This window comes from Lissotriton vulgaris, chromosome 3_1 (genome assembly GCF_964263255.1).
Source record: "Lissotriton vulgaris chromosome 3_1, aLisVul1.2, whole genome shotgun sequence".
Lineage (NCBI taxonomy): Eukaryota > Metazoa > Chordata > Amphibia > Caudata > Salamandridae > Lissotriton > Lissotriton vulgaris.
In genome coordinates, this window is record NC_141689.1 from 929884134 (window position 1) to 930172491 (window position 288358).

At 43.6% G+C, this 288358-nt stretch overlaps 1 protein-coding gene across 1 annotated transcript; it reads left to right on the plus strand.

The window, feature by feature from the left end:
• The first annotated feature begins 225 nt into the window (after positions 1-225).
• Positions 226-222028, plus strand: LOC147727232 (annexin A1-like). Its single transcript, XM_086961277.1, has 13 exons — positions 226-362; positions 28005-28087; positions 49115-49205; positions 72120-72214; positions 110772-110885; positions 113929-114019; positions 128788-128867; positions 140514-140570; positions 173184-173277; positions 196622-196717; positions 210352-210410; positions 221237-221359; positions 221783-222028. Exons 2-13 carry the CDS (start codon positions 28028-28030, stop codon positions 221837-221839), a joined length of 1017 nt encoding a protein of 338 aa, XP_086817403.1. The 5' UTR covers positions 226-362; positions 28005-28027; the 3' UTR covers positions 221840-222028.
• Positions 222029-288358: the final 66330 nt, after the last annotated feature.

Genomic DNA, 288358 nt, shown 5'->3' on the forward strand with positions numbered 1-288358 from the left:
ATACAAAAATTATTATTGGATTTTCTTCAGGTGGTGTCCTTGACAGATAGCTTACTTTAGTGCAAGACCAGATCGGTTTTCGGTAGTTTTCTGTCGCCGAGATTAATCCATTCAGCCAGCACAACTGAGCTCACATTGTTCTAAAATGTGAGTCCTTGAGCTCCCAGTATTGTGCAAGCAGCTAGTGTCTGATGATCCTTGTCTGACAAGTGAAGTCAGATGTGTAAAGTGGAAGGTATTTTGTTCCCACCCTAGGTGTGGCTGCTTAATAAAAGTATAAAGATGCAAGCCTAGAGCACTCTTTTCCAGTTTGGCAGCTTCCAGCGTGGCGCTGAGCGATTTTACATTTCAATAGATCAGAGGTAAGTTGTATTTTCTACCATAGCTTTTAAAGCAATAATATTGTTCCTGCTAACTCGACGATATTCTGCTCTTATTCATAGAAAAGGAAAGAGCACAGTACTGTGTTTTACAATACAACACACCATTGTTTTATTACTCAAATACACTTTTAATAACACATTTGACATCCCTACGGTGAACGTGCAGTTGTTCGCATTTGAAGAGACCAGTGCAACCTTGCAATTTATTTCTCTTGATATATTTTTGTAGTTGTAATGCCTGAAACCGCTTTAAACATGCAATGAACCCACATCTGTTGTGTGTCTTTACTTTTTAAAAAAAAATGTGTGACGTTTCCTGCTAAAAGTCCTGTATTGTTAGGACAAGTGGCACAAAGAAAAGTAATACATTTTGAGGCAAGTGTTTAGATAAATTAAAGCAATGCCTGATGGTTCAGGTCCCTGTAATAACAGGATCGAATACTCCTCCATTTTGTATATCAGAACAGATAGTTTTACTTTTCTATTCGACCTTGCCATACGATCAACATATAATGGTGTCTTCACGTTGTTCCGGAAAGATGTGCTGAAGAGTATGCTTTTCCCGACATGTTTGTACAGAAAGCTTGTCAAAACACATCTTGAACGGGTTGTGCTGCTAAAGCAATGTGTTGTTTTGAAGTGCAGTTTTCTTGGCGTCTAAAAACAGAACAGGAATAGAGATGCACGCAGAGCTATGTCTAAACCTCAGAGAAACATTCTGAGGAACAACCCGATCATAGACGGGACGTTATCATGGGGTCTCTTACTTACCTCTGGATTTTTTCCCCAGACATGGCATTTGGGTAACCGAAGTGTGCATTTCTACCTGCTCACCTACACCTACACGCGCTATTGCCAAATTTATATTATGTCATTTGATGTAGTTTCACCACATCTGTAACACAGAAAATACTGCTTTAAATCTGTGGAATCAAGTGGATAGATCCGAGCAAATAATACAAATACAGAGACATTTTTTGGGTGCTCTTTTTTTAGTTTGTCCTCGAGTCTAAACGCCCACCGTAGTTTCCAGGCTTCTATTTTCTGTGACTCTGTTAATTCACAAAACTGTTTTTGCACATCTACGTTTAGCTTCCGTCTGCAAAAAGCACGGAGGTAGCTTCTTAGACACAATCTCGACCAGCCGTCATTTATAATAATAATACATAATAATACAGATGCTTGTAGAGCGCGAACAGCTACCTCAGGTGAGGTGTCCCGGCGCTAGTGACCTATGCCTGCAAATGGGATTACTACCAGAAAAATCTGACATTCTGGTGGATTTTCTGTAACAGAAATTATAAGGTTGAGGATTGAACGCGGCCGCTCCCAAGCAAAGTGGGACATAGTAAACTCCCACACCGTAGATTTGTAAGTTTTCACATACCGGTTCCGTGTTTTTAAGCCTATTTACACTGGTAAACGTGCAAATGTTTTAATGGGGAGAGGATGTTAGAGCACTGTTAGTGATAAAACTAAAAAATGAAATGTGAACTTAAAAGAATAGGACAGGTGCTGAGATACAAACACTGTTAGAGCAGAGCAGAAGTTTAAACAGCTTATCAAAACAAGTCAATCGTTCAGTACCATAAAGAGGAAAGGGATTATTTTTTTAAAACTTTCCTTCCCCCCCCCCCGCATGTGCCTCTCTGCAAAATTATGTGTGACTCATATAGCCACATATCATTGCATTCTGTGATTTGTTATATTGGACCACCCAATAAAAGTATAAACATACACCCCATAGTGAAACAAAAACTGCTACACAAAAAGCAAGGACTTGTTCCAAGGTGTCATGCATGACTGACAAAAGTACGCTTGAAGAAATGGGGGAGTGCAAGTGTGGTCGAGTTGTGCATGTTAGTATGTGTCATCCTATGTGTTTTCTGTGTACATGGGTGTCTATATAAAACACAGGGGCATATTATCAAGGACAGGCGATACATTATCGCCGCTTTTATCGGCAGGAAACTGCCGATAAAGCGGCGATAATGGCCTTGATAATATGCTCAATGAATTCCAATCGAAGCCCATGTTACACGTGAACACATCTAACATGGGCTTCGATTGGAATTCATAGAGCATATTATCAAGGCCATTATCGCCGCTTTATCGGCAGTTTCCTGCCGATACTGTCCTTGATAATATGCCCCACAATGCGTTTGATGATTTGCCATTGTGAAAAAGCTCTGAGCAAGGTAAACCTGTTTCTTCAGCCCATCGCAGTCGCAGATCAATTTGGCAGGCTTGTCCTAGAAATCCAGAGGGCTTGAAGTCCAAAAAAAGTCTAAGTCCCAGGTTTTTAAAGGGTGGTAGGAAAAGTGAAGTTGGACATAGTCAAGGGTCACATGGTCTCAGGAATAACACTTGGAGGTCAATAATCACTCCAGCAGAGGCCTCCAGTAGGGCCGAGGTCAGGTCCAATTGGTACTCGTCAGCTGGGAACTTCAGGAAAATAACCTCATGCAGATTGTTGAGTCCCTGTAGCCACACAAGAGGCAAGCCCACTGATACTTAGAGTGTATTTCTCTGGTAGGAGCAGATCCAGACCTTCAGGTCTCCGCATAGGTCTCAGACAGCAGCTGCAGTCCTTCTTCTGTTCTTCCATAGGTCCAGAGTGTTCTGAATAAGGCTTGCGGTGTGAGGGTGACTCCCAGTTCCTCCCTTACTAATAGGGTAAACGTGCCTTGTGGTAACACATGAAGGTTTTTCAGCAGTTGCTGTGTGTCTTACTGTAGACAGTTCCACAGTACCCATCAATCCCTAAATCCAAGAGGGGAAAACTGCTCTCCCTTTGTGGAGAGCCTGTATGCCCAAACAGAAGTGTGGTCAGGGTAATAGCAGCACCTCCTTTGTGGTCTTTCCAAATGAGTTCCAGAGTAACCTTCCCCCTTGAATCTGGGCTGTTTAGGTGTTATCTGACATTTGCTTCTGATAGTGGTTGGCTCTATTGAAGTTCAACATGTTCCTAGAAACCACCCATATGGTCTTTCTTTCAGGGGAACAAAAATGGCTCTTCGCACCGGCCTATTGTCTCTGCTCTGAGTGTAGTTTTCACACCTCATTAAGGCTATCAATTAGCTGGGTGGCCGTTGGAGGTCTGATACAAATTAACCTCCAGGAGCTTGAGGCACAAAAACTGTGACTTTCTAAAAAGTCCCTTTCCTTAATATTTATCAAAATCCAACATCACCAATAAGTTGGGCTTTAAATAAATTTTAAAAATAACAGTTTAATCATTTTCTATCTTATCCCTAGCCTGAAATAGCAGAAGTAATATTTACTATTGCTGCCATGTTTTTCTCTTCTGGGACAGGAAGCCTCCCTAAAGTAAAAATAGCTTCAGAGTACTGGTCACTGTATGTAACGTTTACTTTAAATGTCTACATGTCCTACTTTTAAGTACCAAGCACCCTACCTTGTGGGCTACGAGGCCTACATAGGAGTGTCTTATTAGTATTTAAAAGGGATGTTTTCTTGTATCAAAAGGGTCATTTTGATAGATCACGCAGCAGTTTTAAAACTGCAGCAACCAGGTTACAGTGGTATGACTGAAGTCATGTTTTCTTATCACACTAGTAAACAGAACAGTAGTGCTGTAGTCCAGAGATGGTGTTTAACTTTCCATGCTATGGCTGCATTTTGGGGCACCATATACTATGGTCTTACAGGAAAGTTTAATAAGCCAAACCTGAAATGTTTTAGGGGTCCAATCACATGCACTGTGGCCTGGTTAGCAGTATCCTTGCAGCATCAGTCCGCAAACATGACGGTGAGTGGAAACTGACAAAGAGGTACTTTTTCACAGATATCAAACATTTATATATTGCCCAATGCATTTCATGGCCTGGCCTTACTTCAGGGCCACATTCTCCTGGGGATGGTGGGTACCACAATTAGGCAGCCACGTGGAGTATTTGATACATGTACTGTCAACTGGTAGCTCTTCAGATTTTAAATTAATGAACCACCAACTTTTTGTTTTTTTTACAACAAGCGGCAATATCAGAGGGTGTGGTGACCACTCTACTAAGGATTGATAATTTCTGGCATCTTCCATGAGAAAGTAAAGTCTACTTCCCTCGGAGTGCCAATGTTCGTTTGAAGATTATGCTAATCCTGAGCACAGTTTCAGATTGATATAAAATATCCAACAGCAGTGGAATTAATGTCCTTGTTATAAGCAGTGAAATATTAGACCAGGCAGGATTATGGTGTTTCTTTCTATTACTGGACTGTTGTCCACTTTTTGTCTTCAAATGATGAAAGTTTTCCCTGGAAGGATGTCACAAAAATCACTTCAGGGGCCCTAGCAAAACCCTGCCCGACGTCTTGGGTAGAGTTTTTGGTTTGGTATAATGAGCTTGTATGTGAGCAGTAGGCCTCTCTTTCTGCTTTGCGCCAATCCTTCGTCGGATTGGCTGTTTATTAATTCAAACGTCTGTTAAATGAGACAATGTTGAAAAATGTCTTCAAACCAAATGATGTGTTTTGGTTAATGTGTTGTCTTAATGTTACTACCTAATTTAACTCTTCAGGGTTCATATGGATAGAGTATAGCAATGCTATGATCTCTTTGTGGTGTTCCCATTCACATGAGGACTAACTATTGCACTTCTGTTCCTTATTGACTCACAAAGATTTGCTTTGCTTCTGGCTGCTTTGCATATTGCATCATAACAAGAGATAGCAGGGAGAAGCTTCATAGTGTCATAGCCTTTTTGTTCTAGCATTGGTGAGGCAGAATCTTGACTCGATGAAAGACCATAAATGGCCCTGATAAAAGAGATCGAGCACACGTTTTAAATTCACTATTAATCATACTTGCAAAATTTCCACTTAACTTTCATTAAACATAACTTCAAACTTTGGCGGTTGCACCAGATGGATAACAATTTAAGAAATATGGAAATATAAAAAGCTACTTTAAGGCCAAAGAGTCCTTACTCTGTAGTTATGAAGCATTGACAAATATGAGAGGCTGGAGGCATTGTTTTCATGCTTCCTCTAGAAAACATGAAGGATGACTGTTATTTTTTTATTTTTATCATTCTTGTAAGGCAGCAAATAATTCCCCTAGTGGGTTGTCCATGTAGCAGCCTAGAGTGAACAGTTGACTCTGAGATGCGGTGCAGTTTCTACTTCTTTCGGATTGCAATATTAAGCCCGATTGCATTTGGATTCCTCCATGGGCCTCTCAGCCAGATTTAAGCAATCAAGTAAATTGTGCAAGAACTGGTCAAGTGTAAACTTGAGAGACTAAGCAATAATGAGTTAAGGTAGAAATTTCAGCATTTAAAAAGTGAAAATAGCCATTCATTCATGAGGTACTATGAGTATGTACCAGTGCAGAGGAAAGATTTATCAATTAGATATGGAGGTGAGTGTTGGACAAGAAAGCCAGAAATGCACATGGAGAAAGCCATTCCTGTAGACCCCTAAGAAGCTAGTGGATGTTCAGTTTCTCTTTTGACTCTAGAAAATGATTTACTCAGTCCCTGACTGGTGTAAATCTCTGTCCATTTCCAGGGTGGGGAAGGTCCGCAAAGAGTTTGAAAATGCTCATAAAATGACGTTTTGCATCTTTTGGCATATGTTTAAGACAGAGCACAAGTTAACACATCCAGAGCCAACCTGTAGTATGGTGTTTGCTCCTAATTAATATTACACTAATGTAGGGCAATATTGCGCAGAAGTAAATGGACTTAAAACTGCTAGGTCAAATGTTATGAATGCCGACAGGTTGTTAATCATGCTAACGTTGATGGTAAAAGTAATTGACAATTGAAAATAACGTTGTGAATTAGGCTCTTTCTGCTTTGTTAGGGACGTGTGTTTATATGTATAACATTAGGGGGCATATTCTCGGAAAGGGGCGGTGAGAGGTGTTAGCATCCTTGGCTTAACGCCTCTCACTGCCACTTCAGAAGCGCCAGGCTGCACCCTATTCTCAAGAATCTGGTGCAGCCTGACGTTTCCCCACGGCGCTAATTCTCACAACTTAACACCTACACAGGAACCCTTGCACCAGAGTGCAAGGGTGTCTGCGAGCAGGGAGGTATGTTTATTTTCAGGAAGGTGTCCCTTCGTGCACATACACAAACCTAAAATGCTGCTTCATGCAGCACACATGTGAGTTACAAAACAGCATAAAAAAAAAACTCTTTTTATTATAATTATAATCAAGGCACGTGTTGGTCAAATAGTACATACAGACAATCAATTCTGACATCATTAGCATTATGGCAGTGTTCTTAAAGATGGCATACACGGTATAGCAGAGTACAGTATTCCCCTCAGGAATTCTACATCCCCCCATCATTGTCGTCTTCCGACTCCTCTTTCTGGTGTGTCTTTGGTGGCTCACAAATGTTCCCCCTGAATTTGTTCCAAGCCCCCCATACCCTGTTCCACTTCTGAGGACAGCCTCAAATAATAAATGCTGCTTTCTCAGCCACCATGGCCGTGTCTAGATCCCCACACCATGCAGTGAGTGTTGGCGACTCTCCCGCACCCCACTTTTGAGCTATATTGCGCTTCGCTACCGTTATTCCCAGTGTGGCCTACGTCTGCGCCGGGCGTGTTAGATCGTTTGGTTCCCACACATTCAGTAAGCACCGTCGAGGCTCAGGCGCCAACAAAACTTCCACCGTCTGTGATATGGTCCTCATTACTTTCACTGAATACTCTGTGTTCTTTGGACATTCCCACACAGTGTGAAAGAACGTACCCTCCTCCCCACATCGTCTCAAACAGTACGGGTGCAATGCTGTCCCTATTTTATGTAGGGTGTGGCTCGTGTAATATGTTCTATGTACATTTTTTTGCTGCACTAGTTTGAGTCCTGAGGGTATGCCAACTTCCCGCGGGGAGGCCGTAGCCTCCTGCCATTCGGAGTCCTCGAAGTCCCCCACATCTTCAGACCATTTTCCTCTAAGTGACACGTTGGGGTCAGGCAAGATATTTACTAATTTGCGGTAGGTGAGAGAAGTCGCCTGCCTCTGCATGTACTTTGTCAGTAGTCTGTCCTCCAGGGGGGTTGCCTCTGGAACCTCAGAGTTGGATGGTAAGACCGCCTGCAGCGCATGCTTTATCTGCATATACTTAAAAAGTTCAGTAGGTGCTAGCTCATATTGTGTTTGGAGATGTTCAAATGTCTTTACCTCCCCTTTGTACCACATGTCACCCTCAGTGGATATACCGATAGCGTCCCATTTATCGAATCCTTTGTAATTTCGAAGGCCACCCAGGCGTTGTGTGTCCCATAGAGGGGTAAGGTGGGTTATTGTTCCCTTCCAGCCTAACTTAGCGTGTGCTTCATGCCATATGTGGACCGTCGGCCTTGTGGGACCTACTACAGCTGGTGTACGCTTCCTGTTATGGAGTGCCAACATCTTGCCTTCAACTCCCATCCCTCTATTATCTGCCTTAAAAGCTGGATCTGTCTGTGGGGCATGTATCCACTGGTTGACTACCTTCAGTTGGGCCGCCCAATAATATGGGTGTATGTCGGCGAGTGCAATGCTGCCATCGTACCACCCTCTAGTCAATTTACGCTGAGCTATGCACGCAGGTCTGTACCCCCACAGCAGCCCGGAAACCTGAGCCGCTATTTTTTTAAAATAGTCCACTGGCACTGGGTATGGGGCATTTTCCAACACGTAGAGGAAACGAGGCAGCGCCATCATTTTAATGAGCGCGGCCTTTCCCAACAATGTCAACGTAAGGGTCCCCCAGTGAGCTGCATCCCTTTAGGCGTTCCAGGGGGGCGTTAGATTCCTTTTCATAAAGTCGCACAGGTTCCCTGTGATATAGATACATAGATATTTAAAGGCCTCTCCAGAGATTTGCAGCGGGCAATTCTCTGGGAGCTGTGGCGGTGGACCATGGAGCACAAATAGTATCAATTTTGACCAGTTTATTGTGTACCCTGAAACTCGCTCATAAAGTTCACATATGTTCAGGAGTACCAGAATGGACAGCTTAGGGGAGACCAGGTAGAGTAAAACGTCATCCGCATTTAGCGAGATGCGGTCTTCCCATTCTTCCGTCCACTTAACACCTCGGATCATTGGCTCCCATCTGATCCACGCCGTCAGCGGTTCCAACACTAGAGCGAAAAGCAGCTGTGACAGCAAGCATTCCTGATGTGTGCCCCGGGTCAATGGAAAGTCATGGGATATATGACCGTTAGCCGTCATGTGCGCCATAGGGTTTGTGTACAGGAGACGCACCCAAGCGCAGAACTTTGGTCCGAAGCCCAAGTGCTGCAGCACAGCGAACAAGAAGGGTCATTTAACCATATCGAACGCCATACAAGCATCCAACAACAGGAGAACAGCGAGCTCTTGGAGATAGGGCTGGCGGGCCAGTACTTAATGCAAACCTCTCAAGGGTAATGCTGTATTTCTATTGGGCATAAACCCAGGCTGATCCGGGTAGATCAGGGTAGTGAGGTGTGGGGTCAACCTGATCGCAAGGAGTTTCGCTAGAATTTTGACCTCAGCGTTTATTAAGGATATGGGGCGATAGGAGGCACAGTCCTCCAGTGGCTTCCCCGGCTTCGGGATCGTCACCACTGTGGCCAGACGTTAGTCCAATGGGAGCTCACCTGTCTATAGACTATCAAGAAACATATCCAGCATATATGGGGCCACTATACCCGCCGTCCTTTTATAAAGTTTTACGGGGATGCGGTTAGGCCCCACCGCCTTCCCAGATCGTAACTAGCCAATCGCCACCTGCAGCTCGTCAGTTGTGAGGTCCAACTTCAGTTCAAGGGCCGCCTCCGGTGTAAGTTTTGGCATAGTGATATCTTTTATATGGATCAGTGCTCCTTCTACAGTCATCTCTGACAGAGATGTGTTGACTTGTTGGAAGTGTAGCGCTAACATATGTACTATCGCTCGCGGGTCACTTGTTACTGCAGCCTTGCCAGTCCATAGCTGCGCTATCCACTGTTTATCTCATTCTTTTTTGTCTAGCCATGCCAGCAGCTTCCCAGCTCTATCGCCGGTCTCATATATCTTATGTCGGGTGGCTGTTAGTTTGAGTTTGGTCCTTTCCTTAAGGTAGTCCCTATGCAATTGTTGTTTAAGGCGCAAGCATTGGGCCGTGGCCCGTGTTGGATTGCGAGAGTGTTGGGTGTCGGCCACCTGTACCTCCGTCTTTTTGGTAATGAGCTCCTGCTGCTGCTCACGCCTATGACCTGTAATAGATGCAATGGCCTGTCCCCTTAGAACGGCCTTATAGGCCTCCCATAAGATGGTCAGAGAGTGGCCCAACGAAGCATTTCCCTGGAAGTAGTGTCGTGTTATAGAGGCTATGGCTTTCTTAATCTTGGGAACCTTCAGGTAGCCAGGTAAATATGGGAAATATACGTTGTTGGTCCCTATGGTGATATGTGTATGTTAACAGTATCGGTGAGTGGTCTGAGATGCTTCTAGGTCTGATCACAATCTTGCCTACGTGCTTCAAACTATTTGGAGATGCAATAAAGTAGTCTATTCTAGAAAACTGTTATGCACCCCCGAATGAAAAGTGAATTGGCGCTGCGAGTGATGGCAATGCCTCCATACATCTGTAAGCTCTAGCGCACCCAAAAAGCTCCCAAGATGTGATGCCCTCAGTGTCCACTCCCTCGCGGGATGCTTATCCAAGAACACATATACCTGTTGTATTGAAGCCCCCTCCAATCAGCAATTTCCTTTCCTTTCTGGGAGATCCAGGAGAAAGTCACTGAGGGCTGGTAAGGTGATTGCATGCAATGCTGGAGGAACATAAACAGTCCCTATATTGATAGGGTGTCCTTTCCACTGCCCAATAATTGCAGCAAAGCGGCCACCTGTGTCCGTCTTTGTCTTATGTATAATGAGTGGCGTTTGTTTCCGAACTAGTATACCCACCCCTCTAGAATCTGAGGAGAACTCCGAGTGGGCTACCATTTTAAATCCCCATCTGTCCAATGCCTTACAGGAGGCACCAGTGAGGTGCGTCTCGTGAAGCAGGACAACTGCTGGGGAACTTCTTTTAAGGTACTGCAGGACCAGACCCCTTTTAATTTTGTTCCTGAGACCGTGCACATTCCTTGTAACCAATGTTAGGGAAGCCATCCATGTATTTGGGGACTGCCCTCGTTCAGATGACTGTGAGTTTGCCATTGCCATCGTTGTGAGTGTACCTCACTGGTGTGATGGATTCCGATGAGCATCGCCCTCGCCGACTCATGTCTAGAAAGGTGTCATACACATCTGCCAGTGTGGTGCATTCTAACTGGAGCAAACATAATCAAAACAATATATCCCCACCCTCCACCCCCCTCCCTGCCTCCCTGCTGATGGAGTCAGAACTACCTGCCATCCCAACAATGCAGAGTGCTCAATATCCCCTCCCATAACTGTACTTGCGTTTCAGGGGTGAGAAGTCCAGGGAATGTCGTAGTCCACCCCTTCCTTGAAGATGAATGTACAATTGAGTCTTGCCGCAGTAGAACGGCCAGCCACTTCACCCCTGAACCTGGGCCTGCCCCCCATCCTTGGAAGGCTGTCACATCACTCAGTCACCCAATGGTGGTGTGTCCCATGTTCTGTTGCTGGCAAATCCTGCAAGTCTCTGTAAGGACAGCGAGGTCCGTTCCTGCCATGTGCCCAACGTCACACTTCAGCTTCCAACCTCCATCATTCGCTGTTGCTGGTGCATCCCCGATCGTCTGGGCTCCCCCACCTGCCGCCATCCCTCAAGCCAGTCGTGGGCCTCCTTGGATGTGTCGAAGAATCAGGTTTTCCCGTCCGCCACTACTCGTAACTTTTCAGGAAAAAGCATGGAGTAAGCCAGTTCTCTGTGACGCAGTTCTTTCTTAACTTCATAGAAGCTCCTGCGGGGATTCGAAACCGCCGCCATGTAGTCCGGGAAGAAGAATATCACTTAGCTGTGAATGCGAATCGGTGGGGCCACTTGCGCAGTTTGAAGTATTGCATCCCTGTTGCGGAAATTAATAATTCGGGCCAGGACAGGCCTGGGTGGCGCCTTGGGCTTGGGCTTAACCCCCGGCACTCTATATGATCTTTCCACTGAGAAAAAGGTGGAGAGCCCCCGAGGCTGGAGTCTGGTCTTTATGAGTTCTTCGACATAGAGGTCCATGCCCGGGCCCCCTTCACTTTCCGGAATGCCCGTAAGTCAGATATTATTGCAGCAGGAGCGCCCCTCCTGGTCATCTAGCTTAGCCACCAATATTCTGTTTTCCGCCTCCAGGTGCCTGACTTTTTAATCAATGTTGCTGTATCCCTGGACAGAGTCTTCGTCACTTGTTCCACCTCTGTGACACTCACTGTCATTTTCTGAAAATATGCCCGTAGGAAAGTCACATCTGTAGAAAGGGTGCCCACCATCAACTGCATAATCATGAGAGCCGCCATGATGTCATCTAGCGTCACTTTACTCGCCCCTCAGCTTCTGGGGCCTTATCCTGCGTTTCTTTGTTTTCCGGCAGCCCCAGAAAGTCTCTAGCATATGCATACTTGTCCAGTTTGCCCTGGGTGGTCTGCGTGGCCTCTGCCCCCTATTCTTGTCCGGGGAACTTTACGCCGGCTGGTAGTCGCTGCCGCCAGCCACAGGATTTCCTCCATTTGTGGCCTGTCAGTTTTCCCGGCACGCAAGTAGCTGGGAGGTACCGGGGCTGAGGGCCGAGGGCCGATGGTCGCACGCCCAAAGGACACACCAGCACCAGAGGGATCCCTGCAGGGTCAAATTTCAACCGCCTGCGACTTTGTGATAGTGATGAGACCATACCTGTGCCCAGGAGATGTCTGCATAGGGGATTAAAGCAGTCACTGGCTCTGGTTGCGGATGCAGGTGGTATCCCCGGGGTTTGCTGCACACTGCGCCGGATAATCTAAGAATGGCGCTATCCTCATACGTGCAGCACTTTAAGATTATGGGGGCTTCTTCCGGATTAATGCCTGTATCAATGTCTCATAGGGTGGCAATTGCATGTGGGGCACGTGATTGATGATGGGCCGAGTCTCTGTCAGGATATCCAGGCCCTAGATCATTTCAGGTGGGTGCTTTTGTGTGTGTAGGTCCCTCCCGCGCTTTTCACCCCCCCAGCAGTCTGCACTTGGAGCCGGGCCTCGCTCAACTCCTGATGGGCACCGAATTCTCACAGGTCCCAGCAGCAGTCGGCAGCCTGACGCTCCTCCTTTCAGACACACCGGATCATCCAAACCAACAATCGCGTGCAGGCCTGCGTCGGGGGTGCCCCTCCACCACTCGGTGTCTGCCCCTGTTTCTCGGGGGGGGGGAGCCCCCACTCTCCGCAGTCTGTGCCCACAGTGCTGCTCAGCCCCAATTTCGCTCCACCTGATCCAAGCCATGTGCCAGTCAGGCAAGCCTCCAATCGTTCCCCGCCTGGGCCCAACTTCAGGACAGTCCCTGGCTTCAACCTCAGGAGTAGGCTGCGCCACCTCTCTCGATCTTTCCGGCGTTCTGGTGTGCACACACCCTCAGGGAGGAAATCGCCGGAATCACTGCAGGTTCCGCTTACTGTTGAGCGGCTTCAAGGTATGATTTGTGCTCGGATTGTTAATCGGATTGATTGGGGACTCTACCATTACCACGAGCTCCTCTAGGCTGCGGCCATTTTAGTCGTCAGTAAGACACGCCCAACAAAACAGCATTTTTTAAAAGGTTTGTTTGTGTACATAATTCGTCATCTTCCTGTACATAAACAAACCATGGAATTTTGCTACTTCTATGTGTGCTGCACAAGGCAGCACACATGGAAATAGCAAAAACAAGGAGAAATTAAGCATTCCTCCTCGTTTCGCCACCTTAAGACCTGGATTTTTCAGATTTTAAGTTCGGCGCTGTCCCCTATTACCTTGATAATAGGTGGCAGCGTCAAATTCAATGAGTGTTGCGGGGGTACACCCACTGCAACACCCACTGCATGCCCTCTTTCACGCTACGGGAAAAATTGATGTTCCCGTAGTGATAGGGGCGCGCGAATATGCCCCTTTGTTTTTAAACACGGTCACTCATTAAGACGACTCTAGGCAGCTAACAATCACATGCTTAAAATTAATCATTTAACTTAGTTTCAACCAAATAGAACTAGTTAGTGCTTACACTGGGAGACAGTAGAAACATGTTCACCCAGGGATGGAAATGGAAGGCTTTGTCAGTCACTGCCTCTTTTTTAAAAACAAATATTTTGACGTTCACACCCACAGAAGAATGAAGGTGAATTTTGATCGACAGCATATTACTTGAGACACAATAGATCAAAAACTGTAGACTGCATATATGTGCCCCACCCTGTCTGAGTCACAGGAAACTAATGAAAATTGGCAGTTGTAAACACGCCTGCAAAGACAAGACAAGGCAAACAATATCCAGCAGTATTCATGTTGTGACATTTAATGGAATCTAGAGTCTCTGCTTTCCCTTCATACTGACTGCAGATGATATAAAATGCTACTGAGGGCTAGATTATGGGCTTTTAGGAGGTTTTGGACCTTCTAAAGTTAGATCATATCTCCCAACAAGAAGCAACTAAACATTTGTAAGATTACGTACATGTCCAAGAAAGGGTTACATTCTATACTTTTCTCCTGATTTGTAAGTGTTTCAAACGTCATCCCCCATTATAGTATTCGGGTACAGTTCAGCCACTATGCCATTGACAACTACTCCACTCATCGAATAATCTATTTGTAGAAACCGTAAATGCTTGCACTCCTTTTCGGTGTGGCCAGAGACAGTTTTAGCTACTTCAAAGCCTTTGTTAACACTAAAAAAATTAAAGTACATTAAAAATACAGAATAATTAGTAAAAGGGGAATTGGGTCAGTCCTCTTCACCTATTGTATGGTTGGAAGTGCCAGACATATTTTGAAACATTCTTCAGGAGAGACATTTGGTGGTGAAAGTGCCTGTCAATGACACGTAGACTTTGCCTGGTTATGGAATGTCAAATTGGCATGCAGTTGCAAGAGTTTTGAGAGGGCAATCCAGCAAACTCAGTTCTGTTGTTTTCTTGTTTGCATGATGGTGACCAACTGCCACCTTCATTTACTATTGACATTTTAGCCATTCCAAGGGGTTCACTTAGGTCAGCTCCTATTTTGAAAGTTTCATGGTGATTCATCGAGCGGAGGCCGAGAAAACAAGGGGGTCCCAAAACAGGTTTTCTCCATGTTAATTTCCATAAGCAACTTTTGACAAAGCTACGGCCCGAACTGCTGAACTGAACTACACCAAATTTGGCAAGAGGGAAGGTCTTGGTCCAGAAAGCGTCCTATTTTTTAAATGGTGTAAATCCATTCAGTAGTTCATGAGAAATTTGAAAATTTAGGGCCTTATTCACAGAACTAACTTAAGACAAAATCCTAAACTTACTTCTTTTGGTATTCACAGAAGGCATTTAGTAGTAGTAAAGTTAGGATTTTGTCTTAAGTCTTCTTAAGTTTGTCTTAAGTTTGTTGTAAGTCTGTCTCAAGTCTATCTTAAGTCTGTCCTAAGTTTATCTTACGTCTGTCTTAAGTATTTCCTACTACTTTTGTTATTCACAGAAGGCATTTAGTAGTTGGAAAGTTAGGATTTTGTCTTAAGTTTGACTTAAGAAGACAGACTTAAGACAGACTTAAGACAGTCTTAAGACAAACTTAAGACAACCTTGAGACAAACTTAGGACAGACTTAAAAAAGAATACTAACTTTACTACTACTAAATACCTTCTGTGAATACCAAAAGTAGTAACTTTAGGATTTTGTCTTAAGTTAGTTCTGTGAATCGGGCCCAATATTGATATTTGGTGACCGAGGAGGATTTGTGAACCCTCCTGACTACAAGCTTCATGCTGATTGGCTACCAACACTCCAAACCAACAAGTGCTAGCAGCCATCTTGTGACTCGGTAAAGAGTCGGAAGAAAAAATAAAAAAGCTAAAAAAAAGAAAAGGGGCATGGTAAAACACTCTGACCCCCAAGGCCTTCTCAGGGGTCCCACAAGGAACATCAGGGCCCAAAAAAGCATTTTGAAAAATATTTTTGGCCTTAATTCTGCTGGGTGTGCGAACCAGGCCAGAAAAAAAGAAACAAGCTTGGGCTCCCTCTCTTTATGCTTTGACCCTAGGTGGGCCAGGTCCCAGGTACAATGTGCCATATACATGCGGGTGTGGCACACGCCCCTGCAGTCCCGGAGACTGCCACTCCCAGGGCTTTATTTATTATAGACGGGGGCATGCAGCCCTCCATAGCCTCGGGACCACCACCTCCCCAGGACTTAATTAATTATGGGCAGGGGGAGTTGTGGGCCCCCCAAAGCCCCGGGGACCGCCACCTCCCCATGGCTTTCTCCACTTTTGTCTATACATTCTCCTTTATCCATCTTCCCTCCCCTGCTGGCTTCTGTGTCCTCAATTCTGGTATCGCTCCGACCTTCTTCAATCTTCTCTCTTCACTTCCCTTTCCCCCAACTTCTTCCCCTATTTCACCTTCCTCATTTTCCTCATTGTCTCTATTTTATCTTTCACCTGTCCTAAACACATTCGTCCCTATACTCCCCAACCATTCAATGCACCCATTCATATATATTTTTCCTGCCTCTGTGCCATTCTTCTTAGGGTTATAGGCTAGAAGCAGTGGGTTTGCCAATGCTTCTTTAGATTTGATGTTGTTCCTTAGGTGCGTCCTTTTCAAGTGCAGAAACAATATGAGGCTATGTGAGTAAGATCCCAAGTCACCTATTGGATAGATGAGTGAGTGCATTGATTATCTTAAGCCTTTTCCTGTAAGTAATGCAATAGGTATGACCTGTCTATATCCATCCAGGCACTCACTCAACAATTAATCCACTCACCCATGCGTCCAGCCATCCACACATACATTGTAACTTACTCATTTATTAATGTACTCACTCATCCATCCAACTGTAAACTTATCCTCACAATCACAAACTGACCAACCAGTGCGGAAGCCCTTTCACTTATAAAACAACCAAACCAATTGATTTTTCCAATACTTTTTCCAATGTGGATCCGGTTGTTATTACATGGAAAATCTTTGAAACAAGACTTCTATTCAGATTTGTTTTGCTCAAGCCTAGTCATGTATAGTGGACTTTTTTAACAATGTTACTTTCTCAGCTACTTTAATTCATGCATTACTTGAAGTGGTTGACGTGGATTTGAGTGTAATAAAATGTGGGACTTGTAATAAATTAGGTACAGTAAGAAAATAATTAGTTATTACAAAGAAGTCTACGAATTTCAAAAGGGTAATCTAGGAGAAAATAAAACTGCTACATTGCACTTTGCTTGTTAGTATATAATCAAGCAGATATGCAAGAAGGAGATCAAAATTTGAGTCCTCCGCTGTTTTCTTTGCATGGACCAAGCCTAAACCTGCAGGGACCTGCTGCAATGTAGCATTTCTAATTGTGTAAATCTAGAATATATCCATTTAGACTTGCATAATTACTTTATAATTGTGTAATTGTAGTTTAAAGGAAATTATTTTTAAGAAAATATTTTTTCTCATCTATGAAGTAACAACACAAGTAAGGAGAAAGCAAGGCAAATGTATCCATATGATATAGATTTTCTGTTTGTCTTTTGTAAAATATTTGTCATGCCAAACGACTTCTGGGAAACTGTTACTGCTGTAGCTTCCCAAAAGTACAACTGGAATTTTCTGCAAATTCCAAAATGATTGGAAATTTAACTCAAACTTAGGCATACATTTGTCAGAGTATATGTAGAAATTTCTCCTCATAAATAAAACCTTTTCCCACACTTCCATAACTGACTTAAAGGCGTTCTCTCAAAGTTTCTTCCTATGACGTTCCTGACATCTTCAACATCTACATGAAGCCTCTTAGTGCTCTACTCACAGAAACTTCATTAAGATTCTCCAATATGCTGATTATATACAACTCTACTTCAAAGTTTCCTCTGCTTCACATATCCACCACCTCAAACACTGCCTGCACATTATCATGTCCTGGATTTCCATTGCTCACCTGAAACTTAACCCACCAAGATGGAACTCTTGTTATTTGCCAAGAGCAACAAACAAGAAACCAGCACCAGAGGGGGCCCCTGCAGGGTCAAATTTCATCCATCTGCGACTTTGTGACAGTGATGAGACAATACCTGTGCCCAGGAGATGTCTGTATAGGGGATTAAAGCAGTCACTGGCTCTGGTTGCGGATGCAGGTGGCATGCCCGGGGTACGCTGCACCCTGCGCCGGATAATCTAAGAATGGCGCTATCCTCATACGTTAAGCACTTTAAGATTATGGGGCTTCTTCCGGATTAATGCCTATTTCAATGTCTCATAGGGTGGCAATTGTAAGTGGGGCACGTGATTGATGGAGGGCCCAGTCTCTGTCAGGATATCCAGGCCTTAGATCATTTCAGGTGGGTGCTTTTGTGTGTGTAGGTCCCTCCCGCTCTTTTTACCCCCCCAGCAGTCTGCACTTGGAAACGGGCCTCGCTCACCTCCTGATGGGCACCGACTTCTCAGAGGTCCCAGCAGCAGTCAGCAGCCTATGTTCCTCCTTTCAGACACACCGGAGCATCTGAACCAACGATCACGTGCGGGCCTGAGTCGGGGCATCCCTCCGCCACTCAGTGTCTGCCGCTGTTTCTCGGGGCGGAAGCCCCCACTCTCTGCAGTCTGTGCCCGACAGCTCTGCTCAGCCCCAATTTCGCTCCGCCTGATCCAGGCCATGTGCCAGTCAGTCCAGCCGCAGATCGTTCCCCGCCTGGGACAGACTTCAGGACAGTCCCCGGCTTCAACCTCAGGAGCAGGCCGCGCCACCTCTCTCGATCTTTCTGGCGTTGTGGTGGGCACACACGCTCAGGGAGGAAATCGCCGGAATCACTGCAGGTTCCGCTTACTGTTGAGCGCCTTCAAGGTACGATTTGTGCTCGGATTATTAATCGGATTGATTGGGGACTCTACCCTTACTACGAGCTCCTCTAGGCTGCGTCCATTTTAGTCGGCAGCAAGCCACGCCCAACAAAACAGCATTTTTTAAAAGGTTTGTTTATGTACAGGAAGGGACATCTTCCTGTACATAAACAAATCATGGCATTTTGCTACTTCTATGTGTGCTGCAGAAGGCAGCACACATGGAAATAGCAAAAACAAGGAGAAATTAAGCATGCCTCCTCGCTTCGCCACCTTAAGACCTGGATTTTTCTGATTTTAAGTTCGGCGCTGTCACCTATTACCTTGATAACAGGTGGCAGCATCATATTCAATGAGTGTTGCGGAGGTACACCCACCGCAACACCCACTGCATGCCCTCTTTCAGGCTACAGGAAACATTGATGTTCCCGTAGTGATAGGGCCTTGCGAATATGCCCCTTTGTTTTTAAACACGGTCACTCATTAAGACGACTCTAGACAGCTAACAATCACATGCTTAAAATTAATCATTTAACTTAATTGCAAGCAAATAGAACTAGTCAGTGCTCACACTGTGAGACAGTAGAAACATGTTCACCCAGGGATGGAAATGGAAGGCTTTGTCAGTTACTGCCTCTTTTTTAAAAACAAATATTTTGACGTTCACACCCACAGACGAATGAAGGTGAATTTTGATCGGTAGCATATTACTTGAGACACAATAGATCAAAAACTGTAGACTGCATATATGTGCCCCACCCTGTCTGAGTCACAGGAAACTAATGAAAATTGGCAGTTGTAAACACGCCGGCAAAGACAAGACAAGGCAAACAATATCCAGCAGTATTCATGTTGTGGCATTTAATTGAATCTAGAGTCTCTGCTTTCCCTTCATACTAACTGCAAATGATTTAAAATGCTACTGTGGGCTAGATTATGGGCTTTTAGGAGGTTTTGGACCTTCTAAAGTTAGATCATATCTCCCAACAAGAAGCAACTAAACATTTGTTAGATTACGTACATGTCCAAGAAAGGGTTAAATTCTATACTTTTCTCCTGATTTGTAAGTGTTTCAAACGTCATCCCCCATTATAGTATTCGGGAACAGTTCAGCCAGTATGCCATTGACAACTACTCCACTCATTGAAAAATCTATATGTAGTAACTGTGAATGTTTGCACTCCTTTTCGGTGTGGCCAGAGGCAGTTTTAGCTACTTCAAAGCCTTTGTAAACATAAAAAAAATTAAAGTACATTAAAAATACAGAATAATTAGAAAAAGGGGTATTGGGTCAGCCCTCTTCACCTATTGTATGGTTAGAAGCACTAGACATATTTTGAAACATTCTTCAGGAGAGACATTTGGTGGTGAAAGTGCCTGTCAATGACACATGGACTTTGCCTGGTTATGGAATCTCAAATTGGTATGCAGTTGCAAGAGTTTTGAGAGGGCAATCCAGCAAACTCAGTTCTGTTGTTTTCTGATTTGCATGATGGTGACCAATTGCCACCTTCATTTACTATTGACATTTTTAGCCATTCCAAGGGGTTCACTTAGGTCAGCTCCTATTTTGAAAGTTTCATGGTGATTCATCGAGCGGAGGCCGAGAAAACAAGGGGGTCCCAAAACAGGTTTTCTCCATGTTAATTTCCATAGGCAAATTTTGACAAAGCTACAGCCCGAACTGCTGAACGGAACTACACCAAATTTGGCAAGAGGGAAGGTCTTGGTTCAGAAAGCGTCCTATTTTTTAAATGATGTAAATCCATTCAGTAGTTCGTGAGAAATTTAAAAATTTAGGGCCTGATTCACAGAACTAACTTAAGACAAAATCCTAAACTTACTTCTTTTGGTATTCACAGAAGGCATTTAGTAGTAGTAAAGTTAGGAGTTTGTCTTAAGTCTGTCTTAGGTTTGTCTTAAGTTTGTCTTAAGTCTGTCTCAAGTCTATCTTAAGTCTCTCCTAAGTTTATCTTAAGTCTGTCTTAGGTCTGTCCTACTACTTTTGGTATTCACAGAAGGCATTTAGTAGTTGTAAAGTTAGGATTTTGTCTTAAGTTTGACTTAAGAAGACAGACTTAAGACAGACTTAAGACAGACTTAAGACAGTCTTAAGACAAACTTAAGACAACCTTAAGACAAACTGAGGACAGACTTAAAACAGAATCCTAACTTTAATACTACTAAATACCTTCTGTGAATACCAAAAGTAGTAACTTTAGGATTTTATCTTAAGTGAGTTCTGTGAATCGGGCCCAATATTGATATTTGGTCACCGAGGAGGATTTGTGAACCCTCCCGACTACAAGCTTCATGCTGATTGGCTACCAACACTCCAAACAAAGAAGTGCTAGCAGCCATCTTGTGACTCGGTAAAGAGTCAGAAGAAAAAATAAAAAAGCTAAAAACAAGAAAAGGGGCATGGTAGAAACGCTCTGACCCCTGAGGCCTTCTCAGGGGTCCCACAAGGAACATCAGGGCCCAAAAAAGCATTTTGAAAAATATTTTTGGCCTGAATTCCGCTGGGTGTGCGATCCAGGCCAGAAAAAAAAAACAAGCTTGGGCTCCCTCTCTTCATTGCTTTGAGACCCTAGGTGGGCCAGGACCCAGGTACAATGTGCCATATATATGTGGGGGTGGCACACGCCCCTGCAGCCCCGGAGACTGCCACTCCCAGGGCTTTATTTATTATACACATCAGCATGCAGCCCTCCATAGCCTCGGGATCACCACCTCCCCAGGGCTTAATTAATTATGGACAGGGGGAGTTGCGGGACCCCCAATGCCCCGGGAACGCCATCTCCCCATGGCTTTCTTCACTTTTGTCTATACATTCTCCTTTCTCCATCTTCCCTCCCCTGCTGGCTTCTGTGTCCTCAATTCTGGTATCGCTCCGACCTTCTTCAATCTTCTCTCTTCACTTCCCTTTCCCCCAACTCCTTTCCCTATTTCACCTTCCTCATTTTCCTCATTCTCTCTATTTTATCTTTCACCTGTCCTAAACACATTCGTCCCTATACTCCCCAACCATTCACTGCACCCATTCATATACATTTTTCCTGCCTCTGTGCCATTCTTCTTAGGGTTATAGGCTAGAAACAGTGGGCTTGCCAATACTTCTTTAAATTTGATGTTGTTCCTTAGGTGCGTCCTTTTCAAGTGCAGAAATAATATGAGGCTATGTGAGTAAGATCGCAAGTCAACTATTGGATTGATGAGTGAGTGCATTTATTATCTTAAGCCTTTTCCTGTAAGTAATCCAATAGGTATGACCTGTCTACATCCATCCAGGCACTCGCTCAACAATTAATCTACTCACCCATGCGTCCAGCCATCCACACATACATTGTAACTTACCCATTTATTAATGTACTCACTCATCCATCCAACCGTAAACTTATCCTCACAATCACAAACTGACCAACCAGTGGGGACTCCCTTTCACTTATAAAACAACCAAACCAATTGATTTTTCCAATACTTTTTCCAATGTGGATCCTGTTGTTATTACATGGAAAATCTTTGAAACAGGACTCCTTTTCAGATTTGTTTTGCTCAAGCCTAGTCATGTATAGTGGACTTTTTTTAACAATGTTACTTTCTTAGCTACTTTAATTCATGCATTACTTGAAGTGGTCGACATGGAATTGAGTGTATTAAAATGTGGGACTTGTAATAAATGAGGTACGGTAAGAAAATGATTAGTTATTACAAAGAAGTCTACGAATTTTCAAAGGGTAATCTAGGAGAAAATAAAACATTGCACTTTGCTTGTTAGTATATAATCAAGCAGATATGCAAGGAGGAGATAAAAATGTGAGTCCTCCGCTGTTTTCTTCGCATGGACCAAGCCTAAACCTGCAGGGATCTGCTGCAATGTAGCATTTCTAATTGTGTAAATCTAGAATATATCCATTTATACTTGCATAATTACTTTATAATTGTGTATTTATAGTTTAAAGGAAATTATTTTTAGGAAAATATTTTTTCTCATCTATGAAGTAGCTACACAAGTAAGGAGAAAGCAAGGCAAAGGTATCCATATGAAATGATTTTCTATTTGTGTTTTGTAAAATATTTGTCATGCCAAACGACTTCTGGGAAACTGTTACTGCTGTAGCTTCCCAAAAGTACAACTGGAATTTTCTGCAAATTCCAAAATGATTGGAAATTTACTTCAAACTTAGGCATACATTTGTCAGAGTACATGTTGAAATTTCTCCTCATGAATAAAACCTTTTCCCACACTTCCATAACTGACTTAAAGGCGTTCTCTCAAAGTTTCTTCCTGTGACGTTCCTGACATCTTCAACATCTACATGAAGCCTCTTGGTGCTCTTCTAACAGAAACTTCATTAAGATTCTCCAATATGCTGATTATATACAACTCATCTCTAAAGTTTCCTCTGTTTCACATATCCACAACCTCTAACACTGCCTGCACATTATCATGACCTGGATTTCCATCGCTCACCTGAAACTTAACCCAACCAAGACGGAATTCTTGTTATTTGCCAAGAGCAACAAACAAGAAACACTGCAAACCTTGCTCAACAGGATGACTCTATACAGCTTCAAACCCCAACTTTCATTGAAGGCCAAGTCACTTTAATTCATTCTGGACTCTAATCCCACCCTGTGGGAGCAGGAACACATTCCCCAAAAAGCAAAGCTCTCTCTTCTGCAGAAATTTAAATGGTTTGTTCCCGGAAGCACTTCAGAGCTACAGTTCAAGCTTGCATACTCTTGCATATACATTGAGGTAACTTGCTACTCTATGGCCTCCCAGACTCCAGACTAGCACTTCTCAAGGGCATCCTACACACCATGTTTTGTCTCATCTAGGGCACGAAGAAATATGATCACATCAGCCCAATCCAGATGGAAGTCCAGTGGCTCCCTTTGCTTGACCTCATTATGTTCAAAACCAGTTGCATCACATTAAGGAACAATCTCGAAAAGCCCTTGATTACGCTAAATTTTACTCCTTTCCTTCCCTGCTAAATTCAAATCAGATGGTATTTTATAGCCTGTTAAAGTGCTTGAGGGGAATAAAATATATCAAAGTTATACTTCCAATTTGTTCATGCTTCTAAAGGACCACAGACTCGGACTTTCAGTTTTGTGAATTTATTATGAGGCCCAAAATAATTGAATATAAACACACCTCAATATCAGAGTATACAGATACATGAAAATCAATGCAGAGCCGAATCTACGAATATTATTCATTCGGCACAAAAGGCATAATATAATGAACTTAAAAATCAGTACACAACAAAGTATAGAAGCCAAGTCTATTTCTCTTTTTATTTGCGAGAAGAAAACAGAAGTATCTTCCCCTACTCTACTCTAAGGGCCAGATGTATCAAGGCTTTTGCGACTCGCAAAGGCTGAAATTCGCAGAATTTCGGCCTTTGCGACTCGCAAATGGCCATTTTGCGATTTTTGATATGTAAGAAAAAATCGCAATTTAAGGAATCGCAATTATTTGCGATTCCTTATTTTGCCATAGAATTTAAGGAATCACAAATTTTGCGATTCCTTAAATGATATGTATGACACATTTTTGGTTTGCGAATTTGTGTTAAGAAATCGCAATTTACCATCAACTTGTAGTTGGTGCTAATTTGCGATTTCTTTTGAAAATGCCCTAATTGGCATTTGTAAGGGTGGCATGTGACACTCATACATGCCCATAGGGCATGTATGTGTGCCACATACACAGACATGTAGATTTGAGGGGTGCAGCAGGGTGTCTTTGAGACACCCCTGCACCCTTGAAATAATACTCAAATTGCGATTAGCAAATTGCGAATTCGCAATTTGAGAATTATTGCCTCCTGGCCCATAGGAATGCATTGGAAATTATTCTTTATTTGCGAATTCGCAAAATGCGAAATCGCAAATAAAGAATAATAAGGAATCGCAAAAAAATTGTGATTTTGTACATACATACCGTTTTGCGAATTCTAAATAGCGATTCGCAAAAAATCGCTATTTAGGATTCGCAAAATGGTATCTTGATACATCTGGCCCTAGATGAGAGTCCTACCTAATTTTCCATCATTCTATCCCAAAGGTGTCAGCACATGTTGACTTCCTAAGAAGTACTTATTTCAAATGGGTCTGATAGCCTAATGCTATGGAGCTCGCTCGAAGATGCTCCTTCTCCTCCGAAATAAGCTGAAGTCTCTTGAATCTGTCCCTGCGCATCATACAAAAAGACAATGTTCATACCACAATAAGTCACTAGGTGAACTTTTTTATTTGCAACATTTTGCAGTAACTTTCCACAGAGGCTTTAATTAAGGCAACTTTTTCTTCCAGTGGCCTTGGTTCTCAGATAGGCCAGGCAAGGAAGGCGTCCTCCCTTCTCGCCTTTCAGACTTCTTCAAAGACATTCCCAGTATCTTCTTAAATCTAAGAATAACAAGGTTGAATTCCTGCACCTGCAGTAGGATGAGAACACACTGTCTTCAAGCACAAAAAGGATTCATTCAAATACAATTCTTGAGCTATCAAGTAGAAACAAAACTCAAAACAACTTGCAGTTTGGGCCTACAATGCAGGCAACTTAAACTAAGCACAAATTACTTTGCAAGAGTAATATTTAATCCTGCACATTACACATACAGGAATTATACGTTTCTTCAATACATACAATGCTAATATAACTTTGAATAAATGCATTTTAATAATCATGAAACACTGCAAACGAAAAAAATACATGTGAGTGCATTTAAACCATGAGTATAGGCCACCCATACAATTTAGAGGGCTGTAAGCGCTCTATCACCTTCCTGAATATCTTGCAGACTAGATCACCATCTCTAGTGGTTCTTAGCACACCCACAACCAGAACTTTATAAGACTACAGACTAAGAAGTATAAACATTTTAAAACAAGGCAGCCTTTCATTTCCATCTATGAACCCAAGATCTGGAAAATCCCTGTACCCATCATGACTGCCCCTAACACTGCCCCAAAGTAGAACAGAGTTTAAGATGCACCTCTTTGAAGAATGCTACATCACCATTAACATTCCTCAAACCAGCTACCTCTCATATCACATGTTTACTTTATGCTAGTCTGTGACCCTATACAGAGGTCCACTGCCTTTTGTCTATGCTCGCACTATAGGAATATCACATGCATACTTACATACAAGCATAGTTCCACCTGTATACAGATTTACTCCTACCTTCAGCAAAAACAAAACTCAGACAGATCTGGACTAAGGATGAGCCTGGCATTCATGTATTTGTGGGTTTTTACCTATTTACCAAGGCATCACAATCCTGAACAGGAGTACTTTGGGGAGCTCATAAAATGAGACTTTTGTACAACTATGTTCAGCTTATGGTTGTAAATGGCTTTGTGTATTAGACTCCATGTGCTTGCCTTGTATTCCTCCTAATGGGCTCCTTTAAGGTCTTGTCGATGGATTAAATGTCCTTTATTGAAGGTGTGTAAATTGTCTTACACCTGCTATACGATACTGTGGTTTACTGATATTGTAAATGGTAGTCATGCTTGTCGGAGACCACGGCAAAAACCACAGTTGTTGGACAGAATGCAGAACATTGTCATACATTCACCCCAGTACAGAGATCTGGGCCTAAATCCATCATTTTTTTTGCACTCCACACCACCCGAGTTCAGACATGGCCATATGGAAATCAGCATTGACCCTGTGCCTCATGGCCATGACTTTCCTGGACCGGAATCAAGCATCCTAGGACCGGTTTCTGGCTATCAGCCGTCTTCAGTCAGGATAGCTTGACTCCAGTGGTGTGGAGAGCATGGGACTCACGTCTGAGCATACCCATCCCACTCGGGGTGACAAATGCAAAAACCACAGTTAATGGACCACGGGCATTATTCCTTTTAATGATGCATTTCAATCATCTTTACAAGCAAAGTAATTGTGTGGAGACTGGATTGCTTATTATTTATTGTTTTTTACATGCAATGTATTCTAGATGTGCTTCCTTCTAGCACATAGGTGATGTGGTAGCCTCAGAGGGTGTGTTATCTTTTTTGAGTTGTGTACAAGTAATCCTACTCTGATGGATAATAGGAATATCCTCATCAACTGCAGCAAGCATTTCATGCCATCCAGTTGTGATCACTCTGCCATACTGGTGTGCAAATGAAAGACTTATAGAGCCACAATAGTGATTTGCGTGATGGGTGATATTGGTCCCCTAACCACCTTCTAGCAACCTGAATGGTGAGGAAAAATGTGCAATGCATTCTTTAATACTTGGTTGCAATTTCATTGGCTTTGTGTAGGTTGTAGTCTAATAATTCTTGCATTTTTTGGTCTGCATGTTCGGGGTCTGGCTTGCAATTCTGTTCTCAGAATTTTTTTGCTTTCTGCCTTCTAGCGCTTCTTTTGTGTTCAAACCCTACTCCCATGCTTTTCCCCTGCTTTTCCCACCGATACTGGAGTTACCTCCAGTATTGCTTTGTTCTGATGTTCAATGGGAATATTCTTTATTCCTCTGCACATGTGAACATCAGTGGGATTCTCGTGCTTAGTTATTGTAATCATGTCATTTGCTGCTCAAGCCTTATCTATGATGCATACTGCCTACGTGTGTCCATAGTGACTTAATGATTGGTAACTCATCAAGCGCACCTTGCATATGTCCTGGTTGGTTGTTTTCAGCTCCATTTGACTCTCTCTAACGCGTATTTCAGGCACTAGTTTTCACTAAGGTGATTTACTGAGCAGAGTTGTGCATGACCAACTTCACTTTGGAGTGCAGCCAAGATAGTTAGTTCTCCAGTGATAGAATTTCTGTAAGTGCCTTTCCTTGTCAAGAGGATGTGACAATGCTCCTACATGACGTGTCCAAAGAACATTTATTAGTCTATTCATGTGGGACTGTCACTTTGCCATGGTTACCTTCATTTTTAAATATTTAATTTATTTTGGGCAAATGGTATAAAAGCGTGATTCGTTCTCAGTCAATCAGTTTTCATGCTGTATAATTTTCTTGCTTGGATAGGCAATGCCCAGTTCCAGTTAACATGGGGTGCTTAGGATGTTTCTACCAGGGGTGTCTCCTCCACTGAGGTAGAGGAGCGTCGCCCCACTGCTTTCTCGCAGTTCTACAAAGCCAAGCATAAAATGGTAATAACTTTTGATTATTAACATTTTTTGATACTTTGCACATTGCGGGCGGGTGGGTGGAGCTGCCGGGCAGGGCAGGAGTGGCTTACCAACTCCTGAGTGCACATAGACTGTTTAGTCGACCCTCTCGGGCAGCCCAAACCAGTCATGCGCACTCTGCACTTTTCCATGCAGGCTGCATTGCAGCCCACATGGAGAACGCCATCCCCTAAAGCCCCTGGCTTGCTGCTGTCATGACCAATTAGCTCAGGGGTGGGGAGGGAGGCTGCCTGCTTCTTGATCCTTTCGGAGGGGTAAGAGCAGGAGTAGTGAAGAGGCGGTGCCTGGGTAGGCAGAATGATAGGTTTTAATTGATTTTACAAGAGAGCCATGCTGGCCGCTACTGGTTTCACCTACTAGCTAAGTACCTCTACCAACCACCTTCTGTAGGTGTGGAGGCAATAATTCACAGACCTTCACGAAGAGTTCAAGCAAAATAGAAACAAGTCAGATTGAGATTAGAACCACTGCCCAATGTATTTTGCCTCTTAATCTGTTGCTTTTTTAACGCTTCCCTTCCAGGGCTTCGACTTCAACAACGAAAAATGTCAGGAATTGTTCAACAAATGCTTATGGCTTTGGAGTCTCACCAGAGGCGGACACAAGTAAGATTCACAGATTAATATATATGTGTGCTTTATCTTCCCTTTGATTGTAATGTTCATGTGCTAATTTCTTTTTCATAAAAACGCTCACAGCACACTGCACTAGGCTATGGCATTTGGATGAAACTCTGCTCATAACTTCAAACAGCCGTTTTTGTCCCTCGACTCTAACAGCTATTTAATCCTCTCCTATAATGATATATAAATGCACAATAACAAAAATGAGACCAAAACATAATTACAATATATGAGGCCATTGTTTGTTTCTCAATTCGTATAATACATATTTGTCAAGTTAAAAAAAAAATAGCAATTCTGACACCCAAAAGATAAACTCCTTCGTCATATTCTTTTTTGTATGTATCTCCTGATTTCCTAAAAGAGCAGTGTCTAAAACAAGAAAATTTCTTGTGTAAATACGGGCATGATGTCTATACGTTTTACATTTAGAATTTCCATTTAGAATATTCAGTGTACTGTATTTAATTTCCATTTAAAATATTCAGTGTGCTGTATTTAATTACCATTTAGAATATTCAGCGTACTGTGTTTATGTTTCAAATATAATTATTTTTGAAGTGTTTGCTATCACCTTGATTTGCCCTTGCTCATGACTTTTTGTTTTTTATATGAATTTGTTAGAGTACCCAAAGCACACTTCATACCGTCAGCTGACTAAAGCGTTTGTCTAAATTCTCCGTAATTTACTCTGCTGTCTTCTCCCTTCCTTCTTTGGAAGTACATAGAAATACAAAATAGGCGTTTCTGACCTCTCTTTCTAGTCACCTCAGCAGCTCATCCGGTCTTTCCTTTGACGTCCTCTCCGTTTATCTCTTCTCAGATCTTTACTCCATTAATTTACTTTTTCATTTTTATCTTCACTTGTTCCATGTAAAATAAACAGTTATCAGAACCTATGCACTTGTCACACTTGCTTCACATTTCTGTTTCATAATTCTCATCTGACTCTCCTTTCACCAAGAAATATCGTTTGAATTGGAGTTAAATGTGCTGCCTTAGAATTATCATCAATCGTCAACTATTCTATGCCTGTTTTTTCAACACAGTCTCTCCATCCTTTGTTCAAATATGCGCCTTTTTTTAGCAACAATTCTGTTTTATAGTCTTTGTATGAGAGTGCTTCACTCTTTGCTGTGAGGGAGACCTCCAGCTAAGCCTATTCTCTACTCTCCTCATATCTGTGTTACCCTTACCCTTATTTCCTGAGCATTTTCTGACAATAGCTTTATCGTTGACCATAGAGTTACCTACCACTGCAATCACCATGATATATATATATATATATATATATATATATATATATATATATATATATATATATATATATATATATATATATATATATATATATATATATATATATATATATATATATATATATGACAGCTCCACTCGCACCAGCCTGTTGCACTCAGAGGCGGGTGCCTGCCGGCCGGGGGTGCACCCGACAACAATATCCGCTCCAACAGTCCCTCCCCGCAATGCTAGGGAAACAGGAGGCAGCACTCCAAAGATAGGCTCGCAAAGTATATTTAACCTCACACAAAGCGCTTTCGGCACTCGGCCTTCGTCAGTAATGAGACAGAGGGAGTTACCATCCACTCACATTTAAACACCCGCGTTGCACGAGTAATCAACATAAAGATAGGACTACAATCAAAATCGGCAGGCGCCATCTTAGAGTGGCTGTTAATGCATTGTGCTAAACGCTAATGTGCGCAATCATGCATAAATTAATATTCAAATGCAAAAAAACCAATGTGGCTGCAATGACACACAATGCACCAATTTCTCATACAAAGTGACCAATTGCGCCCTGGATGGGCAATTGCAAGTTAATTTCACTCAAATTATATCGGCATCCGCCATCATGGAATGGGTTCAAATATACAAAAGTAACATTTTGGTTTGAATGCTGGATCAAATTAATCCCAAAAGTCATATGGCTACAATATTTACATGAAACCCATAATCTCCATTTCTCTCATGTTATTAGGCCCTGGATGGGCAAGTAATTAAATCATATTATCTGCAACGTATTTCAGCCCTCATGGACATTGTAGATCTTAATGAAAGTCAATTCATCATCACAATTGAAACATCAAAAAACATCAGAAAACATAAAGCAATGGCGCGGTCAATTCAGTAGTTCATAGCTTGGATATCAATGATCATACCAGATGTACAGCCAAGTCCTCATGCATGTTGAGCCCGATTGGCATTTTACTTAACAAATCTATGATGTAACGTGATTCCAATCGTCTCAGCTTTAAGAGTCTATCACCGCCCCTTACACTAGCAGGGACAGAATCCAAGCAGAAATAGGTTAATAATTCTCTATTGCGTCCATGTTCCTTATCAAAATGTCTCGCAACAGGATAACTGACATCTGCATTCTGGATTGCTCTCTGGTGTTCTAGTATTCTTAGTTTCACCGGATTGGTTGTACTGCCGACATACCTTCTGCCACAAGGACATGTCAGACAGTAAACCACATAAGGTGTAGTACATGTGAGGAATTTTAGAATTTTCTTTGGTTCCTTTACACCAGGTATGCTGTACTGAATGATGCGTTTACTTCCCTTGCAGGCCTTACATCGTCCGCAGGGAAAGAAACCTTTCATAGGTTCAATTTTAGGTTTGGGTTTCAGTTCATCATGGTGACTGTGGACCAAGTAGTCTTTCAATGCTCTGGCTTTTCTGAATGTTACAAGAGGTTAGGAGGGTAGATCTTGCTTGATAACATTATCCGTCATAAGGATATTCCAATGTCTACGCAAAATGCGTTTGATATCTCCGGAATTCCTTGAATAAGTGGTTACAAGTCGAAATTGCCCAGTCTCCATATTTCTTTCATGAGTTTTGTCTTCCAGCAACTTGCTTCTTTCTAGATTCACCACCTTGTTTAGAGCTTGTTGAAGTGTCTCAGCATTATATCCCCTGGCTCTGAACCTTTGTATGCATTTGCTGGCTGCTTTTTTGAACTCATCATCCTTGGTGTTGTTCCTCCTTATCCTTAAAAGTTCACCATACGGTATACTATTTACCAAGCTCTTAGGATGCCCGCTGGTAGCAAATAGTGTCGAATTGCCAGCGGTGGCCTTACGAAAGAGCTTGGTATGCAGATTGCCACCTTCAATGAAAACAGTCAAATCGAGATAATTCACTTCCTTTTGGCTAATTTCACCTGTGAATCTCAAATTGTTGGCATTGTTATTGAGTACCTCTAGATATTCCTCAGCTAGTTCCATAGATCCATCAATGATGATAAACAGGTCGTCTATATAGCGATACCAACATTTTACCAGATCATTCCATTTGTTGTTGGTTTCGGCCCAGGCCACCCGCTCCTCCCAATGCACAACGAATAAATTTGCGAAGCTTGAGGCAGAGCAAGTGCCCATCGCCACGCCTGTTAGCTGTTTGTAGAGGTTAGTGCCAAAAAGGAAGATGTTGTTCTTGAGGCAGAATCTTATAAATTCCATCAACATTTTATTGTGTTCGTAGTATTTCACTGGCCTACTCTCCAGGAACCAGGAAATAGCCTGTAATCCTTGATCATGCTCTATGCATGTATACAAACTAGCGATGTCGATGACCATCATAGTATACCCATCCATCCAGACCATTTTGTCAATACAGTTCAGAAAATGTTTTGTATCCTTCAGATAGGATTTCAAATTGACCACATGGGGAAAAAGAAAAGAGTCGACATATATTGACAAGTTTTCAGTTAAGCTTCCCTGAGAAGCTACAATAGGCCTCCCAGGGGGATTCACCGGATCCTTATGTATCTTTGGTAGATAATAAAAGGTCGGAGTTACTGGATTTAAGCATCTCAAAAACAAATGTTCATCACCATTCAGCATGTTATTATTGTACCACTTCAATATCATGTCATGGTATTCTTTGATTTTGATTGTAGTCCTATCTTTATGTTGATTACTCGTGCAACGCGGGTGTTTAAATGTGAGTGGATGGTAACTCCCTCTGTCTCATTACTGACGAAGGCCGAGTGCCGAAAGCGCATAGTGTGAGATTAAAATACTTTGCGAGCCTATCTTTGGAGTGCTGCCTCCTGTTTCCCTAGCATTGCGGGGAGGGACTGTTGGAGCGGATATATATATATATATATATATATATATATATATATATATATATATATATATATATATATATATATATATATATATATATATATATATATATATATATATATATATATATATATATATATATTCACTGAAAAAACCATTGGTTATAGACCATATATAGTTAGGGATTAGCATTTTCAAAACTTAATTTACTCGCACAAAACCATAGAAATTCACATATATAGTTAGTTGCAATAACTATATATCGTGCACCCGCAATCCACTGCTGATGATGTCACATATTACATCATTCATGACATGGTCAGTGACATCACTGATGACATCACTGATGACATCTCAAATGACATCACTGATGACATCTCAAATGACATCACTGATGACATCACTAATGACAACATCCAGTGACTGTATGTTTCTGTAAAGTTAAAATATGTCTTACATATTGAAGAATGAGTGGATGTATAAGTGTCTGGATGAAGGATTTAGTAGGTGCATGACTGACTGTATGAGAGAATGATTAAATGTGTCTCACTGAGTGCATGGGTTAGTGACTAAACTGTCTTAATTTGTGCATCATTATATCTGTTGTTCAGTAAACTGCTGCATGTGTTGATCAGTAGCTATATGAGTAACTATATGGGTTATTGGTTGGTTGCCCAAGTATTTGTATGGGAGAGTGAGTGTGTGTGTGGGGGTGGCTGGGAGGTGTGTGACTCTGTGCATAGATGTGTGAGCAGTTGATTCACTAGATGTATGGGTTAAAAAGTCCATGTGGAAACAGCTGTATGGGCGGTTGACTGTCTGCATGAGTGTATTGGTGAGTGATTGGATTTCTCAGTGCTACATGTCAAAGTAAGTACATATGTAAAACACAGTACATGTAAGAGTTGACATATATAAATAACTGTGCATAAGAGCCAGTGAATGTGTGAGTGGCTGTATGGATCATTGTGAACTCGTATCAGTGATTGTATAAGAGAGTAAATATGTGTTAGTATATGTTTGATTAAGTAAGGTGTGAATAACTGTATAGTTGAGGAAATGGAGGTGTGATTGATTCTTTGCATGACTGACTTGGTGTGTGAGTAACTCCATGGAAGAGTGACAGTCTGTGAGTGTCTGTTTACACTGATTGTATCTAAGGTTATTTTAGAGTCTGAAGAGGTTCATCGTATTATCACATGAATGATATCATCAGTGATGTGATCAGTAAAGTCAAATGAGATGTTATCAGTGATTTCATCAGTGATGTCATTCGAGATGTCATCAGTGATGTCATCAGTGATGTCATTTGAGATGTCATCAGTGATGTCATTTGAGATGTCATCAGTGATGTCATCAGTGATGTCACTGACAATGTCATGAATGATGTAATATTTGACATCATCAGCAGTGGATTGCAGGTGCGCGATATATTGTTATTGCAACTAACTATATATGCGAATTTCTATGGTTTTGTGCAAGTAAATTAAGGTTTTGAAAATGCTAATCCCTAACTATATATGGTCTATAACCAATGGTTTTTTCAGTGAATTTTCAAGGTTTTGTAAATGCAAATTCCTAACTATATATGGTCTATAACCTATGGTTTTTTCAGTGAATTTTCAAGGTTTTGTAAATGCAAATTCCTAACTATATATGGTCTATAACCTATGGTTTTTTCAATGAATTTCATTGGTTTTTTAAAAGCTAATATCTATAGCTGTAAAATATATTCTTTATTACGTGACGTATCACATAGCCACGTGAGACGCCTCATGACGCGTCACATAAACGTGACGTATCGTCTCTGCAGCATAAACAAAACCCGTAACGTAAGCGCACCAGAGCACGCTTACAGATATATATATATTTTTTTTACCTTAATTAGACAAAATCCACACGTGCACATATCTTAAGGCCTTGCAAAGGCACATCAAACAAACAGTCCCTACAATTCTGCCAAGTTTGGTGGAAATCTATTCCTTTAAATTTTATTTTACTGTTTCTCTTGGTTTTCCCCTTGTTACGCTTACCGGAACACTACCCGGTACGCAAACCGGACGCTCCAAAAACACAAGATGTCGGACTCCCGTTACGCTACCGTTTAGCTGCCCGGTTGGCGTACCGGGAAGCGCCTCTACTGCGAAAAATCGCAATTTTCTTTTTCTTTTTTCCTTTTGCCCTGCGGGGCACTTTAATATCCCCCTCATCAATCCTAGGGGGTCAGGAGGGGTCTACCTTGCCCCTTTCCTTCATTTCCCCCTTCGTTTTTCACCACCTCTTGCCTCTCGATCCTACCGAGAGACAAGATGGCAGCTGCTCCGGACTGTTTACAAAGTTGACAGCCAATCAGCTTCTCCTCAGACTACTGTTACGCTGCCGGTTAGCTGCCCGGTTCGCGTACCGGGACGCGCCTCTACGGCGAAAAATCGCAATTTTTAATTTTTTTTTGCCCCGCGGGGCACTTTAATATCCCCCTCATCAATCCTAGGGGGTCAGAAGGGGTCTACCTTGCCCCCTTTCCTTCATTTCCCCCTTCGTTTTGGCCTCCTCTTGTCTCTCGATCCTACCGAGAGACAAGATGGCGGCAGCTCCGGACTGTTTAGAATGTTGACAGACACCGGAGAGCCAATCAGCTTCGCTTCGCAAAGCTCCGTTACGCGAAAAGTACGCGAACCGGTGCGCTATCCGGGACGCTGTCACAGATATATCTGTTTTTTTAAACGTTAATTTCTCAAAATCCACTGGAGCACATATATTGAGACCCAGCAAAGGCACATCGGGCTAACAGTCCCTACAATTTTGCCAAGTGTCGTGCAAATCCATTCAGCCGTTCGAGCTAAAAGTGAGGCCAAACGCCCTATGGAAAAATGAATGGGAAAAACGCGTTTTGGGACCCCCCTTTTTTCTCGGCCCCCCCTTGAGGGAACCCCCCTAAATTTTCAGGGGCTGCTCAGAAACAAAATGTGCCATTTTCCTGAAAATTTCAGCCGATTCCGTCCACAAACGCCAAAGTTATTAGACATAGAATTTTCAAAAGTTCCATAGAGAAAAAATCCTAACTATATATACCTACTGGCGACCGCCAGTAGGTAATATATATATATATATATATTCACTAAAAAAAACATAGGTTTTAGGCCTTATATAGTTAGGAATTAACATATAAAAAACCATTGAAATTCCTCCTATATAGTTAGCTGGACATTTTACTGATATAAAACCAATGAAATTCGACATATAGTTAGGTGCACTAACTATATATTTTGCGCATCCGCAATCCAATGCTGATGATGTCACATATTACATCATTCATGACATGGTCAGTGAATTTCATTGGTTTTTTAAAGGCTAATTCCTAACTATATATAGTGCATAACCTATGGTTTTTTCAGTGAATTTCATTGGTTTTTTAAAAGCTAATATATATATATATATATATATATATATATATATACAAAGAAAATGGCGGTAGTGTTTCTCATCAGAGAAAACGTCCGCACCTACTGTTTTAGTTATTCTCCCCGGGTACGTAATGCGTGAGGTATCAAAAATAGAGGTGCACTGAGAACTTGATAAGACACCCACCACCAGGGGTGTTTGAGCAATGCAACTGAATGCAAATACCACGAATCAAGAGAGAAAACCAAATTACACAAGCACCCTCTTAAAAGTCCATTAATCTATGAACATAAGTGTAGTTATTTCCAAGGTTATTGCACCAACATCATTCAATGGTTCAATGGCAATTCAAAGTATGGATCCAAAACTAAATCTTGTGCTTCAAGTTCTTTATTGTTCAAATAAGTTAAAAGTTTCCCAGCTTTACACTGCCAACACGTGTTTCGCCCTCTCCAGGGCTTTTTCAAGGCTATCTTGTTCTGGTCTTATGCTGCTCTGGCATCGGAGAGGTCTATAGTTCGAAAAGATATGGGTATGAAGCGTTTATGCGAAACCTATTGGATGTCTTGGTCACAGCGAGCTATTCAGAAAGTGGGTTCCCTCTAGGTAATTTTAATCTTGTATAGTCCCTCGTGGAGCATTGAAAGAACAAAAGTGATTTGGATGCAGATTTGTCTTTTTATGGGGGTGCGACTCGCTGTGTGGAGGTAAATCCTATCTTGCTGAGTGAAAGATTCTTGAAGACCTTGATAAGTCTTATTCTCGTAGTTTGCCGGCGCCGAGTCTCCACTGCACGGCACTGGAGAGGGCGAAACACGTGTCGGCAGTGTAAAGCTGGGAAACTTTTAACTTATTTGAACAATAAAGAACTTGAAGCACAAGATTTAGTTTTGGATCCATACTTTGAATTGCCATTGAACCATTGAATGATGTTGGTGCAATAACCTTGGAAATAACTACACTTATGTTCATAGATTAATGGACTTTTAAGAGGGTGCTTGTGTAATTTGGTTTTCTCTCTTGATATATATATATATATATATATATATATATATATATATATATATATATATATATATATATATATATATATATATATATATATATATATATATATATATATATATATATATATATATGGCTGGCTGGGGGCTGTTTGTTACCTCGGGCTCCCAGTGGCAGTGGGCGCCATCTTTGATTGGGATTCAATTCCCATGAAGCTTCCCTGAGACTCCACCCTCGTCCTGCCCCTATTTAAACGGCCATAATGTGTCAGCGCAGCGGACGAGCGCAGCGGGCGCGACGTAGGCGCGCCGGAGTTGCGCCTGAGTTAAGCCCGTCTGCGCCCGTCCGCGGCAGGCCGGGGCACGGGGCTCGTCACTCTGCTCCCCGCATCATCTATTCCCGCTCTGCCATTGTCTCACTGCACAAACCTGTATTCCCTCCCCCCGAGGCTTCGGTCAAGCACACCGCATGCGGTTTGCCCGTATCGAGGAAATCCTTTCCTGAGCTCATTCTTTCACCCCCTATTCACAGGCCCCCGGCCCTGGCAGGCAAACCTCGCTCTTCTACCTCGGTACCTGCCCCTAATTCCCCCCTATCTGTGATGTACCTGAACACTCGGTCTCTGGTCAGCCATAAAACTGACATCTTCTATCTCTTAGGATCGGAACAGCCTGACATCTTGTTCCTGTCCGAGACCTGGCTCACAGATGATTCCTCCCCTGCTATCCTGGCGGCCATCCCCCCAGGATATTACATACTGCAAGCCAATCGCCCCTCTGGCAAAGTGGGCGGCGGGGTCGCAGCCATCATTAGCCACTCAATCAGGTTTTCCCCTATACCTATCCCCAGCATTCCTATGACCGACTGTCTTGCTCTCAGGCTGGAGCAACCTGGGTCCTCTCTTGTATGTGTCCTAGTTTACCGTCCCCCTCAACCCATGCCAAACTTCTCAGTTCAGTTTGGGGAGCTCATCTCCCAGCTGACTATCAACAACACTAATGTTTTGGTTCTCGGCGACTTCAATTATTGGCCATCGGACCCTCACGAAACCCCGGATTCTCTCGCCTTTTCCGACCTTATGCTTGGCCTCAATTGTATTCAACACATACACACACCCACACATGCTAAAGGTCATATTTTGGACCAGGTATGGACTTCTTCTTTAGACATCTCCACTCCCCTTGTCCTCCCCTGCCCCTGGTCAGATCATCTACTTATCACTTTCTCCCTTGCTAAGCCTCCCCCGACCAATATTACCCGAGAATCTAATTTCCTGGCACGTAATTGGAACAAGGCCGACCTCAACAAATTCACTTCCCTCCTGAGCTCATCAGCCCCTTCTACTACGGGACCCCCCACTTCCATTGACTCTCAGTCTGATAATCTTATCCAATGGCTTGTCTCCGCCGCTGACTCGGTGGCACCTCTAAAACCTGTTAAGATGCGGCGCAGTCACGACGCTCATAGGTGGTTCACCGAGGAACTCAAGGCACTGAAACTTAGTCTCCGCCAGGCCGAAAGACGCTGGCGTCGAGGATATACTCCAGAGACAAAAGCTGTCTTCTCTTCTCAGCTGAGGGAATACAAGTCTGCTATAGCCCGGGCTAAATCCAGCTATTTCTCCAATAAGATTTTGAACTCTACTAACAAATCTAAAGAAATTTTTTCTATTGTTGAGGAATTATCTAACCCGGCGAGAGTCACCATTGCCCCGCTTCCCTCCCACCCTCTGTGTGACTCCCTGAATCAGTTCTTCGTGGACAAAATTGTTAAAATCAAAACCAGCATTTCTGCTCACGTTTCATCCACTTCTTTCCCCCCCAGCACTTCCTTTCACCCCATCACCCACACCCTATCCCAGCTCCCCCTCATTCCAGAAGAGATTTTTCTCTCCCTTTTGCTCAAAGTTTCTTCTGGCTCCCCTAGCGACTGTTGCCCCCCCTCTGCCCTGCGAGAAGCTTTTACTTCCTGCCCGGACCCCCCTTTAGCCCTCTTAAACAACTCTTTAACCTCGGGGGTGGTCCCGGGTTCCTTCAAACGGGCAGAGGTGGTCGCCATCCTGAAAAAACCCACGGCTGACCCGTCCACCATGAGCAACTATCGCCCTATCTCCCTCCTTCCCTTTCTTAGCAAAGTCCTGGAGTCCCATGTCACTCAAACCCTTACTTCTTTTATTGAGGACTCTTGTGTTTTGGACCCCCAGCAGGCTGGGTTCAGACCTGCGCATTCCACAGAAGCAGTCATCCTCTCTGTGATGGACGAACTACGCAGGGGCGCCGACTCTAACACCTGTCAGGCCCTGGTTCTTCTAGACCTGTCAGCCGCCTTTGACACGGTCGACCACGATATTTTGGTCGACCGTGTCAGAGAGGCTGGCATCCAGGGCACTGCCCTGGATTGGGTGCGCTCTTTTCTGACTCACCGCCATCAAGCTGTCAGACTGTCCCAGTTTTCTGCCTCTCAAGTCGAGCTGACCTGTGGTGTCCCGCAGGGATCCTCCTTATCCCCTCTCCTTTTTAATTTATACCTAGCCCCGCTTATCCGTTCCCTCCGCCAATTCAATGTCTCCGCGTTCAACTACGCGGATGACATTCAACTGGTCTTCACTATCGACTCCAGTGACCAATACATCTCCACTTTCCAAAACACCCTCTGCTTCATCAGCGATTGGATGGGCACAAACCATCTGAAACTTAACCCCGACAAGACTGAGCTGGTGCTTGTCGGGGGGCCCTCTAATCCCTGGCACTCTTCCTTTTGGCCTGCCAGTCTGGGCAGCCCCCCTTGCCCTGTCAACTCAGCAAATAGTCTGGGAGTTGTCATAGGCAACGACCTTTCTATGACACCCCAGATCAGCGCTGTAGTCTCCTCCAGCCATTTCCAGCTCAGGAAAATACGCAAAATCTCCCGCCTACTTACCACCGATGCCCTCACTTTGGCCCTGCTTGCGTTAGTCACGTCTAGGCTTGACTACGCAAATGCACTTTACGTAGGCATTCCTGCATACCAACTTAGGAGACTCCAGCTGATCCAAAATCAAGCTGCCCGCTTGATCTATCATCAACCTAGAGATCAGCACGTCCAACCTCTCCTAAAAAGTCTCCACTGGCTTCCGGTTTCTGCCCGCTGCAACTTTAAGCTTGGTTGCATAATTTTTAAATCCCTCACTGGTCATGGTCCCTCCTTCATTTCTTCTTTGCTTCATCCTTATGTTCCCTCCCGCACTCTTCGGTCATCTCAATTGGCCTTACTTTCTGTCCCCAGATTCAAGCGGAAGAAACACGGTGGCCTCAGGTTTTCTTTCTTAGCCCCGTCTTTTTGGAACACCTTACCTCTTTCTCTTAGGTTGCCCTCCCCCTACACCACATTCAGATCCTCCCTCAAAACTCACCTTTTCACTGTAGCTTATTACTAGCCGTCATTCTGTGTTATGTTATCTTCTGTCTCTCCTCCCTGCTCCCTTTGTATAGCGCCAAGAAACCTAATGGTGTTAGCGCGCTCAATAAGTTAATTTAACATAACATAACATAACATAACATAACATAACATAACATATCATAACATATATATATATATATATATATATATATATATATATATATATATATATATATATATATATATATATATATATATATATATATATATATTTACTTTTTTCATTGGTTTTTTAAAGGCAAATTCCTAACTATATATAGTGTATAACCTATGGTTTTTTCAGTGAATTTCATTGGTTTTTTAAAAGCTAATATATATATATGTATACATATATATATATGTTTCCACACACCTCCGTGAGTCTCCTAGAGGTAAAAAAGGACGGCACTCCAAGTCGATGTGTCAACCAAAATGGTTTATTGGCAGACCCCCCCTGCCCCTTCGACAGACGCGTTTCACCTATCTGGCTTCCTCAGTGTCAGCCATACATTGTGCATATCGCCATTAAATCCCCCACCACTTCAAAAGACATAGAAAGTGGACAAGTGCTCGCCAAGATGTTTTGCGGCGGCCATGTTTGAACGTGCAATTCAGCATATCGTTAACAACACTATTTACAGTTTTAACAGGGGGACAAATGGCGTTTGGAAAAAGTTCTAGTGCAAAAGTTCATTAGACATAAAAATCATTAAAACAAAGGTCAAGTCACAGGGTGTATTCTCTACTGTTGTTCGTTGTGTATATACATATTTTGCATCCAGAGTTCATAATACACTTTCCTTCACCCATATTCACGGGGAAATTAAATATATTTACAAATTATTCATAAATGTACATAATTGTGCCCTGGATGGGCTAGGTGGACAGTTGGTATGTTAACCCTGTTAACTTGCACAAGTTGTGATGCCCTGTATGGGTAGAAATCCATTTTATTTTTATCTGTTGTTACCGGTTTCTTTGCTGCCAACTGGAAAGTTACCCATCTTGGTTTACAGTGTTGGGTTGTTCTATCTGCAGTGTGGGTTTCTCTTTCTGAACCAGCTTGGGAGTGAATCCTATCTATTCTAGATATACCCAGAGTTCTTCGTCGGTGTTAAGCCCTTTCGGTTGCGTACTCTGGAGGTCAATGATGTACCTGGACTCCATCGCTCTTAGTAGCCTTATCCTGTCCCCACCTCGCTCCCTTCTCTCTAGCTGATCTATTAAGTAGAAGGATAAAAGGTCCCTATTACTTCCATGGTGGGTCTCGAAATGGCGTGCCACCGGGTAGTTCTTATCCTTATTTGCGATGGCACGCATATGCTCCAGGATACGTTTCTTGGCTTGGTTGATGGTGCTCCCAATGTACCTTTTGGCACATGGGCATACCAGGCAGTAAATTACAAACTCTGAATTGCAATTCAGAAATTTCCTTATTTCTCTCATTGGCCGTGGATCGTTGGTTCTCCCTTCGTACTTGGTTCTTTTTTTACTATATTTGCATGCCTTGCATTGCATGCATGGGAAGAAACCGTTGATGGGTTTATTTCTTATACTTTTGGGAGGGTCTACGTAGTGGCTTTTTACAAGATGATCACGGAGGGATTGACAACGTCTATAGGTGATAGACGGCCTTTCTGGTATGACTCTTTTCATCACTGGGTCTGTGCCTAGGATGTGCCAGTTCTTGTTAACTATCTGCACCAGTTTGTTAGATCTCATGTTATAACTGGTGATCATCCTGGTTGTAAAGTCTTCTACTCTGTCTCTCATGACGGTTTGTATGAGGTCTTTCCTGTCGATGAGGTCTACTCGCCTAGTTGCTTCCATGAGGAGTGACCTAGAATACCCTCTCTCTCTGAACCTGGCTGCCGCTCCCTCTTGTGCCTGCGTGAAATCACTAAAGTCTGAGCAATTTCTTTATACGCAGTATTTCTCCGAAAGGAATATTTTTAACCATGCTTCTCGGATGGTGGCTCGCTGCGTGTAACACGGTGTTGCCAGCCGTCGGCTTGCGGTAAAGCCTGGTATGTAGGGAACTCTCCTTAACAAAGACCTCTAGGTCGAGATAGTGTATAGATGTTCTACTCATTGTACTGGTAAATCTGAGGTTCAACTCATTGTCGTTCAGCCCCGCCACATACTCCTCCGCGGAGGAGATGTCGCCACGCCAGACGACAAACAAGTCGTCGATATATCTCGACCAAATCATGATGTTATCCAGCCATTTTTCATTGGGGCCCCCCCAGGCCACGTGCTTCTCCCACCAGCCCACGAATAAATTTGCGTAGCTGGGGGCGAAGCACATTCCCATCGCAGTCCCTCACAATTGATGGTACATGTTGCCTGCAAAAAGAAAGATGTTATTGTGGAGGCAGAATTCAATCATTTTCACTATCATTTTGTTGTGCTGATGGTATTGCATACTTTTTTTGCCCAGAAACCATTTAACGGCAGAGATTCCATTACGGTGTTCAATACAGGTGTATAAGCTTGTGGCATCAAGGGTGATGAGTAGCATATCTTCCTCCCACCCGATGCCCTCAATCTGCCTTATAAAGTCCTGGGTGTCCCTCACATATGATGGTAAGTCTTTCACAAATGGGGACAGATACCCATCTATGAACCTTGATGTGTTCTCAAGTAGACTCCCTATGGAGGAGACAATTGGCCTGCCTGGGGGATATATATATTTATATATATAAAGTCGAATTTTTTGACACTTCCTCTCCGTCAAAAAAAAAAAAAAAAAAAAATATATATATATATATATATATATATATTTTTTATATTACCCACTGCGAAAAGGTAGAGGCGGCTCTGGCTGCACCTCCGTGCGGATCAGTAGGAGGCAGCCCCAGCCGCAGCAGGTTGCTCCACGGCACCCACCCTGCCGGGTGGAAAGATAGAGAAGGTATGCAGCAGCGGTTGCACTCAGTGAATTCAAGCTTCAAAACGGGTTAGTCGTGTTTAAAGACGACAAAAAATCTTACCGGGTAAAGAAACGCGGGTGCTCACAAGTGACCAAGTGTATCCAGCGTCTGAAGAGACAGACTACCGAAGTGCTCAATAAGAAGGGGCATAGTAGTAGAAAGGGTGGAAAGATAGAAGCAGCTCCGAAGGCTCCCGAAGGCTGTAGCTGCAACAGACAGCTCAGCAGCTCCGGCCTCGGGAGCCCTGCAGAGTCAGCCGCCGTCTTCCTTCTTCTCCCCTCGCGGCGGGGGGCGGGCGTTCCCGGCCAGCCGCGCTGGGATTGGCCGGCCGGCCCCAGCACTTCCGGGTCGCCGCGGGCAGCGCGGCGGCCCGATTTTAGGCAGGCGGAGACAAAAACAAGCCGCTTCTCTTGCGAATGGGAGGGCTCCCTCCCATCACGGGAGCCCTGCAGAGTCAGCCGCCATCATCCTTCTTCCCCCTTGCGGCGGGGGCGGACATTTCCAGCCAGCCGCGCAACACTTCCGGGTCGCCGCGGGCAGCGCGGCGGCCCAATTTCAGGCAGGCAGGCGGGGACAGTGCGCGCATGCGTGCCCGCTTATAGATATATATTTGAATTTAAATGCAATTTTCTCAGCAAATACTGGACGGATTTACACCATTTAAAGAAAAGCGTAATCTGCGAACCAGTCTCTTCCATTTTACCAAATTTCAAATAATTCCGTTCAGCCGTTCGGGCTGTAGCCGAGTCTAAAGGTCCTAAGGAAATTAACATGGGGAAAACACGTTTTGGGACCCCCCTTCCCATCTTCTTTGAGAAATTTGCGAAGATTCATCAACCAGGGCCAAAGTTATTCCCAATAGAATGTTGGGGATTTCCTATGGAAACAGGTCCTAACTATATATACCTACTGGCTACCGCCAGTAGGTAATATATATATATATATATATATATATATATATATATATATATATATATATATATATATATATATATATATATATATATATATATATATATATATATATATATATATATATATATATCAAAAAAAGTTCTCTTCACCTTTTGAAGTGACTGTGAGACGCACACTGGTATTCAGGATTGCAACAGCATTTTAATCACAGCGTGAGGCACCTGACGCGTTTCGTTTCTGGCTCAAAACTTTTTCAAAGGTATCGCCTCTGTCCGTGTGGATGTTTCAACAGGTTCAGGTGATTCTTATTCACAGGTATGCCCCGCCTCTGATGACACTGGAGGTTCGCTGGGCATTGTGGTTCCTGAAGTCCTGCTCGTGTCTTCAGTCTCTTAATGACACGTATTCTGCAAAGAGGGGGTGTTTGGCCACTGTGCAGCCGCGTGTCCTTTCACTGAAATGCAGTCAACAATTGTCACTGACTTGCCGGTCCCCTCGTGCGTGGTTGACACGGCCTGGCGTTTGCTGCATTCCAATGAACTTCCGATATTTCTCCGCTCGCTGCACAAGGTCGGTGAAGTCAGCGCTGCTGTTCCAGGGACGTCTTCATTTTCCATTCCCTGGTCTGAATTACCTCCCACGTTGCCTCCCAGTCTTTTATGGGATTGCTAGGGACCCTTTACCTGACTCCGGTGTCAGGCGGCAGCCGATTTCCCCTGGGCTTCGGTTTGTCCAAGACAGGCAGATTTCGGTTCTAGGGCGGGGAAAGTGCTCGGCGCTCTTTGCGGTGGTGCGTTTTCCTCTGCGACAGAACCAGTCGCTTTACATCAAAAAAAGTTCTCTTCACCTTTTGAAGTGACTGTGAGACGCACACTGGTATTCAGGATTGCAACAGCATTTTAATCACAGCGTGAGGCACCTGACGCGTTTCGTTTCTGGCTCAAAACTTTTTCAAAGGTATCGCCTCTGTCCGTGTGGATGTTTCAACAGGTTCAGGTGATTCTTATTCACAGGTATGCCCCACCTCTGATGACACTGGAGGTTCGCTGGGCATTGTGGTTCCCGAAGTCCTGCTCGTGTCTTCAGTCTCTTAATGACACGTATTCTGCAAAGAGGGGGTGTTTGGCCACTGTGCAGCCGCGTGTCCTTTCACTGAAATGCAGTCAACAATTGTCACTGACTTGCCGGTCCCCTCGTGCGTGGTTGACACGGCCTGGCGTTTGCTGCATTCCAATGAACTTCCGATATTTCTCCGCTCGCTGCACAAGGTCGGTGAAGTCAGCGCTGCTGTTCCAGGGACGTCTTCATTTTCCATTCCCTGGTCTGAATTACCTCCCACGTTGCCTCCCAGTCTTTTATGGGATTGCTAGGGACCCTTTACCTGACTCCGGTGTCAGGCGGCAGCCGATTTCCCCTGGGCTTCGGTTTGTCCAAGACAGGCAGATTTCGGTTCTAGGGCGGGGAAAGTGCTCGGCGCTCTTTGCGGTGGTGCGTTTTCCTCTGCGACAGAACCAGTCGCTTTACATCAAAAAAAGTTCTCTTCACCTTTTGAAGTGACTGTGAGACGCACACTGGTATTCAGGATTGCAACAGCATTTTAATCACAGCGTGAGGCACCTGACGCGTTTCGTTTCTGGCTCAAAACTTTTTCAAAGGTATCGCCTCTGTCCGTGTGGATGTTTCAACAGGTTCAGGTGATTCTTATTCACAGGTATGCCCCGCCTCTGATGACACTGGAGGTTCGCTGGGCATTGTGGTTCCTGAAGTCCTGCTCGTGTCTTCAGTCTCTTAATGACACGTATTCTGCAAAGAGGGGGTGTTTGGCCACTGTGCAGCCGCGTGTCCTTTCACTGAAATGCAGTCAACAATTGTCACTGACTTGCCGGTCCCCTCGTGCGTGGTTGACACGGCCTGGCGTTTGCTGCATTCCAATGAACTTCCGATATTTCTCCGCTCGCTGCACAAGGTCGGTGAAGTCAGCGCTGCTGTTCCAGGGACGTCTTCATTTTCCATTCCCTGGTCTGAATTACCTCCCACGTTGCCTCCCAGTCTTTTATGGGATTGCTAGGGACCCTTTACCTGACTCCGGTGTCAGGCGGCAGCCGATTTCCCCTGGGCTTCGGTTTGTCCAAGACAGGCAGATTTCGGTTCTAGGGCGGGGAAAGTGCTCGGCGCTCTTTGCGGTGGTGCGTTTTCCTCTGCGACAGAACCAGTCGCTTTACATCAAAAAAAGTTCTCTTCACCTTTTGAAGTGACTGTGAGACGCACACTGGTATTCAGGATTGCAACAGCATTTTAATCACAGCGTGAGGCACCTGACGCGTTTCGTTTCTGGCTCAAAACTTTTTCAAAGGTATCGCCTCTGTCCGTGTGGATGTTTCAACAGGTTCAGGTGATTCTTATTCACAGGTATGCCCCGCCTCTGATGACACTGGAGGTTCGCTGGGCATTGTGGTTCCCGAAGTCCTGCTCGTGTCTTCAGTCTCTTAATGACACGTATTCTGCAAAGAGGGGGTGTTTGGCCACTGTGCAGCCGCGTGTCCTTTCACTGAAATGCAGTCAACAATTGTCACTGACTTGCCGGTCCCCTCGTGCGTGGTTGACACGGCCTGGCGTTTGCTGCATTCCAATGAACTTCCGATATTTCTCCGCTCGCTGCACAAGGTCGGTGAAGTCAGCGCTGCTGTTCCAGGGACGTCTTCATTTTCCATTCCCTGGTCTGAATTACCTCCCACGTTGCCTCCCAGTCTTTTATGGGATTGCTAGGGACCCTTTACCTGACTCCGGTGTCAGGCGGCAGCCGATTTCCCCTGGGCTTCGGTTTGTCCAAGACAGGCAGATTTCGGTTCTAGGGCGGGGAAAGTGCTCGGCTCTCTTTGCGGTGGTGCGTTTTCCTCTGCGACAGAACCAGTCGCTTTACATCAAAAAAAGTTCTCTTCACCTTTTGAAGTGACTGTGAGACGCACACTGGTATTCAGGATTGCAACAGCATTTTAATCACAGCGTGAGGCACCTGACGCGTTTCGTTTCTAGCTCAAAACTTTTTCAAAGGTATCGCCTCTGTCCGTGTGGATGTTTCAACAGGTTCAGGTGATTCTTATTCACAGGTATGCCCCGCCTCTGATGACACTGGAGGTTCGCTGGGCATTGTGGTTCCTGAAGTCCTGCTCGTGTCTTCAGTCTCTTAATGACACGTATTCTGCAAAGAGGGGGTGTTTGGCCACTGTGCAGCCGCGTGTCCTTTCACTGAAATGCAGTCAACAATTGTCACTGACTTGCCGGTCCCCTCGTGCGTCGTTGACACGGCCTGGCGTTTGCTGCATTCCAATGAACTTCCGATATTTCTCCGCTCGCTGCACAAGGTCGGTGAAGTCAGCACTGCTGTTCCAGGGACGTCTTCATTTTCCATTCCCTGGTCTGAATTACCTCCCACGTTGCCTCCCAGTCTTTTATGGGATTGCTAGGGACCCTTTACCTGACTCCAGTGTCAGGCGGCAGCCGATTTCCCCTGGGCTTCGGTTTGTCCAAGACAGGCAGATTTCGGTTCTAGGGCGGGGAAAGTGCTCGGCGCTCTTTGCGGTGGTGCGTTTTCCTCTGCGACAGAACCAGTCGCTTTACATCAAAAAAAGTTCTCTTCACCTTTTGAAGTGACTGTGAGACGCACACTGGTATTCAGGATTGCAACAGCATTTTAATCACAGCGTGAGGCACCTGACGCGTTTCGTTTCTGGCTCAAAACTTTTTCAAAGGTATCGCCTCTGTCCGTGTGGATGTTTCAACAGGTTCAGGTGATTCTTATTCACAGGTATGCCCCGCCTCTGATGACACTGGAGGTTCGCTGGGCATTGTGGTTCCCGAAGTCCTGCTCGTGTCTTCAGTCTCTTAATGACACGTATTCTGCAAAGAGGGGGTGTTTGGCCACTGTGCAGCCGCGTGTCCTTTCACTGAAATGCAGTCAACAATTGTCACTGACTTGCCGGTCCCCTCGTGCGTGGTTGACACGGCCTGGCGTTTGCTGCATTCCAATGAACTTCCGATATTTCTCCGCTCGCTGCACAAGGTCGGTGAAGTCAGCACTGCTGTTCCAGGGACGTCTTCATTTTCCATTCCCTGGTCTGAATTACCTCCCACGTTGCCTCCCAGTCTTTTATGGGATTGCTAGGGACCCTTTACCTGACTCCAGTGTCAGGCGGCAGCCGATTTCCCCTGGGCTTCGGTTTGTCCAAGACAGGCAGATTTCGGTTCTAGGGCGGGGAAAGTGCTCGGCGCTCTTTGCGGTGGTGCGTTTTCCTCTGCGACAGAACCAGTCGCTTTACATCAAAAAAAGTTCTCTTCACCTTTTGAAGTGACTGTGAGACGCACACTGGTATTCAGGATTGCAACAGCATTTTAATCACAGCGTGAGGCACCTGACGCGTTTCGTTTCTGGCTCAAAACTTTTTCAAAGGTATCGCCTCTGTCCGTGTGGATGTTTCAACAGGTTCAGGTGATTCTTATTCACAGGTATGCCCCGCCTCTGATGACACTGGAGGTTCGCTGGGCATTGTGGTTCCTGAAGTCCTGCTCGTGTCTTCAGTCTCTTAATGACACGTATTCTGCAAAGAGGGGGTGTTTGGCCACTGTATATATATTTTATATATATTATATATATTTTTTTTAAAACACTTTTTGTTGTTACATTTGCGCACAGTTGATCACAACAGTTTATTGAATTACCACATCACATCATCACCATTAGTACATCATTTTAACCATCAAATATTTGATCTTAATGTTAATCAGACTGGATCCCAGATCTGTAGTTGCACTGACATTTTAAATTATCCTTTATTCCCAACTCACTGAGCTGCATCATGAATAGGTGTGCTCACTCACTGCAAAACCGTGTGTCTCTTTTTATGCACCTGCAGTGTGTAAGGTGAATTAATTTAACACTCGATTTCTCTTAGTTAATGCTTTAGTTTCAGACAGCACAATTCAGAAACAGAAAAAAACAAACCTTTGCCCGTTTTTGTGAGATTTCAAAACTAAACTTTTCAAACTGCAGGAATTTGAACCTTCTTAATATAGTTTTTGCTCGATATAACCCTCTAAGCTTTTAAATAGTCATAAAAGGAATGTGACTTTTCTGTTTGAGAATACAGTAAAATGATACTTTACAATAGTAATCGAATCAAAGGTTATAAGGGTCGTGTAACTTTGCACTTCAATTCATTTGTACATATTTGCTTTCACAGCCTGAATTCCATGGACCGGTTGTTCAAGCTCAACCCAACTTTAATGCTGCTGCAGATGCGGCTGCCCTTGACAAGGCGATGAAAGAAAAAGGTACTGTAGAACCAGTAAACCAGTGATACAATATTTTGTCATTTGACACTTCTACCCTTGAGATTTCAGAGTATTGCAAAACCCAGAACCTACTGTTGCTAAAGTTTTGAGAGGTTGAAACGTTATAATTATCTATGTTGTAATCCAGGATCACTGGAAAGTTCAGCTCTAAATAGAAGGCTGTACAGGCATATTTGAACCATTTTTGGCAATGTTGTATTTTCCAATCTCAAGGTCAATTTTTTTTGGTCGAATCCACTGTGTCCACTATCAACATACTTGGAAGGTAAACATATACAGAGAAGTATGGCTGTATTATTGTTAACTCACAACAACCTTTCATGCTAATATTTGGTTAGTCAATAATATTATGTCGATATCAGCATAATACAATACTGAAAATGTACTTTTGTAGTAGAACATTTTCTCAAGGCAATACTGTGGCTATCAACTTTGACAAATTTAAAGTTTCGCATGTGTGACTTAGTGGCAACTCACAGTGTGGGAACCATCCGGTTCCCTTGTATGGTGACATCTGTGTGAAGAGAATGTGCAATTTTTCCTCAATAACTTCTAAGTGGATTTATAATAGTGTCCGTTCACATGAGAATTTTTAATTAGTGAACAAACATATTCATTGGCCTAAGAGATCAATACTATCCATCCTGTATTAAAATCGTGGAAACTTACACACTTTCAAACACATTTGTCACATGAATCTGGACTTCAAACTTATAATTGAATGCTTCAAATACAAGTGCTACAGAAACTGTGACAAGGAAAACTTGCACTATTTGAATTTGCATGGTGTGTTTGGCAAGAAATTACTTTGCAAGCAAATATGTTCTCTGAAGGGAACAAAAAGGAAATCAAAATATAGATGTCACATTTGTCTAATCTTCTAACTTCATAAGAATACTGGACACTTCGTAAACATGCAGGATGTCATTTATAACTGTTATTATAATCTCGGTCTATTGTTTTGAATTATTCTTCCTCAACTTAGAGACTGTGGAAACGTGATGTGTCATAGGGCGTGGAACACATTTGGTGCCTGAGATTATGCAACTTTACAGTTACCTTGCAATTCAGTTATATTTCTAGTATACATACTTATAGGGGGTTCCAGCCAGCCCTATTCATCAATTGGTTTGTTATTGTACTACTTACATTCTTCTTGCATACAGCAAGGCCAATGGGTCTACCCACTTCAGCCAATGGCTAACTTTACTCTGAGTAATTGGACTTTTGCCCTTTCACGGGGAGCACAGTCACACAAGGTATGTTCCTCTACCTCTAACTCTCCTCTGCATATTAGGATTCTATAAAGGGTATAGTAGTTGCAGAGGCTGTTGCCAAGAGAGGTTTTACTCCTCCACTCTGTACCTCATGAAATCCCTGTTATGCAGTGACATCGTGTTACATGATGAAGAGTCTGTGGCCCTTATCTCTCTCTTCTTTGAGAAACCACAACAGAAAAACAAACAGCCTCCTTTTTTCATGACTTACGCTGTCCATGCATGTTAGTTGCTATCAAGCCTATGCAAGCTGGTGTTGGCACCTGAAGGACTAGCCAAAGTGGTCTCCTAAATTAACCACCCCAACTTACAGATTGACACTTGAAAATTCAGATGGTGCTTGACAGGTCGGATGGTCCTTTGCCACCGTATTTTGAATGGAGCTGGAACAAAAACACAGGTCATGCATATATATTGTCAACTGACAGATCCTTATTATTCAGCCAATGATGAGAGGTTGAAGACGTTTTCAAAACGTTTTATTCCTGTTTGGGATTTAGCAAGTTTGTTGATCTATATTCAGATTAGTCAAGTTTACATAAACAACAAATGAAAGGCTGATTAGTGAGAGCATAATTCGATACAGGGTGTTCCACGAAGGAAATTGTCACTAAACTAGCTAAAGGACCTAATCTAACCTAAGGTAGGACCCGTGAAGAGTTTCTTCTAGAAAAGAACAAGATTTTCAGAGCATAGATAAGGACTAGAATGTCCGATAAAGGGTTGTTCTGAAACCTCAACTGAATTTCCCACAGCTGCAGTAGCAACCTTTAGAATATCAGTGATACAGGGATGATTGTTGCAATAGCATTGATCAAAGAAAAATCACAGTAAGGAAATAGAATAAAGTCACCTTTAGCAAAGGCTGTCTGTAACAAGGGGCAAGCATATATATTTAAAAGAGCCACCCTTCTGTAGTAGGAACGCGTAATATAATATATAAAATCATAGAATGATGTAACGAATATTAGTAGGTGTTTATGACTTTCGCCCAATGAAAACCGTGCATCCGATGGTGTCGTCATCGTCCGTGGCTTCTGTTCCTGATTAACACAGTAAACATTCACGCCGGTGCATAGTTAAACAGTGTTACCCTACCAGAAACACAGAGAAAAGTTTGCATGAGAACCTTCTTACCTAAGCAAAAAGCTGTGTTCAATGTCTAGTTCAGCATACATAACATATACCTAAATCATTATTCATCCTAGTAGCCTATGCATTATGAATTCACAGCAGGTTTCATTGTGCTATTAAAAGTGATCTAATATGGTGTAATGAAGCAAAAAGAACATAATCTTGAAGTCAGCATTCTTTAGTAAGATGCTGGTGCTAGGCAAAGTGTCCTAAATAAACGTCTATTTAGCTATGAACAGAGGTAAAAGAAAAAGGCTTGGGCCTGATTACAGGACCACACTTAAGAATGACAGCCTAGTACAACAAATTTCACTGTCTTATATTCCAAATATGTTTAAAATAAGCACATTTTCCCTATGTGTGATTTATCTATGTATTCTTTAAGCAGAATTACAGTGCATTCTAACGAATTCCTATACATTGTAAAGCAAGCACATTTTTTCTACGTGTTATTTTTCTATGTGAAAATATTTTTGTGCTGTTTAAAGCCTTCTAAAGTGCAATTTTAACATCGTCTGCAAGTCAAAAAATTAGTTTATTACACTAGCGTGCAGAGCCATAGCAGCAAATTTTATTTATTGACCGGTGCAGCTGCAAGAGAAGCTGCAAAATACTACATACATTTTTACACTCCCTGTGTTTCCAAGGAGGGTGCTTGTTTCAATTTGGACATTCAGCTTCATAGCTTAAAATATTGCTTTAATCTCAAGGCCAGCCTCAGAGGGCTTTGTTGGTCATGTAATGTCGCATGTACTTTAGGCTCAGAACAATAACACTTCAGCGGATGGTCATTGGATTATATAACTATCTGCAATTGGCTGAAAGGCTGTATTATATTTTTTAGGAAAATAAGTGATGTAATATCATTCATCAACAGTAAGTTTTATCTTACATATTATTCACCTAATGCTGGGGACTGAGCAAGGTTATTCCTAAATCCCATTGCATAGATCCGCACAGATTTCAAGTCAATAAGGATGACACATTTTTAAGATATTAAGGAGGCATTTCAACAACCCGAGTACCAGTTAAAGTAGACAGGTACCTTGACAGGTCATATTTCTCAGTGACAGCAGTGTGACTGTACCAAACAGTAACAACCTTACTTTTCTTGTAGTTCTATGCGTGCATGTTTGTACTTGCTTGGTTGAGAGAGGGCGAATCAACAAAGTGTGAGAGACTGTAGGTGGTGTCACAGAGGAAACGGGTTATAGGGGGTCTCATACAGGAATATATTACGGAAGAAAGTAGAATAATGATGAGAAAATTCAAATGTACATGTGAGCAAATGTATGTTTGTGTGTGGGTGTATGTAAGAAAAATAGGGGAGAGTAAACTAAAGTTGTGGGAGAGAGAGAAGGATGCAAGATGAAATGGGGTGTGAGAAAACACTGGGGGAGGAAGGGTGTGCGCCTAAAGGATGTGTGAGGTAAGAAGGGAGAGCAAGCAGGGTAACTAATCAATTGCATTGAGCAAGGTAGGATATTAAAAGTGAATGGATTGTGGGAAAAAGAGATGTAAAGAGGCATATGGTGTGGTTTCTTGGCCTATTAGGAGGGAAGGCTCTGAAAGAAAGGTACATAGATTATACAGAAAATTGTGAAAGAAAAGAATGAGAGAGGAGGGTGTAGGCAGCAGAGGAAGCTGGGAGATATTAAGAAGTATTAGAACAGAGGATATTTTGGGGCATGTGAGAGAGAAGATGTGTGAGAGGAAGAAGAGTTTGAAAGGTACAGGTCATATTTCTCAGTGACTGCAGTATGATAGAGTCAAAGAGTAACAGCCCTAGTTTTAACAATTTGCCAGAGTGCAGCTTCTCCTTCTCCATGAGGCTTGCCATCAAATTCAATCCACCGCCTAAAGGTTACCTTCAGAGGGTAAAGGAGAGAGCAGAACAAGGCAGAGGCAAAATGTGAGTAAAAAAAGAGAGGAATGGGATGCATAAATGTTGGAAAGTGGATTAGTAGAGATAAGGAACTTTCCACTGGGAATAAGGCCACAAAGACAATTAAAGGGTCAGTCAAGGTTTCAGTAAACTATTCCCTTACTCAACCCTGGGTAGCTGACAATAAGCAGGCAGGCGTAAATTGGAGACAGGCGTGTAAAGCATTTAAAAACACTAATACATTAAATAGGTAGGACACACCACGCAATAAAAATCCAGCTCCAGTTTATAAAAATAGATTACATGCTTATTAATACATAGACACCAAAATGACAAAGATCTAATGTAGGTAGCCAGAGATATGAATTTACTAAAGAATAAACATTTTCTAGTGCTTTTAAACATATAGCGTCACTTTGGAACATCTGGTCGCGATTTACCAGGACAAAGTACAAGTTTGAGGCTGACCCGTTATGGAGCCCTGGTCAGATACAAGCAGGAGGCCTAGGGCAAAAGTTTACTATCACACTTAGTTGTTTTCTCAGGAGCTTTTCCCCTCAAAGTTGAGCAAAGCACTTAATTGGGCCAGATTTGGTGCAGGTTCACAGGCTTTACTTCTTATGAGGCTCCGGTCAAATCTCGGAAGTCTGGCACTCCAGAGCTTTTAGGGAGACAAACCTAAAATCCTGGCTGGGTCGCAGTTGAAGGTATCCAGCTTGACTCTCGACATCAGGTCGGTCACCTTTTGTAGCTTTTTCCAAAAGTTGCCCCAAACTTTCGGGAACATCTTCCTGAAGTCCCTCTTGAGGGTTCAAAGAGTCCAAAACACATATCCAAGGGTCTGAAATCTCCTAGATGTTCCATGGGATGTCTGGACTACAATCCCCACAATGCACATTGTGAAATCCTTAAAAGTCCACTGGACACACTTCAGGATGGGGACTCATGGTGGAGATGATGCAGAAGAGCTCTGTTAGCATATAGCTTGCAGGGAGTCCACTCCATATACTTTCAAAGTCAGGCAAAGTCCATCTGATGCTGAGTTGCACAGTGTGCAGCAGATACAGTCCTTGTAAGTGCAGTCCTCTCGATGCAGGGCAGGGAGTCAGTAGGGTACTCCTTCTTCTTCTTTTCTCTTCTAGCAGCATATCTGAGGAGCTATGTAGCTCTCCAATATTTATTGAGGGTTACTGGGCATCAGACAGGGGGCACTCATGACTAATGGGATGCTGGGTGCCACCCAGATGTATGACCACTTCCTCCAATGATATTCCTATCCCAAAAAGCATAATTCTTTCAAAATCCAGCAAGGAGGAATTCTCTACAGAGGAGCTTGATCCGGCTAACCTGGGCCGGACTGGATGTAGCAGACACTGGGCATTTTCTCTGTGGGCTGGAAAATCGGGGACGGTTTTCTAGCAGTGGGGGACGGTTTTGTTACCTGGTGCCAGTTTTGCAGCAGTGCTGCAATATCAGCCCCCTGTAATAAAAGCAGCAGCAGTGCTAAAATGGCAGCAGTGCTGCTTCTTACTAGCACCTCCCCCGCAGTTGGTCTGCTTCTCACTGGCATCCCCACACCACCTCAGGCTGGTTTCTGCACAATTGCTAGGGCTGGGTTGGGTTCCCAGTCCAGCACTGAGGCTAACCCATCCTACTGGTGTTGCACATTTTCCTAAACAATCCCTTTTCAACTATCTCCGTAATCTACTTACAGAGGCTCTTGTGTAACTGGAAAGGAGGAAGTGACATTCTCCCTTTTAAGTCCCCTTTCTGCCATCCGCCCTGAGAATCTACCTCCCAGTGAACAGGAAATCTATTGTGTCCTCTGACAGGACACTTCACACGTTATCAGGCAGCACTGGCACAGTATGGGAGCAGGCTGGCCAATCAGGAGAGAGCAGCTGGAAAGCTGAACTTTGGCTCACAGAAAAGAAAATACAATAACGTATTTCCTGTAACAGTTATTACAAATCCAACAGCAGCAAATTGTTGGATTTATATTAACTAATCATTTCATGTGGTAAAGTATATTTGTACATGGCTCCTAACAATATTTATAGTTAAATAAAATATTACAATGTTAGCCTACCGAGTCATTCACTACAATGGGGAACAACGGAATTTGCAGTTTTCCCTCACTGGGGCTTATAAATCATCTTTGTAATGTCCCTGCTTACAGTTACAAGGCACCCTATCACTGTAGCAGCTAGGGGAGACCTTGGAGGTGACTTGAGTGTAAAAATAAGGTAGATTAATACTTTAGGAGTACCTTTAAATCCAAAGTCAAATGTGCAAATAATTTCAATTTGAAAGCAGTCTGCAAGGCTGTCTTTTAAATTGACAGCTGGCACCACAGAAGTGCATACTCCAGTGCAGGATATCTACTGGGCGTCTAAACCTTCCGCCTTATTATAAACCAGGGACTTATAGGTGGTTGGAATCCACCTTGCCATACTATCTACAAGGGACTTACAGGGTTCTGTCATTCCCAATTGTAATTATACCAAATTACCATGTACTTTTAATCAAAGCATGGGCCCTGGGTCTGGTTAGCAGAGCCCAGGGCACTGAGTCAGAAAACCAGCATCTAGTGGTCAAAATGGGGCAGAAAGTAAGGGAATGCTGCAAACAGGTCCTGATTTCTCACAACAAGGAGTGTAAGAAATTAATAGAAGATAGGGAAAGAGGAAGAACCAAAAAGGATGTTCTGTTCTTCTGTTTCTATGAGTGGATGTATGTGCTTGTGCGGTTGAGAGAGGATGATTAAACAAAATGTGATAGACTGCAGGTGGTGTCATAGAGGAAGCAGGTGTAAGGGTGTCTTATACAGGAGGGCGTGGCAAAAGAAAGTAGAATAACGACGAGAGAATGAAAGTGTACATGTGTGCGTGTGTGTGTGTTGGTGTGTGCGAGAGAATGAAGGTTAGAAATAGAGCAGGGTAAACTAAAGTTGGTAGTAGAAGTGAGAGGAGGATGCGAGATAGAATGAGGTGTGGGAAACAGTGGGGATGGAAGGGTGTGGGACTAAAGGATGTGTGAGATAAGTATGGAGAGTGATTAATCAAATACATTGTGCAATGTGGGGTGTTAAAAGTGAAAGCATTGTGGAAAACGGAGATGTAAAGAGGCATATAAGGTAGTGTTTTGGTGACATATGGAGGGGAGTTGTGCAAGAAAGGTACGTAGAGTTGAAAGTAAATTGTGAAAGAGAAGGATGAGTGAGGAGGGTCTAGGCAGCTGTAAAAGCAGGGGGGGATGAAGTATGAGGCCAGAGGATATTTCGAGTCATGCGAGAGAGAACAACATGTGCAAGAGGAAAGAGAATATGAAAGATACCTCGATAAAGTACCGCAAAGAGAGTGAAATGCATACTGCTGATATTGTGTATATTTAATCAAACAATAAAGATCCCATAATCAGATAATGTGGAACCCCTGTTACACAGCTGAGAATCACCACCAAAGGTGCCTTGTACGTATCCCTGGAGTTTCCTAAGTCTTATATAATGTCTATTGATGCTCTAGCTACCACCATTGCCTATGCCCAATATTCATATTTCTAAATGCCAAAGGTCCTCCCTCCATTCCCATTCGTATTGTGATACAGCCGTGTTATAGAGGCAGGACATTTTTTTCGTCTAACCCTCCTACTATTATTAGTAGAGATTTATATAGTGCACAGCTCCCAAAAAGGGTTTACCAGCACTGAGCCCTTCACAATACATCAGCTCACACTAGCATTGAGCACTGAATCAAAACACCCAGGTTTTTAGCTGTTCACAAAAGATAGAAAGAAAAAGACGTGATCTTAAAAAAGGTGAAAGTGAGTTCTACAGTTTGGGACCCAAGTAGGAGAAAGCCCGGCCTCGTGGATGAGCTTTCCTCACTCTGGAAACTGAGGAAAGGTTGGAATTGCTGGAGCGCAAGGAGCGACTTGGGTTGTATCTAAGGCAACACCAAAAATCTATGGTAGTCGGGGCTCGTGTTTTACACACACATTCATCTAACAAAGAGCTTTCAAATGAATTGGCCTCAATAGGTAGCCAATGTAGTTTGTGAAGAAGCTTAGATGTAGTTGGGAGTCTAGAAGGCTGCAGAAGATTCTAGCAGCAGCATTTTGGTCTGACAGAAGCTGCTTAGCTTAAGTGAAGTCTTGGACACAACTAGATACTACAAGATTCTAAGATCAAATCTCTAGGGGTTTCAAGTTTCACTTGACTCAACAAGAACAAACAAACTCTACCTCAGAAACCAGCACCCCCCTACAAATGTGAAGCCACATACCTAAGCAGTTGGTTAAAAAAAAAAGAGAGGCACAGTAGTAACGAGTTGGGAGGCACTTCTCTTTTTCTGGGCACCAAACAGGCTTCTGCGATCTAAGTGTGAAAGGGCTTTACCAGCATGTTATTCACATTTACAAGTTAAGCCACTGTGCTCCACTGCAGAGTGAGAGGAAAGTTCCTGCTGAGATTTGCTACTTTTACCGATCCAGCAAACTGCAAAGTCAGCAGGCAAGAGAGAGTAAACAGATTAGGGGCACTATGAAGACAGCATTTTTATTTTTAAATTAACAGTTTCTACTAACATGTATGGAAATGAATGGAAATTATGGTAATTTATCACTGTTAACCAAAGTACCTCAGCAAAAAAAACATGGGGGCATATTCAGGAAAACTGTTGCATTGCTGCGTGAAAACAGCGATGCAATAGTTTTCACTGTGCCCTCCTTGCAACGCAATGGATGCACTGTATTTACTGTGAGGTGCTCAATGTTGCAAGGAGTGACAGGAGCCTCAGCAATCCTGACGTATCTATTGGCGCATAAGTCAAGCATTGCTGGAGTTGTGTTGCAAGCTGACTATTGGAAATGACGCTTTTTGCATGGTTATCCTCAAACTTTTTGCTTCTTCCTCCTGTTCTTTCCGGACCTGTTTTTGTTGGTTTTAGGACTCTGGGCATCTTACCACTGCTGATCAGTACTAACGTGCATATGCTCTCTGAGTAAATTATGTTATGAGTTGGTGTTTCCATGATTTGCATACTTGATTTACTAGTATGTCCCCAGTACCTTGCACTGAGAGTGCCAGGGCCTGTAAATCAAATGCTACTAGTGGGCCTGCAGCACTGCCTGTGCCCCCCAAAGACATAGCCCTGTAAAGGTAACTGGGACCTGCCACTGATGAGTCGGCGCGCAGATTGTAATTGCCAAGTCAATTTGACAAGTGCAGCCACTTGCTAGGCCCTCATCTTCCCTTTTCTTACATATAAGACACTTTTAAGGTAGGCCCAACGTACCTCTGTGGCAGAGTGCAATGTCCTGGTAGAGAATGACAGTGCATTTTATTTTTCACTATGGCTTAGTAAAGATGATTTTTTGGTTCTGTGTTTGAGAACACCACTTTTAGAAAGTATGTATTTTCTTGCTTAGCCAACCTGTTTGCATCTGCTGGGTTTGTGGTTTGACTGTCTGGCCTTTGAGTGACAGGGGCTGGGGAGGTGCATCCTCTCAGACAGCCACCAAGGGGTGGGGGTTGATGTGTGTCCTGCCTTTCCTGAATGAGTCAGGGCTGGGCTGAATAGACCTGGGCTGCTTTCAGAGTAGGGGGGGGGATTCTCACTAGCACCTGCATAGGTCCGGTTTGCATTTGGAGTGGTGGGAGGAGATTTACCTTGCACCCGAATAGACCCTGTCTGCCTTGGACAATGCTGTCTCCACCTCTTGCCGGACAGCTGCATCAGAGGACAGAACTAGTTTTGCAGATCACAGCGTCTCTCTACACTAAGATAACAAAATAATTTGCTGTATGAATATCAGGGCCCTGGCCCCAGTATTTTAGATTACTGTTGAACTAAGGAACCAGCCAGGAAGAAGGGCTGGAAAAGCTGTCACAAGGAACTGCCACTATGCTGCCTGCTCTGCTGTGTTGGCCTCCTGGTTGCTGCTTCTGTCTTGGACAAGGAAAGGTCTGGATTGTACTTTCATCATCCTGCTGTTAGAGTTTTCTCCAAGGTCTTGAAGTATAGCAGTCTCAGGGATAGAAAAGACTTCAGAGAGAACCTGCTGGAATCAAGGAACCTGCCAAGAAGAAGAGCTGGAAGAGCTGCCAGGAGGTGTACTGCCCATTTGCTGTGTTGTTGCTTTGTTGGGTTGGCATGCAGTTGCTACTTCTGCCTTGGGAAGTGAAATAACTGGACTGAACTTTCTTTTACTTGTGCTGTGTATCTTCAAGGGCTTGAAGTAGAACTTGAACTCCTGTTCTGAAGTCTCAAGGACTGCAAAGACTTCAGAAATCTCTGGGTACAACTTCTGAAACCGCAGTTTCAATTGCCACAAAGAAGGGAAACGCAACCGACTACGTCAGTGACTCTGTTGCTGGCTCTGTGTCCTGATGGCACAGCAGAAGATGCCATCTGCATCTCGCACCGTAGCCCTGGTCTCACCGGCGACGACAACCGAAACCCCCACAGAGCCGCTGTTTGCACCTTTACCTGTGAACATCACACTTCACACTGCCTGGCTTCGCTTAAGTATCCTGGTCTCACTGGACTACCACCGCGAGCTCCTGCTAACCAGCTCTGTCGCTTACACTGCAACCTATATCACCGCATTGAGCACTGCCTCACCCTGAATCTCACCAATACCGTCTGGACAATCGTCACCGAGCCACTTCCTGCACTGCATGAAGGGGGCACCACACACTGCACAGTTTCCATTTGGCAATGCAACTGCAACAGTTGCCATGACCTGTTCCCACCAACGTCACAGCCGCAAGAAAAAAGGTACTGTTTCTGGGTCTGTCCACGCTTTCGCTGGCCCCTACCGACACCATCGGCCTGAACTGTATGACTCTTTTCAGCATCAAGGTAGCCCCGGACGGAGCTACCGACTCTTAGGAACTGTGTTTTTTTAGGTATTTCTGCAAAGCATATATTTTTTGGTACCGTATGTTGGATTCTTATCGTTTTGGTCTTGTTTTGGATATATAAAAAAATTATATTTTTCTAAACTGTTGTGGTGTCCATTTTTAGTGTTTTCACTGTATTACTGTTAGTTATGTGCAAATGTTCTACACGCTGCCTCTAAGATAAGGTAAGATGACCGGACAGCTCCTGCCAAGCTAACAAAGAGGCGGGCAGGGGTTAATTTATGAATGTAACTCCCTTACCCTGACTAGGAAGAAGGGTCTCTATTTGGACAAAGGTACCTCCCTCTGCCAACTATATACCCCCTATGCTAACAATGAGGCATCTCAGAAATGCATTAGGCAGGCCCACACACATAGGAGTGTATCACCCTTACGCCTGCTATGTGGAAGGTGTAAGATTTTAATGTAATAGCATCCTAGAAGTGGTGCAGTGAAATCTGATAGATTTCACATCACCACACCCCTGAGGTTTTTATATTGCGTGTGAATGCCCACCCTGCATAAATTATACTTGACTCAGGTATAGTGGGGTGCAGGGTTTTACAAGGTGATGCATTGTAGCGCATTGTTTACACTGCCGATGCCCCACAAAAAAGGACGCAACGGCAGCGCAAAAGTGTCGCAAGGGGCTCATAAATAAGCCCCCATGCCTTTTTCTTATGGTATGACATATTCAATTGTAGAGCCCTTGTTCACAACACTTCTTGCCACTTTAAAATACGAAATACCACAACAGGTATACACTGTAAGATTGACAGGCCCATTGGGATCTGTCTAATAAAATAAAAGCTAACCATTGGTTAAACAGCCATGTTTTTAGTGAAAATCGCTAGGTTTGGTTCTCTGGAGATAAATTATGTAAAATGTGTCTCAGCATTTATAATGTAGCTCAAGGTGAAAAAAGATATATATTGTAATTCAATAAAAATGAAATAATTTAAACGATTCAAAAATCTATCTGTGCCTCATGTCTGATTTGCACCTAGTCTGGGCTTTGTGTGCACTATCAACAATAGAAAGGTTGGTCTGTTAGTCAGTGCAAACACTGGTATGTTGAAACAAACTTCGTTACATAAGATTTATGGATGCAACTTTTTTAATACAGTAAAACTGGATTGTACAATTAGGATAGAGAAGAACACAATGGAAGTGTGTGTACTTTTATGCAAACAATGAGTACATCATTGAAATTCCACAGACAACAGAAACTAGGCTGGAATCAGTAATGTATGGATGTGTCTGAAAGTCGGAGGTGCTTACCTTCACTTGCCAGCTTATTCCTTGCACATGGTATCCCCCCAGCATTTTTGATCAATATCATATATATGAATCGCTAACTTTAAAGCAGTATTTTAAACAGATTTCCTACAAAAGTAAACATATTTTTCTTCAATGTTCTAGAAAAATGTACTACCCAGTTCACATAGAATTTTATACATTTCTGCGTGAGTGACAAAGTCAATCTGGGACCCCAATAAATCATGATTGACATCCGGAGATCTCCACTGAGGCATTACTGGAATTCAGGGGCCCAACGTTAAACATTTTCAATTATTTCAACCTCAAAACAATTCACAAAAGATACTGAAACTAACAGTCATTTGGCTGATTAAATATTGTATTTAATTCACAAACAAATATAAAAAAATCTAAAGTGTAATTTTAATAGAAGGTTTGAAGTTTTCTAAATCTGTGTCCACTCATTGCCATACTATATTCTGTTTGATACACTTGCACTGCTACAACAAATCATTCTGAGAATACTAACTTGAATTTTAGCCTTCTATTTCAGATTCTTTCACATTTACAGGTCGTTTTACAATTTTCGATTGTACATTTTGCTTCTCCATTTATACACGCTTTATAAATCTGTTAATTAACTGTTGATTCATTTTCTGAGGGTTCACAGACACCCTGGCTTCCAGGGATCTCCGGATCACAGGCTAAGAATCACTGGTCTGATGTATAAATGTCAGTGTCTAATTAGTACAGTCTGCTATGTAAAGAAATATTTACCATTTTAGTTCAGATTGTAACTTTTTCCCTTTTTAAGATACAAGCATTACAAAAGTAATTTGATCGACTTCACACGGTTAAACATCCAGGTATCTATTATGAAAATGCTAGGGTTAAGCTGCAGGTTACATTTGGAGAACATTTGGAGAACCGGGCCTTATAGGCCTGGCGGCACAGGGTACGCCTTAAATCCCCGAGTTCACCTGCCTTGTCGGACAGAGACACAAGACACTCTGTTAGGCGTTGAAAACCAGCTTTATTAGCTGCAGCTAAGCACAGTTGTCCCAGAAGTACAGAGTAGGTTCTCAGGAGACTGCCACTTTATTTCATGGCGCACAATCTTTTATAGGACACTTATTTACAACGTATACTCCCAATACATACAAAGCGAGCCAATAGGAAAAGTGGGAAACAAACTATCAGGTGTCCCAAATACGCCCCTCTTTCAGACCCTGTGTGTCACCCCTCCCCATAAATTAATCAGTGCTAGTGCCTATAATCCAATTTGCAGGTGGCAGGACGTATTTGTGTGCCTCAAAGGATAGTTGTGTAACAAAAGAATAGAAGGAGAGAATAGCGAAGGCCAGTCGGATAAGATAAAGTAAGGAAAGAATAAGGGAAGACAAATAGTCAGTCGAGACAGGGCTCAATCAACCCAGACATGGATTAGTGAACTCGGCCAGACCCTGACATCAGTTTCGTAAACAAGGGCAGGGGGTTACTTTTTAACCGAAGAGACACGTAGCAGCTGGAAAAAGCAAAAACACACTGTTCGCCGTGCTGCCTGAGTGAGGGCAACACAAAATGGTGACGAGACACAAAATGGCGGCCAAATACGGGACGGAGTCGGAAACAAAAGAACCTCAGACCCTCCTTTTGCCATTACTCAGGCAAAACACAAAGGACTCAAGTTAATCTGAGTCGATGTCAATGGCCATCAGGTCGTCGAGCTGTTGCAGCAACATCATTTTAATGTTCTCTGTTTTCTGTGACACAGGCCTTGGGACACACATGGTGGCAAAAAGACCACAGATGGCAGGGTCACAGTGTAAACAAAGACAACAAGAGAAAATGATGGCCAAAACCATTCCAAGAAAGGATAATACCTTCCATCCTCATGTGGTCAGTCGTCCCCAAAACTATTCTATCACAGTCCAATCTCCTGTGTCCTGGTGTATAGACTCAGAAATTACATGCAATTTGGAGATGGCTTGGTATACCGTAAGGGCATTATCAGGAATATAAATGCAGCAACTAGACCCGATCAATTTACAGACTCCTCCACGATCTGCAAGGACAATGTCTAAAACCATCCTATTCTGCAAAGTCATAAGGCGATCCGCCTGAAGTTCGGCGGTTAGATTACTCAAGGCTCCAGAAGTTACGTTTATGGTAGCCTCAACAACGCGAACTAACTGTCTAATGTTTCTGCGATTGGCCATTGGGCCCCAGAAAGGAACTATCCCTTTGATAAAGTCACCTCCTTCTTGTCCTGCTGTGTCCTTAGAATCAATAACCCCTCTGCCTTATCTTTTTCTATGATGACCTGAAGGAGCAGTATATGTCGGAGGGAGAAGAAAAGCCACAGAACAAGTTCCTGAAAAGTAGGTAGGAAGCCGCGTGTAGGCTCTGTCATGACAGACAAAATATGTGCCTTGTGATGGCACTAACGGTGAAGAAATCTGGGGTGAATAGATGTATGTATGGGAACAAACACTCTTTTTCTGTTGGTTTTTAATATTTTGGCCATTTATCGGCAGACAGAAATTACCTCGATGAAGTACGATCCAAATTGGTGGGGATCTCCTTCGTCTAGCCTTATCTGTAAGGCTAGTAACATAACGAGTCACGTACCAACCATCATACGCTCGGTTCTCCTAATTTGCTCATGTTCTGGGAGTGTATGGAACTGATGCGGGGAGGCAGTAGTAGGCAAAGACAAAGAAGCAGAAGTTGGAACAGGTGCTTGCTGCATAGTGTGAACAACCCAACCCACACAAGCCAATAAAATACATGAACATATTAAAATACATAAGGTTACGCCACATGGACTAACCAACAATTTCTTATATTTACTTTTCATTTCTTGCTTCTTATCATTCTTTTCCAATTTAATATCTATTCTCTAAGGCGTTGCTTACGGCAATCTTCCTAGATCACTTAGCTGTGATTATTAGCCGTCCTATGACACTGCAAGGCTGCAGACCTACTGTCACTACTCAGGTCACATCCTAAGACTCCTACCGTGACCCTGCAACTTGATGGATAGTGAAAAGAAAAATGTCTCTCAGAAGTGTAACCAGAAAAAGGAGAAAGAGAAGGAAAAAAAATGCAATTGTCCTTAATAGATCTGGGTCTTAAGTCGTACCGAATCTTATCAGGTACCGTTTGCTCTTGAAACAAAGTCTCTGAATTTACTGTGTTCAATCGCATATGTGATGGTACAGCTTCTTGCAACACGTCGTCGTCTTCTTTCTCAGAGTTCGTCCAATCCAGACGTGCACTACTGAAAGGTACAAACCGAGGGACCCTTTCGCTCTCAATGTCACCTATACCCTTGCGGACCCACTGGTCAAAAGGCAAAGCCAAAGGTACTCTTTTGCAGTGCACGCCATGAACCCAATTCTTCTTTCGGACGACCTTTACTGCCGTACGTGTTGCCAGTAGTACTTGCCGAGGCGACCCCCAACGAGGTTCCACATTTTTTTTCCTCTGAAAATTCTTCAGGCAAACCCAGTCTCCGGGTTGAATGGAATGACATGGATCTGCAGATGCCTCCGGCAAAGCGTTTTGAACCTGTTGGTGAAGAATACGCAATTTAGTGGTGAGGTCCTGTAAATAGTCAATAAACATAGGATACGGGATGTCAGAGTACTTTTTAGGTCGAGGGACTCCCAGACGTTAGCTGGGTGCCCAAAAACGACCTCATATGGGCTGAGTCCTAAACAAGAATGTACAGTTGTTCTCGTAGATAAAAGTGCCAAAGGTAAAGCGTCGGGCCAAGCAAGACCCGTGCTGGCTTGAATCTTTGCCAGTTTGAGCTTGAGAGTGCCATTATAGCACTCTACCAAACCTGCTGACTGAGAGTGGTTTGCCGCATGGAATTTCTGCCTAATGCCAAGACCCGCACACACCTTCTGCATAATTTGGCCTACAAATTAACTTCCATTGTCACTCCAGACAATTCGCGGCAAACCAAACCTCAGGAAGAATTCCTTCAAAAGGACTTTGGCAGTAGACAAAGCAGTATTGTCCTTTAGGGGGTAGGCCTCTATCCATCTGGAAAAGGCTCACACCACCACCAGAACATACTTGAAGTTATTACAACGTTCCATATGAATGTAATCAATTTGTAATACCTCAAAAGGATACATAGGGGGAGCAAAATGACCTGCTGGAGTTGGGGTTCCCTTTCCTGGATTATGCATCAAACAAACGATACAATGCTTCACCACATTCTCCACACATTTAGGAATTCCTTCATTCTGCCATACTGGAGCCAGGAGTTTGCATATCCCTTTCGCACTGATGTGGGCTGGACCATGCGCCATAGTAACTACAGGCAGTACATAGGCGTCTGGTAACAGCCAACGCTGATGTTCTGACAATTCCGTCCAACACCCTTTCGCATCCAACATTCCTGTACTTTCTCTCCAGTTACTCAATTCCTTTTCAGTAGCCTCTTCTTGAATCATTCTTACACTTTGTTTAGGTGTCCTCACACATTCCTCCTTCTCTGACCCATCTTGCAGGGCCTGCAACACACATGCGACTCGTAGCATCATTCGCTGTTTCTTTTGATACCTCATCTGCAAAAGCATTCCCGCTGCCCACATCATCAGTAATCTTTTTATGTACACTACACTTCACTATCGCTATATGGGTAGGCAAAGCAAGTGATTCGAGAAGGTCAGTTACCAACTGACCATGCTGTATCTTAGTCCCATGGGAAGTAAAGAATCCTCTTTCCTTCCACAAACGACCGAAACTATGAACCGCGCCAAAGGCGTATTGGCTATCCGTGTAAACATTCACTCTCTTTCCCTTAGCCAGCACACACGCTCTCGTCAGGGCAATCAGTTCAGCTGCTTGGGCTGAATTCTGTATAATGCGTGCTGTCTTCACTACCGTATACAAGGTGGTAACAGCATAGGCTGCAGTGGTCTTGCCATTAGGAAGCTTGAAACAAGACCCATCCAACCATGGGATCCCATCCGGGTCCACAAGTGGTGTGTCTTTTAAGTCTATTCTGCCTTTCGTTTCCTCCTCTGTTCGGAGAAAACAATCATGCTGTTCATGAGTGTCTTTCTCTTCTGGAATGGGTAACAATGTTGCTGGATTCAAAGTATTACACCGCTTGATGTAATGTAATGTAAAATAGCTCTTCTATAGCGCATTCTATCACTCCAAGGAGCATCTTGGCGCTTAATACCAACCCAGAATGGAAAAGGTGGTTAGCTGGAGCAATTCCCAAGGACTAAATCCTTTACACTAAAGCTCTACAGGCAGCATCGGTAAGCGTGAAGACCCAGGTCTTCAAGGCTTTCCTGAAGAGAGATTCTGATGAAATTTGCCGGAGCGAAAGAGGCAATTTGTTCCATTCTCTGGAACCTAACACCGCAATGGATTTTCCACCTTTGGTGGCTAGTCTGAATTTCGGGACAACTAACAGATTCAGGTTAGAGGATCTCAGATTCCGAGTGGGGAGGTGACGTTTGAAATTTTTTGAGAGATACCTGGGTCCTTGTGAGTGATAGGCTCTGAAAGTAATAATCAAGATTTTAAATAGGATGCATTTATGAATGGGAAGCCAGTGAAGGGCATGTAGTGCGGCTGAGGCGGATGATTTCCTGGGCCAGCCCAGGACCAGGCGGGCGGTGGCATGCTGGACCATCTGCAGCCTGTGGAGCACGGACTTATTGGCTCCCGCATACAGGCTGTTGCAGTAGTCCAGTCTTGATGTAATAAGTGCCACCGCTACCGTTTTCCTAGTTGACAGTGGGAGGAGGTCGAAGAATTTTCTAAGCATTCTGATGATATAGAAGCATGTGCTGGCCACCCCAATGGCTTGTTGCTTGAATGACAATGCGTCATCAAACTTGACATCCAAGTTGCGGGCAGAAGAGATGGTATTTGGGGGAGATCAGCATCTTCAGGCCACCACTGCTTAGGGGAGAACAGATTTTGCGGACCAAACAGTAAGATTTCTGTTTTCCCAGAATTGCACTTGAGATGGTTAGTCTTCATCCATTCAAATGTGGCAGTCAGGCAAGTTTTAAGGTTTTCTTCAGCTCCTGGCAGCTCCCTGTCAAGTGCCAGGATAAGCTGCGTATCGTCAGCGTAGGATATAGTACAGATCTGATATGAGGAAATGAGCTCGATCAGGGGTACCATATAAAGATTGGAAAGTACAGGGCTCAAGCTAGAGCCCTGAGGTACCCCTGTGCTGATGGATTTTTCATCGGAGCTGAATTCGCCCAACACCGTGACTTGTCGTCTTAGACTGAGGAAGTTTTTAAACCAGTCCAGCACTACACCTCCTATCCTTGAGCTGAGTAGACGGTCAATCAAGATGGTGTGGGAGACTGTATCGAAGGCCGCCGATAGATCGAGTAGTATCAAGACGGCCTTCTTCCCTTGGTCCATGGCGGTACGCAGGGATTCAGCAGAGAACAGGAGGGCAGTTTCGGTCGAGTGCTTGGACCTGAAGCCAGACTGATTAGTATGCAGGATGTTATTATCTTCCAAGAATGTTGTAAGTTGACTGTTGACAAAAGATTCAGTTAGTTTAGACAGCACAGGCAGCAGTGAAATAGGACGCAAGTTGGAAAGAATCGTGGGGTCAGATAAAGGTTTTTTCTGGAGAGGTTTGACCGCGGCTAATTTCCATTCAGGTGGGATCTCTGCAGTCGCCAGAGATGAAATGATAATACTATTGACAATGGGATTTACCTCATTGACCAAGGCTCTTAAAAACATGGGAGGACAGGGATCGAACGGTGATCCTGATTTGCTGGACAAAATGGCCTGATGTGATTCCTCTAAAGAGATAGGTGTAAAAGCATTGAGATGGGGCTTGTTTGGGTCACTCTTTCTATTTGATTCCATCCTTTCATTGTCGAGAGAGGTCGGGGTTGGTGGAGGGAAATCCTTGACAATAGCTTTAATTTTGTTTTCAAAATAATCGGCGATAGAGTTGCAAAGGGGTAGAGAGGGAGGGATATCCTGTGCAAGTGCTCTAGGATTAGTAAAGTTATTGACAATCCTGAATATTTCTTTTTGTCCGTTTCCCAAGGAGGCAATAGCCTCTAAGAATTGAGCTTTTTTTGCTAATTTAATTGAGGCATGATACTGCCTACGTGCTACTTTATAGATCCTGCGGGCATCTTCCTCATAATTTCTGCGCCATCTGCACTCTAATGATCTTACTCTACCTAATTCAGTCTTCAGGGTGGGGGAGAACCACGGGGCGCTCCTTTTCTTTTTGGTGCCACCTGAAGTTTTCACATTCATCAGGTCTGACTGCTTACTTAAAGCTGTGATCCAGTTACAGAAATGCTTATTGTCTGTCGTGGTCTGGCCGGATAATATGGGTTTGGTCTCTATTACTTTCGTTAGAAGATCTGGTTGAGCAAGTACTTTTTTCCAATCAAGTTTGTTACCTCCCACAGTTCTTTTTTTTGTGTTTCCTTGGATATTATAATTCAGATTAGAAGTCAGGCCAAAAGGAATGAATTTGTGGTCTGACCACATGTTAATTTCCATAGGGACATTCTGACAAGGCTACAGCTCGAACGGCTGAACGGAATTACACCAGATTTGACAAAATGGTAGGGAGTAGTATGGAGCAGTGCCTTTTGTATGTTTGGTGTAAATCCCTCCAGTAGTTCTTGAGAAAATTGAATGTGAAATGTAGCCCAATGCAATTTTCCATAGGACCTTTAGACACAGTTACAGCCCAAATGGCTGAATGGAATTACTGCAAACTTGGCAAAATTGTAGAGCCTGGTATGCAGAAGTGCCTTTTGTACAGTTGGTGAAAATCCCTCCAGTAATTGTTGAGAAAATCGACTTTTTTCAAATTATATATCTATGGGCGGGACACACAGGGCGCCCGTGCGTGCACCATCCTTGCACTGTCCTTGCACGTGCGCAGACCTTAGCGTGCGCGAGCTGCATGCTGATTGGCTGCTAATGTCTGTCAACAGAAATTGTTGGCAGCCATCTTGTGCCTCAGTAGACTCAGGCACAGGAAAGCAGAAAAACAAACATGTAGAACTCAAAAAGGGGGCAGGGTAGAAGTACCCTGACCCCCCTAGGCCTGCTCGGGGGTCCCACAAGGACCCCGAAGGCCCCCCCCCAATTTTTTTTTTTTGGGGGGGGGGGGGGGAATCACGGGGTCCAGCACTGTGCGCGCATCCCGCGATTTTTCAAAAAAAAAATATTTTTCAAAAAAAAAAATTGGGGGGGCCTAGGGGGTCCTTGTGGGACCCCCTGAGCAGGCCTAGGGGGTCAGGGTGCTTCTACTCGGCCCCCTTTGCATCTTTTGCACCTTTGTTTCACTGCTTTCTTGTGCCTTGGTTGTACTGAGTCACAAGATGGCTGCCAACACTTTCTGGTTTGGAGTGTTGACAGACAGTGGCAGCCAATCAGCATGCCTTTCACAGGAAAGCAGCATGCTCATTGGTTGTCAACACTTCTAACCAGGAAGTGTTGGCATTCATCTTGTGCTAGGTAGACAGAGGCACAAAAGAAGCAGAAAAAATAAACGTGTAGAACGTAAAAAGGGGGCAGGGTAGAAACACCCTGACCCCGTAGGGCTGCTCAGGTGGTCCCAGAAGGATATTTACATATTTAAACGTTATCCGCTAATAGAATTAGCATTTAGAAAACCTTTGAAATGTATTGAAAAAAACTATAGGTTTCACGCCTGACATAGTTAGGAATTAGCATTTAAAAAGTGGTCCCAGAAGGATATTAACATATTTAAACGTTATCCGCTAATAGAATTAGCATTTAAAAAACCTTGCAAATTCACTTAAAAAAACATAGGTTTCAGGTCATATATAGTTAGGAATTAGCATTTAAAAAACCTTGCAAATTCACTTAAAAAACCATAGGTTTCAGGTCATATATAGTTAGGAGTTAGCATTTAAAAAAACCTTTGAAATTGCTCCTATATAGTTAGTTGTACTAATAATATTTCGGGCACCCGCAATCCACTGCTGATGATGTCACATATTACATCATTCATGACATGGTCAGTGACATCACTGATGACATCTCAAATGACATCAATGATGACATCACTGTGACAATCACATACACCTTTTCATACACTAGTAAAATCTTTCATCACTCTTTGTAAAATACAGAGTATCATATTTGAATCCATTGACACAGCAATACAAGTATCTAAAAACCCACTCATTGATTCCTAGATGTATACACAAATCTAATCACTTACCTGTAGATTCACTCATACATGCTGTCAATGATCAATAGAACACTATCAAAAATACTTATACACCTATATCGACATTACACACCAAAACACAACCTATTCATATATGAAGTTATCCTACTCACTTATGCAAACAATGGATCATACTTACATACTTACTTTGCTACACACTTATACAAACACCACTTCATCTATTTCTTTAGATAGTAAGTCAAATTTAGTGTAGAATAAAATCATTATTACAAGTATACAGTTATCCATACAGTCACACACACAATCATTGAGTCTTATGTATACTTATTTATATACAACAATTGACACATACACTGCCTTTTATTTTTCTAGTTTATCTACTGAATCAACTATTCACACATCTTTGGGCAGTCACACACCCACCACCGAACCACACACACATTCACTCTCCCATACAAATTCTCAGTTAACTAATCAATAACTAATATAGACTTTCACATAGCTAGTAACCAACTGGAGAACCAGTTTACACAACAACTGACAAAGTGATGCAGATATTCACACAGTTTAGTCACTATCCACTATATTTAGTGAGACACCATAAATTGTTAAAGTCCTCCATCCAAATATTTATTTTTATATATCCACTCATACTTCAAAGCAAATTTCTATATATATAACGCATATGTAAATAACGAAGCAAACCACATTCACTGGATGATGTCATCAGTGATGTCATCATTGATGTCATTTGAGATGTCATCAGTGATGTCACTGACCATGTCATGAATGATGTAACATGTGACATCATCAGCAGAGGATTGCGGGTGCGCGAAATATAGTTAGTACAACTAACTATATAGGAGCAATTTTAATGGTTTTTTAAATGCTAATTCCTAACTATATAAGGCCTGAAACTTATGGTTTTTTCAGTGAATATATACATATATATATATATATATATATATATATATATATATATATATATATATATATATATATATATATTGAAGATGTGAAGTTGACAATAGTAAATCTCTACTTACCTATGTAGACTGATCTTCAATATATTATTTTACCTGCCCGTTAAGTTAATGATAGTTGACATTTTTATACTGATAGACTCGATATTTTGACATAAAACCCAACAAAGAAGACATTATATGTGCCCCTATGACTGCATTGCAGCAGTTGTAAGCAATATTTCTTTTTTTTGCAGGTGTGAATGAAAAAATTATTATTGACATTCTAACCACTAGAAGTAATGCACAAAGGCAGCAGATGAAAGCAGCATACAAACAAGCAACGGGGAAGGTAAATTGATGCCAGTACTTCTTTGCAAAAATATAAACATGAAACTATTTTCCTAAAAAAAGAAAGTTACCCATATTTTTTTCCCTAAGTTCATGAGTCATGCTGCATGCGTGGTTACCCATATTATTTTCCCTAAGTTCATGAGTCATGCTGCATGCGTGGTGGTTTTTTCAACACTAGTGCCTAGTTTTCCTATACGAAGGCATATTATGCGAGACTTGTGCGAATTGATGCAAAATTCAGAATTTAAGAGCTTCATTTTCTGGCAAGGACAAGTTGAAGAATGGGAAGTTTTAATAGGAACCAAGACAAAGTGGTGTGTGTTTACGCAGGAATAATGGTTAGAAAAAGAAACTCTATTGAAGTTGAAATCATATGGTTTGAAATACATTGTTAGCTTGAGAACTTTAATGCATTTTTATCAGTTTGTGTTTTTATTCATTTTATAGGTGCACAATACAAACCAAAACGCTTCTGATGCTAGTAGAAATATTTACAGTAATATATTTATATAAACAAATATACAGGAAAAAATGGCACCACATAACACCCACATGTTAAACTTTATGGGCCTCATTTATGAAGGCCTTGCGCCGCCGGTGTGTCACTTTTAACATGGGAAAAAGTGACGCACCGATGGCGCAAGGCTTTCATAAATGAGGCCCTATGAATATTGTTACATGAAATAAAAACTACTAAAACACAGACTTTAAAAATAAGGCAGCATAATAGTAATTTTATGGGAGCATCAAAATTGTGGGATGAATGGCTGTAGTATAAAGTTAAAACCCAGTAGCAATACCAGCATTTTGGAATATTTCCAGTAATAGCTTTTGACTCATTTTCAATAGAATAGAATTCAATGTTTTTGAGACAAAAAACAGGAACAATTGTTTGCCACTTTGCCCGGTAATAGCGTTCTAGCAAAAAATTGAGGTGGATATCTATGGAACATAAAGTTTTACATTCTCACAGTGATTAAAGCTGGAGGAATACTCTTCATTCACTCACTCAAGCTCCAGAAGCATTAGGTGAATATCAGGTACCCCAAACATGCATTTGCTGCAGATGAGTATGTTTGATTTCAACAATCCTACCCTGTAACTCCATTCTTACTATGGATAATTTTTATGATTTGTTGAAATTCCAATGGTGGCTCATCATGAGACAAAAGCATACTTCTTTTCATGTGTCTCTGCATTGTTGCAACCCTTCCAGTGTGCTGAAAACATGTTTGGTAGTGACATCTGGTTTTAGTGTCAAGAGGAGCTACTGACTGGCTAGCATCACTCTTTAAAAAGGTCTAAGGTCCTTTCAGCAAACAATTTCACTACCCTTCTCTATCAACCCAGTCAGAACTCTCTTCCTCTTCTAGGACATACTCTGACTGTTCATATGTTGCTAACTTTGTGTTTTCTACCTTAAATCCTGGTGCTGCAATACCAGGGCGTAGCTCTCTATAGTGCAACAGGCATGGTGCAAACAGGGCCCAGGAAAGGCCAGCTTCACCTGAACTATATTTTCCTTTTTACTACTAAACAAGGGAATGAGAGGTCCTCTTTCTTTACTCACATTATGTCCCATGGCTCACTTACTACACCACTGTGCAGGACTAGTCATTGATAGGCTGAAAATGTGACTGCAATGATGTAAGCTATTACCATCTTGGAATAATGCAAAGGCATCCTTGTCACACCTGTAACTTGCTGCTCAGGTCTGAGTTTGGTTGCTGAGGCAGTATGTTGGGGACTCAGCAAGGTTCCTCTGGATGTTTATGGTAAAACATCTTTTAAGGTTTGATTAGTTGCAAAGATCTGCAACGGAGTTGCTGATGCAGATAGGGTTCCGTTTGTTCACAAAACTTCAAAAATACTTAAAAAAGGAACATCAGAGCTTGTTTTAAATTAGCAAGATAAGTAGTACATTGCAGCTGTCAGGCATTTGAGAAAGGGGTGGGGGTGCCACCAGCAGCCAATCACTTCTCAGGACTATTCTCTTCTAGCCTGTTCCAACGGAAATAGTACTCTTAAATCTTAGCAGTTCCTTAAATCATGAGGAGAGCAAATAGGAGAAGCGTGCAGGTAAGGCATAAGAGATGCACATGTCAGCATGAGGAGAACGATCTCAAGTGAGAAGAAGAAGCAAACGGGAATGGGGTGGGAGATGAGACATATCAAAGTGCTTGAGTAGGGGTCAGGAGAAGGATAAGTGGATTGAATCCAGGTATGAAGATACTGGGTGTTGCTGTGGAAAAGGCAGCCAGGATGTAATAATATAGATGGGACAATTTTCTAAACTGTTTATAGGAACATGGGACAGCTGAGGGGCGCTGCCAGTTACAGGACAACATGCTCCTTTCACAGACCTGTAACAGTAGTTATAATTTGCAAAGGGATCCTTTTGACTGACTGGTCCACGCCCCATTTTTCCATTCAGGATGCTATTTCTCATTTGCTGCTTTTGATTTGTATGACTCACTAGCCCTTTGTTGTATTTATCCATTTAAGACTCTATTTTCATAACAACCGAGTGTATATTTTTTTTGGTTCAGTGATTCGCCCGATGACTAATTTGCACAATGGCCAAACAATACATGTTCCTCCAGGTTCAACCTTAACCCTCCTTGTGTTGCAAGTGAGAAGGAGCCTGTAATGAAAATATCAGGAGTTTGTATTGTTGAAAAACTAAAGTTCTAACTGGCTGAATATAATTGTTCAATCCGCCAAGTCATGCAGCTCTGAAATCTGTATTAAAGAAGAAAAATAAACAAAATGAACCGTCATGTCTGTAAAAAAATGCAAATTTTTTTGCAGTCATGGTGCAACAGCTTGGAACTTTAATGGATTGTTTCCAACTTTACAATTGCAGTCCATGTGTGTGGCTCACGCCTTATCTCCACTTTAAATACAAAGAGAAATACATTTAAATTGAAAAAAGGAGCAGGCCGAAAAAAAAATGATACATGGATCAGCAATAAAGAAGAATGCTAGTGAAAATGAGATTTGCAAACATTGTGTATCAGTCCATTTTCTGCCAGTTTTCAGTATCCAATTAGGCTAAGGTGCCACAAGCCATTTACTGTGGATTATAGGCATGTGTATTCATGTATCACATATGTTACATGAGTACTTGCATCTTGAAAGGAGAATTTATAGAACTAAGGGGATGATTATAATGGCGGGCTGATCACCACCACCCGGCCAGCAGTGGCAATCAACCCACCATCACAACCAAATTAACCCCCAGCCATATTACCATGGCCTAGGTACCGCGGCAGATGGAAAGTCCGTCGACCGATTATCAGCCGACGGCAATCATTCCGATTGTCGGCAGGGTGGAGCTGGGGCATAATTTGGTGGCGGTTGCTAGAAAGAACTGTCATCCATATTATGATGCCTGGTTCAGAAGGCTTTTTCATGGCAGCAAAGCAGCCATGGAAAGGCTGGGGGCATTTCCATTGTGGGCCCCCTCGGGGGTGGGGGGGCGGGTGATGAGGGGGGGCTGCACTTGGAGGGTACCTATGGTACCTTCTTTCATTTCCATGCACAAGGTGGCAGGCACTGCACTGTGCATGCGACATTGTGCATGGCAATGAGCAACATGCCTCTTCAGCATTGCGGCAGGTGCTGCTTACAGCAGCACCCGACACAATGTGAACGATGTGGAATGCTACTGCCACAGTAGCGGTCGCATCCTAATTGCCGGTGCGGGACCGCCACACCGCTGGCGGCTGGTCCCAGCATGGCTAGGGTGGCGGGTGGACTAAAGTACGCCCGCCATCCTAATGGGGACCATTGTTTTTTAGATTTAGCTACAAGCCTATGTCAGAAACATACTAAAGTAAAGAAGAAGAAACAAAATGTCTTCTAAAAAATAAATCTTAAGTAGGTATGAAATATATATAAGTTTGTTTATTTATTCATAATTCTTTCATTGCACCTATTTCTGCCAAGCTATTATAAAACTTCAGAAGAGATTTAGCGAATTTGCATTCAAGAAAGCATGTGCCATAATTTCTCTCCACCACGTTGCAATTTTTACTATTAAGAATTGGATTGTAACCATTGCATACAATACCGGTAATTAGTTATTTGTCTACAAAAAATAGTTAGGCAGTAGGGTTAACTTCCTTATGTAGCATTTCACTAACGGCCACATGCATCATCCCGGCCGTTTGCGAATTCCAAATTGCGAAAAATAGGGAATCGCAATTTGGAATTCGCAAAATGGGATGCATGTATATTTTCCCATAATATTTGCGATTCGGTAAAAATCGCAATTTTTACCGAATCGGAAATATTATGCAAATTCTAATTTGCGATTTTGCTTTTCCCATTGATTCCTATGGGCCAAAAGGCCCATAGGAATCAATGGGAATTGCGAATTCGCAAATTAGAATTTGCAAAATGTTAATGCATTCCATGGGTGCAGGGGGGTCCAAAGGACCCCCCCTGCACCTCTGAAATGTATTTTAAAGTGGATGTTTCATACACACATTTCCTAAGGACATGTGTGTCTGTAACATGACAGTGTTTAAAATGCTACTTTGAGCATTTTAATTCTTTTTTGCAAATTACCACGAGGTTCACCCTTGTGGTAATTTGCACCCCCTAATTGCGAATTCGCAATTTTAAAAACAATCATGCATTGCTTTTAAGGAATCGCAAATTTGCGATTCCTTAGAAGCAATTGCATTTTTGGAAATCGCTATAAATAGCGATTTTGCCAAAAATGATTGATGCATACTAAAAAGATATTTAGGAATCGCAAACGCCCGATTTTACCGATTCGCACCGTTTGCGACTCCTAAAAACCTTGATGCATGTGGCCGCAAATTCCTTAAAACTTTCAGATAAAAAAATCAAGTTGGACTGACACATAGCAAACATAGATATCAGATTAGGAGTAGGTGAAGGATATTCCGTTTTTGCCCTTGTCTTTCTTATGTCAGTTGGTGTTCTTAGCCGAGCTCAAATAAAAATCATATTATGTTTGGCATTGCAGGGTTTTTAGTCTCATCAGAGTCAAACTAGATTGTAACTCTTGAAATCATGCATTTACAAAGATAGATTATGATATTCAGATTGTTCATTTTGATATCCATGATGATGGAACATCAGATTGAGAATAAAAAAAGTAAAATTAGGAAACTTAAGGAGTCTGTGCTCAAAATTAAATTAAGTATAGGATACTCCTTAAACAACGTAGGCGATTGAGGAAGAGGTGAATTTCTTATCTGTAAATATTTGAAAAAATGATCCTAAGGGATGGATATTCATTGAAGATCTGGAAGTTGAAAGTGTCCTATCTCACCACAGACTACACTGAATGCAGCCTAGGTATGAAATTACATACTTTTGAAGATAAGTACACCCCCACACTTAAACACATTCCAGCACCATGTTTTATTAAAAAAAATGAAAATTAGGGAGTACATATGGTGATTGCTTTGAGTAAAGAGCAAAAGCGTTCATTCAAAGCATGCCAGTAATACAGACTGAATTTTCGAGGATAATCATCTTTCTCTAGTTAGTGGTTACTAAATGTTTTATTTTGCTCTTCTTTGTGTGTATTCCCAAATGAAGCAGGCAATGGTGCATCTAATTTTCTGTAAAAAGTAATTAGACTGTAAAGAGAAAGTGACTGAAATGTTAAAAAAATATTTCAATGATCATGACTTAATTACTTTCAATTCATGAAATGCGGATATGTCGCAATTTATCAGTTAGCTGTATGCAATAATTAAACACTTACCTTTTCGATTATCAAGAAACTGCATGGCTTATGCAATTATGATCTAGATTTTTGAGAGCTAGAGGGTCAAATTTATGAACAAGCGGCTCAGCTCAGCGAGCAAAGTTGATATGCTTTTCCGAGTTGGGTCACCTCAAGAGAGCAGAACTGCGCCACAGTTCGGCCCCCTCCATGTGCTGATGCACTTTTTGCTGCCCAGCGTCAATGCAGACACTCTTGCGCCATAAGGGAAAGGTGCCTGCTTTGGATTCTGGATAGCATTTGTGCTAGGAGGGGTGCTTTATTGCACTAACAATATAAGTCAAAGCTATTTCCTCCTTGTATATGAAATGCAGAATGCAGCACCCATGCAAAGAGAAAATATTGATGGATAAATTAAGATATTTCTCCTTGTTATACCAGTCTCATAGAGGTGCAGGATTTTGGTGCAAATCCATTTCTACAAGTCTTTGTAGCTATGGATCTGCATATAAATCCATGGGTGGGTGACAGGAATGCCCATGCACGACCATTGGAATGCCCTCCTGATGCAAGCGAACGCAAGGAAGCACAATGCGCTGTGTTGAATTACATTTTCTGATACAAAGCAGCACAAGTAGTCATATGTGTTGCTTGGTAAATACTAAAATTGAATTTTGACTCGGGTATACACTAAAAAAGTAACACAAGCCCGAAATAAAACCTTTGCAAATTTGATTTAAGCTAATACCCTTAAAAAGAGTTAATAACAGTTGCCAACTGAACAAAAATTACAAGAAAGTCATTAAGATGAGAAGTCAATCTGTCATATCGTCTGTTTCGAGCAGTAAATAAATTGAATGTATAGATCAGATTGAAGAAAGAATTGATTTTGGAAATTGCACATGAAATGTTTTCATGTAAACTGCAAGTTGGAACAGGAAAGGAAATAAACGAAGCCTAGCGGCATGCTTTATTGCTATAATAAGTAAGGTACATCCATTAACGCCAACTGCAGCTCAAAGGTTGGTGCATGTTATAGGAATAACTCTGAATAATTCATGATGAAGGCCCATGCAGTGTATTAGGTATCCCAAGTACATGCCAAAGACTCAGTCGAATAGCTTTTCTATGTATATTAGTTTAATGGACATCAGTTTGTGAAGAGTAGAAACACAGAGAGCCACGTACATGGCTAAATTAGTACGGGATATGGTGCCCTTGTCTGGATTTAATGCATGCATTATAAAAAATGCAAGGTTTGTCAATTACGCTCACTAAACATGTAGACAAAATGTTAGCAAAAATGTTTGGCTCAGCCTTAAGTAATGCAATTAGCCTAAATAACTTGCAATTATGTGGACGTGTATCCATGTTGAAAAAACACAAACAATGAGGCAAGCGGTCATGGTATGAAATAAGTGCCTCAATAACCACTATTAAAAACAGAAGGTTGATTTTCTGCAACTGTGCTATATAGAATTTCGCAGGCAAAGATCTGATGCTGCTGCCTTCCCAGACTCCACATCCGGAATACTTTTAAAATATCACTGTTCAAGTGATCTCTGAATGAGTTCTTAGATCTGTTTTGCTTTAAGTGGCAGTATATTAATACATTGAAGAGTGTATTGGCTGATAATATTGAAGGCAAGATGCATGTCTCTTTTTTGGTAAAGGTCTGATAACATTTTATGAAAGGTCAGAATTTTCGAAATGTATCAGAAAGATTGTTGCTCCAGACACTCTTGACTGCTTGCATCAAAGCATAGGTCTTGTCATGATTTATCAGAAGAGCAAGAAAGTATTTGGACTACTCTCTGGCCTCAAACACTTTCTTCTTTTGCATAAGACAATGTGTGGCACCCTTAGCTGTCTTGGGCATGCCTAATCACCCTTGAATTGCATTTAAACTAGGTTTAATGTTAAGTTAAACACTGCTCTGGTTTCAACCCATAGCAACATGAACTATCAAAGATAGTCCTCTTATAAGCAACTAATTAAAAAAAAAAGTCCTGCTATAAAAAGCTGCGTAATACCTGTGTAACACTTGTGCAATGGGACTTAAATGTGTCCCTTATCATAGTGGATGGTACAGATCCAGTATTGATAGGGCAAGTTTAGCAACTTCCAAAGTAAGGAAGCAAGTAAAATCCATGAGGAGTGAGGAATGCTGAGGACAATTTGGGAACCCTGAATTTGCTTAAAAAAATCATTATTATTGAATGATCTGAGTGTTCTGTGGAGCAAATTCAAGACTACTAAAAATAGGTATAATGAAGCAGGGACAAAAACGAAAACAATACACTATTATTATTGGTGCAGTGTCAGGCAATTCATTACTAAGCCATAAATTATGACTTTTTGGGTCTCTATCATTCTGCTTTTATAGTGGTGGTTGCTATTTGTACATATGTTTACACCATTAGTCATCTCTGTCTACTTTAGTTTTTTTCCCATAATAATATAATTATTGTATATAAAGCTAACAGTTTTACCTCTATTTGTACCTTTAAAGGATTACTATGTATAATTCAGTAAGCTCTCATTTTATGTATATTATCTTTCTCCCTGCCTACAGTTTGTCTACTCCTGATATAGCTGGTTCCATTGCTATGATTTCATAGAGAACGTAACCGCACTTCACTTTTTAAATCAATCCTTTAATATTTCATACAATCGTTGACAAGACTATGAATCAGTATCAAAAAATATAACATGATAATCATACCTAACTCATGTTCAGAATTACAATTGTGTTTATTGTAGCTGTAGGAAAGTGAATTATTAGCTGGGGTGGTTGATAGTCCACCATACCTAATGAAGTCACCAACCTACTACGTCCAATCAAAGGTTTCAAAAATTGAAACCTGAACTCAACCCCTGGTACCTGTGGTGCAGAGCAGACATGCTTAATTTAGAGACAATTTGAAAGCATTTAGAAGTACCAAAACAATGAAAAAGTCAAAGACACAACCCAATGAAATTCATATTCTCATTTATAAAAAATAGAGAAATATTTAGAGAGCCCAATGACACCACAATGAAATAAATCCAGTAAGTGGAACCCAGAGAAATCTAATTTTAGATATTTTAGAGATCTCAGTGAAAAGGTGCCAAGAAAAAATAAAGCGTGGTACTCAATGACTATGCTAGACCGAGACAAAGCTGCAATTTCAGGCCAACCACGATGAGGCCTGAGTCAGATACACCAAGTGATTGGTCACTCTGAATGCCTAGAAGTCAAAACGTTTGAGAAAAATTTCAAGTTGGCCTCAGAATGGGACTATGTCACTTTCTTGAAGAGAAACATTGACATTTATTCTAAATCCTAATGCAAAATGACTTTGTCATTTTTTTCATGATTTGCCTATGCAACCGTAGCCGCTGTTGTAGAACAGAATACTGGATACCTGAAGCAGGTTTGTCCCTGGGGCGCTTTGGAGATTTCCCACTGGAAATGGGACATAGTGTTTTTTCAGACATGTGTGGGTGTTTGAGCAGGATGAAGGTAAAATCCAATCCAACGCTATGGAACTGCTGGGTGTATACTGTTTCTGGTGCTCCAGCTGAAGCCCTGGAGGAAAAGATTTCCAATTTTTTTTCTGTGATCAAACAACCACTACAGTACACTTCTAAGGCCTACAGGACCTCAGGTGGGGCACTAAAAGACTCTCAGGGTGTCAAACTGAGGCCAACAGCAGGGACCAGTCCAGATCCAGTTACTACAGGTTAGATGGCCGTTTTGAGAAAAATACATTACATCTTGTTGTATATCTTTAGTCACACTGGAGCTGAGCCAACTTACCCTTGCAGTTTACTTGTCATGTGCATAAGTAGGACCCGGTCCAGCCCTCCAAGTCTCTTCAAATTTGTCAAACAGCAGGCCTACACCTGTTCTTGCACAAGTCCAGAAATTGTTTTGAGGATGGTACCTTAGAGTGCCATGTTTATCCTTAGCATCAGGTAGTGGTTGAGGGAGACTCCTAGCTCTTTCCTAACTGAAGAGGTAATAGATCCCAGGGGCAATGTTACCCACTATTGTTGTAGCTCCTGTTTGTCCTACTGCTAGCAATACCACTGCTACTTATTTCCAAAATTGATGGAGGGGAACCCTTCTTCCCATATGCACAGCCTATGGAGACATTTTATTTGTTAGCCGGTAAAAAAAAAGACAACATCCATTGAATGTGGGCAACTTGAAACATATACTACATGACCAACATGCGGTCAAAGACAATGCCCATTATCACGTGATTGGTAATATACATTTGACCATAGATGCACTATGTTGAATTACTTCAAGTGCACTAACCCTACAGGACACTGTCCTAATGATTGGATGATATATTCAGTGAGCTCCATCAATTATGTAATTTGAGATATTATAAGCTAATGCATCAACAATGGTGCTATTTAACATGTAAGTAGTGATATAATATGTATGGTCATAAGCAGTGCATGGCAGGACTACACATTATAGCTATCTAAGTGAACGTTTAATAATAAATGTCCGTGATTTCTGTTTTTTAAACACTAGCTTTTGTGGTATTTCAATAGAAAACTATTATGTCACTTTAACGTTTGTTTTGTTCTGTGAATCTTACGTTTTTTTTCAAAGCAAGCTAAGATCTTTTGACCATAACATATTGCCATTACACTTTAACCTTTGGTTTTTTAAGTGAAGTTCAATGTTTTTTCAAAATAGATAAGATCATAGAACCATAACTAACTATAATGCCTCTCTAACTCTTTGCCTTTTTTCAGTGAATTTCTAGAATTTTTTTATCTTATTCAGTTCCTCTAACCATGACTTTTGGTGTGCACAGCGGGGAGTTGGGAGCAGGGACTGGCATCCTGTGGTTGCTCCCAATCCCACCACAGGTTCACACAGACTTCGAACCTGGCCTGTGGTAAATCCAAAACTGGGGGTTAACTACAGCACCTGATCTCTAGCCAGGCCATGCACTCAATCTGATATCGGTGGATATGGTTGGCAAATTCCCTGCTTTGCATTTTTGTAAAATTCTTTAGCAAGTACTCCTTCAATACCTGTGCTCAGCTCCATGTTACAGCAGTATCATGAAAGTATTCCTCAGAGAAGTTTGCAAGGTACTGTAGCACCGTGACGGTGAAGCTTGTACCGGAAGTCATGTGGGGTTAACGTGATATCTCAAGGAAAGTCCATGCTGGTTTCTCTGGGAGTACCATGGTACCTGCAGAGAATTTTTTTTTTATTATTTTGGCCTCCTATGATTCCCGCTGGGTCCCTCCAAGTGCCAGGAGTTTCAGTGTTGGATCAGAATGTCCTTACCATGCCCAAGTATGTATTTTTTAAAGGATATAATAGTAATGGTCAGACCCACGGATTGTGGCCCCACCTGATGTAATTGCAGCTGCCATATTTTTCTTTGGCTGGGGCCAGCCCAATAGATCACTGGGTAGCATAGGAGCAGTACATGCTCCATGGTACTGAAAGGCCAGACTGAAAAATACGTACCCGTGACTTTTCGACAGCCCTAATTTTAGGGGTTTTATATATTCATATGTGCATGGGTCTATCTATCTATCTATCTATCTACCCATATACATTCACTGAAAAAACAAAGATTACAGTGACGCTATTGTTAGGCACAGGTTTCACTCGTACACAACTAATGAAATTCAGCAGGTATAGTTAGCTGAGCTGACTATAACTTGTACCCCAGCAACACACTTCTTATGACCTTACATATGCATTCACTCATTGCTAACATGCAACTCCCTCTGTCAAAAAGAAATTATGCTCTGCTTCAGGTGAGCAAGAGCATTTTACATACTCTAGCTTATTTGAAGCAGAGCAGAGTTTGCTATGCCTCCCGCCAAGCCAAAGCAAGCAGCAAAGTCCCATGGGTGGGCCCCCCTAGGACATTGCAGGAGCCATCCCTGGAGATGGAAGTCCTTAGGGCTACCTATGGCTCCGTGAGGGGGTTCTGCTATTGTGTGGTTTAGCCCTGGGAGTGGTCCAGGAACAGGAAAGGCATGTTGCCCCCCTATTTAAATGTACAAAAGCCCCAGACATGTGGCTGTCCCTGGAGGACCCCCCAAATTAGTTGAGCACGGAGCCCTGGGTTGGTGGCAGTCCTTGGTGCAGGGGTGCCAAGAGGTCCCCCATTTATATAAAAATATGCTTGGGAGGTGGTTGTTCCCAGGACAGTGTGGGAGGCTGTACTGGTATCACCCACGTTTTTTTAAGCCATGGGGAGGTGGTGGTCCCCAGGGCATTAGTAAACCCCAGGAGGAGGGTCTGTGCATCCCCCTCATAAAATTACAAATGCTCCAGGGGCCAGTAATGAATGAAATGCAGGAGCCCACTCTTGGTTTTTTTTGGGCTGGGTCAGTGGATCCCAACAAAAATAAGGACCCCCCTCACAAAGAGGCCTAAAGGGACAAGGTGTTTCTACTCTGCCGCTTTTTCTAATTTTTTTCCTTTCTGGACCAACTTATAGCTTTATGCCAAATTTGGTGAAATTCTGTTCAGTGGTTTGGAATGTGGTTGTGTTCAAAACATGTAAAATCGCCATACATTACATAACATGGTGAAAACGCATTTTGCGGCCCCCCCTTTTTTCTTGGCCCCCTATTTTCCATAGGAATAGTATTTTTTATCACAAAATATTCAAAACTAGTATGCACCTCACTTCAGAACCTGTCTGGAAATTTTCAGGGTGATTCGTCAAGCGGTGGCTGAGAAAAAGGGGGTTCCCAAAATGAATTTTTCTGATGCCGTTTCCCATGGAGATTTTAGACATGACTACAGTCAGCACCTCTAAGCATTATTACATCACATTTGGCAGAAAGATAGCTCTTGGTCCAGAAAAAGTGCATGTTGTGATTTGATGTAAATCTGTTCAGTAGTTTTGGAGTTATTAAAATAAAAAGATTTATGTATATCTAGTGACATGGATCCACCATGGTGGCCCATTCATCAAAAGCAATACTGTGATTGGCTGGCTGCAACCAGAGATGAGGTGTCAGAGTAGAGGTACCTTAACACCATGCGACTGGTGGAGTGGTCTGTAAGGGCCATTCATGGGCAAAAAATTGCCCATATATTTTTATGGATGGGCAGGGATCTGCGGATGCACCGTGGTGCTCAGCATGGACCCCTGTGAATCTGCAGTGGATCCATGGATGCAGACAATTAAAAAAATACCCTTACTGACAGACACACTCATGTACTTTCTCACACCCCCACACAACCACTCTCACAAGCACTCACACACCCATACAGTTACTTACACATCAACTCAGAGAGCCAGAAAACTACTCACACATCCACTCACAGACCTGCACAGGCATTCACACACCAACTCACACAGAGACCCAGAAATCTACTCAAGTATACACTCACTCACCCATACAGCCACTCACATGCCCAGTTAACATTCATACAGCCACTCATACACCCACTAACACATTCATACATTCACTCACATATCTACTCAGAGATCCTGAGAACCACTCACTCACACAGCCACATTCATACCCAACAGCGACTTACACACCCATTCACAGACCCACATAAGCACTTACATACCAACCCACACAGCCACTCACACACCTATTTGTAGAACCACTCACACACTCATACAACTACTCATACACCCATACAACCACTCATACTCCAACTCAATGACCCAGGAAACCACTCACATACCCATATGAACATTCACACACCCAGTCTCACATCTATTCAAACACCCACTCATACATCCACACAGTCACTGATACATCCACTCAGAAAAACACTTAAGCACCGATTTATACACTCATACAGAAATTCACATATAGAGTCACACGTCCATACAGATACTAACATACCCACTCACACACTAAATCACTGATATATCCACACAGAGAAGCACTCACACACTCACACACAGACCTCCACAGGCACTCACATACACATACACCCACTTACACACCTATGGAACCACTCACCCCCATACAGCCACTCACATACTTACCCAGAGACTCAGAAACACACACACACTCAGACACCCATGCAACCGCTCATACACGAAGCCAAACATTCAGGCACTACTCACATACCCATTTAGACACTAACAGAGCTACTTACACACCTACTTACAGAACCAGCAGACCACTCATACATCCACTCACAGACCCACACAGGCACTCACACACCCACTCAGCTACTCACACACCCACATATACTTAATACAGCTAGTGACACACCCACTCACAGACCCGCACAGCCACTTACATACCCACTCACACACCCAGCACATACTCACACACACTTACAAAATCACACAACTCCCACACTCATACAGCCAGACACATACCCATTCAGAGACCCTGAAAACCACTCACAGACTCATATACATTTCCATACAGCCACTCACCCTCCCACTTACAGACCCAGAGAACCACTCACATACCCATTTTCAGACAACACAAATACTAACATACCCACTCACACATCCACCACACTGTCACACAACCAGTTACACACCCATACAACCAAAGGTTACAGGGGCATTATTGTTTAGAAAAAGCATTCAACAACCGCAGAAATGTATTGAAAACCTAGGGGTGGGCAGAACTCATTGAGTTTTACTCTGGGAATTCCGTGTAGTTGCCTAAAAACTCCACAAGATTCCTCAGAGCTCCACAAGCGGTGGAGTTGAGTATGTTGTGCAGCTCGTGCTGATTTTTAGTGCCGAGAACTTATCCTGCATTGTTAAGTCAGAGTGAAAAGCACCACGTGGCAAGCTGCTTCTATCTGTCACTCAAATATATTTTTTCTACTAGAGTGGCTGCATTATCAACATGAACGGGAGCTTTCTCAACTAGAGAGGAAACGGGCTGCTGTGACTGCCTGCATTGAGAAATCTCTCTGGGAGGTGGTCCAGAGCTTAATTTTTTCACTTCCACCAACCAACTTAATATTGGCAAGTCATGCACAAGAAAAAACCCCACCACTTGGTGGTTTGCAGACTACGTGCTCCAAGTGGAGCACAGACTGGGCAAAACTCTGTGAACTCTACCGAAGGAGTGGAGTTTACCAACCACCCCTAGAATAAATAAAGTTTCAGGGACAGTTAGGATATAAAATGTAAAAAGAAAAACTTAGAAATTCACAGAAAAAACAAAGATTACAGGGATGTTATAGTTAGGTCCAGATTTCATACACAAAAGACCATAGAAATTCAGCAGTTATAGTTATCTCAAGTAACGGTAACTCGTGCCCCAAGGTAACTATAACTCACGCCCCCACCATTCTCATCAATAATTTTACTGCAAATGTTTCAATTATATTAGCAATAATGTCATAGATGTCATGAGTGAGGTAAAATGTAGGATAATAAGTAGTACATGGTGAGGGTGTAAGTTATAGTTACCTTTAGGGCACAAGGGAGACCCAGGGCCACAGTGGCCCCATCTGGCTCACCGCATGCTGTGAGAGCCAGCATGCTCTCTCTCTCTCTCTCTCTCTCTCTCTCTCTCTCTCTCTCTCTCTTTCTCTCTCTCGCTACCCAGTGGCAACAGTGACAGTCACCACTGGGTTGTTATAGTTAGGATAGTGTTTCCATAGGAAATTTATTTTTTAGTTTGCTTACATATTTAGCTCGCTTGATGAATCTCCAAGTAACATTCCAAAACAGTGCTGCTCCCTCCAAGTCAGAGAAGTGTTGCCTCCTGCAGCATGTGGGGCGCTTGCTTGGGCCATGGGGATCTTGGGACTCCCCCATGACCCTTCACGTGTGCTTGCTTGGTGCTCCGGATAGACACAGGGCCTCCACCTTTAAATGGTGCAGCCCCCAAGGGATGGGGTTCCTGGGGCACACGTCCCCTCCCTTTTTTAACACAAGCATTGGCATAGCCAATAGGTCTTGCCTTTGGTACCTTTTAAGTGTTTTGCTAGAGCTATTGAGGGTTGGGGTAAACAAGGCACCACTGACAACTGGTGGTGGGTTGTGAGTAAACAAGGCACCATGGACAGTGGGTGGGGGCAGTGGTAAACAAGGCACCACGGACAATGGGTGCGGGGTAAACAAGGCACCAGGGACAACAGGTGGGGATGCAGGAGTAAACAAGGCACCATGGACAATGGGAGGGAGTGCGGGGTAAAGAAGGCACAGACAGTGGGAAGTAGGTGGGCAGTAAAGAAGGCAGAGACAATGGGAGGGAGGGCCGGAGTAAAGGAAAGGCACAGACAAGAGGAGGGAGGGCAGGGTAAAGAATTCACCACAGACAATGGGAGGTAGATCAGCACTAAAGAAGGCACCACAGACAATGGGAGGGAGGGCGGGGGTAAAGGTGGCACCATGGACATATGGGAGGGAGGGTGGGGATAAAGAAGGAACCATGGACAATGGGAGGGAGAGCAGGGGTAAAGAAGGCACCATAGACAACTGGGGCAGGGATAAACAAGGCACCATGGACAATGGGTGCAGGGTGAACAAGGCCCCAGGGACAACAGGTGGGGGTGCGGGAGTAAACAAGGAACCATGGACAATGGGAGGGAGTGCGGGGGTAAAGAAGGCACAGACAATTGAAAGCAGGTGGGCGGTAAAGAAGGCTCAGACAACAGAAGGAAGGGCGGGGTAAAGAATGCACCCCAGACAATGGGAGGAAGAGCAGCACTAAAGAAGGCACCACAGACAATGAGAGGGAGGCCAGGAGTAAAGATGGCACCATGGACAATGGGAGGGAGGGTGGGGATAAAGAATGAGCCATGGACAATGGGAAGGTGGGGGGTAAAGATGGCAACACGGACAGTGGGAGGGAGGGCGGGGCAGAGAAGGCACAATGAACAATGAGAGGGAAGGAGGAAGGGCAAGTTAAAGAAGGCATCACAGACAACGGGAGGGAGGGCAGGGATAAAGAAGGCACCATGGACAACGGGAGGGAGGGCGGGGATAAAGACTGATCCACGGAAAATGAGAGGGAGGGAGGGGGTAAAGAAAGCACAGACAACAGGGGTAAAGAACTAAACGTTGGGTGTTAAATGACATTTATAGCACTCATGTAGAAATACACTTAGATATCTTGTTTTTGACCCAATACAAATGGGTGCTTGCAATAACAATGGGAGAAGCGAACACCCCACATCTCACTGCGTAATCCAAAGATTAAGCACACTTACAGGGGTAAAGAAGGCACAGACAATGTGAAGGACGGTGGGGAGGTAAAGAAGGCACGGACAATGGGAGGGAGGGTAGGTTTGTAAAGAAGGCACATGTTTTGGATATAAGAAAAGCACATAGTGCCTGCAGTAAGCAAAGCTCGATAAAGAAAATAGTGCTTACAGACTAAATAACACATACCGCATAACAACCAAAGTAAAAGGGCCAGTCACCATGGGAGGTTACAAATGAAGTCAAGGCGGTACTAAGCCTATTTATGAATCAAAAGGCAGTATTTACGAAGGAGAATGACACAAGCCAATGGTAAATATGGGTGTAGAGTGTGTTGGGATCCTATTCCATACTCCACTACAACAAGTCTCACAGAGCAGCGCAAACACGCTGAATCAAGGCTTGACTTCAAAACCATATGGCCCTGGGGGATTGGGGATTGGGTCCTCAGAGCCTGGAAGCCTGTTGCAAACATTCACATTTCTTTGTTCTTCACACAATGACAGAAAAATGTCCATACCATATCAAGTCCAAAATGTACACCCTTTAGTCATTTATCTTTGTGTTTTACATTTGTGACAAAATTGATGCAGAGGAGATTGTCTTTGCTAATCAAAGAAATATTAAACATTTTGTGAACATGAAACATGGTGAAATTAGTTTGCAGACACTTGGCATATTTAATTTACTTGTAAGATCCTAGTAGAGTGGTACTACCTGTGCTAAGGGTCTGTACATTAAATGCTACTAAAGCGGCATGCAGCACTTATTGTGCCACCTACTTAATTAGTCTTTTAAACATGTCTCAGGCCTGCTATTGCAGCCTGTATGTGCAGTTTTCACTGCTGTTTCAACCTGGCAAAATAAACCTTTTGTCATGCCTAACTCCTCCTTTTTAATACATATAAGTCACCATTAGAGTAGGCCCTAAACAGCCCATTGGGCAGGGTGCAGTGAAAAAAATTGAGCGTGTGCTTTTAACTTTTACATGTCCTAGTAGTGAAAAACTCTTAAATTCATTGTTTGCTACGGCAAGGCCTGGTTCTTCCTTAGGAAACTCCGGGGCTAACTTATTATGTTTAATAAGTGATAACTTTCAATTGGGCACAGGTAGGAACATCAAGTTTGGTGTCAAAAGAATTACAATTTAAAAACCTTTTTAATGGTAAAATTTGGATTTTAAGTCATAATTCTGAAAATACCACTTAACAGTTTTGTGTCACAACCATTTGGTGCTTGCAGTCTGTATCCCAAGTCACATGACCAGGATTAGCTGGTAATTGGTCTTTGTGTATTGCTCCCAGACAATTAGACAGAGAGGGAATTGGGGTTGGCAGGCTGGGCTATTTTTGACTTGATAGGGGGGGGGGAGCTGTCAACTACCATACTTGCACATCACAGAACCTCAGCCTAGGACACTCACAAAGGTTTTTGGCACTAATATTATGTGTCCCCAGAGAAGCTGGACCAAGGCAGGTAGTATGAAATTTCAAACACTTGAAGGTGGATACCTCCAGAAAAGTATCCTACTTCAAAGGGCTCTTTAGGTTTAAATAGTGGACCCTCAGACCCAACTCTTTACTGTGCCTTTGAACCAGTGGTTGACTCAGAAGGAAAGCTGTGCTGCTCTGCAAGAAGAATTGCTACTCTCTTTCCGTGCTGCCTGAGTGAAATGACAAGACATTCATCTTGATCCAAGGACCACCACAGTGACTCAAAGGGCTTGTTGGCTTGCCTCCTGATTCAGAGCCTCAGGGACCGAAAATGCTCCAACCACCTCAATCCCAGCACCTGGATTCAGTCTGCTGTGAGTCTTATTCCCCTACCAAGTGGCACCACCCCAGTCTTGGACCATTGTAAGTGGGCCTGTCAGGTCTCTGATGGCCCTGCTGTCATCCTGTGGGCAGAACCAATGCACTGTGACACATGTCCTTGCCGCTCCACTTCAGAGCCACCTCAGCGTGATGCATACCCAATGCCTGAATTTGCATTGCAGCCTGCAATCTCCTCAGAACTGCTGCTACACAATGCATCCTTTATGCAGGCCTTTGATTCTTTTGGATGGCATCTTCGATGACAGCACAGGACTTCAAATCACAGCTCCGCAGCTTCTTCGGTACCTATGGTGCACAATGCAGGACTTTACATTGCAAGACCCTTCTTGATGGCCTCCTTGATGATGATGCAGGACTCTGAATCGCAACCCCACAGCTTCCTCTGAACTGCCACTGTGTGATGCACCCTCAATGTGGTATCTTGCAATGCTTCGCAACCAGGACTTTGTTTTGCAGGCCTAATCTGGCCCTTTTATCCAGCCATGGTCCATTACAGTCATCCTGAAATTTTGACTTTGACCCTGTCCAGTGTGACCATATACCACAGTTGCTGCTTTGTGATTCAAGACAATATTTTCACTTACATTTTTTAAATTGTATATCTCAAGTTCTAATGATTTAATTTTATTGTTTTAGTCTAATATAATGTATTAAATTCAATTCTATTTTTCTAATTGTTTTCACTCTTTTACTGTTTGAAGTGCTGCATAAATACTTTACAGGTTGCCTTTAAGTTAATCCTGACTGCCTTTGTGCCAAGCTACTAGCGAGTTTACCACAGATTTATTTGGGGTTTGCTTGTGACTTCATCCTGACAGAAATTGTGGTTCATGCTTGATTATCGATTCCCCCACCTCAACCAGTAAACCAATTTCCAAAATTCACATTTTGCTTCTGCCCCTCTGTGTCATACTTTTTTTAAATTGAAATCCATATATTACATAAATTAGCCTCTTAATATTCATACATCAAAATTCATCAATGTCATCAAATTAGCAGGATTTATATTTGAAGATGAAACACTTGATCAAAAATTCAACAAGCTAACAAAACAAAAACTACATTTTAAGTCCTAGATAAAACACCTAGGGCCAGATGTAGGTGTCCAAATACCGGTCGGAAACGGACGAAAATACCGACCATTTCCGACCGGTATTTGGACATTGGTATGTAGGGGTAGCAAAAACATACAGATGCGGAAAATTTACCGAATCAGTAATTTTACCGAATCGGTAAAATTACCGAATCGGTAAATGTACTGATTCAGTAAATTTTACAGATTCGGTAAAATTATCGATCAGTAAAATTACCGAATCTGTAATTTCTTATGTAGGTAGCACTTTAAACAGTGCTACAGGGCCTTTAGAATTCGTTATTTACCACCTAATACCATTGGGTGGTAAATAACGAATTCCTGTGTACATGCACATCTGTGCATGTACACCTGTGCCATGTGACACACATACATACCCTTAGGGCATGTATGTTTGCCACATGGCACACAAGCCAGAAACAGGGGTGTAACAGGGTGTCAAAGTGACACCCTGTCCCTGTTGGCAATTCAGTATTTTTACTGATTCGGTAATTACCGAATCGGTATTTGCTATTGATTCCTATGGGCTTCAAGGCCCATAGGAATCAAGGGCAAATACCGATTCAGTAACTACCGAATCTGTAAATAACGAATCCTACCGATTCGGTAAAAATTACCAATTTTTTTACCTACATTTTATTTACCGATTCATAAATACCAAATCGGTAAAATTCGGTATTTATGAATCGGTAAATAAGATTTACCTACATCTAGCCCCTATTCTCTTAAAACAATGTCCATTGCCCCATATTCCCATCAATTTTAAAAATGTTCTCAGATCTTACATTCCTAAAATATTAAACTAATAACAACATATATCCGAAGTTGAACTTGATCCAGGGGATTTTTTCAATTGTCGCTCCCACTGGGATGACGTTATGCTTGTTCATGAGACTATGCTCCTTGTGGAGTGGCCTCCTCCGCTGTTTAAGCATCTGAGACCCTTCAATAAATAATGACCTGCAGCGGCGAGCCCTCCCTTTCCGATGTCTTGTTGTTGCTACCTATTGTTGCTTTCCCTGATTGCCATGCCTCCATCTTGCATGCATACTCCCCTGCGAGGGATCTTTGGCTCTGGCTATGATTATTGGTACACTGTTTGCCCCTGTATACCTCGATAAAAATATTTTTGACAAAAAGTGTAACTTGATCCTATATAGTTCACTTAGATCCCGAAAACTATTCTAAACAAAATATAGTGCTACTACCTTTTTCCTAAGGATCATAAAAGTCAGGATACCACCAATGATAGATCCCAATACCAATTCTGTCGAATTAAGCATCACCATTAAAAAACTCAGCCTAGGTCTTATCGTACTTTTTCAACCCACCCATTCATAAGGCATACACCTGTTCACTTCTTTTAACATGTGCCATTTTGCAGACCCATTCATATATTGATGGTTTTAAATCCGATCGCCATCTTTGAAGTAGAAGTGATCTGGCAACAGCCATTCCGATATAAAGGAAATTAATCATTTTGACAGGTAGGCTGAGGTCTGGATCATAACCAAGCACTATCAACAGAGCATTGGGCCCACTTGTTAATATACATTTGGATGTTAAATATTCAAAAATGTTTATCCAAAATTTCTGGATCAGGGGGCACTGTAATATTATATGTGTCCAATTGGCAGAGGGTGATTGTGGCACCAAAAACACTGCCCAGATTGATTTGGATAGGCCTTAGCTATAAAGCTCAGAGTTCTATACAGTAGCCACTTACTAAAGAATAGCATCCTTCGCCAATTAGCCTCTCTGACCGTGCTGAAATTTAATTAATTAATTATAGACCAAACATTTGCAGTAATTTCCAACTCCTCATATTTTCCCCATTTAATTATAGCCATAGCCTCTAGATCTATCCCCTTGATTGAGGCTAGCCATTTTTTCCATTCCCCTGGTTTTTTAACCCCTTCCATGCTCATGACAAGGTCAGCTCATCATGGGTGTTACCTGCGCTGTGCGTTTGACGAGCTGACCTTGTCATGAACAATGGTGATTGAATGAATGCAGCACAGGACGGGAAAACCCCATAGCAGCCAAGGTGTTAAAAACCGTATCTTCTAATCAGTTATGAACTAGACTTTTCTGATTAATAATCTTGACCAAGTTCAGATTACTAAAAAACTTCCTAAGAACATTATATGACACCAGGAGAAGAAAATAACGGGGAATTAAAGGAGACATTTTATCTATATTAAACCATCTATCGTTCCGCAGGAAATCCAAAAGTTTCCGGAACCCTGCCTTAGTCCAATTCTGAATGATTGTAGATGAATCTTTAATTCCTGCAGAGGAAATAAGACCCGCTATAGAAGTTGAGCTATTCATTGATAAGATAGAGTATCTTTTATAGAAAGCCGGACGTTTATGATAAAACCAATGTAGACACTTATAATGTACTACTTTAGGACATTTGAACATTGATATTGGGTAATAGATCTGGTTTTCTTTACAAATAAATTCATTATAAAATAACAAAAAAACCCGAATGTAATTCCTGCTTAAATCTAGACATGTATTGTGCAAAGTATGCGTAGTAATATTCCTTCATATTGGGGCAAGCTAGCCAACCATCTGCTGCCCTCTCCCCATATAAAGTGCTCAGTCTGATTCCGGGGACCTTCTCTCCCAAGAGAAATTATGTAAACATAGACTCTAGTTTCATAAAAAAGGAATTGATTAAAACACATGGAATTGCTGAAAAGAGAAAGTTAAAAAGTGGAAGCACTGACATTTTAATCTGAGGCACCCTGCCTAGAATACATAATAGCGGAGAATGCTACCGGGTAAGCAGATCTCGAACTTTTCGTAATAATGGGACAACATTTAAGTAATATAAATCCGAATTCAATGGTGAGAAATAAACCGCTAAATATCTCTTCGGAATTGTGTTTAAACATGAGATAATACTGGGGTTCAAATCCTTAGATGCCCCACTGCCGCAAAGCAAAATTTCATTTTTTTTTAAAATTAATTTTATACCCTCCGAATGCCTCATAACATTCAAAAATCTGGAAGGCCTTTGCCTGCACTTCCTTCTCTGGTTTTATAATGAGCATAATGTCATTAGCATGTCATTTTATTTTATGCAGATTTGGAAGCGGAGGCAAATATTCATATTATTCCCAATGGCTATCACGATAGGTTCAATGAAAATGGCAAATAGCAGAGGGATAACGACATCCCTGTCCGGTTCCCCTTTTGACTTTTACTTGGCCGGCCTTAGCTGCATTATTAATATTATTGGCCTCAGCATTCAAGTATAGCTTTTCAACCAACCCCGTAACTTTAAAGATTCCCATATCACCTGATCGAAATGACTTTTCAGCGTCTAAAAAAAACACCGATGCTGGTATGTTCTGGGTATCAAAATAGTCAAGTGCCTCCACTAAAAAGTGCGTGTTTGTGCCAAGTTCCCTACCAGCAATAAAACCATTTTGATCATGATGAATTAAATATGAAGCTATTCCATTAAAACAATTAGCTAAAAGTTTAGTTATTATTTTGCAGTCAGAATTTAAAAGTGTAATGGGGCAATATGAGTGGGGATCTTCACTATTTTTACCTTTTTTTCAAAAGCGGACTACACTTCCTTCTCTAAATGACAGAGGGATAGGCCCACCCTCCAAAATTGGATTTATAACTAATAATATATAGTCCCCAATTACACCTAAAAACGTTTTAAAAAATTTGTCTGGCAGACCATCCGGGTCGCAGACTTTACCATTTGGAAGATTTTTAATGACCTCCCGTAACTCATCTTTTGTAAAAGATCTCATCATGTGCCCTTTATCCTCCTGAGATAGCCCAGGTAATTCATATTCCTGCAAGAAATCTTCCAAAGACAAAATATCAATTGGTAATTGCTGGCCATAGTTATTCTTGTAGTGTTGGATCATTATCTCTCCTATTTCTCCTGAATCCTCAGTACGAGGACCGGAGATGGGGTATCTCAATGCTAATATTTGATTTATTGCAGCCCGTTCTCTAACCTGCCATGCCAAAAATCTCCCGGTGTAATTGCTTTCTTCATAGATCTTTTACCTATTCTACTGGAAAAGGGTATCACTTTTAGCATTTTATGCTTCAGTCAGGTAATGCTTAGCCTGAACCCACTGACATTTATTTAAGGCCGAGGGAATAGAAAGAAATCTTTGAAAAGATTCTTGCACTTTTTGCTCTAATGACTGTTTTTCTCCCTTCCTTTTCCGTGAATTCTCTGCATCTTTACCTATAACTAGGCCTAAAAAAAAAGCTTTAAACGAATCCCATCCATGGGATGGAGCTGAGCCAAGGTTTCACTCAAAAAACTCAAACAATTGTGTTTTACTAGCAGACACCCAGTTTTCTTCTAGCAAATATTTGCGGTTTAATGACCACCTTTTAAAGAATGTACTGCCTTTACCTAATACTAACTATAAAACCACCAGTGCATGGTCTGAAAATCCATTTTGAAGAATTTTCTGCTGGAAAAAGACCAATTTTCTTAAGATGAGAAAGTAATCGATACGTAAAAAAGTGTGAAATCTCCCTGAGAAACAGGTGTAAGCAATTTCCTTAGGAAATGCAGTTTGCCAAGGGTCAATAAGATCAAGCATTAAACTATAACTATGTACCATTTTAAGAGTTTTTCGTTTTAACTGTATTTTTGAGTTAGATGAGGAATCTGTCTTGGGACTCATTAGCAAATCAAAATCGCCTCCCACGATCAACTCTCCCGGGACTTGGATTAATGACTGAAAGAGTTACCCGTATGGGAGTGGATTATCCTCAACTGGGGCATATATACTAGCAAACGTCAAGGGCCAAAGGTCTACATTACAAGTAACCCAGCCCCATCTACCACTTTGATCGCTCGCAGAATTAACCACCTCAGCCTGAAATTGTCTATTAAGAAAGATCGCCGTCCTCCTATGTGCTACTGAGGATGAAGAAAAACCCCTATAGCCTAAGCTCTGAACATTGCAAAATCTGAGATTTTCCCCCCTGGTATATGGGTCTCTTGTATTAGAATGACAAAAGGCTTCTCTACTTTAATCCAAGCCTCAATGTCCAGCATTTTCCTTTTATTATTAAGACAGTTCGCATTAAACAAAACTACTTTCAATATTTCCTTATTTCCCATTCCATAAACAAAACAAGTATCAATCAATCATTCAATTAATCATGGTACTTGTAGAGCGTGCCACATACCAGTGAGGGTCTTAAGGCGCTGAGGGGAGGGGGTGCTGCTGCTGCCTGAACAGCCAGGTCTTCAGGAGTCTTCTGAAGGCGAGTAGGTTTTGAGTCTGCCGTATGTGGGTAGGGAGGGTGTTCCAGGTGTTGGTGGCGAGGTAGGAGAAGGATCTGCCGCTGGAGGTCGTTCGTTGGATGCGGGGGACAGTGGCGAGGGCGAGGCAGGCGGAGCAGAGCTGGTCAATGGGGTGTAGAAGCTGAGTCTGCTGTTCAGGTAGCAAAAAGCGGTACAAAAGGGTTTGGTAATGGACGGAGCATCTGAACCAATCAAACACTCACACCCAGTCAAAAGATCTGGGTTTAATCCATCACCGTTCTTTAGCCCACTCTGCCACCCCAGTTCAGACATGGCTATATGCAAATCAGTCTGACCCTGTGCCTCATGGGAACAGTCCAGCCCGAACTGCCAAGCCATGCCTTCGCTGGACCGGAAACAAGCTTCCGAGGACCGGTTTCTGGCATTCCAGCCGTCTTCAGCCTGGCTTGCTTGAATCCAGTGACAAAGTGAGCAAGGGACTCACGTCTGAGCATGCCCTATCACACTTATGGCGGCCAAAAGAGATACAAAAGGGGGTGGTATTGGACGGAGCATCTGAACCAATCAAACACTCACACCCAGTCAAAAGATCTGGGTTTAACCCATTACCGTTCTTTAGTCCACTCTGCAACCCCAGTTCAGACATGGCTATATGCAAATCAGTCTGACCCTGTGCCTCATGGGAACAGTCCAGCCCGAACTGCCAAGCCATGCCTTTCCTGGACCGGAAACAAGCTTCCGAGGACCGGTTTCTGGCATTACAGCCGTATTCAGCCCGGCTTGCTTGAATCCAGTAGCAAAGTGAGCAAGGGACTCACGTCTGAGCATACCCTGTCACACTTATGGCGGCCAAAAGCGGTACAAAGAGGGGTGGTAATGGACGGAGCATCCGAACCAATCAAACACTCACACCCAGTCAAAAGATCTGGGTTTAATCCATCACCATTCTTTAGCCCACTCTGCCACCCCAGTTCTGACATGGCTATATGCAAATCAGTCTGACCCGTGCCTCATGGGAACAGTCCAGCCTTGCCTTCCCTGGACCAGAAACAAGCTTCCGAGGACAGGTTTCTGGCATTCCAGCCGTCTTCAGCCCGGCTTGCTTGAATCCGTCCATTACCACCCCCTTTTGTACTGCTGTTCAGAGTGCTTTGTGTGCATTGGTGAGGAGCTTGAAGGTGATCCTCTTGCCGACGGTGAGCCAGTGTAGGTCTCTCAGGTGGGGGGTGATGTGGCTATGATGGGAGATGTTGACGATCAGTTGGGCGGAGGCGTTTTGGATGCGTTGTAGTCGTTGTAGGTGTTTGGCTGGGATTTCTGTGTAGAGTACGTTGCCGTAGTCCAGTCCGCTGCTGACGAGGGCCTGTGTCACCGTTCTTCTTGTTTCGGTTGGGATTCGCTTGTAGATCCTGCGGAGCATGCGGAGGGTGTTGTAGCAGGAGGAGGAGACGGCGTTGAGCTGTTTAGCCATGGCGAGGGATGAGTCGGGGTTGAATCCTAGGTTGCGTGCATGGTCGGTGGGTGTTGGTGCTGCTCCCAGTCTGGTCGGCCACCAGGAGTCGTCCCAGGCTGAGGGGATGGATCCGAGGATGAGTACCTCCGTCTTGTCGAGTTCAGCTTCAGACGGCTGTTCCTCATCCAGTCGGCGGTGGCCTTCATTCCCTTGTGGAGGTTGGTTTTGGTGGTGTGTGGGTCCTTGGTGAGGGATAGGATGAGCTGGGTATCTTCGGGGTAAGAGATGATGTTGAAGTCGTGATGACGGGCCACTTGTGCGAGGGGGGCCATGTAGATGTTGAACAGTGTCGGGCTGAGGGACGAGCCCTGGGGGAGGCTGCAGATGATTTCGGTAGCTTTGGATCGGAAGGGTGGGAGGTTGATGCTCTGAGTTCTGCCTGGAGAAAAAGGACGTGGGCCAGTCAAGGGCCTTCCCTTGGATTCTGGCTTCTAAGAGGCATGTCTTTAGAGTGCGATGGCAGACCGTGTCGAAAGCGGCCGACAGGTCCTGGAGGTTGAGGGCAGATGTTTCGCCGTTCTCTAGTTGGCGCCTGATGTCATCTGTGGCGGCGATAAGGGTTGTCTCAGTGCTGTGGTTTCGTCTGAATCCAGACTCGGAAGGGTCCAAGATGTTGTTGTCTTTCAGGTGGCGGGCCAACTATCTGTTGACGATTTTCTCGATGACCTTTGCTGGGAACGGGAGCAGGGCGATGGGGCGGAAGTTCTTGAGGTCCTTGGGGTCTGCCTTGGGCTTCTTGAGGAGGGTGTTGATTTCTGCATGTTTCCAGCTTTCCGGAAAGGTCATTGTTTCGAAGGAGATGTTGATGACCTTCTGTAGTTGGGGTGCGATGGCTACGTCTGCTTTGTTGAATATGTGGTGTGGGCATGGGTCTGACGGAGATCCTGAGTGGATGGAGTTCTTGACCTTGCGTTTCTCGTCATCGTTGACGTTGGACCAGGAGGTCAGGCTGATGGCGCTGTTCACAGGGGAGGTGGGGTCTGGCGTAGTGGGGCGGTTGTGGTGTTCAAGCTGCTGTGGATGTCAGCGATCTTGCGGTGGAAGAAGATGACTAGTGAGTCGCACAGTTCTTGAGAGGGTGGGATGTCGTTGGCGCTGGGGTTGGAGAGTTCCTTTACGATGCTGAAGAGCTCTTTGCTGTCGTGTGCGTTGTTATCCAAGCAGTCTTTGAAGGAGGATCTCTTGGCTAATCTGATGAGGTTGTGATGTCTTCGGGTTGCGTCCTTGTGGGCTGCATGGTTAGTAGGTGGGCATTCGTGGAGCCATATTTTCTTCAGTTTCCGGCATGGCGTTTGGATGTCTGGAGTTCGTCCCTGAACCAGGTGGCTCTCTTGCTGGCGTGGTTGTTGTAGGGTTTCTTGAGCGGGGCGAGGGTGCTGGCGCAGTCGTTGATCCACTGTCTGAGGTTGCGAGCTGCGGTGTCTGGGTTGGTGGGGTCGGTGGGTGGGTTCTGGGCGAGGGTGGTGATCAGCCGGTCTTTGATGACTTTGCTCCAGCAGCGGCGAGGCAGCTGTTGAGTGTGGTGGTGCGTGGTTGGTTTCTTGAAGGTGAAATGGATGCATCAGTGGTCGGTGGTGTGGTTGAAGGCGACGTGGGTGCCTGTGGAGAAGACGGGGTCCAGCATGTGGTCGGCAGCGTGGGTGGGTGCTGTGACGAGTTGGCTGAGGTTGGTGAGGTTCTCGATCAGGGTGGCAGAGTTGGCGTTGTTGTTGTTCTCGAGGTGGAAGTTCATGTCCCCGAGGAGGATGTAGTCCGTGGAGGCAAGTGTGTGGGTGCTGGCGAGGTCGGCGATGGAGTCGCTGAACTGGTCCCGGGGTCCGGGGGTTATGTAGATGACTGTTCCTCTAAGGGTGGTGTTGGGGTCGGTGTGGATCCGGAAGTGCAGGTGTTCGGCAGTGTTGAGGGTGATGTCTGCGTTGGTGGTGACCTTGAGGGTGGACTTGTGGACAATGGCTATTCCTCCTCCGGTTCTGTTGGCGCGATCCCTGCGGGTGATCTTGTAGCCGCCCGGGATGGCTATGGCGATGTTGGGTGCAGAAGAGTTATTCCACCAGGTCTCGGTCAGGAAGGCCACGTCTGGTGCGGAGGTGTCGAGCAGATCCCAGAGCTTGACGGTGTGTTTGCGTGCGGAGCGGGTGTTGAGGAGTATGCAGCGGAGGTGGTTGGGTCCAGTCCTTGAAGGTTTGGTGGTTTTGTCTCAGGTGTAGCTGCAGGTGCGGTAGGAGAAGGGTCCTTGGGTCCATTTCGGGGCAGAGTGGAAGCAGGTGTGGTTTGGGCCGGTGTTGAGTGTGTGGAGGCTGCTGGCATCGTAGTGGAGTCTGGTGTTGTGGCGTTCGTGGGTTCCAGGGGTTCAGGTGCCGGGCGCGGTCCAGGCGTGGATGGGCGCAGACGGGCTTGCCTTAGGCTTGCCTTAGGCGCCGTTGTGCAGCTGCCTCCATTTGAAGGGTAGCTGGGAGGGCGGAGTAGCTGGGAGATGGGAGGCAGGGGTTAAGCGAATGGGCACGGGGGCGGGCTGCAGGGGCAGCAGCGGCGGAAAAGCGGGCTGTGGGCAGGGGGGGCAAGGGAAAAAATGGCACCCAGGAATGGGCAGCAGGAATGTCTGAGGCAGGAGCGAGGGTCAGGCACAAGGGCTGGTGCAGCTGCAGCTGGGGGAAGCGACCTACCAGGCCAGGCGAAGGTCAGGGGTCACTATCTGATGTCCCCATGTTCTGAAAAAGTTCCTTTTACTAACTCTGAGAAAAGCCTCCAACCCGATTCTAACAGAAATAACAGGCTCTCCTTTTTTGCTTTCACATAGCAATAAACAAATGAGTATGACCTTAAAATATGGATTTCATTTTTCCCCATGTGCCCTACATGCTCCCTTTCCACATCCGTGTCTATTCCCTTGGCCCATTGTCACCCGAGCAGATGGCCGGCCCCTGCTCAGAGCCAGACAACATGACCCACCCACCCTTCAACTGGCACAATGACTTAGTGCCTAGTGATGCCAATCTCAGCCCTCCCCCTTCTAGCCTCCCCTCCCCCCCAAAAAACCCAAAGCAGCATTAACAGTATTTTAACCTAAAAAAAGAAGACAACTAGGAAGAAACCAAAGCTAGGAAAAGCCATACAGCCCTGTATACGCAAGTAGCATTTTTGCCTTAAAAAGCCCCCACAGCCACCTAACTGAAGACTAACTTAAAGCCATTAGGGCTTTAAGTTCTATATCTATATCTGCTGCAGTAATTCCTACACATCTGGGACACTGCAAAATATATGGAATTTGTCCTTAACTAGCACCTTCAGCGTACTCTTGTGCCTTAAACAAATGTAACATTTTGACAAATTCCTTCTGCCTTTTTGCTGCGGAACCTGACTTGTCTGGGAAAATGCAGCATACTAGGACGTCTGCTGAGGAAAATTGTCTTTGTTTATTGGCTCTTTATAAAATCTGTTCCTTGACCCTAAAGTCCCTGAAGTTAACCAGGATAGTCCGTGGAAACTTGACATTAGGAGGGAGGTGTGCTGGAACACAATGCGCTCTCTTTTTTTTTTTATTCTGTTTTTCATTTTTGATGATCTGCACAAACTCATAAAACATATTTATACAGTGAGGTTACAAACAAATTTCTGAACAGTCCAAACATCATAGAGGATATAAGCATTCAAAACCTCTGGCTCCAGTTAACAATCAAATAAAAGCACAATCAAATACAAGAATATACAATGCTCAACTGTAATACTTCTTCTCCAGTCGCCGAGTGGATGAAGAACAGCCTTCTGAAGCTAAACTCAGACAAGACAGAAGTCCTCATCCTCGGCTCTACCCCCTCGGCCTGGGACTACTCCTGGTTGCCGACCACACTGGGAACAGCACTGACACCAACCAACCACGCACAAACCTGGGTTCATCCTCAACTCCACTATCTCCATGACAAAGCAGGTCAACGCAGTGTCATCCTCCTGCTTCAACACCCTCTGCATGCTCCACAAGATCTACAGGTGGATCCCCACTGAAACAAGAAGAACGGTGACCCAGGCCATCGTCAGCAGCAGGTTGGACTACGGAAACGCCCTCTATGCAGGAACCCTGGACAAACTCCTGAAACGACTACAACGCATCCAGAGCACCTCTGCATGCCTGATCATTGACTTCGATAGCTGCAGCCGCATCACACCCCACCTGAGAGACCTGCACTGGCTTCCAGTCAACAAGAAGATCACCTTCAAGCTCCTAACCCACGCACACAAAGCATTCCACAACGCAGGACCAGCATACCTCAACAAGTGACTCACCTTCTACACCCCCAATCGCCAGCTCCGCTCCGCCGACCCCACCACCGTCCTCCGCTTCCGAAGCGCAACCTCGAGTGGCAGATCATTCTCCCACCTCGCGGCCAAGACCAGGAACACCTTCCCCATCATCCTACGGCAGACCCAGGACCTACTAACCTTTAGAAGATTACTCAAGACCTGGCTATTCTATCAGTAGCAGCACCCCCCTCCGCCCTCCAGTGCCTTGAGACCCTCACGGGTAAGTAGTGCGCTTTACAAATGCTCTGATTGATTTATTGATTGATTGATTGATTGATTGATTGATTGATTGATTGATTGATTCTCCAAGATGTAATCCGGAAGTTCGGTTAAACAAGGTGCCACCATAAATCAAACATAAAGTTGGCTCCAGCATTTTAAAAAACGTTTGAGCTAGTATCCCTCCAAATAATTTTTCTGGCCCTACTTGGCTTACTAGCCTAGATTATTTAGCTTTCCAAGACTCCTTCCACCTCAGCAAAGCTGCCCAGATGCACCATCCCAGCAGTCTTGTCTTTTTACCCTTTCTCTCATAAATAGCTCTTTCCAAGACAAACAGTGAGAGTAATCGCGAAAACCACTGCTGAAACGTAGGGGGCAACGGATCGAGCCAGGCAAAAACAATGCTTATCCGCACTACAGCCATAGACAGAAACAGAAATTGATAAGCCAGATGTTGCAGTTCACCACTGATAACTCCAAGCAAGATCAAAGCAGGGGTTAGTGTAACTTCTAGCCCTAATGACTAGTCTAAGAAATTCATAATAGAGTCTAACAGATTTTCAAGGTGTGAGCAGGATGCGTAACAACAAAGAAGGATACACTGTTCACCAGGGAAGAAATGAATATGTGAACCAAGCACACAGAGGATAACAAGGAAAGGGGGGAATTCCCCTTTCGGAACTAAAACCCTCACACACCCAGCAGGTTAGGTGTCATGCTTCATCATCTGGGTTTTGCTCCTCGTCAGAGTGGCGCTGCAATGTCTGACGGGCACCCATAAAGGGGCTCTTTACCGGAGATCTTTTGTTCCTGCCAGTTGGTGCATGTGGCTCAATGTTGCTCGCTCCCAAACTCCCCAAATCTGGCGTGATCATAATTCCTAAATACACTGCTGATTCGGTTACTTGAGGGTCAGCCATAATAGCGTGCCTGTTCTTTATAATATGAGTTTTAGCTCTGTTTAGTGCATACCCTGAAAATCTACCGAAATCTTATGCTACCGGCTCCACCACCCTCAACGCGGTAGTAGGATTTGCCGTAACGATAGCAACATCGTCCGCATAGGCTAAAACTTTAGATTCAAGGACCTGACAAACAATAGACAGAATTCCATTGTTAACCTCAAATAGTCGAATTAGAGCATCAATAAATATAGCAAATAGCAGGGGCGAGCATGGGCATCCCTGCCTTGTCCCCCACTCAATAATAAAAGATGAGGTATAACCACCATTTAACCTTAGGGGAGCTGTGGGTGCCATATATAGAGTCTGAATGGCTTTAATAAAAACTTCCCCCAGCCAAACCATTTCATTGCTTCCCACAGAAAATCCCGATCAAATGCCTTCTCAGTATCCAATAGCATAGCAGACACAGGGTCCCCTGAGACCTCTGTAGCATCAAAAAGTGTTATTACTCGGCGGATATGCTGTGCTGTTCCCCGACAGATTATGAAACCATGTTGGCAGGGGTGGATTGTTTTCCTCATGATATTATTTAACCTTGTTGCCAAAGCCTTTGAAAAGATTTTAACATCACTGTTTAAAAGAGTTATGGGCTGGTATGAGCCTGGCTCCCTTGGTGGTTTGTCTTTTTTTTTTTAAACCACTATGTCCACCCCGGCCCATGACTCCGGTGCAGATACCCCCTTTGAGCTTGTCGAATAACCTCAATCAGATCAGGTCCTATTATTTCTGCAAACGTTTTGTGCAACTCTAAGGGGATCTGGTTTGGACCAGCAGCCTTACTAGATGGTAAATTTTGCAAAGCACTCATTATTTCCTCATGTGACAAAACCATCTCAAGTGCCCCCCTATCTGTTGGATCGATCCGCTACAGGGGTATCTTATGTAGATACCCTTGTATTGACATCGGCGTCTCTAAAGATTCTTTCCAATAACGCTGTCGATAAAATTGCTGGAATGTCTCTCCGATCCACGGGGAGTCAGCTACTATACCCCTATTAGCATAAAAAATTTCAGATATCTCTCTTGCAGCAGCTTTTTGTCTTAATCTCACAACCAGGGTATGCCCCACCCGCTCGCTAACCTCATGGCAATGCTCTCTTTTTGCCAAAAAAGTTCCTGCAGCTTTAACAGCAATCCATTCTCCAGCTTTAGCTTTATTTACAGCTAACTGTAGAATTATTTCCTCAGTTGGTCTACCCTTATGAACAGCCAAAGCCAATGCCTCTTCTAACTTAGTCAGCTCATCTCTAACTACATCCTCATGCTGTGCCTCTTTCCTTTGATGGTGCATGCTATAGCTCATTGTTTCCCCTGTAACCCCCGCTTTAAAAGCGTCCCAGACTATCCCTGCACTAGCACTCTCACGGTTGAAATCCCAAAACTCCTTGATCCACCCCTTCATATCAGACACATAATTTGGATCAGATAAAAGCCTCCGTTCAAAAGTTCAACCCGGAATTTGCTTAGTCCCAACAGTAAGAGTAACTGTAAGAACTAATGGATAATGATCAGAGAGTATCTGAAGATACTTCTTGATCCTAGAATTAGAAATGAACGGATGCGATACAAGTCGGGAAATGGCCTTTTGTGGTGCAGAGAAAAAAGTACTGCCGGGGTCTTTGGGTTTCAAATATGCCCATGCATCGGTAAGACTGTTATTACTAATCAGATTTGCAAGAGCAATGGAGACCCTTCTTTACCTACCCAAATATCTACTTCCTGAGGTACCCCAGTGCATCACCGGCCTATTAATATTAAAATCCCCACAGACAATCACCGGCGTGGACCACATTGGAAGTTCAGAGTCTAAAAATTCGAGTATATCCGGATTGTCTCCCGTTGATCCATATACTGAGCATATTGTGAGTTTTTCACCACCCATGGAGCATTCAGCCATCGCCTACCAACCCCATTGATCAGCAGATTTTCCTATAACCTTTACATCACTCCTATGGGTAAGAATTGCTACTCCTCTTGTGTGGGTACCCTGTGTAGTATTCACCATAAACTTGTATTCTAACTGTTCCAAGATACGACCTCTGATCCCTTCTATTTGAGTCTCTTGAACACAAAGTATATTTATGCCCTTTGCCTCTTATTTTGATCATTTAGCCCACATATGTTAATTGTAGCTATTCCTAGACTCATTATGTTATGCTTCCCCGACTCTTACCAAAACCCCCTCCAACCTCCTGCCTTTTAATACATCAGAACTTAATCTTGTTCTTACAGAGCTCATTCTACTCATATTTTTATTCCTGATGCTTGTCTCCATTCCTACCCTCACATATTGTACTATTTCGTGCTGTGCTGACCCCTTAACCAACCCATCCCTTAGACCCACCACCCCCACCCTCCCTACAACCCTTACAGGCAAATAGGTCAAGTATGACCTATATATGGCAGCCGATCTCACATCTCGGACAGCGCCAGACCTCTACCCTGAGGCCCCCCTCACCCATAAACCTGGATGGACTCACCCCTGTATATCAATCTAACCAGTTACAAAACCAAAACACCAACCCTTAAAACAATTAAATAACAACAAAAGCAGCTTTGTACCACATATCTCATATCCCATAGGCCATGTCACCATCCATCCTTAGTCAGCAGCAGTTGAGCCCCCTTGTATAGTACGGCCTATACCACTCCGCCCCCTGGCCTCCTTAAGCTCAGCGATATATTCCTGTGCCTTGATTTCAGAGAAAAACATTCTGACCCTCCCATTGGAGAAAAACTTTAGCCGTAAAGGAAATAACAGGAAAGCTTCACAGCCAACCCCCTGAAATGGAGTTATCATCTGTCAGAGTCTCCACCTCCACTCGACTGTAGAATGGCAAAAGTCAGGCCGAGCTAAGAAGGTATGACCCTCATGTGTCCGCTTCAAGTCAGGTCTGGCCCGATCTATTATCGCCTGCCTTAATAAGAAGTTTCCAACAAATATCAGAATAGCTCTAGGTCACTCTCCTTGACTGTTAGCCTGAATTCTCCTAAACGTTGGGAATCGATGAGCCCGCTGTATTTCCATCTCACAGTTCCAATGGGCAAGGTCAAAGAAAGGTACTTTTCAGCAAGGTAACGATGCGCTTTCATTATCGTCAGGTCACCATTAAATTCTTGGAGGACATTTTTCTTCAAGAATGAGTCAATCCATTATAGCGTCTGTTGACCTTCAATGCCCTCCGGGAATCCCAGGATTCAAAGATTTGAGTGCCTGGAATGGTTCTCTAACCTTAAAGCTGGCTACTTTGAGATTCATAGATGTCACATGGTACTCTAACTGAGAAATCCTTGTTTCAGCTTCCGTAAGCTGTGCCGGGATCTGAGCCAAGTTTTCCTCAATCTTTGTCAGGTGGGTATGAATTGCGGCAATCTCAACAAATTGGGAGGTTTTAACTCAGGAATTTCGTCCAGAATCAAATTAAGGAGACTCTTGGCGTCCCATTGCATGGAAAAAGAGCTACCGTCTACAGTAGGATTAATCTGAATTACATTATACCTGTCCTTAGCCTTAAAACCTTCTGCATCAGCTAGCACAGATGCCTCTGGTGAAGTCAGAATAGACCCTTCTGGGGCCGCCGGGATAAGATGACCCCTGGGCCATTCTCCAACTGGTGGGTGTATTACATCTGAGGTTGGAAGGATGGAAATGGGTGGAAGACTGCCAGTGTCGGTGTTTACATTTTCTGGGCCTAAGTCCAAAAGGTTTTTGGCTAAGAGAAAGTCGTTCCCTTCCAACTCCTGCTCGGCCCCAGCCAATGGCCCGCCTTGTTTGGCTTTGAAAAAATAGGGTACTTTCTAAATTCTGTAGAATCCCCCACTGCACCACCTGATGTTGTTTTTAGAGCAATGGAAATTGGTGAACCCGCCGTTAAGGAAGCCATCTCACTAGGGCTTATGGAGGAGTCGTCCGAATCCGCCAGAGCTGTTTCCTGAAGATTTTCTTTAGTGGCCTCAGCACATGCCATCTCAGCGAATTCAGATAGAAGAGGGAGATCTTCTCTAAGTGCGGCTGCATGGTTAGACCCCCGCTGTGTCCTGGCCTATTTGTTTTTTGGCTTTTTGGATCAGATTCGGAGACTCAGATTGGACAATTCCTTTAGCTTCTTCGGTGAGTTTTTGCATGATGTACTGCTTGCCCAGCCCTTCTGCCCCTCTGCCAGTCGCTGACCAGAAATTGCTGCCCAATTTACTTAAGGGACCCTGTTTAGCCTCCCCATTAACCCTCAACCAAGGTGAGTAAGGACGAAATCTTCACTTACCTCCTCTTGGCGAGAAACCTGGAGCTCCAGAAAAATGACCTCCAATCCTCATCTCCTGGGGGTCACAACCGCAGTCACAGCAGCAGTCAGCGTACAGCGTCCATGGGATCCAATCAAGACCAGAGGTATTATGGCTCTGAAGCTAGAAAAGTTTTTCCCTGCATCTTCACTCTCGCCAGCTCCAGAGTCCTCTATAACCAGCTGTTCTGATACTTCTGCATTACAGGGTCCTCGTGCTTAATGGTCTGGACGTCAAAAAGTAGCCAAAAAAAAGAGTCCAAAGGTGCATCCAGGAAAAGAAATATAGATTCCCTTCCCTTGAAATCGGAAGCTGCCGGTTGTAGTTACTCAGCCCTCAGCTAGAATATAAAAAAAATCCAGTTTCTGAAGCTCCGTGGCTCTGGAACCTCAGCTTTGTCAGCGGAGGCAGAGTTTTTTGCGTTGTGGCTATTGCTGGTGTCTGACGTCGAAGGAGAAGTGAGGGGGAGTGGTTGCGGCCTCTCTCTCAGCCGATCCCCATCATCTTCCCGTTTGAAGTCAATCTCCCTGCGTCATACTTGATGGGGCAGTGGGTCAGCCCACTTTATCCACTGGATCGTTTCACTTCGAGAAACTGCACAAAGCCTGTGCACAGTGTTCTCAACTGCCTAAAAAGAGTCGCTTTTCTCAGTAACAAAAGTTGTTCAAGGTGTTTGAATGCGCCTTTGGTTCACAGTTAGATGGTGATTTTCTCCATCGTCTTTGAAGAAAGTGTTTTATTGCCAATGTAGCATTGTAGCTGTCTGCAATTAGAGAGTTTTGTTTTGTTGCGATTTATTCAAACACACTAATAATAATCAGTTCCATGGCTCAAATTAAAGGCTTCTCATTTTTTAAAAAAAAGTAAATACCTCAGTGATGTTTTTTGATTTTACATTTTTAATTCGAGCATGTGGCAGCCACATTGAAGTGCTGCGTGTGTTTTTAAAATGTTGTTCTGTGGCAGATGCTTACATTTAAAAAATGAGCACGGGACCAGTGAAGGACAGACCTAATTGCTTGGCCACTGCGTGTTTATATTGTGTGATGTCAAGGGCATAACTCTGGCTGGATAGAAGACTACATGAAATAATTAGAAAAAAATGTTCTCACAAAAAAGAGAATATTCCGTGAATTTAAAATGCTGACGATAATAACTAATATTTGCCTGATAAGTCTGTTGCCAAATTAAATGTAAATAAACTTTGTGTCTGTAAAACCATTTTACGGCTTCATTGATTGGCAGAGTGGACCCTCCTCTGCTGGTGACATAAGCTGCCAATAGCTTGGGATAGTCAAGGGTGAGACCCTTTTAGGATAATGCACAATCGATTATATTGTTTGCTCATTTCCATTGAACTTACTAGACCAACACAGATCAAAACAAAAATGTGTAAAACCTAGAATATGGCTTCTCGTGGAAAGTAAGGATTGGTAACCCTGGTGCCTGCCACCAGAATAACCCTCAGATTTGTTGCCAGTGGCGCTCTGCTTTTGTTGTCACTATCCAGAGGCAAACATATGACTGAGTTATGATCCTAGGTAATAAATACTAAGCGAGACCTCCCTCGCCTACATTTTCCCTCCACGCTCGAAGGGTTGAAGGGTTCTGCGTTAAAGATGTAGGGGGCATATTACCAACAACTAGCGATAATTTTTGTCTCTAACTTGTTTAGAGACAAAAATTATCGCCGCACATCGGCGATTTTTATCGCAGATAAACCTTGCTATTAACAAGGTTTATCGCAAATGCGATAAAAAACGGCCGAAATGCATGAATATCGCTGAAAAGTCCGCGATATTCATGCATTATCGAGCAAATGCTCTTAGCCATATTATCCACCTCCCATTGGATAACATGGCTAAGAACTGCTCAGGGCAGGTGTTAGCTTTTGGAGATATTCCCGCTTAGCGCGAATATCTCCAAAAGTTGGTAATAGGAGATAGCGATGTTAGCGACTGTTTTCAGTCTCTAACATCTTGGCACGCCCACTTTGCATCTCATTAGTGATAAATATCACTGACATGCAAAGTGGGGCCCAAGATGGTCGCTATCTCCTACTAGCTGTCGCTAACTGGTGTTAGCGACAGCTTGGTAATAGGGAGATAATTTTATCTCCGCTTTCTTGGCTTTTAAAGCCAAAAAAGCGGAGATAAACCCCCTTGATAATATGCCCCTAGGTTCTTGTTGTAACTGTAATGTTCTTTCTCTGCAGATTCTGGAAGATTCTCTGAAGGGCGCCCTCTCGGGCAATTTGGAAGCAGTTGTCCTGGCATTGTTAAAAACACCAGCGCAGTTTGATGCTCAAGAGCTTAGGAATGCCATGAAGGTAAGGAAATACAGTCGATTGATTCTTCATATGATTGTCCCATCACCAGAAAGTTTATTTCGGATTCGAAAATCTTCAAAAATCACACACATCATAATTATAAACACACCCATGTGAAAATATATAAATACGAAACTTCAGTTAGCAAAGCTGAAATACCATTTAAATGAAGCGCATTATATGTCCATTAAAAGATAGTTCATCAATGTATTAAAGGTCATTCCCATGTATAAAAAAGTTTTAAAAAACAATGGTGAAATGACATATGATCTTAAAGTGCAAGTTCTTAGCAGCAATCCATAATTAACACTAGCAACAAACATTCGTACGTCATCATACAGGATCAAAGTTTATGAACGGTGTAAGGCAACATTTTACTGTGTTAGAACTTCAGTACACATTATAACCATTCTGTGCTGTAGTTCGATTTCAGCATAAGGGCTTTCTTACAAATAGTCCATGCAGAGAGCAAAAACCTTGCAACACTGATATAGAAGTGTAGAAGTGTAGAAGTGGAGAAGTGTGGCTCAATGGTTAGAGCAGCAGACCCTGATGCAGAGGTCTGGCCCGGGACCAGGGTTCAATTCCCCGCCTCGGCGGGTCTTGGACTCTAAAATTCCACGGACCTGAGAATTCTTGCCTCGGTGCCTACTCCAATCATGGAGTCCCACTCTGCAACTCTGGGCATTAGCTTGCTTAATCTCCACAACGGCCCCCACAACGCTAAGGATGCCTGGCCTCCACCTTGGGGTGCCCACGAGTGGACGCCTCACAGGGAAAGCCAGGATGGGTTCCACAGCAGTATTCATACAAGCGCCATGAGACCCTTACGGGTGAGTAGTGCGCTATACAAGTATCAATTTCCATTTTATATAAATCTTCTTGTCAGTTTCCGGTTTCATTATTCACAGAGCCAGTTCACGCTCTTTTTGCCTTACAAGAGACACATCGGGTTGATCCACTTCTTACGTGGGTTGACATAGGCTTTGCAAAAGAAGAGGTTGTGTAAAGTTTCCTCCTCAGAATTACAAGTGAGACATCTAGTGCTACTGCAATATTTGGTGCCCAAATGTATACAGAAACTGCTGATGGGTAGCATTCCACATCTACAACATATGAGTAACTGCTTCACTAAAGGGCACATGATCTTGTCCTCAGAAGGCGCGAAAAGAGGAACTACTTTGATATCCAAAAGTTGCCTTTAGAACTACCTGACTACATTTTCTAACTTCATCATCCCATAGATAGGATCGTAATATGTCTTTTAGCATGGAACTAGGGTTAGAGGCAGCAGCGTTGGGAGAGTTCCAAAGAACACCTAAATCATGCTTGCAAGTCAACTCCCTGAAATGACTTAGCCAAGGAATCTTCCTCAAGCCATTTGGACACATTAGATCTGCAAGAAGAAACCTGTATGGGATCAGTTCATCAGTGGACCATAGTCTATATCAGTACAACAAAGGTTGAGTTTTCCATACTAAGGCAATAGAAAGAATCCCTGTATCCGTGAATTGCGGGAGGAGTGGGGTGCTTTGGGCTAGGTTGAGCAGTGCCCGTACAAATTTATTTTCAATAAGTGTCAGATTATTTACATTTTAGTGGCCCCATAGCTCTGCACCATTTAGGGCAGATTCCTTGGTCTTGGTAGTATGTATCTCTTGGGCTGGAGAGAGTGGTTTATATTTGGTCTTGTTTAACGTAGTAAGAATTGCGCTAGCCTGTAGTTGAAGCTTTATTGCGCTCTTCTCAAGCTGCAAAGGCCAGGCAGGGTTGTTAGTAAGTTTAGCCCTCAGATATTTAAAGACTCCGCTTTGGACCCTGATACTGCATCTCAAAAAAGAATAGGGGGTGAAGGATTGGATTTTTGTCTGTTGGATGTTCAGCTCCAGGTCCCTTTCAGTGCAAAATGAGAGAAAACAGTCCTGCAGACTTGCAACCCTGAGGAGGTTCTAGAGCTGAGCACAGTTTCTTCCACACACAGGAGTGTCGAAATCTTGAGAGCCCAACATTCTGGTGCATCATTACCTGAATATATAGTTCACTAAGTCACTAATTTATAAGGAGAAGAGAGTTATCAATGGAACTACATGCTAAAGTGAATCCATTCAAACACGTAGTAATACGCACTTTAGAAATGAACATTCAGTGAGCTGAAGAGAAAGTATGTGATTCTTAAAAAAAAGGTGTTATGATACCTTTTTGTCTAGTGTAAGAGTAGCATTATGTCTAACAGAACAAACATTTAAGGACAGCAATATTTAGCCTTAAATTATGAAATATGCAAAATAATAACATATCATTGTTGGCACTGGAACTTTATTGATTAGGATACATATGTGTGAGGAAAAGAAATAAAGGAAACACTCATATTGTTAAACAGAGTGTGAAAGAGATAGAGAGATGTATATAATTTCAATGTGTTTGACCTTTATTTTCTTAATACAAGCATGTTTTGAATTTAGATTTCTATGGATTATGAGCTTTTATCTACCGTTAAATCAATTCTTATTCAAATTACCTTTTATGATATCATGCCTTTGCATCTAATGAATGAATAATACTGATTCCTGACATGACAGTATTGTCACTCTCATTATTAGCCATTCTATGTTTTTCGGCCTTAGAATGTGGAATAACAAGTGGGATCCGCCTTTTGACTGGTAAATCACCACATGTAGTTCGTAATCCTACGTACATTTTCCTCCTGCCATGAGTGGGAGAAAAATGTGCATGGAATCACATTTAATTATACCACATTTTGTTTTTGTCTTAACCCCAATGTCAATAGTGTAATTTAATCCCTGGAATCTGGTTGACATGTTCCTGCATCTCGTATAATTTCATTTGAGGAGAGAAGCATCACCACCGGTAATCATTCTCTGCCTGAGTTTGTATGAGGACCTATAGCAGTTTACGGTTCTTTTGTCTCTTCCTTTTTGTCTCTTCCATCTGCAGTTATATTCAGGCATTCTAACTAACTCGTTTTACAGATTGTTATATGAAGTGTCTGATAAATTGAGTCTGACCATGTCATTTTCTTCAGGGTTTAGGAACAGATGAAAATACTCTGATTGAAGTCTTGGTGCCAAAAACCAACAGAGAGATTAAACAAATTACTGCTGCCTACAAGGAAGGTAAATTAATGTTCAATCTTTAGAGAATTACCCAAGTAGATTTTACAAATGAATACCTTTGACATTTAAATAACATTACCTGAGAATATAAATGTTTCCAAACTAATGGTTGTACTTCTTCATAACCATTCCAGTAAGTATCTGGAAGAGAAAAAGAAAATAAACATGAGTAGACATATATAGAAACATTGGGGGCTGTGCCACCTACAGTGAGCATTCCAAACACTAATTTAAGACACATCCTCTGTCAAATATTTACGTCGATTGGTGTCTTCAACAGTTGAAGAGCTTGAGCAGTGCTATTTTACCACATAAGGCACTGTTAAATAATTGCTTGCCACAGGAACCTTAAAGGTATGTGCTGTTTATGGCTAAAACTGTAGCTGCATTTGTTGACATACCTACAGAAAAAAACAGATCATAACACAGCAACACACAAAGTAACATAACACAATTAAAACATAACAGGACACAATAAAATAGTCAAAACAAGACACAACAATTAAAGTACACCATTATAATAGACATATACGTTCTTGTCACACTAAGTTAATAAAAGGTCTTTGCACCAAGGACTAGCTTAACTAACCACCAAGGACATTAAAGAGCACCTATGACATTTTTTTTGTGATCCAGCACTTCCAGTAGTTCGGCGAAAAGTCTGTCAATCAGTAGTGCAGCGGTATATTTTTATGGGATAAAGGTTATGCTTTTCAACCCTTCACTTATGAAGTTAGCACATCAATAGCCCTTCTCGATAAAATATTTGTTCAGAGATCAAACAGACTTTAGAAATGTTAATAAACCCTTCAGCTAATAAAATTGTGAAACAGGAAATGTTACTGTAAATCATACTTCTTTAAAATTTTAAAATAAACAGTGTCTATTACATTGACAAGCGTCTAATGCGGACATTAGTAAGTACATTTTATTTCTGGATGGGGATTCAAAAGTGCTGGCAACAATTTTCATATCGACCTAGATTTCAGAGCAGGAGAGAAAGAGTAGGTGTAATGGACAAGCCCAGCTCTTCGCTGAAACATTGTGGGTCATGTTTTCTTAAAGACTTAAAGAAAATTATAGAAAAAAAGGCATTCCGAGCACCATTTTTAATTATCGCCTATCCCACTCCGCAAGGAATGGATAGGGGAGAATTTTTGTGGGCAAAAAAGTTCTCAAACCATCGGGCGGATTTCCGACAGTTCACGTGAACACAAGCACGCGCTTTTCCCTCGCCTGCCCCCGAGAGCTTCACTTCAAAGGGCTCCCCCGCCCACTGCTTCACACTTCACGGCCGCCAGGCCGTGTCTCGCATTTCTCCCCCCCCGCCCCACATCAATGCCAAGAGCTTGTTTTCTTTTCCTTTTTTTCACTGCTTGCGTGCCTGTTAATGGTCTGGTAGGCTGTTTCCTGACAGCTTCACTAATATTACCACGCATGGAGCGCAGATGTTGGCAGTCGCCCATACTTTGCAAAACACCATGCCTTTACATCTTAAAAACTGTTGAGTTGCAAATATACAAGCTTTTTTTTTTTTAGCAATCGGATTTGCTAATGGTGGGTGTGGTGGTCTTTTAATTTGGTGTCTCCGGCCTTTTTTTTCCTCTCACCACGACCCTGTCTAAATCACTGGCTGCTCAACCTTATCCACCCCAGCCTGCTATGCCGAACTACACACGCATTTCGAAATTCGAAGTTTGTCTCTTGTATAAATTAGTGTAGTCCTAAAATCGCATTTCGGCGGTCGGGGTAACCCCTCTGTGACACGCACCCCTCCCCTGATAAATAGTACATTCCAGTAGCTGCGTCGGGTCACTCTACCACCCTCCTCTTCAGTAGCGCCTGAAAGGCAGGGGGAGCCCTATTATGGTGCTCAGTCCTTCGAGGCCTTTGCCTTGGACTGATAAGGCGGCCGAGGCCCGGTATAGGGGCTGGAGCCCGTGAGTTACTCATTATCTGTAGTAATACAGGCCAGCCATCGGGGCATTCACAATGACAGGAACTCAAATGGAGTGAGGACTTCCAGCGCGCAGGCTGCAGATACCGAGACGGGTTCCTTCCTCCCGCTTTAAGGCAGGGTTAACCCCATTTTTATCAAGACAAACAGGGGCCCTCCTGACCTCCCGATCCATCATCTACACTGTGCAGACTGCGCGCCTTCGTACAGCCTCATTATATTTAGCCTGTTTCCTTCAAAGCCTGCAGGAAGAGGAAGCAGCTTTGCTGGAGTCTTTCCAACAAGCCCCAGGAGCTCGGGGAACAATTGAACCCATTTCACAGCAGCATTTCCGTATCTAGTGTTTCAGCACTGAATCTTAACGACCCCTGATGCAGGGAAGTTAGCTTTTTGTTGTAACAAATGGAGTGCGCGAGGAGGAGCGTTATTCCTGTTCAGATGAGAGTCCAGAAAACAACCCCCGTTTGCATTTTTTTGTAATCTTTCTTCTTCTCCTTTCTATTCTCCTCCGCTCCCTCTCGGACCTCCTCTCGCTCTCAGACCTCCTCTCTACATCTCTCCACCCCTCACCCGTCTCAAAGGGTATTTATTTTTGCAGTTTTATATAGCGCGAACTCATCCCGGAGGTATTGAGAGCTTTGGGTGAGCAGAGCACCAGTTACATTGCAACATTTTTGTTTGGCACAGGCAGATTAAGTGATTTGCCAAAATCACAGGATGTTGAACCGATGCCAAGACTCAAGCCCATTTTCCCAGCTCCCAAGTCTACAGTGCTGGCCGTTAGACCACATCCTCGCCCCTTAAGGGGCAGGGGTGGGCTTCATAAGGGTACCATCACTCGTCGCCGCCACAACATCATTCAGAGCCACCACAGCATCAATCTGTGCAACCATTCAACAACAACTGATTCAAATATGTTCTCTCAATGTTTCAAACTTTATTACAAACTAGCAGCCCGCCCCGGCGTTGCCCGGGGGCAGAAGGGGGCTGGGGGTTGCATTTTGAGCATTTGTTTAGTCCCGGCCGGGCCCCCCGCCCTCCCGCCCCGACATTGCCTATACCGCTGCCCGCCCGCCTGCCTCCCGCCCGCCTCCCGCCTCTGCCTAGCAGCCCGCCCTGGGGGCAGAAGGGGGCTGGGGGCTGCATTTTGAGCATTTGTTTAGTCCCGGCCGGGCCCCCCGCCCTCCCGCCCCGACATTGCCTATACCGGTGCCCGCCCGCCTGCCTCCCGCCCGCCTCCCGCCTCCCACCTCCCACCTCTGCCTTCCCTCAGCCGTGCTCCGGACTTAGCCCCCCACTCCCAGGCCCCCGCCAGCCCCGACATTGCCCGGACCGCCTCCCGCCTCGCCTTACCTGAGCCGCCGCGCCACTCCTCGCCGCACGTAGCAGCTCGTCACCACTCCTCCCCGCCTGTTGTCATCACGCAGGTGTAGGTCGCGGTCAGCGCAACATCGCGGCCGGCGCTTGTTTTAGGGGACTACTTTGTTTTTAAACTTTAATTTTTTAATTTACGTTTCTTTTTTATTTTATGCAGCCTATGTCTATCTACACACCCTGAGGATTACAACAATGTATTGGGTGTGTGGATTGGCGCTGTGGTTCCCGAGTTTACCTTGCCAAAAGGTTTCTGTTCTCTCTTTATAATAGTAGTATAGATGTAACACATTTTTTTTAATAATTCACTTCTGTTCTTGTATTTTCATCACAATAAAATACACTAAACATAATCTTCCAAAAAGTGATTTGAAAAAGTTTAAGCTATTGCCATTATGAATTACAATAACTTTTATTTACGTATTAATTATTGAAAAAAATACAACCCATTGGTATTTTTAATATTAATACATCTAAGTCATGTAAATACAACACATATTGCATTACAAATGCTATAGGTGTCACGTTTGCAAAAGTTAACACTATTGACATTGTAAATTATAAAGTTATTAATTTCACTATTTTCAAAACAAAAATATAAATACAAAATTTGTCATTTACAATACTAATACCTCTAACTTTACTAATGCGAGACCTATTGAATTGCAAATGTTTGTTTAAACAGACTGGCTTAACAGAGAGAGGATGTATAAGCAGGTCTGAAGAAGAACGATAGAAACATTCTGTTATATCAGGATTTGTCATGCTGTAGAAGTTGAGTCCAGAAAAATATATGTGCCAACTATTTTGTTAAGCATTTCAGTCTGCTATTGGGTGGTGCTGAAGTATGTTAGAATTCTTTGCAAAATCCCATACCCTCAGGGATGGTCACTGTTTATCAAAATATCCACTGATACTCTTGCTAATAGGAGATTGCTCAACTTCACGTTGTAAGAAATGTTTCTCACTCGCTGGATGTATCCTTAGGATTCAAGTTATGTCATTATGTCTGTGTTCACTTTGCCCCCATATGAAAAATACACATTACTTTAGCTATTTACACATTGTTCCAAGATATCCAACACCACTGAAATGTCGGAATACACATTGTGTGGGTATGGAAAGCACATTTGCCTTGCCAGAAACTAGTTACAATATTTTGTTTTATTATCATTTTTATTTTTATACTTAGTTCTTTAAAATTATAGGAACAATCATATTTTAGTAACATGAGTGTTTTTACATTTAAAAAGCTACATCTTCAGTGTTGTCCGCATCCAATAGTATGATTAAACAGTGAAACACTGTGTCAAAATACAATTTACATTTCTTTTGAATAGTTCACTTCTTCTGAGTCCTATTGCTATCTTCTGGCACTTTGATAAAGTCGAATAAAAGAAGAAGTTTGACTGTTGATGTATTCTCTCATTCAAATTCAGTACATGAGCCCGAACTACAGGCTGTTCCCACCCATATTCCATTTTAGTCACCAGAACAAAAGTGTAATGAGTTGGGCTCCTAACTTGAGTGAGTCCAACATAATGTGCTCTGCCATTCCTACCTAAAACCTAACAGTGTTTATCTAGTTTCTTGATTTTGTCACCAAGCACTTTTATCAAATAAGATGAAACATACTCAGGGCCTGATTCACAAAGGTAAACTTAAGTTTGCTATTCTTATGGTATTCACAAACTGCAAGTTTAATTTTACAAATAGTATTTTTAAGACTTCTGAGACTTTGTAGTTGGGTGGAGAACTCTGCACATTAAAACACAGGGCAGGACATCCATCGCTACACATGGCTGCAAAGGGCAGCCTTCGTCAACCATGCAAGGCCTCAGATATAATAAATTGTTTATTTGATAGTTGTTAGTAGTTCCCAAAAGACCCTTTTATTGTGTTTTTGGAGGTATATTGTGCTTTTGCTTTTTGGGGGGGTATTTTTACTTTAATTTTACAACTGTTGTGGCAATGACCACTTATAAAGTTTTTTATTAATGCAGTTCATTATAATGTTCTTCCATTTTTTCATTCCCAAATTTTGGGGTTTGTTCTCTCCGCCATATCTTGATTTGTATTCCATGCATTATAGTTCAAACTCTGTTTTCTATTTCTCCAAGGCTCAGCACTTCTACAAGAACACTTTACGGAGTTTCATCTCCCCAGCTTCAGTAGTCAATCTCACCCACCTGCTCCACATGTTTTCCCTCTCATGCTTTGACTTCAGGTGTTATTGCATGGTTGGTGTCTTTCTTAGTCAGAAAGTTTACACGTGACTATCCTGGCATTCAATTTCTGCTTAACTGAGGGATGACTGCCTTTGTTTGAAATTGGTTACCAGCAAATGCTACCAGCTGCAATTGCCCATTAAAATGGCAAAAGTCAGTAGACTCCACTACAGTTCTGCAGGCTGTAGAAGAATTCCTGCCCTAATTACCAGGCATGTGGAATTAGTGGTCCCGAGTTTAAAACCATGGGTTGGGTGCAATGAAGAAAACGTTGATTTTACTATGAATGGCCCCCTAAAAATGTAATCTGATCCCAGGGGACACCTATGGTGATCTTTCTATGTGGATGAGGTTATGTTTTTATTTTTGTTTTACCCCCAAATATGTATATACTCTATACACTGTCCTCTGATGCCAAATTAAAGAAACAAACAAATCTAATTTGTCAGGGTCCCTTTTTCTTCCATTATCAATTTTAACCAGACCAGCGTTCATAAGACTAAAGGCAATCTTGGGCTCACTGAGGCTACAAATATTCTGTCCTACCCACTCGCACAGGATGTGCGGCATAGCCCCTATGTCCTGAAAAGATATATGAAAAGGCCAAAGCAAATGGTGACCTGTAGGCCTTTGAGAGTTCTGCTGGGGGTATTTTCAGTCTTAGCGCGGGGACACGCTTCAGCGTATTCAGGCGCTTTACAAGCTTCCCTATTATTATTATTATTATTAGATGAAGTTAATAAAGAATCTTGATGAATGCATATTTGTGGACCCTTGTATGGGTCTACACCCTCAGTATGCAAGTGACCTTTCACAATGATTCGCAAAATGTTCAACTTTGTTTGGGTTCCTGCTTAAAAGTTTAGAACAAGACAAGGTTCTCCGAACCAACTTTCGATCAATAAATGCTAGAATTATACTGAATAGAAGCTAAATTAATTTGATAGGAACAGTTGTGGTAACAGTTACTGCATTCAAGGTTCTTCCTAAATGCCGGTGATTTCCTCCCTGGGTTTACAGTTCCAACAAAACACCCAAATCACAAGTGAACAATACAGAATGGGAGAAGCACTCGGTAAGTCGAATCACAACATTTGAAATGATCCCAGCAAAGAAATATAGTAACATTTTTTAATGCATTAGGTCTCCAAAACAACAAACTCCTCTTGTCTGATAAAACGTATATTCTTTGTTAAAGTAAGACTTATATTCTGTATTTTCATCTTGACAAGTTGAACTAAGACATGTCTAATTTGAACTTGTCAAGATGAAAATAAAGAACATAAGTTTCACCAGACAAGAGGAGTTGTCTATTTTAAAGACCAAACGGATTGATGAATGTTACTATATTTTGTCGTGTTCACTGAAAAGAGGCTATCTGCTGTTGGTTGAAGGTTTGCAGAGGGAGCCAACCATGGGTAGGCCACAGGACCTTGTCAAAAGTTGGGGCCCTTGGACAACCACTGCTGATACTCAGTCCACTGTACTCTGCTGCATTTACCCAGAAGATATTTCTTGGGGGGACCTAGACTACTCCCTATCAAGTAGACTGCTTGAACCTGGTGCTCCCACCTTTGCTAACATATCCTGCAAATATGTATTAATGTGGTAAGCCATCTGCAGTCTAATCCCCCAAATGTGCTTCTTGTGTCTGAAATCATAGTGACGTGCTGCGCTGGGGGCCCGAAGTCAGAGGTGAGTTGGCAATGGCCACGCCTAGCGAGCTTTGGCAGCCTGGACTGGTGTGGGCGGCGAGCCAATCTTAGTCGGTGCCTGAGGTGCTGCGCTAGCACGGCAGACACACTGCTTCCATTGTGCCCCCCTGGCTCTAAACCAGAAGTGCAACCACAACTTGGGCAATGATGTTGCAATCCCCGCTCTGAAATGATACGTTTGTGTTTGGCGGCATGGGGGTACGTGACTTGTAGATTATCCTGATTGTCTGGCCTCTGGAGTTTCGCCACTTCCCCTTAAGCGAGTTCAGTGGTGGCTGCTGGAATGAAATGTGTACTTTGCATTGAAGCTTGGTTTTTCCATTCACCATCTGGGATGGTTGCTGCCACACTTTGAGTACCATTGCGCTCCGCTTGTCCAGCTTTAATTTAATTTAATTTAATTTTCTTTTATAGCGCTGGAATCAATCCCGTAAGGGTATCTCCGCGCTGAGCCAGCTATAGAGTTCTCAGTCAGTGCATCTAGAGGAATTAAGTGGACAGGAATGCTTCTTGGTAAAGAAGGGTTTTCAATGTTTTCCTGAAAGATAAATAGTTAGTAATTGATCTAACATCAGGTGGCAAATTGTTCCATAAGGCAGGTCCAACCGATGAAAAGGCACGGTCTCCTTGTCTGGATTTCTTTGTGATCGGAGGTTTTAAGAGCGTTTGGTTGCTTGAGCGAAGAGACCTGCTCGGCTGATATAACACCAGAGATTGAGACAGGTATTTAGGACCTACACCATAAATGCACCTATGGACCGTGCAGCAGATCTTAAAATCAATGCGCTGTCGTATGGGAAGCCAATGTAATTCCTTCAGCAGGGGTTTGGAGGGGGTTCTAGCTGGTGCGCCCATGACCAGTCTTGCTGCCGTGTTCTGGACCACCTGCAAGCGACCTATTGCATCAGCATTTGCTAGTGTCAGCAGGCCGTTGCAGTAGTCCAGACGACTGGTCACTAAGGCCTGCACAAGTGTCTTTCTGTAGGTGGCAGGGAGATACGGGAAGACACGTCTAAGTAGACCAATAGTATAAAAACACAATCCTGCAATGTAGTTGGTGTGCTCCTTCAGGGTTAACTTTTGATCCAACTTCACCCCGAGATTCTTTACATGATGTTTAGATGTGGGTGCAGGGCCAAGATCTACCGGCCACCAGTCAGGGGACCAGAGAATGCTTGCTTTACCAAAGAGCATGACCTCAGTTTTTGTGACATTGCATTGGAGGCAGTTCGTCGCCATCCAATGTGACACCGCCCTCATACCCTCAGCAAAATTCTCTTTGACTCTAGAGTCAAGGGAATTAAAAGGGTAGAGGAGCTGGGTGTCGTCAGCGTAGGAGATCGGTGTGAACCCATACTTCCGCACAATCTCAGCAAGGGGGGCCACGTATACATTAAACAATGTTGGGCTAAGACACGAGCCCTGTGGCACCCCCTTTGTGAGCCCCCTAGAGGTGGAGCGGAAGGGGCCCAGGCTGACAGATTGTGACCTCCCGGAAAGGAAACTTCATAGTGCTACACAGCTGGATGCAACCACGTTCCCTGCTGCACATGATGACACTGTCCCCCTGTGAGGTACCCTTTGCTCTGGACTGTAGAATATGTAATAGCTTTTACAATCTCCATAAGCTAGCTCAGTGCTCGATTTCTATTGCTAGCAAACTGCAGGATGACTTAAATATGTCTAAAGTGTGCTCTGCCCAAGACTGAAGCATGGATCGAAGTTGCGGTGCAATGCATGGATTCAGCTGACTGTTCCATGAAGATGCAATCCATCTGCAACAAGCCTAGAAACATTTGGACTACGCTACAGTATTATTTGGATAGACAGATTAATTCTGATACTGAAGTAACCCAGTGTGGAAATGTAAACATAATATAGAAGATGCATAATCAGTCCTCTTTAAATCCGCTTTATAAGGATAAGATGCTGGTAGGGAACACATTTGGAGGTGAATATTTATTTTTTGCTTGCAGCATTTGTGTATTCGATTATGATGATTAGTAAACTGCATGTTAATTGGCTCACTACCATCGCCACACTTTTGTTACTATTACTTTCATTGGACCTCAGATTATATTTGTAATGAACTACTCAAATGATGTTTTAATCCGGGAAAGTTAAAGCACAGCTTAAACAAAGAGGTGGTCTTACTTTCATTATTCACCTCGGGAAATATGTGCAAGGAAATGTCGAAGACTGGAGCTGCACTAAATTTGGCAGCACAGCGCTCCAACATTTCCAAAATGCAGCAATGAGCCAGCTACTCACTGGTGGTGAGTAGAGCCGTGGCAGAGCCCTGTTACTGCTGATTACGCAACCGGCTGCTGACTGTTTTAATCTTTTATTTCTATATTGGAAGCTATTTAAACAGAGTGGCGCTCAGTTCGGGCACCGAGTTTTAAACTTTAATTGTTAGCTTGGGGGCACTCTTACCGGGGGCGTAGTGTCCTGGGCTGCGATCGTCACTCCTACCCGCCCTGGTCCGACGCGGCAACCAGTACCATTGCACGGAGGGCGGGGTAGGGAGAGCCAGGCACTTCCGGGGGCCCGGTTAGCGGTCTAGTTGTGGAACAGGCAGGCAGGCATAAAAGAAGGTGGCGCAGAGGATGCTGTGTGGTGTGTAGGGCGGTGGCAGAGCCCTGTTGCCGCTGATAATGCTACCGGCTGCTGACTTTTTCAATCTTTTATTTCTATATTGGTAGCTGTGTAAACAGAGCGGCGCTCAGTTCGGGCACCGAGTTTTAAACTTTAATTTTTAGCTTAGGGGCACTCTTATCTTGGGGCTTAGTGTCCTGGGCTTGATCGTCACTCCTACACGCCCTGGTGCGATGCGGTAACCAGTACTGTTGCGCGAAGGGCGGGGTAGGGAGAGCCAGGCACTTCCGGGTGGCCAGTTAGCAGTCTAGTTGTGGAACAGGCAGCTATTTATCGAGATGCCCCAGCGCCCGTGCAGCGGGTGCGACGCTGGCGCGCTGAAGGCGCGCCAAAGGCAACCCCGTCTACGCCTGTCCGCGGCCGGAGGGGCCCGGGGCCAGTACCCCTGGTCGTGGTGGAATAGAATACCACTAATGTTTACAGGAATTATATGATCTTCGCCCCCATACCACAGACCGCTGCAAAAACAGTAGAGCAGGTGCCACCAAGAGGGGGGGCTGTAGTTACTGCCCATTTACTTTTAGAGGGGATAGGGAGGCGGAGGAGGAAACTACTAAGTTGCATTGCTGCCTGCTTAATTGCCGGTCCCTTAAGAAACATAGACTGGAGGTCCACGGCCAGCTAGTAGACGGCCAGTTTGATATAATATTTCTCACCGAGACCAGGCTGGAGGAGGAGTCGGCCCCAGACATTTTAGAGGCTGTTCCTAAGGGCTATGCGATTGGTCGAATAAATAGAAGGTCCGGTAGGGGGGGCGGGATAGCTATTATCTACAAACACCCTATTCAATGCACTTTGGAAGATATCAATATTGCCGACAGCGAGGCGGGGATTTTCACGATTAAGTTGGACCTGAGTTATATTGTAAAGGGGGTCCTGATTTATAGACTGCCTGGCCACTCCAAGGGTTTTTTGGCAAGCTTGCTGGACTATCTCATTCAGTCGGCATTGTAATATGAAAAATTCATGGTGCTTGGGGACCTCAATCTGCATTTTGAGGATATCGCCTGCCCCTCTGCCACTAAACTTCGCCAAGAAATGGCCACACTGCAACTAAGGCTTAGATCTAACGCCCCTACCCATATAAAGGGACATTTTCTGGACTCCCTGTTTACGAATTGGGAAGACATTGTAGTCCACCCCCCTCTTCCTGTCACTTGGACAGACCACTCCCTGGTTCCCTTTGCGGTAATACAACCTGGATTAAAGCGACAAGAGACTGTTAAGAAGACCATAGTCTGCCGGAGGTGGGGGGATTTTCGCAGGGACAATTCAGCAATGCCCTGGTACAGGAGGGTCCTTCTGGCGGTATAGATGCCGAAGAGACATGTACGAACTTGGAGAGATGGATCACGGAGTCTCTGGACTGTTCTCCCCCCTGAGCACGGAGGAAACCAGGCAGAGCTCAGAAATCAGCCTGTGGTTTTCAGACGCCTTGAGAGTAGCGAAAGCTGGGTGAAAACGACTGGAAAGGCGCTGGAGGGCAGATTTCTTGCAACAGGTGAGAGGGCAGTATAAAGAGGCACTAAGGAATTACCATAGGCTCATTAGAGGCGTCAAAGCAGCCCACTATCTGGAGAGAATTGATTCTGAAAGTAACTATACTCAGGACCTTTTTACGGTCTACAAGGAGATATCCTCCCTAACTACGCTGTCTGCACCGGCTGTGGGCTCAGAGGAGCTATGTACCTGAATAGCGAAGTTCTTCTCCGATAAAGTGGAGAAAATGTACTCCACCTTCCCGGACTCAGCCAGAGTAGGTGAGAAAGGGACGGAGGAGATAGAGTATGCTTAGGAGCGAGAGGGGTTGAAGAATTTTTTGACCCCCCCCCTCCCCCGGAACAGCTAATTAAAATCTGCAGCAGCATTAAGTCGGGATCTCCCAGGGACCCGGCACCACCTAAAAGGTTGAAAGGGAGTTTGGAGTGCCTGGAGCCTTACATAAGACATCTGGTGGAAACATCTTTTAGGACCTGTGTGGTACCTAGCTGCTGGAAGGAAGCTGTGGTCCTTCTGCTCCCTAAGAAACCGCAAATTAGTCCAGACCAACTTGACAATCTGCGACCCATCTCACTTTTGCCGTACTTTGCTAAGGTGGCGGAAAAAGTGGTGAATGAACAACTGAAGGCACATATTGAGGAATTTGATCTCCTCCATCCCACCCAGACCGGCTTCTGAGCACGTTACTCTACAGAATCAGTCTTGCTTTTTGCCACCGAATCCATCAGACAATTTGTGGACGCTGGTCAAATGGCGGCCTTGATCCTTCTGGACCTAAGTGCTGCCTTTAACACAGTGGCCCACCACACGCCTGTGCAATGTCTGAGGAATGGAGGGGTGTCGGGCAGTGCCCTGAGTTGGTTAAAATCTTTCTTGTCTGGGCGATGCTTCTAGGGGAGACAGGGTGATTACTACTCTAGAGTCATCAAGCTGAGTCAGGGGGTACCACAGGGATGGACCCTGAGCCCGACCTTGTTCAATCTCTACGTGGCTCCCGTAGCGGAAATTGCTGATGGGTTTGGGATCAGGGTCGTATCCTATGCAGATGACATGCAGTTGGTGGTTTCCCTGACTCAGGCACCTGCGACGTCTGCCTCCAACTTCACTGCATGCCTGCAAGAACTGGCTGCATGGATGGCAAAGAATTGCCTGAAGTTGAATGGCAACAAAACGGAGGTGCTGGTGGTGGGAAGGGCCCCAACGGTGTGATCCTAGGTGTGGTGGCCCCAGAATCTGGGGTCGACACCCACGCCGTGTGCGCAGGCAAAGAATATGGGAGTGAGGTTGGACACCAACCTTTCCTTTGACTATCAAACCAGGCGGGTGGCAGGCGTCTGTTTTGGGGTCCTGAAGGTCCTGCGGAAAACATTGGACCTACTGCCTGTGGTGGCCAGGAAGACTATGGTCCATGACTTGGTGACGTCGCGCCTGGATTATGGCAACATTCTTTATCTGGGTGCAACGACCAAATGCATGCTCCGACTTCAGGGACTGCAGAACGCGGTGGCCCGCTTGATTCTTATGCTCCCTAGAAGGTCATCTGGGAGGGCAGCACGGGGTGCATTACACTGGCACCCAGTAAAGGAAAGAGTCTTATTCAAGGCACTCTGTGTATGTCATCAGATCCTTCAGGGGACTGCTCCGTCATACCTGCCCAATCTTCTTACCCCTTATGTTCCTACACGCAAGCTAAGGTGAGGTGGGGTGGGCCGGGTGTGTGTACCCGCTGTCAAGAGAGCGAGGATGGGTGGATGGTCTTTTCGCCTTCTGGCCGCGAAAACACTGGAATGCTCTCCTGGTGGGCCTCCGGATGGAGGTCCAGAAGAGCTGCTTTAGGAAAAACCTAAAAACGTATCTCTTTCCCTGAGATAAGTAGGGTGGCAGAGGAGGATAGCAGAATATTGAGCAACGTTACCGCAGCGCGGGGACACACTGGCCATAGTGTAACCATTGCGCTTTATAAATGTACCTAAAAAATAATAATATATATTTACAACAATAGAGTGCATCCCAGTGCTTTCCCTAGCGCTGGCGCAGAAATTAGCTGCTTAGCACCAACGCAGTCACCCTTGCACCATATTGCAAGGGTGCCTGCTGTGTTGCAACGAATGAATGTTTTTGTGCAGGAAGGTATCCCTTCCCGCACATTAACAATCATTCACAGTGGTTTGCTCTTTCAATGAAAATATTTCTCCCCATTTCACATTCTAGCTCCTGCTCTTGCATGGCATTCGTTTTTTAATCTGCTTCAGATTTACAGATCATTGTAAATCTAGGGCAGCATCAAAAAGCAATGGGTGTTGCACTGGAACACTCACAGCAACACCCATTACATGCCGCTTTCACACAGATACCACTGTGCAAGGGTACCATATTTAGAAAGCAGTGATAAGCAAAAAAAAGTGGCTTAATGTCTTTGCAAATATGGAGCAGGGCATTGCGCCACAAGAATGTCATTAAAAGTGATGTTCCTAAGGCTCAATTTCCTTGTAAATATGCGCCCCTGTGTTAAAAACCAGGCATATTTACAAGCCCCTTGCGATGCCGGTGCGTCACTTGTTGTGTTGCGCTGGCAACGCAGTGTGGTGCTCCATAGTTACAAGGACACGTAAAGCCAACCTCCTTGTAAAAATGGCCCCTTTATACGCAGCACTTTGCATGCAACATTTCGTAACCCTGGGAATGCATCACAATCCTGTGCTATGAGGAGAAATACTTTTGTCTCCTTGTTTTTCCTTTTTCTATGTGTGCTGCATTCTGCAGCACACATAGAAAGAGGAAAACTCATCTATTGATTGCTTTTCTGCAGAAAGGTGTTCCTTCCTGCACATAAACAACCATACATGCAAAACAGGCAACCTTTCAACATGTGCAAGGTTATCTGCTTTAGTGCATGACAGCCAATTGTGCACCAGCACAGGGGAGCTCTCAGGGAAATGTCATATTGTTGGAAATATGACACATGCTTTTGCTTCAAAAGTAACACAGTGTGACGCATCCAAATAGCCGGCGGCACCACGCTGCGTTACTTTGTTGTAAATGTGGCCATAGTTTTATCATGTTTTGTTCCAGTATATGACATGTACTTTGGCCTAAATCTTGAGACGTTTATGGTATGGTTTGGTATGGTATGGTACAGTGAGAGCTTGCTGTTAAGAGACTTTAAGACCACTTTACTTGTTTGCCCAGTCTAGCATTACATTAAACACATTATTTGAGATGAACAGTACTTGTGAGATTACCACATGCATCCTGAAGACAGAGTAATATTAATCAAAGTATAGAAATAGAAACTTTTTGGTAATGTATCCTTTGTTCTCTTTCCTTGTCTTGCAGAATATAAAACTGAATTAGCAAATGATATTGCCTCTGAAACATCTGGGGAATTTCAAAAGATTTTAACTGCCATTTGCAAGGTATGATGTTTTGTTCTGCTCCCTCCTGTTCTGTTATGCTGCATTCTCCAGTGCTATTCTATGTTGTTATAAATTAATGCAGTAATCCCAATATTCCTGTGCTACGCCATAGATTATTTTACTGTCCGCTTAAGTGAGGCATAAAGGCTGTGTTACTGCCTCTTCTGTTTTACTTTTCTATTTAATCGATGATATCTCTATCCCAGTTGTACCCTCATGTCTAAAATAAATCTGACCCTTTGTGCATCCCTAACATGATCCTTATCCATATAGATAAATGCCGCTGTCACAACCTGTGCATCTTTTAATGTGAATCAGAAGAAAAATGCTCAGATTTACATTCACCTGCTTTAGCTTACCTTGTATAAGTAAAGCTAGTACAGTGTGGATGAAGGGTCTACATGTTTTTGTGTCATATAGCTTTTAAAAGGAATCAACATAATATTTTCCTTTCTTTGGATGGCATTTCCATTTTTATAATTTTTTGGATGTATAAGGATTTTGTTATAAAAGGGTCATTTTTAAAATAGTATTTTTTAATATATTTTTCCAAATGAATACTTCTGAAAGGGTAGGGAATAGTATTTTGTAGTCAATCAGAATTTATTTTAGTTAGTTCAGAATTTCCTATGGAGACTCTGACCTAACAATAACTGCGCAGTAACTTTCATCACTGGGTAGCTATAATTTGGTTAGCGTTTCTATAGATAATGCCTTTTTTGTGTTGCTAATAACTTTGGCGCTGTTTGATGAATCTTCACAAAGTTTTTCACAAAGTTGTTTCTTACCTAGTTTCTGCATGGACAGTTTCTGGGTGATCTATCAAGTAGGGGCTGAGAAAAACGGGTGGTCCCAAAACACAGAATTCCGATGCATTTTCCCATAGACCTATTTACCAACACTACGGCAAAAACTGCTGAACAGAATTACATCAAATTTGGTAGGAAGCTAGGCCATGTTCCAGAAAGTGTGCTTTTTGTGATTTTTCGTAAATTCATTACACAGTTTTGAAAAATTAAGGATCAAATATATTTTTATATCTACACAGTTGGGTTTGATTGACTCTTGTGAGAATTCCTTGAACTTAATAAAAAAAATAGAGCTTGGGCTAACTTGCTCAGGTAGAAATAAGGCACTCCCGGGAGCGAGCACTCTGATCGGCTGCCTGCAACATGAGATCAAATGTTGGAGGCAGCTTTTACAGGACTCGGGAACTAAGTCCCCTGCTGTGAGTTTTTTTAATTAAAACACATACAAGGGGCAGGGTAGGAATATTTAGCCCCATAGCCCTTGTAGGAGGGTCTAAGAGAGACACACCAGAGCCCAAAATGTTTACAAAACTCAGGACTTTTGGTGCTGTCTTGTGGCATTTTTTCTTGTGCCTGCACCCAGATCTCGTCATCCACCCTGGGTACCCCAACCATCCCGGGATGATTTCATATTAATGGGGAGGGTGGGTTTGAGACCCCTACTCCCATATCCTTGTGAGGGCCCCCGGACCGACCCCATTCCCTGGGCCATGCACAGTTAATCATCCCACTGCAACATTTGCAATGGTAACATTTATAACAACACTGTGCATGTTGGGGGCGTGAGAAGTAGTTACTAGAACTATAAATGTCAGTGTTTTCCTAATTTAAAAACTCTACATTGTCACTGAAATTTTCACCTAACTATAACATCACTCTAACATTTTGCCATATATATATCCATATACATATATATTATATTTATATATATTTATATCTATATATATATTTTCAACACCACTTTGCTTTTTTACTCGACGATATATATACATGTGATCAAGGCTTCACGGAGCCGAAACGCTTAATGGCCGACTTGCTGATGGATTGAATAAAAAACATTGCAGCACCTTAACTGTGGTCCGCACTCCATTATTCAAGGATATAAGTGCAAACAGTGGTGGTGGTGGAGTGTTCGAGTACATATATATCACCAAAAACTCCTTTCTCACGAACAGACGTTAATGTTATCAGTTACTTGTGGAGCGCACGGTCACCAGAGGTTTCATGGCACTAATCATGCTTCAAATTGTTGCGTAAGGACCCATTCAGAAGGCTAGCCCAAACAGCCATGTTTTAAGCGCTTTTCTGAAACTAAGTATGTTGTGACAGCTTCTCATTGTTAAAGGAAGTGAGTTCCAGAGAGTGGGTGCCAGATAGGAAAACCTGCAGCCTCCATGACGTTTGAGTTTAATAGTCGGAACAGAGCGAAGATGTAGATGAGATGAGCGTAAATTGCGACGGGGACGTGCTTATTGATCATGATATTGATACATTTTGGACTATTGCAATGCAATGCTTTAAAGGCTAGACAGCCAGTCTTGAATGCAGCACATTGCTCCACGGGTAACAAGTGGAGCTTGATCAATAAGGACCTGGCAGAGTGCCATTTTGGCTGCTTATAAATTAATCTTGCCGCCTGGTTCTGAACTATTTGCAAACGTTTGAGCAGATACTGGGGCAGACCGATGTAGAGAGAGTTTGAGAAATCCAGGCGTGAGAGGACCAATGCTATCACCACTTGAATTAGGGCTGAGTGGGTCACCAAATGAACGATCTTCCTGATTTTACGTAGATGGTATAGACTGGTGGAGATCACAGCACCCACATGTTCTCTAAGTGAGAGGTCTGCGTTGATTATATATATATATAGGTCTACCCAAAACGCGTCATGCCAATCGAAACAAGGAAGAGATAATAAGCTTACTGTGTACATGAAGCTGCTTGGTGGTCTGTGATTTCTGTATGCCGTACCGGAGAGACAGAAGTTGTTAGGATATATATATATATATATGGAGCTGAAATAAAAGCTCGTAATTCTGCACGAAGTTGGCCTGGACATTCCATTTATTTATCGTTACTTTGGATTCAAGTTTGTAAAAAAAAAAATATATATATATATATGCATATATATATCCGCCACAAAATCCGGTTAAAGGTAGGGGCCGTCAGCAGGGCGGTCCGCGTCCAGGGTACCGCAACCCTGTAACATCCAATTGCAAATAAACTCTCTCACTCCAGAAAGTTTACACGGACACCATAGATGTGCAGCAAAAACGTTGTTTATTGCAGCAAAGTAAAGCAAAGCATTTCCTCTTTTGCCTTGATCACGCTTGACCAAACGTGATCAAGGCGAAAGCTGAAATGCATTGCTTTACTTTTCTGCAATAAACAACGTTTTTGCTGCACATCTACGGTGTCCGTGTAAACTTGAACTACGACACCAGATCACTCATTAATGTGTAGGAATATCCAATTGCATGGCTCTAGTAACCAGAACGTGCCAAATTTATCCTGTATTTTAAAAGGTACGCCAGCACCTGCTATCATACCAACATTGACATTACTGGCAAATGGGAGTATTTTACTTTTAAATATTGAAGATTCTTGTGGTATGGTCGCAGGAATTCCTTAGATAGTTACCGTCAGTGAGCGTGTGGTTTGCTGTAAAAATAGATTGTTCCATCCTCCGCATGGGAAGCTTGATGCTTTCATCTGGCCAACGATTCCGACCTTGAAAGCAGAGTTCAACCAGATGAGTTGCATAAGAGCTCTATTGTCCCAGAAGGAAGTTGCCCTCACATCTGCTCGTGAAACATTTGTCCTTCACGTGGCGAACATCCGCACAGAGGTGCATGCTTTATTAAATACTGATTTACCCTTGCATTTCGGTGAGTTAATTCACACTATCTTTAATGCATCCTCCACCACAGGGCTGGCTCACTTTTTTAAAGTTGTAAGCAGTGGCCTTGTGACTTCTTTTCAAACCATATTTGGTGTGTTCCCAGCATTTTTTCATTCGGTTTTTTCCAGCCTGTTTGGTGGATTCCCCTTAATGCTAGCTCTGGCTGCAGGCGTACTTCTGCTGTTTTGTTTATTTCAAAATGGATGCACGTCCTTGTTGGGAGAAGATCTGTCACGACTGTCACTGCTCCAAAACCGAATGCTTGAGTATTATAGAGCATTGTCTCTTGCTACATTGAGTGCGGCTTATGGATTATCGTTCGATTTTTCTACTTTACATGCGTCCAGCCTGTCTTTCATTGCCTGAGTTGTGATTTCGACTGGGCCCTGGATTTGTGTCTCTGCAATACGGTGTCTCCCAATGCGGATTATGATCAGCTTATGAGCCCCTTAGTTGCTCATGAATTGCTTTGTTCTGGTGGAGGGATTATGGCCTTTGCAGCAATGCATGGAGTCCTGGGACGTTGGAATGTTTTCGCAGCGGCGCAAGATTTATTGGCACGCAGCTTCATTGAAGAAACACTGAGTTGCCCTCTGATGGTGCTTGAGGAACATGTATGTTCTTTACCTTTTTGTTGAATTGGATGATGACATGTTTTCGGACGAGAACAGTGACTTCCTGTTGGAGGCTGTTGCTACATACTTTGCATATACATTGCTGGATTGAGATTAAGCATGAGCGAATTTTGCGGATCTCGCGTCCGCGAATTTTGCGGATTTGCGGATTCGCAATCCGCAAAATCCGCGAATTCCCGCGAATTTGCGGATTTTTTTTTTTTTGTGTTCGCCCGTGTTTCTGCCAGTTCGCGAGGGTTTTGTACACTTTCGCAAATTGCGAACTTACCTGTCGGGTCGCAAGTTTCGCGAACTTGTTGTTTCTACGTGTCCAGCCTGTTTGGGACACTCTTCTTCATCACTGCCACTCTCTGTCACCACTGCCACTCTCTGACTACTCATGCCACCCTCTGGCCCACCCATGCCACCCTCTGTTTCATCACCACACCCTCTGGTTGTCCAGTGTACATTATTTTCGGCAAAGCAAATCACACCTTCCCTGCCTCAAGTGACCTGAATTAATTTGGGGCTGATTAATGTGTCACAGAATATTTTTTTAGCTGGCACCTGCTTCCTTAGTGCGCCCTGATTAGTGATCTTTTGCACTTGCTAAGTGCTTTCATTGTTGCAAAATTAGTTACAACACCTGCCCTGCCCCAACTGACAATAATGAATTAGGGGCTGATTAATGGATTTTAACTTCCAGCCTGGCTCCTGCTTGTCTCCCTTAGCTGTAATTCAGGACCTTTGTGGCATATGTGTAACTATTCTGAGGTTCAGAGCAGGGTCACATAATAGTTTCAACTGGCAACTGAACTCTGGAGGGGCCCCTCAGGAAGCACTACAGGAAATGGCTACTAATGATGAGCCTGAACTTTTGAACCTGGTAAGTAGTTACTTTCAGTTTGCTAAAATCGTATTTCTGCAATTTTGCACTTATTCGCGGGGCGCAAACTCACGCGAACTCACGCGAACAGTGCGAGCAGTGCGAGCAAAATCCGCTGCTCGCGGATTTGCGGATTTTGCGGGAGATTCGCAAATCTCGCGGATTGCGGATTTCCCGAAAATCCGCAAAATCCGCGAGCGGAACGGATTTTCCGCCCATGCCTAATTGAGATATGTCATCGCCTCTCTCTCTTCCATGACCGAGGTCACAAGTTGAACATCGGATATTTTTTATGTTTTTTCTCAGCTTCATTTTGTTGTGCCCAGACCTATTGACTTCACTATGCCCATGGCTAGAATTACTTGATTTGAAGTAGATTCAAATTATTGAATTTATTTTTTGTTCCCGTTTTCTCTCTGTGGCAATTTGAACTTGGTTCTGACAGTCGTTCTTGAACTCTGCTTTCCAAATTTGCCCTTTGTCTTATCCGTACTCGGATTAAGGGAGGGTGTAATGGAGATGGGCCTTGACTTTACACAGCATGAGCTTATTAGAAGTATAAACGCCATTTTTCCTTTCTGCTGCCTTTGCACACGGCACACATTACTATAAATGTTTAGAGCCTAGCAGACTGTTTTGCTTCACACGAGAATAATATGTTTTCCTATAGTAGCAGCCTTGCTTGGTAAGCTTTGTCTGAACAGTGAGTGCTGAGGCCTTCAAGGTTATTTCAACACAGTGGTTGTTGTTTGGTCAGATCAGCGCACGTTCTAGACATAACATATATGCAGATGTGGCCACCTCTGATTTTGGCGCTTTTAATAATGCACTGCACAGGCATGCTAATACACACTTTGGAGAACATTCGCATGCAGAGAGCTGGTGTAGAAAATGATGTGATCCATTTCTACTAGGACCAGAGGTATGGGGCCACCCTTGTAATCCCAAGAGACCTTCTATAGATATAAAATACCCTACTAGCAAGGGAGGGTGAGATCTAGATGTAATCTAGCCTTTTTCCATTTAGCATTTTAACATGCTTTCTCCTTTTGTATTTTATGGAATAGTAATTTTGCTTATAATATGTCTGCTTGTGTTAGCTAAGATACTGCGCCTGAGAACACGGCATTAGAAATAAAAATCATTACTTCATTTACTTCATTTACTCCCCGTTTTGGACTGGTATGAGAGTATAATGAAAGAGTGTTCATGTGTTCCACATTGCCTGAGGTATTCTTAGTTCCATGTTCTGGGTTGTCTAATCATTGGGGGTATGGAAGAACCAATGAGACACTGATTGCTAGTCTGGTAGGGGATTTTGGCTACTGAGGTGAGTTTTAGCACACCCTGATTCACTGAGGTTCCAAGTATCTATGCACAGTTCTGTGTATGAGCAGAATCCCTGCTACATCCCAACACTGCTATTACAATGCGGCCTCACATGGTGCCGTAGCATACTCACATTTCTAAATGGCAACTTGTGCCGCTGACATAAACCGGCCACAGCCTAGGTGAAATGGGAGTTTCTGTTAATCCCTGCACCGCATGGCAGGCATCTCACAGTACTAGGGAATTTTTGTAGAATTTCTCTAGCAGAGAGAATAAAGATTGGAATACTGTCTATGCCTGTTCAGGGGAAAGTCTTCTAAGGCCTATATAATGGAATAGCTTTTGGGTTTTATTTAATAAGAGACCACATTAACAACAATATGTAGTGTATCCTGTCTTTGTCTAGTAGCACTCTTCTTTGTGGCTTACTAGACACACTTTGGGCTGTATTTTGAGAATATAAAAGTAGGCTTTTTCTACCTGGTAAGTACCATATTGTGCATTTGATCTGCATCACTGCCAGAGCACAGGGATGCTCTGGTCAAAACATAGTTGTGTCATAAACGTGGGTTGTTTAACTAAACAATGAAACCCACATATGACAATTAACTTTTCATGCCATTGGTGGATGTGGGGACCATTTACAATGAACCTGTATGGATGTTAAATATACCAAGCATGGTGTTCCACTGTACACCAAGGTAATAAATGCTTAAGGGGGAAGCACGGGTGATATATTGTTGATTAGCAGTGGTAAAAGGTGCAGTCCTAAAGCCAGCAAAATCTGACAGGAAAAAAGGGGGACCAAGACACAAATGGGGAAATTCCTCACAATGGGCAACTACTGATTCGGAGGCACTGAAAAATGTTGCCGCTTGAAGCCATGATTCTGACGTCAACATGGGAGGCTCTCCTAAATACGCTTTATAGATGTGCCTCAGAAAGCAAGAAATCCATGATCGATGTGTTGGACAGAAACTGGAGAAGTTATCCCCAACTGTGTATCGTCCACCACTGGGAACTGGAAAAGGGAATGCCAATCTGCTTGTGGAGTTCAATGCATGAAAGGAACTGCAACGTCCTCTCTCCACAAGAAGGTGGTACTTAAAAGCAAATCCTGGTTGTTCATTGAGTTAACTGTTAAGCCATGTGATACTGTGTTACTTGGAGGAATGCACATTGGTTTGTAATGTAAAGAATGAGTATGACTGACAGAAGCAAGGTTCGATTCTGATCATTATATTAAAGACATGTTTTTGTTCAGATTTATGGACGGGTTTAATATACTATTCCATAACATGTAAGGTAGTATATATTTTTTTATAATTAAGACAATATATTTTTTATAGAAACGAAACAGCCTCAACAAACTAGAGGTCAGAAAACACCAAATACTGAGGACCTCTTTTCGAGTTGCCTGGAAAAGAGCCCATATTTTTCGCACACACACTGGATTACTAATGGGGAAATCTGGACTATTAAAAGTGGGACTTTGAGGGTCAATTCAGAAATCTGCATCCATTTTCCCCAGTAATTCTTAATAATTTGTGTTTGCTTATAGCAGCCAAAATTTCCATGTGAGAATAAACAGACCTGTGTCAACAGAGAAAATCTCATAATCCCAACATGGCCAGTATCTACAGGTGCAAAGACCATCCGTATTAAGAGGCCATTCATTAAGAGGTCTCGAGGGAGTGTGTGTCCTTTGAAACAAAAAACCTTTAGTATTAATACAATTTAGGCAAAAAAACACGATATAAATCGTGAGAAATCTTTATTTTCATTATTAACAGTCATACTTTTTTTGATCAACTTTTATTTATTAGTATAAAATATTTTGCTATTGACTTGCCCTAGTCCGTTTTCCTTTCACTGCATAATTGATCTGGCTTGTAATCCTTTTACAACTGTGATGTCATTACAATGTATTATACATAGCTTGGTATTTCCATGTTATTTGAGGATGCTGTAGATCAACGCTCTAAAACTGCCATGTCTTCATTCATTTAAAAATGTTTATATTTCTTGCACAGATTTGTACAGCTAACGCACAGTGAGAGCCTGTTGTATTTTTAAAGTTTGAAAGTGCTTTGATATGGAAATATTCCCACTTTTGTTCAACATTACAAACTATTATTGTGCATTTGTAGACATCGGTCAGGAGCCCTAACTGACCGACCTGCTGTCATCGGTTACGGCCCTGCAAGTTTGATGCAACCGAACCCTGTTCGGTCGCATTCGTTTGCTTCACAATGGAAGCATGCATTCCGAGTGGAATGCATGCCTGCATTGTGTAAAGCAGGGGTGCAGTTCATCCCTGAACCCTGTGGCCGGCACCACAAGGTGCCTGCCCCTGGGTGCAGGGATCAACCGAGGAGCACCATAGTTGCCCCCAAGCCGCCATTTGGCGGCCTCACACCCATGGGGGCCCTGCTGGGCACCCCCAGAGACAGTTTCCTACTGCCTTTTCGTGCCGGAAACACTGGCCCGAAAAGGTAGTGAGAAATTGCCATCATACTCCCATCTGTCGTAAAGAGGCGACCGGGAGAGTACTGAAGGATTTCCGGACGGCAGACGGGCTCTCCAAGCCCATCGTAAGCCATCTGGAAATCCGAGTCGGATTCCATTCCGACCGAGCCCCGACCGAAATTGGAATTGGCCCCAAAGTGTTCATTTTGTTTAATTTTGCATTTCTGTAGTCCATCCCGCCACTGTTCCTTCTGTGTCCAGGTTCTAAGACATCACTGTTGAGGACTCCTTCTGTTAGGTTTTTCATTATGTACTGTCACTCATGACCTTATTTAATGCCATTTACTTGACTGAATTGGAGGTCATTCACTATAACTTAATTTTTTTTGTAATGATTTACACATACTGCAATTCCACCCTACCTGCGCTTGAAGCTAATTTTGTAAGGCAACTGCCATTTTTTCTTTAACACCTTACCGCGGCACGATTTACCGCGGTGTGCTGAAGATTTAAAAAACCCACTTTACATGACGAGCTCAGCTCGTCATCAGCATACGAGCGCCGTAGCTGATGACGAGCTCAGCTCGTCATCAGCAGCGAAGGGGTTAATAAATAAGTGAACATTTATATTACACTTCTAACATACTGAAAATGTTTAGCTATTGATTTGTAGTTTACCTGAAAGATTTCTATGCCTATATCCTGCTTGTTGCTGCTGCTGATCTGCAAACACCAGTGGAGTAACGAACCTTGCTGGGCCCCAGCAGCACAGTTCACGGAGGGGGCCCCAACCCTACAGATTCAGTCAACCCCGCCCATACATGCTGTCGGAGACTAAAGTCCCCAATTCATTTCCGTCTGGCAAATCAGCGATTCTGATAAAAGTCTGGACTGCACGAGACAGAACCCTGTAGGGCAGGTGACGTGTAAGGGCCATCTTGAAATGACCACCTCACCTTTGCAGTGAAGTGCGTGAAAACCAAGAATTGGGCACGAAGCGCAGCACATTATATTTCAAAACTTTAAAAATGCGTTATTTGCTCAATTACATTTAGTATTTTGCTTAACAGCCTTGTTATGCGTATAACCTATACCTCACCAAATAGTCACAAAGGTGCTTTAGAGCCTGTATAAATATGCTGTGTTTTCCTTTAAGGTTAAATCATTACACAATACAAGCACAATTCGAAAGCGTCTGGCTCGTTACTATATAGATTGCACCTTCAGCCCCTGTATCTCTTGGAAGCTCGTCCTTGCTTAGCTAATTTCTCCTCCCTCCCACCCCTACAGTCGTCACAGATTACTGCAACCGTCTGCCACACCCAACGGCTAAAGCAAAAGCATGTCGTGAAACTCAACAAGGAAAGTAGTACACAGCACATGTAAAAACCAAGTAAAGGGGCCAGTAACCATGGGAGGTTACAAATTGCGACATGGCCCTACTAAGAAGGGACTAAGAGGCCTCAAAATTAATCAGAAGACAGCATTTACAAAGGAAAAAGACACAAGCCAGTGAAAAATAGGAGCGGGAGAGTGGGCGGGGCTTCTATCCCATACTGAACTACCACAGATCTTTGCTAGAGCAGCGCGTGCATGCTGACATTAAGCTCGACCTATAAAAGAGGAGAGTTAATAGTATTTCTCATCGTTAACCCAGCATCAGGGAGACACAGCATATTCACGTAAATCTATGTCTAAAAGTGTTTGTAGATATGGATTTGCATCCCAATACATAGATCGCTGCATGGGAACACTCTCTTACTACCCATGGAATGCCTGCTTGACGCAAGGTAACGCAAAGCCACGAATTGCACTGCCTTGCGTTACTTTTAATTACAAATCAATGCAAATTGTCATCTTGGATTTGTGACAATTGTGACACCAACTAAATAAGATAAAAACATGATACAAACAAATTGTTCAACTATAAAGAGAGAGGAAAAGTCGTACTTAGAGGGACAACACTAATCACATTAAATAGATAAATGTAAAGTATAACATGGTGTCTGGTGAACAGAAAAACTGTTTTCTGGAACTTAAAAGAGACTAGAAATTGCTTGGCTTGTACCTTCTTTCATTGATTGAGATTACATTCTCGTGAGTTGTGCATTGCTACTCATTGTGTCTGCTGAATCAAAATAATTTTTTCAAATTAGATATTTCACGATGTTTCAAAAACATTTCCAGTGTTTGTTTCAATCTCTTCCTGCTATTGTCTTTTTAATAAGATCTAACTCTGGGCGGAATTTGGAAAGATGATGTTAATTCACTATTGTTATCTGAGCCCAGATTTTAAACCACAGAAAAGTATGCATTTTCAACACCTTAACTTATGGTTTATTGTTCAAGCAAGAAAAGGTTATTTTTTCTTGAACCCGTTAAATCCAAAAATTGTTGAATCATTTCCAGCCTCGACACAACTAAATTAACACCCAAATATGGGATAATTTGCACATTTGACATGCAATATCATTTTTTTCATTTTTTATATACTACTAAATGTGTATATATAATCTCTATCTGTGAAAACTAAATGCAAGTGTGTGCTATATCCAATCTCTCCTTGTTCTGTTATTTTAGAAGCGTAAAAACATTAAATATTATTTGCTGGTGTGATACGGTATATATTTTTTACAGGGGGATCGAAATGAGGATTACCGTGTAGATGAAGCTCTTGCTGACAGAGATGCGAAGGTAAGCATATGTTGCATATTCTTCTGGTAATTTAAGCAAATGGCTGCTATTCTTAGAGTCAGGTGATGCTATGAAGTGAGTTCAGATGTTTTGTTAACTAGCTCTTAATCTGCAATTCTAACAAATATCCCTAACTCACAGCAAAGGCAGTGTGACAGATGAACACTGTAAGAAGGAAGGAACCCTTCCCTTGGCTGAGAAGGGAAGTCCACCACTGTTCTGTCTACCCACCACCATTAGACAAGCTGAAAGTCCTCTGGAGGAGCCCCAACAGTCGTATTGATGTTCAACAGCACAGTACTAGGCTCTGATGGGAATGTGGTATTCTCAATATGTACCTCCAGCCTTAAGCTGAGCTGGTTCCTATTAACTCATTCCATGCTATGAGAAGGCTGGTGCTGGCAAAAATGATTGTCAATCAGGGAGCCCAGGACCATTGCCAGTAGCCATTTTGGAGCCCTGTGAGCCAGCCCCATGACAATTCATACAATTGTCCATTATTGAGATACAAAATCTGCCCAGGTAGGTGTATTAAGCACTTTGTGATGTGTTGTGTGAATAGGAAATTGAGTGTAGGTTGTATGGTGTGTGTTGCATGGAAGACTTACTGAGTTCCTACACAACATGATGGGTCTTATTCAGGGTGTCTTTATCCATTGCTGGTGAAGTATCAATCTACATGCAGCAGGTGAGTGAGATGTTAGTGTTTGTCCATGGTCCACCCATTGAAAACTTTGAATGGGGCCACCAGATTTAAGATTTAGATCTACTAAATATTGATATTCTTTTGCTACACACTCTGTCTGTGTACAAAGCTCTGGCTTGAGTAGTCACCCTGGGATGATCTGCGTCTGTGAGACCAGAAAGAAGGTATGTGCTCTCTTCCATAGAACTGTACTAGTTTGTAAAACCACTGCTAAATTATCCTCTGTTCCTAAGGATCCCTGCCTAGACACTGCTCAGTGTAACGCCCTAGCCAATTTCTTCCTTGAAAAAATTGACAAAATCTATGCCATTTTTAATTCTACTCCAGCCGCCCCAACTTATGTTGCTCAAAATTCTTGTAACTCTCCCCCAGTTACTACTCCCTGCTCTTTGCCTCAGCCACACGAGATTACCATCACCCCACTCCAGGCGTGGGATCCTATCTCCCCCGCGCTGTTAAAAAAATACCTTCAGGACATCAAATCTGGCTCCCCCCTTGACCCTTTGCCCCCTCAAGTTTTGAGTTCCCTTGACCCAGCCCTACTCCACATTTTTTTGGATGTCCTAAACGCTTCCCTAACAGAAGCGACCGTCCCAAATGAATGGAAGCACGCAATGGTGGTACCATTATTAAAAAAGCCCAACGCAGACCCCAATAATCCCTCCAACTTTCGCCCTATTTCTTTGCTTCCCTGTTTCTCCAAGATTTTGGGGAAACATGTTAATTGTCTGCTTAACTCCTTTGTGGAATCCACAAACTTTCTTCACGGTTCGCAATCCGGGTTCAGGGCTGGCTTTTCCACGGAAACAACTCTCCTTGGCGTGTCAGAAACCATCAGACGTCAAGTGGACAACGGTGAGATGGTGGCACTCATCTTGCTTGATTTGAGTGCCGCTTTTGACATCGTCTCCCATTCCATCTTATTGTCCACTTTGAAGGCAGTTGGTGTCGGTGGTACCGCCCTGGCCTGGATTGCTAATTTTCTTTCTGACCGCACGTTTCAAGTTTTTTCTTCCACATCCGCGTCATCTATCCTCCCTTCTTCTCACGGTGTTCCCCAGGGATCTATCCTTAGTCCCCTTTTTTTTAATATCTATGTGAGGCCTCTTGCTTTCCTAGCGGAGCAAGCTGGTCTCACAATTTATTCTTATGCTGATGACACTCAAGTCATCTACTCACTTTCAACTAATAAAAACCTCCCATTCTCCTCTCTCCAAATTGGGCTGAAACACATATCGGACTGGATGCTGAAGCACAAACTAAAATTAAACGGGGATAAAACTGAGCTGCTCTTGTTTGGCCCAGATACCTCCCTCTGGGGCCTACATCATTGGCCTCCGGAGATGGGTCCTCTACCCACTCCATCAGTGTCTGCTCGCAATCTTGGTGTGATCTTTGACAACCAACTCACTTTCAAACAACACACTGTGAAAGTCTCAGCCACCTGTACAACCATCATCAGGTGGCTGAGAAAGATCACCTGGATGCTGCCTGCGGACACCTTGAGGACCGTAGTCCAGGCTCTTGTCATCTCCCGCCTGGACTATGGGAACATCCTTCTCTTAGGCGCCGCTAAGGAGGTCACCAGGAAGTATCAGGTGGTACAGAATATGGCAGTCCGCCTGATCTGTCACCTTCCGGCCAGATCCTCGGTTACCCATCATATGAGGAACCTACATTGGTTGCGGATTGAAAGCAGAGTCAATTTCAAAGCACTTTGCTACATGCATAAAATCATGTCTGATCTAATCTGGTGCAGCAATATATTCCCCCCCGTACACTCAGGTCCTCAACACAGAACAAATTTAAAATTCCGCGCATCAACAGAGCCAAGATGGGAGGACGCTCGTTTTCCCTGTTGGCCCCATCCTTATGGAATTCTCTTCCTCAATCTTTGCGCACTGAAGTGTGCTTTCTGAAATTCCGGAAGGGAATAAAAACATGGCTCTTCAACAAGTAATGTTGATCTTACGTTCCTCCCTCCCTTTCATCTGTCAGTTTGCCCTAGCGCCGGGAAACCTCCGGGTAGCTGCGCGCTCAATAAATGTAATTATAAATAAATAAATAAAAATAGCCTTGTTAGAAGAGCAAATATACTGTAAGAGCTGGCATGCTGGAACTCTAAAATGTTCACTTTGGACATTTAATGGGATCATTTTCTTTTTTGAATGCCAGTTTTTAAATTACTTTCATTTACACACAAGTTAATTGAGTCTCAACAATCAACCTTGCTCCATGAAAGCTGTGAAACTGAGCTATAGGACATAGCCCACTTGATATATTTTGGAATTCTCAAGTGCACTTTTCCCTCAATGAGCAGCTGCAATAAACACATGCCACACAGAGTCTGACTTCTTAAGATCCCTGTACAGTAGACTGACTCCGAGGGTCCACGTTAAGTACATTTTAGTGCCAATATTATGTAACCCCTAAAGCTGTCCATGTGAGTGTATCTCGGCCATTGAAGATGTAAGAATAATCCTTTGTTTTTTACTGTTAATATTTCCTACTGCCCCGCCTTTCTATCTATAAATAAAAGACCTGGGAGCTAATTGAGAGTTTGGGCAAGCACCCTTATATCCAGAAATGTACCATACATTAACTCATGTCATGATAACTGGAAAACCTTCCATATTTAAATTATTATGAAATGTTTGTGGATATTTCTTCAGCAAAATGAGACTCTCCACTTTGTCCACTTTGAGTCAAATCCCCCTGCTGGAAAATCAACCAGTGTCCATCCGTTCTCAAGAATTTCAGCCACCCATGGTGGATAGTGGCAAAGCATTTAGGGTGACCACAACACTCCAGGGCATTATGGAGAAGCGTGGCTCAATGGTTAGAGCGGCAGACCATGATGCAGAGGTCTGACCTAGGACCAGGGTTCAATTCCCGCCTTGGCGGCTCTTGGACTCAATCTCCCCGGACCTGATAATTCTCGCCTCGGTGCCTAGTCTAATCATGGGTCCCACTCTGTGACTCTGGGCAATAGCTTGCTTAATCTCCACAACGGCCCCAGCAGCGCTTTGATGCATGGCTTCACCTTGGGGGTGCCCAGGAGTGGACATCTCACAGGAAAGCCAGGAAGGTTTCCACAGCGGTATGAATACAGCGCTACGAGACCTCTGGGTAGAAGGCGCTATATAAATACAAACACACACACATTATGGATACTGTCTCCAGTACAGAACCATTGACTTAAACATTCTTGTTTTCAGGTGTGTTAAACAGTAAAGGAACCATAATGCTTTAGGTTATCACATGTATGTCTATGACTGGAAAGAGTATAATGACCTGTAAATAGGTGATCATCTAAACGTACATTGAAGGTGAGTGTGTATTGTCAGAGCTCATATAGCTCTAAAACATAGGAATATACATTCTGTTATGTTACTGACACAAAACATACCTTAAGGGGAAGTCTGTCACACAATCTTGTGTGAACTGTCACAATGGTAACTGTTCCTGACATATTTGCATGCTAGATTTGTTGCTTGATCCATCACCAAGTGTAGCATAATTAGCTCTGAACTTCCATCGAGCATTAAAGAAATCTCCACTTGGCAGCATTTCTACCACCTTATGCATATTAAAAAGAGTGGCTGTACCTCGTGCTAAATTATGGAAAGATCTGCTTTACTACTATCTTTTAAATATGTCTGCTATTATGAGCAATACAGCTTTGTGAGAACATTGAGGAGCACATTTAGCAAGATTTTTCATTGGTGCAAAAACAGGCAGAGGGATCCAAACCGACACAAATTCTGGATAAGTTAAATATGTTCCAGTAAAATTGTTTTTGAAATTGCAGGTTGTCTTAAAAGCAACACCTATTGTGTTTTCTCCTGCTTTGTGTAAAATTGTGTCAAGAGTGTCTTATCGGTGGTACTACCACCCTGGTTTCTAATGCAATGTCTGATCTACTAAAACGTCTAGACAGGGGTTTGCACCAGAAATAATGACCCCTTAAAAGAGGCTGTAATATGGGCAAATAGTGTTAATTTTCCTAACCTTTTTCACATTGTATGTGCTGCAATGTACAACACACATCTAATGAGTGAAAAGTTTTCAAGATAGTCTAAGCATAATATTATGAAACACTTGCAGTACAACACCTGGGCTAGTCATCACGCACACTCCTTTGTACTGTGGTGCAAAGGTGTGTGCTTGTCACTAGGTAGCCACTGTGCAGTCAGTTTGTGTGCCTCAGCAAGTGAAGAGAGCAGCATTACCACATCTTAGTAGATTAGGGGTCAGATGTACAAATGTTAGGAAGAGCAATTTCATTGAAATTGCTATTCCTAATGTATGAAACTTTTTTTTTGAAATAGTGATTCCCAATGGGTCAGAAATCAACCTCCCTCATAAATATTAAAGAGGTAGGTAACATTTTGCAACCCATTAGAATGATAGCCATTACAGAGATGGTGGCCTGCTGGGGCCAGCAGACCACCATGCCAGAGATTGCTTTTCAATTATGCCATTTTCGAGATGCAGCTCATTGTTAGAAATGGGGGTCTCTAGTTCACTGTGTTCTGCATCCTGTCCAAGTAGGCACCCTTCTGTCTAATCAGAGTACAGGAATTACACACCTAAGATAACACCTGCTTACCCTCTTGGTAGCTTTGAACAAGCTGCCACGCCCTATCTCAGAGGCAATGTGTAAAGTATTTGTACATTTGTTAATATATTTTTTCTTGATTTTATTCCCGTTTTATACAAAACAAATTCAGTGCATCAAGTTGTGGCATATTCATCACAAGGTATAACACAAAAGGTACAATAGAAGCTTGAAGTAACAAAATATAATGCACTGATATACTACATAATTCTCAGATACAGCCAAGAGTTGTACTCAAGATCCGCTGTTCACCCTATTTTAGAAGACAAGAATAATGAGACAAACAACAAAAGTGCATAGAATGCAAACATAATGTTATTAAACATTTCCCAGGCTTACTGTAGCCAGGATCCCATACTTGGCGGCCTAAGACTCTCTTTCTTCGTCTTCTCACTTTATATATTGCAGATTCCAAGTTATAGATAGCTAAAAGCCTTGATCGCCAATTAATAAACGTAGGGGGATTGGGCTTATCCATTCGGAAATAATACGTAGGCGAACAATAGCCATTGCGATAAACAAGAATCAAGTCATAGATCTCGGCCTTGAGTTTCCATCCATGTCAGATCCAAAGCCCAAAATTATAAGATCATCTGTGATAGTTATTGTGATCCCTAAACTAACAGCCAGAAAATATTTGGCCTCTTGCAGAAAAATACCCAATCTAGGGCAAGAAAAAAAACATGTGAACAGAGTCCTCTGCCTGCAATCCACACCTACTACATTTCCTTCCACCCTCAGACCTCCCCACTTAGCAATCTTTCCTGGAGTATAATAAAGATCAAAGACAGACATAAAATGCTGGCTCCTGAGACTACCCGTTATTAAAATCTGATTTGCCAAATCCAAATATTCCTCAATGTTTATTCCTACCTTTCCCAGCCTGCTTTCCCACTTTATATTCCAAATACAGATATCATCGGGGAGAACTTCGAGCAGTTGTTGATAAATCTTCCCTATCGGAGATTTTTTCCATATTACTTCAATCACAGGAATCTTGTCAAACCTTAGCTCTGATCCATGCATACCTCTCCCTAAAAAGCTACAAATCTGTAAATATTTTAAAAAATCTTGTTTGGAGAGACCACATTTCTCCTGCAGATTCATAAATGAAAGAATTTCGCCTCCATCAAATAAATCACCCAGAAAGAAAACTCTCTTAGTCCCCGAAGTAAATGTAGTATGATCTTGAAAAATGTATGGGAGGTTGCCGGGGGCCAACAAGGGAGTATAAATATTTATATTTGGGATCTTCATCTTATGCCAAATAAGTCTCCAGTCTAAATAAGCAGCTTTGGGCACTTTATATTTAGTCTTTTTATAATAGCTAGGTTCTAATATCCTAACCAAGCAGCTATTTGTACCATCCTCCAACTTTAATTCATATATGGGTGGTCTACTAGCTAACAGGAATTCAGCCTTAGCCCCAGATAACAAGATCCCCAAATGCTGTATCATGGATGCCCAATAATAAAACAAAAAATGAGGCATCGCCCATCCGCCCCGATGTCTACGGAGAGTCATCCATTTAAGTGCCCTTCTTGGTCTCTGATACCCCTAAAGAAATCTGGAGCAGATCCTCTCTACATTTGCTATACAATAAGTAGAACACGAGAGGAATAGTCCTAAACAAATATAAAAATTTGAGAAGGATCAACATTTTTAGCACATTGCAATGCCTATGAAGAGACTGATGTAAGTGGTCTAACATCTCCAGTTTTCTATTAACAGTGTCCCTCACTGGAGTAATATTCAGATCAGGAATTTGATCTACTAGCCGTGTGATCTTAATTCCCAGATAAATTGCTTCAGAGACAACTGGCAGGTCTACAAGATGCGTGGCATGCATGTGAAGAATCTGGGTTTAATCCCCATTTAATTTGTATCCTGAAAACATACCAAACTGCTCTGCCAGAGTCCTCACTGCCTGGAGCGCCAAAGGAACATCGCTAGTAAGGACCACAATATCATCAGTGTATGCCAATGTTTTATATTCCATATTATGACCTCTAGCTGGATTCATATTTATACTCTGGTTTAATTTATTGAGAAATGGATCAATATGCAATGCGAAAAGCAGGGTGAAAGATGGGCAGCCCTGCCTGGTACCTCTACCAATACTGAACGATCTTGACTCCTGTCCAGAGATACGAATAATAGCTTCTGAAAGTACATACAGGGTCTTAACTGCTTGAATGAATTCCATAGAGAAGCCCTTCCATTGCAGGACATACCAAAGAGACCGCCAGGAGACCCTTTCAAACACTTTCTCAGCATCTAACAGGATCACCCCTAATGGAGTCTTTGTTGCCTGAGCCCAATCAAGAAGAGCAATTACACGTCTCACATGGTCAGTTGTATCCCTCTCCGGGATAAATCCATGCTGGTGAACTGATACCAAAGGAGTAATGGCTTTTCCTAACCGACCAGCCAAAATCTTACAATAAATCTTACTGTCACAATTAATATGTGAAATAGGTCAATACGAAGAGGGATTCAACACAGGCTTATCTTTTTTTTTAAATATTGCTATATCTGTCTTTCGCCAGGAGTCAGAAATAGTGCTCCTTTGGGCAAACTGAAATAACATCATGATATCTTGTCGGAGTACCTGCCGGAATGTCCTAAAAATTTCCAAAGGGATCCATCCAGGCCAACCGCCTTTCCAGTAGCTAGAGACATTATAGCCCCCTCCACGTCTTCCAATGTAATCAGTGCTGCAACAATCTAATTTTGTTCATGTGTAAACTTTGTTGTTTCAAGATCTACAAAAAAATTCCTGCATCAGATCTTCTCCTCCTATAACCTCTCCCTCAGTAGTCAATTGGTTATAAAACCTATTAAACACATTCCGGATTTCTGCTGGGGAGTCCTGTATCTGGTCTAAATGGTCTTTAATCCTATGATTTAGCAACTTTCCTGTGTCGTAATCTCTTTGCTAAAACCCTTGCTGTATTTACGCCTAATTATATATCTCTGCCCTATAATGCGCATATTTAGCAGCAAGCTCCTCCCCGAAATGCTGATAAATTTTTACTTTAATAGTAGCAATAGTCTTTTGAGGTTCGTCTATGTTTAAACTACTCTCTATTTTCCTCATAAGTTCAATTTCTGATAGTCTCAATTGTTCAATCCAGCCCATAATTTCCTCCAGCATTCTCTTCTGGTTACATATGGAAAAACTAAAAGTCCCTCTGCGTACCCCAGCCTCAAAGGCGTCCTAGACCATAGAGTGTTTCTATTAAATTTGAAAAACTCCTTAATCCAACTTGCTATATGTGCACAAAATGCCTGATTCAGCAACAGTTTTCTTTCAAAAGTCCTAGGTCTCTGTTTTTTTACCTTGGTGCTTAGTGGCAATTCTATTATTAACTGGTTATGGCCTGGGGGAAATCTCAATTTTAGCCATCTCAGAAATTTGGTAAGAGACAAAAAAATAATCCAAACAAACTAATTCATTGTGTGGAGCTGAATAAAAAGGGACCACCGTGTCATCTATTTTATGCCGATGCCAAACATCCACCAACCCATGTTCCTTAATTAAACCTTGAATAGCTTTAAAAACTTTGACTTTCCTTGCCTGGTATGGGAGATTACCAGTTAAATTAAAATCACTATCTAAATGAATATTGGAATCTCCACATAGAATTAAAGGGTGAGGGCATAGTCCCAATTCCACATTCAAAAAGTTCATTACATCCGGATCATCTAAATTGGAGCCATAGATAGAGCAGATAGATAGAGGGGTATCATTACCTATGATTTTTAAAATGAGACAGTGCCCTAAGGTGTCTTCCTTCACTTGTTTGCAGACTCCAATGCTTTGTTTGCCAAGGTGGCCACCCCTTTAGTTGTTGTACCTTGTTGAGCGCAGGCTAACATATAAAAGCGCAAGTCCGTCAACCAGCCACGTTGATTCCAGGTTATATGAGTCTCTTGCAAGCATAAAAAAATCAGTCTGCATAAACTGGAGAATTTTAGCTGGCAGGCCCCTCTTTTTTCTGACAATCAGGCCACATACATTCCAAGAACAAATACAAATTCTACCCATCATCCCTGTATCTGAGATACTCCATCTCAAGTCTTGTCAACCCAAATCGGAAACCAAAACCAGTGATCTCCAAAAATTCACTCTTTCTCACATAAAAAAAATGCCTTGACCATAGATAACACAAAACAGCTGTGCCACCCTCTTACTCCCTCCCTCCCCAACACCCCATATCCACCCTCCTGCTCCCTCCCCCTTTCCTCCCAAATGAGGCATAAGGACCTAGGTCCTCTGTGATGAAAAGCAGTTGGTCGACCCCCCCAACACTCCAACCCCTCCCCCCATAGTGCAAAAAAGGTGCGAGAAAAAAAATCAGATTAAAGAGAAAAGGATCTGGTTATATTATTAAGCCTAAACGGCAATGCTAACAGGCACCTTATATGAATCAGCAAATACATTGTGTCCAATTATGTACGGTTGTATACCAGAGAATGAAATTAGAAATTCTTTGGCTGGAATTTCAGAAGCGAAAAACTATGTATGTCCCTTAAATATTCAATTAAGCAGCATTTAGTAACAAAATATCTGTGCCCCCTTTGCCTGAAATCAAAGAATCAATTGTCAAAGGTGCCACCTTCTCTCAACTGTAGCCTGAAAAAAAACAGTCCGCACAAAAAATTTGCGTCCCTTTCCTGTTTGCTTCCCACCTGGTCTAGCCAAATCATATATTGCTTCTCGAGCTAGGAAATTATTGAGACAAATCAAAATGGCTTTAGGTCTATCAGTAGATTCCCCATTTTTTTCTGATGGTTAAAACGAAACCGATGGGCCCTTTGCAGTTCCCCTGACCAATCCCATTGAGGAAGTTCAGGAAATGCTTCCAAGAAGAGATCAACCACAAACTGCCGAATATCAGTACCCCCCACACCTTCAGGAACCCTCAAAATCCACAGATTATTTCTTCTTGAGCAATTTTCCCACTTGGTCAGCTTCCAGACTGTATCATCTTTCTCGGCCTTCAAAGATTCTGTGATAGACTTTTGCAGTGCTAGCTCATCCTCCAGTGTCAAAATTCTAGCTTCAGCCTCACCAAAAAAGTTTGCGAACTCTGAACATGTCTTGGTAACTCTGCGCACTGAGTTCTGTAATTTCTGAACTGCACCTTGGGTCCATGACCCCTCTGCCCTGGTCTCTTCCCAATAAGCCATTATACTCTGGTAAATAGTAGAGAGAGTAATTTCATCTTGAGGTTCTGTGTTTGACCCATAAGCTTCCATGGAGATTCCTCCATGCCCCACTTCATTATCGCTCAATTTTGGTGAGAAGGAGTAATCCCAGACCAATGAACTTGCCGGGCCAAAACTTTATTTATCAGAGTTTCGGGTTGCTCCCTATGTTTGCGAACAGCTCCGGTGTTTAAAGAAGAATGCTCGTAGGCTGTTTTTGTCGCTTTCATCCTGAGCCCAATCTTTGCCTGGACTCTCAACCCCCAAAGAATTAGAGGGATCCGACATAGAGTAAAACCTATTCCCTGAATCCTCTTTCTTCGCCAGACCCATGACTGGCTGATCTCCGTTTTATAAGACCAGAGCTTCTTCTTCACCCCTCTCATTACAGCTATCTACAGTATTTAGGCTGATATCATCTTGTTCCAGGCCAATCTTTAGAGAAGTAGTAGCTTCTAACACAGTCAATTTAGACTTATCCACAGATATTATAACACCTGAAGTTCAGTCTACTGCAGTGACTGAGTCTCCCTCAGGTCCAGTAGAGCCAGTAAGGTCATCAGCCCCCTTCAAGTCGCCTTTCAAACCTCCCTAAGCTCCCCTCCTTCCACCACTCTCCTTGCTCACATTCACCACAGAGATAGAATCAGTACCTTGTAAGAGCATTTGCAGGGGTGGCGCAAGCGCATCTGCTGCAACATTGTTTCCATGTACCGGAACTTTAAGGACATCCGCCACATTCTTTCCTTTGCCTGCTTGAATCCTGAACAGCGCGGGAACTGTGAGGCGACTGCAAGCAGGAGCGCCACCCTTTCCTGCTGAGGCTGAGGAGAGACCATCCATTTGTTGATGTGCTTCGCCATCGCCCGCTTTGCCGATATTAGCCTTGGCGGGACTCCCAGCCCCAGTACCCGTGCCCACAGGAAGCCCCTGGGTCTTAGCGCCCTTAGCTGTGTTTTTAGGAGGCATTGAGGCGGGAGTGGAAAACAAGCGGATAAGCACGGTTCTATACCACAGACACCGAGGACCTGCACAAATTAGTCTCGAGGGCAGACGGAGCTCCAGACGCCAAAGATGGAACCTTCAGCTCATAAGATACACAAAAGAATCAGTTCAGCTCTTCATTGCCTGAAAACCAGACAGGAGATGGGGGGTGTTTGAACCAGGAGAGCGCCGAGAACCAGGCCACTCGGCCGAGCGCATGCCGGTCATCTTGCTTCCCCGACACTACATAAAGTATTTGTACATCACACACACACAGCAACACAGTGAAAACACTACACCAGTTTAGAAAAAAACCCAATCTTTATCTAAACCAAACAAGACAAAAACGACAAACATCCAACACACAGAACTCAAAATATGACTTTTTAAAGGTTTCAAGAAATTCTTTCCATAGAATGAATACTATGCTTTTACACAAAGTGCCTTAGATGCATCAAACTACACAAAGATAAAAAGCCAGAGAGGAGGGAAGTGTCAGAAAACACAACCGTGTGCCAATTCCTGAGACCCTGGGGAGGTGATGTGTCAATTCTGCTGCACACAGGAGAAGTGTTGCATCAAATCTGGACTGTTAGGGGAAGTGATGCGTCAAAATCCAAGACAGTTCTGGTCTGCGGGTGATACAGTGGAAAACTTTGCACACAGATACGATGCATGGAAATCCGGATGCGCTGGAAGTTGATGTGGCAGCAGCAAACAGGCGATGCATCCATTTCTTCAGCCATGGTCCCATAGTGCATCGATTCTTTCAGTCACACAGAAGGGCCTGGTCGGGGCTAGACTCTGGGGTCTCGGACTGCGGGGAAAAGGTGCGCATAACTCAAACTATGGAGGGCTCTTTGGCCGCGGGCAGGAGCTGCATCAATTTCTTCAGCTGCATAATGGTGGTGCGTGCAAACCTTTCCTGCATGCCAGTGCTGTAACAGATAAACATGCGCTGGAAGAGAAAAGCGACAGTTTTGAAGACTTTTGACATTTATTTGCAGAAGGAACAGCCTCCAAGGGCCCAGAACTGGAATTGGCACCTCTTGACAGGTTAGAACTCCCAGCAATAGAGTTCAGGGATGCTGCAGTTGAAGTCTTTAAGGCCCCTGAAACTTCTTAACAGGTAGAAAGCACACACAAGCCCCTGGAGAAACTTCTCAAGCAGGCTACACAGCAATGTCCAGTCCTTTTCCTCTCCAAGACAAATTCAGCAATTGCAGGCCAACCCAGCAAAGCAACACACATCAAAGGGGAAGTACTCCTCCTCACAGCTCTTCAGCTCTTCTTCTTAGCAGAGTCTCCTCTTGATCCTGAAGTGATCTTAAAATCTGGGGTTTTAGGCCCAATACATATACCCCTTTTGGGCTGCAAAGGAACGTATTTGATGTGCACAAGTTCTTGTCCTACCTTGTTTTGACACCAGACACACTCTAAGGGGGCGGAGACAGCATGGTGAGAGGCCTGACACCGACCTTTTCATGTGTATGTGACAATTTCTCCACAACTCTTGCTCAGGAAGGACCATCAGTCTGGTGATGGGCCATCGAGATATGCAGTGCACACCTCAACTACCTTTGTGTGACTGTCTTGAATGAATGCACAAAAAAGGCCCTTGTTTGTCTAAACCAGTTGTTGATTCCACAGGCAGGTAGAGGTACAGAATAGTTAAACAGGAAAATGCACACTTTCTAAAAGTTTATAGGTTATTTTTACGACAACCATACTATTTTCATTTAGTGATTGGGTTATTTATTCACCCTCTTTTTAACAGCTCCTTTCTCTTTTGAAGGACTTTTTCATCCATAACATGGAACACCACAATGTCATATACATATTTACATATATCACAATTTACACAGTACCTACACCAATATACAAAACTGAAATTTTCATGACAAAAACAATACTTTACACAAAACTTTATACAACCATAGATAAATAAAAACAGACCAATGTGCTACACAAGCTAAAGCGATGGCTCAAATAGATGTCATTAAGCGTTCTGATAAAAAAATCTGAACTTTATCCTAAATCAATTCTATTTCTTTTTGATCCTTTATCCACTTTTGCTACTTTATTGGTAACTGCCGAAGCGTTTCAAGCCTCACTCATTCTCTATGGGGCTCTCATCAGGGCATCTCATTTTCACCAGATTGGAAACATCTATAATATAAATAAAAGACACAAATACTAACGTAATGCACCTACTACCCTTTTCGCTCTATTTCCCTGCCTCTTACTGGCAGTTGCGCACATACCTGCCAATATCGTGAACAATTTTGCTTGAAACTGTATTTTCTAGGACCATGTATCTCTCTCAGTACCCACTAGTGAATATAACTCCTGTTACTATCTGTAAACAATAAAGTTCCATTTTGTAAAAAACTGAAATGGTACTCTATTTATCTTCTGATGGTGCTACTTTGCATTATTAGACATACATTCCACACACCCGTCCCGTGACGATACGTTGTTTATTTTCTGGTTTGTTTTCCTATGGGCGCAAAATGATACTGAATCTGTAGGGAAAAACGACAAACAACTATGTAACCATGAGGCCGTCGTTTCTACGGACTCGCACGGAGGGAAATCCCATATATGCGACATACCTTTAATGAATAAAGTGAAGCGATAGTGCATTCGTCCACTCTGTATAATTCTCCTTCGTTCTGCGGAAAGCAAGAGCAGGCAGATTTAGTTAAAGACGCACAAACTTAAAAATACCAACTTTTTTTTTTGATCCTCATCTCACCTGTCAAGCCTCTGCGGGTCTTATGAAGCCAGTTTTTCGATCTGTGGCCCCTTCGGCTTACCGCACTTGCTTGGGTCATCCGACCGGTCCCTTTTATATGAGGGAACCTGGTGTAATCATTAGATCAATTATATTAATCTTAGACTTTGGCCCCAGCTCACAAAGGGATGCCAGATATTTGATAGCTTGTCTTCTGTACCCTCATAGTCCAGACCAGCCATAGAGAATGATGCCTTAAGCCAATCCTCCCTTTGTGGTGGTAAAGGGTCTTTCCACCTCTTACAAATTTCCCTTCGAGCCAACAGTACCAGATACATTAATAAGTCTCTGTTTTTCTGGGAGAGGGTCTGACTAAGTCGACCATCATCTCCGAAAAACACCAATGACATATTGATATCTAAAGTGGTGTTGAGAATATTACATATATTGTCGCCCACCTCTGCCCATAATGTTGCCAGTACTGAACACTCTAGGAAAACATGCAGATCATTGGCCAAAGATAACAAACATCTTGGACATTTAGGGGGTGGCTCTGGAGCGAACTTGGCGATCCTAGCGGGGGTATAGTAGAGTCTGCTAATTACGGAGAAATGTTTTTTTAAAACAAGCAGGTTTGACATATTTATACAGAACCTTTAAAGAAGGCTCATATAGCGACTCTATTGATGGCTCAAGAGGGGTTTCGGACCATACTACAGCCAAGGGGGGGACCACATGGTCCTCAGCTTCCAACAAGTTGTTTTACCATACAGAGATTTCCTTCTTAATTGGGACGGTAGATTGCCACAACCCTTCGATCTCTCCATTCCCACTGACCTCCCCTTTTTCTGCATCGTACCATGAGGCTAACTGTAAATATTTAAATCTTGAGAAGCCTGGTCCAATCTTTGCCCTTAAGTATTCCCATGGGTGGATCCCTCCAGAATCTACGAGATTGGCTCATTTGATGATACCTGCCCATCTCATGGGCAATGCGAGGCTATCTTTAAGGCAGCCCGGTGTTCCTGGTGAATCCCATACAGGAGCACTGTCCGAATAGTATCCTATCCCCCAACTACATCTGAGCGAATACCATAACTCCAGGGCCGCCCTCAAAACCTTCAGGCGCACGCGCTTGAAGAATTTTGGAGATCCAAGCGTACACAGAAAAGCCTCACCTTCTCTTCCACCCTCCACTCCTACCATTTCACCAAGCAGCCTGCCCCACTCCGACTCCTCTGGTTTGACAAGTAGCATCCTTATGCTTTTAAACTGGAATGCTGCTGCATATAGCCTGACACCAGGCAGGGCTAGCCCACCTTTCTTCAGTCTGCGTCTGATCTTTTTCCACGCCAGCCGGACCCCTTTTTCCCCCCACACAAAGCTCCCAATTTTACTCTGTGCCTAGCTTAGACTTTTTTTCGGGAATGTTAACGGTATAGAGGAGAATAAATCAGACAACTTGGGCAGATTGACCATCTTTAACAGATTAGTTTTCCATAGATGGTCAAGGGGAGGTTCCTCCATCTGCTAAAAAGGCCATCTATTTCCTTTATAACCCTGTTGAGGTTGAGCTCAGGTATCTTCTCCAAATCCTTCACAATATATATCCCCAGGTATCTCAACTCTGCACTGACTCTTCCCGACCACTCCAGGTTCCAGCATACCACATCTGTCTTAGTTTTGTTAACTAGATATCCAGATAAGGCCCCAAATTCACACATAAGCTCTTCTACCCTCGGAATCGTTACCTCGGGGTCACACGAGTACAGAATTAGGTCATCGACGTAAAGGGCGATTTTGGAACTATATTGTTCAGATCTAAAAGGAAAAATTAGATTGTCCAATCTCAACGCCTGTGCCAATGGTTCCATGTATATATTAAATAAAAGAGGCGAGATCGGACAGCCCTGCCTGGTTCCTCTCTGAATTTTGAAACTTGATGTAAGTATCCCGTTTAATGGGATTCGTGTGGAGGCACCATGGTAGCAGTTCTGCAGGGTTTGAAAAAAGACGGGACCAAACTCCATTACCTTCAAAACCTCCCACAGGTACACCCAACAGACTCTGTCAAAAGCCTTGGTCGCGTCCAGAGCGACTACGGCCAAGAGTTCAGTCCTCTGAATGGCAAGGTCTATACTGCCTATTAAGAGCTGTGTTTGCTCCTGTATGTGTCTCCCTACGACAAACCCTTTCTGATCTGGGTGGATTAACTTCGGGATCAGTTTTACCAATCTCCCTGCCAGAATGCCCATAAAGATCTTATAGTCGGCATTCAGCAGGGAGATTGGTCGATAGGAGTCTGCTTTTTTAGGGTCCTTCCCAGTTTTTAAAATCAGGACAATTATTGCCTCCTTCGAAGTCTTGGGGACCTTCCCAGTAAAGCAATAGATTGAATTAAAGGTGTCCCCATTACGTTTATCATTTCCTCATTGAGGAGTTTATAGATCTCACTTGGAAGTGAGTCTGGGCCTGCAGCTTTTTATTCTTAGACTTTTTAATCTGGTCAACTACCTCCTCTACAGTAAAGGGACCGTCTAATTTGTTCTTGCTTTCTTCCGCAAGCGTGGGAAGATGCTTTTTCCTCAGGAATGACTGAATAGTACTCAATAAGGGTGCCAGATCTTCTTTATATAATTCCGAAAAGATAGAAAGGAGGCAGAGCTGCATATCTTTGATCTTACTTGAGATTTTCCCACTAGCATTGATGGTTAATTCTTTTATGTCATTTCTAGCGCGGTCTGTTCTTGCTTTCCATGCTAAAAGGGCGCCTGCCTTCTCCCCATATTCGAAATTCTGCATCCTTCTAGAATTCCACTGCGCTCTGCACTTAGCTTCTAGTTTTCCTCTATACTCTAATCTTGCCTTATCCAAATCCTTCAAGATTTGTGTTAGTCGTCCCGAGTCACTGTTGCTAAGTCCATTCCTCTCTTCCTCCAAATTATTTATCTTCCCCTCAATGTCCTTCAGTGCCTTTGCTTCTACTTTGTTCTTAAAAGAGATTATTCCATGTAATTCCCCCCTTAACCAAGCCTTATATGCGTCCCAGACAATATCTGGGGTTGTGGAACCCATATTCATAGTAAAAAATTCCAAAGAGGGAGCATGTACTACCTCTACAACTTCAGAATCGAGAAGCTTGGCCCTAATGAGGGTCCATCTCACTGGCTGCCGCTGTACCTCTTTACTCTGATATATAAACTGCAAAGGTGCATGATCAGAAAGACGACTCGGAAGGACTGATATCTCCACTAAACCATCTATAGACTTTCTATCCGTAAAGACATAGTCAATTCTTGAAGAATGACCATGCTTCTTACTAAACCCTTGTTTGTCATCTTTTTGGGCCCTCCATACGTTGATCAAATCCAAATCATGTATCATGTTAAGTAGAGCTCGGCGTATCTTTACTGCTCCGACGTAGTGACTCAAGTTGAATCTATATTTCAACGGGTCGAGCAGTACATTGAAATCCCCTCCGATGACATAGGGTGGAGATTCCAGGATTAATGCCGAATGTAGTTTGTATATAAAGGCCGGGTCGTCGATATTAGGGCCATAAAAGGATGCACATATTAAGGCTACATTTCCAAATGCCAATTGTGCTACCAGCCACCTTCCTGAAGAATCTGATTGGGGGTTTTTTATGACACAAGGAGCTCCTTGTTTAATTAAAATTGCTACCCCTCTACTTTGAGATGTCTGATATGAGGCACAAAAGCTTTTAACCCAGGAGACCTTAGAGAAAATTGTGCTGCTTTCTTCATAGCTCAAATGCGTCTCTTGTAGCATACAGACCTGGGCGGTTGAGAGTTCTAGATGTTTAAAAATCAGTCTCTACCTCCGAGGACACCTTAACCGGTTAACATTCCAGGAGGTAAAGATGGTCTTTCTATCCCCTAGTCCCGGGCCCCTCGTCATCTCCTTGTTTTATCTGGAAAGGCAGACGCATCTTCGTGTCATATATGTCCGTACATAAGGTTAAGATGAGGTCGAAATCTTTTTCTTTTTTCCCACTGCTCCCCACCCTCGTGCCCCCCTTCCTCCTCCATCCCACCCCCCTGCCCCCGTGCCCCCCAAACCCTTGAGGAACCCTCCCTTCAAATAGGCTATTGGTGTAAGTACTGTGTAAATTGTGATATATGTAAATATGTATATGACATTGTGGTGTTTCATGGTATGGATGTAAAAGTCCTTCAAAAGAGAAAGGAGCTGTTAAAAAGAGGGTGAATAAAATAAATAACCCAATCACTAAATGAAAATAGTATGGTTGTTGTAAAAATAATCTATACATAATTAGGACACCAGGTTTTCTTCTTTTTTTCAAATATATTCAGGCCCTACCTCGTTCCTGTCCAATTGGGCCTAGCCCCCCTTCTTTTCAAGTCACTTTCTAAAAGTGACATTTTCAAACACATAATTTAAAAACCACCTCTTCTAAAAGATGTGTTTTTAAATTCTGAGCTCAGAGAGCCCAAACTTCAAACCTATAGCTGTTCCCAATTGAAAGTTACACTTGTCAAATGTTACAAGGGGGCTCTAATGATATCCTGTGGGAGTTCTAGTCCGTGCCATAGTGAACAAGCATTTGCAGTGCAATAGGTCTCGCATTTGCGAGAGTTTGAGCTAATGGCATTGTAAATAACAGCGCCTATTATTTATGTGTTTTGAAAAGCTGCAAGCAGTGCATAAACATGCACTTTGCACTTATAGTCCTTGCTTACGAAAAGCAAGGCTGGCAGTAAAAGAGGTGCAGTTTCTGTCAGCGTTGCTTCCCATAAGCAGCGACTGTAAGTCCAAAGTGCATATTTACGCACAGCTTGCCGTTTTTTTAAAATAAATAAATAAAAGACATTGGTATTTACAATACCAATAGCTCACATATGCGAGACATATTCCATTGCCAATGCTTGTTTTTGGAGTCATTGAGGCTTCCTCGCACATCTGACACGTCTTTACAAAGCATTATGGCCAAGGCAGGCTTCAGTCATGCAAATCTATCCATGTATTCATTTGCACCCTATCTGTGAATGCTGCCAGCCAGACCCTGAGCCCACAGCCCAAGAAGTTACACATACTTGTTGGTAAAAACACCCAGTCATCACACCTATCTAAGGGAGACAACTGTAGCATGCACAGATGCCATTTACCCTCTAAATAAGGGCATTCCTCCTATGCCTAGTCACCTTGCTAGCTAGTCCTTTGAGTCTGTAAGAGTATAACAAGCATTTATGAATGCATGGATTTGACCTTGTATAATATTTAATTCTGTATAGGTCTGCAATATTTGGAAATAGTTTGTTAAAGTCAGTTGTTATTTACAGCGACTATATAAGGCCGGGGGTGTGTCTTAGTAAAGCAGACTTTGAGTTCAGGTTATGTCTGTAATTGATGACATCTGTTGAGAAAGACGAAGTAAGGTCTGTGACTGTACGTCTGTGAACCTAACTGAGTGCTGTGTGCTTCTTAGTGAAACAAAGCCTGCTGATCAGAGGTTCTGGTGGGATACTCTCACAGGTCCACTAAAATAGCATTTACTTACCTGCTCCTCAACATTGGGAAGCCTTTCTCCCTGTACAGGTCCGTTTGGTTGATGAGGGAGTGCCCTGCTAAGGTGTTCTCTTCAAGGGTGATTTTCCAATTGCATTTCCTTTAGCGAGCCTTTCTGTGCTTAAGCCACGCTAAGGAGTGGCTGTAAACTATTACAAGATACTGATAAACTAACGTTCAAACGTTACTACAACATATCAATTTCCCCTAAAATTGCCCATTACAGCAGAACTTGATTTCTGAAACTCTGAAATAGCACATAAACCCGCAGGACCACAGCGATGCAAACATAGAAGTACGCCCTCTCTATAGAAGTGCATTCTAAAGGAAAATGTGAGGTCATTTATAGAACAGCTATAGCGTAGCTGAGAGTTCACAATGATACAAATCACTTGGGTAAATGTATGACTCAATGCCTGAAAATGAAAAGAATCGTGATACTGGAATCGCCTAGTCAAAGCTCAGACCTTAACCCAAACTTGGATACTAAATGGGTCTAAAAAGAACTGTGCCGTCAATATCAATTTTCATAAGCAGTTTTATAGGGAGGAGTGGACCAGAACTCCTCCCAGACAATGTGAGCGGCTGATAAACTATTACAGTACATTGTTTCTTCAAGTTATTGCTGCTAAACTGGGCCCCATACAAGGTGCACTTTTCTCAAACAAAGCTAATGAATGTTGGCTGATTTTCCAGTTTAGTAAATGATGACAAAGTGAAATGTATGTGTTTTATCGCCAGACGTGAGATGTACCTCCTGTTAGGATATGGTAAGGACTAATAGAAGTACATATATGTCTTCATAGGAAAGAACATAGAATCTTCAGAGGATGTACTTTTTTTTACATCTGTATATTATCTACTCGCTGTTTGTTTACATCCTTGTTTATCCAGCAACAAACCTACATGTATAAGGCATTCCCTAAATGTATGTAACAAGAATGACTTCTTTTTATTTATTTGGCCGTTACCGAGTGCTAAATATAAGAGCTGGAACTATTATGCATTTTAGTGAGACTCAGTTGACCGACCTCAAATAATTTCAAGGCTCAGTTGACCTTTCTGACATTGTCCCTGTAGCCTGCAAGGTACCACATGTGTCAGCAGTGAGATTTTAACTCACTGGAGCTCCTTCCATTGAAGAGCGACTGTAAATATTGTTCAGTTAAAGAGGTAGTGCAAGAAAGATCTGATGTAACAGAGAATCTTGGAAGGTAAATGAACGTACACAGTATGTGTATGCCGGTGCAAATACTAATGGATATAAATAAAAAAATCTTATCTGGAGTGAGTTTTGAAGAGAGGGACGGTTATGCATGTACATATCGTGTAAGATCAGTAGCACCTTCCTGTTTAGTCTGTAAATCTTTGAGCCTTCCTCACAAATGGATTTGATGGAGGCAGAGCCTGGTGAGTATGCAGAATGTTTATGTGGGACTGAGTACATATTTCCCTAGTCCTCTCTCCGAAACATCAGAAACACAAAAACAGAATTATGTAAGAATATCCATTATTGTACACATACTACATGCACTGGCCCTTGACTCCATTGGGTCCTCTGAGCCCTGCCCTACTGAAAGACAGGGGTGCATCGCTACACAGTATCTGTAGAACAGTATGCATGCTCATTCAACCCAAACTCTAAACATCTGGAAGAACATATGTCCAGTCTCCTACAGAGAGACCCGTGCGTATGCACATTTTCATACAATGCTCTGCATGCCCTGGACTGTGCGCCTTAGAGCATGTGAGGCATTGGCTTAGGAGGGAGGTGCTAGTAAATAGGCAGCATGTGTACCAGTTCGTCTTTCCTTCATGGTATGCATTCTCTGTATGCCCTGATGTGTCTAATTTTTTTTGGTAGGCACAGAGAGATTAGGTGATTTGCCCAGTATCACAGGATGGTATATCTGATTCAAGTTATTGCAGCAGGTGCACGAACACTGGGGTCAAGTTATGCAGCAGGTGCAGTAACACCGGGGTCAGGAGCGTAAGGAGCACTTAAAGAAAGATACAGAGGTGGGCTCTGCATATGGATAGGCATTGCACTGGTCATTCTCAATAAGTAAACTCCCTTTCTCCCACCACTGCCTTAGGCCGAATGGCACCATCTTCCTCAGGCCAGCTTCTCACATCCCGGTTTGTGAAGGCCAACCATTGCATCACAGCAACGTTATCAAAGGTTGTGTCGAAACGAGGCTCTTTAAGTTAGAGTGAATAATATATATACACGCAGTAATGCTGCAGCTTATTATTTAATTTTAGATCACATGATCTGGGAGGAGTGAGTGCCTTAATAACCCTCCCATGAGTGTGGACTTGTCCCGGAGGCATTGGCGCTCATGAGAAAGGCGATAAAGCTGTAGTTGGAGTGAGCACCATGAAGATAGATATGGAGGAAAGTGGTGAGCTGGAAAGCGACGGGCGTGTGATGTCGGCAACTATCAGGACACGGGTAACTACAGTATTAGGCTGCTGGTTTGGGCCACATCAAAGACGACACGCTCTCAGATGTTATCTTTGGGCCAAGACCCCGAGCGGTTCTGAGCCCCTTGATTTATGCCCTCTGGCGAACCTACCCTCGGGGTGCCTGGGTGCCTGCCCAGCGTATGTGAACGGGCTGGGTGGCTCTGTCACTACATCCCTACAATCTTTTAGATACAGGGACCCTTATGGGCGGTTGTTCAGTCCTTCCCAGCACACCATGCAAAGTCTCTCAGTGTCTGGCTGGGGGATGGATTCAGTCAGAGACCATACTTCTGGCTCCGGGAGTTCTCCTTCGATTCCAACCCTTCCTTGTCTTCTCTCTCAGGGGATCCACTTGCATGGCCCATCGGCTTTTCCACCGCTTCCACTTCTATTTCTGCTTGATGCTGTACTGGCTCCGCAGTGCCCGGTGAGTCACCTGTGGGGGCTGCCCCCTCTCCGCCTTCCTATTCATCCATGTCTTGGTCAGTAGGTGGCATTCTCTCTGGGATCCAGGAGGTGTTCCTTGTGACCACACGTGTTCCCCGAATGGCCGATACCATGAAGCCGTGTACATTGACAACCTCCCACACTTCGGGCTCATACGGGGAGCAAAATTTCCTGTTAGGGTGATGGTCCTTTACCACAACTTGGTCTTCAACCTAGATGCACATGGACTGTGCTCTTAGAGCCTGGCTCACTTTGTCATTGGATGATTTTCTTCATGCTTGGGCTCTACCTTGATCCAGCATGGGGGGACTCCACGAAGAGTCCGCAGGAATGCAGTCTCTTGGCGCTCTCCTGAACACGAGTTTGGCTAGAGCACACTGGGTGGTGCAATGTGGGGTTTGGTGATTGGCACTGAGGAACTGTGATAGGCACTCTTCTGCGTTTTCTCCCTTCTAGACCCCAATTCTGAGAGCTCTGTTCACGGTATGCTGAAACTGCTCCACCTCTCCATTTGCCTGGGGCCATTGTGGCATGATCGTTCGGTGCAGAATGCCTCTGGAGGCCAGGTACGTCTATGCCTTGGAACGGTGGCCCATTGTCGGATTTGATCTCTCCTGTCAGGCCCATCATGGCATAGATGCGCTCCAACGCTGTCTTGATGTGGTGAAACGTCGTTGACAATACCAACTCCACCACTCGGAACTTCAAGTGGGAGTCGACCAGCCCCAGCGGGTTCCGCCCATTGGAGAAGGACCTAAAGTCGATGCTTGCTTGGGACCACGGCTCCAGACACGGGTCTTCTGTGATTGCCAGATGAGGTGCTGGGTCTCCACCCATGATGTTGCAGGAGTGACAGGTATGTACAGCTTCCTCAACAGCGGCATCCATTCCTGGGAACCAAACTTTGCTTCTAAGTCTGGCCTTGGTTTTCAAGATACCTTGGTGGCCATGGTGCGGCAGACAGACTACCTCCTTTTGCAGACTCCTCAGAATCACGAGCTTGGTTCCCCGCATGACCACTCCGTGGAGGCCTACACTGATCTCACTTTGCATTCTCCACACCAGGTGTCAGAAGAATGGTTCTTAGGCAGTGAGGGAGCTGACCCCATCCAGGAAGTGGAGCCAGTTCCGGTCGGTTAATGTGGTCTTGACCTTGATGAGGCATTCATCCAATTCCGTTGCTTTTCCGATATCTTCGAGCATGAGGGCGACAGGACACGCTTAGAGAGAGACAATTCGAACAAACTCCTCGGTGTAGTCTTCGTTTGTTGGTGCATGAACTGGTTTGGCCAGGACCGGGTGACGTGACAGGAAGTTGGCAGGGTTGTTGGTCCCCTGAAAACGGTATGTTTGGAGCTGCACTGCCCATCTCTTGATCCGGGGTGGAGCAAGTGGGGAAGTGCTGGCGAAGAGCGGGATGAGCGGCTTGTGATCTGGTGATCACTCGGACTTCGTGTCCGTACAGATACAAATGGAAGTGCTGACATGCCCACTTGATGGCTAGGGCTTTGCGCTCTTTTTGTGCATACCGCATCTCTGTAGCAGTCAATGCCCGCCTGGCATATGCAATAGGGACCCATTCCTTGGCCTCGGTCTCTTGCATCAGGACTGCTCCCAGCCCCATGGGGCTGAATCCACTATGACTTTTGTGCGCCAATGTGGGCGAAAGTAGATCATGACTTGACATCGATGAGGGCCTCCTTGATGGCCTGAAATGCTAGCTCTTCCTTCGCAGACCAGGCCCATGGCTGACTGGACTTTGTGAGGGCACGGAGTGGCTCGGACAGAGACGCCAGGTTAGGAATGAACCGGCCACAGTATGTGGTAATCCCCAGGAAGCTCCGGACTTCGGTGGCTGATGTTGGCCTTGGGCGGACTGTATGGCCTCTGCTTTCATCGGGTCTACTCGCAATCCTTCTCTTGAGAAGATGTACCCAAAGAAGTCTACTGACTCCTGGTATAACAAGCACTTGGCTCTGTGTAGCGTGAGTCAGTTGTCTGCAAGTCACTGCATGGTAGCTCGGAGCTGTTTGTGGTGTTCCTCTAGCATCTTAGAAAACACCAGGATGTCGTCACTTAAGTTTATTACACCTTACAATCCTGTGGGGGTTTCTCTTATTGCATTCTGGAACACCTCTGCTCCCGAAGAGACGCCAAAGATAAGCTTCTTGTAGCACCATAATCCTACGTGGGTAGAGAACGTCGAGAAGTTCGTACTGTCGGCATGGAGTCTCAGCTGATGATACCCGCATTGAGGTCCAGTTTGGTGAACCACTTGGCGCAGTTCAGGTCGGCCACGATTTTGGCCATCATGGGCCTGAGATAGCGTTCTCTTTTCATGGCCCTATTTGGCAAGCACATGTCAATGCAGAACCGAATTGCTCCTGGCTGCTTTGGCTTCAGGGCTAAGACAAGGGGTAACACCCATGGTGTGGCCCTGACACCTTCTCTATCACTCCCAAGTCCTCCAGCTTCTTCAGTTCTTACTTCACTTGCGGTTGCAAGTGAAATGGCACCCTCCGGTGCCTCAACGCCATGGGCTGCACTGTTGGATTGACGTGCAGCTTGAACGTCTTCCCCTTTATGCATCCAAGGCCTTCAAACAGCATGGAAAGTATCTCAGCATCTCTCGAGTGTGCAGATCATGCACCTGGTTCGCAAAGAACACTAACTCCAGATCTTCCACCCTATGGCAGCTGAGGAGCGTGCCCCTTCTTCCTTCTGTGACATGAAATTTCATGTTCAAGCGATGACCGTCGCTAGTGATTTCGACCTCCATGACTCCTTGCAGATGGAGTGGCTCATCGGAGTCATGTGTGTAGATTCTGGATTTGGATGGCAGGAGTGGCGGGCGTGGCGACAGTTTGTCATATTGTTCGCTGTCCATCAAGTTTACTGACGCTCCGGTGTCAATGAGGGCACTCAAAGGGGACCCTGCTACTGTGATGTTGCATATGGGCGGTGGTCGGTGTTTTGTACCTTCCCGGCCGACAAAAGATACAAAGAATACCTCATCGTCTTCTGTTCCTGGTCCAACCCTTGTGGGGTGTTGTCTACTTGATCGATGGAGTCTTCCATCGTCAGTTGCCTCACCGCCATCGAGAGTCCACGTGAACTTGGGGCACTGCTCCATCCTCTTCCGCTCCTGCAAACCTGTTCAAAATGGTTGACTTTTCCGCATTGCGAACACGTCTTTCCTTTTGTGAAGCACCTCCCCTGTGGAGGGTGGTCTAGACCACAGTTTCTGCACATACTCCTCTGAGAAGGCCTCATGGCATCCACTCTTTCCTCCCTGATGCAGAGGTCTAGCCCTGGACCAGGGTTCAATTCCCCGCCTCGGCGGGTCTTGGGCTCAAAATTCCACGGACCTGATAATTCTCGCCTCGATGCCTATTCCAATCATGGAGTCCCACTCTGCAACTCTGGGCAATAGCTTGCGTAATCTCCACAACTGCCCCCACAAAGCTATGGATGCCTGGCCTCCACCTTGGGGGTGCCCAGGAGTGGACGCCTCACAGGTTAAAGCCAGGATGGGTTCCACAGCAGTATTCGTACAAGCGCCTTGAGACCCTTGCGGGTGAGTAGTGCGCTATGCAAGTATCAATTTACATTTATATGGGCTGCAAGGAGGGCCAGTTGAGGGTTGCTTCCATCTCATTAGCATTACCGCTGTGGGACCTGGCGAGCACTAGGATTTGTTCTAGAGTGATGCCAGGTTGTTACAGTATCAGGCGCCGCAGCGAGACAGACCGACATCCTTGGATATGCTGTGCCCTGATCTCCTCCCTTTGGTCCAGTAGCGTGCATGAGCTTGCAAGTTTCCGTAGGTGAGCGTAGAATATATCTATGGTCTCCGCCTTGCCTGCTGAAGCTTGAAACGCTCAAAATCTGGGTTTATCTGGGGATAGAAGTGGTGGTTTAGGGCCGCAAAAGCCCTTTGTAGTCATCATCCGCTCTTCTATATGGCAGGGTCTCGAAGAGGTCATACAGCTCACCTCTGTAGCACATGAGTAGAGACCTCTTCACCCTCCTGTCGGTCTATCGCACACCAATAAAGTAATGGTCCAGGCAGCCGATCCAGGATTTCCAGCGCATCATAGCCGTGGACGAGTCTGACAGTTCGCTGAAGGGTGGTAGAGGGGCAGCTGTGGCCTGGCCAGGCCTAGCGTTGGTCAGTGGATTGACTTGCTGACGGGGTGGTGGTAGCGCCGCTGGGGGAGCACTGCCACCATCAGCACCTTGTACACTCATCCTCCACTGTAGATCTTCTGAGTGAGATGTCGGGGCAGCAAGGACTGGTGACGCAGAGTTGCATAGGGCACGTGTGAGGGCCGACCTCCTGCTGACTTGTAGTGTTCCGAGTATGCACTCGAGAGTGTGGCTATAGTGACCCTGCCGTGGGGTCAGGTTGTGGCTTGCTGGTGAGGAACCGTGTTGCCTTGGAACGTCTGTGGGTGATGTTGGGATGCTTGCCTGGCCGGGGTCTGTAGGCGAACCTGCACCGGGGAGGTTCCTTCCACTGACGACCACACTCCATTGAGGTGTGTGCGGGCTTGCCTTTCTTGTGTCCTGCTGTGGCTTGCTTTCCTTGTTTTTCCTTTATTCCTCTGTCCTGTGAGGTGATATGGTGTGGCACATCACCCCTTGTGCCTTGGAATGTGGCAGCTTCCCAGCACAGGCTAATGTCCACACAGACCGCGCCCTTGTTGTGCAGACCACACGCAGGAACGGGTGATCCGCGAGATGCGTGAGGTTTTCTGCCTGCCGCCTTGACCACGTGGCAGTGTGAGCGCGGATGAGCCGAGATGCAGCTGGGCATAGGAGCGGGACACAGCAGGCGAAGCAGAGGGCCCGAGAGGTGCGTATACACATGAGTAGGGCAGGCCTCATCTCGGGCGCCGGTCTGTGCGCAGGAGACAGCAGCCAGCAGCACTGGTTAGGACGGGTGCATACGCCGCTGGTTGAACGCTGCGTATCTCTTCTCCAGGCAGCTGGTGGATCGCGGGGTGGGCACCCGCAACACCCGCAGGTGGCACCAGCTGCGCAGGCCATGCAGGCACCGGAGCCGCAGTGGCAGTGGCCGGTCGAGGACTGCGGACACCAGGAAGCACAGCAGTTGAGGGCACAGCGAGGCATGGGGTAGACATGCCTCATCCCCAATGTGATGTCGACAACTATCAGTCAGGGCACGGGTAGCTACAGTATTAGGCCGCAGGATGGGGCCACATCAAAGAGGACATGCTCTCAGATGTTATCTCTGTGCCAAGACCCCGAGCGGTCCTGAGCCCCTTTATTTATGCCCTCGGGCGAGCCCACCCTCGGGGTGCGCGGGTGCATGTCCAGCTTAAGTGAACAGGCCGGGTGGCTCTGGCACTACATCGGGCACATAACAACTTACTTTACAGACCATCTACTCCTGTTATACAACACGAAAAGCAGTCAGCTGCTCAGACGTTCAGACTTCTACAGCCAGTCCTTCCAGCCACTGTGCCACACTTAGAAGCACACACTACATCACTGTGCCTTCTAGCCACCATCCTGGACTGTGGGGCAACTAAGTTGTGCTGGCAGCGGGAAGGTTATATTCTTTTCACGCCATTGTCCAGACAGCCTTCTGTCGCCACCCTTTCTAAGAAAAAGATGCACATTCAAATGATTGCCCTGCGGTGCAGTGCAGGGTAAGCGTTAACAGTGCGAAGAATCCAAGCAAAGCACATTGAATGACATATATGGGGATCACCGATATGGTCCTGGCACATGTGGGCGCATTCTTAATCGGCATACAGCTTCTGTCACTTGCGATATTACTACAATTCTGGGTCTCCACGAGAAAGCCTCTTTTCTCCTCATTTCCACCGCTTTGGCCTTCTATTCCTCCGCATCTCTTGAAGAGGCTTATGGTGAGAGGGAGGAGATTGGGCTTTGAAGCTGAAAGTCATGAAATGGGCGCTGCGCTGAATAGTTTAAAGTTATTTAAAAAAAAATGGAGGTGGGCGAGCCGTGCCTTGCAAAATAAAATAAAATAAAGTGCAGCTGAAGGATTCTCCCTTTCTCTCGTAGGCCAGGGAGAGGTCTTGCTCTTAAGCATGTCATGTGTATAAATACGAAAGCGGGTGCCATTCTGAAACAAAGCGTGGCACTCCTCTACATAAAAGATGCGAATGAAGCAGACACAATAGTAAATAAAAAATAAGTAGTCCCCAAAGAAAAACATATCAACCTACTGTGTAGGGAAACTGTAGTTGACTGGTGCTCCTGGCTTAAAAACTGAAGTGATGTATTGGGAAGACCGGCCAATAAGGAGTCAGGAAACAAAAGCGATGTAGAAGTTGAACAATGGTGAGCTGCAGGTAAAATTACATTCCGTAGAGTAAGTACAGCAGGTCTTGCAGATAGAGCGTGCGCTGATGCTCGACCTAAAAACGAAATTGGCAATATTTTACTATCAGGACATAAAAAACACAGCAGTGCATGGCGTACCTTTCACATACACAGCAGCCTGCTTATGGGGGTAGCTTGGGCCTGCCTTAGGTGAGGCTTACATGGAGTAAAAGGGGGGGTTAGGGCCGGCCAAATGGGTGCACTTGCCAGGTCGACATGGCAGTTTAAAATTGCACCCACAGACACTGCAATGGCAGGTCTGAGACACATTTACAGGGCTACTCACGTGGGTGGCAGAACAAGTGATGCAAGCCCACTAGCAGCATTGATTTACAGGCCTGGGCACACATAGTGCACTCTACTTGGAACTTATCAGTAAATCAAATATGCCAATCATGGAGACCCAACCAGAATCTCAATTTATACAGGGAGCACTTGCACTTTAGCACTGATCAGCAGTGGCAAGGTATCCTGAGTACATAAACCAGAAAAAATAAAGTCTAGCACAACATCAAAAATACAGGAGGTAGAGGCAAAAAGACAGGGGAAACAACACCAAGGATGTCTAGCACACTTTTTCCTTAAAATGTCAAAAATGATAATTAAATGTTTAAATCTAATTTTTTTTAAGTCGGCTGTTGTCCATGGCACCAATGCCTGCTCTTAAAATATATATATTTTTAACATTCGCAAAGGAAAATGGTTACCACTGCCTTTCAGTAGTTGGCAAAAAATACATGTTTTGGGACTGTAATTTGTCCACAAAAAGTTAATAATCGATTTTTGTAAGGCATTTCCTAAACACGCGCCTTCCGAATACCGAATCGCAAATCCATATTGCAATTCAGCAACAATTTACCAAACTGCAATTCGGCATTTTTACATTTAAAATGTTTTTTGCTGTCCCAAACAGCCTGATTGTATGAATTAATCTGTTTGCGATCTCAATAAAGCTTTGTACATCTGGACCCTGGTTCTGAGATGCTCTCTCCCCTTATATTCTGGTACCATGATTTGTTCAATATACAATTAGTTTTGTCATCAACTAACTGAGTTTCAAACCCCCTGGGGATATGGGTTTTAAATCCCACCACCTCCTGTAAAAATCTTTCTTTGCTCCACTTGTGGGGTACGCAAACACTCAACTGTGCAAGGTTAGTTACAAAAAATTTCAAAATTGTTGTGAACAGTTAGTAAAGGGAAGCTCATAGTTTCCCTCCAGCTACAAAATGTATCGTTAAAATGTTCCAGATTCACTTCTCAAATAATGCTGCGGTTCTTACAATGTTCTCAGTGATTTTGTTGCCGGAGGTAATCATCTCCTGCTTCATTTGAACATGGAGTCGAAAATGGTGGATGAGTAGGACAAAGTTGTACCTCCTCATTGTTCATTTCTTGCTTATTTTGCACACTTTGTGTCACTGGTGACAGTGAAGCAGATGAGGGAAACAAGAGATTAAGACTCCAACATGACATTATCAGTAGGTGCCAAGCAGGGTATCTAACATAGTTGAAGGGGTACAGCGTGTGTCAATGTGAGAGGGGGAAGATAACACCTGTTAGTCCAAGCCTTGGGGTGCCATGGTGTACACTGAAACTGATGAATTAGATATAAAGTGCCACAAAGTTTGTGACCCAAATTGGGTGGGATTGGGTGCTTTTGGGCAAGCAGTAAGGAGGAATAGAAGTGTATGCACCGGAATAAAAGGTGCCTAGTGATACCAGTTCCTCTGCTGTTTTGAGCTAGCCCTCAGTTCGTTCAAACAACGGAACGCTGTGTTTTAGCATTGCTAGCTGTAGCTTAAAAAAAATATTAAGGGTTATGAGCCATATGGATTTGTAACTCTGCAAACCCTTCAACGTCCGTTGGTGACTCGAGTGTGCAAAGGCACAAGCTTGTCAAATTAATTGGACTGTTATAGTATCTGAGACCTTTGGGCACCAGTGGTGAATGACATTATTGACCACAGATATTGATTAGTAACTACTGACAGTCTCAGTATCTAGAGAAAAATGCTCCACAATTATTGATTTCTTAGCATGTTGGAAGAGTTTGAATAATGATTCAAATCTCGAGGAAACGGAATGGGTAAGTGGGAAAGTTATAGAAGAGCATTCGTGAGGATAATAAATTTAGCCAGTCAGGTACTTCCACCAGAAAATTCCTCAGTGGGAGGCACTCTATAATCCATCTAGAATAGGTATAGTCCTGCTTTTAGCTGTAGGAGTCAAGTCCTTACAGTAATTTCACAGTTACCTTTGTACCAGTCAGATCTTGTTGCTGAGAAACCTGGTAGAAGAGTGTTCACTGCAGAAATTATGACAATCTGATTAAAGTTGATAATTTTTCCGCGGTTTCTTTTGTTCTTTCAGTTTTTTGTACCAGAGTTGAAGCACTACTCAAGGTGCCAGACATGTCAATGGTAGCTGGCTTGGAAAACACTGGGCAACAGCAGAACTTCATTCCTAGATCCATAGCGAAGCAGAATGCTTTTTCTCGACCCTTCATGAATGAATTGTCTGAATAACTTCCTTGACACTTTCCTAGGCAAAGCATGATCTGTGGTTATGGCTCTAAAGTATATAGACAATTTGTATTAACGTGTCTTGGATTTTAGCATGACATAAAACTGTGGGACTTTAGACATGACCTTATAAAATACTAATAAGTGTAGCCATTAATAAAAACCTTTGTAAAAAAAAAGATGAAAAACTACCAAAGAATGTGCTATTTAAAGGGTTTGTCATGTTTTGGAATGACACAAACAAACAAATGATGATATGTAAAGAGTACTTATGGCTCAGCTTGGCACAGGCCTTTTCTGCTTTCACATGCTTACCCACAGACACAGCAAATGAATAGGGTGGGCTTTCTGATGCCAAAGCCATTGGCAGATGTCCAGAAATGAGGTGATTGTAACAGTGAAGCCGTTTACAACGCATCAATCTGGACTGTCTGTATCCCACAACATCTCAATGAGTCAGGGAATGTGGGGATTTAGCAGATGCGGGTGATTTGCCAATTTTTGGTGGAGGATCCAATATAGACAACTTCTTAATGATGCCTTCTTGGCAAATGTATCTTTGCCTTCAGATGTCATTTATCTTGGTGTGAAATCCATTCAACCTCTGGGTCACAGCCAAATCACTTGTGCAGCATCCAAATTCTGATTATTCTATCTTTGACGTACGCATCACTTGAACGTACTGCTTCTTCGAGTGTGGGCTTGACCCTCACTCATATGTCTATTACAATATTTAACTGGAAAAGACAGTGTAATGTTAATCAATGATATTTGTTCAAAAATGTGCTTTAACACAACAGTTTGCTACAATGTCATTTGAGTGAAACTGACATTTTATAATATTTTACAACCATTAGTTGTAAACCTCCTAGTCTAAGGATTTCTTTCAGTCTAGAAAAATTAAATAAAAAAACGATGATTCACTTTATTAAAGAAATCAACATTAGCATATGTATCTATTTTGTGTTCTGTAAATTAGGCATTATATGAAGCTGGAGAGAAGATAAAATCAGCAAATATGGGTGTGTTCCTAGAAATATTTACAGCAAGGAGTTTTTCGCACCTTAACAGAGGTAAGATACTATTAAACAAATGCATATCCTTTTCGCAGCAAATCAAAATGTAAATACTAAAGTTAATTAAAACAAAATTAAGAGCTTATCTTTAAGATGAGAAATTGTATAGTAATAACTGATATGTGTCATGAGAAGAGATGTGTGAAATTGTGAACCTATTAGAAATAGCAGCCCAAGAGGTATTTCACAGCAGGTAGAAATCATTCTCGCTGCCTCTTAGGGTGCCTCAGGGCAGAAAGTGAACTGCTGAAGCCTTGCTGCAGCCTTTTTCTAAGTACCCTCCTATCACTGACTAATGTCCCTTTGGCAGTCTCTACTCCTGGCACAATCACCTGTATCTACGTTCACACTACCCAAGCACCATTGCCTAATCTCTGTGTTATCTAAAGGAAATGTTATCTATGTGGAGGTCTGTTATCCTTAAATGGCTCAGACTTTGACACATTCCCTCACAGATCCACTCAGACACTCATGCACTCAACACAGACATTGATATTCTGATATGCGCTCTTATAGACCCACTCAGACAGTCATGCACCCACTAGAGACTCATGCACCCACTCACAGATCCACTCAGACACCCCCACTTCCACTCACAGACTGCTTCAGACACTCAGGCACCCACTCAGAGACCAACTCAGACACTTATGCAACCACTCACAGACCCACTCGGAATCATACTCTTACTTACATACCCACTCACAGACCCACTGAAAACCCCATGAACTCACTTACAGACTGACTCATACACGCATGGTGGTACTTGCAAACTCACTCAGACACTCTTAAACCTACTCACAGGCCCATTCAGACACTCATGCACCCACTCAGACACCCACTCAAAGACTCAATGAAGCACTTATGCACTCACTCACAGACAGACTCAAATACACATGGAGGCATTCACTAACATACACAGACACTCTGACACCCACTCACAGACCCACTCAGACAGCCATGCACCCAATCTAATACCCACTCAGACACTCACGCACCTACTCACAGACCCACTGAGACACTCAGACCCACAGTGAGACAATTATACAGCCATTCTCAGGCCAACTGGGACACTCACACAACCACTGAGACAATCACACACACATTCAGACACCCACTGAGACACTCATGCACTCACTCACACGCTCACTTTCAAAGGTTACAGGTAACAGTCAGGAAATAACCTTGGAAATTAACTGAAAAAAACAAAGGTTACAGGGATGTTATAGTTAGGAAATAGAATATTAAAAAATCTTAGAAATTCACTGAAAAAAGCAAAGGTTACAAGGACGTTATAGTTAGAAAATATTATTAAAAAAACTGAATTTCACTGAGAAAATAAAGGTTATTGGGACGTTATAATTAGGCTTATCTTTCACTCTTACAAGATCATAGAAAATCAGTTGTTCTAGTTACCTGAGCTAATCACCATTCCCTGCAGATGCCCCCCCACTTTTTGCCCCAATGTAGACTGCTAGATGCAGTTTTTTTGCTCTGATAGAGCACTATCCCCCTAAAAGTAATGAGAATTAGTACACCCACTTGGCATGGTACTTTTCCCCCTTATAAGTCCCTAGTATATGATACCTGTGGTAGTCAGAGCCAGGTTGGTAAAGGGGTCAACAGTGCTGCATCACAGTATTGTGCCACCCTGGGTGACCCAAGTAAAGGTGTGTCTGTAGGTCTGACATTACAGCCCTGCACGAGCAGCCTGTCTGCTCGAGAGTGACTGCAAACACTATGTGCTGCAGAGACACACCACTGCCTAAATATAAGTAAATCACTCTTAAGGTTGTCCTCCTAGGCCAAGGATGTAGAAAACATTAGACCGAAGGTATTGAAGACCTGGCTCTTTGGCTAAACATATCTGCAGACCCCCTCTCAGTGCCTTGAGACCCTCACAGGTGAGTAACACACTCACAATTCTCCTGATTGACTAATTGATTAGATGCATATGTTTTTAAGCATATATATTCCTACAGTAACCCTGTAAAGCAAGGTTTTACTGTAAGTGACAAGTCCATGAAGTAATATGAGCTGGCTGCTGGGAAAACGTGAGGTAGCCATCTCCACTATGGAACAACAGAATTGTGTTGTGTTTGGTGTCAAACACTGTGCTTTTTCACCCAAACATGATTCTTGTGTCGAAGGTGAGCTGGCAAGCACAGGGGTGCCACACTGAGTGGGTGTGCCCCTAAGATACAGAGAGCCAGCACCTTGGTGGGCTCCCCGAGTTGGTTGCCACCAAGACAAGAGTCAGCCCTCTTGCTGGTCATTCTAGCATGTCCATAGGATGGGAGACAAACTACCTGGGTAGGACGGACATCCTACCTCTACCCTGGATAAGAATGGCGTATGAAAGAGTAATCAAGGTGCTGAGCCTCAAAGGCTTCACCACCCTTGATTTGTAATTAACTTGTCCCCAGTGGAGGACAAAGCCCTTCCTGCCTTGTCCAGCCGAACAGGGCACACCTCCAAAAGACTATACACACCTTCAGGGTGGACTAGTAGGTCTATTCAGCCAAGGAAGGGTTCTGCCATGTTGGCATATACTGAAAGAGAGGACTCTGGGTCGAAAGGTGACATACACCCAGAGGATGTTGTCACATCAGGGGCGGGAAAACTGCAGTGACCAGTAGCCCATTTGCCACTGTCCCTTACGCCCTTAATGCTCCCTAAAACTGAGGTTCCTTGCGCCGGAACCTCAGTTCTGACTTTAAATCTGAGAAGAGGCACAAATAAGATACCATCACCAATAACAGGACCAAGGACTCTGCCACTTTGCAAAGATAGGGCACTTAAGTGCCCTGAAGAGATCATTTACTGGAACTGTGTGTTTGACATGTGTCTGTGGGGAAAGCTTATTGCTCCTAGCAAGTGGGACTCCAGTGGACACCAGAAACTAAAACAGACTCCCTTGGATTGGTGGGACCGGTCCCCTCCAAGCTGCAGGAAAATCGGCGTGCTGAGTGATAAGAATTGTGACCCACTATGCCTGTCAAAAATGATCCAGAAGAGAAGTGGGGTCCTATAATCTCGGAATGGTAGCAAAGCTTTGTTGAAGTTTTAAGCCGCTGCTCAACTCCTGTTGGCCTCCGTTCATTGAAATTACCATGAACTACAATTGATGCAGCCAATGCTTGGTGATCGCCAGTTGGGTGATCGACCACTTGAGTGATATTTCCAGCCTGAGAGCACCTCACAGCGACAGTGAATGACAACAATGATCCTGCTGTTGTGTTCTTGTTGTGGAAAGCATCTTTGGAGCAATCTACCCCGAGTGATTGTCGGCTGCCAGCGACACCTGCATCCGGAGCCACCGATCAAGGTATAAGAAATCCAGCTGATGAACGCAGGCCCTGGGACTCCAAAGGCCTCTATGCTTTGGGGGTAGAGTGGAACTTCATGTCCAAGTATGGCTTCATTTATCACGGACAACCAAGTCACCTCTGTCTCCTTAATCCCCAGGCAAGGTAACAAAGTAACAACTGTTGAAATTTGGTCTTGGGACCCACCTGACCTTATCTACAAGAGGGTTCATTTCAACTCATCCTGCAAGTAATCCAGTGTCACCTATTGGTCTTCCCATTGATTTCAATAGGACTAGTTTGCAAGATGTACTGCATTTATTTTTGAACACTTCAGGAATCCTCAACTCCGGTTGTATGTAAGATACAAAGTTCATTTTGGTGTCAATATTTTTATATAAGAATATAATCTATTTTTATAAATTGGTGTCAAAGTTTCTTTCAAGTTGTGTCACTTACTAAGTGTCAATGTTGGTTCTCTAAAATGCTTAAGAAATGTTCCTCTAAGTCCACCTGACTGCTCTATGCCACACTACCAGGACTGAGCAAAGGCTGCTAAGGGTGAATCTGAGGTCCACTTTTGTGTACTGTGTTAGTATTACACGATAAGGCCCATCAACCATATGTTACCTTCCACCTTGCAACATTTGTGGCAGTGGTGGGATCTAGATCCTGTGTTCCCTTTGTACCACCTGACATTAGGTAGTTTTTCTTACAATTATCGTTAGACTTAAGTCAAAGATTTTTAGATTTTTCCAAAAACTAGGGGGCATATTACCAAAGGCCTTATCGCCGCTTTAGCAGGAATTTTTCCAGCTAAAGCGGCAATAATTTTATCGCCCTATTACCTAGCTGTCGCTAACACCAGTTAGCGACAGCTAGTAGGAGATAGCGATCATCTTGGGGCCCACTTTGCATGTCAGCGATATTTATCGCTAATGAGATGCAAAGTGGGCGTGCCAAGATATTAGCGACTGGAAACAGTCGCTAAACATTGCTATCTCCTATGACCTACTTTTTGAAATATTTGCGCTAAGCGCGAATATCTCCAAAAGCTAACGCCTGCCCAGAGCAGTTCTTAGCCATGGTATCCAATGGTAGGTGGATAACGTGGCTAAGAGCATTAGTTCGGTAATGCATGAACATCGCAGACTTTTCAGTGATATTCATGCATTTCGGCCGATTTTTATCGCTTTTGAGATAAACCTTGATAATGGCAAGGTTTATCTGCGATAAAAATCGGCGGAGCTCGGCAATAATAATATTGCCGCTAAGCCAACATAGTGATAATTATCGCTAGTTGTTGGTAATACCACTAGATGTAATAGTATTTGCTAAGGTCATGTGTTACATCCCTATTTCAATAGCATTAAAAGTAAAAAGTGGTTTGGCAAAGTTAGGATTAAGGTTTAAAAAGCTGTTTAGGTTTTTAATATGTTTCCACACCTTCTAAACACGTAGTGCATGCTAGAGAATACCCTGAGCCTCGATCAGCCCATTGTCTCTATTCTAAAGATCAGCAATCTAATGGCATTATGCCAAATTAGAGGCATTAGCTTTAGAGCAACCTCTAAGAGAGGGGACCTCAAACAGGCCCTCAAAGATAATGAGGCAGAAAACCTATATAGGGGTAAGAACACCTGTGTTGGTCATACAGCAGAAGAAGATGAGAGGTTGGTTGCAGCCCAAGTTGATGAAGGAGAAGCCTCTGATGATCCTAAATCACAGAACTTCCCCACACCTTCTTCACCAGTGGAAAGTGATAGAGGTCAATCTAGAAACCCCTTCCACTGGTAGAGTGGTATAAAATGCCCATGACCAGCTAGATGAACTCTCCTTTGGAGGAGAGACGACTGGAACTGAAACTGCAAGAGAGGAGACAAGACCTAGAGGAAAACAGGGTTAATGGGGCATAGTCTTCAAAGATGGTGGAAATAACGGTCTTTTGATCCTAAGATCCCCAAAGGGATTGTCCCAAAGTTTAGTTATGGAGATGATATAGGCAAGCGGTTTACAGCTTTTGAGATAGCTTGCAGCATGAAGAAGGTAGTTCGCCAACACTCAGACTCTTTAGTTTTGGAGTTATTCTCAGGGATGAGCAGGGATATACTTATAACCCTTGAGCAGAGTGTGGCAGAGTCCTATTCACACATGAAGGAGACACTGATTGAGGGGTTTGGACTTACCACAAAGGAGTACAGGACACAGTTCAGAGAGACCCAAAAGAGGCAGAACCAAACTTGGGTGGATTTTGTTGACTCCTCAGTCAAAGCACTGGAGTACCAGAAACTAGGTAATAAAGTGGACGATTGTGAGGCAGGAATGATTTGATTAGGAATGAGCACTTTTTGAGTAACAGTACCACAGAGGTAATGAAACAGCATCTGGTAGACTCTGCTTTAGCTTCCTCACCAAACTGGGTAAGAAATCAGACAAGGTGGTATGGTACTGAGTACCCAAGCAATTCCAGGGTGATAACTTTAGACAAAAATCAAAGGAAGGAAGAAAGACCACCAAGGAGACTCCCTCAAGACCCCAGAAACCTAAAAAGAAGGAGAGTAAATCCCGCCCCAACTCTGACAAGCAGAGGCCGGAGAATCCCGGACTTAAAATGTTTCTGGATAAACAAGTTGTGTTTTGACTGCCAGCAATGAGGTCACCACAGAGGTGACCCAGTCTGTTCTGAGAAAGAGTTGGTTGGTAACAGGCTGGCCAGTGTAGACATAGGGGAGGACTCCTCAGATGAGGAGGGCTTCTTAAAACTAACATAGGAAACAGAACCAAATGGTAAGCTGATGATCCCTCGTGGTAGGATTGGGCACTGCCACTCCATTCAGGTGGATGGGATCACTGCAATAGTTCTAAGAGACACATGTGCCAGTTACACCACAGTGGTGTACCAGTTAGTGACCCCAGATCAGTATGTGAAGCAAGAAACCAAGAAGATAATGGTAGCCTCTGGGATGGTTTCAGTTAGGCATGTAGCCATACTGTCCCTAGAGAGGGAGGGCACCCTTCGTTGGCACAAGGTGGAGGTCAGTTCTGACCTCCCCTTGGATTGCCTCCTGGATAATGACCTTCCAGAGGGTGGACTAATCCCAAGTAAGGTGGTTGCCCAGAGCAGCCATCAACTCAACATTTCTGGGCAGCCAGTCTCTTTAGTTGAGACATGTATCCCAAAATAAAGAGAAAAAATGTGGGAAAAGAAAACCACCTAAAAAAAGGAACAAGTGAGCCAAGAGCCTTCTGACTCAGTAGGGATAAAGCTCAAATTTGCCACTGGTGAGGCTTCATCTGTTCCTGAGGAAATCCTGAACCATCAAGCAGCTGTGCAGAAAAGGTGTGTTGTCCCTGCTATAAAAGAAGGGAGAGTGGAAGAAGGGTGCCTGCCACAAGATGTGATTGCCTCCCCAATCAGAACAGCAAGAGAAGTTCCAAGAACCAACAGTTGCCCTTGAGGCAGCTCAGCCACTTGTCAGTGGAGAGCTCAGGGTGTGAGTTTGGATATCGACAGCTGCCAGTAGCCTCTGCTGGGTGCTGGCCGTCAAGGCTGCACTGGCCTTGGTATGGAAGGCGGACCTCTGGCCACAAGCAAGTTAGGCCCTCTGACCCTGCTGGTCATGGTGAGGTTTCTCAAGTGTTGGGTAACCTCAGTGGGTAAGCTTGGTGGTACCTTAGCTAAAATAAAGATATGTGAGGTGGGCACCTAAATATCCAAGGTAAAAGGGGAGAGGGAAGGTAAAAGAGCTATAGCAAAAGTTAGTTTTAAGATCGCTCCTATCACTGTTGAGATGGGTCAGCCTCCTAGAGGGATTGACCTTACAGAGAAAATATGAGGCAAGAGTAGGCTCTGCAATAATTTAGCATGTTTCTTTTCTGCTTCCTCATCCAACAAGCCAGGTATACTCTCTTAAGGGTGGGTTGAGTCACCTGGGTGTATTGGCTGGGAGGGGGTCATGTTAGGAAATGGGCTTCTTTGCAGATGCCCCCCACGTTTGGTCCCATTGTAGACTACTAGATGTTTTTTATTTTTACTCTGATAGTGCTCTAGAACCTGCTAACTAGTCCCAGTGCTCTTTCCCCTAAAAGGTTGGTGGATTGGTACACCCAATTGGAAAATTTCTTTTACCCCTGATAAGTGCCTAGTCTTTGGTACCAGTGGTACCTAGGGCAAGCATGGTAAAAGGGTCACCAGGGCTGCAGCACTGAATTGTGCCACCCTTGGTGACCCCAGTAAATGTGTGCCTGCATGTGTGGCATTGGAGTCCTACACAAGCAGCATGTCTGCTCGAGAATAACTCTGCACACACCATGTGCTGCAGTGCCACCACTGCCTAAATATAAGTAAGTCACTCTTAAGGTTGTTTTCATAGGCCCAGGAGGTAGAGAGTGTTATAATCTAGATGTGAATATACATGTTTATACATATATATCCCTACAGTAACTCTATAAAGCAAGGTTTTACTGTAAGTGACCTGTGGTCCATAGAGTAATATGGGCTGGCTACTAAGAAAACTTGAAGTAGCCAGGTCCACTATGAAACAACCAAATTCTATCAAGTTTGGTGTCAAACACCATGCTTATTCACACACACAACATGATTCTCGTGTTGAGGGTGAGCTGGCATGCATATTGGTGCCACCCTGTGTGTGTGCTCCTCTAAGATACAGAGATTCAGTGCCTTGCCGGGCTCCCCTAGCCAGTTGCCTCCAAGCAAAGTGCCTGCTCTCCAGCTGGTAATTCCAGCATGTCTACAGGATGGTAGATAAAGGGCCTGGGCATGAAAGAGGTCAAACCTCCACCCTCCCAGGATGGCTAGTAAAAAAGTAAACACGGCAGTGAGCCTCAAAGGCTTCATTGTCCTTGATATGTAATTAACTTGTCCCCCTATGGAGGACAAAGCACTTTCTGCTCTGTCCAGCCTGACAGAAAGTATGAATAGTTTTGCAGGAGGTATACACCTCCAAAAGACTAGAGACACCATTAGGGTTGGCTAGGAGGTCTCTTCATCCAAGGAAGGGGTTTGCAATGTTTGAACACCCTGAAATAGAGGGATCTAGGAAGAAAGGTGATGTACACCCACAGCAGATTGTCACTGCAGGGATGGGTTAGCTACAGGAACCAGTAGCCCATTGACCACTCCCCCCCACACCCCAATGTGCCCTACAAATAGGATTCAAGGGACACCCCTAGCATCAGAAGCTCAGTTCTGACTTTGAATCCAAGAAGAGGCACAATGAAGAGGCCGTCACCAACAACAGGTCCACGGACTCAAACCGTGTGTTCAAGAGGGACTCCAGTAGATGGCAGAAACTGAAACAGACTCCCTTGGATTGGTGGGACCAGTTCCCTGCAAGCTGCAGGAAAATCAATGTGCTGCGTGACAAGACTTTTTACCCACAGAGACTGTCACAAGTGAATCCCAGAGGAAGTAGTGCACTTCAAGCCCAGAGTGTTAGCTAAGTTTTCTCCAAATTTCAAGCTGCTACTCCACTCCGGCTGACCTGCAGCAACCGAAGTAACCATGGGCTGCATTTGCCGCAGTCAAATCTTGCTGATCGCCAGTCGGATAATCAACCCCTTGAGTGACATCTCCATCCAGAGGGCAGCTCGAAGTGACAATGACATCATCAACGACCACGCTGCTGTGTTCCTGCATCCTGAAGTTGGAGTTGTCGAGTGTGTGGGAAAGTGGTGAGACCTGTGAATGACAGCTGCCAGCTACCTCTGCATCCGGAGCCGCCAAGTAAGGTAGACAAAATTCAGCTGGTGAACTTGGGTCTTTGGAATCTAAAGACCTATATGCTTCAGGGGTAGAGTGGAACTCCACCTACAAGTGTGGTTTTGTCAAGTGCTACAAGTTTTATAGCTCCTGTAGAGTACCAGAGACAGGCGAGTCCCCTCTGCACCCAGACTCCCTGGGCAAAGTAAGAAAGCAATGACTATTGGAACTTGGTCTAGGGATCTGAGTGACCTTATCCACAAGAGGGTTACTTTGAACTGACCCTGCAAGTGTCACCTGTGCTTCCCCCATTGACTTCAATGGGACTTGTTTGAAAGATTTACTGTATTTATTCTTTAACACTTCAAAAATCAACTACCCTTGTTCTATGTAAGATACAAAGTTCATTTTGGTGTCAATGTTCATATAAAAATATAATATATTTTTATTAATTGGTGTCAAGCTCTCTTTCGAGTTGTGTCACTTACTTAATGTCAATGGTGGTACTATGAAATGCTTAACATATGTTCCTCTAAGCACCCCCGACTGCTTTGTACCGCACTACACCACCAGTACTGAGCTAAGGCGCCTAAGGGTGACTTACAGCTCTATTTGTGTGTACTGTGTTAGTATTGCATGATAAGGCCCACCAGCCATATCATATAATACAACCACCATGTAACAATGTCATAGTGGTTGCATGGGTATGTGAATGTCTGTGTGAGTGGCTGTATGGATGTGTTAGTGGGTTTGTGAGTAGCTGTATGGGTGAGCGATTGGCTGTGTAACTAGCTGTATTGAACAGTGTGCATGTGTGTGACTGGCTGTGTAGGTGAGTCAGTGGCTGTCTGATTTGCCGCATAGGTGTGTGACTGGGTGTGTGATTAGCTGCATGTGTGACCTAGTGTTTGTGTGAGTGGCTGTAAAGGTTACTGAGTAGTAGTTTTAGTGTGTGTATAGGTACATGACTGGGTATGAGTGCCTCTACAGGAGAGTAAATGTCCATGTGAATGTTGTAAGTGTCAGTGAGTGGGTGTGTGAGTGGTTGTATGGATGTTTGAAAGGATATATAACTGGCTATATGAGTGAGTAAGCAGCTGCATGACAGTCTTAGTATTAGGGTACATAAGTGACTGTATGGGTGTGTGAATGGGTGTGTAAGTGGGTACATGGGTGAGTAAGTTGTTTGGTAAGTGGCTGTATGGGTAAGTGACTGGTTGTGTGACCGGCTATATGTATGAGTAAGTGAGTGTGAGAGAGGTTGGATGGGGGAGTATGTGGCTGTTTCAGTGACTGTGACATCAGTAATGTCACCAGTAATGTCATTTTTGATGTCATCAGTGATGTCATTGAGCATAACTTGAGTGATGCAATATGTGAGGTTATAAGCAGCACATATTTTAACTCAGGAAACTATAGCTGCTGAATTACTATGGTTTTGTCCAAGTGGAAAAGTTTGTTGGGTCACGTTCCTGTGAGTGCTTGGTACTTTATTGTGCTGTAAGACTGTGGTCTTGGAGACCAGCGTGGTGTCCGTCATCCCGCAATTGGAGCACCGGGTCGAAAGTGGAAGGGAGCCCCTGACTGAAAGTGAGATATATATACATATATATATATATATATATATATATATATATATATATATATATATATATATATATATATATATATATATATATATATATATATATGAGGTACGTGTAGTTCCCAGTACAGCGCAGCGCAGCGCAGTCAGCCACACCGCTAGTCAGGAACAGGCAAGACCCAAACGTGGTGCAAATGAATTTATTTAGTTCTCAGCCCAGCACCAATCCGCCTTTTTTTTTTTTTTTTTTTTTTCGTGGTGCAAATGAATTTATTTAGTTCTCAGCCCAGCACCAATCCGCCATGACGCGTTTCGGCTAGAGATAGCCTTGATCACATGACAAACGTCACGGGGGATGACCACCCCTTTTAAAGTGCAATACAAGTCATCACATGTGATAGAAAGCAAATAAATACTCTACTTTCTGATAAAATACAATATAGATGTACAATAACTGCATGAATGCATGAGTCACACAAAGGCAAAAATCAACAATCATTAGAATTGCATAAGTAAGAGTTCATGGCATGGCTAATAAATAAATAAATAAACTTATTGATAATACAAAAAGTTTAAAAACATTTAAAAGCCTATAAATAGTTTTAACTGTTCATATTACAATTTAAAACTGTCGCCACGCTAATTATGTACTTGTCGGGAAAATTCATTATCACCATTGTTAGTTAACAAGTACTGTTGTATCCTTAGTACAAACCACAATTCATTTTGTACCAAGGTATTAAATGATCGGATAGTGCATGTAGAAATACTGCCCATGTGGGCTGCTACAAGATAAAGATCTTAACCGCCTAATAATCAATTGTGCAACACAGTTATTACAAACACAACACATGACCTGATGACAAAAAAGTACTACTGTAAAGTGAATTGTGCAATAAGTAATGTTAATTCATTAATTTTGTAAGTGATAGGTTAAAATCATTGGTCAAACAGTGCGAAGGTCCAGGGTTCATGTTAAATAATAGCAATACCACCATTTCCATATTAAATTCAAGTTACAGGACATATGAAATTGGTTCAGGTTAGACTGGAATGCAACAGTAGAATGGGTATGTACAGGTTATAGATGTGTGTAGCAATCCTCTCCCATATTGAGACCCTGAGGTGTCTTGGTGTCAAGGGAGATAATATAGCGGGTCTCCAGCTTCCTGAGTTATATATATATAGAATACCAATGATTCGCCGCACATGCCTTGATGTAGATTGCAGTTTCTTTATTTTCAAAGCGTGATAAACACCTACGCGTTTCGAACCGTAGTTCGTGTTCACGGTAGCTTGCATGTCTGGTCCCTTCATTATTTCAATACAAATCGGCCATTAGCACGCCTCCATTTGTGTGAGGCATGCTAGGACATGTAGTGTTAACAAAAATATGTATGTGCCTACATAATTTTGTTGAAGTCATGGGTTTCTGCGGTATTGGGGCGACATTAAGCGTTACAGCATTTTTAAAGCGTGTCCCCAGTTAGCTAGGACAGTAGCGCTTTGTATCACACGTGATGACACGTGTGTGTATAACCAGCTCTCTGTTTACCCGAGAGTTGATTAGGAATGCGTAACTGTATGGAGACAATTCCATTTGACAATAAAGGGCTGAGTGCCCTACGTCCCCAGTACTCGCATCTACCCATGACATGTTTGCTTTACATTCAATGTTATGGCACTGCCAGACAAAAGAAAACCACAATACAATTCAATTAAAGTGACTGTGAATAGCAAAAAAATGGTTATACAAATTTAGGTTTTTGGTCATTTGTTAGAGTTTCTCATAGTCAAAAAAGGACCCCAATGTACAAGATTACTGCTGGGTGCCCAATCAGTCTGTGTCATAGTTCTCATAGGTGTACATAAAGTTCCTCATCGCCATTGAGGCCAGCAGGCTGTTTGGTTCTGAACCTCATGATTAGTTTTGACTCAAGCCTTCTCAATTTTTGAATACGATTGCCTCCTCTTTCATGTTGAGGTACCATTGCTAGTCCAAAGTATCTGACATCCAGCCACGTTTTGTTTGCATGGTTGGCTAGATGTTTCGCAATGGCATAGGAGTGGTCATGATTCTGAATGGCTCGAATATGTTGAAGTATGCGAGTTTTAATGGAACAGGTTGTGCTGCCAATATAGGATTTACCACAGTAACACTGAATCATGTACACCACAAAGGACGAGTCACAATTGATGGTACTTGTGATTGCAAAGTTTTTTCCGGCTGCATCTTTGAGATTTTTCATGTTGCGTCCTATTTTGCACGCTTTGCAGACTGCGCATTTGTTAAATCCTTGTTTTCTGATATCAAGCCAGGACTCAGTTTTCTTGATTTCCAAATGACTTTGAGTTAGTTCATCCGCCAGATTACGTGCCCTTCTGTAGGAGACAAGGGGATAGTCTCCTATTGTTGTTCCAATATCTGGGTCTTTGCGTAGTACGTGCCAGTACTTCATCATCGCTTTTTGTATTCTGTAACTTTCTTTACTGAAAGTCATTATCATCCTGGGTTGATCAGTAGTTTTGTTGTCTTCAACTCCTTGCGTGGCATTAGGGCTTTTCTTGGTGATTAGAGTTTGTTCTCTAGATTTGCATCTTGCTCTTGTTTCACATGCGATTAAATCTGTTTGATTGTACCCTCTCTGTTTGAAGCGTGCTTTTGTCTCTTTGAATTTCAATTCTATTTCCTTTTCCTCAGAACAGTTTCTTTTCATCCGTAGGAGCTCACCATACGGAATGCTTTTTATCAGTTTCTGTGGGTGAAAACTCAGACCGTGAAGAATGCTGTTGGTTGCTGTGGCCTTTCTATGGACGGTTGTTTGGATCTTGCCGTCTGCTATATACACCTTTGTGTCTAAGAAAACAATTTCGTTAGGGCTGATGGTATATGTGAATTTTAATCCCACTGAGTTCTGATTGAGGACATTAAAGAATGTCAGGAATTGCATCTCCGTGCCTTTCCACAGGAGGAACAGATCGTCTATGAAGCGTAGCCAAGGGCTACCTTGGCCATATGATGCTCGTTTTCTTCTCCCCAAGCTACGGTTTTCTCCCACCATCCCATGGTGAGATTAGCGTAGCTTGGAGAGAAGGAAACTCCCATGGCTGTGCCACAACATTGTTTGTAGATGGTTTTGTTGAAGAGAAAGATGTTGTTATATAGACACAATGTCATCATTTCCATGATCATTTTTGAATGTTCTCTCCGGGTGATGGGTTGTTGGTCCAAAAAGTATTTTATGGCTGTTAGTCCAATATCATGATTTATTGACGTGTACAACGATACCACATCGATGGTCACTAACAGGTAATCCGGTTGCCACTCAGTTCCCATGAGGGTGCGTAGGAAGTCACCCGTATCCTTTATGTAGGAGCTTAAGGGTGGTACAAGTGGAGCTATAAAGAAATCCACGTAGTTGGAAACGTTTTCATAAAGGCCCCCACAGCTTGATATTATTGGTCTTCCGGGGGGCTTGTTGAGGGTCTTATGTACTTTTGGTAAAAAGTATATGGTTGGAAGAATGGGATTTTCAACCATTAAGAATTTCCTCTCCGTGTCTGTGATTAGACCACTTGCTTGCCAGGCATTCAATTTTGTTTCCAGTTCCTGTTTCATTGCTTCAGTTGGGTTTCTATTTAGTACCGTATAGTTATTGGTATTGTTTAACTGTCGCATTGCTTCTTCTACATAAAGTTCTTTGTCCATGATTATAATATTCCCGCCTTTGTCCGCAGGTTTTATTTCTTTTTGGACGTTGTTTTTCAGGCTTGATATTGCTTGTCGTTCTCCGATGGTTAGATTTTCTTTTCTTTTTTTGTTGTAGTTCTTGGGCATGTCTTCAATCTCATTTGTCACCAGTTCATAAAAAATATCGATTTTATTTCCTGGGTACAAGATCGGACAAAATTTCGATTTTGGTTTGAAATCCGTCGGTTGTCGTTTATTAGATTCGATGTTCATTTCATCTAATAATTGGGTATCTGTGATTTCAGATTGGTCTATTTCATTGGCCAGTTCATAGGCTACTCTTAGTTGTGGAACCTCCGATGTCCGGTATTCTAGATTTGTCTCAGTTGGAGTGTTCTCTTGTGGCATTTTAGTTTTGTTTGTAGGTTTCTTGGAAAAGAATTTCTTGAGTTTCAGTTTTCTTGTATATTTATACAAGTCTATTTTCGTTTCCGTTGCATCATGATGGGTTTCAGGACAAAAGGAAAGCCCCTTGTTTAGTAATCTTGTTTCTGTGATTGTTGGATTGTATTTGGACAAATTTATTACTAAATTGGGGGTGTCTGTGCATGGTTGTCCTATTTCCTCTTGTTCGTGCAGGCTCTGAGGTTGTATCTGCTTCCATCCGCGTTTTCCGCGTCTTGTTTTGCGCTTGTGTTTCCTGGAGCTTGTGTTCTTCTTCCTCTCGATCGGTTGCGATATTGCCCTCTGCCCCTGTTGGTACTTTGTGGTGTTTGCTGCACATGATAGAGCAGCTGAATTTCGTCTTAAAAAGACATTTTACGAAGACCAGGGCGTCTTTGCTCTCCTTCACTGAAATCTGATTCAGAACCGCTGGTTAATTCTCCGGGTGTTAATGTTCCCGTTGCCCATTGTTGCTTATAAATGTCATATTTTCTAGCAAAGGTTAGAATGGTGCCATATTTGTAGTCGTCTTGATCCCTACAAAATTTGTGTTGCTTGCGGTTCTGTACATCCTCTTCATGATTATCTAAATTCTTTTCCATGTCACTTCTCAGTTTTTTAATTGTGCCAGTGTCTTCATTTAAAGCTGTTATTTTCGCTTCCACTTCCGCTATTTTCTTGTGTAATTCTTCAACTTCGATTCTTGCATATTTGATGATTATAAGCATCATGTTGTTAGAGCAGCCCATGTTGTTATTGCCCCATTCTTCAAGCATTTCGGGCTTGGTGTCTGGGTGGTTAGGCAGAGTGAAGATACGAAGACCTCTAGGTACCATTTTCAGTTCCACATATTTCTCCAATGTTAAGATTTCCCATTCTCTTGAGATTTATTTTCTCATTAATTTTTCTTCAACCAAATTATGTAGGCACATACATATTTTTGTTAACACTACATGTCCCAGCATGCCTCACACAAATGGGGGCGTGCTAAAGGCCGATTTGTATTGAAATAATGAAGGGACCACACATGCAAGCTACCGTGAACACGAACTACGGTTCGAAACGCGTAGGTGTTTGTCACGTTTTGAAAATAAAGAAACTGCAATCTACATCAAGACGTGTGCGGCGAATCATTGGTATTCTATCTGAAACAGGACACTGCCCTGGTCCCTTCGCTGGCACCGACTGAAGCGTGCTCCCGCTGCGACAGGACAAGTTGTATGCAATATATATATATATATATATATATATATATATATATATATATATATATATACACACACACACATATATATATATATATATATATATATATATATATATATATATATATATATATATATATATATATATATATCGCGAAAAGACCACCTTGCTTTCAAAGAAGTCCAGGGACACAGTGGGGATTCTGTGGAAGCCTTTATTCGCAGAATTTCAGCATGGCATGATGCATTTCGACGCTCTGTCTTCTTCAGATGCTGCTGCTGAAAGTGTCATCGTCTGTTCCCCCTTTCCACAAATCTTTGCGCTCCCATTGGTGGGAGTTCAGCCAATCCTGCTGCCCTGTAGGGAAAGTAGTTTCATGTACTACTACAATTCCCAGCGTCCATTGTTCAGGTGAGTGCTGCAGCCGGATGAAAATGTAACTTATCTGAAGGCTGATGAATGCTTCACAAAGGGGGGCCGTGTAGTGGCAGGTAAAAACGATTATTCACCGTGTTGCAGGCTTCCTCAGGTCCTCTCCGCCCAGCCTCATATATATATATTATTATTGTTGGGACATTTGTAGAGCGCTGAGATTACGCACACCGGCGTGTCCACGCGCTGAAAGTGGGAATAGGCAGATGACAGGGGACACAAGAAACTGCGCGGGCCATTATTTAGTATAAAGAAATGTTTTTAGTTTTGCTCGGAATTTTGCCTCCTCTGGTTCCAGACGCAAGTCCGCTGGCAGTTTGTTCCAGTTAGTTGCCGCCAGGTATCTGAAGGACCTGCCTCCCATGCGGGCCTTCTTAATTCTTGGAGTCCTCAGTAAGCCGCCCCCTGTGGATCTAAGCGCACGTGTTGGTTTGTACACCTCGATCAAATTAGTCAGAGGGTCGGGTGCCCTGCCATTCAAGATGCGATGACAGGTGCAGAGGGTTTTATACTCCACTCTTCTCCTCACAGGGAGCCAGTGTAGCTGCTGGAGGGCCGCCTTAGAAGGCGCCCTTTTAGGCAATCTGAGAATCAGACGCGCTGCCGCATTCTGCAGCACTTGCAGGCGGGCCATGCTTTTTTCTGGAGCCCCCAGGTACAGCAGGTTCCCATAGTCCGACCTAGCTGTCACCAGGGCATGGACCAAGGTTTGACGGGCTTCAAGCGGGAGTAAGTCCAGGACCTTTCTCAGCTTCTTCAGAATCCCGAAACAGACTCCCACCACCCGATTAATCTGGGGGCCAAATGTGAGACCCACGTCAAACCACACCCCCAAATTGTGTGCCTCTAGGCAGGGGGTAGGGGTAGGTCCAAGGCAGGAAGGCCACCATGCCGGCGACCAGGCAGACTGGGCTCTCCCCACCACCAGCACCTCTGTCTTGCTGCCGTTCAGCTTCAAGCAATTATTGGCCATCCATTCGGCAAGATCTTTCATGCACGAACGGAAGCCATCGGCAGCAAGACAGGGCGCATGCGATAGGGAGATCACCAGCTGCGTGTCGTCGGCGTAGGAGACTAGTTGGAGGCCATGGCTCTCCACAATCGAGGCAACAGGCGCGACATACATATTAAAGAGGGTTGGGCTCAAAGACGAGCCCTGCGGCACGCCTTGGCCCAAAGGCACCCCCTTTGAATAGCAGTCTCCCTGCCTGACTCGGAAACTCCTCCCATTGAGAAAGTCTTGGATCCATCTCAGCGCGGTGCCAGAGATGCCACCTCTGTTCAGACACTGTAGCAGGATGTTATGTGCTACAGTGTCGAACGCCGCGCTGAGGTCCAACAGGATCAAAGCCATAGTTTGGCCTGCATCCACGCCCTCTCTCAGATGTTCCGTAGCCATGAGAGGGCGGACTTGGTGGAATGTCGTGGCCTAAAGCCAAACTGCGTCGCATGGAGCAGTCCCCTTTCTTCCACGTGCTTCATGATTTGGGTATTGACCACCTTTTCCGCCACTTTTGACAGAAAAGGCAGGAGGGAGATGGGCCTCAGATTTTCTAATACCTCGAAGCCTAAGTGGGGTTTCTTCCGGAGCGGGAGCACCACCGCCTGTTTCCACCCGTCCGGCAGCTTTCCCGATCCGAAAGATACGTCGAGGATGTGCCTTATATAAGGCTCCAAGACTTCCAGACTGTCTGCCAAGCGTTTTGGTGACACCGGATCCCACGGGGACCCTGATGTAACAGAGCGGCACACCGCTATTAATTCCTCAAGAGGAGGGGTGCAAAAGTGTGTAATATGTCCTGCCGTCTCTGTGTCCCCCATTGCTACCTCCAGGTCAGACCCTGTCGACCGAATAGGAAAGGTCGAGTAGATCTTCTCTACTTTGGCGGAGAAGTAGTCGGCAATCCGGTCACATGACTCCGTAGAGCAGCTCTCCGGCTCTGTAGGTGCATTTACCGAAGTCAGGGATTTATAGATGCCGAACAGTTCCTTGGCGGAGTTTTCCGCCCCCTGAATTTGTCCAGCAAAGTAGGCTGCCTTAGACTTTTTTTATCAGCCTATGGTGAAGGCGCCTTTTTTCCAGAAACAAGTCCCTGGCCTTGTTGTCATAGGACACCCTCCAGACTTTTTCTGCCCGCCTACAGTCCGCCTTTGTCAGTCTCAGCTCAGCACTGAACCATGGAGCTGAGCGATCTTTCCGAGCACCTGTGATAGTACGGCAAAGTGGGGCTGTCTGGTCAAGCGCTTCCGTGATGCGCTGATTCAAGTTGAAGACCGCTGTTTCAATGTCCTCGCCCCCAGGCAGACCATCCCTAGTTAAGGCTTGATTAAAATCCTCCACCGAGAATTTAGCCCACTTCCTCCTAAGATAGTTAGAGGGTACCTGGCTGGTTTTGTTGGTGTTTCTACTCTGTATGGAGAATGCCACCAGGAAGTGGTCGGTCCAGGGAATGGGCTCAACACCTGACACCTCCACACCTTCCCAATTGGCATAGACCGGGTCCAGGAGGTGTCCCTGTCGATGCGTGGGGGCCTCAAGTTTCAGATCCAGTTGAAGGGCAAGCATGTCCCGACCAAAATCCTCAACCCCTGTGTCCTCTGGGCAGTTAAGGTGCAGGTTAAGGTCTCCTAATAGGAGAAATTTATCCCTGCGCAGGGTCGCCTCCATGAGGCTTTCTAACAGGCTCTCCCTAAACTTAGTGCAGGCCCCTGGCGGCCGATATACCAAGCATCCATTGAGCGTCATGCCCCCATTGATTTTAATCGAGAAGAGGCCCGCCTCACTCTCCACGATCGGCGTGCGCTCTAAGCAGCAGACCAAATTGTTCCTAAAAATAATCGCAATTCCCCCTCCCACCCCCTCTGGCCTATCCTGCCTGACCCAGGAGTAATTCTCCGGCGTTGCCTCAATAATGTCAGAGTCGGAGAACTGATCTAACCATGTTTCTGTTAGAAACAATAGGTCGAGTTTTTTATCAGTGATCAGCTCGAACACATCGAGCCTATGTTTGCGTAGAGATCTGACATTCAGAAGACCGCAGGACAATGCCTGCTCCGTGGTATCCCGCGGCAAAATGGTCGTACGGAAACCACAGTGAGGACATGCCCTGTCGCTGCTCATCATACCGTGCATACATATGGAGGCAGTGCGGGGACGGAAACCAAGGAGTTGTTCCTTAGTCCAGTAGATCTTTCGACCAGGGGTTATCGCCCTAGCCCGCAGTCGGCCGTGGACGGGCGCAGACGTGCTCGACTTTGGCGACACTTCGGCGCGCCTTCGACGCGCCCGCTGCGCTCGTCCGCTGCGCTGCCTTGTTAACATCCGCCTTATATGCCCCAGAGCGAGTGCCTCAGGATGACTAGACCGCTAACCGGTCTCCCCCGCTCACCGGAAGTGGCAGTCTCGACCTTCCACGCCCTCCGCGCAACGGTGCTAGTCACCGCGTCGGACCAGGGCAGGAAGGAGGGAAGAGAACAGCCCCTGCGTCCGCTAAGGCAGGTAAGCCTGCAAAGACCCCAAAAGTAAAAGGTTTTTGTTGCCAAAAGCAAATAAGAATAAAAAGCGCTAACACGCTAACACGCTATTTAAAAATACTCAGCGCCGAGCACAATGGCTGTGGACACTGCCACTGCCCACTCACCACCACGCGAGCCGGCTCCTCCAGTGCCTTATATGCCCCAGAGCGAGTGCCTCAGGATGACTAGACCGCTAACCGGTCTCCCCCGCTCACCGGAAGTGGCAGTCTCGACCTTCCACGCCCTCCGCGCAACGGTGCTAGTCACCGCGTCGGACCAGGGCGGGAAGGAGGGAAGAGAACAGCCCCGGCGTCCGCTAAGGCAGGTAAGCCTGCAAAGACTAATAAACACAATAGTCCTAATTCTCATGGCAATATTCATTTGTTGGACTGTAAACATCCGTGGTCGAAATTCGTTATCCACGGGATCTCTTTAGTCTAAAGAAAATCCTAAGATGTTTCAATCTATTGCCTCTTTAAAATGACAACCTCTCTGATTGATACAAACAAGACAGCACAGACAAAAAATGTGTGAAAAAGCGAGATGGCACCTCACGGGCGCACCACCAATGGGACCCCTGGTTGGTACTCACCAGGATGGCCCTGTTCTCATCATTGGTGCCATCAAGCTAAAACCAAAAAACGTGCCTCGACCCTCAAAAAATAAAAGGACAGTGAATGGTGCAGTGGACACAACTTATATGTGACAAAACTAACAACATATAACATATTACATATAAATCACTGAGCAACTGGGGCCTTAACTTTTTATTCTCATTCCCTTCTCTGTTGCAAAACAGTGAGCACACATATACTAAAAAAGAAGAGAGAAAATACTACCAATCGATTCACTCTCTACTTACAGCCGACATGTTTCATTGCCTTTGATTTTTTGGCAATTTCTTCAGGGCAATACATTTTAAATGCCACTGCAAGAGACACTGAAGTTTGGGTGCCTTCATGCAGATTTGTCACTCATACCAGTGTTGTGATTATGTTAAAATCGGAATCCAGCTCCCTTAGGTGAGCATGGTCCTTACTCCCCGTTTCAAAAAAGGTACGGTGTAAGAGTAGCGGTCGGCGTCCTCTCAACCCTCGAGCGGACGCCGACCGCTACTCTTACACCGTACCTTTTTTGAAACGGGGAGTAAGGACCATGCTCACCTAAGGGAGCTGGATTCCGATTTTAACATAATCACAACACTGGTATGAGTGACAAATCTGCATGAAGGCACCCAAACTTCAGTGTCTCTTGCAGTGGCATTTAAAATGTATTGCCCTGAAGAAATTGCCAAAAAATCAAAGGCAATGAAACATGTCGGCTGTAAGTAGAGAGTGAATCGATTGGTAGTATTTTCTCTCTTCTTTTTTAGTATATGTGTGCTCACTGTTTTGCAACAGAGAAGGGAATGAGAATAAAAAGTTAAGGCCCCAGTTGCTCAGTGATTTATATGTAATATGTTATATGTTGTTAGTTTTGTCACATATAAGTTGTGTCCACTGCACCATTCACTGTCCTTTTATTTTTTGAGGGTCGAGGCACGTTTTTTGGTTTTAGCTTGATGGCACCAATGATGAGAACAGGGCCATCCTGGTGAGTACCAACCAGGGGTCCCATTGGTGGTGCGCCCGTGAGGTGCCATCTCGCTTTTTCACACATTTTTTGTCTGTGCTGTCTTGTTTGTATCAATCAGAGAGGTTGTCATTTTAAAGAGGCAATAGATTGAAACATCTTAGGATTTTCTTTAGACTAAAGAGATCCCGTGGATAACGAATTTCGACCACGGATGTTTACAGTCCAACAAATGAATATTGCCATGAGAATTAGGACTATTGTGTTTATTAGCTTTCAGAGTGGAGGGCGTCCTAGTTCTGTTTGTCTTTCCCTCTAGACTCCCACTTGTGAAGAAGCCTGCAAAGACCCCAAAAGTAAAAGGTTTTTGTTGCCAAAAGCAAATAAGAATAAAAAGCGCTAACACGCTAACACGCTATTTAAAAATACTCAGCGCCGAGCACAATGGCTGTGGACACTGCCACTGCCCACTCACCATATATATATATGTATATATATATATATATATATATATATATATATATATCTTTTAATGAAGGCATCTTTACTTTACTTTTGAACTTTAGGACCATTTGCCAGCATCCTTTGCACTTGATCCCCTTCCTTATTATATTTGTTTGCTTATTAGGAACATGTTGTTTCAGTACATCTGAAGCTAGAGTTGAATATAAAGCATAATTTATTTTGTGTGTTTTGTAATAAGTAGGCTGATTGTTTAATAGTTGTATGCCTTACATATTTCTGGATTATAGAGAAAGTAAGCTGTACCAGGAGTTACTGCTTTTAAACAAAAGACCTATCTGTTTAGTATAAACCACTGCTCGCAGTAATGACGGCAAAAATCCTTCCTACAATAACATACGCCAGCGCAGCTTTTCATGGAGAAGACGGAGAGGTCTTAAATGAACTTACAGCATCCATTTATAAAAAGGTATTTCAGATACAAAGGTCGGCTTCGCCGGCTCAGGTCCGTCTCGAATTCGGCTTAATAAACAAAGACATAGGGAGAATGTACGCTACAATTAAAATATGGTATCGGCTGAAACAAAAAACAGCCACATCACAAATTAATGAAGCCCTAATGTCAGAAGTAGACGAGGACAGAAACTCGCCTTTTAACCAATACTTAAGTAAATCTCTTTCAGTAACATGTACAAATGCCTTATGGAATAAAAATCTGCTGTATCAGTCTTTTAAACAAGTAATAAATAAAGCAGCTAAAATCCATTCAGCAGTAATTGATAAAAAAATATTTAGGTTAAAGTCGCACGCTTGGATTGTCATAAACAACTATAATTCTCTTGCACCGGCATCATACTTGAATCTGACATTTTCAATCGACGTAAAAAAACAACTAAGGGCACTACGTTTTGGAAAATTACCATCTTTGGCGGATCAGCCAACCTGGGTGCATACAGGTCCTAAGTCTTGCCGGTTGTGTGACTATTACAAAGAAGACTTTATCCATGTAATTTGTACATGTAATAAACTTTACAATGAGCGAGGCATTCTCCTCAAACAAAGCTTAATGTGAGAGGCATTAGGTTATGCAGAGCAGCCATAACTGCATGCCTAAATCCATCGGACCCTCAACTGAATGGTAGAATGATCAAATTCCTCAAAGTCTTTTCAAAGCTGTGTTAAAAGGGTCTGAAATTGGGCAAAGAAAAATGGACAAACTTTTGGCTACTGAATTTTAATAATTTCATGTATGGCAAGCAGCAATGAAATAATGAAATGAATATAGCGTTTACTCCAATTTTAATCTGTTTTGTATATACATAAGGTTTTTTATATATTGTTAAGGTTTTAATTAACTAAACAATAAAACGTTTACTTACTTACTTACTTACTTACTATCTGTTTAGTGTTTCAGCTGTATCCAAAATACAGTAAGCATGATGCTAGCACAGCTTTGGATCTGGAGATGAAAGGAGACATTGAAACTTGCCTGGTCGAAATACGTATGTATTTCCAATTTCTTTTCTAATATCATTACAGAAATCAAAACAGTGAACTGTTGTTTTGGAAAATGTGATTTTGTTTCTACTTTTTGAAGTGTGAAGCTGCATTGTTTACTTTCTGAGAGGTTTGGATTTTTTGCATACTTTTTAACTCTACTGCCATACTCTACACTAGGGCATATATATATATTGGTATAAAGAAATGCCGAATGGTGCCCTTTGTTATTTACTTATTTTAGGATCTCATAGCAGACTATACATGGTATCTCTCGGCTACTTCATAGCATCCCATGTTCTTGTTTTCCTTTAGTTGTATTGTGATAGCCAGATATTTGCAGTGAGTAGATTTCAGCACTGACTTTTCTGTTGTATTCAGAGGTAAACCTTGCCCATAATTAAGTAAGAGGTACCAGCCATTGGTGAGCAGTCTGTTCCACCAGATTGCAGGGTGGCATGTCTAGTGTGCATGGCCCTGATGAAGGCCACATAAAAAAATTAACAAGAACTGGTTAGTTATAGTTAGGTCTGATTTTCCATGGACAGTGTGCTTTTTTGATTGCTAATAACTTTGGCACTATTTGAGGAAACTTCATAAACTAAGGAAAAAAAGTTTATCTGCTTTAGCTCCTTCCTGTAAAGTTGTGGAGTAATCCGCCAAGCAGGAGCAGAGAAAAAAAGTGAGCCCAAAACAGAAAATGCCCATTCATTTTCCATCTACTTTAAAAAAAGCAATATCCACCTTAGCCCTGGACATTGCTACCGCCGTCACCGACAGCTACAAAATCATCCACAAAGACTGCATCAACTGACCGGGAGGAGGCATCACCATTATACATAAAAACACCCTACGCCTCACAACCAACTTTGATGACCACTCTCACGATATGGAGCACCTCCACTTCTAGATCCAAGCCAACCCAAACGGCACCCTGAAAGGCAGCCTTGTTTGCAGACTTCCTGGTCCCCACCTTCCCTTCAGTGTAGCCATAGCCGACTTTATCGCTCAACATACTCTTGCCTCAACAAACGACATCCTTCTCTGTGATCTCAATTTCCACCTGGACAACCGTGATGACCACAACACCTCATCCCTACTAGATAACCTTGCCACCATTGCCTCAAACAACTGGCACCAACCCACTCAGCAGGACACAGCATTGACCCCATATTCTCCGCAAGCAACAACATCTCGGTCAGCTACATCTCTGAGCCACATTGGAATGACCACTACTACATCAACTTCTCTTTCACCAAACCCACCGTTTGCCACCTTGCTCACTGTGATCCTCGTAGAAGCTGGAACAAGGTCACTGGAGTCCAGCTCGCCACCTTCCTCAGCAAACTCCCCCACGGACATCCACACACGCCAACAACTAAGCTCAAAACCTCTACTGCTGGATCTCTGACTGCGCCAACCCACTGGCTCCCCCCAAAAATCCCTCAGGCAAGCAGCACTCCAAGAAAGCCAGCTGGTTCTCCTCACTTTCCAATAGTCCAGGTGCAACTGTAGATAGCTCAAGAAAAAATGGTGGAGCAGCAAGATCATTGCAGACTGTTCAGCCTTCAAATGCACATTCACCGCACACCACCACCTCATCAGGTCAACAAAGAAAGTAGCCTTCCAGGAATGCATCAACACCCATGCACACAACAGCAAAGAACTCTTTACCATGGTCAAAGAATTTGCCAAACCCAGCACAGAGACAGCAGACATTCCCCTCTCTCAAGATCTCTGTGACAACCTCAACACCTTTTTTCAATACAAGATCAAGGAGATCTACGATAGCTTTGCAACCCAAGAACCACCAACCCTACCCGCAACCACTGCCCCCAATGGCTCCAGACCCCAGCAGAACTTGCACAACTAGACCACCCTCACCCCTCATGACACCCTCAGGAACATGAAGACCATCCACTCAGGTGCCCACTCCAATCCCTGCCACAACCACAACTTCAACAGAACTGGCACCTCAATCTCAACCTAACTGTGCCACTCCATGATCTGCTCTATCGAGTGCGCCACCTTCCCAGAAGATTGGAAGCATGCAGAAATTAACCCCCCACTAAAGAAACCATCTGCCAACATGACAGACAATATGGCAGACCTCAAGAACTACAGACCCACCTCTCTGCTCCCCTTTAGAGCCAAAGTAATCGTGAAAGCCATCAACTACCAACTCTCTGAGTTCAACTGAATAAACCACATCCTGACGTCTCCGAATCGGGCTTCTGAAGCAATCACAGCACCAAGATAGTTGTCCTCACCACTACAGATGACATCCACACCCTCCTTGACAGCTCCCCTCATCCTTCTTGACCTCTCAGTTGCCTTCAACACCGTCTCAGACCACACCTTCTGTGCAAGACTCGATGACGCCGGCATCTGCAACAAAGCCCTAAAATGGATTTTTCTTTCCTCACTGACCGAACACTGAGAGTCAGACTTCCCATGTCCAACTCATAACCCAGAGATCAGCTGCGGAGTACGTCAGGGATCCTCCCTGAGCCCCACCCTCTTTAACATCTACATGGCCCCTCTTGAAGTCATCATCAGAAGCCACAGACTCAACATCATCTCCTATGCCAATGGCATCCAGCTGATTCTCTCTGTCACAGACGAACCCACAGCCACCAAGAGAAACCTCCACAACTGGATGGAGGCATTTGCTGCATTTATGAAGAATAGCTACCTCAATCTCAACTCAGACAAGACCAAAGCCCTCATCCTGTGCTCCAACCCCTCCACCTGTGATGACTCCTGGTGGCCCACATCGCTCTGGACCTGCATACATCAAACACCTCTTCTCCATCTGAATGTCCACCAGACTTTTTCCCTCCACTCAAAATCATGGAGGAAGATCCTTCTCCTACCTCGCTGCTAAGACCTGGAACTCTCTACCTCTGGACCACAGGGAATCACCATTGCTGCTGCAATACAGGAAGGACCTCGGGACCTGGCTCTTTGACTAAACCGCAGACCCTCACAGGTTAATAGTCTTGCTTTACAAGAATCCTGATTGATTAATTGATATCCCAAAAACTACTAAACGGAATGACACAAAATATGGCAGAAATCTAGATCTTGGTTCAGAAAGCATACATTTTGTGATTTGGTGTGAACTCATTCAGTAGTCTGGAGATATAAAGCTCCAAAACTATTTCTATTTCTGGATGGTTGGTTTCAAAGTGACTCTTCGAAGAGTACCTCGGACCCAATTTAAAAAAACAGCCTTCTGATTGGTCAAGGATTTTTTTTTACTATTGGGCCAAATTGCTCCTACGGGATCAAGGCTCTGATTGCTTACCAGAAACATGAAGAAACATGTTACTGACTGCCATTACAGGACTTGGGAAATGAGTTGCCTATCCATGCATGCGCTCCTCCTATATAAATATTGGCCGCAAAGTATGGGGTTTGTTAGAATGAGGGTCTCATGTTGGCAGAGGTAGGTACCTTTGTCCAAATAGAGACCCTTGCTTCTAGTCAGGGTAAGGGGGATACACTCCTAAAATAACCCCTGCTCACCCCATTGGTGGCTTGGCACAAGCAGACAAGCTTATCTCAGAGACAGTGTGTAAAGCATTTGCAAACACATACAGTAACGCAGTGAAAACCTTACGAATGGACACTACACCAGTTTAGAAAAATATGTAATCTTTATCTAAACCAAAATAAGACCAAATGACACAAAATCCACAATACAGTATTAAAAATAAGGCTTTCAAATTGTAGAAATAGTTCAATTCAATGCAGTTGTACATGCAACACTTTTCCAACAAAGTACCTTGAATGTTTCACACAAAACAAACAAAATGACCGCAGGGAAGGTGATACGCCGGTTCCTTACATGCAGGGAAGCTGATGCATCAGTTCCTTGTTTTGGGGAAGTTGATGCATCGGTTCCTTACTGCAGGGGAGGTGATGCATAGATTCCTTACCAGAGAGGAGGTGATACATTGATTTCTTACTGTGTAGGGAGTTAATGCATCTGTTTCTTACTGCAGCCCCCAACAATGCAACAACCTTGGTGCCTCAAACCCATACGTCGATCCAGTACAATGCGTGGTTTCATGCAGCTGCACAGTAGGCTTGCGTCGGGATCGATGCGGTGATCTCGGACTTCAGAGATCATTGCACCTGATGCATCCTGTGGCGATTCCTCGAGCCGCAGCAGATGCTGCAATGATTTCTTCGGCGATGCGTTGGATACAGGTGCAGATGCGACACGCTTCTTCGATGTTGTGCCAATTTTCCAGCTCTCTATGAATATCTATGACTATGGCTAACTCCACTCAAAACCATGGAGGAAGATCCTTCTACTACCTCGCTGCTAAGACCTGGAACTCTCTACCTCTGGACCACAGGGAATCACCATTGCTGCTGCAATTCAGGAAGGACCTCAGGACCAGGCTCTTTGACTAAACCGCAGACCCTCACAGGTTAATAGTCTTGCTTTACAAGAATCCTGATTGCTTGATTGATATCCCAAAAACTACTAAACAGAATTACACCAAATATGGCAGAAATCTAGATCTTGGTTCAGAAAGCATACTTTTTGTGATTTGGTGTGAACTCATTTAGTAGTCTGAAAATATAAAGCTCCAAAACTATTTCTATTTCTGGATGGTTGGTTTCAAGTGACTCTCCGAAGAGTACCTCGGACCCAATTTAAAAAAACAGCCTTCTGATTGGTCAATGATTTTTTTTTACTATTGGGCCAAATTGCTCCTACGGGATCAAGGCTCTGATTGCTTACCAGAAACATGAAGAAACATGTTACTGACTGCCATTACAGGACTTGGGAAATGAGTTCCCTATCCATGCATCCGCTCCCCCAATATAAATATTGGCCGCAAGGTATGGGGTCTGATAGAAATTGGGGTCTCTTGTTGGCAGAGGTAGGTACCTTTGTCCAAATAGAGACCCTTGCTTCTAGTCAGGGTAAGGGGGATACACTCCTAAAATAACCCCTGCTCACCCCATTGGTAGCTTGGCGCAAGCAGACAAGCTTATCTCAGAGACAGTGTGTAAAGCATTTGCAAACACATACAGTAACGCAGTGAAAACCTTACGAATGGACACTACACCAGTTTAGAAAAATAAGTAATCTTTATCTAAACCAAAATAAGACCAAATGACAAAAATCCACAATACAGTATTATAAATAAGGCTTTCAAATGGTAGAAATAGTTCAATTCAATGCAAGTTATACATGCAACACTTTTCCAACAAAGTACCTTGAATGTTTCACTCAAACAAACAAAATGGCCGCAGGGAAGGTGATACGCCGGTTCCTTACACGCAGGGAAGCTGATGCATCAGTTCCTTGTTTTGGGGAAGTTGATGCATTGGTTCCTTACTGCAGGGGAGGTGATGCATAGATTCCTTAACAGAGAGGAAGTGATATGTTGATTTCTTACTGTGTAGGGAGTTAATGCATCTGTTTCTTACTGCAGCCCCCAACAATGCAACAACCTTGGTGCCTCAAACCCATCCGTCGATCCAGTACAATGCGTGGTTTCATGCAGCTGCACAGTAGGCTTGCGTCGGGATCGATGCGGTGACCTCGGACTTCAGAGATCATTGCACCTGATGCATCCTGTGGCGATTCCTCGAGCCGCAGCAGATGCTGCAATGATTTCTTTGGCGATGCGTTGGAAACAGGTGCAGGTGCGACACGCTTCTTCGATGTTGTGTCAATTTTCCAGCTCTCTATGACTAACAGTCTCTAGAGGTCTTAAATAGCAGCAGGCACCTCTTTGCAAGTCGGAATTTCCAGAAAGGAAATTCAGGGGAGCTGGTGATGAAGTCTTTGTGTCCCTGAGGGGGAACAGCGTTTACAACACAACTTTTACCACGCAGTACCTTTACCACGCAACTTTTACAACGCAAGTCGTTACAATGACTTGCGCTGGGGGGCGCTGTAGGATAGGGAATAGTTGAATTTACTATCCAAAACCTTCCCTACTATCCACGTGGACTGGAGTTGGAATAGTAAATTAAACTATTCACTATCCAGCACCCCCCAACGCAAGAATTCTGTGGACTTGCAAAAAACTCAGCGAGATTCCATGGAGTTCTGCAAACAGGTGGAACTTGGCATGTCACACTGCTAATGCTGGGATTTACCGCTAGGAGCTCGTTCAGCACAGAAAAATCAGTGTGCATGGCACCACGTGGCGCACCAGAGTGTGCAGCTTCTCAAGTAAATTTTACTGCAACTCAAGTAGATTTTCTTCTCGAGTGGCAGTTTTCTGACTGTGAATTGTTGTGACCTCCCGTGACTGTCAGCTTTGGGGAAATCTCGCCGGGGGCCTTCCTGGGTCACCAATTCTTGCTTGCACTTGCCAGCTTACCGCTTTTGAGGCAAGTACAAGAAAAAAATCTGCCACGTGGCAATTGGCAGACCACCGCCGAATCAGAATATATCGCCCACCCCTAATTTTTTTTTTTGTAAAATTTTTATTTTGCATATAACAAAGAAAAAAAGACACAGGGAAGAAGCACCGAGGTGCCGTGCACGTCCCCACGCAGGGGGAAGAAATCAAATTAAAACGATGGTGATGCTACATCGCAAAGAAAAGAGATCAAGCCAATCAGTCCAGGTACCTGCAAGAAGAAAGCAATAAGAGAAAGCATCATCGGTGCTGAGCCTAGTGAAATCAGGATGTCCCATAGCAAGCAGGTCTTCAGGCTATAACAAACCATTCAAATGCACCAACCGGCGAGAATAAACACCTCGGTTGCAAAGAAGAAAAAGAAAAAGAAAGAAAGAAAAAGTGCAACTCCCGGCCCCCCCCCCACCCACATTGACGGTGATACACACTTACCACATTCATTCAGCAGCCACACTAAATTTGGAAGAGGTGTAGAGATCTCAATGATGCCGGGCAAACAGCCGAAGGCAAGCCTTTAGATAGGAAGGTTACTAAGGGACCCCACATGTGCGTGAAATTCTTGTAATTACCGAGGAAGATGTCCGCCATTCTTTCTAGGCTCAAAAGCCTCCAGAGCCTTGCGTGCCAAAGGGATATCGCTGGTGCCTCCTTCCGTTTCCACGCTGCCGCCAACGTGAGCTTGGCCGCCCCCAAGCACAACCACAGAATCTTTTTATCAGATCGTGTCTGGTGTTCAAGACCGGGGTCTCGCAGACCCAACAGCACAAAGGCCATAGAGTCCTCTATGGGGTATTGAAGGATATCTTTGATATGGGAGAGAATTTCGTCCCAGTAAGGCCTAATCACCGGGCAGTCCCACCAAATGTGGAGGAAGTCCCCCAGAAGTCCACATCCCCTCCAGCACTTATCCGAGGTAGCCGGAAAGATACGGTGGAGCCTAGTCGGGCACAAATACCATTGCGTGAGAGTCTTTAAGTGAGCCTCCCTTAGGTGGATCGAGTGGTTAAATTGGGTCATATCCCTACAAAGCGCTGACCATTCGGCGTCGGTTACATCCCTCCCCACCATCTCCTCCCACTGCTCCATATAGCGAGGCCTAGGCGACTGTTCGGATTGAAGGAATAATTGATATAGGAAGGAGATGACTCCCTTCATGGTAGACGTCCGCAGCAAAAAAGCCTCAAATTTCGAGGGAGGCCTCGTAGCTGCCTCCAGCACCCCTGGCGACGTGGCCCAATGTAGCAATTGGACATGCCGATACCTGTCAGTCCGCGGCACCTGATAGTCCCGCATACAGTTAGCAAAGGTCAAAGGGTCAGAGCCATGAAACAGGTGAGTTAGTGCCCTACACTCACCCTCCCTCCATGCGTCAAAGGGCCCCTCGGTAAGCGCCGGTGGAAAGGCCGGATTGAAATGCAAGGGCGTGAACGGAGACGGGAAAGTAGTCCACCGCTCATCAGTAGCCAGGGTATCCCAGACCTTCAGCGTAGTACCCATGGGGGTACTGATGTAGGCGTTCAGGGGGCGGTCCCTCTTCGGTTTCCAGGCCAAATCCCAGATGGACCGACCAGCCACACTCCGGTCCATATGCAGCCAATGTTTTTCTGATAGCTGCTGCGACCATTCCACCATGACCCTCAATTGGGCAGCCTTATAATAGAGATGCAGGTCTGGCAGACCGACCCCACCCTCCGACCGAGGCCGGCGCAAGACTATGAAGGACAGACGGGCTCGGCCCCCTTGCCAGACAAATCGCAGTATCTGCGTTTTTAGCTGCCGGAAGTAGGCGCTATCCAGCGGAATAGGCAGGGCCTGGAATAGGTACAAATATTTGGGGAGAAGGACCATTTTAATCGCATGTATCCTACCGAGCCAGGACAGGAATTTAGGTTTCCACCTCTCCAATTCGGCCTGCGTCTTCGTCAGGAGGGGTGGGAAGTTGGCCGCGAACAGTTTGCCCACCGTCGGAGTCAAGTGGACCCCCAGATAAACAATTGAAGCGGTTGCCCACGCCAATGGTATCAACGCCCGCACATGAGCCACGTCAGTTTGTGAGAGAGTCAAATTCAAAATATAAGATTTGCCATAGCCACTTTAAATCCCGCCACATCCTCAAATTCGAGTAAAATCTCCCTAATGCAAGGCAAGGAACCTGCCGGGTCCGCCGCCGAGAACAGGATGTCGTCCGCGAAGAGCGAGATTTTGTGTTGCTCTCCCGTGAACGGTATGCCTTTCACGCCTTCATGTTCCCTCACCGCCACAGCCAGAGGCTCAATACTGAGCGCTAACAGCAGGGGAGAGAGGGGACATCCCTGTCTGGTGCCCCGCGAATGTGGGAAGAAGGCCGACAGCTGGCCATTCACTGCTACCCTCGAGCGTGGGTTGCAAAAATTTGCCTTCACCATAGTGATGAATTTGTCAGAGAAGCCGAAAGCCGTCAGCGTGTTAAACTGAAAGCCCCAATCTACTCGATCAAAGGCCCACAAGCACAGCCGGAATGCGGAACCTGTCCGCCTTTTCGATAAGGTGAACCACTCTACGAGTATTATCGTGGGTCTGGCGACCTTTAATAAAGCCAGACTGGTCTGGGTGGATGATCGCCGGCATCAAATCCTGTAAGCGGCTCGCCAGGATCGCCAGGATCGCCGAGTATAATTTTGCGTCGATGTTAAGTAAGGCTATGGGGCGAAAGGAAGCACATTGCGCCAGATCCTTCCCTGGCTTCGGCAGGACCGTGATCACCGCCTCGGCCAGGGTCCCTGTGGACGTTCCGGACGACGCCATATCGTTAAAGAGAGCCACTAGGAAGTCACACAGCTCGGTAGCATATGTCTTATAAAAGACCGCGGTGTAACCATCCGGACCCGGGGCCTTGTGTAACTTCAAGTTTTTGATAGCGGAGAGAACCTCCTCTCTAGAAATTGGCGCCTCCAATAATTCGTTCCATTCTCTAGATACTCGAGGTAAAGGCAAACGCCGCAGGAACTCTCTTTGTGTTTCCGCGTCCAAGTTATCACCCGTATACAACTCGGCGTAAAAGCGTCCAAAAATGTCCGCCTTTGTTCCGTACCGATGTTGTAACACACCTGCAGCGTCTCTGATCCCTCCTATATATTCCCGCTCTCTCCTATCCCGCAGCTGCCCGCCAAGTGCCTGCCCACCTTGTTACCGCATGAATAGGATTGTCGTCCCAGTCTCAAGAGCGTAAGCTCGGCCCTATTGGCGTAGTGCGCCTTTAGTTTGCCCCTCACCGCTGTCAGCGGATGGAGGGTCACCCTCGAGGGGTTGAGTTTATGAGCACGTTCGAGCTCGACCACCTCAGTTTCCAGGGCCCCACGTTCCTTCCTCCGCAAGGTGTTAAGCTGCGAATTGAGTCCCAGACACGTGCCCCTGATCGTAGCTTTAAAGGCGTCCCACGTGTTCGATAGCGAGGTGTCCGACGGGGGGGTTAAGGTCAAAGAATTCTCTAATGGCAAGTCGCAAAGCTTTATTGGACGTATCGTCCCTGATCACCGACGCCGGGAAGTACCACTTCCGATGCGACGCACCGGGCGGCGACCAGCGAAGGCTAAGCACCAACAGACTATGGTCCGAAATGGATATCGGAAGAATGGCGGCATCTACCACGTCCCCGCGTAGTGATCGGCTAAGAAAGATGGCGTCCAAACGGGAATAGGAATGATGCACGTGGGAGATGAACGTGTAATCCTTTGTAGTAGGGTGGAAAAAACGCCAGCCATCAACCAGCCCCAGCTCCCCCACCTCCCGCTGTGTTGAAGCATAAAACTGCCCCTGTGCCCGCCCTATGCCCCCCTGAGCTGTCCATATCCTTGTCCCATACCAGATTAAAATCCTCCAGCAAAAACAGATGGCCCTCCGCAAAGTCTCCAATCTTCAGTAACAAATCCTGTAAAAACTTATTCTGACCTGCGTTGGGTAAATACACCACCACAAAAGTGCACAACCGGCCCTGAATAAGCCCTTTGACCATCAGCCAACGGCCGTCCTTATCGTTACGCACCTCCACAGGTTGACAGTGAAGCGCAGCTCGGAAAAGGAGAGCCACCCACCTATGTTTCGTGACAGCGGAAGACCTATAGATAATGGGATAAGCCCTATGCCGCAGCCGCATCTCATCTTTCCGTGCCAGATGGGTTTCTTGCAACCCCACTACGTCAAGATGATGATCCACCACATATTTCCACACCTTCTGCCTCTTCTGTGGCGAATTCATCCCTTTAACGTTCCAAGTCCCTATGCTAATCGGCATAATAGAAATGGATCCCAAAACTCTCTACTGTCACCCTGAGAGTCCCCACCCCCGGAGATAGACGACCTCCGATCCAAGGAACTTCCAAAGGGTCCGCTACTCTCCCACCATCAGAACCCAAAGCTCGCCACACATCCACAGTAATCCTATCCACAGCACCAGCTTGCCCACACCGATCCAAAGCCACCGCACACACCAGCAACCATTCATTCAGCAGTCCCCCCTCCCCACCGTCATGGGACCCCCCCCAACAACCCAAACCCCCCAACTCCCAACCCCCCCCCTTTGGAAAAAAACCAATAGCAAGAACAGAGTCAAAACTGTGAATTCAAATAGAGTACTCATCGTGTCCAGAAGTCCAAAGTTTGCGAGGGGCCTTCCAGTCCGGAAGTGGGTCAGGGGGACCAACACGGTAGCCCCCACGGCCACGGTCAAGGGTGTCTCCTCCAAAAGTACATCCATACCCCCAGACCAGGAGGCCGGAACCCCTCCGGCATCGATCCATCCTAAAGACGAGGGTCACGCTGCTCCGGAGCTTTGCTGCGTATCAGCCAAGGTAGCCGAAGCCACCGATGCCACCGCATTGCCCCGTTCCTGCAAGCTGGTAGTGCAATCCGGTCGCCGCCGGTCAGGGGAAGCGCCCACCCTGTGCCAAGAAGACGAGCGGTGGCGCCTCCGAGATGGGGAAGCGGCTGCTCCCTGCGAGGGCGGCACATCCTCCAGGCCCAAGAGGTCCTTCGCCACCTGAAGTGAGCGAATCTGTGCGAGCCGGTTCTGCCACCGGAAGATGATTCTGAAAGGGTGTCCCCAGGAGTAAGCGATGCCACGCTCCCTCAAAAAGGCAGTCACTGGACGGAACTCCCTCCATTTCCGTAGCGTGGAGGCCGCTAAATCCTGATACAGCTGAGGGTGGTGGTCCCTGAACTGCAACGACGTGATGGCCCTGGCTTTGCGAAGGATGCGCTCTTTCACCTGAAAGTCATGGACACAGACGAGAATGTCAGGAGGGGGCCCCCCCCCTCGTCTAGGCAACCCCACTCTATGTACTCGGTCCATCTGAATTTCCCGCACATCCTCCACATCCAATATCTGGAGGAACAACTCTTGAACATAGCCACGCAGATCGCCCGCCTCACCATCCCATGGCACAGCTCGGATGCGGATGTTGTTCCTGCGGGAATGATTTTCTAGGTCCTCCGTGTGCGTCTGCAAGTCCAGGTTCTGTTCGGTAAGGCGGATGATATCCTGCTGCAGTAGGTGCACGTCGTTGGCCATACTTAAATCATGGTCCTCCAGAGTCGCCACCCTCTCGCCCATACCATCCACGTCCCTCCGCACGTCCCGTAGATCGGACGCCAATTGTGCGCGGAGCTCGGAGATGTCTTCCTTAATGGAGGCAAAGTGTTCGGACATAAAAGCCTTCGTCACCGGCGCCTCATCGTCCGACTGCTTCGACGAGCCACTAGCCCCTGGAGATGCCGGCTGCTGGGAGGACTTCGAAGCGCCATCCTTCCCCGGGTGCCCTTTGCGCAGCGTTTTAGACATGGCGGCGAGCAGCACTCCTCCCAGGCGCCACGAGGCTAAACAAGATGGTGGGCCCTGCCGCTCGTTCCAGTCCAGAGCCGAGGCCCTCGATCCCAATGTTCAAGCCTCGAGCTATAGGCCGTAGTACTTCCGAACACGCACACGGCCCACACAGCGGCCCAGGCCTTTGTTCCACTCGTGCTCGTAGGCTCCACAGGCGTCTAGGATGATGCACAAGAGCATGGCCGGCCTGAAACCCTGTGAACGCCGCCGCTATCCCGTAGGCCGCGTCCTCTTCACACGCAATCCGCCCTCGCCGGGGCTCACCGGGCACCGCCGCCGATCTGGCACCCCTCTCCACCACCAGTCACGCTCGGGGCCACACCTGTTGCCGAGTCCTCACAGCCTCCGGCGCCCGGGCGTCTCGGGCCTCCTCTTGATGAACACTGCCAGGCGCCGTGAACCTCCGCCTCAACGCCTCGTGGGCTCGCTCCACGCCACAGGTCAGAAGCGCCGAGCACTCCGAGCCACATCGGAAGCTAGATCGGCCGCTCCACCGACACGGTGCGGTTCTCCACCGTCAATCAGCGCTGGTGCTCCCGGGCGGGATCTCAGGGGGCCCGATCTCAGGGGGGGGGCCCGCCCTCTTTCGATATCGGCCGCCAGGACCTAAGAGAGACCGGGGTCGTGCAGGCCTCAGAGCTCAGTCGGTCTCGTGGTCGACCCTGAAGCCTCTCCGCTCCACCGACGGCACCAAACCACTCCGCTATGCCAGGGGGACTTCCGCAACACTTTTTTAAGCGAAATCACTCCCTCAGGACCGTGCTGTAAGATGCTTTGTCGGATCGACGCCGGAGCGGCTCGGAAGAGCGTCCTACTCCGCCGCCATCTTGGCCACGCCCCCCACCCCTAATTTTTATCTACAAGGCAGCTATGCTCTATAATTCTGCCCTCTCACTAAATATGGGATTGCGTCAGGAGTTTTCAAACTATTTTTTCACACTTTTGCTAACCATTATGAAAGCAGTTGTTAGTGTTAAAATTATTTTTTTATTTGGAAATGATTGTGAATAAACACAGGGAAATAAGTTTGATAACATTAATCACTTTTCCAATAGAGACCCACTGCCATTCCTTGCTGCGACCCCAACCGTAAAACATAATGATTGATTATCTATTGTCATAAATGCAATTTGCGTTTACAAAAATGTCACTCATCCTGAATTTGTAAATTATAACTTGGCATTTCTAACTACAAATGCATTTGTTGTACACCTAGCAGCATTCAGGAGTGGAAAAAAAGATAGGGCCCATGTGAACATTTGTTTTTAATTTCATCTATATATATTGTATTAACCACATGCCCATATTAATTTCACAGAACTCACCTAATGAGTTGGTGGGTGATATCTACTAATTGCATGTTTTTTTCATTCTACAGTTAAGTGTGCTGCTAGCAAACCTGCTTATTTTGCAGAAAAGCTTTTCAACGCCATGAAGGTACAGTACAGCAAACGGGTCCTGAATATAATGTTAGAAAAAACATTGTTCCAAGAGAGGTTAGAAATCCTCTTCTTTCTCAAAAATGGTAGTAAATACCTTATTGTAATCTTCGCTACTGCACATATGGTTTATGCAATAACATTTCGTCCTGTTTTAAACAATATGGTATTTAACAAAAACTAGCATTCAAGAGGTTTAATTTCTACACTAGGGCAAAAGAAGAAACTTGAAGGTTATTTGGAGAGTTCTGTGTCTATGCTTTGTCATTAAACATACTGTATTGGAAACAGTAAACAGTGGTTTTGTCATGCAAGTTTTATTGTGCTGCATATTGCCTGGACTAGAACCATTCAGTTAAAAGAGCACCCAACCGATGACAAATTGGCTCACACATAGTATTCCTGATTAAAATAACCAGTAGTTACAGGATACCAGAATTACTAGAAATATATGTGAATATAATTGCAATGTGAACAAAAATCTATATACATAGGGACATGAAATAGATAATGTGCCATTATTCCGGGTTTGTGGAATAGAACCCCATTCTTTAGAGTACATAAGTTATCAAGTGAGATATCCAGCACCTATTAAGAGTTTCTGGGGAATAGCATTCAGATGTTGCTGCTCAATGTGCCACAATCTGCTCAGTACCTTAAATACTCTAAATCTTCCTCTGTTAAATTCTGGCAGGTTTGACCTGCCTAATTTTAATGAAAGGAGAAACAATTAAAGCCCCCCGTAAATAATGAATGTGGTAAATACGACCCGACTCATAAGTCCAACCCCAGCGCCATGGGGAGATTAGGGGTCATAAAACACTTGCCTAATTTTATTCAGGGCCTAGAGGAGGGGATGCAATTCAACAGAAAACAAAAGAAGTAAAGTTAACCAGCAATACCTAGAAATAATGACGTTAATTTCTGCAGTCGCAGTGCAGGGCCAGCGGGGAGTGACTCATTTGAGACATATTATAAAACATTTTTTGAGTATTACTGTGAAGAATCCACAGATGAAAGGATTGTCCTTTTTTCTCTGTTCTAAAGAATTTTTAGCAGTGTTTTCTTTAGCAGAAAATATGGAGTTCCTAATCTTGGGTGCACTCCCAGAGAAAGACTGCATACGTTTCTAAGATATTTTCTTTCAACATGTTGGGAATTTATGGCTAAAGGTGTCTGAGCTCCTTAGTGGTCCTTGTCCATTTGATAACATTAGAGTTTCTGTGCTTGTTAATTAGGAGTAACAGTATGGAAACCTTTATGAATAGTATGTTCTAGGTTAGAATATTCCTGGCCTCTATGTAGGACCATTTCAGTGGTTTATGTTTGGGATAATGTGGTTGAACTCTTTAGAGCCAGTGTCCAGTCCAGAAGTTGCATCTAGAGCAGCTTTTAGCAAACAAAGTGGGGGATATGTACAAGGAAGTGGAGGAGAGAGGTGTTAGCCTTCCTGGCTTAACGCCTCTCCCCTCTACTTCTGAAATGCAAGGCTGCACCATATTTACAAGAATGTAGTGCAGCCTTGTGTTTCCCCCTGCGCTAAGTTTAGCAACTTAGCTCCAATGCAGGCATCCTTGCACCAGAGTGCAAGAGTGTCTGCGTGCAGGGGAGGATTGTTTATATCTAGGAAGGTGTCTCTTCCTGCACATAAACAATTGTAGAAATGCCATTCTCTCACTTTCATGCGTGCTGCTTCATGCAGCACACATGATAGTGACAAAATGGCACATTTTTTAAAAGTGTGTTTATGTACAGGAGCGGACACCTTCCTGTTCATAAACAAACAATGGAATTTTGCTTTTTCCATGTGTACTGCAGAAGGCAGTACACATGGAAAAATAAAAAACGAGAAGAAATAATAATTTGTCCCAATTTCGCCATCTTATGACCAGTTTTTACCTGTCCTTAATTTTGACGCCGCCTCCTATGTACGCCACCCTTGTACATAGGGGCCAGCATCAAAATAAATGGCTGTTGCGGTGGAACACCCACTGCAACACCCACTACCAACCCCTTTCACGCTAACCATAGCGTGAAAGGGGGCATTATGTACAAGGCAACGTTACCTTGTACATATGGTGCTGCCCCTATCGCCACCACAACTTCACTGTAGGTGACATTGTGGTGGCGATAGGGGCTTGTACATATGCCCCAGTGTTACTTACAGAATCCAATAAGTAAGGTATTACCATGTTCTACTCTATACCTGTATTGGATTTATTTTACCACGCATGCTCTACAGTCAGCAAGTGTTAAGCCACCCCATCTACTTGGCCTCAAATGTCTTACCAGCAGTTGCAACATAGTTGTAGAAACTTTCAGCCCTCATCGGGTAAGAGTCTCTCTTCTCAGGTGCTTATGTAAGCTTGCCCATGTGTCAACAGAGCTCTTCCGGCTATTTTAAACAACAGAACTGGCTGACACGAGGTATTACTGTCTGATGGCTAATTAAAAAGAGTAGAGCCATCCAAAACAAAGCAGAGAAATAGAGATAACCATCTTAGCTGTCTCTTCATCTTGTTTGCACAACAAATTACCTCTCATGCGGTATTGCAGGAACTTAACTTAAACTGCAATACCCTAACGCGACATGCGCGGCACTTTCTCTGTATCAGAAAGGGCTACAGAAATTGGACAACCTGTTTCATTTAACATCAGGAAGGAAGGGTTTTGTTCTAAAAGCCAGTATAGCTCAAAACTTTGTATGCTCAGCTGAAGGATTAATGTGAACGTGGAGATTTAGATTTTTATCTAACATGAAGGTGTAGCATCTGGCACATTTAAAAAGGGATGGACTGTTTTCCAGTGGGTCAATTTTAACTGTAACATAACAGATCAAACACAGAGATCTGGTTTTAAAAAGTAGAAGCCGCAACTCTCAAGCTATGGTTCTAACTGGAAATCGCAATAAAAAAACACGGGATCACAATGCAGGGCACTGCACTACGGACATAAACAATAATTATAACAGTTAAACCAGGAGTTTTATATCTGCTTTTATCCTAGCCAACTGTTCGATAAAACTTGTGATGTACAATGAACTGCTCTTATTGTAATGTACATTGAGGTTCTTTTAAAAAATGTATTGGTACATGTGACCTAATTTAAACGTACTATTTTGCAAAGATTTTAATTAATCATGCAATAAAGATTTTTTTAAACTTTTTTTACAGTGGGTTAACGGTGCTAGGCCAGCTCTTTACAACTGTTGCACATTTGGAAGAAGAGATCACGATAGTTGTGTTTTCACTGGAGTTTATTGGAGGTGGTGGGGTATCATCCAGCGAACCAAGCTGAATTTCATCAGCAAAGCAGTAGTAGGAGACTTTAAAAGGTTTTAAAAGAGAGCAGGAAGCATCCAAGTACCGGTTAGAATGCTATCAGTATGGATGGTCCTTCAGGTACTCAATGTTAGAGGCAGGATGTGAGATGGGTTTTGCAATGTTTATGCTTATATGTACTGGTGAAGTGTGATGCAAAGAATTTTTGAACCACACATTTTGTTCAGTTTCTTCCATTTGTGAATTTTTGGTAGAAGGAGACAATTTACCTTGTCAAACACCAATGACAGGTCCAAACCAGTGTTTCAAGCAAATAAGTGATCTGACTTATTTAAGTCAGACTAATGCAACCTCTTGCAAGAGTGAGGGATTTATCAAGTTGATCCAGAAAGGTATTTCTTAAGGAATGATGCTTCTGAATTTGAGTTTGGTTCATAGTGGTCTCACAGGGTACTCACATCAAACACATGCACATATGGCAGAGTACTTGTACTCTATCTCTATTTACTGTCATGCAGACACTCATGCTTCTGCCAGCAATGCTCCTTCTGTTTCCACTGCCAGAAACCTTACATGGACAGCCTGAAGGAGTTTAGGCCGTTGGCATTGGAACATCAGACCATTTGCCCTATTTAATGAGGATGGTCTAATGTACATATTTTCTCTTCAGGACAGCCAGGAAAATCATCGTGGTCCAAAACAGAAATACATTAAAATGCCCCCCATGTCCTGGGACAAAGTATTTTGTTTTACTAAAAAAAACTCACACTGTGGGAGTTTGTTTTCTTATAAAACAAATAAATTATGCTGAGCTTCCAGATGAAACATGGTGGCCGGTCAGCAAAGTTTAGGCCCTTGGGAAACATCACCAAATTGTCAGTACCTCATGAAGAACAGAGAACTCTACCAAGGTGGTGGATATCTCTAAATATAGTGGCCAGTAGTCCACAAGTGGTGGAGGTAAAGGCCTCTGCAACCTTGGTGGATGATGGACCACCCACCAAACTATAAATAAGGCCCTGTGTCTTTGTTCAGTGATGAGGGATGGGTTTTGTGAAGTGGAATGATGATTTTAGATTATTATGTTTTTTTGTAGCTCACTGCGTTGCCTTACTCTACTCCAGGGAGTAGTTCTTTGGGTGTTGTGGTTAGTTTTCCATTGCAACACCTATTGATATTGATACTGCCCCAGATTTACCTAATCATGTAAATCTGGTGCAATGCCAAAACCATACGCCTTCCCAGAGCAAGGGTAATGAGGAGAAATATTTTTATCTCTTGTTTTTTCCACTTTCATAGAAAGAGGAAAACGCCTGTCTGAAATGTTTTCGTGCAGGATGGTGCCTCTTCCTGTGTAGTGTAGTTCCCATATTCCCAATAGGCTCTGCGCATTGGAATAATATATTCAGCAGTGTAGACGTAAGACTGAGGTCGACTAGGTCTCTACTGACTATATTAGACTTAAGGTTTGCCAGCTAGCTCAGAGGTCACTAGAAGCTTTCTCGAATAAACGAGGAGGAGTTTAACCTCCCTGGATCGACAAGAAGGGATTAGCTTCTGACAACCATATAACATGACAACTTTGCTCCCTCAGAATAAGAGTAAATCTCTAGAGTCGTGTGAAAACAATAGACAGCTATTTCACTTAGTCAGTTGTGCGTTCTTAGTTTCACCAGAGTGCAGAGAAGAGAGAAGGGCATTTTCAATAAAAGGTATTATTTATTGAGCAGTCTTTCTTCTCATGCAAGAGAAATGAATTGCCACAATTGCAATACTTAATGTAAAGTAAAGTACGTACAGTAAAAGGACTAATATGAAATAATACTGTACAAGCGTTGTTATGGTTTCTTAGCCATAAGATACTTTAAAATGGATAAAATATATACATACATATATACGTTGACTAACGTGCTCAACTGGTGCTTCTAAAATACGCCTACCCCGGTGTACCTGACCTAAGCCAAATACGTGGGATGGAGTAAGTAAGTAGCAGTTTAAGTTAAGTTGGTTTTGCCAAGAATCTGATTCAAGAATTCTCTTTAAGGGTTTAGTCAGCACTGTACCTTGGGAATAGAATGTAGGAGGTCTGGTATCTCTTTCCTCAGGACTTGATATCCCAGCAACCCGCAAGGGTAGGCTGGAAATGCCGGAGCTGGATTTTCTCGGCAGGAGAAAAGACAGCGTCTTTCTCAGCGCGTCAAAGAGGAGGGGCAGCGTCCGTGGGCTCTCGCATCAGCTGGGCTCTCGGGCAAGTAGATAGCTGCTCTGCTCCAAAACCACCACCGTGTGTTTTGCTTAAGGCAACGTTGGTATATTTATACCTGAAAGGTGCTGAGTTTTACGTAAGGTTTGGACATAAGACATCAATAAAGATGTCACTAAGAACTGGCCGTTCTTACAGTGCTCGCAGGAGTTCTATTACAAATCACAACAAAGCAAATGGGGATTTCCCAGGTTGCTGGAGGTCTGGTGTGTCGAAAGAACTCGTTGTGCTTTCTAGGAATCAAAGGAAGTAGCTTTTGCCGTGCCTTGGACTGCAAGGGCTATTTACTTAAATATGGATCTGATTCTTATGCTATTATAGGGATATTATTGATTATAGCCGTACAAGGGCATAAAATAGCAATATTGATTCAGGTTCCTAGATAAAAACATATTACCTGCACATAAACAATCCTGCATGCAATGCAGACACCCTTGCACCATGGTGTAAGGGTGCCTGAGTGAGCGCTAGGCAGCAAATTGTGCGCCAGTGCAGGGAGAATGGACAGGCAGGCACTGTATGTCATATATATGTTGCATTCCTGCCCTTTCAAATTGGCATATGACAGTGCAGCCCGAAGACTTGCGATGCTGCCCTATGACAATCCCCCATAAATGAGGCCCCATTTGTGTGAGGTGGAGAAGTCTTTAGCTGTCCATTTTCTATTGGAATAATTATTGGATCCACAAAGAAAGAAGGGGCACTCGCCACAACTGCCGACATGTTTTGCCAAATAAAAAAATGCTGTCTCGTTTCCTTAGCAGTTCAAAATATTTTTATTCCTTTAAAATGTTTTGTGACAAGGGTAGTTTTGTACAATTTAATCCGTGCTCATTCTGCCACAGGCCGAATATAAATTCTGCCTTTTTAGACAATTCTATTTACAATATCCACCAGTACCAGTAATCATAAAGTATATTTTTATAATTGGCAGAGATTATTCCACAGAAGTGAGGTTCTTGAATGTAGGGCTTTTTAGCAAAGCCTTGGTCTTAGAATGCAGTTGTTGCGGTCATATTAAACTCTTACTAGTAGAAATGAAAGAAAAAGCATTGACAAAGTCAAAGACAGGTTTGGCTTTTTTAGCTTTTTCTGTAGAGTGGTGCAAAGATAAACAAAGTGAAATAATGAGTTACTTCCAAATTAATACTAATACTTCTAGTGTCAAAAATACCTGGGAGGCATTAAAAGCAACTATACGGGTTATATAATATCTAAAGACATCACATAGAGGAAACGTTTAAGTCTAGATAGGACATACTCAGAGACTGATCTGCATAGGGCATCAGTATAATATACACGTAATAAAACTGCATCCAATAAATCAGCATTTAATCAAGCGAGAATGAGTATGCAAGAATACTACTATACCAGAGGACACATCACAAGCTCAGCATATCTACAAAAGGTATACGAGGCGAGTGAATTTGCAGGTACTTTTCTTGTGAAGCAATTAAGAAAACGCTAAGCACAATACAGGATTACATCCCTTATAGATGAAGAAACAAAAGTATCTATAATGGACCCGGCACAAACCAGGATAGATCTTATAAGCATTATGAAGCAATATATGCTGCGCAGCAAGACTTGGATGCTTTGTGACTTAGGGGTTTCTTTAACAAGCTCACAATCCCCAAGTGCAATCATGCCAAGCCCAATCCTTCATAGGTCAAATCCCCCTTGATGAGATCGAGGCTGTAGTAACAATGTTGGCTAATGGTAGGACTTGTGGAGAAGATGGTATCCCTTCAGAACTGCATAAAAAGTTAGCATCAGTTTTAAATCCTCTGCTTTAAAAATAGCTAATCACATTTTGGAAGGCAGAGAAGTCCCAGCATTAATTTGCTTTGCAGTGGTGGTTAGCTTTATGAAGAAGAATAAGGATAAGCATAATTTCAATTCAAACAGGCCTATGAGTCTTTTAAATGTTGTTTATAAGATTTTTACTAAGATTTTAGCTAACCGCATGAGTAGGATATTAGGTTCTGTCATTCATTCAGATCAAAGTGGCTTCATGCCAGGTTGACAGCTATCTTAAATACAAACTTTTTGATTGAGGCTTGGATTACTTCTTTGAGAATAAAGTACTGGCTCAGTAATGCTAATAGATGTAGAAAAGGGTTTTGATTAAGTGTGCTGAGAAAGTATTTTCATTATTCTTAACAGATTCGGATTTCCTTCCAGTTTAATTCAAATATTGTTACATCTATATAAAGGATCTAAGGTGCACATTATCATTAACTCTCATAATATTGGTGTCTGTAAGGTGAGCAGTGGTATGAGGCAAGGATGTCTTCAGTAGCATATATTATTTTCCCTTTTCATTGAGCCATTCGCTATACCTATTTGAAACAATGAGTATGAATACCTGCCCCTAAGGGGAATGGACAATATTATATTATATGCTGATGGCATTCAATTATTTTTAAAACCCAGTATAGAAAACCAAAAGCAGGTGTTTGAAATCTTTCAAGAATATCAACAACTCTGTGGTTATAAGATAAATGAATTAAAAACAGGGGTTTTATAATGTAACTGTGCACTAGACACTTTACTTGTTGAGTTGTATCCTTTAATAAACTCAAGACCAAAGATATATTTAGGGATATATGTCTCTGAAAATGTTAATGATTTATATTCCCTAACCTACATCCCTCTAATCAATAAGATCAAGGGTTTGTTGGCTAAATGGACCAATTTACCTTTATCAATAATGGGCCAGGCTGCTTTGATCTGAATGTCAGTATTATCCTTGTGTAATTTTTCAAACTGGTGTGGGTGTCACTGTATGGATTCCTAGCATGCCATGTTTTGTATCTGTAGTAGTAAAATAGGTGTGTATTTCCCTGTTATACACACATATACACTGTGGCAGCCTTTCTTGAAAATAATGTAAATAACACCAACTGCAGACAATATTCAAAGTGACTTGACCGAAGCGTAGTCCCCATAGCCAGCAGTCAAGGTTAAAAGTGTGCCTGTCAGTGTAATACATTAGGATAGAGAAGCACAGGTGTGCCTGTCACTGCTAAAAGTGTGCCTGTCACAGTAATAAAATAGAATAGACAAGCACAGGTGTGCCTGTCACCGTGAATTATTGCACTTGAATTCTACCAAAACCAATACGGAAATGCGGGCTGCAATGGAACCACAGTACCCTTAGATTTGAATGTGTATCTTCCCAGCCACCCAAAATGGCAGGAACATGCCGTGTGTAGCTATGCTTTCTTTCATTCAGAGTACATTGGACATGTGTAGTGTTTTCCTTTCAATGTTGAGAATGCTTGAGCCATGATGTCCTAGCCACTGGCATTCTGTTTGGAATGTTAGGCTTTGAAAGGTGAAAGTTACTTGAACTGAGAGTGTTTTAGCCGGCTGCTGCACAGCACCTGTTTACATCAATAAACTTCAACTGCAACATTCATCCTGGAGTGGACTCACTGTTTCCATGATGTGCAAGGCCAACCAACAATGCACTTCTAACATGGCCATAGCTAGTTGTGAGAATCCACACATGCGCAGGACATGGTCAGCACCGGTCAACGCCCAGCAACCATACCCATCAAACATTTAACTCACCGACCGAGTGTTTTGGCAGTGACAGTTGTAATGATTCTATCTTAGCCCCCCCACACAAAAGATCTGGAGCCAGTGGTAAGTGCAGAACGTTTCTTTAATTATACTTTCCAAGTGGTAGAGCGCCAGGACATCCGATACCCTCAGGGGTTTTCTCTCGACTCACGCTGTGTAGTGCGATCGGGAAATGGCCGCCTCGCACGCTACGTCATCACGTAACGTATTTGTAGTGTAACATTAGTAAAGTTTTCTTTTAATAAGCCACTGCTATCATCTCATCTGGACAAGCTCCAAATGACAAGTGCGGAATTTTCCCTGCACAAATGCAGCAAGTTGTAACACATTCAACATGCTGATGCAGAGCCCGCATGGAGATAAAACATAACATTCTGCCACTTCGAACAACATCAGAAACTCAGACTGCAAAGATTTTGCCACAATACAAACTGTTTCTTGAAGGACTGATGCAAAGTCCTTGAGAAAGCCCTAAACTTACATGCCATAAGGGGTGAAACACGTTTCGGATATACAATTATTAAAATATTATATTCAAATTCTAAACATGCTGATAACAATTATGCTGATGTGAAAACATTAATAAAGAAATGAAAGAAAAGATACAATTATTCTCCATATCAATGTCTGAGTTTGTAATCTGGTCTAGATATTGTTGTTACCTTATTTGAACATTTATGTCAATAATCAAGGTTCTATAAAAGTATTTAAATTGATTCAAATAAGTGGGCCTAACTCAAGTTCTAAATCATATTTAAACATCAACCTATTTAACTTTACTATACTTTCTAATTGTGGAGACTAAAAAAGAGCTTTCACCCTATACTTTCGCAAGGACAAAATGAGCTAGTCCAGATCAGAGCAAGGGGGAGGGAGGAAGCTAAGAAGGGCGTGGGCAGGTTTGGTGCTAATGAGGAGCACATGGGGAAAGGGAGATGTTTGCAAGAGGGTTGCAGATGGATGGAGATAAACAAAAACGCACAGAAAAGAAAAAGAAGGGAGGAGTAACACGAGAGGGTGGCATGTGGAAAGGGGTTAGTGAGAAGTGCATGGGTAGAGGGATAGGGTCAGGAAACAGAAGGACACACACAGAAGGAAACCAGCAGGGAAGACAGAGGGCTACAGATGGAAAGTTATCAATCAATCAAGTCATATTTGTATAGCGCAGCTAATCAATCTGGGGCGGAGGGTATCCAGGCGCTGTGTATCCTTCCTGTAGTTCAATACGTACAGTTAAATGAGGTGGAGGTATAAAGTCAAACAGTCAATAGCATTAGGTGAGAGATGAAAACTCTGTTAATCTGAGCTAAAATGTTTTTGACCAAGTCTGAAAGAGGTTGGTCGAAGTAATCCAACAATTGAAGGGACACACTCAAAACGTGCTATATGTATTAGGCCTGTTTATCAACTGTGCTGCAAAGAACCAAATCCAAACATTTGGACCTAAACAAAAGTCACAGATGTATATTCATATTCACTGGTACATATATTGGACTGCTGAAATAATTTGTAACAAGTGATGTTTGGAGAAGTGCTGATGCTTGAAGAGATATTGATATTTGACATATGCATAAGGCAGATCAAGGCTTGTCCAAGTGTACGCTGAGCATTGAGCATGACTTCACAAGCGCATCTAGTTCATTCAATCACATACAAATGGGCATTATTTTCTTTTCCTTTCTTACATAGGGCTCTGGAACTAATGAAAAAGCATTGAATAGAATTATGGTCTCTCGCTCTGAAATTGACATGAAGGAAATCCAAGCCCTTTTCAAGCGGTTTTACGGCAAAAGTGTACGCCAGGCATTCATGGTATGATATGCTTCCTGATCTAGCAGCCTAACGGACCCTGCATGTAATTGTTATTCATTTGTTGTTTGTAAATGCAAGGAATTAAAAGTGGCAATTATACAGGAAGGAGAAACAGTTGCTTCGAAAATATTCTGCAGAACTAGCAGTGTGTTTTTTGTATTATTAAATTAATGAAGTATGACAGAAAGACACATCCCGGTTAAAATAACTAAATATATTCACAGCAATAGTTGTGTGCATTACTAAAGGTCTATAATTCTAGACATAAGATTCCATAGATTTACAATGCGTATTTCTTCAACTATTGCTTCATTATTAGGCAGATACATTTTCGCAATGTAGTGGGATGTGTCCATGTAAATACAGTTCATAGCACGTATTATTAATTTCTAAATTTAATGTTAAATGTGCTTTCTTTTGTAGGATGAACTCAAGGGTGATTATGGAACATGTATGCTGGGTCTGGTTGGACATGACTAGAAGTTACATCATATTCCTCTAACTTCACAACTCTTTTTTTCAAACATTCCATTCAATCAGCCAACTGTATGGCCAAAGTTTTGTATTTGCTTCATTAGTGTTACACATTAAGATTGAGCTCATCCTGATTTCTTTTCTTTATAAAAGGCAACAGCATTGGAAATAAAGATACATATTTTGCAATGGCAACTATTTCGTGTTTCTATCCTAGTGTTAAAGTTTCCATTCATAGACGGTAGACTGAATGAGAAGGGGAAATATGTATTGTTATAAAATTAATTTCATGCTCACCTTGTATAATACAGAGAGGAATGAAATGGCATGAGCCTGATTACATATTTCTTCCACCGCTTTCTAGAATTAAATAAAAAAGAATCCTCTTTAGTGAGAGAATGATCGATTAAATTGGTGGGTCAAACAATGTCGTAGCAATTAATGTTATAGCAGCACAAAGTAATTTTGAGATTGGAATATTGCTGATGTAGGCGGATAGATAGATCCGGTATTTGTAAAGCGCAAACTACTCACCCCTAAGGATCTCAAGGCTCTTGGGGTTGTCGCGGAGGTTAAATGAGCTATTGCCCAGAGTCACATTGTGCTAAACTGAGCTGCCACCGGAGCTAGTGTTCGAACCCTGTGCTCCACAGACAGCCACCCTGCGTACTAAATCACAATTCTTCACTGGCAAGGTTTTAATTTTGGGTAGAGGGACCGAGACCCAATCGACAGCAGTTGTGCCAGAAACAACAAGCACAACCAAGGCTAGATTGTATGTCTTTTTAAGTGAAATTGTTTATGTTTGCACCACTTTGTGTATTATTATGTGTCTGTGTGAGTGTGTTAGAATAAAACTATTCATGTTTGCGCATTGCCCTATGTAAGTTAGTATTCGCAACGCCATTTTCTATTCAGGAACAATTTTAAATCATGATCAAAACTAATCCTTTGCTGCTTTTGAGAAAATGCCTCTGTTATGTTTTGTTTCTGCAGTGTTAGGTTTTGCTTCACTAATGAATAGACTGTTTATATTAGTGCATACCTTTCTTCTAGATAGAGGCCATCTCCCACTTGTCCGTTGGCGGCAGCACGGTGAAACAACCTTGGGTTGCATTAGGTACTGTAAGATATGAGAACCAAAACCTATTTTTTTTGTATTTCACTGTCCAGTTGCATCTGCATGGGAAATCCCACTGTGGGCATACCTTTATTTGGTCATGAAACATACATAATGTATCTTTATGCTTGGTGATTTCAGTCCCTCTGCAACACTATTAGCAAATGGGCAGACTGGGCTCCGCTCTGAGTGTATATGAATAAAACAGTTATTGGTTTGTATTCTCTACTATCTGACTAACTCTTCATTTAGTATGGAAGGCTGAAAGGTGGTCATTAGTGACCCAGGTGACCTGAATTGGGCACTTCTTTCAAGTGGGTTAATGGAAGAGTGAACTGACTGATGAGAGAGTAAATAGATGAATGTATGTGCAATGGCCAGATGTTTGGATTAATATTTTGAGTTACTGTCAAATTATTTGGATGAATGAGTGGACTGATGTTAAAAAAATAGGACAAATAAAGGAACTAGAAGGAGGAGGGGGTTTATGGGTCATTAATTTGATGAGAGTCTAGATTGAGGTTGAAGATTGCCTAGGGGCATATGATGTATATGAGTAACTAAAGAAATGAATGGGCGGGTGAGTGTATAATGAATGGAATATTGGGGAAACACATGAGCATGGATCAGTGAGCAGGTGGATGGATGGGCGGGTTAATAAATAGATGAGTGTAGCAAAATGGCTTTCGCCTACTTAATCTTCCTTGAGTTATTTTGCTTTTTGATCACCCATTTTTTTAACCTTTGCTGTGGGAGAGTCTCACTACTCAAGCCTCATCCAAAGTAGTTGCATCCTAATTGGGCTGCAAGTGTTTACCACCAGCGTCCATCTCTTAAGATTACGCTGCTCTAGCACAACTAGCCTAAGTGGGACTGAGCTGGTTACATATGAACATGTGTGTACATGCATGTGCACATGTTTGTGGGCTGAGCATGTGAGACTACCATTGTGCGCAGCCTGGTAATTACACACAGAAGAAACACTGCAGGGCTAGAGGTTGACCTGACACACGTCTTATAATGTTACTAAGCACTCATAGGTAAGGACTGTAGGGTTTACTGGTTTATCTGCAGTGTCACTGTATTATACACATTTGAGGAAATCTGCCTTAAATTGTATTTTCGTTTCACTTAGACCTTCACAGTAGGACTACATAGTCCAGTGGGATATCAAACTGGGGTGAAATATGTTCAGCAAGTTTGAATATGAAGGTCTCAAGAATCTACATGTGCACCTCAGTGGTCATACAAAATTGGCCATATGTCTCTTGCTCAAGATCAGATTCTAGAGCTTTTTTCACCCGATTGGGCCTAGTATATTACTCTGCTGCCAGGCAGAGGGGAAAAAGGCCTCCCACAAAAAGGAGCAATTATCAGTGCTTCACTCAGCTCCTGAGGAGGGAGGGTTAGGGAAGACAGAGGAAAATATACATCTAGTAATGAACTGTCACACTGTGCAAGGATTGGGACAGCCCAGGTCCAATAAACGAAGAAGGAAATCCAGACATCTGGAGCCAGCATATGACCTCCCCCTTTAATCTTTGATGCGAAAGTCTCTTGGTAGTGATGTCAGCTGGGGTAGAGCTGAGGTCCCCAGAAGAGATGTGCATAGAAACCACTTATTGGCAGCATATTGGATTGTCCCAGTGTTAGACCCGTCTCCTGTACCTCCCAAAATTTGTCGCTTTTCTTTGTCTACCAGGACCTTTTGTGTGCTGTTTCATGGGGCTGGATGTTCCTTGACGCCCAGTTATTCACAAGGTTTTTGGCACCTATTTACAAGGCACCTGGCGAAACCTGTGACATTATAGACTGGGATTGGCAACCTGTATGAATGGCCTCGAAATGGTGGCCATCCTTTTTCCTTATGTGAGTGACTCCCCTTGGAGCCTCCATGAACCTTGACCTTTCAAGGTTTTGGCGCCCTTTTTACTTGGCGCGCATTCCTGACAGGAATTTCTGTATTTCCCTCAGGTACACAAAATGGCTGCTCTAGAACTCCAGTATGGTGGCTGTTAGGGTCCCAAATACCTCTCGGACGTGCCATGTCATTGGCCTAGCCCAAAGAAGGTTCTAAAACCTACTGGCACGAGCCAGCACTTCAGGGCACTGGCTATATAAAGTCCAGTCCCTGGCGGCCATTTAAGATGACCAGAAGACTAGATAGGATGATGATGTTCCAGATCTAGGTGAAGAAGGAGATTCCAGACTTGACACCAGATTGACACCTGCGCTGTTGACCGCTGAGGCGGCTGGTAGTGCGGGCAGTAGAGCAAGCAAGGGTCACTGGCGTGGATCCTGACTGGCGTTCCAGTCAGCTGTGTGTGCGGTGACCTCGCGCCTACAGCGCCTGCCCAGCGAGTGCCTCATCACCCCCAAGGGACTGTGGCCGTTTTCGTGTGCCTTCCTCGCCACCCCTGGTGGTGAATCACGACAGACTCGGGTCGCGAGGCGAGAGCAAGTTCGCTGAGACCGCGAGTGTCTTCTGTGCCCCCTTCGCGACAGGCGCCTCCAGCGAGGAGCTCGGATGTCTCCGAGCCCCACCGGCGTAGAGTGCTTCCTGCCCCGTCTGAAGGTGAGGTGGTGCGCCGGGGCGGGGAAAGGCCGGCCTTCGTTGGGCAGGACTACTGTCTTTGCCCCTCCCCAGTGAATCGGCGGCTGTACCTGTGGGCGGGAACCATCCCTGTTTGAGGAAGTCGGAGGGAGGTCCGTGGAGCCCTGAGAACCCGTCGCTGGCGAGAGAAGTGCTGACCCCGACTGAATCGCTTTTCGATTGCAGCCAATGTGAGGTGGGCCCGTTTCTTCAGGTGGGAAGCGGCGTTATAAAGGAACTGTGAATCGGCATTTATCTGACTGAGCGCGAAGATTGTGTGACCTCTTCGGCAGCCCCGTTCGTCAGTCTAAAGACTTTGAACTGGTGCCACCTGAGTGCTAGCAGTGATAAAGCCCATAGACGCGCTTAGACCCCACCGGCAAGCAGAGATCTCAACCCGGTGGCAGCCAAGTGTAAATGAAGTGTTTACTGTGTTTCCTTGCCTTTATACATGCGCATATCCCCCGAGTGATTCTTAAAGAGTCCCAACACTCCTTTTGTGCCCAGAGAAGCCTGTATTCATTATCAGTGAAGTCATCATAAACTGTAAGAGTAATCTTTCCATCCTGAAACGTATTGCAAGTGTAATGTTCCAGAAGTATTTAATTGGTGGCAGCGATACCAGAATGAACATGTGTTTGGTTATTTAAATGAACCAGTATTTATTCTGCTAAACAAAAGTGATATTTATTCTATTTATTGATGATATTTATTCCTGATATTTATTCTATTTATTAATGATATTTATTCCTGAGCTTATTTATTGTATTTACTCCAAAATCGAAACCCAGCAAACTGTGGCCAAAAGAAATGTATATGTGCTTTCCTAATTGATCCCTATTCACAACAGAGAATTTTTACATAAAGGAATCGTATTTTTCTACAACAGTGGTGTGGTGTGCTTCTTTTTGGTGGTTGTACAAGGAGATATTATTGGGTCAAAGCCGGCTTAACACGATAGCCTTCACTTGCCTTGACACTTGAGTCAAGCTTCCCCCTTTGTGCTGGGCTTGCCCATCGCAGGTCCAACATAAAATTGGTGCTCAGCGGGTGGGATTACGAGCCGTGCTTGTTTTGGACCCCATAATAATTCAGTGTGCGCCACAGGTACACACCCAGAGTTTTCTCCCAGCGGCCCTCCAATTCAATATTTTGCTTTTTCCAAATTCTCTTCTGCAGGTGAGTGGAGGTGACCCTCAGAGTTCCTATCCTTGTAACCTACTTTGAGGTGGTTGTCCACACTTTTCACTGACAAGATGGAATTCGATATGTCAGAGCTGGAGACCTATACTGTGGCGCAGCTTAAGGAGTTCTGTCAGGAAAGGGGAGTGTTCGTTAGGCGAGGGGACAAAAGAGAGGATACCGTATTAGTCTGCAAGCCTGGGTGGAAGCGCATCCGGAGGGAACGGTAGAGGAGGAGGAGTCAGACAGGGGTACTGTCGTTGAGAGGACTGCGGAATGTCCCCTGGGGGTGGGTGAGATGATAATCAGCCCCAAGGTAGCCTCATGGGAGGGCAGCAGTGCATCAACAGGAGGGTTGTAAGAGACCGAGTTAGCTGACAGAACAGAGGAAAGACAATTAAGGTGGGAGTTAGCCAAGCTGGAGATGGAAGGGAAGAGGATGGAACACGAGCTCAAGCTGCGAGAGCTCAACCTCAGGGCCCATCACATCACTCCGGAGGGTGACGAATCTAAGGAATTTGCCAGGGAGCTCAGGCCTCACTTACCCAAGGACGTGGTCGCCAGTTATACCGCTGGAGATGACATAGCTAAGTGGCTGGCAGCCTATGAGGTCTCCTTAAGAGCCCATGGGATCCATGAGAAGCATTGGGGTGGTGGATTGTATCGCTACATGCCTCCCACAGGTAGGGATGCCCTATTGGCCCTAGACCGGGAGGATCAGGTAGACTACCCCACCATGAAGGTGGCGCTCATCAGGAAGTTTGGGTTGACCCCCGAGAAATACCGGCAGAGGTTTAGGGGCAGCCACAAACTGAGCTCACAGAATTGGATTGACTTCCTAGATTATGCCAAGAAAGCCCTGGATGGGTGGGTCCAAGGTAGTGAGGTGGAAGACTATTGAGGGTTGTACAATCTCATACTCAAGGAACATCTACTCGAGAAATGTCTTCCCAAGCTGAGGCAGCACTTGGTAGACAGCAAACTAACTTGCCCCCGTAAGCTTGCTGAGGAGGTGGACATTTGGGTAAGTACCCGAGTGTCCACGAAGGGGAGGGGAGGAGATTCTCAGAAGTCCAGACAGGGCGCTCCCCAGAAGAAAGAGGGTGGAGATAATAAGAAACAGGAGTTCTCCAAAGGCCCCCAAAATAACTTTAAGGGGAAAAGTTTCTTCTCCAACTCTAAGGCTAGCCCGCAAAAGAACCCTAATCCTGGCCAGAGTCAGAAGCCAAGGGTTGTCCATTGCTTTGAGTGCGGTGGTGTTGGACATTATAAGGGAGACGCGAAATGCCCAAAGAGACCACCCCCTCCCAATGGAGGAAAGGCCCCGGGAGTTGCTAGTGTAGCGCTCGAGGAGGAGATGCCCTTAGTTAAGGGGAGGGAGTGGGCAGGTGTCACCTTAGTGTCCCTGGGTGATCGGGAGATGGTTCCAAAGATCCAGGTGCCCCCAAATACTACCAAGTATGGGCAATGGGTCACCATCAATGGCCATAGAGGGGAAGCTCTGAGAGATACAGGAGCCAGTATGACTATAGTCAGGAGTCATCTGGTGTCCTCAGAGCAGGTGATTCCAGGCGTACTTCATCCAGCCGCAATGGTTGACGTCAGAATGAGCCACTATCCCGTGGCTGAGGTTCCCTTTGAGTGGGGAGGGGTTGCAGGTTCACTTTGAGTTGCCGTAAGCCCCGCCGTGCCAGTCAATTGTCTGCTGGGCAATGATATGGAGCACAATGCTTGGAAGGAGGTGGAATACCGGACTCATTCAAAGATGCTGGGTACACCTGATTGGGCCTGTGTGAGTACCAGGTCGGCGGCTGCTCGGGAGGAGAAGTCGCATGGGTTGGAGCCTGGAACAATGGCCCACCCAGCGGCCGATGAGGGAGCATCTCGAGGACAGGAGGAGCCTGCCTCGATGTCCGTGCCCCGTGAGACGGATAGGCCATCGGAGGAGATGGACCCGTAGTCCACGGAGGAGGACATGGTTCCGTTGGAGGATCTGCCTATCCCCGCTGAGTGGCGAGTGGAGGGGGGACCATCCAGGGAGGAACTAAGCAAGGGACAGAGGGAATGTCCCACCCTCGAGGGTCTGTGGCAACAGGCTGAAGCCCAGACAGCAGGTAACGAGTCTGGGAACTATCGTGTTTACTGGGAGGATGGTCTCCTCTACAGTGAGCCCAGGGCGACAGTGCACGGACTGTCACGGGCCCTGGTAGTCCCACAGTGTTACCGAGCCTTCCTATTAGAGTTGGCTCACAAGATTCCCTTGGCAGGACACCTGGGACAGGACAAGACCTTTGCACGGCTTGTCCCCCACTTTTATTGGCCTCGAATGAGGGTGGCGTCCGACACATACTGTCGGTCGTGTGTGTCATGCCAAGCCAGTGGGAAAACAGGGATGAAGCTGAAGGCTCCCCTGGAACCACTTCCCGTCGTTGTCACCCCCTTTGAAAGGGTGGGCATCGACATTGCTGGGCCCCTAGATCCACCGACATCATCCGGTCACAGGTTTATCCTGGTACTGGTGGATCATGCCACAAGGTATCCAGAGGCAATACCTCTGAGAACCACTACTGCACCGGTAGTGGTGAATGCCCGATGGGGATCTTTACCCGAGTGGGATTCCCCAAAGAAGTTGTGTCTGACAGGGGAACCAACTTCATGTCAGCGTACATGCGGGCAATGTGGAAGGAGTGTAGAGTGACCTACCGGTTTACCACTCCTTATCACCCACAGGCCAATGGCCTTGTGGAAAGGTTCAACAAAACCTTGAAGGGTATGATCAGAAGTCTACCCAAAAGCCTGCGGAGGAAATGGGACGTCCTCCTACCCTGTTTGCTCTTTTCTTACAGGGAAGTTCAGCAGAAGGGAGTGGGCTTTAGCCCCTTTGAGCTTTTGTACGGGCACCCTGTACGTGGACCTCTCAGCCTGGGAGGGACTCCTGGGAAAAGTCTCCTCGGAAAGTTCCCCGGGACGTGGTGAGTTACATGCTGGCCTTCCGGAGCCAATGGCTAAATTGTGGAAGCAAGCTTCTGACAACTTGGAAGCCAGCCAGACTGTGATGAAAGCATGGTATGACCACAATGCTCACCCGGTGGAGCTGGAGCCTGGTCAGAAGGTGTGGGTGATGGAGCCTGGAGAGTTGAGTGCCCTCCAGGACCGTTGGACAGGCCCCTATGAGGTGTTGGAGAAGATGGGCAAGGCTACCTACTTGGTGGACGTAAAGACCCCTCGGCACCCACATCGGGTGTTACATGCCAACCGCCTCAAGCCCCACTACGAGAGGCCCGAAGTCATGTTGGTTATGGTGACTGACGGATCGCAGGAAGAGGACGCAGAGCCTCTCCCTGACCTTTTTGCGTCTCAAGAAAAGGATGGGTCGGTGGAGGGAGTGAAACTCTCGCCATCCCTGACTCCTGAGCAGCAGGAGGAATGTCGCCAGGTCTTGGGGTCATTCGCTCCTCTGTTCTCCCTTGTCCCGGGAAAGACCCAATTGTGTACCCATGATATGGACACAGGAGACAGCCCACCTTTGAAGTCCAAGTCTTACCGGCTGTCTGACAAGGTGAAGGCCAGCATTCGAAGAGAAGTAGCTAAGATGCTGGAGCTAGGAGTCATCGAACCTTCAAGTAGCCCTTGGTCTAGCCCGGTGGTTTTGGTGCCCAAAGCTGCTCCACCTGGCGCCACACCAGAATTGCGATTCTGTGTGGATTACCGAGAACTAAATTCAGTAACGAAAACGGATGCTTATCCGATCCCTCGGGCGGATGAACTGATTGACCGGTTGGGAGCTGCCCAATATCTCAGTACCATTGACCTCACTGCAGGGTACTGGCAGATTCCCATGACTGATGGAGCCAAGGAAAGGTCAGCCTTCTCCACACCTGATGGACACTACCAGTTCTGCGTCATGCCCTTTGGGCTCAAGAACGCTCCTGCCACTTTTCAGCGGTTGGTAAACACGATCCTCACCGGGATGGAGTCCTTCTCTGCTGCCTACTTGGATGACATAGCTGTCTTCAGTAGCAGTTGGGAGGATCACTTGCAGCCCTTGCAAGCCGTTCTCCAAGCCCTGGAAAGGGCTGGCTTGACGATCAAGGCCAGCAAATGTCAGATTGGACAGGGGTCGGTTGTGTACTTAGGTCACTTGGTGGGCAGGGAAAAGGTGCAGCCCCTTCAGACGAAGATTGAGGCAATCATGGCCTGGAAACCCCCCAAGACCCAGACTGAGGTCCGGCCCTTCCTGGGCCTCACAGGTTACTACTGACGGTTCGTGAAGGGGTATGGCACTATTGTGGCACCCCTTACTGAACTCACGGCCAAGAAGCAACCCTGGAGAGTTATCTGGATGGAGGCTTGTCAGCGAGCCTTCGACACTCTGAAACAAGCATTGTGTAACGCTCCCGTCTTGAAGGCTCCAGAATTCATGAAGGAATTCATTGTCCAGACAGATGCATCCGACATTGGCATTGGGGCGGTGTTATCGCAACTCAATGAAGAGGGTCTGGATCAACCCGTGGTCTTTCTGTCACGGAGACTGCTTCCCCGGGAACAGAGGTGGAGTACCATTGAACGGGAAGCCTTTGCGGTGGTCTGGGCACTGAAGAAGCTGCGATCATACTTGTTTGGTTCATACTTCCTTGTTCAGACAGACCACCGACCCCTTCGCTGGCTCATGCAGATGAAGGGGGAAAACCCCAAACTGTTGAGGTGGTCTATCTCCCTACAGGGAATGGACTTTCGGGTGGAACACCGACCCGGAGTTGACCATGCCAATGCAGAGGGTCTCTCCAGGTATTTCCGCCTTAGTGTTGAGAACTCCCAAGGGGTTGGGTAGCTCTCCCCACTTTCAGCTGGGGGGGACGCGTGTTAGACCCGTCTGCTTCTGAGAGTCCCCTCACCACTATGATTTCTTTTGTTCCCCTGTACCTCCCAAAATTTGTCGCTTTTCTTTGTCTACCAAGACCTTTTGTGTGCTGTTTCATGGGGCTGGATGTTCCTTGATGCCCAGTTGTTCACAAGGTTTTTGGCACCTATTTACAAGGCACCTGGCGAAACCTGTGACATTATAGACTGGGATTGGCAACCTGTATGAATGGCCTCGAAATGGTGGCCATCCTTTTTCCTTATGTGAGTGACTCCCCTTGGAGCCTCCATGAACCTTGACCTTTCAAGGTTTTGGCGCCCTTTTTACTTGGCGCGCATTCCTGACAGGAATTTCTGTATTTCCCTCAGGTACACAAAATGAATGCTCTAGAACCCCAGTATGGTGGCTGTTAGGGTCCCAAATACCTCTCGGAAGTGCCATGTCATTGGCCTAGCCCAAAGAAGGTTCTAGAACCTACTGGCACGAGCCAGCACCTCAGGGCACTGGCTATATAAGGTCCAGTCCCTGGTGGCCATTTTAGATGACCAGAAGACTAGATAGGATAATGATGTTCCAGATCTAGGTGAAGAAGGAGATTCCAGACTTGACACCAGATTGACACCTGCCCTGTTGACCCCTGAGGCGGCTGGTAGTGCGGGCAGTAGAGCAAGCAAGGGTCACTGGCATGGATCCTGACTGGCGTTCCAGTCAGCTGTGTGTGCGGTGACCTCGCGCCTACAGCGCCTGCCCAGCGAGTGCCTCGTCACCCCCAAGGGACTGTGGCCGTTTTCGTGTGCCTTCCCCGCCCCCCGGTGGTGAATCACGACGGACTCGGGTCACGAGGCGAGAGCAAGTTCGCAGCGACCGGGATTGTCTTCTGTGCCCCCTTCGCGACAGGCGCCTCCAGCGAGGAGCTCGGACGTCTCCGAGCCCCACCGGCGTAAAGTGCTTCCTGCGCAGTCTGAAGGTGAGGTGGTGCGCCGGGGCGGGGAAAGGCCGGCCTTCATTGGGCGGGACTACTGTCTCTGCCCCTTCCCAGTGAATCGGCGGCTGTAGCTGTGGGCGGGAACCATCCCTGTTTGAGGAAGTCGGAGGGAGGCCTGTGGAGCCCTGAGAACCCGTCCCTGGCGAGAGAAGTGCTGACCCCGACTGAATCACTTTTCGATTGCAGCCGATGTGAGGTGGGCCCGTTTCTTCAGGTGGGAAGCGACGTTATAAAGGAACTGTGAACCGGCATTTATCTGACTGAGTGCGGAGATTCTGTGACCTCTTCGGCAGCCCCGTTCGTCAGTCTAAAGACTTTGAACTGGTGCCGCCTGAGTGCTAGCAGTGATAAAGCCCATAGGCGCACTTAGACCCCACCGGCAAGCAGAGATCTCAACCCGGTGGCAGCCGAGTGTAAATGAAGTGTTCACTGTGTTTCCTTGCCTTTTAGATACACGCGCATATCCCCCGAGTGATTCTTAAAGAGTCCCAACACTCCTTTTGTGCCCAGAGAAGCCTGTATTCATTATCAGTGAAGTCATCATAAACTGTAAGAGTAATCTTTCCATCCTGAAACGTATTGCAAGTGTAATGTTCCTGAAGTATTTAATTGGTGGCAGCGATACCAGAATGAACATGTGTTTGGTTATTTAAATGAACCAGTATTTATTCTGCTAAACAAAAGTGATATTTATTCTATTTATTGATGATATTTATTCCTGATATTTATTCTATTTATTGATGATATTTATTCCTGAGCTCATTTATTGTATTTACTCCAAAATCGAAACTCAGCAAATTGTGGCCAAAAGAAATGTATATGTGCTTTCCTTATTGATCCCTATTCACAACAGAGAATTTTTACATAAAGGAATCGTATTTTTCTACAACAGTGGTGTGGTGTCCTCCTTTTTGGTGGTTGTACAAGGAGATATTATTGGGTCAAAGCCGGCTTAACATGATAGCCTTCACTTGCCTTGACACTTGAGCCAAGCTACCCCTTTTGTGCTGGGCTTGCCCATCGCAGGTCCAACACTCAGCATATTGTGCAGGCGGGTGGGACAGGGAGGAGGAGTGTCATCATAGGATTGACCAGGGGTGTCTGACATCTATAACTTTCCAACCCTCACTTATAAACTCTTGTACAAGAGGGAGACAAGGAGTTGGACCCTAGACTTGGATGTCAGGAACACCATGAACATCTGGAATGACAAGCCCCTTGATGCCCTGAAAGCTACAGACTCTACAGGTGACCTCTGGCCCAATGGGTCTCTTCAAGGCCAGTGAATCAGGCTTCGAGCATCATCTGAAGACCAGCTAGGGGAAGACCTCGATTTCAGCAGGAGGAGAGAAGCATCTGAAGCTAAGGAAAAGAGAAAAGAATGTGCAGGGAGCCACTAAGACAAGCTCCCTGCAAAGTGCACCATTTTAGTGGATAGGAGGCCTGCTGAAACAGCTCGAGGTGGCTAGGGCTCTCCACCAGGAGCAATATCCCCAGATTCAGCACAACAGGCTAGAAAATTTACAGGGAAAGCATTTGAGCTTAGGCCCCCGCTCGAGTGGCAGAGTGAATGGGGCTGCCCCGCAAGTTTCTAAGAATCCCCCAGATGGGCCAGTGCTCTGGAGTCGGTGAAACCTTATACAATTTTACTGCCCAAGGAGGGTGCATGCATGAGGCCCTCTCCACTGAGTTCCACTGAGTTCCACTGGGCCTTGGACTTGAATCCCTGGGCCGGTGTTGTCAGAAATGTAGCCTCACAGATGAAGAAAGACTGGCATACTCAGGATTGTGGCCTGGCACCTCATCCCAGAGGCCCCCATGTGAAGAAATAAGGAGGAGCATTGTTACATCCCCCAACAGTGATAGTGGGCTCCCCCCTGCTCCTTATGCTCATGTCTAGGGGTAGCAGGGCAGCACACCAGAGCTAACATCCTGCCTGATCCTGTGCTGACAGAGAACAGAGCCAGCAAGGCAGGTAACCGACTGGACAGCGCAGGAGTTGGCTCCTTGTGCTGCCCCAAAAGAAGTTGCATCGGGGTGTCAATGGTAGAACTGGCCAACCCAAAGATGAAAGGAAAAAAAAAATAAGGCATGGAGTTGAAGCCATGTGCAGCAAGGATCAGTGTGGCTGAGCCCACTACTATAATATTCACACTCCTCAAATGTAGTGCCCCACAATGTCCTGAGGTCAGTGCTTATTTTACAAAGCGTTTGCAAAGGTGGTCCACCAAGGGCAGCAGGGGCACCACCATCAATCTAAAGGAGAATAATGGGAGTTGTAGGAGTTGCAGAAGCCCCAAGAAATTATTTTGGTAACTTCACCACCTTTCCAGGGTCAACTAATCTATAACTCCTACGCTTTTCAGCAATGCTTGAAGCATTTCTAAGGTTGGAACTTTTGTTTTACAGCTTGGGAGGACCGAAATCTACATAGATTGTTCATTTGGCTGCATGTTAGGCAGCCTAAAGTGGTTCAGGAAAGACAGAGATGTTATTTTGATTGAAAATAATATATTTTCAAATGTATTGCAGGCAGTGATTTTTAACAAGCATTACAATGCTTTATTGGCAATAATGATTGCATGTGAAACATGTTTGCTGATTTCATTAATAACATGGTTATGAGTCTTTTTTTGTGGTGCCCCCTACAAAGTCAATAGGTCTGCTTTCATTAAAAGTGATACCCCCGTATATGGTGATGTACTATCTGGTATAGGTGAAGTGGTACTTTGATTTTTGGGGGTCTCGACCCATTAACAGTCAAATGTAATTTCAGAAATCACCAACGGTACTTATATATTTGGACATTAGTTTGTAGTATTGAGAAGTATGTGGGTAATAACTATACTTTTCCTTTTTCAAAGAAAAAGCACAGACTGGACAATTATTTATCAAGTGCTATTATTGCATGCCAGCGAATGGTGATTAATAACGCACGCTACCTCCAATGATTAGTCCTTGAGCTGCTCTTCTTTTCTACCCTGAAACAGTCAAGCACTTTATGGGGTGCTTAGTTACCAGTGAATGTACTAATTGTAGACCTATTACTTGTGCAGGCCTTACGTTGGTACTTTGTTGTAGTGTAGTATTCTTTAATGAGCTGTGTGTTCAACTCTTTTCTAAATTGGAACTGTGTTGAAGCAGTCTTTATCAACATAGTGATGTTGGTCCAGATTCAGTGTGTATAAACAAAGGCCTGTCGCTTTATTTTTCATTTTTGTACTTCCTTGTCTTAATTCTGATCCTGAACTGACAGTAGCTGTGTCTAGAGCCATTGGAGCTGGTGGATTTGCTAGCCAGAAATCCAAGGATGTCATTTGTAATCACTTTGTAGGTGATTGATGGATAATTATGTGAAAGAAGCGATAGTGGGTAGCTTGGTGAGTGGGATTGCGGATCGGTGATTGGATACATTGTTTAATTGGTTAAGTTGGTGAATATGTGAATAATGGATGTGCGTGTGAGTGGATATGTGGATGAGTTCATGAATGGATTAGATTGGGGATGTATTTGTTCCTGGGAAGGAATAAAGGATGGATGGATGGATGTGTCAGTCGCACAGTGGATGTATTTTGAGTGGCAAAATGCTTGCTTCAATTGATGGATAAAGAATGAATGAGGAGTTATGGGAGTGAGCAGAAATGTAAATGAATAAGTGGATGGAAAACTGAATTAGTGAATAAATGAGTGTGCAAGAGGGTCAGTGAGTGACTGAGCAAGCCTATTTGCGAGTGAGAGATGGCATGGATAACTGGGTATCTGAAGGGTGAGTGGAGGAATTGGTGAACAAAGACTGTGAATGAATGAGTAGATGGAGTTTGTATGTAATGAAAATGTAAATAAATTAGATAAATGAGTAAGTCTTTAAAACCATGATCTAGTAACATAGTAGGTTAATGTGAGTGAGTGAATGACTATAATTTGAACTAACAGAGTAAATCATCAATATTAGAATAGTTTTGAAGAACTAGGGGGCATATTATCAAGGGATTTATCTCTGCTTTTTTGGCTTTAAAATCCAAGAAAGCGGAGATAAAATTATCTCCCTATCAGCAACAGGGTGCTAACACGCAAATTTGCATGTTAGCACCCTTTTTCTCTACGCTTCCCCTTGCATCTCTAATGAGATGCAAAGGGGGCGTTCCAGAGAAAAATAATAGGAGAAATGTTGTTAAGCGACATTTCTCCTAATATCAAGGACTAGCAGCCTGTCTCGACGTTGTCCGGGTATGAATTGCTGCCGGCCAGTAGTATATTGTTTTGTAGGATTTCGTTTTGATAGCATTTCTTATCTGTGACAGGCCTGTAAAACGCTCCAATTCACAGTGCACTGCTGATGCACTTAAGAGTGCGTGTTCAGTAGTGTGTGAACTCGAGTTTCCCTTCTTTATTTTTCCTTGCAATATTATATAGCGCAAACTCGACAACATGGCATGAGCACAATTTAAATTACAGAAGAACACATTCATTTGTGGTAGGCACGGGGAGACAAAGCGATTTGCCTGGAATCACAGGATGTTGAGCTGATGCCGAGATTCAAACGTCGCTCTCCAGCTCTAAAGTTCGCAATTCTAGAACTTGTGGCGGGAGGTGTGTCTAAAAGTGTATGTCGTGCTGGCCATCAATGAGATAGACCTGTGCATTTTTCAAATGGGTGGTGAAAAATATGAGTATGTTGCTGGAGATGTGGGCCGCCGTGCCACCAATGTACTTACCGGCGAAGGGTAAACACCCATTATTCCGCAACTTTCTTTCCGCATACCATCACTCTGCATACTTTCACTACCAACGTACCATGACTCCGCAATGCCATTATAACGCAGGGCATTACATTTTATATGCTTTTACCACGCATACATTTACAACGAAATTCGTTGTAAATGCATGAATGGTAAAAGCATGTTTTTTTAAAAATGTTTGGATAAGGTAAGTATGGGTATAGGGGTATATGTTTTGGGGATCTGAGGTATAGGGGTATTTTTGGGGTATAGGGGTATTTTTTGGGTTCAGGGCTAGGTTTAGGTTTTGGGGTACAGGGGTATTTTAGGGTTCAGGGGTAGGTTTGGGTTATGGGGTACAGGGTTATTTTTAGGGTTCAGGGCTAGGTTTGGGTTTTGGGGTACAGGGGTATTTTTAGGGTTCAGGGGTAGGTTTGGGTTTTGGGGTACAGTAGTATTTTAAGGGTTCAGGGCTAGGTTTGGGTTTTGGGGTACAGGGGTATTTTAGGGTTCAGGGGTAGGTTTGGGTTTTGAGGTACAGGGGTATTTATAGGCTTCAGGGCTAGGTTTGGGTTTTGGGGTAAAGGGGTATTTTTAGGGTTTAGGGATAGGTTTGAGTTTTGAGGTACAGGGTATATTTATAGGGTTAAGATGGGTTAGTGTTTAAGGGTGTTGGGGTATTTTAAGGAGTAAGTGTGGGATATGATTATGGGGGCAGGGGTATTTAAAGGGAGCAGGGTGGGATTAGCACACCATATGAGACATGGCATGAAGGGCGGACCGTACCACACGCCCCCAGCATTTGTCACGCCCCTAGCACACGCCCACAGCACAAAGCAGACATGCCCACAAGGGACTACTTTGCTGGAAAGGTTCTTTTACCTTTTAAATGTATATGGTCAGCGTCTGCTTAGCCTATGTCCATCTGCTGCAACTGCCCTTTCCAACGCTGTATTGGGTGTTGTGATTGGTGCTGTGGTTCCTGAGATTACCCGCCTCAAGGGTTTGGGCTCTCTCTTTATTATATTAGTATGGATATCGCTAACCCTGTTAGTGATAAAAAAAGCAGCGCTAATCGCGGTTAGCGCTGCTTTTTTTACACCTGGTATTTTCCTGACTTATAAAAAGTAAAAAATTATCAATGGGGGGAGTGAAGAGGTGGTGCTCAATGGCACCAGGGTGGGCCCATCCTCCTCTCCTGAAAGTACAGTTAATCAACAAAGGTCCACCTCACGTACAGTTGGTATGTATCCTGATGTTCATGGAATACACACTGTGTGTTAAAATACCCCTCACACACCAAAAGGGCCCTTGGTGTCATGCTTCATCATTGGGGTCTTCCCGCCCCGCTGCGGGATGGGGCAGTGCTGCGACAAGCGACTGCGCTGGAGCACCTTTTTTATGTGGGTGCTATGTGAGTGAATAGGAGGGAGTGTCGGTAGGGTCAGTGGTGAAATATAAGTAAGTGATGTTAAAAAATACCTGGCCTAGTGGTAGAAAAAACTATTTAATAGACACTGGCTGGTATTGTTAAAACAGTGATTCGGAGAGATATAGCAAGTTAATGGGCTTACTCTCCTGTGCGGGTCAACATGTTTCGGGGCGCTATACCCCTTCGTCAGGACCAGGGTCAGATCCCCCTGTCACTCACTAATGTTTTACCACAAAAATTCTTACGGTGTATGTACAAAGAAGAGTGATGATATACTTTTTATCAGTGTGTATATATAATTTATATTTACACGTGTCCCTAGCTCTATCAGTAATTCTGATGTAATAAGCCTGAAACACCAAGAGCACGTGGTTATTAATGCGTGGATCCCATTGCGCTAAACTAATAGTCACCTGTAAGGGAGAAAGAAAAAAGAAGGACTACAAACACACATATAGACATTGGTGCTACGTATATCAGATGAATACGGAAGTCACAATGGTGGGACATGAAGTGCTATATAACATCCTAGTAAAAACACCCATACAATAGAACACACATACAGTCTGTTAGCTTGGAAAACATGATGTATTCTGTCATGGATACATACTTAGGAAGGTGGAAGTCAGTGCCTCATGAGCCAAGTCCGGACAAAGGGTAATGGGGGTCCATCTGTAAGGTGGAAAAGCAAAAGAAAGGGAAAGAAAATATATTCTTGTCCCAGGTATTTGAGCCATCCAAATGGTTGTTGTTTTCTGCAGTGAGTATCAGAAATAGGCTACCAGCTGTGTGTCCCAATCGGCTATGCCGTACTTACTCAACCCCCAGCACGTCGGTGCTTCCTCCTTCGTCCGTGGCTTCCGTGGTTGTGAGAAGCCAGGGTCGGGCTGGGTGTTTTTTAGTTGTGTTAATTGGGTAATTGGTTGATTGATTAACGGACTAGGGATAGGTGTGCCCTCGAGGGGTACGAATTCAAGGTTGCTGCGTCGGCCATTGTTACATTGTTATTATTGCTTGTTAGTTGTATTGTCACTGCCTTATGTTCGCATAAAAACCAGCCAACGTTTACCGCTAAATTGGTAGGTTGTTAAAAGGCAGATACCTATTGCTACGGAGTAGTTGGGGGGTGTAGTCCTGGTCGGAGTGTGCATGCGCGGATTGAAGATGCTTCTGCGCGTGTGCCGGCTCCGAGGTGAAGTGCTAACTGGTTAGCGCATGCGCGGAGAAGAGTGTTACTGCGCGCATAAGGGACCAGTCTCTCTTAAATTCGAGATCATGAGTAAAAATGAATGGTTTGTTCTTCACCACTAGGCCCGGGGGGGCTGTTTTTGATTTCACAAAAAAGTCTAGGCCATTATTAGGGGCATCTAACAAGTCTGACATACAGTGCACACTCTAGTTGGGGAGGGCTTATGTTTTTCAAATCTTGAGTTGGGACCATGGTATTTCGTCATTCAGGCCTATCTGGTGGGTACCTAGGCGGTACACCCAACGTTGCTCCTTTGATAAAAGGTCCTTGTCATTTTTGAACGCCTCTATGACTGTCCATTTCAAATCATAGACGCTGTGTCCCATTGATGCATAGTGCATCGCCATTTTGGTCGTTGTTTTTTTTGCAACGCACGTTACTGCGGTGTTCACCCATACGAACTTTCACTGGCCTTGTGGTCATGCCATATTCTTTTCTGCAGGGGCAAGTGGTCAGATAGACCACATTGCGGCTATTACAGTTGGTGAAAGAACGTTGCTCCCATGTGGATTAATTGGAGAAGGTAATACTGCGTCTTTTTTGCGTGTATTGACAGGACGCACTTGTGCCGCAAGGAAAATGCCCACTGAGTGCTGTTAGTTTTGGAGGGTCATTGTTGCCAATGTTCTTTGGTCTAGAGTGGACCAACAGATCTTTTTAAATTTTTACCCCTTCTATGTGAAAACATGGGTTTTGGAAATTTAAGTTTACCGCAGTTGAGTATTTTCAAGTGTTTGTTCACAATCTTTGTGATGCGATTCGAATTGGTTTTGTATGTTGTTACACAGATGGGGCGTGGATCCGGTTCTTTTATCTGTGTTGGTTCTAAAAGGGCCTCTCAGTTGGTATTCCGGGCTCTCTTTTTTCCTTTGTTTACAATAGTTTTCGGGTAGTCCCTGTTCAGTAGTTTGCACTTCAAGTCAGCTGCTTGAGTTTTGAAATCTTTAATGTTGCTGCAGTTGCGCCGCAACCGAAGAAATTGCCCATAGGGTAGATTATCGCGTAAGTGTCGCGGATGAAAGCTGCTAAAAAGTAACAAGCTATTCTTAGCAGTGGGTTTGAAGTGGGTGCATGTTTCTAACTTTCCGTCAATGGGATAAATGTTTGAATCCAGGAACACAAGGTTCTCCTTGGAAACTGTGTGGGTGAATTTAAGAAACCAATCTTGTTGTTTAAGCCAGGTCATGAAATGGTTGACTGAGTCTCGGTCTCCCCTCCAAATCACTAGCACATCATCAATGTACCTTTTCCATGTCACTACATGGTTCCTGTAGGGATTTTGGTTATTGAGGATTTTTGTTGTTTCCAGGTGGTGCACGTACAGACCGGCTAGACTGGGGGCACAAGTGCTCCCCATGCTCGTGCCGTGCTTCTGTAGGTAGTACGTACTTTCATATTGAAAAAAGTTTTTCTTCAGGGATAAAGAGATGCATTCAAGTACCACCTGTCTCGGTGAGTGATATTTCCAAGGTGTGGAATAAAGGACTTCCTCTATTATTTCCAAAGTTTCTTGGTGAGGGAGGCTAGTGTAGAGGCTCTTTGTCCAGACTTGGCTCATGAGGCACTGACTTCCACCTTCCTAAGTATGTACCCATGACAGAATACATGCTGTTTTCCAAGCTAACAGACTGTATGTGTGTTCTAGTGTATGTGCGTTTTACTAAGATGTTATATAGCACTTCATGTCCCACCATTGTGAACTTCCGAATTCATCTGATATACGTAGCACCGATGTCTATATGTGTGTTTGTAGTCCTTCTTTTTTCTTTCTCCCTTACAGGTGACTATTAGTTTAGCGCAATGGGATCCGCGCATTAATACCCTGTGCTCTTGTTGTTTCAGGCTTATTACATCAGAATTACTGATAGAGCTAGGGACATGTGTAAATATAAATTATATATACACATTGATAAAAAGTACATCATCACTTTTCTTTGTACATACACCCTAAGAATTTTTGTCTTAAAACATTAGTGAGTGACAGGGGTATCTGACCCTGGTCCTGACGAAGGGGTATAGCGCCCCCGAAACATGTTGACCTGCACAGGAGAGTAAGCCCATTAACTTGCTATATCTCTCCGAATCACTTTTTTAACAATACCAGCCAGTGTCTATTAAATAGTTTGTTCTACCACTAGGCCAGGTATTTTTTAACACCACGTACTAATATTTCACCACTGACCCTACTGACACTCACTCCTATTCACTCACATAGCACCCACATAAAAAAGGTGCTCCAGCGTAGTCGCTTGTCGCAGCACTGCCCGTCCCGCAGCGGGGCGGGAAGACCCCAATGATGAAGCATGACACCAAGGGCCCTTTTGGTGTGTGAGGCGTACACAGTGTGTATTCCATGAACATCAGGATACATACCAACTCAACGTGTGGTGGACCTTTGTTGAGTAACTGTATTTTCCTGACTAAGCCATGATATCCTATGGAAGGCGGAGATCATGGATAAGTTTGTGAGCCCCTATCATCAAGCTAACGCCAAACTTTGAGAGATTATCATTGGTTTTCCAGCGATAATCTCTCATTTGGAAGTTAGCGCGAAGATTTTTATCACTTCTGAGATAAGCATTGCTAAAAGCATGCTATCTCAGTGATGAAAATCCACGTTACCCGGCGATAATTATCCTAGCGCTAAGAGCGCTTAGCGATAATTATCGCTGGGGCTTGATAATATGGCCCTAAGAGTCTCAGACATATTCATTTTTATTTTCATAGTACAATCCCACTGCCTTGTCTGTGCATTATGTCAATAAATCTATCTAAGACTACTACTCTGGTCATTAATATTCCTACCTTCCCCTCTGTCGAAAAAACAAAGTAAAAAACTATTGAGGAGAGACAGAACGCAGTTTTAATCTGCGCTATATTCGAGCTTTTACATAGCAGAAACAAAAGAACTCCTATTAGATACATTGTTTTTTATTAATTAATTGTCTTGACCCTATTCGTTTAGCACTATCAGCAAGGCTTTCTTCAGATAAAAATGTATGTGATGCACGTTCAAGAATGTAAAACCACAATATAATAAAGAAAAAGGAATGAAAAAACATTACATTCTAAACACAGTTAATACCAAGCATTAGCAATGCAATTGGTCTCGCGTTTTGGGACCTTACATGTATTTAGATATGCAGCACATTAGCCTGGGTGCTGAAATATCTAGGGGGTGAAGCATGGATTTGTATGAACCCCCAAGGCCAATCAAAACCAGCCCTTGGAAAGAGACAAATAGAAAATGACGCCCCCACCCCATGTTAACGCCTGGGGAGGTGGCATCGATCGCACTGCCCTAGAGCCGACCCTGGGCACAATGCTGAGAATGAAATGGATCCTGACATTTTGTCAGACAGCCCATTTGTTGGACTTTTTACTGTGCAGAGAGGACATATTTCTGCACTTTTTGCGTATCCCAATAATTCAGCGCAGGGACAGGTTTTGACAGCAGTAATGTCCTTATTTATTGCACTTTGTAATAGGAAGTTGAAGATTAAAATCCGAGGCAGAGCCAATGAACAGAGATAAGATGTTAATTTAAATAACTGAAATTTAAAATAACCTCTTTGCTAAAAGGAGTTGCAGCATACAGGGTTGTAAATGCCTGAACTTTTATCGTTTTATTTTACAGACACTTTTGAATTTTCTGGGAGCGATATAGCTGCCCTAAGGGACGGTTTACCCCACCTCCAGCCATACCTCCCTAATATGTGGCTCCGCTACATGTTTGTTCCATTTTAAAATCTAAATGACTCTTATCTGGGCCTTGCAAGTTTAAAAGGAAGGGTAGATTTGCTAAATAAATGACTGTGGAAGTTCCAGTTACCCGCTGTGAGAACATAATGACATAAAAAGAGGAATATATAGGTGCCAAAACACTTATATTTAGAGTTTTCCTACATTAATTGCCACACCTCCGTTTTATTCTTTAGAAAAAAAGTGTCAATACCAGAGGTGCAACTAGAGCTCAATTGCGGGAGGGGCTAATAAAACTTTGGTGGGGGCTAAGTCTTACAGTAGTAGGCAGAGTGGAGCTGCAGGGGCTTAAAGAAGGGCTAAAAACACAACAAAGCCAGGTTAACAAGTAAATGGTCTTGTGAAGTACTCAGGTGTGGCTGCAATAAGACAGTTGCTAGCCTGGGAGGCTGTCTCAGCCTGGGCTGAAATGTAAGACGGGGGTGGGGGGACATCAGGCTGAAACCCTTTGAGGCTAAAGGGGTTGCGGGCCAGGTCAACACAGGCTGTTTCTTATAAAATGAGTAAATAGTTAAATTTTCGCAATGTTACTAAGTTTTGCAGACATTAACACCAATCTTATGCTCACTGGTGATTTGCAGCCATGTTGTTTATAACAAAGTACTGTTGATAAAGTGTCTGTTTTTCCCTGAAAATGGCATCAACAAAAGGTTTGCTTCTCTCAGGTCACCTTTGTACCGGCTCTCAGACATATGCACATCTGCATAAAAAAACGATTTATTGGGAGGAGCTACGCCGCGAACCAAGATGGCCGCATAAGCTCCCGGCTCCGCCAACCTCCGCTGGCGACTCGTCTATCCTGTCGATTATCCTCCACCCACGCCCTGTGCCTGGATGTACGAAGGTTGCCTGATGCTAACGGTGCTTTCCCGGATTTCCTACCTTCTTCAGCGACGAAGTTCTGTCGTGTCTTATTTCTTGGCCTGCTCCTGGGCTGCCGCCGGGAACTCGATTTTTGTAACACCCGAGAGGGACCTGATCAACATCGGCTGTGGGACCGCGACTGTGGCCGGTCTGCCAGGTCTGAATAATTTTTTCGCTCTTGACTCTTGTCCTCGTTGATGGATGGTGCCGGACAAGAGACGTTGTGAAGTGCTGCGATCCTCCTGCACCGCGACTGTGGGTTGTGTGCCTGACCCCGTCTCCCGTTCCGTGGGCTGGCGGGCTGCACCCACGGCCGGTTTCTGTCCTGAGTGTGCCAGTTCGGGGCGCCCATGTCGTAGCGATCGCCAAATGCATGCCCGGAGCCCGGTGATGTGGGCTGGAGATTGCGTTCCCCGCCGTCCTCTGGACCCCGGGATGGAGAGGATGGATGGCGCACATTCCTTGAGATCCGTAATGGCGGCGATTGGGGCGCTCTGCTCGCAATTCACCGGCGCATGTGTCTCCCTAGCGGCGAAATTGGATGGTGTCTGCTCGCGACAGGCCATGGATGATGCAGCGCCTGCACAGGAATTTACTATCCCGATGAGCGATTTGACCCTCCATCTGCAGAGGCCCGAGCGGCAGCCCGACTTTGCTCCTTTGAGAGTCGGCCTTACCTTTCCTTCCTCTGCTACAGTACACAGTCTTCCCTCTACGTCTCTTATCCGAGGGTGTGTTGTTGCTGGATGTCCTGCTCTGCATTGCCGAGTCTCAGGGTCCCGTCGAAGGAAATCACCATTTTCCTTTGTTCCGGCCCGTCTGTATAACGGATGCCGCCATTTTGAGACCGGACTCTGCCCCATCTTCACTGCCTTGGTCCGCCATGGACGCTTTGACTGCTTCTGGTCGGATGTGGCTTGGTCGGGATGTGCTCCGGAACGGATTCGAACTGGTCAGGGCTGACTTTGATTTTGAGGTTTCCTTGCTTCTCGCCACTGCCTTGGACCATCTGAGACGCTTTCTGTGTTTGCAACTGATATGACGTTGGTGATGGATCTTCTAGTGAGGCTTGCAGGGTTGACTTCTACTTCCCTGGGGTTGCTCCATTTATTTTTGCCGGGACTGCACCGAATGCCTCACCGGGCCGGGGGTGGGAGGGGGGGGGGGGTTTCTGGTGGCTGTCCTCCCCATGATAATGCTGACTGCTTTTGCCTTATTGATGATGATTGTGCTATGGGGGGGTCACCGCCGGCGGGGGGTATCAGGTGCCCGGGGGCTTGTTTGAATTTCTCCTCCTCCACTTCTTTTTATAGTTTCCCTTCTGTGGGGCAGTTCTGGGGCGACAGGCACGCTGTTAGTGGGTTAGGCCGTAGCCATTACAGGGGTGCAGGGTGGCGGGTGCGGGGGGGGTTTGTTATTTTAGTTTGTTGTGTTCTATGGTCCCTATCGCTCTTTTCCGGCTTTGGGAGGGTTCTTTCCTCTTTCGTAGGGTTGGCTGTCTCTTGGTCTTGCACCTTTCCTTTTTCTTTTTTCGGCTTCTCGACAAGCCTCTGTTCTTCTGACCTTGGGGGTTAGGCTCTCTGGGGTGATTTTCGAAATGTGAACTATTGAAATGTGTTTTATTGCCCAGTATTATCGCCGTGGCTGCTCGGATTGCATAGTCGCTTTAGTTAGAGCCTATCTCAGACTGTAATTGGGGTAAGTCCCAATCGTCTTCTTTGTACTCCTATCCTGTGAGGTGCGATGTCCTTGTTGTTGCAGCCCCTACTCTTTCTCTAAAATTTAAAAATGAAAACCTAACATCCTGTTTGCGAGCCCCGCAACCGCATCTGGTATACTTTGATATGTTCTGTTTACTGATTGGCTTAGTCTCTCCTGTTATCATTGAATGTCTTTGCGGCCGGCCATGATGGTTGTGGGCCTGCGCATGTATCTCCTTCTTGTTCTGAATAAAGGTTTTCAAAAAAAAAAAAAAATGATTTCTTTACCACAGTTTTGGTATTTTTCAAACCTGTAGCTAATATTTCTTGGGGCAGATTTATGAGTTCAGGCGCATCTCTGAAAATCAGCAGGGATGCGCCAGAACTGATGCGTCACGCAATTCCCTCCTTGCGACACCACAGATGCGCCGCATTTACAATGCGGCGCACCATGGTGCAAGGAAGGGCAGATGCGTGACGCATCTTGTGGTGTACGGGCGGCGCATTGCTGGAGTAGCATAGCAAGTGCGAAGCAACTCCTGCAATGTACAGAGGCCACCCACACATAACGTGGTGCGTCACTCCTTATGCCTGCTTCAAGCATGCGTAAGGATTTGACCCAGCAGCGTCGTAAAACTGACTCAGTGAAATCTTGTAGATTTCACTGCGTCAGTTTTACGGGGCTTTCCTACGAGGGAACGCCCACCCTGCGACAGAACGCCCACATGAAACCTGATGCAGGTTTCATGTGGGGCAGGGCTTTACAACGTGATGCATCTGCCTAGATGCGTCACGTTGTAAATAGGTCGCAGGGATGCGCCAGGTTTCTGCACCGTTGCGTGACGCAACGGCGGCGTAAACGTGGCGCAAGTCCGACATAAATCTGCCCCCTTATTTTTTGTGCTTTCAACCTAATTCCACTTTGTGGTAGAAACCTCTGTACAAACCATAGGTAAATATTGAAAATAAAAAGGAAAAAATGTACGTTTGTGAAAACGTTTTCATTTGTAACTTCTCATTACAAAAGCAATATATCATTAGCTCTGCTGGACCCTTCTGGTTTTGAGGATATATAGGGTTTGTGGGTTTCATAAGAACTCGAGGTACCCAGAGCCAATAACTGAGCTGCACCTTGCAATGGTTTTTCATTGCGTACAGTGTATAGAGCAATTCACATGCTAAAATATCAAGAGAAAAAAATAGGTATCAAGGAGACCTATGCATTTCCTAAATGGGCACAATGTATTGAGTTTTAAAGCAGTGCTTATCTGCACATCTCTGAATTTTTGAGTACCCATAATAGTATATGCATTAGCGGACATTTCTCAAAATGTCTTCTATCTTACACACTGGCTTACATTTGAAAGGCTGAAATGCAGAGAAATACAATTGGTAATAACACTTGCTCTACTATTCTGTCTTCCCCTAAGTCTCCCGATACAAAATGGTACCACACTTGTATGGGTAGACCTAGTGCCTGTGATAAGATAGGGCCAGAAATGCAGTGGCTTAGTAAGGGGGATGCCATGGGTGCCACCGCCTCATGTGTCATCACTGAGGAGGTTGACAAAATTGCAAAAATATGTGTTTTAAACACATATTTTGCCATTTTGTCAGGCCGGGCGTGACAAGTGTCATCACTGAGGTGGTGACAAAATGGCAAAATTATGTGTTTTACACACATATTTCTGCCATTTTGTCAAGCCAGGATGACAAGAAATTTCAGCACCGGACCTTGCTATGCCACTGCTAAAATGCAACATGTACACATCAGATTTTTCCGCTGCAATTAACCCTCTTTTTGCAATGTGCAGGCCCTAGCTCAGCCAGCACCTAAGGAAACCTATCAACCGTGTACATTTTTTAAAGCTAGACACCTAGGAGAATCCAGCGTGGGGCAACGTGTGTGGCTCCCACCAGGTTTACCTTCCCAGAAGCCCCTGCACACCTCAAACTTTCACTAGGAAATCACATTTTCCTCCTCACATTTCTGTGATGGAAAGTTCTGGAATATGAAGGGAGCAAAACATTCCCTACCGCCTACCATTCCTCCAGGTCTCCCAACAAAAATGGTACCTCACTTGTGTGGGTAGGGCAAATACCTGAGACAGGAAAGGCCTCAAAATGCAACATAGAAACTTACACCATCCCCTGCTAATAGGAATATGCGGATTCATTCTGCTTCCTATCTTTTCCACCTGTCCACACAAAGGTTTGGCTTTTGAAAGTCCCTGTCATTTTTAAAATCAAATTAGGAAAAAAAAGATTGGCACGTTCAGGGGAACAGGACTTTGTGTAGTGCATGCCTTATTCTACAACAGATGATTATCCTGAACAAACTATGCAACAAACACCATGCATTGGGTTGGCTAAAATCAAAGATTCAAACACACCTAATATTCCCTCATTTGCACTATTTGCAAACTGGCAGCAGTTTACAATATACATGGAGGAAACACTACATACCATGCTACGCAATGGTGACTATAATTCATCAGCTACCAATTGGAAGGGATAGTTATTGTGGCCCGTAAATACTAGTGGATGTCAGGCACCGTTCCTCAGTAATACCAATGGCTTCAATATCAGCAAGCCCTACCTGCTTATGTCCAGACAGTTCTCTTGGGTATGGTAACAATTTACAGTGTTGGGAACATGTGCCTTGATTGGCTAAATACTTCAACTTTGTTTCAGATGAAATAATACTTGTCCCTTCTTTCTGATGATACAGAACTACATTACTTCCTGCTGGGTCCTCAAAAACCATTTAAAAATGAAAGATTGCACAAGGCTCTAACAGTGGTTGATAGTGGTATGAAAACTTTGTCCTCCGGGTTATACTCTCTGGGTAACATAGTATCAGCTGTAATAGTCATAATACAACAGGATTTGTCCGCAGTACAACATGGGCAGTCACAACTTAGATTGATCATGCTATTAAATAGTACACTTCAGACACTTATCATACACATCAATGCTGCAAACCTCTTTTCACCATGCTGCCTTATGAAACAGCAAAAATCCATGGCTCGCATGGATGCAACATACACTATGTTACACATAGAACAGTAAGAGAAATTACCTTTCACTGGACCTGAAACGCCTTCCACAGATGTGACCATCCATGGGTTTGTTGCTCGACCGATTTCTACATTTCACTTCCAATACTGTTTACAACACCATTAAGTGGGCAAATATAAGTGCTGGGGGAAGGATATGTACATGAGTCTTGGGTTTTACCTTTCAAACTCCATTTCTGGAATAGGGAGGCTGAAGTTTTCCTTAGCGGATCTGGCTGTGAAAGTCCCTTAAATCATTGCTTAGAGTGCAAGGATGTTTCAGTTTAAGGGGCTTGTAACGCGTCCATGGCAAAATTGTACTGCTGTTTGAAAAATTCCCCAATGGCTGTTATCCATCCAGCTTTCCGATTGCATTCTAACGGAAGTTATTTGTTGTTGAATGGTCAATGTTGACCAGGAATTGCCTATTTTAGTGTGGTTCTTGCCATGGTGTCTTGTTGTATACAAGAACCGTTTCCACCTGCCAGTACATTTAGGGAGGCAACACTTTGGCATTTAATAAAACTTTCAAAAGTGTGCTTTGATGCCTTGAGCAGACTGATAGCCATACTTTTTCAAAAAGATTTGGCCTAAACATCTGCCGGGAAGACATTTGATCTTTAAGACGCAAGAACCTCTTTAGAGATACAGTCTCTACTCTGCACTAATTTCCCACTGCATTTCCGAGAACTGCTGCACCACATTTTTAACATGTCTAATACTGTGGGGTGGCGCACTTTTTTCAAAAGCATAGGCTCTGATTTGGTAAGCACCTTCAGACAGTCATTCCATCATTTATACGCTCCGTGCTCAGAAATGTTTTTGGTGGTCATACTCTTGATTGTCGTGATTTAAAAAAAAAATGTTTTGCTCCGATATGGATGTCCCATTTTAAGATCGAATGGAACTTGCACTACCACATGTGGTTCTTTGCCATGGATAAATGGTACAATGTTTTGGCACACCCTTGTTTCAGGAACTGAATGAGTACTGGTTCTGGTCCTTTAGAGTATGTCCTGGACTTGTGCCTCGGAACAAAATAAGTTGTGCCTCTGGACATAAAAGTACTGGTGGATCCCTTAAAGACCCATTTGCATCAGTGTGCCCTGTGTTAGCTGCTGCTTTGAACACATTCTACTAGCCTTCCTGCAATGCTTCTGCTCCTGGTGAATTGTATCTTGGCTCTGGTTCTATGGATTTCCTATTAGTTTTGGATACTCAATCAGTAGCTACCGTGGGGGTAGGATGGGAACACTCTTGCTCCATAAACCTGCCCGAGGTGTGCCTCTGAGATCATTGTCTGCAGTTGGTGGTAATAGCAATGTTTCATCTACCTATCAGAACACATAAATAATTTGGAAGTTCCGATTGGTGGGAACTTACATTCTACTTGTTTTACATACCAAAATCCTTTTAACCCCTTCCATGCTCATGACGAGCTCAGCTCGTCATGCAGTACACTGCTCGAGTGCTCATGACGAGCTGAGCTAGTCATGAACAATGGGATTCAAGGAAGTCCAGGATCCAGGATGAATTGCTGTAGCATTGAGGGTGTTAAATGTAATTGATTTTAAAGTTTGGTTTTTATTTTATTTTTATAACTTTAATTATAGCTTTCTGAATGCTTTGGAGCCTTTTAAAAAATGTTGTTGACTTTTCTATGGAGATATCTATATATATCTTAATATATCTATATATATATATTATCTAATGGCGGTCACTAGTAGATAGTTATAGTTAGGACCTATTTTCAATAGGAATATTATATTCCCAATCCCTTTGGCGCTGATTGACGAATCTTCGCGTAAATGTTCAAAACTCTTAGGGTGCTCTGGTCCGCTCCTATCTTGAAAGTTTTGGGAAGATTCGGCAAGGGGGGGCCGAGAAAAAAGGGGGTCCCAAAACGTGTTTTCTCCATGCAATTTCCCATAGGAAACTTTAGACACAGCTACAGCCCAAACAGCTCAACGGAATTACACAAAATTTGGCGAAAAGGTTGCCCTTGGTTCAGAAAGGTCCCTTTTTGTTAAATGGTTTAAATCCGTTCAGTAGTTGCTGAGAGAATAAAAAATAAAAAAGTTTCGATATCTAGGGCCGCAGATCCTCCCAAGCACGAGCTTTATGCTAATTGGATTTCAACACTTCAAACCAGGAAGTGTTGGCAGCCATTTTGTGCCTCGGTAACCGAGTCACAAGAAAACAAAAAACAAAGGTGAAAAATAACAAAATATGGCATGGTAGAAATACCCTGACCCCCCTAGGCCTGCTCAGGTGAGTCCCGCCGGGACCCCAAGGCCAAAAAAAGAATTTACAAGCACCTATGTAAATAAACCGTTTGGGACGCGTTCCTCAGTCTTACATCTATGTGTATAGATGGTGGAACTGGAAATGGATCTTGGCATTTAGTCCAATTGATGCTCACAGTGCCGTGATGGTGTAATTGCTTAAAGCACCTCAATGGGGCATTGTGTCTATGGTGTTTGAGACTGGTATTATCATTTATTTAGTGTGACTCAAAATAATGTTTTTATATTTGTTTACGCTCCTGTTTTGGTTTTTGGAGAAATAAAATAACAAACAATTTGGAAAAAATGTTGATGGTAATGCAACACTGTGGACACATTCCGTGGAAGGTGTGATGCAGGTCTTAGATCGCTTCCGCTTAATTTTGAAGTTTACGCTCTAGTGACCATTGGTCACGGGCATAGTTGGGCGTGTTTCAAGTTAATGCCCGGGCGCTGATTAACGTTATGTGTTCGGATATTTATATATCCCTTCAGTATGATATGGCAATTCACTTTGAAAATACGGGAACCGATGGAAGGTTGCAGGTTCGCTGCAAATAGGTAAGACCTCTTTTAACTCAAAAAACAATCACTCTATATATGAAGTAATGCTATTTGTAAAACGAGGACCTAGTGGCACGGGTACCAGTGTGCGTGTGCAACTAGGCTGGCTACGCTAGCTGTGCTCTAGAGCAACCTATCTTTTATGCTAAAATTACTCTTGTACGTTACAAGGATTACAAGTCACTCAGGAGTTTCAAATCGAGGAACAAATCCAAAGGCCGAGTTTCCCTTCTCTGTTCAAAGATCTCCAAGCGGCCCTTCAACATTTCTTATCACATGACAAGGAATGATGGGACTTGTGCAACTGGTGTTACAGGGTCTGCAGGGCTGCGGGGCTCTGTATGGCTCCTAATTTCTGCACAGCTCCTTGGTTCAGCATGGCTGCTGGACTCGTTATGCGTGCTGGCTTTGTACATCTACCGGTCTGCACAGCTCCTGTAATCTGCTGGGCTCTGCGATCTCTATGGCTGGTGGGTGCTGTAAGGCTGCTGGTTTCTGCACAGCTGCTGGGGTGTGCACGTCTCCTTTGATCTGCAGGCTGTGGGGTCTGCAGAGCTGCCTGTCACTGCCAGAGCGGTCTCGTTGAAGAGTGAGTGGGCGCAGGTCTGTCTGTGCTGTGGTCCCGGTGGTGGAGGTTATTCTCTGGTGGTTTGTTGCCTTTGCACTCTTCTTTGAGTGACAACTGACCACAAAACTTTCAAACAGCACCTCTGTGTGCAAAGGCAGCACTCACTATACCCTCGGCCTCGATGTGCAACCCCGCGCAAGAAAACCCCCCACTCCCTGCACAGGCAGTGCTGCACTGCCTGCATACCCATTCATGGATCAGCACAGCCCACATCAGCAGAGCTCTGTGCTGTCTGCAACCTCCTGAGATTTAGAACTGGTCCCACTATGCACAGTGTCTACATAGTCATCCTTGTTCACACAGTGCTAAACTCACAGCACAGATTCCCTTTCTCTGCACGGCTCCCTCTCGGCTGGGCAAGCACTAAGCTGTGTACAGCCCTCCGCCCCCAGGAGCTCTCGCTTTTTACACTCTCTACCATCTCGCACAGTGCCCCCCATTCTACATTGCCATGCTGTGTGCACATCTCTACTCAACTCTCTCAGAACAGCTGTGAAGGGTATGCCACCTTCGCCCAAACACAGCACAGCCACTCACACAGGGCACCAGCAGTACACGAGTCCATTCTCAGGTTAGCCTGGTGCTTTACAATCATTCTCTGCGCAATTCCCCGGTGCCTGTGCGCTCCTTGCCCAGCACTACCATCGCCACAATCTCTGTACAGTAACACACTCCCAGAACAGCCTCCTTCTCTGCACAGATGCAACTCTACACCTACCTCCGATCCACTCCCCCACCCCAGCTTCACCTATTCACTCTGCGCATCACCACACTCTCCACAGCTCAGCGAAGCACTCCACCTGCAGCACAACGCGTCACCCTCTTCACAGCTCAGAAGTCCGTCACCTGCAGAACAACCCGCCATACTCTTCAAAGCTTCACAAAGCCCTCCACCTGCAGCACAGCGCACCACTCTGCATAGCCATCGACCACCTGCACAGCTCACATCGATGCACAGCACTGAACGTGTCAGATTCCTACTTTCTCTGCTCAGCACTCTGCGTTCTACCCATCTATAAACTATCTGCCCAACCCCCTGCTCTCTACCCAATGATGGATGATTGAATAAGTGGGTGCCGCTCGCAGGCGCAGACTCTGGGTGTTTTTTCCTCTTGCTTATCTACCAGGGATCATTGGAGGCTGACCCCGAACTCTTGCCGATTTTGGGCTGAGCACTTGACGACCACCACCAGGCATGGGACTGCGAGGACCAGCTGGCCTTGCGCCTCATCATCGGCCGCAGCTGGGGCCTCTTCCCGCACCCTCCTCCTTTTAGGATAAAATGCCTTGCGGCCCCTGCTCCGCGGGAGCCGCTCACAGACGCAGACTCTGGGTGTTTTTCCCCTTGCTTATTTACCAGGGATCATTGGAGGCTGACCCCGAACTCTTGCCGATTTTGGGCTGAGCACTTGACGACCACCACCAGGCACGGGACTGCAAGGACCAGCTAGCCTTGCGCCTCATCATCGACTGCAGCTGGGGCCTCTTCCCACACCCTCCTCCTTTCAGGAAAAAACGCCTCGTGGCTCCCGCTCCGCGGGAGCCGCTCGCAGGCGCAGACTCTGGGTGTTTTTTCCTCTTGCTTATCTACCAGGAATCATTGGAGGCTGACCCCGAACTCTTGCCGATTTTGGGCTGAGCACTTGACGACAACCACCAGGCACGGGACTGCGAGGACCAGCTGGCCTTGCGCCTCATCATCGGCCGCAGCTGGGGCCTCTTCCCGTACCCTCCTCCCATCTATTTAGACACGTCAACATTCGCGGCATGCGGAATGCGCGCGTGCGGACACCGGGCGAAGCCCGGGCCAACGGCGGGCCCGTTGTAGCCCGTTATAGCCCGAAAGAGACTGGACTGGGCTCACCCTCTTGAGTTGTCTGTTGAAGAACCTGTTGCGCCTACTGATTGATTTGTAAGTTCCGGTTTTAACCTACTGTTTAATATGTCTTCACGTGGGGGTAAGAACAAAAGTGCAGTAGGGGGATCCCATCTAACTGGAACTTTAAACTATTTTATAATAAGAACAAATTCTGTAATAGATCAGGGGATTACATAGCTGGAACGACGGGTTTCACAAGATCTGGCCATGGCAAAAAGATCATCATTGGGCCATCTTGCGAACGCCAGCACCCCTGAAAACCCCCTAAGAAATAACATAATAGAAATCCAGGCACTCGTACATAGTTCACCCACTTTAATAGATCAGTCTGATATTCAGTCGATTACTGATTTAAATTTGTCACAAACAACGGAGGACAATATAGATGCTACTGGAGGGGACGACACAGAAATAGTACAAATGCAATTATGTGAAAGAAAGGAGGGAGCAAAACCTAAAAGAAAAAGGATAAACACAACTATAGGGGGAGGAAGAAAAGCAAAAGTAGCCAAGGGTACGAGTAGCAGGGTTACATCCCAAAGGCATAAAGATATTGAGGTGAGGGAGGTCCCTCTACCATTGGCCACACAGGGCGAAGGTATAGCTTTTGATTCGAGGGTAGGAACTGAGGGACTGAGTGAGGTGGACGTTGAGCCACTATTAAAAAAATTTGGGGCCTTGCTCAAAATCTCTCTTACTCTGCTGGAAAATAGGCTTATAAGGATTGAACAACAACTTGCCTGTCTGGAAGTAAATTCTAGGGGATGGACAGATGCGATGAAAGTAAAAAAAGCACCACAATGTACAACACTTAAAACTTCAAAGCAGGTGGTACATAAGACTAGCAATACATCAATTTCTGCCCAATCTTCGAACCAAAATGTTACAAACCTAGTAACATCGAATCCCCTGGTTAAACCATTGAATGTAGGCAAATCCACAGAGGGAGTCGATAAAGTTAGGAATAACCTAGATAGCGTACCTAGGGGGGACTTAAAGCTGGGAGCATCGCTGAGAAGGCACACCATAAATTTACCCCCTGAAGCCAGCCCCCACATGGTTGTACTAACAGGAGTACCTGAGTTGAGAGCTCCCAAGGAGGAATCCTTTGCGACTTTGAAGAATAAAGTGGTGCTTTGGTTAAATACTAATCGGCCTCTGCTGCCCCATTCGACTAGCAGAATATTAATGGTGCACAGAACAGCCTGGGTGGGCACTACTACTAAATCAATTCCGGGTGACTGCGTGTTGGTTAGTTTTAGTGATACACACACGGTTGAGCATATCTGTAACTGGACTAGCTGGAGCAACTATGATGCCCACCTATCCATAGAAGCTCGACCTCTGTCATATTTTTACCCACAAAATGTTCCACCATGGTATGAGAACGAATGGACAAGGGTTACACATCATACCAGGGGCAGGGTACAAAACCAGGAATATAGGCGGGTTGATAATTGGAGAGGCGCCCACATAGACAAACGTTTTAGTTGCCTAGAAATGGTGGACTGACGTCAGAGGCCTAAAAATAAACTTATAGGGAGCAAACAGGCCAACATGAAAGAATCCTGTTCAAACTTAACAAATAGTATACGCCCATTAAAAAATAATATAGAAATGGGCCAGGTTAGGGAGGATGTATTAGCCTTAGATAGAATCATAAGTCATGGGGGCAGTCGTTCTATGGGGGAGCAGACAAACCCCCTGCCTATACTAGTATCCCATGTGCAGTAACAAGAGAGTCTGGTAGACCCTGGGGGAGCGGACACATACATAGTAACTACTTCCATAGATACAATTAAGGGAGGGGCTATTAAAGAGCCGATAGATGTAAATGACTCCATTACTTCCTTGTCATGGAATATAGCAGGGCTATCCAATAAAATAAAGAAACCAGCCTTGATCCCCTATATAGAACAAGTTACTATTATTTGCTTCCAAGAGTGCTGGGATAGGGAGGAGACCTACTTAAATGGTTTTTGTACCTTTTTTCACCTGCCAAGCTGTCAAAGAGGGGTATCAATTCATATATAAAACACTGCAAATGTTATGGTTAAAAAGAGTCTCTTAGGATCAGACTACTACCAAATCTTGATGTTAACGCTGGGGGGAAAACAAGTCATCACTTTGATTAATCTATATAATAATATTCCTAGGGATGACATGAATAAGACATTGGAGGGTCTTGTTCAAAGCCTGCAACACCTAGTGGAAAACTCCCAGGGGGATGAATGTGTGGTTTTAATGGGGGACTTAAATTGCCATTTATGCATTCAAAGCAATCTAGGTGTTTGTGGGATGGTAAATTTGAAGGGAGACCCCTGTACTCACTTTGAACACTCAAGTACTGGGACCATCTTTAATTCCCTGATTCACCTTTTGGACTTAGGTTTTGGAAACAAACTTTGCCGCCCGCAAGTCCCCTTCTTACCAACTTTTATTGGAAGGGGTTGCACCACAGTGATTGACTTTGCCCTGATCTCAAACAGTCACTCCTGTTATGAACTTAGTTGCTATACAGGAGAGACTGTATTAAGTGATCATTATCTAATTTGTCTTTCTATAGCGACGGCCCATAAGAATAACAGGCATTGCAATGTAGCTGGAAATCCTTATAATTATGGGATAGCATTGGTTAGACAGAATGGGTATAATATAAAATGGAACAGAGTAGACCCTAGGACGTTTATGGAATCTCTATTAAAGGAGCACCATAAGGATTTTATGATTTGCCTCTCAGAAACCAGTGATAGTGCACAAATAGTGGCAGCCTTCCAGAAGATTTCCAACGAAATCCATAAAGCACTAACTAGAACATCCAAGAAGGGCCCGAAAAAAGAGGGGGAGGGATGGTTTGATATAGCATGTAGCAAAGCTCATGCAGTTTTAAAATCGACCCTCAAGAAAGAGCCAAAAAACATCGTTGAGATTAGACAAGCTAGAGCTAGATACTATTCCGTAATTAAAACCAGGAAAATTGAATTGAAACAGGACGCATGGAGAACACTACATCAAGCGTGCATTCTGAGGGACACCGTTGGTTTTTGGAAGGCGGTGAATGCACCGCTCTTCATTGAAAGAAAAATAGACTCGATGGAAGTAGCCATAAATGAAGTAACATGGGAAGAGAGAGTGGAAGCTGCTTATAACGATATTCAGGAGAGGGAAGTGGCCAGCGCAGAAAACTTGTTCCCTTTGAGGATCAATTTCACTTTATCTGAAATTGAGCTAGCTATAGCAGAAAGTGCAGCAGAAAAAGCGGCTGGCCCAGATGAGGTGCCCATAGATATTTATAAACACAATACAAATTTGTGGGCTCCTCTCTTAACAAATGTTCTGAATAGCAGCAATAAAATATGCTTCATTAGCACCTGGCATGGGGCGGTAGTGGGACCGACACAACCCAAAGTGCTATAGGACAATTGCTCTTCTAGACGCTCTCATGAAAGTGGCAGGGCGAGCTTTACTGAATAGGCTACAATTATGGGCGGACCAGACAGGAATCCTCTCTAAATTTCAGTACGGTTTCAAGGCATGCTTAGGAACTGTCAAACAAGGGTTAAATTTGGCTATCCTTGTAGGGAATTATGTGGTGGCAAAAAAAGGTAATCTCTTTCTATCATTCGTCGACTTGAGCTCGGCATTTGATAGCCTCAATCATGAGATTTTATGGGATACATTGTCGCAACTTGGCATTGAATCAACCTTGCTGAACTTTATTAAAGAACTATATCGGGGGGGGGGCAAAGTACGCTTTGGTAACAGGGGAGAATGCACATCTGTTTTTCCTATAAGGAAAGGAGTTTGGCAGGGTTGCATTCTTGTGCCTTTTTTATTTAATCTTAATATTATTAGTGTGGCTAATCATTTAACAATGGTTAAAACAGATTACCCTCAAATCAAAGGCACCCCAGCTCCCATTTTACTATATGCCAATGATGCGGTAATTATGTCAAGAACTCAGGTGGGCCTCCAGAATGCACTTTCCACCTTTGCAGAATACATGGGAGCTAGAGGACTAAAAATGAATACTGACAAAACTTTTAATATGTGTTACACTGTAAAGAAAAATGTGTCTTGCAACACATTTTTAGAAAAGTCTAAGATAGAATCATCGGATACATTTTATTATCTAGGAATAGTTTTTAATAAAAAGGGCACATGGTCATCGGCAGCCAACGCGAGGAAACTAACTTTTTTTCGTGCTATCAGAGCAGTTAAAAAATGTGCTAATAAATTGGGGGGTCGCCCGGTACACATTCTGATTGACATTTACAAGTCGAAATGTGTTTCCACCGTAACCTATGGTGCGGGGATATGGGGAATTGTTGATACTAGAGACATCCAAATCTGTGAAAATGCCCTCCTTCGATTTTAGTTAGTAGTTCCAAATTCAACATCAAGCTATGTATGTCATAAAGAACTAGGCCTCACTTATGTGACCGACCTAATTAAAGTAAGCCCGGTTTTACTCTGGCACAAAGTCTGAAATCCAAAGAAACAAGTCTTAATAGAGAGATCATAAAGGACTGTTTGAACCTTCAGGGCGGGCATAAAATCAAATGATTTGCTTATGTGAAGTCATTTCTAGAAGCGATTGGACATCTTGAATACTTCGTTTCCCCTAGTACTTCAAGTTCAATTTTCAGATAAAAGTTGAAAGAAATGTGTTTGGAATTATTAGAATCAAAACGGTGGCAGATAGACGGAAAAAAGGGGTCTGTAATACAGAACCAATTAATAGTGCAGGGATGTGGTCTACAAAAATATCCAATACTGGTGCAGAGCAGCTTTTCTAGGATGCTCTTAACACGTTTTAGACGGGACAGTTTTTTCAGACTGGTAAACTTTCCAGAAATAAAATTATGGTCAAAAGACTTACCACCGTGCCCATGCGATGATGTTTCACAACAATCTACAATACATTGCGAGTTGTTCTGTAAATTTTACTCTTTCGCTCGGAATAAATATTTAATGTTTCTATTGAAAAAATGGGGACTGAGACAGTGTAGACTGGGTTTCTTGAAACTCCAAGTGTTGGAAGATGAAATGTCTATGTACCTTATGTCAAGTTTTTTGAAAAATGTGATTAGATGTAGGCAATCAATGAACTGACCCCTAATTTATTTATTGTCTCTGCTATGTACCTTTGTATAGTAAATCGATTTGTAATCTATTATAATGTATTTTTTTAATGTCTGCTTTTATGATTTTTAATATGTAAAATCGAATAAAGCTATCTTTGACTCTTTGAATAAGTGAAAAGATGGATGTAAGGATGGATGTGTGAATGAATGAATTAATACATGAATGAAAGGGAGGGTGAATAGGTGGATAAGTGAATGAGAGGGTAGGTGGAAGGATGACAGGGTGAATGGATAGATGAGTGAAATTGTGGATGACTACAAACCTGAGAAAAGTAAATTTTCATAAAAAAATAACTAGTTTGCAATGGGGTCATGGATCGGGCAGTAGTTCATGTTACATTTATAACCTGGCAGCACTACATAACTACACTTTCAGAATTGCTTTAATTACCTTCTTACTTTTCTCAAATTTGCTTGAAAATGCACCATTTGTCAAGTCATTATTCCAAATTTTTGCGAGGTGAGAACCTAGCTCATGCTCGCTCAGCACTGGGCATTCATCCAGAACTTTTACGCCTCACCATTTTCAAATGTTAAATGTCAACCACCACCACTGCTTAGGTATGTTAATTCAACAACATAGGGGAGACTTGTCATAAGACAAACATGCCAAATCATTGTCATAAGACAGTGATGTTTGGCATTATTTGATTACAACTTTGTCCTTGGATAACAAACTTTTAGAAAACCAGATTAAAACGTCTGTAAACTACTTCAACCTTATTTGGACTAATATCCAGGGATGTGATGCTTTGTTGTAGATCACTCTTTTTGGTTGGTATTATGTATTTGTTTTTTGATTTATTGGGGAATATAAATGTATTAAGACTATAGAATTTGGTGTCTGAGGTAAAAATTCGGGAAATTTGTTCTCCTAACTTCAGTAACTAGAAAGGGTAGGATCTGATGTGACTGGTCTCCATGACCTGGCTTTTTGCGGCTGGCTGCAACACCTGGGTGTGGAGGTATCCTTTACCTTGTAATATAGGGATGCCTATATGTGGGAAGGTTAATAGGTCTCCCTCTGACGTGTTTTCTAAATCAGACTTCTTTGTACATTTTTCCATATTTATTCATTGTTTCCTTCCTGGTTTTTAACTTTAAGTTCCTTCTCTTTTTACTTTTCCCTTCCTGTATTTTGTCTCTCTGCTGCTTTTCCATTTCTAGTCTTTAGAACTGGGGGAGTGTCATGTCATCTAAGATTTATGTTTTTTTTAGATGTTTAACCTTTTCCTTGCTGAGCATTTTTTGATTCTGGGAGATGGACTGGCTAAGAATGGTATTGTTTTTCTTGGGTTTGACAAATTGTGTGTGTTATCCACAAATATGACATATGTATTTATGACTAAACATATTTTGGTATTAGAGATCTATGTTTTTAAATGTAATAGGTATGTGTTTGTCACATGCCTATTGGTTATCTATTTGTATCAATGTACATATTGTTGTATTATGTGGACTTATGTTTGGTTTTGTGTTTTTATATACATACATACATATATATATATATATATATATATATATATATATATATATATATATATATATATATATATATGTATATATATATATATATATATATATATATATATATATATATATATATATATATATATATATTACCTACTGGCGTCTCACCAGTAGGTATATATAGTTAGGATTTTTTGTCTATGGGACTTTTGAAAATTCTATGTCTAATAACGTTGGCGTTTGTGGACGGAATCGGCTGAAATTTTCAGGAAAATGGCACTTTTTGTTTCTGAGCAGCCCCTGAAAATTTGGGGGGGTTTCGTCAAGGGGGGGTCGAGAAAAAAGGGGGGTCCCAAAATGCGTTTTTCCCATGTTAATTTCCATAGGGCCTTTGGCCTCACTTTTAGCTCGAACGGCTGAATGGATTTGCACGAAACTTGGCAAAATTGTAGGGACTGTTAGCCTGATGTGCCTTTGCTAGGTCTCAATATATGTGCTCCAGTGGATTCTTAGAAATTAACGTTCAAAACAAGATATATATCTTTAACAGCGCTCCGGGCTGCGCTCCGGTCCGCTTACTTTTCGCGAAACGGAACTTTGCGATGCGAAGCTGATTGGCTCCCCGGTGTCTGTCAACATTCTAAACAGTCCGGAGCGGCCGCCATCTTATCTCTCGGTAGGATCAAGAGAGAAGAAGAGGTGAAAAACGAAGGGGGAATTTAATGAAAGGGTACAAGGTATACCCCTCTTGACCCCCTAGGAATGTTGTTGGGGTTATTAAAGGGTCCCGTGGGGAAAATAAAAAAATATATATTTTTCACGGTAGAAGCGCTTCACGGGCCGCGAACTGGTAGCGAAACGGGAATTCGCCATTTAGTGCTTCGTTTTAATTAAATTACTAGGTATAAGGGGGTGCGGGAGACGTATCCTAATCCCTTATGTTTTCTGAGGGTGGCTGAGGAGGCTCATATATGTTGATACATGTCTTCCAGCGGCTGTGCGTGAGCTTTTTTTTTTTTTGCTGCGTGACGTCTGTTAACGTTCGATTCGATGGAAATCAGGAAGTGTTGACCGCCAATTTGTCAGTGCGATAAAATATTTTGTTATAAATGAATCCTTATTGATAAACATTGTCTGCGCCATCTTGCCTTTTTTCCAATGCCACAATTTTGTCGTGCACGGCAGCCATTTTAGATGCCAGGCCGGTCCCAGGCTATCACCTAGCCCTGCGGATGTAGTTTATGGCCCCAGCTGTAGAGAATCCAGACATGCCAACCCTCCCGATTCAGGCGTGAGACTACTGATTTCAGTGCTAGTCTCCCGCCTCCCGATTTCTGCAAGCAAAAACCCGGGGGCATATTTCCAACAACTAGCGATAATTTTTGTCTCTAACTTGTTTAGAGACAAAAATTATCGCCGCACATCGGCGATTTTTATCGCAGATAAACCTTGCTATTAGCAAGGTTTATCGCAAATGCGATAAAAAACGGCCGCAATGCATGAATATCGCTGAAAAGTCAGCGATATTCATGCATTATCGAGCAAATGCTCTTAGCCATGTTATCCACCTCCCATTGGATAACATGGCTAAGAACTGCTCAGGGCAGGTGATAGCTTTTTGAGATATTCGCGCTTAGCGCGAATATCTCCAAAAGTTGGTAATAGGAAATAGCGATGTTAGGGACTGTTTCCAGTCGCTAACATCTTGGCACGCCCACTTTGCATGTCATTAGTGATAAATATCACTGACATGCAAAGCGGGGCCCAAGATGGTCGCTATCTCCTTTTAGCTGTCACTAACTGGTGTTAGCGACAGCTTGGTAATAGGGAGATAATTTTATCTCCGCTTTCTTGGCTTTTAAAGCCAAAAAAGCGGAGATAAACCCCCTTGATAATATGCCCCACGATTCCTCGGGGGTTTCAGCTGACAAGGCTTGGTATTGTGTTACGTGGTAATTCTTCCAGGAAACGTCAGAGGGTCGATGCAGGGGTTCTAGAAGGGGTGATAAACCATTTAAGCCTCATGAACAAGCGCATGGTCTTTTAAAGATCTGTGAAGTACTCGGGGCGGTGGTGTGTGTGTGTCCTCTTTCAGGAGCGGGCGGGGGGGGGGCACTGCCAGCAACTTGCCAGGCCAGGCAGTGTTCAACACTTGCATCACCCTTTCTCTGTCTGCTATTGCGCTCCATGCTTCGGAAAGGTATTAAAAAGAACGTGCATTTGAGTTTGAAATGTCCGATCCTGTAGCAGTACACTTGCAAAGCCCACACATGACAATAACCCGATTCAAGGCCCCATTCACCCGATTTTTTAAAAATATATAGCACTCCAACAAAGTAGGATTATAAAACTTTATTAACTTTTAAATATAACGAACGGAACAAAAACTGTAACAAACATTTAAACATTTTTGACAAAAAAAAGCAACAATGGTCAGAAGCTGTCTTTTGTGCGAATAGTCCCAAGGCAGCACAACGTGCTGAGTTCTGGACGGCACCCAGGTGATGTCACCTGGGTGCCGCACTGGTTTTTGGGATCCTACAATGCAGCTCAGAAAAACAGCGTGGGGCGTCCCGGGTGGTGCGGGGGGAGGCCTCGTCAGTAGCGGTCTGTTGTGCGAATAGTCCCAAGGCAGCAGAACGCGCTGAGATGTGGATGGCACCCAGGTGATGTCCAGTAAACTGCCGCACTGGTTTTGGTATCCTACAATGCTGCTCCGAAAATTGGCGTGGGGCGGCCCGGGGGGTGGGGGGGCGTGGGGGAGGCGGCGTGAACAGGCCTCCCCAGGTGGAGGCCATCCAGCTGAGTTGCGCCCGCTCTTGCGGCTACAGCGTCTCGCTCACCATGTAGTTGAGTTGCTCCCACTCTTGCAGTGCAGCGATAGGCGGCTGCCACAGGACTCTTAAAATGGCGGCCGGCTCTTCTGTTTTGGGCCTGGTCCACTAAAATGGCCCTGGGACACCTTGGAACTCGGACGCTTGCCTGCTAGGACTTGGGCTCCATTCTCGAAAGCGTCCCCTCAGCCGTGAAGATTCTACAAAAGTCTTGGGGGCCCTCGACTCCTGCAGGCTTCCGGTGGGGAGCGGCTGCCATGATTGCTCGCGGAATGACCACGACGGAGCCACGAGATGGTGGTGCTCTCATGGTGACGCCAGCTTCAGTCTGAATCATCCAGAAACAAGGTGGGGCTTTCACCGTTTGGGAAAAAAAAATGTTCTAAACCAATGAAAAGTGTTATTTTTAGGTCATATGACCAAGCCTTCCATCTTTAGGAAACCAAAAGTAAAATGAACCAATGAAAAGTTTTATAAACAAGTCACATGACCTGTTATGCGGCATAGGGCTACAAAAAGCGTAGAAAATCTGTTGGCACGTGAGGCGGCGTCAGTAGCGGACCGGTGTGCGAATAGGCCGAAGGCAGCCCAACGCGCCGAGATCCGGATGGCACCGAGTTAGTGTCCAGCAAGTTGCTGCACTGGTGTGGCTATCCTACAATGCTGTGCCAAAAGACGGCGTGTCCAGCTGAGTTCCGGTCACTCTTGCGGTACACTGACTCGAACGCGCCGAGATCCGGATGGCACCGAGGTGGTGTCCAGCAAGTTGCCGCACTGGTGTGGCCATCCTACAATGCTGCGCCGAAAGTCGGCGTGGGGTGCCCCGTTGGCTTATGAGGTGATGTCAGTAGTGGACCAATGTGTGAATAGGTCGGAACCAGCACAAGGCGCCCTGCACTGTTGAGCCTTTTTCAATGCCTGTTTTTTGTTGTTTCCCCTCCATCAAAAACAAAAAAAAAATATAAAACTGTGCAAAAATACAAAAAAAATCAAAAAATGTTTAGAAAAGCAGTGCTTGTAAGACTGTCTGAAGCTTATTTGCACCTGCTGCAGCTTCACTATTGCCCTGGTGTGGCCAAAGATCGCCCATGACATAGGCGGCCGGCTCCCGAGGTCCGGCGGAACTTTTTTCCTTTTCCTTTCTGCTTCTTGTCCCACAATCCATTTCACCTGAAGACACGACCAGGTTCCTGAATGTGTGCAGGGGGACGCTATTGATTGAATGAAAATGGCGGCTTGACACAAAGCTGACTCAAGCGTTGCTGTTGATGCTATACAGACAAAAATTGGTTTTCAGTTTGTACATTCTTCAGGATTTTTTTTTCCATCCAAGGCTGATTGAGAGTTTGTAGAAAAATGGCTTCAGATTTTCCACATATTACTCTTCAACATTCTTCCTAAATGTAACAATGTGAGACTCACTAGGAGAACGGCTGTTTATCTTTCCTTTCAAAATGCTGCCAACAATATTTTCTGAATGGAAGACACCATCTTGTAGCATAAAGGGCCGAAAGGGGTTCTGGTCTGGCCGATTGTTGGTGGAGACATTTTGACTATATCTTGGACCTGCCCGGCCTCGCCCAAAAAGGCGCCGGTATAAATGGGACTCGTAACTCCTTGTTGTGTACTGGTTGAACAACCTTGATATCACGAGATATGAATGCAGTTTTGATGCTCATGGCGGGCGGGGACGAGAATTGATTGAATATTTCTACATCCCTATTGATATTAAGTTCTGATGTGTTATTTATTACTGTACTATTGAAAGTTCGAATTAACGTCACCCATGGTACTTGCACGCAAATGTATATCTAGATAACTTTTTTGTAAGTGGCCCTGTCGTATTTTAATTACAAAATGTACGTCCACTGATTCCGCAACTGTTAGACATCTTAGTTCTTGCAACCTAATGGCTCGCTCGTTACGTTCCTCTATAATGTAAATGTCTCCTCATCATATACGATTTCAGTTTGCTCCGTGGCCGGCCCACGTGGTTATAGGCCCGTATTTGTATACTGACATTTTCACAATAAAGGTTTTTAAAACAAAACATGGTAGTAGTATTTACATTGGTAAAGTTTTTACTTTTAGTCACTGTTTTCGAATCAGTAAAAGGCAAGTGAAATAAAGCAGTCCAATTACATGACGGATAAAAGGTATAATATGTAGGAACGCAGTAAAGATAAATGGTCAAGGGCAGTTGTGTTTTCCACTCCTGCAACATAAAGTGATCGATAAGAATCTGATAATCAGGCGTATCGGCGACTAAGACAGCAGGCCGAGTCTCTTTTACTGAACGGCTCCGTCATAGAACGAAGAAACGCCCTTTTTCTCGAAAAAGGAATATATTTTACTTGCAGGACAGTTGTAAATTTTCCGGGAAAGTACATTAGCCTGGAATATTATAACATATATGTTTAAAAAAAAATAATGTTCGAAACCAATAAAAAGCGTAATTTTTAGGTCATATGACCAAGCTTTTCATCATTAAAATAACAAAAGTAAAATGAACCAATGAAAAGTTTTATTAACAAGTCACATGACCTGTTATGCTTACGTTACGCGCTGCGCGCCGCGCACCGGATCACTTCCGGGTGCGCTAACGCGGCGTGTCATATAACGCATTACGCGACAACGTAGGTCAAGAATATAGTCAAAATGTCTCCACCAACCAGCGTTCGGAACACAACCCCTTTCGGCAGTCCAAAAAGTTCTGTTAAATGACAACAGAGGGGACAAGCAACAAAAACCATCAGTCAAAGAGGGGAGGGCAAGTTCTTCTCTACCGGGTCATGTTGGGGCGCTACCGGAACTGATCGAATTGGTAGTCTACAGTGTTTCTGGATGTTTCAGACTAAAGCTGGCGTCAGCATGAGAGCACTACCATCTCGTAGCTCCGTCGTGGCCATTCCACAAGCAGACATGGCAGCCGCTCCCCACCAGAAGCCTGTGGGAGTCGGGGGCCCCCAAGACTTTTGTAGAATCTTCACGGCTGAGGGGACGCTTTCGAGAATGGGACCCAAGCCCTATCAGGGAAGCGTCCGAGTTCCAAGGTGTCCCAGGGCCATTTTAGTGGACCAGGCCCAAAACCGAAGAGCCGGCCGCCATTTTGAGAGTCCTGTGGCAGTCGCCTATCGCTGCACCGCAAGAGCGGGAGCAACTCAACTACATGGTGAGCGAGACGCTGTAGTCGCAAGAGCGGGCGGTAAACAGCTGAATGGCGGAAGAGGCACAGTGTAGCAAAAGCGGGCGGAATGGCAACTAAAACGGTAAAGGGGCGCCCCACTACAGCGTGTCTTCAGGTCAAACGGATTGTGGGACAAAGTCCAGAATAGAAGAGTCATCAAAAGGCAAAAAGTTCCGCCGGACCCCGGGAGCCGGCCGCCTATGTCGGGGGCGATCTCAGGCTACACCAGTGCTATAAGACTTGGGGAGGGGGTCGGAGCCAAGCGTCTTCTCCGAGTCCGTGCCATCACACCGCCCCTCGGGGGCCTCCGTCAAGCGGTTTAGGGAGGTACCATATAACATTGTTTTCAAATGCAGTCAGGTCCACAAACGACCCTCACTTACTTTGAGAATAGTGAAGCTGCAGTAGGTGGAAATAAGCTTCAGACAGTCTTACAAGCACTGCTTTTCTAAACATTTTTTGATTTTTTTGTATTTTTGCACAGTTTTATATTTTTTTTTGTTTTTGATGGAGGGGAAACAACAAAAAACAGGCATTGAAAAAGGCTCAAACTCAGAACTCAGTGGATTGCGAGTGCGCGATATATAGTTAGTGGAACTAACTATATATGAAATTTCAATGGTTTTGTGTGAGTAATATAAGGTTTTGAAAAGGCTAATCCCTAACTATATATGGTCTATAACCAATGTTTTTTTCAGTGAATATATATATATATATATATATATATATATATATATATATATATATATATATATATATATATATATATATTCAATGAAAAAAACATTGGTATAGAACATATATAGTTCCAATGTTTTTTTCAGTGAATATATATATATATATATATATATATATATATATATATATATATATATATATATATATATATATATTCAATGAAAAAAACATTGGTTATGGAACATATATAGTTAGGAATTTGCATTTACAAAACCTTATTTTACTCGCATAAAACCATTGAAATTCCATATATAGTTAGATGTGCTAACTATATATCGCGCACCCGCAATCCACTGCTGATGATGTCACATATTACATCATTCATGACATGGTTAGTGACATCACTGATGACATCACTGATGACATCTCAAATGACATCACTGATGACATCACTGATGACAACATCCAGTGACTGTATGTTTCTGTAAAGTTAAAATATGTCTTACATATTGAAGAATGAGTGGATGTATAAGTGTCTGGATGAAGGATTTAGTAGGTGCATGACTGACTGTATGAGTGAGTGATTAAATGTGTCTCACTGAGTGCATGGGTTAGTGCCTAAACTGTTTTAATTTGTGCATCATTATATCTGTTGTTCTACAAACTGCTGCATATGTTGATCAGTAGCTATATGAGTAACTGTATGGGTTATTCATTGGTTGTCCAAGTATTTGTATGGGAAATTGAGTGTGTGTGTATGGGTGGCTGGGAGGTGTGTGACTCTGTACATAGATGTGTGAGTAGTTGATTCACTATATGTATGGGTTCAAAAGTGTATGTGGAAACAGCTGTATGGGCGGTTGACTGTGCATGAGTGTATTAGTGAGTGAATGGATATCTCAGTGCTACATGTCAAAGTAAGTACATATGTAAAACACAGTACATGTGAGAGTTGACATCTATAAATAACTGTGCATAAGAGCCAGTGAATGTGTGAGTGGCTGTATGGATCATTGTGAACATGTATCAGGGATTGTATAAGAGAGTAAAGTAAATATGTGTTAGTATATGTTTGAATAAGTAAGGTGTGTATAACTGTATAGTTGAGAAAATGGAGGTGTGATTGATTTTTGGCATAACTGACTAGGTGTGTGAGTAACTCCATGGATGAGTGACAGTCTGTGACTGTCTGTTTACACTGATTGTATCTAAGGTTATATTAGAGTCTGAAGAGGTTCATGGTATTATCACATGAATGATATCATCAGTGATGTGATCAGTCATGTCAAATGAGATGTCATCAGTGATTTTATCAGTGATGTCATTTGAGATGTCATCAGTGATGTCATCAGTGATGTCACTAACCATGTCATGAATGATGTAATATGTGACATCATCAGCAGTGGATTGCGGGTGCGCGATATATAGTTAGCACATCTAACTATATATGGAATTTCAATGGTTTTATGCGAGTAAAATAAGGTTTTGAAAATGCAAATTCCTAACTATATATGTTCTATAACCAATGGTTTTTTCATTGAATTTTCAAGGTTTTGTAAATGCAAATTCCTAACTATATATGGTCTATAACCTATGGTTTTTTCTGTGAATTTCATTGGTTTTTTAAAAGCTAACATCTGTAGCTGTAAAATGTATTCTTCTTTAAAACCCAAAATATATTTTAGATGTTTATTGATAATTTTTTTTTAAATATTTTTTTTCTTCGCTTCCGGTAAGCGAACCGGGAAGCTTTCCGTTAGCTCATCTTGATGCCGCGATCTAGTACGCGAACCGGTACACGTTTCGTTAGCGGAACTGTGACGCGTCGCGGAAGCGCGACGTATCACGTTGACGCGTAATGCGTCTTATGACGCACCGCGTTAGCGCTCCCGAAAGTGCTCCGGACCGCGAACTGGAAACGATGCGGGACGCGGCGAGCACCGCGTAACGTAAGCGGAACAGGTCATGTGACTTGTTTATGAAACTTTTCATTGGTTCATTTCACTTTTGGTTTCCAAATGATGTATGACTAGGTCATGTGACCTAAAAATAACACTTTTCATTGGTTCAGAACTTTTGCTTTTTCCAAATGATGAAAACCCCTCCTTCTTTCCTCACTCTGACTTTCATCTTGGTGAGAGAAAGACCAATTAACTATAATTGAGCAATGGCTTCTGTACTTGCTTCAGCTGGTGCACCCCCACCACCACCTTCACCTCCTCATGAGAAGAGAGGACCATCATCTCGGTTTATTGCCAACACAGAGGAGGAGGAAGAGGATGAACTTGAAGAAGAGGAGAGAGAAGAACAAGAGTTCATACAGGAGTTGCCCCGTGTTTCCCGTCGGAAAACTAGTTTTATCTGGCAGTTTTTTTCAATCCCTCGAGGGGAGAAGAAAGTCAACGCAAAATATGCCACCTGTCTTATCTGTAAAAAAAGGCTATCAAGAGGCACTGAAAAAAACATAGCATGGGAAACTATACCATGCATCGCCATATGACCAGGTGGCATCCTCTCAACTACAGCCGTGCAGAGTTGCGTGACCTGCAGGATAATCCCTCAACAACTCCTGTGGCCAGGTCAACCTTGCATATCTCTCTGACTGGAGGAGAGGCACAGGAAACCGTGCCAAATATTCAAAAGAACTTCAAACACATGAAGCTAACCTGCTTGTATTGTGGGGCATTGCTTTCATGTGGGAACATGAGCATAAACTTAATGAACATTGCTTACGAGAATCACAATTGCCCTAACCCACCCAAACAGTAATTTTTTTTTTGCTCCTGTTGAGCCTTTTTCAATGCCTGTTTTTTGTTGTTTCCCCTCCATCAAAAACCAAAAAAAATATACAACTGTGCAAAAATACAAAAAAAACAAAAAATGTTCAGAAAAAAAAAAAAACCAACAAAAACATAAAAAAAAAGTTCTTTTCAGAACTACCTCCCCTTTCAAATAAAATTGCTAGAATGTTTAGCACTCTGGCAAGCTCTATTTCTTTTGGTTCGCTTTCCAGTTCGCTGCCCGGTTCGCGAACTTGAAGCGAACCAAAAAAATATTTTTTTTAAAAAAAGAAGAGTTAGTATAAGGGAAGTAAACAGAGAGTAATGTAAAAAGAAAGACAGCTATAGGGAGTAAACCAGAGATACTGTTTAATAGATCTATTTATTAATTCAGGATGACGATAAGGTGTGATGTCTCCTGAGGTTTGTTTAAGGTGAGACCTACTCAGGGTTACAGATCAATTTTACACTTGTTGAAGAATACAGAGCAGATAAAGCATGTGAAGGCCTACCAATGAAGTAAGTCATGTCCTCTTATTACATCATTCATGACATGGTCAGTGACATCATCAGCAGTGCATTGCGGGTAAAAAGAGTAGAAAACATTTACCTTATAATTCTTGTTACCTTTTTTAAATATTTTTTCATACTTTCAATCTGTAAAAGAGAGAACAAACATTTCCAAAAATATTACAACATGTATTTAAAAATTAGAAAAGAAAAGGGAAAAGGTTCAAGAAGAAACAGTTTTGCAACAACTTTGACATTTACAGAAGCCTCTGCTTCTCTACGTCCCCTACACAATCCTAAAGATATATATTTTAAACAAACAGTATCTTCATGCTGATGAACTGAGACCTATTTTGGAACATGGTACTTCTTTTGCACTGCTGATGTCTCACAATAGTGATGCAATAGCAGCGCAAAAAAGATGTAAAGCCATCATAAAATTGTGTCTAATATTTTAAATGATTGTTTCAGGATGCAAATAAGATGTGTGCTTTCAAGAGCTTTCTTTGAGGTGAGGCCTATTCCTTTTTTAAAAAAAAACAGTACCCAGAAGTACAGCACTGTAAGCATTAAAATTAACACTTACAGAAGACTCAGTTTCTCCATATCTACCTCACATTTCTAAATGTATATCATAAGTACAAAAAGCAGAACATTAATTATACATGTTAAATGGTTTATTTTTGCTGTTCTCAGAATGTATCAAATTTCACTTAAATCAGTGACTTGAAGGTATTCATCATGTAACAGCGGGGAAAAAAAAACAGAATCAAAATGATTGTGTTTAAAAAACCCATACAACCTAAGAAATCTGAATTCAAAACTCCTTAAAATTAACTTACTTTCAATGACGTCGAAGGATCTCCTATGAACAGCGTCCACTCTGTTGTGCTATAAATATTTTCAGCCTGCCACTTTCTGAAAGAAAACCTCCATCGATTCGAAAAATATGTTACATACAAGAAAAGACTTCTCTCATTCTATCACATGTTTCCACTAGGCCAAATCATGTTGCCGCGATTCGCAACTCTTGTAATTCTTCCAATCAAATCCCGACATTTTCTATTTTCGCAACTTTCAAAAAGAATACATTTAAGATTATTTTCACAATCCTGGACTACTAATATCTTACCCTTCTTTGTCACTCATGTTCTCCTTTTCCTATGACACTGATACTGCTTACTATGAAGCAGACTTACTTGCATCAGGTTTATATAGTTGGATTTTTAAATTGACATTATAATTAAAAGTTTTGGACCAATAATCTAGACAGCATTGCAGACTTACATTCCCTCTACTTCATGAACCTTTTGCAATTCTTCACAGGAAATCCCGAGATTCTTTCATTAAAATTTTGGTTTTAAAAACACCAGGTAAGAATTTTTAAGGTCAAACTGCAATTTTTTTTTTAAAGTTACAACGGAATCATTGCAGAATGACCAGCCGTTTCGAGACTTTAAATAAGCTGTATAATGTCCTGATGTTGTTGAAGGACCATCGTGATAGATAATTGCTACAGTTACAAAAGTCCTTCCTGATATTGAAAGCTGAGAAGCCACAAATTTTTTAATTAAAGTTGACAATTTTGATCCATCAGGCCTACATCGTTGGATCATTAAAATGACATACTGTCCATATCTACGTATAAATAATGTTGACATCATTTCAGATTTACATTGGCTACACTCCATGTTGTGATCCGCTGCATTTACTAGCTTATTAAAGGAGACTGATTTACTGTCTGGCAAAGTTAAATATATAAATCTTTCTGAGTCTACACTAGTAGTACTTGATACCCTACAATTCTCGCAGTCATGCTGACATTGATAAGAAAGCCCAAACAGATGATCTACATCTACACCCTCATCTTGCAATACATCAAGCATATACATTAAAAACTCCTGACAATCTTGCTGATTATTTTCAGAGAAGTCTGTTTGACCTGAACATTCATCTAACAGATAACGAACTTCAGACACACTTTCTACTTTTGTTCGATCAGTGCTACATTTCTCGAAAACAGAATTCAACAAACAGCATAAAATTTGTTCTGAATTCAACAGAATCTGTTCTTTTAAACTCTCTAGTGAAAAGAGAACATTAACCACTACATTTGCATAGCAGTTGACACCAGAACTGTTTTCAAATTGAAAACCGACAACATCTTCAACAGAATCCACTTTCTTTCTGCTAACAATTTTCGGTTCATTGACTTTTAGTCTTTTTGCAACAACCTCCCTACTATTACTGATATTTCTACGTTTCCGGCCTACCACACGTTTCTCAAACAAAGGATATTGAGGCAAATGTGGCGCATACTCTCTTCTTAACCTATTGTATTCCTTAACACAATCTAGATCCGCACAAATGTTTGTGACATCACAGTCAATCAAGTACAATCCTGATAAAGTTCTAACTCGTGACAATGCCACATATGCCATACCCTCCTTGAACACAGAACTGCCAATATTCACCAATGCACTGTCTACACTTAAACCTTGCGATTTATGGATTGTTACCGCATATGCCAAGCAAACAGGAAACTGTTTACAGCGAACATATAAGTCTTTAACAAGCAAAAACCTAGCAGAACAACGACCAATTAGCTGTACTTCCTCAATGCCATCAAATTTAATTTTTAAAAATTCTATTCCATCTCTATTTCTGTACTTCTCAAAATCAACAACATTACCCATTGATCCATTTACCAGACCTCTTTCAACATGTAAATTCCTTCTCAAAATGATTCGGCAATTTAAACACACATTCAAAGTCTTTTCAAAACCCGCTGTTTTAGATATAGTCTTCTCTAATGAATCCAATTTTGATTTCAAATTCTCTGACAAAATAATTGTTGATCCCATATGCTCTATTTTGTCAATAGCTTCAAGTTTCACAATCTCTTGCTTTTCTAAATTCAACATTTTGTTGTTGAAGATGACACATTCAGCAAGAGTTGGCATCAAACATATTCCGGATTTCTTCTCAGTAATTTTCTGAAAAATATTCTCAGCCACAATCTCTTGTTCGGGATATAAATTTGAAAGTAATCGTGCATTTAAAGCTTCTTTTCCATGCTCGGTCACTTTTCCAATTCTAATATCTTGTAGAATATTCTTGTAATCTTCATCTTTTGCCTGACGCATATTTTCATGCAGTTCAGCATAATTGAAGTTTAACCATATATTGACGTTGCCAATGCTCCCTAGGCACTTCCTGGTATCTTCATGCGTGAGTTTTTTGAACACAGGTTGTCCTTTTACTGGTGTCAGCTGCAGAAGATCTCCGAAAACAATGATGTGTTTGCCACCAAATAACACATCATATTCAGTTTTAAGTACTTCTTGCATTCTCAAATGCACAAAGGCAAGCATGACATTGGAAACCATGCTTACTTCGTCAATGATAAGTAGTTTCATTTTCCTCAAGACTCTTGAAACTTCACAGCAAGCATCCCCAGATAACTTGTGGTATTGTAATTTGTTGTCATGCTCCACCGGCAGCATCAGTAGACGATGCAAAGTAATACCTTTAATGTTATGTGCTGCAAGTCCAGTAGGAGCGGTGACAACACAAGACAGCGATGACTCAGTCCTTTCCTGCAGATAGCATGAAATTGCTTTAATGAGGAAACTTTTTCCAGTTCCCGCTTCTCCACTCACATACAGTCGGACAGGCTTCAACGATGTACATGAGCACTCTTTCTTCTCATGACTTAATCCATGCTCAATTTGCTTGGTAACTTCATCATATATTTTCCTCTGCTCAACGTTGAGTTGTTTTTCCAAGTCTTCTAAGTTAACTGAATCCTCCTGAGCATGTGCCATGGCTCTTTCAACTTCATTCATAGCAGTGGCAGCTTCATTTTCGATAATAGGTCCTCCAAGTGGATCTGGACTCAATGAAACAGAACTCTGACTGTCCTGAGAACTGTCTCTGGCAATCTCGGCTGCAATCGTTGCTTCCTGCTCAATTTCCAAAGTTAGCATTTCTTGATATTTGGGAAAAGCAGGACATTCTATGGTCTCCTTAGCAGCAGTGAAAGAGTCTTCGTAACAGAGGAAATCTCCAAGCAGTTCCTCTTCTGCACGCCAAGGCTTGAAAAGTTGCAAAAGTGCTAAATAGAAAAACTCCTTTTTTTCTGGAGATTCGCCACTCAATTTTCGATGGTTTACTAATTGGCATTTTCTTTGCTTGACGAGGCATCCCTCACTTCCAATTACAGCATACACTCCTTTCTCAATATCTTCTTTGATGTTCCTCTTGAATATATAATTTTGTAGAACCTCATATAGACAAACATTCTCAAGGTGACTGCTTCGATTTGGATAATATGTATCCAACATGTTGGTCTTCAAAATGTTGGTACTGTTTGGTTCCTTTTCTGCCAAATATTCAATTTCCCGGACAGGTTTTAGAACCCGATTTCGCGTTGCAGCAAGACCAAGACTCGCCCAAACAATACTCCTGGATTTGGCATGGAGACTTGCTGAAGACAATCGATCTGAACATTCGTAAGCTCCGATTTCTCGATGCGACAACATCTTCAGACTGAAACTGTACAACTTCTTGCTGAGGCTCTTTTCATGGGAAATGTCCTCCCACATATCCTTCAGTTCTGTCTTTTCTTTTTTGGTGATGTAAGATGTCACATACCGAGCCACAGCCATACAGTTGTCACTCACAAACTGTATATCCATGTTAGCATTCCACATGGACAAAATCACTGGGTTGTAGTCGTTGATGTACTTGGACTCTTCGTTCCTTTTCAAACTGTATGTATTTTTGGGTGATTTCCTCGTCACATTATGTCGCAGTGAAGACATCAAACTGTTCACTTTTCCTTCAGAAATCACCGGTCGTGGAAAGTTGAAACGACATTTGGTGTAGAACTTGTCCTTGTTTCTGAATTTACGACGACAGTACTTTCCACAATGATGGCTTTGGAAACGTAGAACTTGTTCTCTTAGGCTTTTCTTCTCCGTTGCGTTTGGAACAGCACACGTAGAATACTGTTCTATGAAATTCATCACTAAGTCATCCGGATCTGTTCCAAATTTAGGTGCATCCTTGATCCACAACAACATATGTATATGAGGAGCACCTCTTGCTTGGTACTCCTTTCTCCAGAAGAAATCCAACACCTCTCCAAGAGGTGGATTCTTCTTATTTGTGATGAAAGACATCATAGCTTCAAATCTATGATTGAAGTACCTGCATACATTCACAGGATCCAAAGAACACAGTTCTCCAGGTGTCTTGAATTCAATGTTTTCAATATTTCCATTTGCCTCTTGTAGAAATTCAAGTAAGTCTTCCCAGCCATACTCGGCACAGCTCAGAGTGAGGAACCATGTCGGAGTTCCTAAGTTCCTCAGCATACATTTTAAATCACCATGACGACGGTACCAGTACTCATTAGTACCACGCTGACACGCCATGAGATTAATTAAGTGAGAATCCAAAATACTGTCTTGGACATTGACTTTATGCATAAAGTCCCTTGCCGAGATATTTCGCATCTGTATACCACTTTTTAAGATGTGGTTCACTGCATATGACAGTCCAGACAGATCGCTTTCAAACAGGAGATGAAACAAATAGGGAATGCATTGACGAAACCTAGGATCTTCTGCATACAATCGTAAAGTCCGGTATTCAGACGCAGGAATTTGATGAGATCGCTCATCATATCTTCCTCCTCGACCTGTGGGAAATAGCTGTGGGAAACACCGAGCTTCCAAACTTTCCTCCCAAACACTAATGGGACTCCCTTTGGCTTGTTTCATTTGAAACAACTCAATAGCATTCCCCATGACTTCCTTGGAATGCAAAGGATGAACACTATAATGTTCATATATTTCTTCACTTTTAGAGGCCTCTACTTTCTCAATTTGGCCAGCACACAAATCGCTATCCTCTTCATCACTTACTTCCTCTTCTGCAACATATACATTCTTATAGTACTTATTATTTTTCTTCAAATACACTGTGGCCTTTTTGACTTTCCTAACATCCACTAAATCTTGCCATATTTTCTTATTCTTTGTCGGAACACCATTAACCAAGATAACCAGAGGTTCCTCTTCCACTTTTTCTACTCCAATTGTGTTAATGTTTTTGTTCAAATCTAGAGGCAAATAAACAACTCTTCCCTTTAATCCTCTCTGTAAATCTGCTGGAGGCAACTTCCCTGTCTTTGGCTCCATTCTTACAATAGCCTGAAAGGGATGGATACTTTGAATCAAAATAGATTCATAAGTATTTAAATCCTTCAATTCAGAAGGAATCTCAACCAATTCCAGATTATTATGAACTGCCCTAGCAGGCATCTGGTTTTGGTTTAATTTATTACAACAATAAGTACACAAACGTTGATCCGATCCCAAATCAAAATAATTTTCTACCATCAAGTATGTGGCAAAATCCTTCCATTCACTATTATTTTCCCTTTCACTTTTTGCATATAAATCCACTAACTTAGTCTGATTCTTGTAATAAGTGCGTCGACAACACACACAAGTGAAATTAGGCCTCTCACTTGATTTGATCTGAAACGTGGCAATTTCCTTCTGAAAATTATCTGTACTGGAAACCTGTACATTATCTTCAACATTACCCTCTGCTTCAGGGTCAATTTGAACATTCTCATCTTTACTACTAAAGTAACAAAACTCAATTTCTTCACAAATATTCTTCACATCTATTTCAGAACCATGCAAAAGAGCAGCACATAATTGTTTAAGCATAATTGCTGGACTCTTAGCATAATACAACATTCTCACTAATTTTCTCACTTTATTATGATGCACTGCTAGCATCCTGAAATGATGAAAAACACTCTGGCATACTCTCCTGGAAAGACAAGCCAGTGAATGACCACGCAAACCTGTCATTTGTCTCACTCTGCAAGGATCTAAATCTTGCAACAACTTCATTTTCTGCTTCAAACTTTTCTTATTAAATGTCCGTATAAAATCACAAAGCAAATTGATGGAAACCTGTCGCACACTGCAAATAGAACTACACTTCCAAATGTACACAGGACCCTTAGGACGTCTTCCTAAAACCTCATCACTTACCGCCTCTTCTGTCTCTGTTGTCACAAGTTTTTCTTTTTCAACTGGACAACCATCCTTCACTTCATAAGCTCGACCACTGGTGTCAACTGCAAACACCAAATCATTATCCTGAAAATAACTCTCCTCATTAAAAAATGCCTCAGAACTTGAACTATGCATCCATTCTCCGGAAAAAACTTCACAAAAGTTACTATGATTTACTACTCTCTTCCATCTACTGTTTGTTTTGAAATCAGAAATTACCTTGCTTAGTTTCCTAATTCTATTGATTACCAAAATAAACAACTTTCGCTTAATTTCAAAAGCATGATCAATCATTTTCTCTACATTTTTCTTCTTCTTATAAAATGCCACTTTCTGTTTGCATTTCTTAATATTTTTTAATAAATTAACTATTATCCTGTTACGGAACATTCGTTTTCGAATGTCCCTAAACTGTTCTTTCCTTCTACTATCATGCACAGAGTTATCTCTTCCTCTACCAGTAACATTTTTGATGGGCCTTTCCTTTCCATTTAAATTACTCTTCTTTTTCTGAACTGAAACATTTTTGCGATAAATACTTTTTTTACTAAAAATATTTTTTAAGAATGATTTTGTGCTCTTACCCGGAGCTTTCTTGGTGTTTTGATAAGTATTTGGGGAAGAGGACTGCTGCAATAAAACATCATCCTGCTGTCTTTGACGTTTTCTAGCCTTTCTAATTCTATTTTTCGTAGGCATTTTTCAAAATATGGAAAAATCTGCAGTTGAATCTGTGGAAAAATATAATAAAAAATGTTAATAACCACTATTACCAAACAGTAAATGAATAACAGTCATCAAAAACTTAATGCCCTACTTATTATTTAACATAGCAAATCTTTTGCACCAGCACTGCATCACAAAAATGACACACAGTGCTACAAAACATGCATACAACAATCATAAATCTCTCCCTAATATTTTAAATGATTAATTCAGGATGACGATAAGGTGTGGCCTATCTAAAGGTTTGTTTAGGCCCAGATCTTTGGACTGGGGTGAATGTGTGTCATTGATCCTCATTCAGTCCATCGCCTGTTTTGTTTATTTAAGGTGAGGCCAACACATGGTTGCAGATAAGATTTTCACTTAAGAAAACAAAGGAGATAATACATGTGAAGGCCTACCAATGAAGTAAGTCATTATTTGAAATCAATTACATTTCTGGATATGTACTGCTAAAGCTTCTTAGGTTGTTTTGGGTCATATTTATAAGGCATATGAGTGTGTATGATGTTATTTTTCCTTTTTAAATGGAAAGCGTTCTTCATGGTGCAAGTTTCTTGTAAATACGCTCCCACCTGCGAAACGGAACTTTGCGATGCGAAGCTGATTGGCTCCCCGGTGTCTGTCAACCAGGGCCGGACTGGCTACCGGGCAGTTTGGAATGCTGCTGAGCTGGGGACTGATTTCGCTGATGGGGGCCTGCGTGTACTAAACAAAATTCGTTTTGCTTTCATTATTTCGAAAGCACACGCAGGTTTCCATGAACGAAATCAGCCCCCACCGCTGTGAAATGAGCCCCCAGCTCGGCAGCATTCCAAACTGCCCGGTAGTCAGTCCGGCCCTGCTGTCAACATTCTAAACAGTCCGGAGCGGCCGCCATCTTATCTCTCAGTAGGATCGAGAGAGAAGAAGAGGTGAAAAACGAAGGGGGAATTTAATGAAAGGGGGCAAGGTATACCCCTCTTGACCCCCTAGGAATGTTGTTGGGGTTTTTAAAGGGTCCCGTGGGGAAAATAAAAAAAATATATTTTTCACGGTAGAAGCGCTTCCCAAACACCGAACTGGGCCGCAAACTGCTGGCGAAACGGGAATTCGCCATTTTGTGCTTCGTTTTAATTAAATTACTAGGTATAAGGGGGTGCGGGAGACGTATCCTAATCCCTTATATTTTCTGAGGGTGGCTGAGGAGGCTCATATATGTTGATACATGTGTTCCAGCGGCTGTGCGTCTTTTTTTTTTTTTTTTTTGCTGCGTGACGTCTGTTAACGTTTGATTCGAAGGAAATCAGGAAGTGTTGACCACCAATTTGTCAGTGCGATAAAATATTTTGTTATAAATGAATCCTTATTGATAAACATTGTCTGCGCCATCTTGCCTTTTTTACAATGCCACAATTTTGTCGTGCACGGCAGCCATTTTACATGCCAGGCCGGTCCCAGGCTATCACCTAGCCCTGCGGATGTAGTTTATGGCCCTAGCTGTAGAGAATCCAGACATGCCAACCCTCCCGATTCAGGCGTCAGACTACTGATTTCAGTGTTACTCTCCCGCCTCCCGATTCCTGCAAACAAAAACCCGGGGGCATATTACCAACAACTAGCGATAACTTGTTTAGAGACAAAAATTATCGCCGCACATCGGCGATTTTTATCGCAGATAAACCTTGCTATTAGAAAGGTTTATCGCAAATGCGATAAAAAACAGCCGCAATGCATGAATATCGCTGAAAAGTCAGCGATATTCATGCATTATCCAGCAAATGCTCTTAGCCATGTTATCCACCTCCCATTGGATAACATGGCTAAGAACTGCTCAGGGCCCCATGAGGAACGCTTTCCATTTAAAAAGGAAAAAATAACATCATAGAAAAGAATCGTTTTTAAACACAACATATAAATCAATTGTATACCTGCATTCAAGAGGAAATGACTGAAAATGTCCTGGAGACACATGAAAGCGTTTTCTGGAATGCCCTAGCACCATTTTTTGGACATTATTAACATGGCTATGTAACTCCCATAATCAAAATCTAAATTTGCCAAGCGCAGGTGGGAGCGCATTTACAAGACACTTGCCCCATGAGGAATGCTTTCCATTTAAAAAGGAAAAAATAACATCAAAGACACTCAAATGCCTTATAAATATGACCCAAAACAACCTATGAAGCTCTAGCAGTACATATCCAGAAATGTAATTGATTTCAAAAATGGTTTTTAAAAACAACATATTTGTTTCACCTTACATAAGAGACCATGGAATGGGCTTCATACACAACAATAACTTGTGTTACTGCATGCCAGAATGCTACACCGAATATGCAATTACAATTTTTCAAAGTAACAAAATCTATTTCTATATCACTACAGACAAAGCCACAGTTTAAAAACACAGCTTTCTTCATCATTTTCTCCTTAGCAAGGTTTATCGCAAATGCGATAAAAAACGGCCGCAATGCATGAATATCACCAGGGCCGGACTGGCTACCGGGCAGTTTGGAATGCTGCTGAGCTGGGGACTGATTTCGCTGATGGGGGCCTGCGTGTACTAAACAAAATTCGTTTTGCTTTCATTATTTCGAAAGCACACGCAGGTTTCCATGAACGAAATCAGCCCCCACCTCTGTGAAATGAGCCCCCAGCTCGGCAGCATTCCAAACTGCCCGGTAGTCAGTCCGGCCCTGAATATCGCTGAAAAGTCAGCGATATTCATGCATTATCCAGCAAATGCTCTTAGCCATGTTATCCACCTCCCATTGGATAACATGGCTAAGAACTGCTCGCAAATGCGGAAAAAAAACGGCCGCAATGCATGAATATCGCTGAAAACTCAGCGATATTCATGCATTTTCCAGCAAATGCTCTTAGCCATGTTATCCACCTCCCATTAAATAACATGGCTAAGAACTGCTCAGGGCCCCATGAGGAACGCTTTCCATTTAAAAAGGAAAAAATAACATCATAGAAAAGAATCGTTTTTAAACACAGCATATAAATCAATTGTATACCTGCATTCAAGAGGAAATGACTGAAAATGTCCTTGAGACACATGAAAGCGTTTTCTGGAATGCCCTAGCACCATTTTTTCGACATTATTAACATGGCTATGTAACTCCCATAATCAAAATCTAAATTTGCCAAGCGCAGGTGGGAGCGTATTTACAAGACACTTGCCCCATGAGGAATGCTTTCCATTTAAAAAGGAAAAAATAACATCAAAGACACTCAAATGCCTTATAAATATGACCCAAAACAACCTATGAAGCTCTAGCAGTACATATCCAGAAATGTAATTGATTTCAAAAATGTTTTTTATAAACAACATATCTGTTTCAGCTTACATAAGAGACCATGGAATGGGCTTCATATACAACAATAACTTGTTTTACTGCATTCCAGAATGCTACACCGAATATGCAATTACAATTTCTCAAAGTAACAAAATCTATTTCTATATCACTACAGACAAAGCCACAGTTTAAAAACACAGCTTTCTTCATCATTTTCTCCTTAATTCATACTATTCTCTATCTAAAATAAATACATCTTTTCTCACCTTAGCAAATACTTTTTGAGTTTTGAAAACAGTCTCAGAAATACACCAAATTGTCTTCAGCAGAAGAAAAAGGATGCACTCCAGAGTCTGCAGCTATTGAAAGCACAGAAATACAGATATTCATTTCACATATCTCTCATATTAGCCAATCGTAACTCTTCCCTCACTTTTTTCAAATCAAAACCCTTCCCCCCTCTGCCCTCTCTGCCTTTTTTCCATAGCAACGACCTCCTGGAAGACCTCTCATGTTTGCAAATTCACACAACAATGTTTCAATTGAACTCTGAACTCTCAGTGCACCTGCGTATCCAGTGCAATCTTTCATTAAAAGTTTCTTCCTTGACCATTCAAATTACATCTTTCAAAGAACACATCCATGCACCCTAACTTTCTGTTTTCAGAAATGGAAATGCACCAATCACTGCTAATGAATCATTAGCATTGGAAATCCACAGTTTTTTTTCTTTACAAACTCCTACTGTTTCAACTGCCCTTTCATTACCACACTTCATCTGACTGCAGCCCAACCTTCTCCCACCATGTTTAAGGTCTGGATTGTTGGACATAGTTACATCCACTGGGCTCAAAGGTATGCCGAGAACAGAAATTTACACAACCTCAATTTACAAGATGTGGAAATTAAGTGGTTGGGCCAAAGAGGATTAAAATGTCACCAATTGATACCATTGGTGAAAACCTTTATGCATTTGCCAAAACCTGACCTGTTAATAGTGCACTGTGGAGGTAATGATTTGGGCACTTTGACAGGGGTAGGTCTGGAAATGCTTTTAAAGGACACCTTTGAGCAATTAATGGCACTTTTTCCTCAAACTGCCTTGGTATATTCCAATATATGCCAAAGACAGAAATGGAGGTGGTCCAACCAATTTTCTCCACAAATTGAGAAAGCGAGGAAGCATGTAAACAAATCTGTTTCAGCTTTCATGAGAGACCATGGAATGGGCTCCCTGTACAACAATAACTTGCGTTACTACATGCAAGATATCTACAGAGGAGATGGAGTTCACTTCTCAGATGAGGGCAACAGAATTTTAATTCTGAATTTAAGACTGTGCATTGGTACCTACTTATAAGTACCTAAATGTACCATAAACCCAAAAGCTCTTCTCAGAGCTACCCTTCATCTGATCACTCACAATTATTATTTTTTTCTAACTTTTTTCACTAATTTTCCACAAAATACACTCCCCGTGGCGCTACCCGGTTCGCTAACCGAAAGCTAACCTCGCGGTATTTTTAAAAAAAATGTTTTTTTTCCGCACATATAAGCCTCCTTAGCCACCCTCAGAAAGCCTAGGGGGTCAAGATAAGTGTACCATGACCCCTTCTACCCATTCTAAACATTATTTGCCCTCCATCTTGTATCTTAAAGCGACCGAAACACAAAATGGTGGACTCCCGTGACGCTTAAGGTTCGCTAACCGGGCCGCTTTCCAGAAAGCGGTCCTAAAAAAAGGTGGGAAAGTAATTTACAGAAAAACGAGTAGAGACACTCTCACCAAATATAGATTAGCTCATACTACATAACAATCCCTTTCATTCTCACAAACTTGATTGAAATTTCATTTAGCCATTTAACCTGTAGACCTATCTAAATACCCTGAGGTAAATTACTTCACAAAACACATCTAAAGTATTGGAATTGACAACCAATGAAAATTTTACTTTCATTTTCAATTTTTATTACCTGACATTTGATTGGTTATATACCTGAATATATATAAAGGAAGAGAAGGAAACACAGCCATTTTCACTGCTACTTCCTGAACTAAATTTCAAGAGCCTTTTCACCTCCCTGTAAAGTAAATTGATAATTTGTAAGTGGCACTTTAAATTAATTTGTAAAAACGTTTTTTGATAATTATTTACTGTCCCCCTGCTATAGTTATAGATACAGATAAGCTCCTCTGTTATATTTATTGATTGACTTACACTTCTCTGCTATAATTATGAATTTACTTACTTTAACTTCACTGTTAAAAAAACAGAACTACATGTCTGAACTTAAACCCAACAGTGCCCTAACTCTTCTAATATAATTATTTTTTTATGCAATTTACAGCAAAAAAATGGAAGGGGAGCACGAAAAAATCAATGTTTCCTTCGACATTACAACAGAGAGATTTTAACTGAAGAAAATTTGGATGAAGATTTTATGGATGAATCTTTTGATGAACAATTTATTGAAAGCTTACAAGACATACAAACATGCATGTTTGAGGAGATTCCAGATGATGTAATGCTGGAAGTTTTAATGAACTATGAAAATTCTGACCCATACATTTTTTTTAATCAAAATAAATAAATAAATAAAAAAAAACGAACAAAAACAACAAATAATTAACATACAGTATTAGAAAAGTCTATCATTCTTTTATCCTTATAGTACGCTGCCCAGAACGCTTTCTGGTTCGCGAACTTGGCGCTTACCACGCAAAAAAAAAAAATTTTTTTTTTTTTTACCCTCCTAGGCCCTTTTAAAACCTCCACATAAAACCTAGGGGGTCAACGAGGATCTACTATGCCCCCTTATGGTAATTTCCCCCTTTGTTTTGGCCTCCTCTTGTCTCTCGATCCTACCGAGAGACAAGATGGCGGCCGCTCCGGACTGTTTAGAATGTTGACAGACACCGGAGGGCCAATCAGCTTCGCATCGCAAAGTTCCGATACGCGAAAAGTTCGCTAACCGGATCGCTGCCTGGAGCGCTGTTACAGATATATATCTTGATTTAAACGTTAATTTCTCAAAATCCACTGAAGCACATATATTGAGACCTAGCAAAGGCACATCGGGCTAACAGTCCCTACAATTTTGCCAAGTTTCGTGGAAATTCATTCAGCCGTTCGGGCTAAAAGTGAGTCCAACCGCCCTATGGAAATTAACATGGGAAAAACGCGTTTTGGGACCCCCCTTTTTTCTCGGCCCCCCCTTGACGAACCCCCCCCAAATTTCCAGGAGCTGCTCAGAAACAAAATGTGCCATTTTCCTGAAAATTTCAGCCGATTCCGTCCACAAACGCCAAAGTTATTAGACATAGAATTTTCAGAAATCCCATAGGGAAAAAATCCTAACTATATATACCTACTGGCGACCGCCAGTAGGTAATATATATATATATATATATATATATATATATATATATATATATATATATATATATATATATATATATATATATATATATATATATATATATATATATATATATATATATATATATATGTTATGAGCAGAGCTGACCCTCTTTCTACTTTCATGAATTTATTAAGCACTAGCACTTTAAAAGCATGACAAACTTGTTGAGCATTGTCATGTGATCAAGGCCGCTTGTATGCGTAATGGCAGAAAACAAATAAAATAATTGCTGCACAATTTGGAGGTCTGCGCTCGTATTTTTCCAAGTCAAATTGAAGGTGGTGCGAGGTGAAGAGATATTTTACCGGTCTTGGACTGTCACCGGTTTAGCAGACCCCCCTCCCTGGAAGAAGGCCGAAGTAGCGGACAGTCTGCTCCATGGAAGTTTTCTGCCTCTGGCACCGTGGGCTCGTGGTGTGCTTTGGCGGGGACCCCAAGGACACTGAACGAAGTTTGGAGTGAAACGGACAGAGCCCCCCCATGCGTTGCAAAACGATTCTGAAACGGCTGATTTGAATTGATGTACAATGGAGCAGAGAGTAAGGCAGTGGCCACACACTGAACTTATTGCTCGGCTGAGCTGGTGCCAGACAGGAGCTGTTGCCGGACACTCACTGCTTCAAAACTCGAAGATACGCAACATATTGCTGCGCCGCATTGGTTGGGAGGTGTGCTTTCATCTTGCAACCTAGAACATTGCAGAGGCAGTGCTTGGCACTGTCATTGGGATCAAGCAGAGGAGTCTTTATTTTTCAAATACAAGTCGAGATGTCTGCCGACATGCTCAGGGACCGCGAGCTTGCCATGGAGGAAATGTTTTCGGATTCCACAGTGATTCAAGCCAATGCCAGCAATGGAGGAACTGAGGACTCAAATGCCAGAACTAATGGTCTGAAAGAAAATTTTAGACTGCTGGACAAATATAAACACCAGGAACAATCAAAATGGTGGGAGGCACGCTCATTTAAAAGATATTTAGGTGTAGGGAGAATCCCTAGGGTGCTCCGTATCATGATTGCCCCTAGCTATGAGGGGACAAACCCGCTCATGATGGTGGAGTGGGGTGAATGTAACCTCGAGTCGTCACGCAGACTTGTACAAATAATGTTTAAGTACGCATAGATAGCTAGGGCTGAATTACAAACCAAGATTGAAGCCCTTGAGGATGACATAAAGCTGCAGGAAGGTGACTCCTGTGCAGGGCACAAAATGAGGGAGGCAATTACCATAAGACTGGCAAAGGAGGAGAAGAAAATTAAGGTAAGCAAGATATACAAATTCAAAAGGGATTGTGATGACTATGCCAATGGCTAAATCTTTACTTTTGCTAGGCTCCATGACTCGCTAAGGGCAGCAACAGCTAATAGAAGTATCCAAGGTGACAATCGAGCAGAAAAACAACGCTCTGAATTGTCTTCACTCTTGGATAATAGCTCGGTATCCGAGAGTGAATCTGATAATGAAAATATCAGAAGGAATGTCGAGCATGGAGGCATTAAACTAACTTTGGGGGAAGAATTAGACATTTTAAAATAGGGCAGGAAGGACACATTGCGGCCGTGCAACCAGGGATGAGCCACAAAATAAAATCTCAAAGGAGAAGGGGCAGACGCCAGGCCCACCAGAAACAGAGAGCCCAAGAAGCGGCGACCGGGCCGGGCCAAGCGCCAGTAGGAGACCCAATTGAGGGTTCAACAAGCACTGGCAGCACAATTGACAATCAGGAAGCCAATACCAGTGTCAATTTAGCGAACATCAACCTGTCGGTAGCTGAAACCCAGCTATTATCCTTAGGAGTGTCCTACTGCCTGGAATACAATTTTCAATATACCAGACCTAGAGCTGATGTCTATCAATTCATTAGAAAATTAAAACTTAAAAAATGTCATTAACAGAGGTCTTCAGTTGATTTAAAAGCCATAATCGCATCCGCCACAGTAAATTAAGGATTCTCCTGGTCTCACGGTTTCCGATATTGGTCTATATCGGGACCTGTCTCAATTGGAAAGTGGCAAACAACTTAGCAGCCAGGATGCACACTCTCTGGGAGGCCATGCTAGACCTGAAACACTGTTTCAAATGAAATCAAAATGTTTTCCCCTAATTGGCCAGTGATGGATTAGATACTTTTAGCAAACTGTTGTAAGCTAAATAAAGAAATTAAACTTTGCCATCAATAGATCAATAAAAACATATACTAACAAAGAAAGGAAATACAACCAATTGATTGCAAAATTACAAAAAGAAAACGTGTTTATATGTACCTCAGACAAGGGTGGCAACATTGTACTGTGGCCAATGGAAGACTATATGAAAGAGGCATACAGTCAACTAAAGGATTCTCAATGCTACAGAGAAAGTACACCACTCAAGTATAAAAGCACTCAGGAGTCCTTGTTCAAAAACTTGATAACTTGGAAAAGCTTGGGTCTACTTAGTTGGAACGAGTATAAATTCATTAAAAAAGAGCATCCTTTGATCCCAACTATATATTAT

What these genes read in the sequence shown, in the direction of transcription:
- LOC147727232 (XM_086961277.1), top strand. Translation starts at nt 28,028, where the DNA reads ATGTCAGGAATTGTTCAACAAATGCTTATGGCTTTGGAGTCTCACCAG. An exon ending in CTCACCAGAGGCGGACACAA is followed by an intron (nt 28,088 to 49,114) that starts GTAAGATTCACA and finishes TTGCTTTCACAG; the next exon opens with CCTGAATTCCATGGACCGGT. An exon ending in TTTTAACTGCCATTTGCAAG is followed by an intron (nt 128,868 to 140,513) that starts GTATGATGTTTT and finishes TATTTTTTACAG; the next exon opens with GGGGATCGAAATGAGGATTA.